Source organism: Rhinatrema bivittatum, chromosome 1, assembly GCF_901001135.1.
Source record: "Rhinatrema bivittatum chromosome 1, aRhiBiv1.1, whole genome shotgun sequence".
NCBI classification, from domain to species: Eukaryota; Metazoa; Chordata; class Amphibia; order Gymnophiona; family Rhinatrematidae; genus Rhinatrema; species Rhinatrema bivittatum.
The window spans coordinates 88,328,454-88,616,811 of NC_042615.1; the positions used below are offsets into that span (position 1 = coordinate 88,328,454).

At 44.6% G+C, this 288,358-nt stretch overlaps 2 protein-coding genes across 8 annotated transcripts; one reads left to right on the forward strand and one right to left on the reverse strand.

Moving 5' to 3' along the window:
- Nucleotides 1-826: 826 nt before the first annotated feature.
- CLCN3 (chloride voltage-gated channel 3) lies at nt 827-177,318 on the forward strand. 7 transcript variants are annotated; one of them, XM_029573930.1, is made up of 13 exons: nt 827-1,008; nt 76,598-76,755; nt 77,447-77,546; nt 94,093-94,280; nt 101,225-101,347; nt 113,471-113,677; nt 123,867-123,947; nt 140,279-140,824; nt 145,438-145,624; nt 147,367-147,765; nt 150,925-151,141; nt 167,762-167,837; nt 175,297-177,318. In XM_029573930.1, the coding sequence occupies exons 1-13, from the start codon at nt 849-851 to the stop codon at nt 175,450-175,452; spliced, it is 2,598 nt and encodes an 865-aa protein (XP_029429790.1). In that variant the 5' UTR covers nt 827-848; the 3' UTR covers nt 175,453-177,318. The 7 variants fall into 7 exon arrangements, with proteins under 7 accessions (XP_029429790.1, XP_029430029.1, XP_029429960.1 ...); XM_029574241.1 differs by lacking the exon at nt 827-1,008 and adding an exon at nt 65,031-65,155; XM_029574014.1 differs by lacking the exon at nt 827-1,008 and adding an exon at nt 65,438-65,741.
- An 11,097-nt stretch (nt 177,319-188,415) lies between these two features.
- Nucleotides 188,416-265,334, reverse strand: LOC115074732 (histone PARylation factor 1). Its single transcript, XM_029574528.1, has 8 exons — nt 265,136-265,334; nt 261,891-262,053; nt 258,742-258,931; nt 246,363-246,461; nt 233,602-233,752; nt 225,517-225,604; nt 212,434-212,606; nt 188,416-188,676 (listed from the first exon to the last, which is right to left on the reverse strand). The coding sequence occupies exons 1-8, from the start codon at nt 265,277-265,279 to the stop codon at nt 188,533-188,535; spliced, it is 1,152 nt and encodes a 383-aa protein (XP_029430388.1). The 5' UTR covers nt 265,280-265,334; the 3' UTR covers nt 188,416-188,532.
- Between the last annotated feature and the right edge of the window lie 23,024 nt (nt 265,335-288,358).

Here is a 288,358-nt window from a genome sequence, read left to right on the forward strand (position 1 = left end):
AATTGAACTTTATGGTCACAGCCATAAATGCTATTTTTGGAGCAGAGTCAATTAGGCCAATAAAGTGTAGGCAATGTAAGGTATACATAGCTGAGGAGAGGCTGCCTGCTCCTCTTCCTCTTCCCGTTCTGGGGGGGTACTGGCTGTGCTACAGATGCGACTAAGCCCTGAAGTTGACATCTGAACTGGTGCGTGATAGGGGTCCCGGGTTTTGTGGGACTGACCTCGCTTAAAGGGACTGAAGGCTTTGAGTCAAACACAGACATACACATACCCACACCCGCCAAAAAAAAAAAGTAATGAAAAAAACCTGAGGCTCTGCATTCTAGGTGACTAATGTACATTAGTGAATGACCAACAGCAGGACTAAAATTAGTCAGCCATTAAAATCAAGGTGAAAAAACTATATCTTCTTTTTGTGATCTGTTTTCTTCCTACTGATCTGGATTAGCCACTGTTGAACACTGGATGATGGGCTCGATGGACACATGGTCTGGCCCAGCATGGCAAATTTTTTGTTCTTGTGACATGAGTAGCTAATCCCCAACTATCACAGTATTATTAGAGTGTTTTACAACTACCTGCTAAAATATAGTGTTTGTAGTTTTGAAAACAATATCTATTTTAAAATCTCCAGCAACAAATGATAACATTGTGCATTCATTCAGAGATCATCAAATCATGTTCTGGATGTTCCGTCCCTTGAAAATGTTTTGAAAAGCATTGTAGATTTGGCTGAAAATAAAGCAAATCTATAATCTGCATTAAAGAGCAATTAGCAAGTTTGCAGAACTGTTTCTTAGGTGCATTCTCATTTTTCTCATAGACATAGGTAATCAAGGAGCTAAATGGAGTCTGAACAGCTATTTCAAAGAGGTTACTACCGAAATAGTTACAACAGCATCACTAGTGCAAGTAGTGATGAAGAGCTTCTAGATGGTTCTGGTGTTATCATGGACTTCCATACCTCTGAGGATGACAACTTATTAGATGGTGATGCATCTTCAGGTAAATTGATACATTTTGTTTGTTCATAGTTTGTGGTTTGAATGCTTCTCTATTAATATGGGTTAAATTTTCAGTAATACACTTAACTGCTAGTCAAACATACACAAAACAACTCTATTTTTCAATACAAGATACCTGTATAAATTGGGGTTGAATACTAGGTTGTTATGCAGCTAAATATATATGTAATTTTATCCATTGCAAACAGAGTATAAAATTATAGCATCATGTTTACATGAATAACTTGTAAAAATGTAATTAAATGTATAAATTTATAACACTCTCAGAATTCTTTTTTTTATTAATGTGGTCAAATTTATGTACATATTTTTATGCTATTAAAAATCTACTCGTGCATACAGTTGATTTGTGCATTTAGGGGTGGATTTTAAAAGGCCTGCGCGCGCTGGCGTGCCTATTTTGCATAGGCCGCCGGTGTGCGTAAAGCCCCGGGACGCGCGCAAGTCCCGGGGCTTTCGAAAAGGGGCGGGAGGGGGCGTGTCCGGGGGCATTCCCGAAACGATGCGGCGTTTCGGGGGCGGGCCCGGGGGCGTGGCGCCGGCCCGGGGGCATGGTCGAGGCCTCCGGACCAGCCCCCGGGACCGGAGGACGGAGCGGGGCTGCCGGCTGACGCGCGCAAAGTTAAGGGGGGGTTTTAGATAGGGCCGGGGGGGTGGGTTAGGTAGGGGAAGGTGGGGGGAGGGCGGAGGGAACGGAGGCAGGCTGTGCGGCTCGGCGCGCGCAGGCTTCCGATTTTGCACAGCCTTGTGCGCGCCGACCCCGGATTTTATAAGATACGCGCGGCTACGCGCGTATCTTATAAAATCCAGCGTACTTTTCTTCGCGCCTGCTGCGCGAACAAAAGTACGCGCATATCTTTTGCAGATCTACCTCTTGGACAATAACTTTCAAACCGGCACGTGGGTGCATATGTGCACACGTTCATTGGCCCACGCCCAGGGATGCAGCTATTTTATAACATATATTTATTATTTATTTATTTATTTCTAATTTTTATATACCGACATTCTTACATCAAATGCAAATCATATGCGTATATGTGTGCATGTTATAAAATAGCCTGGCCGCACTCCTAATTTTAAATGGATATGTGCCTGTGCACACAAAAGCTGCTTCTACCACATAAGTGGGGACATTTTAAGAGACACCATTGCCTGTTTTACCAGCTCCTCCCCAGTTTAACCAGTTAACGGCTTGGTCCTCCAAACCCACGTGATTTGATAGTCTTTACATCCACGCCTCCCCCCTCCAGTTTCCCCAGACCCTTTACGCCCCTCAGATATGGCTCATTATTATTTTTTTAAACTTACATGCCATACATAGCAGAAGTAAAGTTATGCTGCAGGGGACCTTGGCATGTGTTGGATCACGTAAGTATTTACACACAAATTTCTGGTTCAGGTATTGAAATACCCATGTACTGCCCATGCCCCACCCCTTTTTGAGAAGTTCTGAGATATGTGCACAGTGGCATGTACACATATATCCAGGCGGCTTTTAAAATCCGCTTGGTGCACTTGAGCCCAACATATTTGCACATTCCTTAATTAATACACGCATTGGGCTTTTAAAATTTCCCTTTATATGCTTTATTTTTATGTAAGTCCTGACTAAGTTTTTGAAGATGTATCCATATAAGTGTAAAACGTACCTTCCTAATTTAGTTAATAGTTGAAGATTTTTGTATGTTGCTTGCTTTAAAAATTTGTGGTAGCAGTTGTATATCTTTAGGCATATACAATGAGAGTCCATAAAATTCTCATTCATTTTGGGCTCAAGTCACTCAGTTTGAGACTGGAAAGGAAGGCCAGCAATTTTAAAAAATATAGTAGTAAAAGCTGTGCAAGAGGCCCAATAGCTTTGAATTTGGCAATAAAAAAGCCTATAATGAACTATTTGAGGCCCAGCCTAACTGGCAATCAGGGAATGCATATTGGTCTCATACTTTAGGCAACCTTTGATATGTAGAGATGCTTAGATGATGTTAGTCCCCTATATAAGGAAGTATGAAGTCTAAATTGAGCATGCATGGGCCATGGCATCCATGCAGAAAGCCAAAAATTAATGTCCACACTTCAGTCTCTGCATTGCTGGTGCTAACATTTAAAAATAAGATAGAGTAGCTTTAAAACTAGTTTAAAGAGAATGTCGATAGTTGCTCAGAAGCACATGATTTGATGGGAGGTATTTTCTAAGGATACTTGCAAAACATAATATCCCGATAGAGAAACTGTGTTAATGGTTGAAGTAGCCCAGGTGGAGTTAAATAAAGAGCACATAGATAAGTATGCATGACTCTAAATTGCCAGTATAATCTGGTAATGTGCAGGTTGTGAATTCAAATAAAATTAGAAATATAAATAAACATACTTTAAAATGTCTGCATGCGAATGCCAGAAGTCTGAAAAATGAGATTGGTGAGTTGGAATGTATGGCATTAAGTAAAATGTAGACATAATAAGCATCTCAGACACGTGGAGGATAACCAGTGGACATTGTGATAGTGTATAAATTATATTGACATGGCAGGGCAGATTCAACTGGTGGAGGGTTGGCACTATATATAAAAGATGGCAGAGAGTCAAGCAGGATAAGTCTTGCAGTAAACATTATAGAATCCTTATAAATAGATATTCTATGTAAGATAAGTAAAAGTATTGCAGTAGGTATATATCCAAGAAAAAGCAGAATTGCTTATTTTTTATTATTTTCTCACAATTAAGTACTAAATTAGAAAGACATTTCATCGTAAATGGTACCACACCCATTCCCCATTTAGAGTATATTATTGAACTATGTAACCGTATAATAATGGCACCCTATGGATAATTGAGCAACCACATATTTGTGCCTAACTGTAGACCGTTGTGATGGTGCACTACTAAACGACGGTATAGAAAAGTTTTAAATAAATAAATATAATACTGTCCACCTAGTTAAGATGAAGAAACTGACTGTGAAATGTTAACAGAAATTAGAAAGGCAAATAATTGGCAACATAATAATAGAGTTCAGTTACTTGAATATTGATTGGGTCAGTATCTTGTCAGAATATGCTACAGAGGCTAAGTTTTTAGATGTCATAAATGACTGCATCATGGAGCTGCTTGTCTAGGAACTGACAAGAGAAGGAGCTACTTTAGATTTAGTCCTCAGTGGAACGCAGAACCTGATTCAAGGGGTTACTATGGTGGGGCTGCTTAGCAATAGTGACCATCATGCAATTAAATTTCACAGAATCACTGGAGGGAGGATACTAATTAAAACTATTGCAGTAATATTTATAATGTTTCTATGAGACTACGATAAGATGAGGAAATAAAAAAGCTAAAAGGAGCAGATGCTAAGATTAAAAGTTTGCAAGAGGCATGGACATTGTTTTAAAATGCCATCCCATGCATTAAAAAATGTTGAAGGAAGGCCTCTCAACTGTCAGCATGGTTTAATGGTGAAATGAATGAAGCACTTAAAGCCAAAAAGGCATTTTTAAAAAAATGGAAAGCAGACCAAATGAGGAAAATAGGGAAGAGCATAAGCATTGGCAAGTTATATGTAAAACAGTACTTAAGCAGGCCAAGAGAGAATTTTACAAGAAGCTTTTCATAGAGGTAACTAAAAAAAATTTTTTTAAAGTACATTTGAAGCAAGAAGCTTGTGAGGAGTGTTGGAAATCTAGATGGACAAGGGGTAAAGTGTTATGAAATCGCTGCCCGCTGGTCCCCACCCGCGAGCAGGCACTCACCACGTCGTTTTTCCTCTGCCCGACGCGGCTGTGCCGCCGGATGTCGGGCCTTCAGCACGGCCGGAGCCGCGGACATGAGCTGTTCACTCGGCCCGGAGGCCGCCCCTGATATCATCTTATTTATTTTATTTTATTTATTTATACGTTTTTATATACCGAAGTATTGGCAGGGGCCTTCACTCCGGTTTACAGTTATAACAACGCTATACATTGAAGTTTGATGAACAGCTTTAACAGAGTTAGAGTTATAAAGAATATATACAATCACCTATTAAAGGTCTAAGTATGTCAGAACTGTTGGAAACATGGACATACTTTAACATATTTACAAATATATCAGATATAGACAAGGGTAAGTAAAAAAACTCTTGGGAGCAATACAGACAGTGGGTTAGGGATACATTATCAAGTGATATGAAGGTTAAGATGATCACGAGTGGTTTGGATAGATACTGGGAAGGGGGATGAGCTGAGGGGAAGAAGAGAGGTTGGGTCTAGTGGGGAAGATTAAGGAAGGGAGGGGGGGAAATGAGGTAATAAGGGCATGAGGAGGAGAAGGGATGTAGGTAATTGTCAGAGTCATTGGTTTACCCTATTCCGTCCTTGTATGCTTGCTTGAATAGCCATGTTTTGAGTAGTTTTTTGAATAGTTTGGTGTTGTTTTGTAGTCTGAGACTGGAAGGAAGAGTGTTCCAGAGGAGAGGTCCAGCTATTGAAAAGGATCTTTTTCTGGTGGTAGATAATTTGGCTGAGGTGAGTGGTGGGATTTCTAGACGTGCTTTTATTGGCTGATCTCGTGTTGCGTTGAGTGTGGTGCCTTTGTAGAAGGGAGTTGAGGCAATCGTGGTCGTTGTGGTGAATAGAGTTGTGAATCATTGATAGTGTTTTGTATTCGATTCTTTTTGCTATGGGGCCCAGCCCTGCTTTCTACATGAGGACGTAGGTGCAGGCCGCTGTTCGCGGTCCTGCACAAGTTCCTGCTTCTCTCCTAGGTGCCGGCGCGTGCCTCTCTTCAGGATTTAAAGGGCCAGACACAGGAAGTGTGCTGGCCCCACCTAGGGAGTGGACTTCCTGCTCCAGCCCTATATAGGTCTGCTCCATCACTTCAGTCATTGCCTTGCATCAGAGTTACTTCACTCTGGAGGCTCCTGCCTGCCAGAGCTCCGTCAGGTTTCTTCATGGAGCTCCTCTTCATTTCGTCTCTTCATGTCACGCCATGTCAAGTTATGTCTTCGTACCTGAGGTCCTTGTCCAGGTGTCCTGGTGTTCATCTCCTGGTGTTTCGCCTCTTGGTGTTCTGCCCTCTTTGGTGTTCACATCAGCGCTCCTGAGCCTTCTGGTCCTGTCTGTCCTGCTCCCTCGGATGATGTCTTTCCCGGGTTGGAGAGGCCTGCAGGTGGACTGGTGTCCTGAGCTTCTGAGCAGTCTCGTCCTGCCAGCCGTGTTGGTGCTTCGGATGACATCGGCTTCGTCGTCTGAGTCCCACCTCGACTGGATCCTTCCCTGCACTTATCCCGTTCTCAGCGTGGTCTGCGACCAGCCTCCTCAGGCTGTGTAGGCATGCAGTGGGACAGGGTGGTCCGCGACCAGTCCCGCGGGTGGACTGTGTAGGGCGCCCTGAGAGACAGTGCCAATGTCCTTCCGCCCAGCTTCTCGTCTCATCTGGACTTCGTCAAGTTCCTCGTATCATCCTGGATGCCATTGCATCAGTCTTGGTATCATGTTAACGTCTTGTTCCTGATGTCGTCGTATCGACCCTGGTCCGGGATGCCATCACATCGACCATTGGTCCATGATGTCTTGTCATGTCTTCAGCTACCTTGGTGTCATGGCTTGTGCCAGCCCTAGTCTCTGATGCTGTCTGCATCAGCCCTGTCATGTCTTCGTCTGTGATGCCGATGCATCGACCTTGGTGTTATGTCTTCGTGTCAAGGCCCATCTACCCTTGACCTCAGGTCAGGCCTGCTGCTCTATGCCGATCCAAGCGGCAGGTCCGAAAGGGCTCGGAATGTCTGGAGGACCATTCACATTCCAACATCATCCTGTTGTTGGCCTTGGGAGCTTGCAGGCCTGGCAGAGGGTAAGCCCGTCTGCCATAGTGGAACACTCCGTCAACCCTCAGTTCGGTCCTGGATCCATCTGGGGTTGGGCTGAGGGCCAAGGGCACGGCAGCTAACAAACTCTGTCCACTGACAACAAAAAAACTCAAACTCAACGCATCCAAAAGACAACCATGGTTTAACGAAGAACTGCAAAAATTCAAACATTCCCTGCGACAGAAAGAAAGCAATTGGCGTAAAGCACCATCTGCGACCTCCCTCTCCGCTTACAAACTCGCCCTCCACCTATACAAGAGCTCTACATCAAAAAAAAAAGGGACTTCTATGCTCATAAGATCCATCACCTTATTTTCAATTCAAAAGCCCTTTTTGCTTATGTATCTAATTTAACACAACCCATGCACCTGACATTCCACTTAACCAAGCGCAAGAAAAAGCAGATGAGTTGGCCCTCTTCTTCAGCAATAAAATCTCTAACCTTCTAACACAACTGAAATCTAATACCTTTTCGCCATTCAGCACATATCTCTACCCCAACAGACATTTCTCTCCAAACCTTCGAACCCATCACAACTTCAGAGATCCAAACAGTACTGAAGAAAATGAAACCCTCGTCACATCCATTTGACCATATCCCGCCAAACTGCTTCTGCTAATCCCAGACACCATCTCCAAAGCTCTGGCAGACATTATCAATTGTTCTTTATCCCAAGGAATCTATCCAGACGACCTTAAAACGGCCTCCATCAAACCACTCTTAAAAAAAACAAACTTAGATCCTAAAGATCCTACCAACTTTCGTCCAATCTCCAACCTCCCTTTCATTGCCAAGGTCATGGAAAAATTAGTTAACACTAAATTATCGGACTACCTCGAAGACCACAAAACTCTGTTCCCTACTCAATATGGCTTCCGAAAATCATTAAGTACTGAATCACTCCTCATATCTCTGACAGATTACCTCATCATGGGCCTCGACAAAGGTCATGCCTACCTACTGATCCTCCTGGACCTCTCGTCCGCATTTGATACTGTTAACCACTCCATCCTCCTAAATCAGTTAGCGAACATCGGCATAACAGGTACGGCACTGGCCTGGTTCAAAACATTCTTTGGGAACAGAGGCTACAAGGTCAAAATACATAACAAAGAATCTCAGCGTTTTCCCTCCTCTCTAGGAGTTCCGCAGGGCTCCTCCCTCTCACCCACACTCTTTAACATTTACCTTCTCCCTCTCTGACAACTGTTAACCAATCTGAACCTAAAATACTTTTTATATGCCGACGATGTCCAGATCGTCATCCCCCTCAAAAGAATCCATCACAAAAACTCTAGAATTCTGGGAAAAGTGCCTTCTAGAAATCAACTGCCTCCTCTCCAGCCTAAACTTAATCCTAAATTCTTCAAAAAGAAGAACTCCTTCTCATATCCCCGGAAAACAGTAACATCACTTCAAATCCACCAGCCAACTTACAAATAGCACAAGTAAGAGACCTGGGAGCTATCTTTGATAATCGGCTAAACCTGAAATCATTTATTAACCAAACTACCAAGGACTGCTTTCATAAACTTCATGTCTTAAAAAGAATAAAACCACTTTTTCACTCTCATGACTACAGAACTGTCCTGCAAGCAGTAATCTTCTCTAAATTAGATTATTGCAACTCTATATTATTAGGTCTCCCCTCATCTCACACTAAACCTCTTCAGATGGTTCAAAACACTGCGGCCAGAATATTGACAAACACAAGGAGAAGAGATCACATATCTCCAATCCTCAAAGACCTACATTGGTTGCCAGTTCACTATAGAATTATATATAAGTCCATTACCACTATCTACAAAGCTATCCATCAATACTCGCCGCTCAACTTAGAAATCCCATTCAGAAAACACATCTCCTCCAGACCCATCAGAGAGTCCTATAGAGAATCTCTACAGGTACCACACTCTAAAACCTCTCATCATATAACCTTCAGAGACAGGGCATTCTCCACAGCAGGACCACCTCTTTGGAACTCCATTCCACCGGATCTACGACAGGAACCCTGCCTTCCAACATTCAGAAAAAGACTCAAAACGTGGTTATTTAAGAAAGCCTTTCCAGACCCCAACTGAACCTTAACTAACCATTAATAGAGCCTTAACTCACCATTAACAGACTCTCAGACTTTACCTTAACATGGTAAACCACAACATTGCAAAATTCCATAACTTAGCAAATACCAAAATTTTGTAAATTTTGTTCGTTCTGTTAAATTTCCTATCGCCTTTTCTGCTCCCAGTTGTGTATTTCCCTGTTTTATTGTAACTGCAACGTTTTTAGTTCAACACCGTTTAATGTTTTTATTGTATCTTCTTTTGACACCCCTTTGTTAATTGTAAACTGGCATGATGTGATACCTATCGCGAATGCCGGTATAGAAAAAACACAAATAAATAAATAAATAAATAAAACACCCCCCATCTAACATAAAGGGATTGTTCGGGGAGGATAAGGAAATGTCAGAAAAACTAAATGAATTCTTTACTTAAATCTTTACTTTGGAGGATAGGATATTGGGGATATACCCACCAGAAACATTTTTTTGATGGTGATGATTCTGAAACTGGAAGATGTAATAGATCAAACTGACAAACTCAAGCGTACCAAATCATCATGACTACATGATATTCACCCTAAAGTTCTGAAAGAACTGAAACACAAATTGTAAACCTGTTGCTAATAATCTGTAATCTATAATTTAAAACAGCCACTGTACCTAAAGACTGAAAGGTAGACCAAATAATGCTAATTTTAAAAAAGGGCTTTGCATTAATTCAGGATACTATAGACTGGTGAGCTTGATGTTCGTGCTAGGCAAAATGGTAGATGCTATTTATTTTTTGTTTATATTCTGCAGATCTCTGAGATTCTATGCAGATTACAACCAGTATACATAGTTTTGCATAGACAATATAGCAACATTCACCAAACATAAAACATGTAAAGCATTTCCATAAATATTATAATATTGCATAAAACATTTTACATCATCAGATACAATTACAAATAATTAAATCAATAAAAACTTGGCTAAAACGAAATGCCTTGATATATATCAGGATGGGAAGCAAGACGGCCACATGAGAGGGGACGCCAAAAGCTGCTCCCCGTACCTTAGCTTTCTTCAATTTGTTACCTTCCCTCATGCCTCCTAAACGCAAAGGGAAGGTGAGAGTTTACCTGCCTGAAATCCCATACCTTAAGGGGCAGCAGCTAATAACTTCTTTTGCCTCTCCTACTCCTGTTAATTCAGGTGGCTCAGTCCCCATGGAGACTGGCGGAGGAGTACCGGTCTCTCCGGGTGGAGAGGTTTCTCTCAGCCCCTGAGCTCAAGCCTTCCTGCCGGCACCCAGATGCAATTCTTCCTCGTCAATCACAGCGGCGCAGAGTGATGATCTGTTCGCTGTGAGGAAGGGGGCCGTCGAGCAGTCTGCATTTGTATCTGTTACTCCATCTTTGGAGGGGTCGATTCTGCCTTCTTTGGATGTTCAACCTTCGGATTCAAGAGAAGGGAAGTTTTCCTCTGTTCTTGTTTCACGTTTTCCTTTTTCATCAGCACCAGGTGAGTTTCAGAAATCCCCCGTAAAGCCAGCAGAGGTAACGCTAGGCTCTATATGGGAGCTGATGATTCATTTTGACCAGGACATGTCTTCAGTAACTCAAAAGATAGATAGCTTTGCTTCTAAATTGGACCCTCTGGTCTCTTTCCATGATCTCAAGATTCGTGAGCATGACAATAAAATATCTTCTTTTCAGCAGGATTTGGATAAGGTTGTTACAATTCAATCTAAGTTGGTTCAAGAGCGTAGAACATTTTCCAGAAGGCATTCCTTGAAAATTAATCAAGATGTCTGAATTTGCATTTCTTGAATTCTCCTAAAGTTGTGGGTGAATCCCCTATTATGACTTTAAAGAGGTACTTTTTGGATGTCTTGAAATTGCCAGCCGATGCTATTCCATCTATTAATAAGGCTGTTTTTCTACCTGTATCATCACGTTCCAACCCGTCCTCTTGCAACATCATGTTTTGAAATTATTGAGCATGCCACTTTGCTTGTTTCCTTTGTTACAGATTGTGATTTAAGTAAGGTTATGTCCTTTTATTTCTGTAATCTTAATTCTGATTTTCATGGCCAGAAGATTCATATTTTCCCAGATATATCTAGGGTTATTCAGGAGCAGAGTGCTTAGACAGGAGGTTTTAGCATTAGGGGCTTTCCTTTAAGTGCCACATTAAATTCCATTCTGATAATTTTATCTTCTTCTCTCCTAAACAGCTTAGAGTGTTTATTAATGCTAGGAATAATTTAACATCTTTACCAGTTCCCATTGCAGAATAACAGGCTTAATTTGTGTTATATACAGGGGTTACTTGATCACTGCTATGGTCCTTTCATAATATTGTTTCTGTTTTCTTAATGCTCCTCTGTATTCTTTGCTTCCCCTCTTATTTCCTTTGTTAGAAATTGATTTGTATCAATAGGATGTTGCTACTTATAATTTCCTATATTGTTTCTTTATTTGATCTATAGCTCTACAAGGTAACAATTATGTGCCTTGTATATATAAATGCTTAATAAATAAAAAGTTAACAAAAAATGCCTTAAGTCACTTCCTAAACTTCCAAAGATCAAGTTCACCTCTTACTTCTAATAGGATAGTATTTGAAAGCTGTGGGCCTTTCACAGAAAATAAATCTTTATAATCAACAATCCAAAACTGTAAGGATGTCCAATAACATCAGTGAAGAGGACTGTAAAGTATGTACTGGCTGGTACCATGTCAATTTTGCAGATAAACAATGATTTTCTATACATAGCACTTGAAAAATAAATACTAACAATTTAAGGCCCGATATTAAAAGGACCACATGCATAAAAATTGGGGGTTACATGTGTATCCGGGCCTTGGGTGCGCTGTGTGCATTTTAGAACAGGTCCACCGACGTGTGTAACCCCCGTTACGCACAGAAGTACTGGACCCTGCAAAAGGGGCGGGCCGTGGGATGTGGTCTGGGCAGGGGCAGGCTGGGACAGCGCCATTAGCTGCTGTCCCGGGGAAACGTGCTCTGGCAGTTGGCCGGTGCACAGGGTTTAATTCTGCTCCCAAGGAGCAATAAGTATAAAAAAAAAAAAAGGGCATAGGTAGGGTTAGTTTAGGGGTCGGAGAGGAGAGGGGGAAAGGGAGGACGGGTAGGTAGGGCTAAAGCAAAGTTCCCTCTCAGTCTGCTCCTTAATTGGAGCAGATTGGGAGGGAACTGGGCAAAGGCCTGATTGCGTCGCTGTGCATACTTTTGAAAATTCCCTCCTCTGTGTGCATGAGTCGCAGGCCATCCGCACTTGTGCGCACGGATATCGTATTTTATAACATGTGCACGCCGGGAAGGGTGACAAAAATGTTAAATGGGCAGGAAGAAAATCTAAAAAGATTAAGGCTCTTCAGCTTGGAAAAGACAACTGAGAAAGGAAATATTAGAAGTTAATAAAATCATGAGTGGGATGGAACAGGTAAATATCCCTTTTAGATAATTCTAAAACTAGGGGCCACTCCATAAAATGAACAACCAGTAGATTTAAAAAAAATCAAAGAATTTTTTTTTTACTCAGCATACACTCAAGCTGTGGAATCTATTGCCAGAGGATGTCATGAAGGTGACTAGCACAGCAGGGTTTAAAAGATGTTTGGACAAATGTCTAGCAGTGGTGATGGCTCACCTCAGGAAACTTTCAATCCAAATTTATCCTTATCTGGACGACTGGTTAATAGTAACGTCGGATCAGTCTACACTGAAAGATCATATGTTACACACAATCGACTGCCTTCAGAGGTTGGGATTTCTTATCAATTACGAGAAGTCTCACCTGCAACCTACTCAACGACTTTAATTCATAGGTGCACTCATAAATACGGTGGAACAGAGAGCATACCTTCCCCCAGACAGAATGCAGAACCTGCAATCATTCGCTCACAGCCTTCTCAACAAGAATCAGGCATCAGCATGCCAGGTTCTCCAACTTCTGGGTCATATGGCGGCAGCGATCTAAGTGGTTCCCCACACCAGACTTCACATGCGCCGCTTACAATGGGGCTTGAAAACTCAGTGGTCTCAATTCCTACAGTCACTCAACTGCAGGATTCAAATTACGAACGCAATGAAGGAGGACATTCGCTGGTGGCTCCTTCCCAAAAACCTTTCCTCGGGAGCCCCATTTCGCTTACCTCCTCATCAGATCACTCTGACCACAGATGCCTCCAACAAGGGTTGGGGAGCCCATCTGGGCGACCTGAAGATTCAGGGTCTGTGGACCCCTCAAGAATCTTCATACCAAATCAATCTATTAGAGTTGTGGGCCATTTGGATGGCATTTCAAACGTTCTTTGCTCAGATACGGGGTTCAAGCCTCATGGTATATACTGACAACCAGGTAGCCATGTTTTACATAAACAAGGAAGGAGGGTCTGGTTCCTGGACACTATGTCAAGAAGCAACTCGAATTCTCCATTGGACAGTCAAGGCCCAAATATTCATTCAAGCGACTTATCTTCCAGGTATGGACAATGTAACAGTAGACCGTCTCAGTTAGATTTTTCATCCACACGAATGGACCTTAAATCCAAAGGTGGCAGAAAACATCTTCCAATGGTGGCGTTTTCCCACAATAAATCTCTTTGCTACAGAAGCCAACAGACAAGTCCAGACCTTTTGCTCAATTTATCCCAGCAATCAAAGGTTCGTTCCTGACGCCTTTCTCATTCCATGGACACCAGGCTTGATGTATGCCTACCCTCTCATTCCACTCATCTCTCGAACAATTCAGAAATGCATCCAGCACGTGTCAGACATGATTCTAATCGCTCCGGCATAGCCGAGACAGCCATGGTATGCGTACCTTATGCAACTTTCCATTCGTCTGCCGATAACGCTGCAAAATCTTCCACATATTCTGACACAAGAAGGGGGCTCTTTACTTCACCCCATGAATCAATCACTTCATCTCACTGTGTGGAGATTGAAAGGCAAATACTATACCCCTTAGGTTTATCTTCACAACTAGAGGATATTCTTATTGCTTCTAGAAAACCTTCAACCAGACGCAATTACACGGGAAAGTGGCAGCGATACTTGAACTGGTGTAGTCCAAAAAACATAATCCCCTTTTCATCCACTGCCACTCAACTACTGCAGTACCTGCACACACTTTATGAATCAGGATTAGCCACCACTTCGGTACGAGTTCATATCAGTGCTATAGCAGCTTTTCATGAACCTCCTAATGATCTTCCAATTTCTAATCATCAGTTAATTTCCAGATTCATGAAGGACATGATACGGCTTCGCTCCCCGGTGAGTAAACCACCAATCCCATGGGACTTAAATGTAGTATTGGAACAACTAATGCTTCCTCCATTTGAACCATTAGACTCTAGCCACATTAAATATATGACATGGAAGACAATCTTTCTCATCGCCATAACATGCATAAGGAGGGTCAGCGAACTACAAGCCTTCATTCACTGCTCTCCTTATCTAGAATTCTACCATGACAAAGTAACCCTCCGTCCTCACCCTTCCTTTCTCCCTAAGATGGTAACATTTTTTCATCTTAATCAAACCATAACTCTACCTATTTTTATGCCAAAACCACTTTATAACGAACGTGAAAAACGTTTACACACATTGGACTGTAAAAGAGCATTAGCTTACTATAAAAAAAGGACTCAGTCAACTTCGAGGCCATCTCAACTGTTTCTTTCCTTTAATCCAAATGATCCTGGACAACCAGTCTCAAAAAGGACCATAGCCAGTTGGTTATCACAATGCATACTTTTTTGCTACAATAAGCGTTCCATTAAACTATTTACAAAGCCTCAGGCACACCAGATCCGCGCCACCGCAGCAACAGTTGCCCACTTGAACAAAGTTCCCTTAATTGATATCTGCAAAGCGGCAACATGGTCGTCCATTCATACCTTCACATCGCATTATTGCCTCCAACAGCAAACGATCTCTGATGCAGCACTAGGCACAGCAGTTTTATCATCACTAAAAAGAACATGAGACTGTCTACCACTTCACGGATTGATGTCCAAACCTACAAACAATGAATATACAAGGACACAACCCGGGAGCTTGGGACTCCCAGACAGCATGGCTAATTCAGCCCTGCTATCGAAGGGGAAAAAAGCAAGTTTGTTTACCGTAAACGGTGTTTCCGTAGATAGCAGGATGAATTAGCCATGCGTTCCCTCCCTCCTCCCTAGACAGTCACACAGAGACAAACATACCTTCTTGACTTACCTCTCGCTTGGCTACAAAGAAACTGAAGAGGTGAGGGAACTGCGCGGGAGCACTACTGCGCAGACACACAGAGTCAAAACTTTGTGATCAGCTAGGGGAAACTCCACCTACTCTGGATCACAACGCTTCCCAGACAGCATGGCTAATTCATCCTATCTACGGAAACACCGTTTACGGTAAGCAAACTTGCTTTTTTCGAAAATATAATTGATTTGTTATAAATTGTGGATTTCTTACGTTGTAGCTTGCCTCGAACATTAGTGAGCTAAAGTAAGTAAAAATGATCCAAAATAAACAAACACATTCATTAATGATCCAGGAAAGGAAATAATGAATGAGCTGATCAAATTTGTTGAAGATACAAAGAGGTCTATTCAGCAGGTTTGTCTGGCTAAATTCAGGTCTTAGCCAGACAATTCTGAGATTTTGAATTTCCCATCCCTCATAGCTGAGATGTTTTAGCCTAGAAAATCATTACCTGGCTAAAAGTTAACCAGTTAAAAAGGAAACAACACAGAGGTGTTCTTGGGGAGTGGGGCTTAAACGTAACATTAAGTTTAGCTGAGTAAGTTTGATCATGGTGGGGAACAGGTCTAAAGTTTTCTGGGTAATCTTAACCAGATAACTATGAATCTAACCAGGTATATAGAGGACTTGTTTCCTGCTGAATATCTCAGCTAAAGATACCTGGCTAAGTTTTCTTGATTAAATTGCAGCTCTCCACATCACTGAATATGAACCTCTAAATTATTCAGAGTAGTTAAGAACATAAGAAATTGCCATGCTGAGTCAGACCAAGGGTCCATCAAGCCCAGCATCCTGTTTCCAACAGATGCCGAACCAGGCAATTACCCAAACACTAAGAAGATCCCATGCTACTGATGCAATTAATAGCAGTGGCTATTCCCTAAGTAAAATTGATTAATAGCCATTAATGGACTTCTCCTCCAAGAACTTATCCAAACCTTTTTTGAACCCAGCTACACTAACTGCACTAACCACATCCTCTGGCAACAAATTCCAGAGCTTTATTGTGCGTTGAGTGAAAAAGAATTTTCTCCGATCAGTCTTAAATGTGCTACTTGCTAACTTCATGGAATGCCCCCTAGTCCTTCTAGTATTCAAAAGTGAAAATAACCGAGTCACATCTACTCGTTCAAGACCTCTCATGATCTTAAAGACCTCTATCATATCCCCCCTCAGCCGTCTCTTCTCCAAGCTGAACAGCCCTAACCTCTTCAGCCTTTCCTCATAGGGAAGCTGTTCCATCCCCTTTATCGTTTTGGTTGCCCTTCTCTGTACCTTCTCCATCGCAACTATATATTTCCTGAGATGCGGCGACCAGAACTGTACACAGTATTCAAGGTGTGGCCTCACCATGGAGCGATATAGAGGCATTATGACATTTTCCGTTCTATTAACCATTCCCTTCCTAATAATTCCTAACTTTCTATTTGCTTTTTTGACTGCTGCAGCACACTGAGCCGATGATTTAAAGTATTATCCACTATGATGCCTAGATCTTTTTCCTGGGTGGTAGCTCCTAATATGGAACCTAACATTGTGTAACTACAGCAACGGTTATTTTTCCCTATATGCAACACCTTGCACTTGTCCACATTAAATTTCATCTGCCATTTGGATGCCCAATCTTCAAGTCTTGCAAGATCCTCTTGCAATGTATCACAGTCTGCTTGTGATTTAACTACTCTGAATAATTTTGTATCATCTGCAAATTTGATAACCTCACTCGTTGTATTCCTTTCCAGATCATTTAAATATATATTGAAATGCACCGGTCCAAGTACAGATCCCTGAGGCACTCCACTGTTTACCCTTTTCCACTGAGAAAATTGACCATTTAATCCTACTCTCTGTTTCCTATCTTTTAACCAGCTTGTAATCCACGAAAGGACATCGCCTCCTATCCCATGACTTTTTAGTTTTCATAGAAGCCTCTCATGAGGGACTTTGTCAAACGCCTTCTGAAAATCCAAATACACTACATCTACCCATGTTAAAAGACATGCAGACTGTGAGAAACTGCAGGAAGACCTTTCAAGACTGAGGAACTAGACATCTAAATTGCAGTTGAAATTTTATGTGGATAAATGCAAAATGATGCAAATAGGAGAAAATTATCCTAACTATACTGACAATTTTCAAAGTGATTCTCTTTAGATAAATGGGAGTTTACTGGATCACGACAACATGGTTTCACAAGTGGGAAACCTTATGAAAGAAACTTGATTAATTTCTTTGATGTATATTATGTTCTTATCCAATAAAAGTTTTAAATTATGGTATCTTAATACATAGCTACCATGGCTTAACAATTAAAGAGCATATAACTATGTGATAACAATAGTATTATATATATCATATACTGTTTTAATCACAGGTCAGCCCATGACAACTCTTTCATTTCTTTATAAATTTGTTTTAAACATTTTTTTATTGCATTAAAACCTTCATTCTGACTTGCCGAGTGTCATGGTTTTGTCTGCCATGCAGCCTCACCATGCCCTGATTCCTTCTATTACACCTCCACGCCTGCAGAGATCTCCAGTGAGCTCTGCTCCTAAATGCCCAAGCCGTCTTCTCACTGACCATCTGATCCAGCCTGTTGTACAGCCTCTGCTCCACCAGGGGTCCTCAGTGAACTTAACCTCCCTCCAGCTTTACTAAGCTCCTCATTATTGCTCATTCCATACCCAAGCTCCATACCCATTTAACCCTGCCTTGCCAGCTCCAAGATGCCTCTTTAAGGAGTCACTATTGGCTGTCTGACCTGGCTACTCTAGTAGCCTCTGGGCCTTCTGTGCTCTTGTTCCTTGTTCTGTGGCCTATCTAGGCCTTAACTTACCTTGTGTCTTGTTCCTTGATCTTTATCTTGTAGCCTCTTGACCTTCTTGTTCCTTGCTCCTTGCCTTGCTGCCTCTGGGTCTTTTTGTTCCTTGCTCCTTGCCTTGTGGCCTATCTATGCCTTACCCTGCCTTGTGGCCTCTGGGCCTTGTTGTTCCTTGCTCCTTGCCTTGTGGCTTGTCTAGACCTTACATCATCTTGTGGCCTCCGGGCCTGCTCTACTCTTGTATTTTGCCTTGTGGCCTATCCAGGCATCTCTATATCTAAGGGCTTTTGGGCCTAGAGTCTAGTGGCCTACGGGCCTCCAGCCTTGCTGCCTTCAGGTTTCTATGTTCTTTGTTCTATGTTGTTTTGCCTTGTCCGTGTCCAGTCTTGTCCAGTACTGACTTTGTCTTTCCATGTCCAGGCCAGTCTGTTCCTGGTATTCACTAGTTGCTTGTGAGTACTATGTCTTGCCTCAGCCAGTTTCTTGTTCTAGTTCCTGTCCAATATCCTGTCTTGATGTGTCTTTCCCTGTCTGTGCTCAGTACCTTGCCTTGTCTCTGTCTGTATTCAGCCCCAGACCTTGTTCTGTGTTCAGCTCCAGTATCCAGTCCAACCCTCGTCCAACCTGTCTCTATCTACAGTGCCAGCCTTGCCTCGTCCAGCCTGTCCAAGCCTTGCCTCACTCACCATGATGTACTACAGCAGCAAAGACCTACTGGCCCCCAGAACCCAAGGGCTCAACCTATGGGGGAGAGGGCTGGCTAGGCGGAAGACAAGACCATGGCTTGCCTTGGAGTCCTGCACTAATCTTGGGGTGGTGTATGTATTTATTTATTTATTTGGGCATTTTATATAATGTCATTCCAAAAGATCACAGTGGTTTATAGAATTGGCATTCATATTCATGGTCAACAATCCATGTGCTTTGTGTTAGTGTTTACCTTTCTAATTCAACATCACAGCAAATACACATTTTAGTTCATAGTTAAACATATTCAAGGATATTATAAGGGTTCCTATCTAATATAGTTCCTATTAATTCATTCTAGGTCTACATGACAGTGACAACAGATTGTAATCCTACTAGTACCCTAAGTCCAGCCAGCATTCCGTGACGACAAGCTTTAAACCTACATTCTAATTTGCCACAGTATAGACACAAAGGCACAAATGCACAACCTTATGAAAATATTCTTGAAAAACATATCTTAAACTCCATGTAATCAACTTGAAGTCCAGATCCAACATGAGCCGTGTTTCAATGCTGTTGTTGCATCTGCTTCGGGTTAATTCTTTGACAGCATTCATTATATCACCAAAGTTGTTTCTCTCATTCATTCATACCAGCTAGCACTGGCATTTAACGTGTCTTCCATACCCATAGATATCTAAACTGAAAATGGAAATTGAGAAGATCCAATCAGAATCATCTGTCATAATAAAGAGGACCAAGCCAGTTCCTTATTCAAGCCATGCAGCATTACAGTATTCAAATAAAATATCCATTGATGTTCTTTGTAATTCAACAGGACTGACAAATCACTGTCACGTGGTGAAGATAACATATGGTCCAGCACAGTCCATTTCAAATCTGAAAACTGATGTCCATTGTTAATGCAATGAGAAGTCATTGGAGCTTGCACTTTAGCAATATTTAAGCAACTACGATGTTCAACTAAACAGGTTCTTACAGTTCTCTTAGTATCTAAGATCTTTTTTGAGGACTGTGATGTTCTTAAAAAATGGGTAACTATCTTTAATAAATTTAATTTAGATCTTATGTTATTGCTAGTTGAACGTACACAGAGCATCAGAAAAAATTCCTTATTCCTACCTTGCCTTACCTTGTCCTTGCCTTGTCCAGTCTGCCCTGCCTCATTCTGCCCTGTCCTCCCAGCCTGCCTCAAACCTGCCTGCCTAGCCTCAGCTTTACCCAGCTTGACTCTTGCTTCGGACATGGAACATTTTCTTGCATGCCACTTGCCACTGTCCACTGTTTTGGACATGGGCCATTCTCTCACCTGCCACCTGTCACTGACCACTGCTTCAGACCTGGAACATTCTCTTGCCTAATGCCTGACACTGACTATCAGTTCACACCTAGACTATGCTTTACAGGCTGCCTGTCTTGATCCTTGGCCTGTACCTGGTGATTCTCTGATTTCTGCCTGCCCAACCTCAGCTTGGCCCCAGACTTTCTCTTCATCTATACCCTGTTGGACCATTACCTGAGTCCTACTGGCCCCTGGAACCCAAGAGCACAACTGCAGGGAACGGGGCTGGTACAGGTGAAGCCCCAGCTCTGTCCCAGTCTAGGGTGCATCTGCAAGCTGTTGGCATGGGCCTAGTGGGTTTGTTTATTAGGCTGTGTCCACTTCCATTACAAGTTTGCTGAGGCCATGGGCTCAGCAGACTGGGTTGGCAAGTGCATTCAGCAGCAGCAAGATATCCTGGATCAAGACCATGCTGTGCATGGGATTGGCAGTAAAGATGGATGCCATTCAGGCTCTGCTTCCAGCACTGATCCCAACAGCTCTGCCTCCAATCAAGCTGGCCCATCTCCCGGGAACCATACCGCACCTGCCACCACCTACCAGAGACTTCAGAGATCCTAAAGAGTGCAGGGGATTTATAAATCAGTCCCGCATGCACTTTGAGCTTCAGTCATCTCTGTTTCCTTCTGACCACACATACTCTCCCTGATGGGCAGCACTGCTCTTGTCTGGGCTTCCCTGTGGTGGGAGCATGATGACCCAATCCTACAGAATATGCAAGAATTCCTTTGACAGTTCTACTTGGTCTTTGATGAACCTGGCCGTGCCTCCTCTATAGTGGTAGAACTTCTGTGAATTCACCAGGGTGCACACACAGTTAGAGAATATGTTACAATTTCATACTTTGGCTTCTGAACTCCAGTGGGGCAAAGATAGCCAGAGAGTAATCATTTGCCAGGAGTTGTCTGGTCGAATTAAGGATGAGCTGGCTGGCCATGACATTCCTTCTACCTTAGACAGTCTGATTGCCTGTTGCATCCGTTGGACTCAGACGGCTTTGTCCCACATGCTTCACCTCAATATTCACTTTCTCCACCAGCCTCGGGAAGATGGCGACCGCCGCGTCTGCTTGCCGCACTCCCCGGCGTCCCCGGAACGGCTATGGCAAGGCATTCCGCCATAATTTACCTGAGGGCCTCCTAGGGTGCACGCACGTGCGCTACCCACGTCTTTATTCCAGTGTTGGAGCGAACCTCAGGGGCGTCCCCCTCGAGTAACGTCACACCATCCGGGTACTTAGCCTGCCCATTTACTGACTGACTTTGAGATAGCAAGGATTGGATTCGCTCCAGTCTAAGCTGCTCTGCTGCTTCTTGCTGCTGCTGGAAGCTCTCTCTACCCTCCGAGGTTCTACTAACTTGGGTACCCGCTCCTCGGGGGCCTATGCTTCTTTCCAAGTGCCTATCCAGTATCCAGGTACTCGCTCCTCAAGGGCCTGAGTTGTCTACCTTGGTGCCTGCTACCATTACATCTACCTGCTGGGAACTCTACCATTACAGCTACAAGAGTGTGAGTAATCTAACATTTACCAGTCTGTCTCACCTACAGCTTCTCACTGAAAACCTGCATCGGAGCTCCCTACACCACCATTGTGGGACGGGTCTCCTCAGCTGAGGACCCAAGACTGCTGTTGCAGGAATCCACTCACTACGGCCACCTCTGGTGAACTCTACAAGCTGTATAATAAAAACTATCTCTGTGTTTGTGCATCTGAGTCTAGCCTGGAACTGCAGATCCCCGCAGGGCTCCTCCCTGTGGGAGTGGCCATCACTGCAGCACCTAAGAATTCACCAAACACCTCAAAACCATAACATTCCCCTGGCTATGCGGATGGACCTGAGGTTTCAAAAAGGGCCCAGAAATGCAAGGTCTTCCGGCAGCCCATCCATCGGTCCCCCCCCCCCCCCCCCCCCCCGATTCAAACGTCCCCTAGAATTCATTCCTACTCCCAGAGCCAACACCCCCCGCAGAGTAGTCCATGCAATCGAGTTGCTCGAGGCTCTCCAAAGAGGAAAAACTAAGGCAGAGGCAACTCTGGCTCTGCCTGTATTGTGCTGGTTGGAGACATTTTGCCAGTTGCTACCCTGAAAAGTTGGGAAACCCCTGCACCCAGTGTTGATTGGAGATGCAATCCTAGGTCAATATCTCCCTCTCCGCAGATGCAGGTACCCGTTTGCTTAGCCATTGAGACATCCATGAACCACACCGGGCTTTCTTGGACTCTGGGTCAGGTGATAACGTTATTGAGGAGTCACTTGTTCGCCAACATTGCCTGCCCATAACCATCTTGAATAATGCAGTTACTATCTCATCTGTCTATGGTGAGCCTCTCCTTGGTCGGCTCACTGAGGTGACCTTGCCTCTTACCATACAGACAGAGCTTTTTCATAAAGAAACCTCACTTTTTATGTTCTACCCAAGGTACTCAACTGTGGCTCCAGTGACACAACCCTCCATAGACTGGTGCATGCTACAGCTTGCATGGTGATGTCCTGCATATGCCAAGACATGTCTGTCTCCAGTCCTGCCCCTGGTTATCATGACCCTGATCTGCCACCTATCACCTTGCTGGGCCTACTGCCAAAGTATGCCACATATTCTGATGTCTTCAACAAGCAGCAGGTGGAAACTTTGCCCCTACACAGGTCCTGTGATTGCCATATAGACCTTCTGCTGCAGCAGATGCCACCATGTGATAGGATCTATCCCCTTTCAGCACTGGAAACTGCCACAGTACATCAAAGAAATCTTGGAAAGGGGCTTCTTCCAACCTTTTTCATCTCCAGCAGGAGCAGGCTTTTTCTTTGTTGGGAAAAAGATGGATCCCTTAGACACTATATAGATTACAGGGGCCTTAATGCAATCACTAAGAAGAACTGATATACCTTGCCCCTTATCATGGAACTGTTTGATTACCTTCAAGGAGCACAAATCTTTACTAAACTTGATCTCCAGGGGGCATATAATCTCATACACATATGAGAAGGTGACAAGTGGAAGACAGTGTTTAACACAAGGTATGGTCATTATGAGTACCTCATAATACCATTTGGACTATGTAATCCCCATAGTATTCCAGCACATGGTCAACGAGATCTTTCAGCATCTTCTGTATTCCCACATGGTAGTGTACTTAGATGATATGTGGACAAAGGTGAACCGGTAGATGTGGTGTATTTGGATTTTCAGAAGGCGTTCAACAAAGTCCCTCATGAGAGGCTTCTAAGAAAACTAAAAAGTCATGGGTTAGGAAGTGATGTCCTTTTGTGGATTGTAAATTGGTTAAAAGACAGGAAACAGAGAGTAGGATTAAATAGTAGAGATGTGCTTTGTTTAAAGATATCTAGTCAGGCTTCAGATCGGCCACTCCGTGAAAAATGTCGTGTTCGCACGTTTTTTGTTTTTTTTCCTGGCATATAACAAGCCTTAGGGGCAGATTTTAAAAAAGTACGCCGGATTTAAAAAGATATGCCAATAGCCGCACGTATCTTTTAAAATCTGGGGTCAGCGTGCGCGAGGCTGCGCAAAATCGGCAGCCTGCTCGTGCCGAGCCGCAAATCTGGCTCCATTCCCTCTGAGGCCGCTCCGAAATCGGAGTGGCCTCAGAGGGAACTTTTTTTTTGTCCCCCCCCCACCTTTCCCTCCCTTCCCCTATCTAACCCACTCCCCAGCCCTAACTAAATCCCCCTCCCCTACCTTATTTCGTTGAGTTACGCCTGCCTCTGGTAGGCGTAACTTGCGCGCGTCGCCGGCTCCCTGCACTCAGCCGCCGCCCTCGGACTGCCGTCACGCCTCCGGCCCCGCCCCCGGACCGCCACCACGCCCCCAGACACGCCCTCAAGCAAAGCCCCGGGACTTGCGCGCACCGGCAGCCTATGCAAAATAGGCACGCCGGTGCGCAAGTGCCCTGCGCTCGTAAATCTGGCAGGATTTACGCGCGCAGGGCTTTTAAAATCTACCCCTTATTGCGCATAAACAACCAGTTAGTGCGCAGTATCTCAGCATTAGTGCGCAGTACACCGAATGAGATCATGCACACTAACGATCCTTAATGCGCATTAACATCTAGCTAGTGCGCACTAACAGGTTAGTTAGTGCACCCTAATAAAACTTACAGCGCACTAAGTATGTGTTAGTGTGCTGTAACTAATGTTAGTGCACACTAAGAAATGGAACTTAAAAAGTAAAAAGTATCAATTCAGAGGAGTTCGTTAGCTAGAAAACAGTGCGCAGATATTTAGTGCGCACAGGGCTGGTGCAAGAGGAATAGGCGCCCTAGGCGAGCCTTTTCCCTTGTGCCCCCCCCCCCCCCCCCCGGTCTCGGCCCCGACTCCTACATCATTCTCGATCACGCCCACTGACTGTGTGGTTTTCTGGGTTGCGAGTAGGTTGGGCACTGCTCGCGGCCCGCCAAATCTCTTTGCCGCCGCTTGCGGCCCATATGATTCGCACCCAGTGGCGTACCAATGGTCTCCGGTGGGTGCGCGCCCTTGAAGTACACAAAGGAGTGCAACAGAGGAGCTTGCCCCTTTGTGCGCCCCCTTCGTGTGCACCTGAAGTGCTAGCCTGCTGTTCATCTACCATAATAACCTTTCCTATTAACTAAAACCATTCTAACAATGGAGCACATAAACTTTATCAAACCTATACTTGGACAGGGCATCTACGGCAAACTAAGAAGGCAAATTCAAAACCAGAATCAAAAAGGTAATACAAAACAAATCTTCCCCATGACCAATAACAACTCTCATACAGGGCTAATGCATTTGTGTGCCTCTCCAGCATCCCCCCCCCCCCCTAATCCTTCTTGTACTAATACTTTAGGTCACAGAAAATCAGTGGCATCTCTAGACAGAAGAATTTTTTTTTTGGGGGGTGGGGGGGACCAAAATGACATTTCTTCATCACACCTACCTCTATAGCATGGATCCTGCTTTAAAATTGGTTACAAAAACAAAAGTGTTAATAAAAAAAAGTCCAAAGGGTCTTCTGCGTAATTTTAAAAAGCTGGCCAGTTTCACACTTCTAGTAAAACTACTATAAAATTATTTGATAGCCTCATTCAACTAATTCTATATGGCTATGAGAGTGAAGTCTGGAATATATAGGAAAGGACAGAATGTCAATATAAATCCTGCACCTCCAGTTCTGAAACTCTGTGCATCCACTGAAATTCCCCCAAACAATGGAGCTTGGATGTTTCCCTTACAGCTCATCATAGTAAAAAATATTTTCAAATTTCTGGTGTCACCTCACAGTAACAGCAGCACAAAGACCTTCCACTGCCAGGCACATTGTGAACTAACACAAAACCCCACAAAAAAGACACTCAAAATCTATACTGCAATCCCATCGTAACATAACAGTAATAACATCAAGGACTCAAACAACAATAACCCTACCTGTGAATAAGCAAGGGTAAATATTACACTGGGTCCTAGAATACCAATACACCACCTACTGAGGAAACAAAACAAACCCGATTGCTATAGATCCCTATACAGACAATACATGCTAGCAGAATCTCTCATCATGGTCAGACACACGGAGCAGAGACGGACTCTCACCAAATACAGAATACAAAATAAAGGAGCACACATTAGACAAAAACTGAAATGGAAACTCCAAGAAGCCAGACTCTGTGTATTAACAATGGAAAAACAGAACCACCATTCCTCATAAAACAAATAAAATCAAGAAACATAAAGCATCAGTTATAATAGTAAAACCATAATAAAAGAATATTTTAAAACTACTTATAAATATAATTTCTATTAATTAAAATCATATACATTTTTTACAATTTCCCAAACACCAATAAAATATTTCAAAACAGCACATATATCAAATAACATCCAATAATTAAAACTAATAAGGATTTTATAAAGCCCCTGTTGTCCCCTTCTGTGGGAGCTCTTGACTTCCAGTTACCCTGATATTGTCTAGGATTAGGAGGTTATCCTCTCTCTCACACATATACACTGTCACATATATATACATTCATGCTCTTATATCCACCATAACCTCTCACTCTCTCAGACACTGACACACTCTCAGGCTCTAAGACACTTTCTCTCCCTCCGCACACACCCCCACATAAACTCTTACTCCCCTAGATTTTCTCATACACACTCATGCTCTCACACTCACTGGCTCCCTCACTTATCCCAGGACAAGCAGGATGTAGTCCTCACATGTGGGTGACATCATTGATGGAGCCCTGGTACGGAAAACTTTCTGTCAAAGTTTCTAGAAACTTTTGACTGGCCCTGTGAGGCCACTGAGCATGCCCAGCATGCCATGATATTCTCTGCCACAGGGGTCTCTCTTCAGTCTTTGTTTTTCCATGCTGCTGTAAGCATCGTGGAGCAAGGAGCCTTGTGAGTTTTCCTCACAGTATTGCCTGACTAAAAAAGTCATTTGTTTCTCAAAATATTTTCTCCCATAAGGGATCTCTCTCAGATTTCCACTGGCTGGTGAGTAATCGCAGTCTCGTTTTTACTCTTAAGTAAAAACTTTCTTTCATAATTTTTTTCCCCTCTTTTCATCGATGGCTGTCGAGAGAAAATGGCTCCCGGATTTAAAAAATGCCCGGTTTGTAATCCACACCTCGATTGTGTTCTCTGTTTAGGAGATAAACATGATGTCTCATCCTGCCCTCAGTGTGCAGAGATGACTCCCAAAGGAAGAAAACTTTGACGGAACATCTTTTTCAGCTTCTTCCTTTTCCTTCAACATCAACAAAATCGTCCCCAGTAGAGGTTTCAAAGCGAATATTGTTGAAAAAACGTCATATGGAGGGGTCCGGAGACCACCCATCGACGGCATCGACAAGGTCAGTAGTCGCAGCGACGCTTCTCTCCCCGGAGGAACTGACCGCTAAACAGTTCAAACCTCAGGAAACTCTGCTACCCTCTGCGCCGGGGCCTATACCTCCATCGGTCGAACCTCCACAGGGCTCTGTGGAGGGAATATCGATGCCTACACCGTCACCGCATTCAGCTGCTCTGCCTATATCAGCTGTTTTGCAGGAATTGTCAGACTTTATCCGACAAGCGGTACTCCAGGCCCTTAAAGAACAGATGCCTATTCCAGCAACTTCGTCGATGCCAGTACCTTTACCAATGCCGGTGATTGCACCAATGTCGACGATTCCGTCTATGCCGGTACCCACACCGATTCCAGCTAAGGTGACGCCGGCACAACCACCAAAGATACCGACGCCATCTTCGATTCTGGCGCCGACGCCAATCTCACCTGGGGACCCAGAACATCCAGAACTGGCACTCTACCAACCTATAATGAAGAGATTTGATGAGGTGGTCGGTGTTCTTCCTCCCAAACCTCAGAAAGAACACCCTGAGGAGTCACCCCTTGATGACTCACAACCAGGTCCTTCAGGGCTTCCTCGGACGCCTAGAACCTCTCCGATTTCTCCACCTAGACAAGATCCATGTGATACTTGGAGTGATGCACACACAGATACCTCATCTGAAGCTTTCATGTCAGATCCTTCACCACCGGATCCAAGGAAAAAATCTCCACCGGAAGATTTATCATTCACAACTTTATCCAGGAAATGGCTGACACCATACCTTTCACCTTGGTCACAGAGCAGGACATAAGGCAGCAAACACTGGAGGTTCTCCAATTTGTAGACCCTCTGAAGCAAGTGGTAGCCATACCTGTCCATGATGTCCTTCTGGACTTACAACATCGGATTTGGGAACATCCATGCTCAGTGCCTGCTGTTAACAAAAGAATGGACACTAAATATTTGGTGCAGTCTGCTCCTGGCTACTAACCGTTACAGCTTCCACACCAGTCAGTAGTGGTAGAGTCTGCACAAAAGAAGTCCAAGAGGATAAGACCACATTCCTCAAATCATCCAGGTAAAGATCATAGATTCTTAGATTCCCTGGGACGAAAGGTCTATCAAGGAGCCATGTTAAATTCTAAGATATCTTTGTATCAATTATACATGACTCAGTACCAAAGAAATCTGTGAAAGCAGATGCAGGACTTTATACCATCACTTCCATCACAACATCAAGAAGTAGCCCAAGCAATTATCCACAAAGGGCTGGAGGCCGGCAAACACAAGTTCCGTGCGGCCTATGATGGTTTCGAGACAGCTTCCAGAGTGGTTGCATCGGGTATAAGTGCCAGACGTTGGGCATGGCTTAAAGCCTCGGACCTCAGGCCTGAAGTCCAGGAGAAGTTAGTAGATCTCCTATGTCTTGGTGATAATCTTTTTGGATCTAAAGTACAGGATGCGGTTGCTCAATTGAAAGAGCATACAGAAACCCTGAGGCAACTTTCATTTATCCCGCAGGATCAACCCACACAGCCAACTTGTAGGCCTCAAAGGAAAGATTCTAGAAGACCCTTCTACAGACAAAGGCGGTATTACCCCCCAACATCTAGGAGCAGATCTTCTAGACCGCAACAAAGAACTCAGACCAGACAACCTAGGGCAGCTAGGCCTCAACCTCCGTCACAGACGGGACCGGCTGCTGGCTGTTGAGGCCTTTCCCAGAGACCGAAGCCACCTCTCCAATCCTCATCCACAGCTTCTGGTAGGGGGTCGAATAACCTCCTTTTACAACCATTAGTTACAAATAACAACAGACCAATGGGTACTGGCAATAATATCTCGAGGTTACCTACTCAATTTCCTCTCAATTCCAACAGATTCTCCTCCAAGACCCCTCTCTCTAGGAGAAAATCACATAATCCAATTGCAAGTAGAATTATCCACCCTTCTGAAAGCCAGGGCAGTAGAGTCGGTGCCCCGATCTCAGCAGGGCAGAGGGTTCTATTCCCATTATTTCCTCATTCTAAAGAAAACTGGAGGCCTAAGCCCTATACTAGACCTCAGAAATCTCAACAAATTTCTAAAGAAAGAAAAGTTCAGGATGGTTTCTCTAGGCACCATGCTTCCACTTCTTCAAACAGGAGATTGGCTTTGTTCTCTGGATCTTCAAGACGCTTACGCTCACATTCCAATATTCCCTCCTCATCGCAAGTATCTGCGTTTCATGGTAGGTCATCAGCATTTCCAGAACAGAGTACTGCCATTCGAACTTGCCTCTGTCTGGCAATAATAGCAGCACACTTGCACAAGGAAAGTGTCCATGTCTTCCCATATCTAGACGACTGGTTCATCAGAAGTCAATCTCAACAAGGAGCTCTGACTTCTCTCAGTTGAACAATTACTCTACTTCACTCCATGGGCTTTCTCATCAATTATCAAAAGTCCCATCTCACTCTGTCTCACCTGCTTCAATTCATAGGAGCAGAATTGAACACCATACTCTCAAAGGCTTTTCTTTTTTTTTTTTTAATTTTTAATTTCTGAATTTTCAATACAAATAAAGTATTCATTTATAATAGAATAGAAACTTGATTAGTCATTAAAGATAACATTCTTACAAAGCATATAAACCATAAAGTTATTCCATAATGGCTAAACTATAATCTCAAAACTTCTCTCGTTGGGGGATTTAGATTTGAGGAATAATAACAAATTGAAAGAAGAAATGGTATAGCCCTGAACAAGAGCAGTTAATTTTCTTTAGCGATTCTCTATGAGGCAACATTGGCAGAAAAAGAATCAATAAAATCTCTTAAATGCTCAGGTGCAAAGAAAATGTAACAATCACTCCCCTTCCTTACAATACATTTGCAGGGGTAACGCAACATAAAGGTTGCTCCTAAAGAAACTGTCTCCTGCCTCATACTTAAAAAGGCTTCACGACTTTCTTGAGTGATCTTTGAGATGTCTGGAAATGTTGAGAACGGCCTCGAAAGGCCTTGTATTCTGTTGAGATCGGCCTCGAAAGGCCTTGTATTCTGTTGAGATCGGCCTCAAAAGGCCTTGCATTCTGTTGAGAACTGGGGGTTTAGTGTGCCCATGGGCCTCAGCTCGGGCCCAGACCTTCAGGGCCAAGCCGAGGGTTGACTGTGGCTCCGCATGGCAGACTGTCTTACCCTCTGCCAGGCTGGCAAGCTCCCAAGGCCAACATCCGAGGATGTTGGAAGGTGAATGGTCTTCCGACCATTCCGAACCCTTTCGGACCTGCTGCGAACAGCATGGAGCAGCTGGCGTGGCCTGAGGTTGAGGGCAGATGGCCTTGACACGAAGACATGACATTGGACGATGCAACTGCATCCTTGGAAGAAGACAGAGGGTTGATGCAACGGCATCCATGACGAGACACATGGCTGATGCAACGGCATCCATGACAAGGAACTTGACATCCACATAGACAAACACAAGGCATGGACATTGGCACTGTCTCTCAGGGTGCCCTACTCAGGCCACCCGCGGGACTGAATCGCAGACCACCCTGTCCCACTGCGCGCCCTACACAGCCCTTGCAGGCTGGTCACGGACCACGAGGAGAACGGGACAGCGTAGGAAAGATCCAGGACATGACGGCTCGAGAGCGCAGGACACCAGTCCACCTGCAGGCCACTCCAACCCGGGAAAGACGTTGTCCAAGGGAGTCCGGCCCACAGGACCAGAAGGCTCAGGAGCGTAGAAGACGAGACACAGGAACACACATCAGGACGTGGAGGAACATAGCGAGACATCACAGCATGGACCGGGACCTCAGGCAGAACACCAAGACATAAAGACATGGAAGAAGGCAGACTAGACGAGGAGCTCCACGAAGACAGACTTTACAAGGCTCTGGCAGGCAGGAGCCTCCAGAGTGAAGTCACCACGGTGCAAGGCCAAGAACAGACTGACGAAGCAGCCCTTTATAGGGCTAAAGGAGGAAGTCCCATTGCAGGTGGGGCCAGCGCACTTCCTGTGCCTGGCCCTTTAAATCCAGCAGAGAGGTGCAGCCGCGCACCTAGGAAGCAAGCAGGAAGCTGTGCAGGACCATGGACAGTGGCCTGCACCGACGCAGAAGACAGAGAGAGGCAGGACCGAGCCTGGATGCAGGCTCCGATGTCGGCAGCGGCTCCGGCCGCTGCAGGAGGCCCTGGGGGCAGCTCCAGCCGCTACTCCAGCCCGGGGCTGTGGCCTTAGCGCCTCGAAGATGAAACAAGGCCGTGGCTCCGACCGTGGAGCACAGGAGACTCCAGGGCGGCTTCCGGGCCGCGTGGGCAGCAACGACTGCGGCTCCAGCCACGTGGAAGGCCCGACGATGGCGTCCTGCCGCGTCGGGTGAAGAACAGCATGGGGTGAATATCTGCTTGCGGGGGAACCCGCGGGCAGCACAGTCATAACAGGAAACATGCGTATAGTTATACCATGAAAGGGGGTGTTTAAATGCTGAAAATACTTAGACATAATTTTGCTAACATCCTGTTCTGCAATTAGTGTAACAATCAATGTAGCTCATTCAATAATTTCTATTGCAGAGGATTCAAGAAACATAGTAAGATTATCTACATCAAATTGATTTTGCTCTTGCGGAATATTTTCCCCTCTTTCAGCACGGGTTCTGGGAATGAAATAAACCTTATTTATCACAGGCATATCAACATCTGAAGAGTCTCCCGGAGATATCTTTTTAAAGTTGTTATGGGAAGCTCACCCATAATTTTAGGAAATTTGATCAATCTCACATTAAATATCCGGTTCCAGTTTTCTAGTAATTCCAATCTTCTGGACAATGCAGTTCTATCTTTTATTGTTGCCTGGTTGAAAGCTTGTATATTTCCTATTTCTGTTTCCATTCCATCCACTTTTTCTTTCATTACTTGCAGTGACAGATTTTGCTCAGAAATTTTATTGTTTAAAGAAGAGGCTATTTGTTCCATTCTCTGGTTGCTAGCTCTTACAGCAACTGTGAGATTAGCAGAAAGTTCCCATAATGTCTCCATAGTTACCACTGCTGGTCTTATGGGGGTTTCTATATGCTCACCCGATGAAACTGATGTTCCGGTGGCTGGTGCACTTGGCTGCCTCTTGGCCAAATGTCTCCAAAAGTCCCCCAAGAGGATTCCTCGTCGGCTCTGGCAGGGCAGCTGCTTCGGTTCCTTCTCCCTGCCTTCCTGAGACGCTGACTTCCTCATTCAGCGTCTCTAGCAGAGTCTCTGACGCTCCCCTCTCAGCTGGTGGTGGAATCACGGGAGGGCTGAGGGAAACCTCTGCCTCTGGCGGTGTCGAATGTCCTCCCTTCGGCACTGCAGCAAGGCTACTCCCCCCGGTCGTTCCTGCTCCCGGAGTTGTAAAGGTAGTTATGAGCCTCTGTTCAGATAGCTGCGTTGAAATTGAGGGAAAACCCCTTATTTTCCCTTTATGTTTTGCAGGCATTGTTTAGGTTATTTATTTCACAAGATAACAAAGTTCCCAGGAATATAAAGCACTGTGCAAAATGAAACTGTTCAGCAACTCACTCACACAGCTCTGCTCAGGGTGCCATCTTGCCCCCCCTCAAAGGCTTTTCTACCCGAGGATCGAGCAGAAACACTTTCCCTACTGGCAAACTCGATTCATTCAAAGAAACAAGCAACAGCTCATCAGTTTCTAACCTTACTAGGCCACATGGCCTCCACAGTTCATGGAACTCCTATAGCAAGACTCGCCATGAGGGTAACCCAATGGATATCAAGATCTCAATGGATCCAAGCCATTCAACCACTGTATTCTCCAATTCAAGTAACCCACCAGCTACGTTCATCTCTACTTTGGTGGGCGAACAAGGACAATTTGCGCAAGGGCCTACCCTTCCAACAACCAGTCCCACAGATAACTTTAACTACAGATGCATCCACCTTGGGTTGGGGAGCTCACATAAACAATCTCCAAACCCAGGGTATTTGGACAAAACTCAAAGCAACATTTCAAATCAATTTCCTAGAACTTCGAGCTATACGTTATGCGCATCATGCGTCCAAGGACTGCCTTTCGCACAAGACTGTTCTGATCCAAACGGACAATACAGTAGCCATGTACTTCTTGACAAAGGAGCTCGTATCTCCTTTGTCAAGAAGCTGTGACTGGGCCCTGACACACTGGGCCCTGACACACTCAATGTTTCTCCGGGACACTTATCTGGCAGGCATTCACAATGTAGTGGCGGATCGCCTCAGCCATCAGTTCCAACCACACGAATGGTCCCTGGATCCCTCAGTAGCGACCAGGATATTTCAACGTTGGGGACAACCAACAATAGACCTCTTTGCATCACAACTGAATCACAAAGTGGACAAATTCTGCACTCTACACAGACAGAATCACCAGCTAGCCAAGGACACCTTTGCTCGTCCTTGGAATCAGGCCTTCTATATGCGTATCCTCCGATACTGCACATAACCAAAACTCTAGTGAAGCTACAACAGGACAAGGGGTCCATGATACTCATAGTCCCGTATTGGCCTCGACAAGTATGGTTTCCCACTCTACTAGACCTCTCGATCAGGGATCCCATTCGCCTGGGTGTAGCTCCCACTCTCATAACTCAGGATCAGGGTCGATTGCGCCATCCCAACCTTCAATCCCTATCCTTGACAGCATGGATGTTGAAAGCTTGATTTTACAACCACTCAATCTTTCAACTAATGTCTCTCAAATGCTTATAGCTTCACTTAAACCTTCAACAAGAAAGAACTATTCTTCAAAATGGAAAAGGTTTACCTTGTGGTGCACACAAAAGAACATTGACCCTTTCTCCTGCCCCACAACATCTCTACTAGACTACTTATGCCATCTTTCAGACTCTGGTCTCCAGACTTCATCTATCAGAGTACACTTCAGTGAAATCTCAGCGTACCATAACAAGATGGGAGATGCACCAATATCCATACAACCTCTTGTCAGCAGGTTTATGAGAGGTTTAACTCAACTTAAACCACCAATTCGGCCACCAGTCACAGAATGGGACCTGAATCTGGTATTAACAAGACTCATGTGTCCTCCTTTCAAACCCATTAATTCCTGTGATTTTAAATTTCTCACATGGTAGACTATCTTCCTCATAGCCATTACATCGGCTAGAAGGGTTATTGAGTTACAAGCACTTGTCACGTACTAGCCTTATACAAAATTCCTACATGACAGAGTGGTTCTCCATACACATCCAAAATTCCTTCCCAAAGTAGTTAGGGAAATCCATTTGAACCAATCCATAGTTTTACCCACATTCTTTCCAAGGCCTCATTCTCATCAAGGAGAACGGGCCTTACATACCCTGGACTGTAAGCGTGCACTAGCATTTTACTTAGACTGCACGGCAGTCCACAGGAAATCAACTCAACTCTTTGTATCTTATGATCCAAACAAATTGGGTAAAGCAGTGGGAAAACATACTGTATCCAACTGGTTAGCAGATTGCATTCAGTTTTGCTATGAAAAAGCAGGCCTTCCTCTCCAAGGGCGAGTAAAGGCACATTCAGTAAGAGCGATGTCAACCTCAGTAGCACACTATCGTTCAGTGCCAATCCTTGACATCTGTAAAGCAGCAACATGGAGTTCTCTACACACATTTGCAGCTCATTACTGTTTGGATAAACAGGGATGACAAGATTCAGCCTATGGACAATCTGTCTTAAAAAACTTGTTTCCAGTTTAGTCCCAACTCTTTCTACATCCAATTTGCTGTGATCTTCGGCTGCCTCATTTTCAACAACAATACTTCACTGTTGCTTCACTACAAAATGACTCAGTCTCTAGCTTGCTAATCACCCACATGTGAGGACTAGCATCCTGCTTGTCCTGGGATAAAGCAAAATTGCTTACCTTGTAATAGGTGTTATCGCAGGACAGCAGGATGTAGTCCTCACGAAACCCACCCACCACCCCGTGGAGTTGGCTCTAATATATTTTATTATTTTATTTTTGCTAAAGCTTATTGCTGCATACGAGACTGAAGAGAGACCCCTCTGGCAGAGAATATCATGGCATGCTGGGCGTGCTCAGTGGCCTCACAGGGCCAGTCAAAAGTTTCTAGAAACTTTGACAGAAAGTTTTCCGTACCAGGGCTCCATCAATGATGTCACCCACATGTGAGGACTACATCCTGCTGTCCTGGGATAACACCTATTACAAGGTAAGCAATTTTGATATATATATATATATATATATATATATATATATATATATATATATATATATATATAGGCATGCACACATTCATTTACACGCACACACTCCCTCCCCATCCCCCAGGCATGCACACATTCATTCTCACAAACACAGACCCCCAGGCAGAGTCCCATTCATACACATGCACACACTAAAGGCAGTCCCCCCTCTCTTTCTTTTGCCAGCAACCTCAGAACCTCTCTCGTTCCTCTGCTGCCACTGGTACTGCTGCCGCATGGCTACTGGGGAGGCGCCGATTGCTGCTACTGGCACTGAAGCCCATTCTGCTGCCTCCTCTCTGCAGACCCCGTGGGCTTCCACTTCCTCCATGCTGATCTCGTACATTGTGAGATCCGCATAGAGAAAGTGCTACTCTTGCACATTCTCAAAGATTACATGTGCCAATCACTAAAAAGTAATTTATTTTTTTTTTTACCTTTGCTGTCTGATCTTAGTTTTCTAATCGGTTGGTCACAGGCTTTTTTTTTCCACCTTCCCTTTCTTATTTTTCTGCCAATTCCTTTTATATTGTCTTTTTTTTCTATTTCTTTTCTCTCCATCTTTTTCCCTCAAACACACAGTCAGGTTCTCATACTCATATGCTTTCTCTCTCTCTCACTCACACACACACACACACTCTCACTGTCACATGCGCTCTCTCATACAATCATTCATACATACAGTCTCTCATTGGCACATGCTGTCTGACTCATACACACAGGCTCTCTCTCACTCCCATATGCTGTCTTGCTCAAGCACAGACTCTCACTGTCACATGCTCTCTCTTATACAATCATTCATACACACAGGCTCTCACTGGCACATGCTGTCTGATTCCACACACACAGGGTGTCTCTCACTCCCACATGCTGTCTTGCTCAAGCACAGGCTCTCACTGTCACATGCTCTCTCTGCAAACATTCAGGTCCTCACTCCCACACAGTCTCTCAACTCACTCTTATACACAATCTCTTAACTCATCTCATACACGCACACATACACACTCTACAGGCCCTCAGCCTCTCTCTCACCTCTGGGCCTCCTCTTCACGTGTCGCTACCGGGCCTCTTCCTCTTCTCGGGCCACTGCGACTTGGGATTCGCGGTGGCTGCTCCTCTTCTGCACGCGCTGATGCTCCTCCTCCTTCCTGCCCACGCAGCTCGGGCACCGTTTTCTTCCAGGGTCGTGCGGGCAGGAAGGAAGAGGAGGAGCACCAGCAGGCTTGAACGCGATCTTTTTCTTTGGGCCACGGCCCTGCCGATCTGCCTGTGTGCTATGTGTCGCTGCTCAGCCGCCAGTGGGATGAGGTCCACCGGGGGCCGCATGAGCCTCCCTGTGCCCGGGGGCATTGGCTCCCATCGGGATACCACTGCTCATGGTGCTTCCTAATACTCAGTGCCCTATGCCCAGGCCTAGTTCGCCTAGTGCCTCCACCGGCCCTGAGTGCACAATATCACGAAATACGAATTTTGCCGAAATTTGGTGCATCCAATCCATGACGATTTAGACAATATCGTTGACATTGTCTAATTCATAAAAAACGAATGCACATCCCTATTAAATAGATTTCACAGTGGAAAAAGGTAAACAATAGAGTGCCTTAGAGATCTGTACTTGGACCGGTGCTTTTTAATATATTTATCTGGAAAGAGGTACAGTGAGTGAGGTGATCAAATTTGCGGATAACACAAATTAAACTGAGGATGTCATAATGCCTCTGTAATGCTCCATGGTAAGATCGCACCTTGAATAAGTAGTCTAGTAGAGAAGTTGAGGGGCAGGAGAAAGAGTCAATGTTCTTTTGTGTGCACCACAAGGTAAACCTTTTCCATTTTGAAGAATAGTGTTTCTGGTCACCACATCTCAAAAAGGATATAGCTGCACTGGAGAAAGTGCAGAGAAGGGCGACCAAAATAAGGGGCATGGAACGGCTGCCCTATGAGGAAAGGCTAAAGAAGTTAGGGCTGTTCAGTTTGGAGAAGAGACAGCTGAGGGGGGATATGATAGAATTCTACAAAATCATGAAAGGACTTGACCAAGTTAATGTAAATTGGTTATTTACTCTCTCAGATAATAGAAGGACCAGGAGGCACACCATGAAGTTAGCAAGTAGCTCATTTAAAACAAATCAAAGAAAATAATTTTTCACTCAGCGCACAGAGGATGTGGTTACAGAAGTTAGTGTAACTGGGTTTTAAAAAGGTTTGAATAAGTTCCTAGAGGATAAATCCAAAAACTACTATGATGGTAATTAATAAGCAATAGTAGCTTGAGATCTGTCTAATGTTTTGGGTAGTTGTCAGGTACGTGTGTCTTGGATTGGCCACTATTGGAAACAGGACTCTGGGCTTGATGGATCCCTGGTCTGACCCAGTATGGCATATATACTACCGAAGAGTTAATTGAAATTTTACCGGACTCCCTGAAATCCTTAATTAAGAATGACACAAAATCCATCGTAATCTCCTGGATCACCATCAACTCAGAAATCACAAGGATCAAATGCCCACTTATCAGGAAAGAAATTAAACCATCCACCAAATATAAAGCCCCATGGTATACCCTAGAATTGAAAAATATCAAATGCATATTAAGACAGGCTGAAAAAAAATGGAGGGAAAACCCAACCCCTTACCTAAAAGATAAATTCAGAACCATTCTATATATATACAGAACAGACATTGAGAAAGCCAAGCAAAAATTCTACGCAAAGAAAATACATGACTATCAATTTAATCCCAGAACCCTATTTGCATATGTCAAAGATCTTACACAACCAATTCAAAGCCCATCCATAAATGCCAATCAAACAGGAACCTGCGAAGAACTAGCCCAAATTTTCAGTGACAAAATTTAAAATCTAATTGCAAAGAACCCGAACGTGATCGATGAAACTGCAACATTATCAAACATATCAGACGTCAGATGGACACAATTTGAGAAAGTTGCTTCAACTGAAATTGAGGCAATCATCTGAAAAATAAATCCTGCTGCACATCCCCTCGATCCCATCCCAATAAAAATCCTAAAACAAGTCTCTAACATCATTGCCAAACCCATAGCTGACATTGTCAACTTATCACTTGAACAAGGTATTTTCCCAGATATCTTAAAATGTGCAGTCATCAAGCCAATCCTTAAAAAAACACAAATTGATGAATCAGATCTAGCAAATTTCAGGCCCATATCTAATCTTCCCTTCATAGCCAAGATCCTTGAAAAAATTAACCAACAACTCTCTGAGCATCTGGAAACCCATAATATATTATTTCTGGCTCAACACGGCTTCAGGAAGTCCGTTAGCACTGAAACGCTACTACTCTCCCTCTCTGGTACAATCCTCAGAGGACTAGACAGTGGTTACTCCTTTCTACTGAGTTTACTTGATATCTCTGCCGCATTCGACACCGTTAACCACGAAATACTGTTAAACAGACTAAGAGAAATTTGGCCTAAGAGACATCATGATCAACTGGTTCAACTCATACCTATCAGACAGATCGAACAAAGTAAGTCTAAACGCAACAGAATCCAAACAAATACCCCTTCCACATGGCATCCCACAAGGCTCATCCCTATCATCAACTTTCTTCAACATATACATGCTGCCCCTATGTAAATTTCTGAACGAATTAGGCTTATCCTACTATGTATATGCGGACGACGTTCAAATTCTGCTCCCCCTAAAAGACATCCTCGAGAATACACTAAAACTGAGGGATACTTAACAGCAATAAGGCACCTTCTATCATAAATGTCTCTTTCACTCAACCACAATAAACTCATTTCTTTACCTAACCCCGATTTCAAATCATGCCAACAAAATCAGTCTCTACAGCAAAAGATCTAGACATCGTCCTAGATAGCAAACTAAACCTTATAAAAACACATTAACACCATGATGAAATATGGATACTGCAAGTTCCAGATCTTAAAAAAACTCAAACCGCTTCTATACACCCAAGACTATCGAACAGTACTTCAGGCACTACTTTTCTCAAAACTCGATTACTGCAACGCCCTTCTATTGGGCCTCCCGGTAGTCACTCTAAAACCAATCCAGCTCTTACAGAATGCCGTTGCCAGAACACTTATAAATAGCAAAAGATCGGATCATATTACACCAATCCTCAAAGAACTAATTTCCCACTAATACCATTTAATTTCTTGTTAACACATTTAGTTCAGTTAATGTTAATCTAAGTTATACTGTAAGAAACAATTGGAAAACTTTGATGTTTCCAGCACCATTTATTTTTCAGTAAACCGATGTGATATGTCAGATTGAATGTCAGTATATAAAAATAAATAAATAAATAATCTTCCGATCATTGGCTCAAGATTGACAGCACATCAAGCAAACGTTACAGAGGCTGTGAGAACATCACCTGCATGCAAAGCTAGAAATAATTCATGTTTGAGCAGAGGAGCTCCCCTTTTTGGGATATATCATTTCCCAGTATGGGTTTCCCATGGACCCCCGCAATGGTAAAGATCATCTTGGACTGGTCTCAGCCCATGGAACTTGAGGCATTGCAATGCTTCCTGGGTTTTGGGAATTACTTCAGACAGTTCATAACCAGGTATTCTTCACTTGCAGCCCCACTTACCGCCCTTACCAAAAAGGGCATGGACAATAAGCACTGGCCAGAAGAGGCTGTCCAGGATTTCCAGTCTCTCAAACAGGTTTTCTTGCAAAAGCCTTGCCTATGGTACCCAAATCCTTCTAAGCCCTTCATCTTGGAAGTAGATTCCTCTGCTCTCAAGGTGGGAGCTGTCCTTGCTCAACACAGTGACCAAAAGATCCTCTTGCTATGCTCATATTTCTCTAAGACATTTATGCCTGCTGAATGAGGAAACTCACACAAAGATGAGATTTGTACAATGTTCTCTCAACCTGGCTTGATGTTATAGAGAGCCCATCAAGCTAGGTTGAGAGAACATTATACAAATCTCATTGTTGTGTGAGTTTCCTCACTCCAAAGATCATAAAATCTTCACAAGAGTGTACTGTTCTGTTCTTATGTCTTACTCTGCATGTAAAAGTGGCCCCTAACCCCTACGCTACTACCTAAACCTCACCTCGAGTTTCTAGGTGGGCCTCCTATAGAAATATAAATAGCTAGCTACTACAAGGGCCTGGTATATATTCTCTCTCTCTCTCGCACTTTGCAGGTAGGAAAATGCAATTATGTAGGTATTACTGCAAAGTGTGAAAAGTTTCCTATGGCTTGCAATATTTACTGCAGATTGATAAATCTAGGCCTAAGTGTTGCTGAGTACCAGGGATGTGCTAATGTTTGAAAAGCTATACACAATATCAATAAGATTGGCTATATCATTTCATTTCATGTTGGAAATTAGGTCACACTATTTATGAATAGGGCATACTGTTTAGAAATATTGTGCACTATTTGCTGAAAAAAAAAAGACAAAAACCTTCAATTAAACAAACAAAAATGAAATGATATTATATGGCCTGCACACCTCTACTGAGTACCTTCACATGGTGAACTCATTGCATCTGGTCTAAATCTCAGCAAGGTGAACATTAAAGAAAAAACAAAAATTCATACTGGCTGGATGACACTCAGGATAAAAAGGTGCCTTAGCTTCAGCATTAAGGCTAATGATGGTGGTAGTGATAGTGCAGATTCTTCAGATGAAGATTGCAATCCTGGTACAGTTATAGGCCATGGAAAGCTTTTCTTGGACTTGCTGTTGCAGTTGAAAGACCAGAGAATTTAATGAAAAAATTAAGACTCCCGAAGACAAAAAGGAGATAATATGCTGCTATTTTTATTCCGCAATCCCTTTATTTAAATCAAGAGGGTTCACAAAGAAAGCATTAAAAAACCTGGAAAAAAGAGTAATATCCCAGAAAAAGCTGTTAAATGCAACTGATCCAAATTTAGGATCTTTAACAAAATTAATGAAAAGAAGTATATAAGTGATATCATTTTAGAATACTAAGAGCTGCTGTAGAAATAGAAATATAAGCTGAAAAAAAAAGAGATCTGGAGGAAAGTGCTAGAGAAGATATGCAAGAGTATCCAAGAAACACCAGGAGAAAGAAGCAGAAAAAGCCAGAGCAATTGGAAGCAGCAACAAGTAAGATACCAGTGAACGAAGATGTTGCAACAAATGAGAATGAGAGTAATATAAGGAAAAGTGCCAGAAGGAAGGTAAAGGAGCAATTAAGGACTGTTAGAAAAAAAGGCATTGGAATAGCTAAGGAGCTCCATACAGTAAGGTTCTGAATAGTTAGAGCAATTTAAAGAGGAAAAAGATTAGATAACGGCAAATGAGAAAGGTACAACATATGAGGATAAAAGCAATGTAATGCAGGCCAGGGTGCAGTGTGAAGAGTAAGGCAGGAGAGAGAGGGGGGGAGATTGAGGAGTTGGTGGCTGAGTCGTTGACTTGTATAGACATAGATATGTATGCTAGGATTCAGGAAAGGAAAAAAACTGCCTAAGATAAACCTGATACCCAAAGTAAAAAGCATGGTCAGTAAGATCAATAAGGCTGTAATATAAATAACTGGACATTTATTGATATCAGAAATAAATTGGATATAATACTGTATAGAAAAATTATTACTGAGAGAGACATACCAAATCAAGGAGAACAGTAATAACCCCTCTTTGGAAATGTATAGAGGGAAAAATAAACTCATTACATGTAGAGGTGTCACTGATAGACGAACATTTCAAAAGGATGAGGATATCTAAAATAAAGAGAATAATTCAAAATCTCAAGCTGAAATATGCTTCACTAACAGAAGATTTTGCTGTATGTTTCTTCTAGTGTTATTTACAAAGAAGTGCTTTGTTAATTGTGTTTCCTAGTAACGACTGAATCATAGTGTCATATAAATGGTATGAATGTTTTGTTTGTCCTTCCTGTACTTCAGATGGAGATTTGTTTTTCAACCTGTCCCACATTAAGCAAGACAGCATGGAATAAATATTTAGTGTATTCGCCAATCAACAAACCCCACAGGCAATTTTACATCATGGAGTTAACCACAATAATGAAAGCAAAACTACATTGGTAGTTTTTGTTTTCATTATTGTCTAAAGATAAAGTTCTCACAAATTTGCACCTGCTTTCTCCCTGGGTAATGTTTCTGTTGGAAACAATACACATAGGTTTGTATAATTAAAACTAAGTGCATTGTTCCAGCCTCTGCCCCCTGAGATCCCTATGCATGGAATTAAACCAAGCATGTACTTTTACCCACAGACAACGTTGGGCAATAATCAAAGCCCCAGTTTCTTCAGTTCAAATGTTTTTTACCTATGGAAAAGGCTTTCATTATTACCCATCATTTACCACCTTACTTTTTGTGTATTTGCTGCTTTTCCCAAAGCAGACATTACCAATAATAAATTTAGTACCAGCAAGGTAAAACACCACTTTTTACAAAATAATAATTTATATGATTAGTCCAGTAAAAACGGTATTTCTCTCCCGACCCAGCTACATTTTTTCAAGGTGACTTGCTGCCCATACAGTAGTTGCCTGGGTAAAAAGAGGCTGCACAGGGTATGATCCCAGTGTGTGGTGTCACTTTCTCTGGGCAGCACTTCCTGGATAAAGTTAGCCAAGTAATTCTGGTTGGACAAATACCTGTCTTAAAGTTATCTGTACAACTTTATCCAGATATTCCACAGAATACTTATCCAGGTAAGTTCTGCTGCATATCAAACTAAAGTTATCTGACTAAGTGTCGTGCTCTCCAGTTTGCTTATTATGATCTTCCAATACAACAGATATTTTTTGAATTATACAAGATTTTAACTGTTGGAACTCTCTCACTTTGTATCTGTTAAAGTATTTTATTTTTTAAGATGTACTTTCTTTTTCTTCTCTAGTACCATTAAATACCAGATCAGTATTTAGGGAATCTACATTTAACATTTTTATACTACTTGTTTATGTCTCATCCTTTACTGTTTTTCTTTAACTGTCATATATATTCATTAAGCTTCATTGCCTTGTTTCATTAATGTACTGTAAACTTATACTGATGGATTGCTTATACGTTCATTCTTTTAAAACAGAATCTATCTGTACATTTGTTTTTCAACAATTTCAGTCCAAATTGATGATGACAGGGGCATCCATAACTTTTGACTTGTTGATCCTTTTTTCCTTCCAGACACAGACATTCACAATTTAAAAACAAACAGAAAAACAGTTGAATTAGGACACTTTATTCGTGACTAGCATCATTACCCCGATGCAGGTCAAATTCTCTGTGACTCAAAGAATTGGGTGTTTTATTTCATTCCATCCATTTACTTATGTATATTTGGGGGGGGGGGGGTGTTTATTCATTAAATGTATATTTAAAATATAAATTTCTCACAAGACAAGCAGGATGGTAGTCCTCACATATGGGTGACGTCAGTGGACGGAGCTCTGTCAAAGTTTCTAGAAAGCTTTGACTGACACTGGCACACTGAGTGCGCAGAGCATGCCCAGCATGCCATTATCCCTATGTCCACAGGTGTCTCCCTTCAGGCTTTTTTTTTCTGTGTTGCAGTTAGCATCGCGGTCAGGAGCTCTGTGAGAAATTCTCACAACTTTTCCTCACGGAAACACTTGAAGTTTTACTTCACAAATAATTTTTCCCTACACAGGTCTCCCTTCGCATACATTTAATCGACACTCTGTGAGTACTATGCCTTGATTTTCGGTCGGTTCCTGTCACCTCACTGTTTCCCCGGCCTACCAACTGAATTGTAGCCTTCCCTCTCCCTATGTTTTCATCCTCAGTTAGCCCCACAAAGCCTGCGAGTGACCTCCTGCAATCCTCCACCTGGTTATTAAGGCTAGTGGGATAGGGACGTCCACGGTTACCGTTGCTGCTAGGGCCGCTGTCAAATCCATGCCTCCATCGATTCCCTCAGTACTTTTGTTGTGGTCTATGCCCCCATTGATACTGTCTGTGCCTCCATCCATGCCATCGATGCCCACATCGATTCTCTCAGTGCCATCGATGTTTACATCCATGACACTGATCCCCCCATGAATTCCATCCATGCCCACATTGATGCCTGGGTCGATGCCATCCATGCCGTCGACGCCCGTGTCCATTCCATCAATGCCATTGTCGATTCTATCGATGCCGTCGATGCTGCCATTGATTTTGCCGATGCCATCGATGTCTCTTCGATGCCGTATCGATTCCATCAATACATATGCCGATGCCATTGGTGCTTCTGTCAATGTTATCGGTGCTCCGTCCATGCCATTGACGCTTCCATTGATGTTTTCAACGATACCCTCAAGGCCGCCTTCAGTGCAGCCATCAATACCGTCAATACTACTGTAACACCTAAATGCAGTGCCCTCGACTAAACAAAATACTCCATACTTCGGGTTCTTAACCAAAGCCCCGTATCATCCTAGGGCACTACATAATGCCAGGAGCAGTACAGGCATGCTGACAGTCCATCACCACTCGCCATCCAAGCCAGCAAAGGCATCCACCTCGGCGCTGGGGAAAGACCGGGCTGAGCACCGTGGCAATCATCGTCACTGGCACGGTGACTGCCACCGACGCAATCCAGGACATCAGTGCTATCTTACTCTGTGCTGGAGAATGACCGGGCCAAGCACCGAGGGAGACATCACTACTTCCCCCTCTCCCAAATTAAATAAGCGCAAGGTATGGAACAAAAATGGCCAATGCACATAATCGAAGGCCTTTTCGGCATCTATTGCTAACAGAAGCAGGGGAATGTGTTGCGAGCGGGCCCATCCCATGGCATCAACCGTTTTGCGGACATCATCCGACGCCATTCGGCCCGGGATAAAGCCAGATTGATCGGGATGTATCAATCCGGGCAGGGAAACATTGAGCTTGTTGGCTAAAATTTTGGCTAGAATTTTCATGTCTAAGTTAATTAATGATATGGGGCGATAAGAGCCACATACCGTGGGGTCCCGGCCAGGTTTCGCCAGCAGTGTCACCCCAGCCATATTATCTTCCGGGGAGATCGAAGCCGTCCCCTGCAGAGAATTATATAAGGAAACCAGCGGAGGCACTAATAACACCATAAATTTCTTATAAAATGAGGCAGTATAGCCATCGAGCCCTGGTGACTTGCCTATTTTCAAGGATTTAATGGCCCAGGTCACTTCCGCGGCGGTAATATCCCTGGTTAGAAATAATTGGGCCTCAGGGGTGACCTGCGGTAAGGTGGAATGTTGAAAGTAGGCTTCCATCTCAGCTTGATTTATGGTGGTCTGAGGCGCATAGAGTTCCGTATAGTAACGGAGAAAACGCTGCCTAATATCAGCATTGGAAGTTAACATCGTCCCGCTTTCAGCCTTTAATTTAACAATATTAGTCTGGGCCTGACGGACCTTTAATTTTCGGGCCAACTGTCTACCCGCCTTGTTACCCCCTTCATTGTATAGCTGCTGACTGCAAGTTAAATTATGTGCAATTTGGGCCGCTTCCAGGTCCGCCAGACGCTTGCGTAGTGTGTCTATTTGTACTAATAGACCGGCATCCCCAGTAGCTGAGTGCGCCCGCCCCAGCTGCTGTAAGTGCAGTAAAGTATCAACCTTATCTTGCTGTTTGCATCTCTTTACATAGGCACCCCTGGCAATAAGCTTCCCTCTCAGCACCGCTTTCAAACAGTCCCATAGGATATTGGGAGAAGTATCAGGGGTGTCATTAAGCTGTAGATATTCCTGAATGTCCCCGTACAACTGAGTACAGAATTCCTCATCTTCGAGGAGACTATCATTGAGTCTCCAATATTTTCGTCCCTTATCGTACCCAGAAAAGTGAAAGTCCATAAACACGGGACCATGATCAGACCACGTAATAGGGCCCAGGGACGGATCTAGAACCTGATTACAGCAACCCTTATCTACAAGCAGGTAGTCAATGCGAGAGTAGGATTTATGCACCCTAGAAAAGAAGGTATAATTCCTGGATTTGGGGTGCCAGACCCGCCAAACATCAACCAGGCCATGGTGTCGCAGAAATCAGCGGAATGCCTGTCGGTCCGGCCGCCTAGTGGAGGAGGTATGGTGGGAATTATCTAGGCGAGGGTCTATCGTCATATTAAAGTCCCCTCCCAGAATTATATGGCCCTCGGCCCACCAATTAATAAGCTGAGAGAGACCTTCCATATAGGCGCTCTGCCCCGCATTAGGTGCATATGAACTAATCAGGGTGTACCTATCCCCTCCAATAGCGATAACCAGTAGTAAATACCTTCCTTCCGGGTCTGCCCGGCATACCAGTTCTTCATATATCAGATCTTTATGCATAAGTATTCCCACTCCTAAATACTTATGGGCCAGCGGCCTAGCAGCCCAGTATTGTCTAGGGAAACTAGGGTGTTTAAGTAAGCGCTCATATCTCCTCTTTAAGTGGGTTTCTTGCACAAAGGCAATCATGGTATGATGAAGGTTCAGATCATCAAAAAGGGATTGCCGCTTTAAGGGTGTATTCAGTCCCTTAACATTGAGGGACATAATGTTAAAAGTTGTCATGGGAATGGAATATAAAGAGCTAATATCCCAATGGGCAGCACCAGCGGCCCCAGCCACTCTAACAATCTGGCTTGTCTGTGCGCCCCTGATTTCCATGTGTCCACCATGTGAATAAGTCGGTAATAGCTGCTACCCTCTAGCTCCCCCCCCGCTTTCCCACCTCCCCCACAGCTTGTTCCCTGTCCCAGGGCCACGCTGTCTGATTAAGGGAGGATTCAATCATCCCAGCAGTAGTCTTCCCTCAGTGACATCATACATGCTTAAGTTAACAGTATCTGACAACAGAGCATCTCTAACATATTAACTGGCTGTCTCAAATCCTTATGCTACAACATTAGAACAGGCAGGAACCATATTTAAACAATACATAATAGATAACTGTGATGTAAGCTACAAAAGCAGGAGCCTGAGCCATAGTCCCAAGTGCATTTGCAAAGCCTGGGCATTACAACGGAAGCGAATCTTGAGGAAGCATTAAGCCCCTGTAGTGACTCCATTTCTCTCACCAATCCGAAGCTCAGCGCTGCGTGAGTGAATCGGGTTGTCGCCGCAGCCTTTTATCGCCTCTGGTCACCCGTTGCCAGCGCGGCGGTCCCTCCTGCCGAACGGGTGGTTTTGGGAGGACAGGTAGGCCCAAGATCTCTGGGTAACCTGCGTCACGCAGAATGTTGGAGGCCTCTGCCGGCGTTTTTGCCCTGTATGCTTCGCCTTTCAAGGTAAAGTTGAACCCAAATGGAAACATCCAACGGTATCGGATATTTTCTTTTCTGAGGAGGTCAGTGACAGGCTTAAAATCCCTCCGTTTCTTTATCGTTGTGGGTGAGAGGTCCATAAAAATCATGACCTCATGGCCCTGCCACTTCCAACTGGTTTGCTGCCGTGCTATGCTGGCGATTCTGTCTTTGACAGCATATTCGTGATAGCAAGCTATTATGTCTTTAGGCAAGTTATTAAACCGGGGACCAAAGACTCTATGGGCTCTTGCTATTTTTACCTCCTCCTCTTGCTCCGTAGAAGTGGTTCCCGCGCCTGAAGACAGAAGCATGGTGCTGATCTGAGCCACTGTGGCTATACAGTCTGCATATTCCGGGCCCTCTGGGACGCCTCTGAACCGGAGATTTTGACGCCTGGACCTGTTTTCTAAATCTTCCATCTTGTCTTGCAGGCATTCCATTTCGTCCTGCATACTATTGATTTTATCTTGCTGCTCCTTGAGATCCGCACTATTTGCTTCCGCTCTGGTTTGAACCTCAAATATGCGGCGGCCATTTTCAGCAATGTCCCCCTTGAGCTTCTCTATGGAGGTCATGATGACCGCGGTTTTTGCCGCTATTTCAGATTTTATTTCTTCGACCCAGCCCTTCATCTCCGCTTTCGTAGGAATCACGTTTTCGTCGGTGGGGACGCCGCGGCCACCTCCCCGAGGTCCGCTACCTCATTTCCTGCCCCCGCCATGTTGTCTGGGGGCTCACCTTCCAACGGCAATTTGCTGTATGAATACTTTTTTAAATCCACCGTTTTCCGCCGGTGAGACATCTGCCGGCGAACCCGAAGTTATTAGGAGTAGTTGGGCAACAAATCGCCGGTCGGGATGCCCGATGTCAGTGGATTTAGCTGATGTCGAGGGAGAGACTCAGAGTTAGTCCGCCATCTGCTGGGATGACGTCACATCCTCTATCCAATCCTTTTTTAAACACAGCTGTACTAACTGCACTAACCACATCCTCTGGCATCAAATTCCAGAGTTTAATTATGCGATGAGTGAAAAAGAACTTTCTCCGATTAGTTTTAAATGTGCCACATGCTAACTTCATGGAGTGCCCCCTAGTCTTTCTATTATCTGAAAGAATAAATAACTGATTCACATCTACCTGTTCTAGACCTCTCATGATTTTAAACACCTCTATCATATTCCCCCCTCAGCCGTCTCTTCTCCAAGCTGAAAAGTCCTAACCTCTTTAGTCTTTCCTCATAGGGGAGCTGTTCCATTCCCCTTATCATTTTGGTCGCCTGGTAGGCCTGGATAAGCTGCAAAGCAATTAAAGAAGCAAGAAGGCCCTTAGGCCACAAGGCAAGGCAAGGAGTGAGAAGGTCCAGAGGCCACAAAGCAAAGAGCATGAAAGCTGAAAGGCAATGTGGCCAGGACAAGGAGCCAGGAGTGACTCCATGGAAAGTCAAGGAGGTTCTGGCAACATGTTAAATGGAGCTGAAGCTTGGGTGTGGTGCAGGGAAGAAGGAGGAACTTGGCAAGGTTGGAGATGGCTCACCGAGGACTCCTGGTGGCTAGGAGACTGTACCAGAGACTGGTTTGGATGACCTGTAAGTAGAGGGCTTCAGTGGTTAGGAGCAGAGCTCACTAGATGCCTCTGCAGGTGGGGAGTCATCATAATTGTCAGAGTCAGGGTAGGATGAGGCTGCACAGTAGGATGGGTGGGGTGGGAAGAAGTCTTATAATGGAGCTGCTGAGTCTCCATCATTGTTGTGAGGTGGGAGGGGAGTTACATTAGAGTCCAAAATTTCCAAAAACCACCTTTTTCTTTTGGTTTAGTGATTCAAATATGTCAGCTTTGGGAATGTGAATGTGCAGCATCTCTGATATCTTTGTACTTTGCATGGTACAGAAAGAAATGCATTTCTGTTTTTATTTCTCCAGTAATGCACTGCATGCAGAGTCTGATTTCTTAGGATTTTCAGATCAGTTTTGTCTGCATGTGTCTATTTATAATTTGTGGTCTCTTTTTCTACATTTAGTGTTTTGTCTGTATGATCAAGGTGAGATATTCTCCTGGTATGTAGTTTCTGTGTAGTGATTTGTAACAGTTCAGCTTATTCTGTTTCCCAATAGGAGATCTGTTGGTGTTCTAGGGTCAGGTATAGTATTTGCAATGCTCTACAGCCAGTTGCAGGGGACAGGACGTTGGGTTGTTGCCCCTTCCCATCCCATTCCCAAGGAGAGCTCTGCATATGAGTACTGGCACTTTTTTTTTTCAGAAATAAACCATTGGATAGAGAGAGTTAATAGGACATGGAAGGGGCTCTACATGATGGCTTGCATGAGATCTTGTAGGAGGTAGGTAATAGCAGGACCTAGGGTGGCTTGGTAGCAGAGGTGGTGGAGAACATCATTCTGGCAATTTTGTGCATTCTTGGGACAAACGTCGAGGACAATCACAGGGGATAGAGACCGAGGCTGGGTAGAAGATATGGGGGAAGGGCAATGGTGTAAAGTTGCATATGGAAGGTTTTATGAGCATCTACCCAATGTGGACAAACCTCAACTCTGTACTATCTCTGTGTTGATATGAACCCTTGGAACCTCTTTTGTATTCAATACCCGTGAAGTATACATAGGTCCTTACATATCCCTCTTTTGCTGCCTGTCCTCTTAATATATATTTAGACCTATAAATCTTTATACAATTTTGCTAGCCCTCTTCTGTCTATAACCCTCAGGTGATGCTGTCTTCAGATGAGTTCTCACCAAATATCTATACAGAGATATTACTACCTTCTTTTTTGTGTTCATATGCATGCATATGCATCTGAGGACAAGTTTGAGAATTCTTGACCTATAGCATATGGAGAGACTATCCAATTTACTATGATGCAATTGTGAATATTGAGACATAATCTTAATAGATATCATTAGGATCTGTCAATTATTTTTGTGAATATTGAGACAGTGATACTCTTTATATTGTTTATGTATTGAAATGTTCATGTATGTAAAAATATCAATATACTTTATGGGTAAGTAGTGAACTGGGGATAGTGAGTTTACTCTGTTGTATGTATGTATATATATATATATATATATATATTTTAATATGGTATGGAATGTATGAGATGAATGAATGTGAGGGATATCCTGATGTTTTAATTGTATGTTTTTGATATTTCATTAAAGTGTATTATATTTTACATTTGTTTTGATATATTGTATTCGAGGGAGTGTAGCACACTGTGTATGTTTATTTATTGGTTTTGTTTGTTAGATCCTATAAAATTTTGCAATCTATAGCATACCTTAGCATTCAAAGTGGCATACCCTAACCTTATGCATGTTTTGTTTATGCTTCCTCTGGAAACCAATAAAGGGAATCCACTTCATCAATAAAGTATAATGTTCTTTTTATTATAATATCCAAATCTTCAAATGCATCGGTTTTACTTTTCTTCTGAAGATGTCTGGGTTTACATACACTCTAAATCCTAAAGTGGTGAACACCGTGTGCTCTTGCAAAGTACAGCTGCATCTATGTAAATGATCAGTTATTAGGTATGTGCATTCATTTTAAATTAAATTGTCTAATTCATCATGGTTTGGGAGAACAGATATATGAAGGAAATTTTTCCAATAATTCGGAAAAATTTGAATTTCAGGTTAGTGTGCACTAACAGGAGTTAATACGCACTAAGTTACAGGCTTAGTGCGCCCTAACAGGGCATAGAGTGCACTAACTCTATGTTAGTGTGTATTAAGTCCCGTTAGTGTGTTATGCTCAGGCTTGTGGACCCTTGGCCGACAAGAGGATGGTATACCTTTTGGAGGATCCGTAGGGTCTCTTGTCGGGTGGCGAGGCAGAACAGGAGGCGGGACCGGCTGACCCTTGGCACTGGAGGCTGAGGCGAACACAGAGGCGATGAAGAGACGAGATGAGGCGCTGAGTCTTCACCACTGGTGGTCTGCGGTCCCCCCAGGAGGAGCCCGTAGAGACCCGACCGCTGGGGCTTAGGTGGACCTAGGGAGGTCAGAGCAATGGTGCAAAGGCCAACTGGAGCTTCGCCCTGGAAGCCCGTGGTCCCCCCAGGAGGAGCCCGTAGGGACCCGAGCCGCTGGGACTTAGGTGGGCCCTTGGAGACAGAGTCCTGGAGGAGTCCTAGGTCGAGTGCCAGAGGATCGTCGCTCACCAGTCCAAGGTCGTGCACCAGAGAATCGCCGCTTGCCAATCCGAGGTCAGGAACCAGAGAATCACCGTAAGCCAATCCGAAGTCAGGAACCAGAGAATCACCGTAAGCCAATCCGAAGTCAGGAACCAGGAACACCAACACGTAACAGGAGCAAGAAGCAGGAACTCACCGAGGCAAGCAGACTCAAACAACACTCGCAAGAGACGTTGCCAAGTCAAGGAATGAGCAGAGGAAGCCTCCCTATATACTTCCTCTGCTCTGGATCATTGGAAGCAGGTGAGTCTAGTTAAAGGGACCAGGTCCCTTTAAATGCAAATGAGTTGACGGCGGCCATCTTGAATTTCCCCGATGGAGAAGGAGAGACGCCGCTGAGGGAAGCAGGAGGCTTCCCCTGCAGCGGGCAGCACGGGCCCGAGTCGGAGCCCTCCCCCGGGGCTTTCATGGCCTAAGACTCAGGTAGGGGGAACGCGGTCGTGGGGCGCCACGGCCGCGGAGCACAACATAGTGCGCATTACCTAGTTTTCTAATTTTGGAGTTAGTGCACCCAGTAGGACTTAGGGCGCACTAAACTGGTTTTTAGCGTGCACTAACAACAAGTGTTACCAATAAGTTACAAAATGTGTCAATTGGGGAGTAGTTCGTTAGCTAGAGGTATGGTTCTGCATTCCCATTGGCTGTCTCCTTCCTGTCTCTTTAGAAGGAAACAGCCAATGGGAGCGCAGAATCATACCTCTAGCTAACAAACTGCCCCCAATTGACACTTTTTAACTTATTGGTAACATTTTTTGTTAGTGCGCGCTAACAACCAGTTAGTGTGACCTAAGTCCTATTAGGGCGCACTAACTCCAGAATTAGAAAACTAGGTAGTGCGCACTAACATGGAATTAGTGCGCACTAAACCCTGTTAGCATGCACTAACATCGAATTGAGAGAAACACGAAAAAAAAAACCCGAACCACGGGAAAAACAGAAATTTCCGGGGGGTGATGACCTGAACCGAAGCACAAACTGATAAAGTAAAACGAAGCACGTGTCTATCAGTTATCAGACAAATTACACATTAAAGCAAGATCCATTCCTCTGTGAGATGATGATATGGAACTGCTCTAAGAATAAGCAGCTCTTTGTTTTTAGTAGCAGGCTGCTTCTACGCCATTTACACCCACCTCCCATTCACAACGCTGGTATTCCAAGGCTGTAAGCTCTATCATGTTACAAAGTAATATATTACTGCACTGGTTCCCAAATCTAGTCCTCAAGTGGCCCTAACAGATCAGATTTTTAGAGTAACCAAAGTATGCAAATTAGCAATGGTTCTCAGATCAAATTCTTGATATACTTCACATGAATATTCAGTAGTAGGGATTTGCAGCCCCCCCCCCCCCAATTTTGGTTCATTTTTTCATTTCAGAGTTTTGGGGTTTTTTTTTTTAAATATAGATTTGATTTGTTAACAGCTTTTTGGTTCAGTTCATTTGTCAAATCGACAATAAATATAAAAAACTCCCGAAACAAAAAAAAACACACCACTAAAAAAAAAATGCCATTGGTGGCCATTACTGGGCAATCCCAGGTCAAAAAACAGCCCGAGCAAGGCGTGTGAGAGTGTGTGAGTGTGTGTGTGTGTGTGTGTGTGATATTTCTCTAACTTGCTTGATATACTCTCTACCTAGCTCCAATCAAGTTAGGGAGAGACAACATGGAAAATCTACTATTTCACCTTTAACTACTCCAAATCACATTAAATCTTCAGTGATGGTAACTGTGCTGTTCGTACATATGACTGTGCATGTAAAACTGCCCCCCAAAACCAAACTTGCCCCACAAACCTCACCCTGAGTTCATAATGCCCCCTCTCCCGGATCCAAAAATTATATGAAGCACCCACCGCTTGTTTAAAAATTAATGGGGGGTATTCCTCTTCGTTTGCAGTTGGCAGAGGTACCAGGCAGGGGTGTCCACTATCTCCGCTGCTATTTGCGCTCTTTCTAGAACCCTTCACGCATCATATTCGGTGCAATCCCTTAATTTCAGGAGTGCGCGTTGGAGACTTCTCTTCAAAAATGTTTCTTTTCGCAGACGACATTTTGTTTACTATTACTGACCCCTTCAATCATTGCGGGCAGTTTCTGAAGAATTAGCTGCCTTTAGCAGTGTTTCGGGGTTCTCGATCAACTGGGAAAAGTCAGAATTGTTAAATGTCAATGTCTCACCAGACTTGCTTGGCCAAATTGCAAGGGAGTTTCCCTTTAAGTGGGCCAATCGAAAGTTAAAGTATTTGGGGGTCTATCTGGGCACGGAGACTGATCTCTTTCACTTAAACTATGCACCGCTCATGGGGAAAATATATAAAGACCTGGAGGAGTGGGATAAATACCACATTTCTTGGTTGGGGAGATTAGCAGTACTAAAGATGAACATCATGCCCCGGATTATGTATTTACTGCAGACTTTACCCATTGTCATCCCTGTAAAGCTATTGGATAAATGGCAAAAGAGATTAAACAAATATTTATGGAAAGGGAAACGGCCCAGGATTGCTCTGAAGACGTTGTTCTTGCCTAGACATAGAGGAGGGGTAGGTGTGCCTAATCTTGCACGTTACCATGGGGCGGCCCATCTGAAAGCGGCCATAGAGTGGCATGACATCAAAAAGAGCAAACCATGGGTGCGCTTGGAGCAGGCCATGCTGGATAATTTTCCTCTTACAGCATTGTTGTGGCAGGCCCAGGCTTCCAGGTGCCCTAGATTGACTTTACCCAAGACAGTACAAGCTACCCTGACCGTATGGGACCGCTGGAAGAAAACCCTAGTGGGTTCCCAAAGTTTTTTCCACAGCACACACTTATTTCATCACAGGGAGTTCCGGCCGGCTGGCAATCCGACGGTGTTCAAGCCCTGGATTGATAAGGGTATATCACAATGGTCGCATATTTGGTCCCCTGGGGGTCTGCTAACATTTCCGACCCTTTGCCGCCAATTTCAGCTGGGGCACGCGGATCTCTTTCGCTATCTCCAAGTTAGACATTTTTTCCTTAGAAATCGGATTGAAGCTGACCTTGTAAAGGGTATTACATCTTTTGAGAGTATGTGTAGACATGCACACTTGGTTAACAAACATATTTCTAACATATATGGATTATTAAGCGATGACTTTGATCTGTCTGCGTCTCATATACAAGCGTGGCAATCAGATTTACAATGTGCCTGGACTAAGGAGGATTGGTTGCGGACTTTTCAACTTTTAAGGAAGGGACTGATATCAACCCAGCATATTGAAAATGGATACAAATTATTCTTCAGATGGTATGTTACACCAAGTCTCATTCAACGTTACTCGCCAAACACACAGGGGCTTTGCTGGAAACTTTGCCAGGAACGCGGTACCTTTTTCCACCTTTGGTGGCAATGCCCCAAAATACAACAGCTTTGGAAATTGATATCGACCTGGATATCCACGATTTTGAACGCAAGCATACTGCTCACCCCAGCACAAGCACTACTGAATGATGAACTCCAAGACAGATCAAAATTTCATAACTATTTTATTAAATTTGTGGTTACCGCGACCAGATGTGCTATAGCGCACTGTTGGAAGGATCCCAGCGTGCCAACGTTAACAACGGTTTAAGCATTGGTCTTGCATACGCACACCCTGGGGAAGATTACAGCATTTCGAAATAAATCGACCCATCACTTTCATAAGGTCTGGGGTCGCTATGAACACTGGCTATGAATTTCTACTGCTCAGCAGAGAAATATACTGGATGACTGAAGGACTGGTGTGGCCTGGTGTTTCTGTAGCTGTTCCGGGATAGCGGATTCCAATGGGACCTCATGTCGCTGCAGGGCCGATGTTCTGCCACAGAGTTTTTCACTAACCAAGTTTCTGTGTTCTTTGATGTTTGACAGCATGTGTATTGCTTACCATGTGTCTTAATGGTATATGCTAGCTACCTCTACGGGTAGGGGGGGGGGGATCTCTAGGGGATATATTTGAGTAAAATGGCTCTCAGTTATACTGTACAATAGCATTAATTGTTCTATTACGGTTGCATTGTATTTTGTACATGGTGCACAGTTTTATTTCATGCCAATAAAAGATATAAATAAAAAAAAAAAAAAGATTGGATAAGTTCTTGGAGGAGAAGTCCATTACCTGCTATTAATTAAGTTGCCTTAGAAAATAGCCACTGCAATTACTAGCAATAACATGGAATGCACTTAGTTTTGGGGTACTTGCCATGTTCTTATGGCCTGGATTGGCCACTGTTGGAAAAAGGATGCTGGGCTTGATGGACCCTTGGTCTGACCCAGTATGGCATGTTCTTACATTTGCTCTGCGGCATATGTAGGCCTTTTCTTGGCTTGCTCTCAGGGCCTCTTGCTTAGTGGCCTATTGGGTTGTAGCTTTGCTGCTTTCGGGCTTTCGTGTTCCTTGTTCTGTGTTGTCTAATCCAGTCTGTCAAGTTCAGTCCTATCCCTGCCCTGTATTGTCTTTATCTGACCCAGTCCTTGTCCTATCTCTGTTCTCTGATCTAGTCCTGCATTGCATAATCTCCAGTCCTTACCTGTACTCTGTTCCTGTTCAAGCTCCAGCCTTACCAGCCTGTCTGAGCCTTGCTCCAATCTTACCAGCCTGTCTGAGCCCTGCTTCAAACTCACCATCTTATACAGCCACAGCAGAGACCTAATGGCCCCCAGATCCCAAGGGCTCATTCTGCAGGGGAGTGGGCTGGTTAGGGTTTCTGTGAACAGTGGAAGACTATTTTAATTCATCAGCATTTGAGATACACCTTGTAGAGTATAATCTGTTTCTAATGCTGTGAAAACAATTTGTGGGTATGAGCTAAGGAGGCTGTCTCTATATCACAGGTCTTCTCCTACCGGAGCCTATTGACCCATCTATTTCTATTTCCTTGGTTCCTTTGTAGTAGTGGAGCAAGATTTTCTAGATGTTGTCTATTAGTGGAGGGTCCCTTGAATTTACTCAATTCCTCTTTAGTCAGTCCTCTTTTTAAATGCAGAGAACTGCAGACAGATGCTACTAGCTCTAAGTTTCTAGATGGTCTGCCTTTGGAGTAGAGATCCATAATTATTGCACTGAATAAGAATCATTTTGTGAACTTTCCTCAGTGGAAACACCTGTATATTTATTGGTAAGAATCCTAATCACTTAGAGTACTACTTGATTAATTAAAAATGTCCATCAGAGCTCTGTATGGCTATTTTAAGAATGACCAGACAGCAGAAACATGTGAAATCCACTTCTGGATTTATTCCAGTTGGCAAGGTAGAGAACTCTCTGCTGCAGCTAGTGCTCACAGTCAGGAAGATTTTAAAAACATTGCTCGTGCGCCATGTTACCTGCGTATCTTTACTACTGGTCCTGATGAGGTGCAAGTCTGGAGATTTTGAGCCAGAGGGATCATGGACACTGGGCCAGAGGGGGAGGGGGAGAGACAATCTGACACTCTATATACATATTCCACTGTAAGAGGGGCACTTTTACAAGGGTCTACCCTTGAGCCCTAGGCAGACCAATATAACACTGCCCCCCCCCCCCCCAAATCAGACAGGCACTGAAAGTGCCCCTCTTATAGGGTTGCCAACTTTTCCATGGAGCAGGACTGGACACTTGGGGGGGGGGGGGGGGGGGGATGGCAGCTACAGCTGCCCTCCTCTCTCTTTTTTTTCCCTTTCAAATCGAGCATTGATTTTCTTCTAGGACAAGCAGGATGATAGCGCTCACATGTGGGTGACATCATCAGATGGAGCCAGGCATGAAAAACTTTTGTCAAAGTTTCTAGAACTTTGGCACACTGAGCATGCACAGCATGCCTCTATCCACGCATCCATCTGTGGTCCTTCTTCAGTTTCTTCTTTTCCACAGAGCTATTGCTTTGTGGTTGTGGAGCTTGCACTCTGATTTTCTTCAGAAGATCCTAAACTTCAGTTATTCTTTTCATGTTTCCCATGCCGGGTCCCCTGATTTCTCCCAGCCCTAGTTAGAGGTGTATTGGTAAGTAATTTGCGTTCTTTGCGGTCTATTACCAACGCTGCCATCCCTCAGTGGCTCAGTGGTTATTTTTCTTGATGGCTTCCTCTGGGTTCCGCCACTGCCTCCAGTGCCCTCGGATCATATCCATCATGGATCCCCACGAGGTCTGCATTCTGTGCCTGGGAACGTCGCATGATGTGCACGCCTGTTCTTTTTTTGCTCAGATGACCCCCAAGGGTTGTCGAGCACGCCTGAATAAAATGGACAAGTTATTTGGCACCAGGAAGTCTGATCCCTCAGCCTCGGTGTCGGAGGCATCAACACCTCACGTCAAGGAAGACCCCAGAGGTATTGTATCCATTTTGTCCTATTCTTCACCAATTCACCAGCTAGAGCTAGGTGTGGGGCATTGTGCCATGTCCATTCCTTCCCTCTCTAGGTCTGGATCATCACCATCGCCTTCTGCACCAGGGAAAGACTCGGCCGAACACTGGGGGAAACCCAGGAAGCACCAGCATTGGTCACTTTCCTCTCATGTCTCCAAGCTTGGCAAGGCATCTGCTTTGTCCGTGATGCCCCCGAAGCAGCCACATGCCGATGAGGCATCGATATCCATCGAGGCCGAGGGCCCAAGGAAAACTCCACCGATATCTGTGCTGGGTGTCAGTTCCCCTTGTGGCTCTGAGGGGACCCTGGTTATGCCTCCTCCTCCTCAAGCTGTGCTGTCATCAACAATGTTCGAGGAGGAGTTGGAGTGCAGGGTTGCCTAGCGGTTGGACGAGCCCTCCAGGGTATTGAGCCACCGGCACCTTCGGTGCCTTCGTCGCCACCAGAGCTGGTGCCGCCCATGCTAGCACTGTTGCTGGAGCACTTGGATATGCTCCTCTGTGCCCTGTCAACGCAACCTGTGCCGATGCCCTGGGAACCCTTGCTGCCGCAAGGGGCACCAGTGAGGCCATGGTTGGAGAACATCCCCATTGCAGATTCCTCCAATAGGAAGGTCCGTCGACCCTGGTGGTATGTCGTCCCCCCCCCGACCGGTCCTGTGGTCATCAGGCCTCAGATTACCAGGACCCTCGATGCCGTCAATGCCCCCGGTACTTACGGTGACCCCAGGCCCTGTGGTATCATCAGTGCCTGCAGGGCTACTGGTGCCCCTGGCGCCCCGACCCAGGACTGTACCTCAGGCTCCCCCACCGTGTTGCCAGGGAGTACCCCTTACAACCCATGGGAAGATGCGCCTTCCTTCTCTTCCTCTGGGGACTCCAAGGAACTGCTTACGGAACCCTCTCCTCTAGAGAAGAGGTGCCACTCCCTTCCAGAGGACTTGACATTCGCAGGGTTTGTGAAGGCATTGGCGGAGTCAGTCCCCTTCCAGCTCCTCACTGAGGAGGAGTCCGGGCACAGGATGCTGGAGATCCTTCAGTTTGTGGACGCTCCTAAGGAATTAGTTGCTGTTCTAGTCCCCAATATCTTTAAGGACTTGGTCGGCAGGCTCTGGGAACATGTGTGTCCCTCTGGTAACCAGGAAGATGCCATGTAGCTGGTACAACCATCTGCAGGTTTTGAGAGGCACCCCTTCCCATACCAGTTGGGAAAAGGTAAAGGAAAAGGTCTCGCAGCCATGCCTCTGCTCCCCCAGGCCATGAGCCCTGGGCTGTAAAGTCTTCCGGGGATCTATGTTGGCAGCCCGTATTGTAGGCTACCAATTATATATTGGTCAATATTCCAGAAACATCTGGAAAGAGATGCAGGAGCTGGCAAACTGCCTCCCTCAACAACTCCAGGAGGACCTCTTGAAAGTTGTGCAGCAGGGATTGGAATGCGGTAAGCATAAAGTTAGGTCTTTGAGACAGCGACGGCCATTGGGGCTCGTTCTATGGCATGGCTGAGAGCCTCTGATATCCAGCTGGAAGCACAAGACTGTATTGCTGACCTGCCTTACACCAGAGAGAATCTCTTCGGTGACAAAATCAAGAAGCAGTAGCACAACTCAAAGACCATCATGAGACCTTGCAGCATTTCTCGGCTAGTACCTCAGACTCCCAGTCTTCAAGCAAAAACTCCTCGAGGCAGGGACCTCAACAACCATTTTACTGACCGAGGAAGTACTATCCTCTGGTAAGGAGGGCACGGCCTCAAAGCCCGGTCCGAGGTCTTGTCTTCGGCAACAGCGTGTTCCCAGAACTCAGCCAGCGCCACAGCAGACCCCTGCCATGGGTTTTTGACTGGCTGTGAAGGAGTTTGTCAGTTGACAATACAGCCAGATGGGTGCCCTCTGGTCGGAGGTAGACTCACAACCTTTGCGGACTGTTGGAGAGCCATCACCTTGGATCGGTGGATCCTCTCCATCATGCGCCAGGGGTACAGGTTGCACTTCTGGGAAATACCGCCGGATTCTCCCTGTGCCCCTCTTGGAGGTCTTCCAAGGATCAGGAAATACTTCTCAAGGAGCTCTCTGCCCTGACAATGGCCAGGGCAGAGGAACCTATTCCTCCTGGTAAACAGGGGAGCAACTTTTACTCCAAGTATTTCCTCATCTCAAAGAGAACAGGAGGCCTTCATCCAATTCTGGATTTGAGGGCCTTGAACAAATTCCTTGTGCAAGAAAAGTTCAGGATGGTCATGCTGGGTGCCCTCATTCCCTCCTACGCCAAGGCTTTGCTTCCTCAATCTACAAGATGCATATGCTCACATAGAGATTGCCCGCACCCATCAGCAGTATCTCCGGTTTGTAGTGGGTGAGCATCATTTCCAGTACAGGGTGCTGCCCTTCAGACTAGCATCCATGTCCCGTGTTTTCACAAAATGCCTTGCAGCGGTGGCTGCGCATTTGTGAAGGCAGTGAGTGCAGGTGTTTCCCTATCTAGATGACTGGCTTGTCAAGAGTCCATCCAGGCAGGGGGCGCTGCAGTCCCAGCTGGTCCTGTCCCCGTGCCTGAGCTTTATAGGTTCCAGGTTCGGCACAACTCAAGCTCAGGTGTTTTTGGCCAGGGATCGAGCGATCAGCTTGGCTTCTTTGGCAGGGTCAATCTCACCGAACCACCAGGTCTCGGCACACACCATGTTAGGGTTGCTGGGAAACATGGCAGCAATTGTCCATGTAACAACCTTTGCTTGCCTTCATAGGCACAGGGCACAGTGAACATAACAGCATGCCATACTGGATCAGACCAAGGGTCCATCAAGCCCAGCATCCTGTTTCCAACAGTGACCAATCCAGGCCATAAGAATCTGGCAAGTATCCAAAAACTAAGTCTAGCCCATGCTACTGTTGCTAGTAATAGCAGTGGCTATTTTCTAAGTCAACTTAATTAATAGCATGTAATGGACCCTACAGTCTCAGTGGCATCAAGCCACTCAGGACCTTGGGGCATGCATTCAGGTCACCCTACCGCTCCAGGTCTCTTTGTCGTGATGGGTAATCCTTCCCAATCTGTAGGTGGGGGTTCCTTTCCAGGCTTCCTCCAATCAAGTTGTGCTCACCTCAGATGCTTCTCACTTGGGTTGGGGAGCACATGTAGGGGATCTGCACACCCAGGGTTACTGGTCAGCTCAGGAACAGAGGTGCCGGATCAGTTTCCTAGAGCTACGGGCGATCCGCTATGCCCTGTAGGCATTTGTGGATCAACTGGCTGACAAGGTCGTGCTCATCCAGACCGACAGTCAGGTAGCCATGTGGTAACTCAACAAGCAGGGAAAAACGGAGATCATTCCTGCTTTGTCAGGAGGCAGTCCAGATTTGGTCGAGGGCTCTATCCTGGAACACACTTCTCTGGGCCCAATACCTGCCAGGACAGGAGAATGTGCTGGTGGACAGTCTGAGTCACTCCTTCTGACCGCACGAATGGTCCCTGGAGCAGGAGGTAGCGGACTGGATCTTCCATCTTGTGGGACTCCGGATGTGGACCTCTTTGCTTCTCCTCTTAACAGGAAGGTAGAATAGTTCTGTTCCCTGACCGGGGGAAAGGCAGGATGGCGTCGGATACCTTTGCCCGACACTGGGGCAAGGGCCTTGTGTATGCCTTTCATCCACTCCCTCTGGTCTCCAAGACACTCCTGAAGCTCCAGCAGGACTGGGGGACCATGATTCTCATAGCGCCTTAATGGCCTTGGCAGATCTGGTTCCCGCTTCTACAGGATCTTTCCCTGCAAAACTTGATCCATCTGGGAACGCCCCTGGACCTCATAACGCAGGATCAGGGAAGGCTGCACCATCCCAACCTCCAAGCCTTGTCACTCACAGCTTGAATGTTGAAAGGCTGACCTTACAGACTTTGAATCTCTCAGTGGGGGTGTCTCGGGTCCTACTGGAGTCCAGGAAATCTTCCATTAGGAAATATTATGGCCTAAAGTGGAAGAGATTTTTGGTGTGATGTGACAGCCAGGGGTTGAATCTGTTCTCGTGTTCTACTTCCAAGCAGTTAAATTACCTGCTGCATCTCTCAGATGCTGGCTTAAAGACCCCTCTGTGAGAGTGCATTTCAATGCGATTGGAGCCTACCACCAGGGAGTGGATGGATCACCTATCTTAGTACAGCCTGAGGTAGGTCATTTCATGTGGGGCCTACTCTAGCTGAAACCTCCCCTCAGGCCCCCTTTGGTTTCCTGGGACCTCAATGTGGTCTTGGTCCACCTAATGAAGGCTCCCTTTGATCCTTTACAGTCTTGTAACCTGAAATACCTGACCTGGAAGGTCATTTTCTTGATAGCGGTCACCTCTGCACGCAGAGTCAGCGAACTTCAGGCACTACTCTAGTATCCACCCTACATGAAATTTTTCCACGATTAGGTGGTTCTCTGCATGCACCCTAAGTTCCTACCGAAGGTGGTGACTGATTTCCACCTGAATCAGTCTATCTTCTTACCAGCCTTTTTTCCTAGGCCTCACTCACACTGGCCAGAGCAATCTCTGCACAGCTTAGATTGCAAAAGGGCCTTAGCATTCTACCTGGAGCAGACAGCAGGCCACAGAAAATCCATACAACTCTTAATTTTGTTTGACAAAAATAGATTGGGAGTTGCTGTATTCAAGCAGATCTTGTCCACTTGGCTCGCAGACTGCATCTCTTTCTGCTACATGCAGGTGAGTCTACAGCTAGGTGGCCATGTCAAGGCTCATTCTATTTGAGCCATGGCGACTTCAGTGGCTCACTTGCAGGCAGTCCCCATAGACTAAATTTGCAAAGCGGCAACCTGGAGTTCCCTCCACGCTTTTGCTTCACACTTCTGCTTGGACAGAGAAAATCGACGTGACATCCATTTCGGTCAGTCGGTCTTGCAGAACCTTTTTAGAAATTAAATCAAATTCTTCCAACCTGATGCCCCTTATTCAGGTTCAGGCTGGCTCCCTCTGTTAACACCAACACTAGTTTGTTGTGCCCGTGGACACCTAATTAAGTGCTGCATGTTCCTTGTTCATACAGGAGCAGCCTGTAGCTAGGTATTCGCCCACAAGTGAGGACTACTATCCTGCTTGTCCTAGGAGAAAGCAGAGTTGCTTATCTGTAACAGGTATTCTCCTAGGATAGCAGGATGTTAATCCTCAGGAAACCCACCCTCCACCCCACGGAGTTGGGTTTCTAATAGTTTATTTTATTTTTCGTTAATTCTATATTACAAGACTGAAGCGGGACCCCGCGTAGATGCGTGAATAGTGGCATGCTGGGCATGCTCAGTGTGCCAAAGTTCTAGAAACTTTGACAGAAGTTTTCCATGCCAGGCTCCATCTGATGAAATCACCCACATGTGAGGACTAACATCCTGCTGTCCTAGAACACCTGTCACAGGTAAGCAACTCTGCTTTTTCCCAGGCAGTTTCTGCCTGCTTGTCTTTGAGGCTCGGGTTCGACTCTCCTCTTCCTCTGTGACTCCTAGGAGGTCACTGCGAAGCAGCAACAAGTGCAGCACAGCTGTGGGAGAGGAGGAGGAGAATCAAACTGAGCCCCGAAAACAGGCAGGTGATTGGAGCTTTGCCAGGCTGCCACCACTGATTGGTCTCTGGCCTTGTCTGACCGGGTTTTACACTTGTAACCGGACACTATACAACAGGCTGGAAAACCGGGCTATCTGGTCCAGAACCAGGCAGTTGGTCACCCTACCCTCTTACAATGGGAGATATATAGCGTGTCAGATTGTCTCTCTTACAGAAGCTCTGGCTCTCTCTTCTCTCTCTCTCGTCACTTGCCCATAAAGGCTGCACACATACATGCGGCAGGGTTATTTTAAATGGTACACATGTACTTGTACACACGATATAAAATTGTGTCTTTGCTCACTTGCCCAATACGTGCGTTATTGGGTACACGGCGCTCCTTTTAAAATCTGTTTGCCCTCGCCAACTGCCAGTTACACTTGGCTGTTAAGCTCTATTTACATACCAGTGTAACCAATAACAGGGGCCTACATTTAATATATATAAAAACATAAACTACAGCAGAAAAGAACCAAACTGTCTATCCACTCTGCCCAGCAAGCTTATGGTAGTATCAAAGGTATCAGGCTTATCGGTTAAGGGTAGTAACATCCACATCAGCAAGTTACTTGTTTTCCCAGGCCTTAAAATTTAGTGTCCTTGTTATTGCTGTCTGAATCTGATTCCCCTTTTTTCTTAAAGCAGAGAGCAATTTAATTTTAATTTCTCTGTTAGTATAGTAGGTGTTAATCTTTAAGGAATGTCTTCATAAGACAGAATCTTCTCCTTTTACCAATTTCATTTTTGCAGTTGAGAAATAATCTTTATTCTCTGATAAAAAGAAAAATGCAGGTTAAATACATGTTTAATGTTAGGTGAAATCCAGCTGCATTTTGTAGAGCTTATACTGTTATATGTACTTGTAAGATGCTGTATCATTTTCTTTTTTGTCAGTTGCATATGAAACTTAACAGCCCAATTTTAAAAGGGCTACATGTGTAAATAACAGCGGTTACGTGCTTGGCTGTGCCTTGCGCACACCACGCATTTTCGGAAGGGCCTGGCCACGGGCGTAACCTCTGTTAAGCGCTTAAGTGCCAGGCCTCTCCAAAAGGGCAGGATGGGGCGGGATGAGCGGGCTGGGACAGCGCCATTCGACGCTGGCCCGGGGAAGCCCGCGCCAGCAGCAGGCCAGCACGCATCACTTACTTCTGCTCATCAGAGCAGGTAAGTTACAGAACAAAAAAATAGGGTAGGAAGGTAGGGGTTAAGGGTCGAGATGGGAAAGGGGAGGAAGGTTAAGTATAGGTTTAGTGAAAAAAGGCTGATCGCATTGCCGTGCGTAATTTGAATATTCCGCGCCCTGCCCGCACATGCCTACGTGGATAGTAAAATCTGGTGTGCATGTGGCCATCAGATTTTATAACATGTGTGCGGTGGTGCGCACATGTTATAAAATCGGCTCGTCCATGTGCATGCGCCGGGAACCATGTGCACGTTAAAATCGACCCCCTCAATGCTGAAAAATCTGCTCAGCAGCAGACACCAGAAATGCCTGCAGCGGCTAATGCGGACTAACGGAGCCAAATTAGATTAAAGCAGTAAGACATACTCTGCAGATAAGCCGAAATAATGTATCTAAATATCTGATTGTATTAAGAGAAAGTGAAATACGTAAGTAGTAGATGGATAAACTAATAAGATAAAAGATATCGATTTATCACTGGCAAAACAGTCTCGTAAAAGAATAATTTGAACCCCATTTTTATAAATTTAGCAGGAGCCTTTAACTACAGGTTTTCACTGTAAAGGTCTTCGCCAAGGGTATAGATGGCAGAGATTTCTCTCTTTTTTTTTTTTTTTTTTTACTGCAATGACTTTTCTGAACGTGTGTGGGCTAATAAATTGCGCTTTTAAGAGCAGAATCTGACTGCTTCTTTTAGCTTAGTCACCCTCCAGTACAGCAGGCGCAGGTAGAGAAGCAGGGCTGCTCTTCCGCCTTTAGACGTGGCTCGATTGTAGCCACTGGCAACCGGGCTGGGACGATTTCCTCCTGCTGACGTCAGCGGCATGCAAGAAACAGCAGCAGGTTGAAGCAAGAATGGCTTCCCGGTCCGTGGCTGGAAAGAAAACGCCTCGGGTTTTCTAAATTAGAAGAGAGGTTTGTTCTTTGGGCTCATCATGGATTTATCCTCGGATCCTTATTTACCATATGATGGAGGCGGAAACAGTATTCCTTTGAGAGAGCTGCATAAACGAGGTATGCCTGCGACCTTTGCTGTTCTGAGTTAAGTGTGAGCACAATCATCTATTTACTGATTCAGCAGGGAAGCTGGAAGAATTCTTGTTGGAAACTTTATTTTGCGTGTGCCTTGCTGCCATTTGTGCTGTAGGAAAAGACTGTTTCTAATCCGTCCTGCTGCGGATTTCTCTCTGGGGTAGTTTAGTAGCCCTTCAAGCTCGCTGCGGTTTAGGACTCCATCTTATTTCTCAGCAGTCCGCTCGCTCTTCTTTCCTTCCTTTTTCCCTTTTCGTTTCTGCCTGACCCAGGAAGTGGAGTGCACCTGTAGCCGTTGTCACCGTGATCAGAAATTATAAAGGAGTTTTTCAGCCCTACAAAGCACTTAAAGAAAAATCCTTTTATAATGGGGTTATAATAACATTTCAATTAATTCTTTCTCAACTGTCCGCCTGGTGGTGTTTGACTACAGAGAGAATTCGCTGAATGTTGGTTTCTTAATTGTGCCAGAGCATAGAAATGGAAATTTACTTTATTACTGGTTGGAGATTTGATCATCATTTGAGTTTTATTTTTTTCCTTTCAATAGTATTCTTAAATTAAGTGGATTTGAAACTGGCTAGAATCTCCTCTTTATATATTTTTTAAATTACAAACGAACATAAAGTGAAAGTAGTTTAGAGAACCTATCCTTTAAATTACATAGGAGACAATTTCATGAAAAATGGAACACACCCTTGTATTCAGAAGCAAAGGCTTAGATTAGAACCTGATTTTCTTCCTACCTCAGGCCTAGCAATGAGATACTTTTGAACTCCATACTGGGAAAATGCAGTAAAGGTCTTTATTATGTCACATTCTTCCGTTTTCTAATTGCAACATAGTGCTATTAGGGTAGGTTTTAATGTTTGTGAAAGCTTTTGCTGATTGTACAGGTTAATTATAGAGATTGGAAAGAGAAGAGATATGTCTTGATCTTTGAAATGTGTAATAGATCTAGTTACTCATTAATTTTCTCACCATAGTGAAGCAATTAGATCATGGGATTGTTTAAAGATCACCATGTGCAATTTGTGTGTTATACTTTTACTGAGCAGCTTATTTCACCTTGGAAGCTATATTTGTAATTCAATATCATTTTTTAATATCTAGGTTTTTAACATAACGAGGGGAGGGGGGTTGTTACTGGGACATAAGTCTGAATTAAATATTCAGTAAATGGAAAGGTCTAAAAAGAATGCTATTCAATACAAAAATGTTGTAATATGCAAAGCAGCATTCCCAGCATAGAAATCATGGGGCCTGATTTACTGAAGCTTTTTTCCTATTCTGTTTCTATGGTAGTAAAGTATGCCCTTAGCCTTCTGAACTGTTTCCTATTTAACACTTTTCTGTCTTGCCTGCACCATCTAGTGTCAGGAAGGGAACACTGCCTTGAAAATCTCTGATTTCAGAATTGTTTATAGCTCTTGCCAGCAGATGGTACTGTAGGACGAGATGGGTGCTGAACTGCAGCTTCCTGCCTTACTCTTAGCCTGAAAAGAGAGAGCATAACAGGAAGTAAAGTTAATTTGGGGGGGCAGCGTAAGAATCGAGTGGCAGGGGTCAAAATATGAAGTGTCAAAGGAGCAGAATCCTGAAAATATTTTTTTCTTGGAAAGGGTGGTGGGAGCTAAAATTAGTAATAGAAATCAAAAAGTCATTGGATAAACCTAGAGGATACTTACTGTAAAAAAAAAAAAAAAAAAGTGAAGGGATAATGGAAGCATGAACTAATGGCACCACAGCCACTGATTTTTTTCTTTATAACATTGAAATCAAAGATACCTATCCATGTCATACCTAGTCAGACTACTTTTTTGGCTTAGTAGTAGTATACAGCATATTTTGTTAGAATTGCTGTTTCCTAGGATGTAGCAGATGGATTCAGGACCAGTAGGTATAGTGTGCTCCTGATCGCACTTGGAGACGGAGTCAGATTTCAATCTGACGTCAGAACTACATATACCGATTGTAGGAAGCTCTGCTCTTCAGTATTTCTCAGTCTCCTTAGCAGTTCGGGACTATACACACGCTTGCACAACATTAGAAAATCCAAACCAAAATTCCAAAACTAAGAAGAAATAATCTTACCTCTTGAGACGAGCCCCGCTCTCCTGCGGTGATACCTAAGGGTCCCTCCCCCAGTTGAGAATTCCTGAGGTGATTTCCGAGATCCCTCAGAGGTAAGCTTCGGTCCGGTAGCCGGTTCCCGGCGTGGACTTAGCCCCCAGGAATGGGAGTGGCTGAGAGGCAGCGGGTGCAAGACTGAGCGCGGCAGTGAAGGTAATTTCCCTCTTCCCCCCCCCCCCCCCCCCAGCCGGAGACCGCCTGGCACCAGACCGGGAAATGCTGAGACAAGGTAAGGTAGAAAACTTTCTTAAGTCTCCGGTCTCCGAGGCTCGGATAATTGTATAGATCGCCAGCTGGCGTCTGTCCCATCGGGTTGATCAGCCCAGTCCGGGCCAGACCCTGATCCGGCTCGAGGGTCCTCCCACGTGGAGACCCTCCGGGGGGTTGCCATCTTGCTCGCTTGGTCGCTGGCGCCATTTCCCCTCCTTGATCGCCGTACTGTCCTCCTAACTGAGCCGTGCGCACAGCGGCGAGCGAGGCACACGAGGGTGCCCGGCGCATAGCGATATGCTCAACAGCGCTGGGCGCACAAGTTTGGCTGCGCGCACAATGGTGCGCACATCTCAGTAAGCACACATACCGGCCTGCACGTATATCTTTGCAGCTTGCACGCACATTCTCGGCGCACCCAGAGCCCGTATCTAAGCCTCCCAGCGCGTGCAAATAAACCCACAGACCAGGTTTGAATGACCCTACGCACACAAACCATGGCACCACCAGCCAAGAAAGCCAAAGCCCTCTGTCCAGCCTGCCACTTAAGAGCTGCGCCCTGTGCCAACAGTGTAAGACGGCTCTGGGAGAACCAGGGCAAGGTCCCCCCCCAGTCAGTACAGGAATCCGGCTCCACTGATAGTACCCCGGACCTCTCTAGCTCCAGCTCGGCCCTTCCTCAGACGGGGCACTCGGGGAACGCCGCTGGGTTCAATATTAACCCAGGAACCTTTTCCTGGGTGCAATTCTTGAAAGGTCTGCAAACCTTCTTCCAGGCGCAATCGGTACCACCGGTGACACAGCCACAGCCTCCACCAGAGGACCCAAACCTACCAGGCCCTTCTCGGCCTCGCAGAGACGTGCCTCCCCCGGACAAAAGCCACACCTTAGGGGACACGGACACCTCGGAGGAAGACCAAGACTCCCTGGAGGAAGGGGAAATTCGTCCAGGAACGGAACCATACCAAACCATGATGCGTTTCTTCTCCAAAGACCTCGTGTCCCTGAAGGAGCTGGCCATCCCAGGCACAAGCGCCACATCGTAGCCAAAGACGAACCCTCTTCTGGTCAGGCTCCGTCAGGCCTCATGCCATTTCCCATTGTTGCAAGCCATACAACAATGGATCGACCTGGAATGGAACGCTCCGGAGGCCAGTTTCAAAGGAGGTCGGGCCCTAGAAGCCCTATACCCATTGGTTCCCTCAGCCAAAGAACTCCTGGTGTTTCCCAAAGTGGACGACATGGTCTGCGCTGTCACAAAGCGCACTACCATTCCAGTCAAAGGAGGAGCGGCACTCAAGGATGCCCAGGACAGACCCAGAAAACAAAGAGGTAGGCGAGCTATAATGGCCGTCAGGTAAACAAAAAAAGAATAGATGCCTTGATCTTTTCCAAATATTTATTAAAGTAGAGACGTATAGACGTATTCATAAAAATGCCAGACTCAGGCCGAGTTTCGCAGCTCAACGGCCGTTGAGCTGCGAACCTTGCCCAGGACAGATGCCAGGAATCCATCCTTAAACAGTCAATTGATGCGGCAGCTATGTCACTGCAAATTGCGGCCTGCGGTGCCGTGGTGACACGTGCCTGCTTGTCACTCGCCAGGAACACCTCCACGCCAGTCGAAACATTAGAACCAGCGATATCCTTCCTCATGGATGCAACTTCCGACCTGGTGCGCACCTCAGTCAGGGGCGTCTCATCCATTGTAGCAGCCAGAAGGCAACTCTGGCTCCGAAGCTGGTCAGCCGATGTGACTTCCAAGACGAAGCTTACGAGAATGCCCTTTAAAAGAGCCCTCCTGTTCGGAAGCGAACTGGAGAATTTAGCCGACAAATGGGGCGAATCCCCAGTCCCTCGGCTACCGGAGGACAAGAACAAGAGAAGCCAACGCCCCTCTCCCCGAACATCCAGGGGCAGAGGATCACAGCGTTTTAGACTGTACAAGAATACATACCAAGCGCCCCGCAGGCAGGGGCCAGTCCTTTTGGAACAGACACAACAAGAAGAGAGCTGGCTCAGGTCCAGGCCCCAGCCGTACCCCACAATGAGAATCAACAGACCCAGCCACAGGAAGAAGTTATAGGGGGCAGGAGGAGGGATGGTTTTCTTGCAACTTTCTTCTCTCACTGGCTCTCAATCACACACACATTCACATGCTTTTTCTCTCTCACTTTTATATAGGCTCCTAATCACACTTTTACACTTTTACTTTTAACACACACCCACAGGCTTTCAATCATACACCTACATATATATGCTGTCTCTCTCTCTCTCACACACACACACACATACTTGCACACATGCTCTCTCTCTTACTTATACACACATGATCTCTCTCACATACATGTTCTCAATCATGCACTTACATTCATGCTATCTCTCACACACAAAAGCTCTCTTTCACACAAACAGGTTTTCAATCACTCCTATACATGCTGTCACACACACACACACACACACTTGCTCGCTCACTCTCTCCCCATCGAACTAGTGACAGCAGCAGCCTCCTCCACTCCCATCCACCGCGGGAGCTGACATTGTTCCTTTTTTGCACTGTCGCGCTACTCATCTTCGGGCCGATGATGCATGCATCAGCACGTTCTCTTCTTCCCACATGCACGGCTGCTGCACACCACTTCCTCTTCTGGGCCGTGGAGGGCGTGAAGAAGAGACCCTGCTGGTGCTGCTGACGCCAGCTCTCCGGCCGCGTTCCGCCCAGGCTATCAGCATTTTAAGTCTGGGCGGAGGAAGATTTCCATTTTACTGGGGCAGGGATAGCAGCTGGGTCAGCAGGGGACTGGGAAGTGTGGCGACACACTGGTGTGTCGTGACATACCGGTTGAGAACCGCTGGGTTAGTGAATGAGTAGGGTTTTGTAATTGTAAGGTTGAGACTTCTCAATACAATTGTTGAATAGTGGTATGATGTGATTAGTGAGGAATAAAGATGTATAAGAATTAACATACAGCTTAGTGATTAATATTTTTATGAATTGGTACTTTCTAATTGGATGTTCTTATGTATGTATATTGTTATAGAACAGTTTATGTGGTAATTAAGCATATTGTTGGTTGATTCAATATTGCAAAACAATGCATGGGGAAGGGGTGGCTTGGAGCCCTTATGTTATTAGCATGTATGTTAGGGGAGGGTGGCTAGATGTGGTAAAGATTGAGAATCACTGGGTTAGTCATGCATGGCCTGGGCTGGTTCTGTCCATGCTTGTCCTTAAAATTTAATGCTTCCAGTCCATTTTTTTTTCCTGTGCAACAGTATTCCCATAGTTGTAATAGTCTCTTCCCAGAGAAGGCCTATTATCTGTTGTTTCAAACTGGGCGAGCCACTGTGTGATAACATGCATTAAGGCCTTTAAGAGCTAAATTCAAAATAGCAAATGGTTCCCTTGTGATTGTAATCAAATGTGCTGTATGAACTTTGAACTTATTTGTCTATGACAAGAACTCATATTGATTATTCTTTTCTACTAAAAAATGTTTTTCTGCTGTCTTTTGTTAAACTTTTTAAAACAATTTCTAAGTCTGTTACTGTGATGAAATGTAAAACTGTAAAGGGCAGGTATACTAAACTGTGTTTAAAAGTAGAAACACATTGTTCTATTCATGCCTTGCAATTACAGTATTAACATGGTATGTACTGTTAATGTATACAAAAATAAGTTGCATAAAATTTTTGACTTTTGTGTGTCTTAGACAAGGTGTGGTAGAGAGTAGTATTTAGGCGTGATAAAGATTGTAGCTTCATCTGAGCGTAGAACTAAAAGGCCTGATGCTTCTACTGTCCCAGCTGGGTCTTGGAATGGCCCTGCCAAGGAGTAGTTAAGTACTGAGGCGATGATGGAGCTAAAAGAAGAGGAGGAGGAGATGGTTAGTGCCCCACTTTCCAGTGGCAAATTGTTCAGAATTCTGTGGCAAATTTTGTTTACTTTTAAATGTATTTGCATATTGATGTAGGTTTTTATTTTACTTTATAAAAGTGAAGTTGTTTTCTGACATGCCTGTGTCCAGTTAATTTAATTAGTTCTTTATTAGAGGAAAAGGGATCATAGTCATTGGTGCTGGAGGAGAAGGGATGTAGAAATGGGGGAAGGGGACATCTCAAAATAGGGAAATGAAGAAGAGACCTCCGGGCATGAGGGTTAAAGGGATAAGGTATAGAGGAGGATAGTGATGCAGAGTGAAGGGAGGGAAAGGAATGAGAGGGAGGATCTGGGCTCAGGAGAGAAAGGAATGATCCACACATCTTTGTCAGTATGTCTTCAAACACACTCCTTCTCATTCACAGAGCACCTTTGAACCCCTCACTCACTAATTCCTGTGCATCTTCTCCGCTCCCCTCACTCAGTCTCTCCTCCACCCCTGCACATCTCGCTCAAACTCCCTCTCCCCTCTAGTCACCCCACACCTTTCACACTTTTTCTCTCGATTGACCCTCTAAATCTCTTCCTCCAATCACCCAACCCTTCTCAGTCATGCACCCTCTCCCCACCACCCCCTCAGATACCCTTACTCCCTTTATCCTCTTTCTTCTCCCCCCAGAAAAAGTCACCTAGGTATTTTTTCTCTGGGGGTTGAGCTTTTAATTACATTGTGCAGATCATCAATAAAGTTATTTAAAAAAGAAAGCCCAGCATCCACAGAACTCCAGCCAGGTTCCTAGCTCCACATTAGTCCTTCCTTTTCCTAAAACACCATTCCTAGACGGCTTGTTTCCAGTTGTGCTGCTTTGGATGAACACAATAGAAAAAATGGGCACTGAAGGCCAGGTGCACCTGATGATTACCATCCATACCAGCTCAGAAGAAAGATTAGACAGCTCCAGAACATAGTGGTGGAGACACAACCAATGTTCAGCAAATTTGAGACTGCGTCAGTGCCTTCACAGGGACCATACAAAATATTGTGAGGGACCTGAGCAAGGCATCAAGGCCATGAGATCCCCACTGAGAGCCTTCCACTCCATCAATGGAGTCGTCCTAAGCCTTGAAAGACAACTCCAAAAAGTCAAGAATCCTGAACTGGTGTGAATGGGATGGATCAACTGGCATGTATTTCACCTGGCATGGAGAGGGATGGAGGCAAGAGACTCCAGCTCCTCTTAAACTCTGCACCAAAGAGACTGCACCGGATGTTAAGTCTCCTGTGTCTTGCTTTTTCACTGTTCTGTACAAGCTATGGTCTGTCTTTTTCAGGAGGTGCTACTTACTTAATTTATCTTCATACCTTAATCCTCTGTGTTATGTATATGATATACCTTATTTATTTAAAAGTGTTTGGATACCGCTTTTACAAATAAAATTTAATCAAAATAGTTTACAGTTTAAAACATAATCTGCTAAAATAGACAGCTCAGATAATGAGTTGGTCACAGGTTTGTTTTTTTTCAATTCTTTTTTTTATTGCTTCTAAAATCATAAACAAATAATATAGCCAGTTACCATATCATAGCTTCTGATTGATATTTTATACAAAAAGGAAAAACAATCCCATATCAGTATCTGTTTTCTCAATCAGTCACTTATATTATAAAGATTTTACTTTGTATTTGTCTATTTCTTTGAGCGTAATTTTAAGGTTAAACGTACAAGGCAAACATTATCTAGGACCCTTACTTTAATATTTACTACTGGATTTATACCTCTAAAAGGGCTTTGAGATCTTCAGAATTTGTAAATATATAGTTTTTCCCTTCTAATTTTACGATACATCTACATGGATATTTAAGCATAAAATAACCCCCTTTGTCAAGTACCCCTTTTTTAAGTTATAAAAATTTCTTTCTTAACTGGGTTTTTTTTTAGTAAGATCTGGAAATATCCATATTTTATCCCCATAGTATATTTCAGAACGATTACGAAAGAATGATCTCATCACATTATCTTTATCTGTAATGAATGCAGCTGCCAGGGAGGAACCAAGAGTCAGCAAGTGTTTCAGGAGATAAATCTCCTTATGGAGTGGGTGGAAGTACATCTACAGATTATTTCAGCCTCCCACATTGCAGGAAAAGACAATGTCAGAGCAGACTTTCTAAGCAGGGAAAGTCGGGACTCAGAGTGGGGGTTGTCAACCAAGGCATTTCAACTGATAGTAGATCAATGGTGCCTCCCATTAGTCGACCTGCTGGCCACATCTCACAATACAAAGGTCCCTCGATTCTTCAGTTGCAGAAGAGATCCGGGATCCCTGCGAATCGACACTCTCATCCAGATCTGGCCAGAAGATGAGTTGCTATATGCCTTCCCTCCTTGGCTCCTACTGGGCAGGGTCATCCGCAGAATCGAACAAGATGGGGACTAATCCTACTAGTAGCTCCAGATTGGCCCAAGCATCCATGGTATGTGGATATGCAGAGACTCCTGGTGGAGAACCCCCCTGTGCCTCCCTGTTGCAGCAGGGACCGGTCCTTCACGAGGATCCGATTCAATTCTGTCTTATGGTCTGGCCCTTGAGAGGGCTCGTCTGATGAAGCAGGGATATTCTGTGGCGATAACCATCACCTTACTCCATGCTCCAAAATTCTCCATGGCCCTAGCATATGTACGGGTTTGGAGAGTATTTGAGGTCTGGTACAAAGAATGCAGTGTCCTCCCACGGATGGTCAAAGTCCCTCTTTTTCTGGAATTTTTGCAGGGCAGCTTGAATAAAGGTTTGGCCCTTAACTCTTTGAAGGTACAGGTAGTGGCTCTCTCCTGTTTCAGGGGTGAGGTGACTGGGGGCCTCCTTGTCGGCTCATCCTGTTGTAACCCAATTTCCTGAAAGGAGTGAAGCAGCACCTTCGACCTCCCTTATCGGTTCCCTTGTGGAATCTTAGTTTAGTACAGGATTTTTGTGGCAGGGCCTTCCTTTCAACCTCTGCACAGTCTTTCCTTCTGGTTATTGACTTTGAAAACTGTGTTCCTGGTGGCTATATGCTTGGCATGTCGCATCTCTGAACTGCCGGCATTATCATGCCTGGAACAGTTCCTCCGGATGACTCCAGGGCGGTACAGCTACGTATTGTTCCATCCTTCTTGCCCAAGGTAGTATTGGAGTTTCATTTGAATCAGTCCATTTCGTTGCCATCCCTAGATAAACTTAATGATGTGGAGGAATATTGTCTCCGTCATTTGGATGTCAAGAGACTGTTAGTGTGGTATATGGAAGTCTGTTTGTCATTCATGGCGGAAGGAGGCAGGGCAAACTAGCTTTGCGGGCTACCATAGCTCGCTGGATTAAGGAGGCGGTCACGGACGCCTATGTGGAGGCTGGAAAGCCATTGCCTTCTCAGATGGGCTCTCTCCCTTCGATATCTGCCGAGAGGTGACGTGGTCCTCCTTGCACACCTTCTCCAGGTTTTACCGCCTGGGCATACAGGCCTGAGAGGACACAGCCTTTGCACGGGCAGTGTTGACTGGACCACAGGCAGCCTCCTGCGCTGATCAGGAGTAGCTTTTGTACATCCCATTGGTCCTGAGTCCATCTATCTAACGCTAGGAAATGGAGAAATTACTTACCTGATAATTTTGTTTTCCTTAGTGTAGACAGGTGGACTTAGCATCCCGCCATTGGCTGGCCAACAACTGCTCCACAGGCCCTCCTGTGGCGTGGGCCTCGAATCCAAGGGATATGGGTAAGTGTTCATCCAGTCCATAGATTGTTACCTATATTCTTACTGAAATTCAGTGTTTATGGTTGGTTGAGTACAATTACAGTTATCCATTTTTAATCTTATTTTTAACCTTTATTTTTAATCAAGTCCTTTCACTAGTATGTCCACAGTAGCTTTTGAAGAGAATACTGGAGAGCTGAGGTCACTGCAGAGGTGGTACTGTGACGTCAACTTTGCAACCTGACTCCGTCTCTATCTGCTGGCAGGGGAGCATAACCCATTGGTTCTGAGTCCATCTGTCTTCACTAAGGAAAACAAAATTATCAGGTAAGTAATTTCTCCAATGTACTGTGTATAAAAGAATCATGAATGTACAGTAGCCAGGGCTGAAGCCTTGACAATTTAAGTGTTATAACTGAAAAATTTCAAACATATTCAGTCATTTTGTGAAATTGGAGAGAAAGTTGGCAAACTGGGATCCTGATTTTAAGTCCTTTTTTTTTTTTTTTTACTCATTGGATATCTAGCAAAGAAAAAAACCTTAGTAAACAAGACCCCAAATGTTAGGAGACAGTTGATTCTTTCTACAGAAAGACTCAGAAACTGAAAGGCACACAGAGGATGTGGGGTAGAACAGTGATAGGACAGATGAAAACCTAAGCGAAGGAGTTAGTCGGAGGATATTTAGAAACTAAAAATTGCATGGTTTTAAAATGGAGCAGATAACATGTTGATATGAAAAGTTCTATATTCAGGGTGATATCAAAATTATGGCCACAAATCGGAAAAGAAATGAAATTTAAGAGGATTTAAGGTTTGATGGTGAATGAAAGAATTCTTTTGTTACAGAATCTGATTGACCTGCATCCTTTCTTCATCTGCAGGAACTCATTACACAATGACAAATGGAGGAAGTGTAAACAGTACAACTCATTTACTGGATCTCTTGGATGAACCCATTCCAGGGGTTGGGACATATGATGATTTCCACACCATTGACTGGGTGCGAGAGAAATGCAAAGACAGAGAGAGGCACAGACGGGTGAGCCAGACCAATAGCAGAAAGTCAAGTGTTACACAAGTTTAAGTTAAATTTAGAAAAGACTCTTCAGTCATTAGGTTGGTATTATGTTTTAAAAACACAGATGGGTAGCTAGATGCAGTGAAAAAAAAAGTTTGAGTGGTCTAGTTACTTGATTGTTTTAGAGTTTATTTTTTCATAATTATATTTGAAAGTGCACACTGTAGTGTCACATATGGAATAAGCACCTCAAAGACCTACAAAAGCATAATAAATAATATATTAATATTAAGCTAAAATATAGTCACAAAACATCTTTTAGCTTATTTTGACCATTAACTGAATGCAATTCCCAGTCCTGGTGAATATTGTTGGTATTTTAATGTATTTACTTCAGATTGTGTAAGATTATCTTCCTTCGACCTCCTTATGCTAGAAGATAAAATGTTTGTATAAAGTTATCTAAATTGATTTGTTAAAGAGCATAGTAGAAATGTAGTTCCCTGAACAATTTTCCCATTATATTTCATTGTTCTTTTTGCTTTTAGAAATGTTTTTTAATCCTTAATGTAGCAGAGTCGCCATAGTATAAGAATGTAAAATAATGTTAAATTATTTGTTAAAAATGAAGACAGTGATAAAATGTTGAACTGTGAGTTAAATCATCACAGAAACAATCACAGATTACATATGTGGTGTTTTTTACTTGTAGATTAACAGCAAGAAGAAGGAATCAGCTTGGGAGTTGACGAAAAGCTTGTATGATGCATGGTCAGGATGGCTCGTGGTTACGCTCACTGGCTTGGCATCGGGTAAAGGACGAGGCAGCAACTGTCCTATTTACTCTATAACAGCTGTGTGATAAATACTTTTATTAGCTTATGAGCAATGTGCAGCCAGCCCTTTTGGCTTTTTCTCTTTTGCTCAGTAGTGATTATTACTAACATTGGGCATACCAAGGGCAATTTTCAAAAGCCATTTCTGCATGGCAGTGGAGGTCTTTGAAAATTGCCTGCCCTATCTGTGAGTAAAGTTCTGTACATCGTGCTACTATGCATGTAGCATCCCCAACAATGATGGGAGGAATGGTAGAAGAGGTTGCATTAATGCACATATGTTTATTTCCAGATATACACGTGTAAATTTACCCTAACATATAGCAGGATCAATTTTGGATGTGTACTTTTTCTTTGGCAGTTTTCAAAGGGAAAGTATTTCTTTTGAAAAATAGTAAAAGTCAGCAGGTGATAAATATCTCTGGACTTAGCACTTAATGGCCCAATAGGAAAATGCCTTAGGTATGCCTTTCATGTGTTTCATGTGGCAGTTTTGTCTTTACTTGTAGATCCACAAACCAGAAAAGACAGTCACAAGTGAATGCAACCCAAATAGCCCAATCAAAAAATAGCATTCAACTTAAATTTAAATATATTTTGATTATACATTCATAAATAATAGTAAAATCAATACCAAGAAACACCAACAAAGAAATAGAGATGAGGACCATCATAACACCCGTATGTGCAGACCAATTTTGCAGCATGAAATGCCTGGGTCATAACTAATCATAGGTCCATCATTTAAACATGTATACAGTGTCCCATCATTCTTTTTTTTTTTAAAGATTTTTTATGCAGATTAAAAAAGGAAAACTTCCCTTAGTGATAGTTGAGAGTATCGGCAACAGCAAAGCTCGTTCATATGGCACCCGCATCACATTTTTTTTACTTCCTTTTCTTAAAGGTGTTATCCAGTTTGTTTATGTAATGCCCCAGTAAGCAGACATTTACTGGGAGATAATGTTTTGTAGAATATGAAATTGTAATTAAATGATATTTTTTATGGTGTTTTATCCTTAGAAAGGTATGTAGCGCTTATATATCCTTGGGGAAGGGACAACAGCCTAGATGATTTTTCAAGTGGATTGTGTTAAAGTGCTAATAAAAATTTGGCCTGAAATTCTAACTTAGCCACCCATTGTCTATTTGTATTTCAAACAAAGCAGCTGGAAAGTCTGAGTAAGATGATTTTTATAAAATAAAAACTCACACATTCAAACAAGTTGTGAACATTGTTGCCTAATCCTGAGTTTTAATGTATTTCTTTCTGTTGAAATTCTTTTTCTTAATTAACAAGCAGGGCTGAATTAGCTATGACATGTGTGATGTTACCTGATATTGCTGAATGACACTTCTTTGAGCTTTTGCCCTTCTGAGCATGTGCAGGACTTCATGTGCATGCACTCTTTCTTGAATCTCTCAGTCTTTTTTGTCCGAGCTTCTACACGGTTGTGTTCCTTCTTTCCTTCCTAAGAATTGCCATACTGGGTCAGACTGAGGGTCTATCAAGCTCAGTATCCTGTTCCAGCAGCGGCCAATCCAAGTCATAAGTATCTGGCAAGATCTCAAACAGTAAATCGATCCCATGTTGCTATCACACAGTGATGAGTAGTCTACTTGGTTAATCACAATGTATGGACTTTTCTTCCAGGAACTTGTCCAAACCAGCTATGCTAACTGCCTTAACCACATTCTCTGGCAATGAATTCCAAAGCTTATCTGTATATTGAGTGAAAAATAATTTTCTCCAGTTTGTTTTGAACGTTCTATTTACTAAAGGAGTGTCCCCAAGTCTTTCTATTTTTTGAATATGTAAATAACCAGTTTACACATACCCACTCTATTGCACCATTTAGTCCTCCTCTCTGTTACCTATCGTTTAACTAGTTTGCAATCCACAATAGGACATTGCATCCTATCCCTTGACTTTTTAAATTTCTCAGGAGCCTCGAGCCTCACATGGGACACTTTGTCACACACCTTCTGAAAATCTAAATACGTTATGTCTGCTGGCTCACCATTATGCACATATTTATTAACCCCTTTGACAAAATATAGCAGTTTGGCGAGGCAAGATTTCCCTTGTGTAAATCCATGCTGGCTATGTCCCATTAAACCATGTCTTTCTAAATGTTCTGTGATTTTGTTCTTTAGAATAGTTTCTATGGTTGATGTCAGGCGCACTGATCTCTAATTTCCTAGATCATGCCTAGAGCCCTTTTTAGGGTTAAATTGGCCACCCTTCAATTTCTGGGATATTGCACAATTTTAATGATAGGTTACAGATTACTAGTAATAGATCTAAAATGTCATTTTTTTAGTTCTCTTAGAATTCTGGGGTATAAACCATCTTCCCTTAATTTTCTGGATACTTTATATTTTTTTCTCTAACTCATTTCATTGCCTCACTTCCTTGGCAGCCCTTTAACAGCACTTTTCAGTGCTATAAAAAAAAAAAAAAAAAAGAAAATATCTGGCTCCAAGAAGACCATTTCCAGTGATTTCAAAGGTTGTATGTGTGGCTGAAAGATAGGACTGTGGCTGGATATTGATGCGGTCCCATAGGATCAGTACCTGGAAGATAGAACTTCACAGGTTGGTGAAAAACCAAATTCATTCCTCTCTCAGTGGAGGGCATCCTCTGGCTCCCTCCATGCTGATTTGAACAGGAGCTTCTTGAGTAAAGCACCTCCTTCTGCGGTGCCAGTTCCTGGATCTGCCACTCCACTGTGGTTGAGCAAAGTGCAAAAGTATCATGTGATATCTTCACGAAGAAGAAGCGCTATGCGTCAGAGCCAGGTGGTGCAATCTAAGCCATTAAAGTTGAGGTCAAAGATCAGTTCCATTGATGCCTTAAGCATCATCTCCATACTGGGCCTCGGGCCCTGCTTCCCTGTTAATGCATCAGACCTTGATTTAGCCAGCCCAGCTATTTGTTCTGGCGACACATTTGGTCTTGGATTCATCAATGCTGTGTTGCTGTCAGAGCACCATTCCATTGCCTCATTGGAGCACTTGAAACATTCACGATGGGAGCAATTATTGAGAGATGCTGAGAGTGATTTATCGCACATACCTTCCCTCCATCTTGGCGTCTTTATTTCCTTCCTGTCTCCTCGACCATTGACATCATTTGAGGGCACTAGATCCGATTTGCTTTCTGGAACTTCTCTGACTCCTGGTCAGAGGACACAGCAGCCCATAGAACAGGTGGCAGAATTGGTGAAAACTTTATTTAACTCATGTGACAGCAAGTCACAAGGAGGGCATCCTTCAATCTCTCATGTCCAGAATGACACATTTGTTTCCTTAAGGAGGCGTCCCTCACCTCTATTCCTCAAGAACTCCCATTAGAAGACCTAGTGGTGGGATCTAACCCTCCAACCATCTCTCTTGGTAGAAAAATCTAGTCAGTCTCAGGAGCATGGAGTATCACTGTGTCTGGAACAAGCCCTGGGAATATTCCCCTGATCACCTTCAAGATCATTGGGGTCATAAGTTAATGTCCCTTCACCTCTTGGTTCCAAGGAAGGGTCTACGGGGATTTCCTCCAACCCCCTACAAATTCTTGGACAAGCTGGGTAAAGCAATAGGACTCATCTGTAAGGACAGGACTCTTGCACCAAGGTCTTTGGACTTCACTGGATTCTGAAAACTCTTGTCCAAGCCTGCAGTAATCCTGGTTTATTCAGTCCTATGGGATTTACAAACCAGAATGTGGGAGCATCCAGCATCCTGATCGCCAGTAGCCAGGTAACTGATCTGAAATATAAAGTACAGAAAAACCAAAGGGTTTGGAGTAGTTCAACTGCCACATCAGTCAGTTTTAGTAGAATCAGAGTTAAAACAGGCTAAGAAGACTAGAATTTTTTCCAGCATCCCACTGGCTAAGGACTCTAGACTGTTAGATAATGTTGGGAAAAGGGTGTTTCAGAACTATGCTCAATATCTGCATTGTGGCCCACTAATTCTATATCATGCAGTACTTGCAAGATTTTATTGATAAGTTGAAATCCCTGATAGTATCTAGACAGTACAGGAAGAATAGTGGGCTCTTCTGGACACAGAGAAGTGCAAATGTCATCTGCTCTGTGTATGAATCAATTTAATATTGCAGCAAGATCTTCTGCAGTGGCTATCTGAGCACACCAGATGGCTTGCTTGAGAGCCAGCAACTTGTGTGTGGGCATTCATGTCAAGTTGGCTGATGTGCCCTGTTGGGGGGAACAACCTCTTCAGGGATAAAGTCATGGAAACGTTCCCCAAATTAAGGAGGAGTTTGCTGCCGTCCAATCTCTCCACAGGATCTGAACAACAGTCTTCAAGGCATCCTTAGTTCACTTTTAAGTGCTCCTTCCAGGGATGCCACTTCTGCCTATTTCAGGAGTATCGTGTCCCACCTGCACTTCCATAATAGCAGCTTCTGGCTCGAAGATATCAGTGAAAGACATCTGCTGAAGACGCCGCAACCAACCCAGCCAAATGCTGGGCCTAGTTAATCTTTAATATGAAGGAATCGTGAACATTAGTCATATTACAAATATATCTAATTGATAAACAAAGACAATTTAAAAATATCCCATAATCTCAAATGATCAAAATACAATGAAATTGAATGTAACAAACATGTTATTGATATTAATCATTCATAAGCATCTGTAAAAACATTACTTATATACATTCAAACACACTCACACAGAAAAATCCTAACTAATTACTGCAAACAACTCATATATTTCAAAGAGAAGAAAGTTACCATATATATACATCATAGAAAACAATGTATCATTCACATTTATTAAACATTGCATCACTTCTAAACCAGTGAGACAATGTATGTAACAAATGAACAGCATGTATCCCAGAGTAGCTGACAAATGTTAAAACTGGTGGTAGAATATGATTTAATCTTGATGTACTTAAATCTATTCCTACTAGAATGTGTCCATTAATAATAATTTAAAAAAAAAAAAAAAGGGGGGGGGGGGGGGGGGGGGACTTGTTGGTCCTTGAATGCTTTCCTATTCAGAAGGAATTCCTTTAGGAGACCCAGATCAGGATGCAGGAGACTGCCTTAGCTGGCTCCTGTTAAAAAGAAGGTGGTTATGATTTATTGTGTCCAAAAGGCTTCTGGATGTGAAAAACAGCAGCTACCACAACAACTGGTGGTGGTCAAATCTGCCCTCAAGAAGTCCAGTAGGTCTAGGATCCACTCCTCTGTACCCTCTTCCCCCTTCACCCCTGGGGGAGGGATACTCCCACCCTTGATACCCATGCTCTGTGATCATATTGCCTCCTATCATCATGTAATGCATCATTACAAATTAAAAAAAAAAAAATTTCAGAAAGGGAGTTGTCAGAGCAGCTCCCTCAAAAGCAGTGTGACACTCTGGAGTCACTAGTGGACAAAGGGGGCTTGAAGTGTGGAAAACAAATGGTCTATTTGACCTTTGATTTTTTTTTTATTTTTTTTTTTTAATTTGTATCAAGAGTCTCTTCAGAGTATTGGCACCTGCAAACTTGCCTGGTTGTAGAAAAATTATGCTGAGAATCCAACTGCCATGCAATGGGGAGAATGTTTGGAAATAAGGTCAAATAAGCAGTAGTTGAAATTAAAAAACATTGCATGATGCTTCAGACCCTCTCTGCCTCCACTTCAGACCCACCATCCTCAGCCAGGAGATTTACAAATGGAGCACAGAGGAGGCATTTCTCTCTTCAGATGAGATGCTTCCTGCCACCTTATTGCCCCTATTAGCAGCAGTGTCCTCACTCTCACCCCAGACAGCAGAGAGCCCAGAAGCCACAGCCTGCTTCCTAGCGAAAACCTAGGATGGAGTTTTAACTGGATTGGGGAGGGAAATAGCCGAGATCCAAGTATTCTTGCAAGAGGACCTTCATATCAGGAGGAAGCTGAGATTTTATGTAAACTATTGGCCCAGAATAACCTTAAACAGTTGGATTCTCAGCATAATCAGAAGAGGATACAGATCAGGCCTTTTAGATATTCCTCTAAATTTCCCATAGAGAAGTTCTTGGGCAACTTCTCAGCATCAGGAACTGCTACAAAAGCCGGTCTCCTCCATCTTGGAGGCCAGTGCAGTCGAACCCATTCCACCAGGAAAAAAAAGTGTAAGGATTTTACTCCAGGTATTTCCTAATTCCCTAAACTAAGTGACTAGGTTAGAAACTGGTTGAGTGGGAGGCAACAAAGGATAGTGATAAATGGAGTTCACTCTGAGGAGAGAGACATTAGCAGTGTGCTGCAGACATTTTCTTTGGACCAATTCTGTTCAATGTTTTTGTGAATGACATTGCAGAAGGATTATTGGGAAAAGTTTTGGTTTTTTGCTGATACCAAAATCTGCAACAGAGTAGGCAGCCAGAAAGGTGTGGGAAAGCATGAGATGAGATATAGCAAAGCTGGAGAAATGGTCTAGGGTCTAACAGCTAAGATTTAATTTAAAAAAATGCAGTTATGTGTTTGGGATGCAAAAACCAAAGGGAGGTGCAGTATAGGGAGTGAAATTTTTCTAAACACAAAAGAGCAGGATCTGGGCATGATCTTATCTGATCATCTTAAAGGTGGCCAAGCAGATGGATAAGCATTCAGCAAAAGCCAGAAAGATGCTTGGGTGCATAGAGATAGAAATGGTTAGTAGAAAAAAAAAGAGGTGATATTGTCCCTGATGAGACCTTATTTGGAATACTTTATACAGTTCTATAGCCCACATCTTCAAAAGGATATAAACTGGTTGGGGTCACTTCAGAGGGTGGCAACTAAAATGGTCAGTAGTCTTCATTCTGAAACATATGGGGTCAGACTTAAAGGTCTAAACATGTATGCTGTGGAGGAAAGGTGAGATATGGGAGATATGATACACATTTAAATATCTCCAAGGTTTCCATGCACTGAAGGCTCTAGAAGAAAGGGTCATGGAATGAGATTAAAACAGAGTAGACTCAGAAGTAGGCTAAGTAAATATTTCTTGACAGAGAGGATAGTGGATGCATGGAACAGCCTCCCCGTAGAGGTGGTGAAGACATAGATAGCATATGAGTTCAAGAAGGCATGGGATAAACACAGAGGATCTCTTGAGGGAATGGGAGGGATCATAAAGCTGAGTAATTGGGATGGGTGGGCAGACTTGATAGGCCATAATCTTTTTCTGCTGTTATGTTTCTATTTACTGGGGTGAGGAACTACATCCCATTCTAGTCCCGAAGGCATTAAATAAATACCTAGTAAGGGAAACATTCAAAATTGTTTCCCTTGGCACCCTAATTCAATTTCTAGAAAAATGATGCTACTATGATTTCTAGATACAAAGCATACTTATACCTACAAGAAGATACTTCTTGTGACCTGGAAATATCATAGTTGAAAGTTACTGCCTCCAATATCATGTTGCCTTTCAGCCTTGTGTCAGCGCCCAGCATATTTAAAAAAATGTTTGAGGTAGTGGCTGCACAACTATGCAAATTGGAGTTCATTTTTCCCCATTTGAACAATTGGCTATAAAGGGGACGTCTTGAGAAGGTGTTGCAGGAATCAGTCAGCAAGATCACTGAGGTTTTGGGAGTTGCTAGGGGTCATTGTCAATTAACCCAAATCAAATCTGAGCTAGTCATTCCAGTTGGAATTTATAGGAGCTCTGCTAGACACAACTCTGGCAAAAGCCTTTCTCCTGCAAGAAAGGATTATCATGTTGATATCTGCTGTAGAGTGGATAAGAATGAGTCAGCAGGGGACATATTGAAGTTGTTTGGCCTCATGACTTTAACAGCTCATGTTACTCCCATAGTATGTCTTCACGTGCAAAGAGCCCAACGGTCCCAAAGATCTGAGACATCAAACAACTCAGGATCCGCAAGACAGTATCTGCATCAGCCAGCCTCTGGGGGACTCTTGTTTCGTTCCAATCTGACCAAGGGATTTAGATGAGTCCAATCTGGGCTGAGGATCTCATATAGAAGGGTTCAACACTCAGGAAAAGTGCCATCAGAGTTCAGTTGTTCTTGTCCAAACAGGTATTCAGTTAGCCATGTTCTACATCAACAAACAGGGAGGAACAGGCTTGTACCTCCTGTGTCAGGAAACATATCTGGTGGACAGACTGAGTTGGGTCCATGGAACCCCATGAATGCTTCCTGGACAGGGGAATATTCCTCGATTGGGGCATACCTGTGGTAGATCTACTGGAGTCTTTTCTGACCAGAAAATTTCCAAACGTCTGCTCTAGAAGAAGGGCACATGGCAAAATAGCCTCTGGTGCCTTCTCCCTAGATTGGAGACAAGGCCTTCTACATGGATATGCTTCAGTTCTTCTGGTAGTAAAATTGTTGCTTAACTCAAAGAGACAGGAGGACTAGGATCCTCGTAGCTTCCTATTGGCCAAGACAAATTTGGTTTTCACTCCAACAAGAGAGGTCTATCAGGGATCCAATCAGGTTGGGGGAATTCCCCAATGCTTATCACTTAAGATTGGGGGCTGATTCAACATTCCGGCATCAGGTCCCTAGCCCACATAGCCTGGATGTTGAAAGGTTAGCCCTTCAATACCTGAATCTGTCCCTAGATGTGTGTCTCATATTCTTCTGGCTTCCAGTAAGGATTTCATGAGGAAAGCCTATAGTTTAAAGTGGTGGAAGTTTGCCATGTGGAGTGAGGGAAAAGCCCAAGATCCTGCTTCTGTTCCATGCAAAAACTGCTTAAACACCTTCTATACCTTTCTGAATTTGGTTTTGAAACCAATTCTGCGTTCACATCAGTGCAATTGACACTTACCACTAACATGTAGAAGTTAAATCTATCTATGTATAGCCTTTGTTTGACCATTTCATACGGGGTTGCTTCAGTTGAAGTCTTCCATCAAGCCTCTTGCTGTGTCATGGGATCTCAATGTAGTATTGACCCAGTTGATGATGAAAGCTCCCTTTGAGCCTCTGGATTCCTATAAACTGAAATACTTGACCTGAGAGGTCATATTTTTGACGGCGGTCACTTTCTTTCTTGCATATATCAACTGCACCACTTCTAAGACTGAAGGTGTCACTTTGATATGCTTAGTCAGTGAGCTTCAGACACTAGTGACTTATCCACCTTATACTAAGTTTTTCAGCTAGAGGTTGGCTCAGCATGTACAACCTAGGCTTCTGTCTAAGGTAGTGACTGACTTCCACTTTAACTAGTCAATCCCTGGCCACATGTCTACAAAAGTGTATGGACATTGCACAGTCTGTATTGCAAGAGAATCTTGGCCTTCTGTCTGGAGTAAACTGAAGACCGTAGAAAGTCCACCCAGCTTTTTGTTTAGTTTGACACCAATAAAACTGGAATTGCTGTTGCGAAGTATACACTTTCTAATTGGCTAGCAGATTACATTTCCTGTTATGCTGAGATGGGTCTGAATCTAGTGGGCCATGTCAAGATTCATAGTGATGGAGCCATGTCAGTATTGGTAGCCCAACTAAGATTAGGTCTTCCATGGAGGAGATCTGCAAGGTTTCGACCTGGCATTCTCCCCATACATTTATAGCTCATTATTAGCTGGACAGAGACTCCCGACATGACGGTAGGCTTGACTAGCCTGTCCTGTAGAGTATCTTTGAGGTATAGAACACATCTTTTTCCCTTCTAGGGTCGATTGTTTGTTTTTGTTCCAAGCTGCCCTACAGATTTAAAAAAAAGGGCAGAAAAAAATAGCTTGGCATGTTGCCATTAAAATCAGTTTTGTTCTTTGGCACTATTAATTTGTTGGTTTTTCCTTTTTTCGTTTGGGGTAGTCTGTAGCTAGGGATTCCCAACATTTGAGGAGTGCTATCCTGCTGGTCCTCAGAGAAAGAGTTTCATAGCTCTAACAGGTGTCCTCCAAGGGACAGCAGGATCAGTTCCCACAAGCTCTTCTTGCCTCCCCTTGGAGTTCATTTCTTCGTGTCTTTAGCTGTATCATGGACTAAGGAGCTCCACATGGGATGCAATGAGTGATTAGGGCTACATATGCCCAGTGGGGCATGCTCAAAGTTTCTAAAAGCTTTGGAGTTAAACTTCAATGCTGGGTTTTATCTAATGATTGTCACCCATATGTGAACACTGACATCTTGCTGTCCTGGGAGAACAACTGTTAGAGATAAGCTATGCTGCTATGTCAGCAGATGATGAAGAGGCAAATGTACTTAGAGAAACTAATTTTCTTTACATTTCTGAGCTTAGTTTCCAGTGTTGTGCCCTGGTCCTCTCTGAAACTCTCTCTGCCAGAGGTCATAAAGCTTGATAAGGTTCCAGAGAAGGAACATGATATAGGCTAGGCTCCAAGTTGCAGAAAAATATCCTTGAAGTTATTTTCTCTTTGGAATTGTGCATCGTGCAGTATTTTAGCATGATAAACCTTTAGGGAAGAATTACTTGTACCCAACTTTTCTCCTAGGACAAGCAGGATGGTAACATCATCAGTTGGAGCCTGGCACGGAAAACTTATGTCAAAGTTTCTAGAAACTTTGACTGGCATACTGAGCATGCCCTGCAAGCCACTATCCACGTGTCCACGTGGTGTCCCTCTTCAGTCTCTTTTTTCCGTGAAGCGTTCATCTCATGGTTGTGGAGCTCTCTCAAAGATTTTTCCTGGTCGGTTATCGACTTTTTCTATGCCGTGTCCTCTTCTTTTCTGGTTGGTGCCTCTGTAGGGTGGTGTGGTAAGTTTTTCCCCTTCTTTGTGGTTGATTCCCGGTGTGTCGCTCAACCGGTGGCTGCTGGTCATCGACTGCTCACTGGCTGTTTTTTATGGCATTGCCCATTTTTTGCCGATGCCCCCAGTTCCCGCGGACCATGTCTCTCATGGATCTGCACAAGGTTTGCATAATCTGCCTGGGGGCGTCGCATGACATTTGGGGGTGTCGTTCTTGCGATCAAGTGACCCCCAAAGGCCATCATGCCCATCTAGATAGATGGAGAAGCTTTTTGGGTCCAAAAAATCTGATCCATCATCTCTAGCGTTGGGGGCATTGATGCCTAAAGGCCGCGGGGATCCTATGGACACGGAACCCTCGCTGTCCCCCCCCTCCACCAGGGCCCTCTTGAGAGAGGGGCCAGGGATAGGCCATTGTCAGTGTCGTCGCTCTCCAGGATGGGATCAGCTCCATCCTACTTGGTAGATAGACCGGGCTGACTATCGAGGGAAGTTACAGAAGCATTGCCATCAGTCACCTTCGTCGCACGGCTCTGGGCTCGGGTCAGCATTGGCAACTGCTGCAATGTCTCTAAAGCTACCTCACAGAGAGGAGGCATCGACCTCCATCAAACCTGGGAGTCCAGCAATTCCCCACTGATACCGGTGCCGGGCATTGATTTCCCTTGGGGCTCCGAAAGAGTTCTAGTGATGCTTTCTCCTCCTCCTCTTCAATCCGTTCTGGCTTCAGTGGATTTTCAGGAGGAGCTGGATCGCAGGGTGCAGCTGGCAGTGATCCAAGCTCTTCAGGGCATCGAGTTGCTGGCTCCACTGGTACTTCCGCCAGCGCCAGAGCAGGCACCTGTGATGTTGGCGCTGCTGCTGGAGCGCCTGGATGTCCTGGGTGTCTTGCGTACTCAGCAGCTGGTGGTGCCCGGCATTCCATCGATGCCCCGATGGCTCCAGAGCCTCCTCCATCCAGTGCGATTCCTATCGTGGATTCCTCCGACAAGGATGTGTCGCTGTGGCCCACGGCCCTGTCAGGGTCCTCGGTACTGAATCTAGTGTTGTCCGTTCCGGTTTGCAGACCCTTGGGGGCCTCGGTGCTATCGGTGCCCTTGGTGCCCAAACTGAGAGGCTTGGGCAGGAACCCTCTACGAGGGTCCCCAGGGGATCTTAGTGAGGGGGGTGCCCCATATGACCCATGGGGGGATGATACCTCAGTCTCTTCCTCTTATGACTTGGGAGATCTTCCCTCCGACCTGTCCCCTCCAGAGGAGAGGCTCCGGTCCCTGCCAGAGGACCTAACCTTTACAGGCTTTGTCCAGGCCATGGCAGAAGCCATTCCATTTCAGCTTCTGATGGAGGAAGATGTCCAACTTAAGATGCTGGAGGTCCTCCAGTTTGTCGATGGCCTGAAGGTGGTAGTGGCTGTTCCCATCCATGATATTTTTAAGGAGGTTCTCCTTCAGATTTGGGAGTATCCCATCTCCGTTTTTCAGGTCAATTGTAAAGCAGATTCGGTTTATTTAGTGCAGCAGGCCTTGGGATTTGAGCAGTGTCAGCTCCCACATCAGACAGTCAGTGTGGTGGAGTCAGCTCTCAAAAAGGCCAAGTGTTCCCACACCCATGCTTCTGCTCCTCTGGGTCGGGAGCACAGAGCGTTGTATGTCTTAGGTAGGAAGGTGTACCAGGGCGCTTATGTTAATCGCCTGTATGACTTCCTACCAGCTGTACATGATCCAGTATACATGGAACCTCTAGAAGCAGGTTCAGGAGTTATCTGAGCGACTTCCCCAGCAGCAGTAGGACAATTTTTTGGCAGTCGCCCAGGAAGGCCTGGAGTGTGGTAAGCACGAGGTACGATCCACTTACAATGTGTTTAAGGCTGCAGCTAAGGTGGTAGCAATGGGCATTGGTGCCTGTAGAATGGCGTGGCTCCGAGCCTCTAATCTCTGACTAGAGGTCCAGGAGAAGCTCATGGATCTACCCTGTACAGGTGAGAACCTGCCTGGGGATGAGGTGACAAATGCTGTGGCTCAATTAAAGGATCACCATGAGACCCTTCAACATCTCTTGGCTGGTAGGTCAGACCCGCCATCCTCCGCCAGGAAATCTTCACGTCAGTGCTTCAGGAGGTCCTTCTATCACCAGTGGAAATACTATCATTCTGTTTTACATGCTGGTACTTCATGCTGGGGCTCCTGGGTTTGCTCTAGACAGCAACAGACCACCAGGTCTCAGCTGGCAACCCAGCCAAGCCCTGCTATGGGGTTTTGGCTGGCTGCGGGGGAGCATAAGACTTGCAATTGTATCCTCAACGCCAGGCCCTGTGATAAGAGGCAGACTACGGTCCTTTGAGGACTGCTGGCCCCAGGTTACCTTGGATCAGTGGTCCTTGTCCATCATTCGTCGAGGGTACCGGTTGAACTTCTGGGGTGTTCCCGCAGACTCTCCCCCTTGCCCTTCTTGGAACTGGTCCTCTCATCAGGAAATACTCTTGATAGAGCTCTCCGCCCTTGTAATAGCCAGAGCAGTTGAACCTGTTCCACTGTGGCAGCAAGGGCGGGGCTTCTCCTCATGCTATTTTTTGATTCCAAAGAGAACAGGGGGACTTCGTCCGATTTTGGATCTGAGAACCTTGAACAAATTTCTATGAAAAGAAAAATTTAATATGGTCTCACTGAGAATCCTGGTTCCACTCCTGCAAAGAGGGGTCTGGCTTTGCTTCCTCGATCTAAAAGATACATACGCCACATTGAGGTCTTCCCAGGTCACAGGAAGAATCTGCAGTTCCTCGGGCGAGAGGCAGTTCCAGTACAGGGTGTTGCCATTTGGCTCCGTGAGTCTTCACCAAATGTCTGGCAGTAGTGGGTGCACACCTCTGCTGACTGGAGGTCCACGTATTTTCCTACTTGGACGACTGGCTGGTCAAGAGCGCTACTCGGGAGGAGGGTGCTTCGCTTGCTGCATTTGACCATTCAGGTGCTGGAGTCTCTCAGGTTTGTCATCAACTACCCGAAGTCCCATTTCAACCCATTGCCTCAGTTCAGCATTATTGGAGCCCGGCTAGACATTGCTTAGGCCAGGGCATATCTTTCCTGCGATCAAGTACTTGCTCTGTTGTCTCTTGTGAGTCTGGTCCACCGAAGCCAGCAGATCTCGGCCCGCCTTTTGCTTCGCCTTCTGGGCCACATGGCTGCATTTGTCCATGTTACTCCCTTGGCTCAGTTGCACATGTGCAGGGCTCAGTGGGCCCTGCGGTCTCAATGGCTGCAGGGCTCAGTGGGCCCTGCGGTCTCAATGGCAGCAGGCCACCCAGGACCTCAGTGTATGTATCCACATTATGCTGCCTCTCCAGATTTCCTTGTCTTGGTGGCAGAGTCTACCCAATCTGGAGCAGGGGGTTCTTTTTCAGTCTCCCTAGACTCAAGTTGTACTCACCACAGATGTGTCCACCCTGGTTTGGGGTGCACATGTGGACAGCCTCCACTTGCAAGGTCTGTGGTCTGCTCAGTAAGCTCAGTTCCAGAACAACTTCCTGGAGCTGTGGCGATCCGCTACACTGTTTTTGCGTTCTGGAATTGCTTATCCAACAAGGCGGTCCTGATCCAGACTGACAATCTGGTAGCGATGTGATATATCAACAAACAGGGAGACACGGAGTTGTTCCTCCTGTGTTGGGAGGCTGTTCAGATTTTGTCATGGGCTCAGTCCCAGGGCATGTTCCTATGAACCATGTACCTGGTCGGGACGGAGAATGTGGTAGTAGACTGACTGAGCTGAGCGTTCCAATCCCATGAGTGGTACCTGAATCCAGCAGTGGCAGATTGCATCTTCTGACTTTGGGGGTTCCCGGAAGTGGACCTCTTTGCCTCCCCCTGCAACAGCAAAGTGAGGCACTTCTGCTCCCTGTTCAGGGGAGTTGGAAGGCCAGCCTCGGATGCCTTTGCCCGCCTTTGGGATGAAGGCCTTCTGTATGTGTATCCTCCGCTTCCCCTAGTGATGAAGACTCTTTTGATGAAGCTCCAGCAAGACAGGGAGACTATGATCTCATTGCCCCCCCATTGGCCGAGGCAGGTCTAGTTCCTGCTCCTGCAGGATCTCTGTCAGAGAACCAATTGGTCTGGGAACCTCCCTCAACCTGATCATGCAGTATCAGGGTAAGCTGTGCCATACCAACCTCAGGGCATTGTCTCTGACAGCCTGAATGTTGAAAGGATAGTTCTGCGGCCCTTCGACCTCTCCGTCGACGTGTCTGGTCCTGTTAGCTTCCAGGAAGCCTTCCACCAGGAACTCTTAAGTCTGAAATGGAAGAGGTTTTACATCTGGTGTGGGAGCCATGGCTTGGATCTGTTTGCCTGTTCCACTCCGAAGTTGCTTGACTACTTGTTGCACCTTTCAGAGGCTGGTTTAAAGACCAACTGAGTCAGAGTACACCTGAGTGCTATCAGTGCTTTATCACCAGGGTGTGGGCGGTACGCCCATCTCTTTGCAGCCCAAAGTGGGGTGGTTTATGTGGGGTTTGCTTCAGCTGAAGCTTCCCCTGCGGCCTCCTGTTGTGTCCTGGGACCTTAACATGGTGTTGGTTTGACTCATGGGAGATCTTTTCGAGCCCCTGCATGCCTGCAACCTGAAGTACTTGACCTGGAAAGTCATTTTCTTGATTGCAGTCACTTCGGTGTGCAGGGTCAGCGAGCTTTAGGCGTTGGTGACATATCCACCCTACACAAAATTCTTTCATGATAGGGTAGTCCTGCGAACTCACCCTAAGCTCCTGCCTAAGATGGTGACCGATTTTCATCTTAACCAGTTAATCGTTCTGCCTACCTTTTTTCCCAGGCCTCATTTGCACCAGGGCGAATGGCTCTGCACAGCTTGGATTGCAAGAGTGCCTTAGCTTTCTACCTCGAGCGGACTGCAGGCCACAGGCAGTCCACACAGCTCTTCATCTCTTTTGATAAGAATAGATTTGGAGTTGCGGTTACCAAGCAGACAGTGTCAAACTGTCGGATTGTATTTCCTTCTGCTATTTGCAGGCAGGCCTTCAGCTTGGAGGCCATGTCAAGGCTCACTCTGTAAGAGCCATGGCAACTTCGGTAGCTCACTTGCGAGTGGTTCCCATAGCCAAAATCTGAAGGCTGCAATGTGGATTTCTCTCCACACGTTTGCCACCCACTTCTATCTGGACAGGGATGGCCAACATGATAGCTTCGGCCAATCTGTCCTTTGGAATCTCTTTCAGCTGTAGAACCCAACTCTTCCTGCGTAGGGCCCATTGTTCGGGTTCAGGTTGTCTCCCCCTGTTACCAACAGCACAGTTGGTTTTTGTGCCCATTGGCACCTTGTTAGGTGCCTATTGGTTCTTGTTGCTCACGAGCAGCCTGTAGCTTGGTATTCACCCATGTGGGAGGTCTACCATCCTGCTTGTCCTAGGAGAAAGCAGAGTTGCTTACCTGTAATAGGTGTTCTCCTAGGACAGCAGGATGTTAGTCCTCATGAAACCCGCATGCCACCCTGTGGAGTTGGGTTTCTCCTATGTTTTGTTATTTTATTTTTTCGTAACTCTATGTTACGAGACTGAAGAGGGTCCCCACGTCGATAGTGGCATGCTGGGTATGCTCAGTACTTTTTCCATGCCAGGCTCCATCCAATGATGTCACCCATGTGTGAGGATTAACATCCTGCTGTCCTAGGAGAACACCTGTTACAAGTAAGCAACTTTGCTTTTGCTGCAGTAAATTCTATTTTTACACATTTTTTCCTCTTTTTTTTTTACTTGTAATATGGATATTTCATATTTCAGAAAGGAGTCTTGTATTTGTATTGATAGTTGTCATCCTTGTGACACGCAGGTGCACTGGCAGGGTTAATTGACATTGCTGCTGACTGGATGACTGATCTGAAAGAAGGCATTTGCCTTGGTGACCTGTGGTTTAACCATGAACAGTGCTGCTGGAGGTCCACTGAAGCAACCTTTGAAGAGAGAGACAAATGCCCACAGTGGAAAACCTGGGCAGAGCTCATAATTGGCCAAGCTGAGGTAAGTTAAAATCTACAAAAATACATCCTGTTTTATTGGCTTTTACTAAGCACTAATGTTAAATCCTCGTTAATAGACATGCTTTCTGACATAATAGAATGCATTTGTGGGAGAGCAGTATTGAAATTTCACATATGTTTTAATTCTGATTGTAATAGGTGAGGTTATAGGTAAGCAACTCCTGTCCTTTGAGTGCTGCAAACAAGTCTGGTTTTCAGGATATCTGTAATGAATATGCATGAGATATATTTACATGCACTGCCTCTATCATGTAACTATATCTCCTGTATATTCATTGTGGATATCCTGAAAACCAGACATTTGTGACTCTCAAGGACTGAAATTGCCTACCCCTGTATTAGCTAATTTCCATTGAGAATTCACTAGTTATTTCACATATTTGGTCCAAGTGTTGGACTGTATATGCATGCCTACTTTGAGCTTGTGTTGTGTGGTTTGTAGTGGCTGTGACTATTTACATCTGGTTGTCTGGGCCTATGTGGCTGGAATGTTGGGCCATGCACTGGCTCAAGCATGCTGTTTCAGTAGACATAAGGGAGCTAGCAGTTTAGCATGGTGGATGTGGTGTGCATGTTTGTTGCTTTGTAGTTGGGCAGCTTCCAAGGACAGAGAGAGGAGTATGTATGTCTATGTCCAAAGCAGCTGTCGTCTCACTGGTTTTGCACAGTGGCTTTCTCAGTGCCTGCCTAAAACTGTAATAATCCTCCTCCCCTCCAATGCCACACTGATACTGAAACAGATGCCAATGCTAATTAAATGACCTTCATACTAGGCATCATCAACCTGTGTGACCACTTATTGCTCTGCCTTATATATAATCATTGGTCTTTTGGAGGGGAGGAGGGTTATTACAGATTTAGGTTGATTTTTTTTTTACACTCGACCTCACTAAAATTATTCAAGGTGGATAGAGGTTTATTTCCCAGTGCCTGTTCATCTACAGCCCTGATAGCAACTCCTTTCGGCTTGTGCAGGAACAACACCAAAATTAAGTAGCCTCTAGCAGATGTGCCACCAGAGGCATCTGTCTAGGAAATGGAGCATTTCCTAGCGTGTAGCCAGATGGACTCAGGACCAATGGGTATTGTGCTCTCCTGATAGCAGATGGGAGACGGAGTCAGATTTCAACTCTGACATCAACCTACATATACCCGTGCAGCATGCTTAGCAATTCAGTATTTCTCCGTCTCCCATAGCAGATGCGGACACTATTTACAAAAAAAGAAGAAAATTTACCTTTAAGAAGAGAGCCCTGCTTCTCCTGCGGTGAAACCTAACAGTCCCTCCCCCAGTTGAGACTTTCCTGAGGTCAATTTGATATCCCTCAGAGGTGAGCCTTAGTCCGCTGGCCAATCCCCGGCGTGGACGTTGCCCGCAGGGTGTCTGAAAGACAGCAGGTGCAGATTCGAGCACGGTAGTGAAGATATTTCCTTCTCCTCCCGCAGTTGGAGACTGCCAGGCATGCGACCAGTAAGCGCTGAGACCAGGTAAGATAGAAACCTTTTCTTCTAAGTCTCCGGTCTCCAAGGCCTGAACAGCCGTACCGACCTTCCTCCGAGGTTTAAATTGGGTTGAGCAGCCTTCTTCTGGCTAGGCCTCGATCTGGTCGAGGATCCACACTTGGAGACCCTCCGGGGGGCCACCATCTTGTTGCTGGGGTCGTTGGCGCCATCTTCCCCTCTTCACCATCGTTACACACGGATATGGCCAGAGGTACGAGGCGCCTAACTTGAGGGCGTCCGTATGGATATACGCTTAACTGCGCGCACAACTGGATGTGCGCACAGTGGCATGCATAACTGTGCCACGCGCACAAAATCCACCGCCTGCACGCATAACTTGTGCGTACATGCTGCGCATAACTTACTGCACTCTCGACGTGCACAACTATGGGCATCCGCGCGCATAACTCTCGCACGGACGGATTTTTAAGCCCTACACACACACAAACAATGGCACCATCATCCAAGAAAGCCAAGGGACCCTTCCTTTGCCCAGCCTGCCACTTGAGAGCTGTGCAGCCTGAATTAGAATCCCTGCTGTGCCAGCAACCCAATCAAGACCTCCCACAGCCAGGAGAGGGATCCGGAACCACTGATGATGGCACCCCGGACCTAACTATGTCCAACTTGGCACCCCCACAGGAAAGCTCCTTAGGGGCTACCACTACAATCCCTCCTGGCATCAACATGGACCCAAGAACCTTCTCCTGGGTGGAATTTTTCAAAGGGCTGCAAACCTTTGTCTAGGCGCAACCAGCCCCAGCTGTCCACTTGCTTCAAACTCTGCCGGAAGCACAAGCACTTCCCAGCACCTCTAGAGACTCCCGAGACATGCCTCTCCTATCCAAGATCATCCCGGATGGAGAGCCAGACACCTCAGAGGAGGAAACCGATTCCCTGGAAGAAGGGGAAATCTCCCCCAGGGATGGAGCCTTACCGGACCATGCTCCGATTCTTTCACAATGACGAATTACCAGGCACAGACCCTACATTGGAACCTAAAAAGAATCCCATGTTGGTGTACCTCCGTAAAGCCTCATGCTATTTTCCTATGCTGGAGCCCATCAAGGAACTGATTGACCTGGAATGGAATGCTCCAGAGGCCAGTTTTAAAGGGGGACAGGCACTAGAAGCCCTTTACCCGCTGGAACCCATGGCCAAAGAACTTCTACGCTTCCCTAAAGTGGACGCTATGATCTGCGGTGTCTCAAAACGCACCACAATCCCTGTGGAGGGAGGGACGGCACTGAAGGATGCCCAAGACAGAAGACTGGAAGCCATCCTTAAGCAGTTCTTTGATGTCTCAGCAATTATGCTGCAAATTGCCTCCTGCTGTGCCTTGGTGGCACGTTCCTGTTTGATCCTCTCCAGAGATGCTACCATGCCTGGAGAAGTGATGGAACCTGCAGTCTCCTTCCTCACCGATGCCACCGCTGATCTTGTGTGCACATCATCCAGGGGTGTTGCCTTCGCAGGGGCGGCCAGAAGACAATTATGGCTCCGAAACTGGTCAGCTGACGTGACTTCCAAGGCGAATCTCACAAAAATGCCTTTTAAAGGATCCCGCCTCTTCAGAAGCGAATTGGAGAAGTTAGCCAACAAACAGGGCGAATCCTCAGTCCCCCAATTACCTGAAGACAGGAACAAAAGAACATATCAGCGCTCCTCCCCCTGAAGAACCAAGGGTAGAGGATTGCATTGTTTTAAACCTTACAGGAACACACAATCCCAAGCACCTCGTACTTCAGGAAGGTTTCAGTCCTTTCGGAACAAGCACATTAAGAGAGGAGCAAGCTCAGGGGCAGGCTCCGGCTGTGCCCCACAATGAGAAGATGCAGACCCATCTACAGGGAGAAGACATAGGGGGCAGACTTACCCTCTTCTACCAAAGATGGGTCGAAGTAACATCGGACAAGTGGGTCCTAACTATCATTTGAGAGGGGTACGCCCTGGAATTTCAAAGCATCCCCCCAGTCAAATTTATGAGATCACCGTGCCACTCCCACTCCAAGAGACTGGCAGTGGAAATCACGCTAGCAAGACTACTCAGCTTGAAGGCAATAACTCTGGTGCCTACGTCTCAACAAAATACTGGTCACTATTCCATCTATTTTATCATTCCCAAGAAAGAAGGAACATTCCGACCCATCCTGGACCTCAAGGCCGTCAACTGTTACCTGAAGGTATTACACTTCCGCATGGAAACCCTACGCTCCATTATAATGGTAGTGCAACCGAGAGAATTCTTAACATCCCTGGACCTATCCGAAGCCTTCCTTCACATCCCGGTCCATCAGGACCACCAGCGCTTTCTGTGCTTTGCGATACTGGGCAATCATTACCAATTTCTAGCGCTACCCTTCAGACTAGTCACTGCTCTCAGAACCTTCACCAAAATTATGGTGGTAGTAGCGGCGGCACTGAGGAAAGGAGGAGTTCTGGTACATCCTTACTTGGACGATTGGCTGATCAGAGCAAAATCTCCGGAGGAGAGTCGCCAGGCAACCACCAGAGTCAAGAACTTACTACAAGATCTCGGGTGGGTCATGAAGATAGCCAAGAGCTGCCTACAGCCCTCCCAATCACTAGAATACCTGGGAGTCTGGTTCGATACCAAGCTGGACAAGGTCTACCTTACCCCTCCAAGGAGAAGGAAACTGATGGATTAATTGTGAAACCTGTTGAACTTGGTTTGACCCAAAGTATGGGACTACCTTCAAGTCTTCGGCCTCATGACCTCAACTCTGGAAGTTGTTCCATGGGCAAAGGCCCATATGCGACCACTACAGTGCTCCCTATTGTCACGATGGAATACAGTGTCCCAGAACTACTCAATTCGCCTCCAGCTACTGACAGAGGTTTGGCATCAGCTTCAATGGTGTCTACAAAAACACCACCTAAGCAAAGGCGTAAACCTATCCGCACCGAAGTGGATCTTGCTCGCCACAGACGCAAGTCTGTGAGGGTGGGGAGCCCACTGTCAGGAACTAACAGCCCAGGGACAATGGAACAAAGAAGAGGCGGTATGGAACATAAACCGCCTGGAAGATCGAGCAGTCAGACTAGCCTGCCTGCGATTCAGCCACAGACTCCGAGGTGAGTCTGTCAGTCATGCTGGACAATGCCACAACTGTGGCCTACATCAACCGCCAGGGAGGAACCAGGAGCCAGCAGGTGTCTCTGGAAATAGACCCTCTCATGGAGAGGGCAGAAACAAACCTGCAAGGGATTTCGGCCTCCCACATCGCAGGAAAAGACAACATCTCAGCGGATTACCTCAGCAGAGAGAGCCTAGACCCGGGGGAATGATCGCTGGCGGACACAGCCTTCCAGATAATAGGAAATTGATGGGGTACCCCAGCTATGGACCTCCTAGTAACTCGTCACAATGCCCACATCCTCAGATTCTTCAGCCGCAGACGAATACCACAATCTCAAGGAATCGATGCTTTCGTCCAGAACTGGACAGAGGAAGACCACCTGTATGCCTTCCCACCCTGGCCACTGCTGGGCAGGGTCATTCACAAGATAGAACACCACAGGGGACTAGTCCTACTAGTCGCCCTGGATTGGCCAAGAAGACCATGGTACACGGACATGCGAAGACTATTGGTGGGGAATCCTCTGCGTCTACAGCCATACAGGGATCTTCTTCAGCAGGGACCGATCTCCCACGAAGACCCGGCTCGATCCTCTTACAGTATGGCCATTGAGAGGACTAACATAAAGAAGCGAGGCTACTCAAAAGCTGTGATTGACACCCTGCTCCGAGCACGCAAGTTCTCCACATCTCTGTCTTACATACGGATCTGGAGAGTATTTGAAGCCTGGTGTGAAGACCGCGCCCCTCCTTCCGAGGACAGCCAACATTCCCATGATCCTAGAATTCCTACAGGTCGGCATGCAGAAGGGGTTGTCGCTCAACTCCCTCAAGGTTCAAGTCGCTGCACTGGCCTGTTTCAGGTCCGAAGCGGACAGCATCAGACTATCAACTCATCCTGATGTGTCTCGCTTCCTGAAAGGAGTTAAACAACTCCGGCCACCTCTAAAGTGGCCGGTGCTTGTATGGAACCTCAACCTAGAACTAGACTCCATCCTGTGATGTCACCCATATGTGCGGACTAACATCCTGCTGTCCTGTGAGAACACCTGTTATAGGTAAGCAACACTTGCTTTCATTTAAGTATGGCACCTCTTTGTTTCCATCAAGGCTATAAAACAGCACTTTTTACCTAGAATGGTTGGGACCTAAGACCTCACCCACCCACAGCCAGACCTGGCCCAGTGCTTTGCTAATCCCTTGCTCCTGATGTCTATCCCTCTTGTGCAGTTTGTAGTCTCACTTCAACTGTTTGAACCACTTATTAAGCAATTGAGTTATGATCATGAACCACATGGGGAGGGAGAGATGGGTAGGCGCATTGGATTGCCAAAGGACTGGGCTCATGAACTGGAGCCACAAGGGACTTGGGTTAAACTGACAGGCATCCTCCATTCTGAATGAAATAAAGTTTTTTTTTGATAAAGGATCAGGATCCAGGACTGCAATTTTTTTTCCCTAATAATGGGAGTTTTCAATTAATGTATTTTCAGATTAAATGGTGCTCTACTGTATCCAGGCCTGGATTGACACACAAGCATAGTAGGCCTGTGCCTAGGGAAAGAAAATTTAAGTGGGGAGGCAGCAATTTTCCTGGAAGCCCTCTCCCACACCCTAACTGCTCTGTACTCTTCCCCAAACTTTGGAAAGAGCCACTCCTGTTGCTGCTCCTGCCACCTCCTCCCTCCCTGACCTCTGCTGCAGGGGCAATCCTCAAAGCAAAGTGAGTGCAGGAACTAAGCCCAGAGGGGATGGGGCCTGTGAGCGCAGGCTTAGTCCCCACACTCACTGTGTTTGAGGATCACCGTTGGAGCAAGGTGTGGGTGTATTGTGCGTATTTTGGAGGTTTGCCTGGGGGTTGGGGGCATAGGGTTCAGCTTGGCACTAGCACTGAATCAGGGCCTATGAACTGTATTAGTGATGTCCTCTCAGGCTTTGTTAAAAACACTTCCATTATCCTTTGATAAACACCAGCAATGCCTTTTCTGTTTGGAGAGATAACCAGATCTGGGTATCTTCTGCATAGAAGGTTTGTGTTCATTCTTGTCTTATGGGGAAGGTCTTACTTCATTGCAGAACCCTCACCAATGTTAACTTTTCTCTGGTTTTGAGCAGAGTTGTGAAACCCCTAATATGATGTGTTGGTGATTAATTAGTTAGATACTATATTTTATAGAGTGTGACACAATTTTTCTTTCTTTTCTGTCTTTTGCTATTGCCATTTGTCACATTAGCCAGTGTTGGGACAAACATGAGGAAAAGTTTGCTTAATGTATGTATATATTTGTGGATGCTAACTCTCATATTACTTTGTTTTTCAGGGTCCAGGTTCGTACATAATGAATTACATAATGTTTATTTTCTGGGCCTTGAGCTTCGCTTTCCTAGCTGTCTCCTTGGTGAAGGTCTTTGCGCCCTATGCCTGTGGCTCTGGAATTCCAGAGGTAGGTTCTGCAGAGTTTTAATAGTTAGGACATAACCCCAGTACCATGTGTCCTTACAGCCTGATGCTCATTATAGGGAAATATTTGGTGCAAGGCATTGATAAGCTTTTAACATAAGGACAGTCTTACAAAATAGAGCCAAGGATGTGGGCAAGGAAACAAGAGATTAATAATTTAAAGATGGGCCCCCCTGTTTTACAAATAACAAGGAGATTTGCAGTATAATATGGATATGGGGCAAAATAGCAAAGTTCACAACACAAGCAAGTAACAAATGTTGGTTCTGTTTGGCTGAATATGGAACATTATCACATATACTATGTTACTTTTTAAATTTGAAGTTCTCCTAGAGAGCATTATGGGAACTGATTTATCAGATCTTAAATATTCAAGAAGACCTTTCTTATAAAATTATAATGTGGAAATCTAATGCTCTTGTACAAGACATAAATGTTAGGGAATGCAAGTTAATGGAAATCTTTTCACTGCCAGTGACAACTACTACTTACCAACTGGAAAAGTAGTGGTGGCATATACAGTATGAGTTACTTAAAATTGTAGGTGCTGTCGCAGGCTACAGCAAAACATAACAAATTTGGAAGCCTATAGTTGAGTTTATAGCTCTTTAGTATCAGTAAGTAGGAAGATGCCATAGCTAGTAAATTTAAATGTTGACTTCAGAAAGGATTGTCGTGCTCTTACCAGATCGTTATAATATTTTGTTTCATTTAATAATATGTGTATATAGTAACATAGTAATGATAGTAAAAAAAGATCAAATGGCCATCCAGTCTGGCCAGCAAGATTCTTATGGTAATATCTTCCACCCAAGCAAGTTACCCCCATGTTTCCCTTAAAGGTAGCAACTGCCACTCTGTGCAGTTATTTCCAAGCCATATCATAACCCATAAAAAATTTACTGCTAGCAACATTTTTACTGGGTGATGAGCCTTCTTGAAAATTCAAACAGTGCTGATGTGTTTTGCTTATGGACTTGGCTTTAGAAGCAGACCTGTGCCCTTTCATGTACGATTGCATATCAGTACCCCAAACCATAAAAGTCAGGGCTCATGTTGGTTGTTATCTGAGAGCAAATGTTGCAGTTGCATCAAAAGTATCAAGGCTTATTGGTTGTGGGGCGGATTTTAAAACGAGCGCGAATAGCCTACTTTTGTTTGCGCTCCAGGCGCAAACAAAAGTACGCTGGATTTTAGTAGATACGCGCGGAGCCGCGCGTATCCGCTAAAATCCTGAATCGGCGCGCGCAAGGCTATCGATTTCGTATAGCCGGCGCGCGCCGAGCTGCGCAGCCTACCCCCGTTCCCTCCGAGGCCGCTCCGAAATCGGAGCGGCCTCGGAGGGAACTTTCCTTTGCCCTCCCCTCACCTTCCCCTCCCTTCCCCTACCTAACCCACCCGCCCGGCCCTGTCTAAACCCCCCCCCTTACCTTTGTCGGGGGATTTACGCCTCCCTCCTGCGCGCCGGGACGCGACCTGGGGGCGGGTCCGGAGGGCGCGGCCATGCCCCCGGGCCGCCCCGGGCCGTAGCCACGCCCCCGGAACACTCCCGACACGCCCCGAAAACGCCGCGCGGTTCAGGCCCGCCCCCGACACGCCCCCCGACACGCCCCCCGACACGCCCCCTCCGAAAACCCCGGGACTTACGCGAGTCCCGGGGCTCTGCGCGCGCCGGTAGGCCTATGTAAAATAGGCTTCCTGGCGCGCAGGGCCCTGCTCGCGTAAATCCGCCCGGTTTTGGGCGGATTTACACGAGCAGGGCTCTGAAAATCCGCCCCTAAGGGTAGTAACCACCGCACCGCACCAGCAAGTTACCCCCATGTACCCTTTTCTTCATTTCCATCCTCTAGCCTTTAGGGATCCACAGTGTTTATCCCATACCACTTTGAATTCTTCGACTGTTTTCATCTTCCACCACCACCTCTGGAAGGACATTCCAGGCATCCACCACCCTCTCAGTGAAGAAATATTTTCTGGTGTTGGTTCTGAGTTGTCATCCTGGAGTTTCATTTTTGTGATTCCCCCCTAGTTCTGATTTATTTCCAACAGAAAAGGTTTGAAGTTCGTGCAAAAACCTTTCAGGTATCTGAGGATCTGTACCAAATCTCCCCTGCATCTCTTCTCTTCCAGGGTATAATAAGTCTTCTAATGGAGAGCCCCCCTCCCCACCACACACACACACCCACACCATTTTGGTCACCCTTCTCTGGACTGCCTCCATTCCGTCTTTATACTTTTTGAAATACGGGCTCCAGAACTGAACACAGCACTCCGTGTGAGGCCTCACCAAAGACCTGAACAAAGGCATTATAATCTCATTTCTCTTACTGCTTATTCTCCTAGGTCAAGCAGGATGGTAATCCTCCCATATGGGTAACATCGGTTGGAACCCGGCACTGAAAACTTATGTCAAAGTTTCTGGAACTTTGACTAGAAATACTGAGCATGCCCAGCATGCCATAATCCACACGTCTACACGGGGTCCCTCTTCAGTCTTTCTTTCTGCGGAGTTTTCGCATCGCGGTTTCTGAGCTCATGTTTTTCAAAAAAATATGTGTTGGAAAACTTTTCACTGGTCCTTTTCGGTGTATTTCGCGTTCTGTCGATAGCGGGTCCCTCTTTGGTTCCCTCCCGCTTGCCAGTCAGATATTTTTTGTTGGTTCGGTAAGTTTCCTGTCGCTCTGTTCACCCGTGGCAGCGGTACTTTGGTGCCCACTGCCACTGTTGTTTTTTCGCCCCTTTCAGTTCACCTCGCCGTGGCCTTGGATTTTCATCGATGCCCTCCATGCCCGAGGACCATGTGATCCCGGAACCATGTTCCTGGGTGCTGCATGGGCGACCAGATGACCCCAAAAGGACATCATGTTACGTGACAAGATAGAGAAGCTCTTTGGGTTGAGGAAGTCCAAGCCATCGACTTCGGCATTGGTGGCATCGACACCGAAGGACCATGGAGCCGCACCGATGGACACTGAGCCATCGACATTGGCGGGTCCGTCCCCTCCATTGATGCTATTGATGGATAGGGGTGCTGGGGACCAGCCTTTATCGGTTTCTTCCAGGTCGAAGACATCGGGTTCGTCGTCTTCGACCTCAGCACTGGGGAAAGTCTGGGCTGAGCACTGAGGGAAGCCAAGGAAGCATCGGCACTTGTTGCCCTTGATGCACAGTGCCAAGCTCAGGTTGGCACCAGCTCTTGCTGTGATGCCCCCTAAGCTACCCCGTGGCGAGGCGTGCCTATTCTCCATCAATGCCGGGGGTCTCCACTGGTCCAAGTGTCAGTCACCAATCCTCCTTGAGGTTCCGAGGAAGATTTGGCCACCTATCCTGCCTTCCAGTCTGTTTTGGCATCTGCAACTTTTGAGGAGGAGTTGGAGTGCAGAGTCCAGCTGATGGTTGACTGGGCTCTGTGGAGTATTGAGTTGGTGGCACCGACGGCATCGGTGCCTGGGCTCTCCCTGCTGGAACCACTGCTGAAGTGTTTAAATGTGCTCATCGGTATGTTACTGACCCAGCTGGTGTCAGTTCCTGGGGACCCATCGATGCCCAGTGGGGCGCCGATGCTTCCCTTGACCGATGAGGTGGTTGTTGCCAGTTCCTCCAAAGAGGAAGCCCCATCAGTGCCGGTGACGGCCCCATAGTCTGTAGTTCCCATTCCAGCTTTGTTGGGTCTGGTGCAGGTACCACCAGTGCCCAGACCTCTGGACAAAGGCCAAGCACCTAGGGCCATCCCCTATGGATTTCAGCAAGGATGAAGTGCCTTAAAACCCCTGGGAGGAGGACACTGCGGAATCCTTCTCAGAGGACTTTGAAGGTCTCCTCTCAGAACTTTCTCCTCCAGAGGAGTGAAGGAGGTCTCCCCGAGGACCTGACTATCGCAGGATATATATGTTGATGGCGGAGGCCATCCCATTTCAGTTGAAGATTGAGGACGATGCCTGGCATAAAATGCTGGAGATCTTCCAGTTTGTGAAAGCTCCTAAAGATATTGTGGCGGTCCCACTGCACAAGATATTTAAGACGTTGCTGTTGAGGATTTGGGAGTACCCCTCACAGTTCCTCCTGTTAACAGGAAGGCAGACGGGGTTTACCTCATCCAACAGGCTCCCGGATTCGACACTCTGTAATGGTTAAATCCGCTCTCAAGAAAGCCAAGCACTCTCGGACCCATGCCTCTGCACCCCCGGGCAGAGAGCATAGACCACTGGATGCCCTTAGGAAGAAGGTTTTTCAGGGGGCTATGCTCATTGCCCGCAAATCCTCCTACCAGCTGTACATGAGCCAATAATCTTGCTACCTCTGGAAGCAAGTGCAGGAGGCAGCTGAGTGGCTGCCTCAACAGCAGCAAGACACCTTTCTGTCACTGGTGTGTCCGGGCATAAACTGTTTAAAACACGAGGTGCACTCCACATACAATGTCTTAGAGACGGCAAGGAGAGTCTCTGCAGCGGGAATCGGTGTCTGCAGAATTGCATGGCTGTGGGACTCGGATCTCCGATCGGAGTTACAGGAAAGACTCTCTGACCTGCCGTGCAGAGGGGAGAATCTGTTCGGAGGTAAGGTGAGGGACAGGGTGGCCCAGTTTGTGGGATCACCGTGAGACCCTCCAACATCTCTCAGCCAGCACTTCAGACCTGCCCTCCTCAGCCAGGAGGTCGGTAAGGCACTGGCTGAGGAAGTCTTTCTACCGCTAGAGGAAGTACTGTCCTCTGGCCCCTTGCTCCCATTCACAAAAGGTGAGCTCTCGCAGCCAACCCAGGCAGGAAGCTCCTAAGCCACAACCAGCGCCCCAGCCAAATTCTGGTATGGAGTTTTGACTGGATCTTAGGGAGCATCAACCAGCCACCTGTACCTGAGATGCTGAACCCCCCCCCCCAGTCGGGGGCAGGCTACCGTTCTTCGCAAATCGGTGGCCCAGTATAACCTCAGACCCAGCGGGTTCTGCCCATCGTCTGCCAAGGGTACTATTTGAACCTACTGGGTGTCCCGCCAAATTCTCTTCTGTGCCCATTTCAGGGGCCAATTGTACTTCTACGGGAGCTCTCAGCCCTCTTAATGGCTAGAGCTGTCGAGCCTGTCCCACCAAGCAAAGAGGGAAGGGATTCTACTCCCAGTACTTCCTGATTCCAAAGAGAACGGGCCTCTGTCCCATCCTAGACCTGAGGGCCTTGAACAAATTTCTAAGAAAAGAAAAGTTCAAGATGGTTTTGCTGGGCACCCTGATTCCCCTCCTGCAAAAAGGGGACTGGTTATGCTCCCTCGATTTAAAAGATGCACATACTCACATAGAGATCTTCCCAGGTCACAGGAAGTATCCAACAAAATTGTCTTGATCCAAACAGACAACCAAGTTAGCCATGTGGTATGTCAATAAGCAGGGCGGCACAGGGTTGTACTTCCTGTGTCAGGAAGCGGTTTAGATCTGGTCCTGGGCTCTGTCCTATGGGATGGTGCTCCGGGCCACGTATTTGGCCAGAACAGAGAAGAACATAGTGGACAGGCTACGTCGGACCTTCAGGCCCCATGAGTGGTCACTCGACCAGGGGGTAGCGAACCGGCTCTTCCGCCTCTGGGGAAACTCAAACGTGGACTTGTTCGTGTTCCCCTGCAAAAGGAAAGTCACTTAGTTCTGCTCCCTGTACAGGTCAGATGGCAATCCAACCTCAGATGCCTTTCTCACCAAGGGTTTTCTATATGCATATCGTCTGTTTCCTCTAGTAATGAAGACTCTCCCAAAGCTTTGTCAGGACCGAGGGACTGTGATCCTCATAGCCCCTCATTGGCCGAGACAGGTCTGGTTCCCACTCTTGCGGGAGTTGTCCTTCCGGGAACCGATCAGTCTGGGGACTTTCCCAGATCTCAAATTGCAGGATCAACCTCCAGGTCCTGCCACTCACAGCCTGGATGTTGAGAGGCTGATCCTGCACCTGCTTGATTTTTCAGAAGATGTGTCTCGGGTCCTGGTAGTTTCTAGAAAGCTTTCCACTAGGAAGTCCTATGGACTGAAATGGAGGAGGTTTTCCCTGTGGTAGGAACAAAAGGCCCTAGAAACTTTCTCCGGCTCCACACAAAAACTGCCACCTCCAAAAAAAAAAAAAACCAAACAAACAAAGCAGGGGTGGGTAATAGTATGGGGCAGGGGTGTGGCCTGCTTGTTGCGGCGGTTGCTACCCCTGATTGAGCTGGATGTTCACCGGGATGCGGATATGGCGCTGCTCTCTGCATGGTGGAGGGGTGGAAGGGAGTTGGGGCCGGAGGGTGCTGGAAGCCAATAGTGACGGGTGGGAGGGAGAAAAAGGGGGGGGGGGGGAAATGGATAAACTGCGTGGCTTGCTGGGCAGACTGGATGGGCCGTTTGGTCTTCTTCTGCCGTCATTTCTATGTTTCTATCCTTGACTACCTTCTGCACCTATCAGAGGCTTGCTTAAAAAACAAACCTGTTAGGGTTCATCTGAGTGCTTTTGGAGCATACCACCAAGGTTTAGATGGTACGCCCATCTCTGTACAGTCCTTAGTTGTACATTTCATGTGGAGCCTGTTTCAGTTGAAGCCTCCCCTAAGGCCTCCCGCTGTGTCTTGGAACCTCAATGTGGTGCTAGCTCAGCAGATGAAAGCTCCTTTTGAGCTGCTGCACACCTATGACCTGAAGTACCTAGCCTGGAAGGTCATATTTTTGGTGGCAGTCACTTCAGCATGCAGAAGAAGTGAGCTCCAGGCCTTAGTGACTTATCCATCGTATACCAAGTTTTATCATGAGAGGGTGGTCTTGTGCACGCGTCCGAAGTTCTTGCCTAAAGTGGTGATTGAATTCCATCTTAACCAGTCAATGGTCCTGCTAACATCCTTTCCCAGGTCCCATTCGCACCAAGTTGAACGAGCACTGCACAGTTTGGATTGCAAGAGAGCCTTAGCCTTCTGCCTGGAGCGGACAGAAGCCCATAGACAGTTCACCCAACTTTTCATTTCTTTTGATAGGAATAGGTTGGGAGTTGCCGTTGCCAAATAGACCTATCAAGTTGGCTAGCAGATTGCATCTCCTCCTGTTATGCCCAGGTGAGACTGCATCTTGGAGGTCATGTCAAGGCTCATTCTGTCCGAGCCAAGGCAACCTCGGTGACCCACTTATAAGCAGCTTCCTTGGAGGAGATCTGCAAGGCTGCGACATGGAGTTCTCTCCACAAATTCGCATCTCACTACTGTCTGGATAGGGATGGCCGACATGGCAGTAGGTTTAGCCAGTCTGGAACCTGTTTAAGGTGTAGAACTCAACTCTCCCTACCTAGGGCCCGTTGTTTGGGTTCAGGCTGTCTCCCCCTCTGTTTCCAACAGCACTGTGTTGTGCCCATTGGCACCTGGTTGTGCTTGTTCGTCCCCTTTTGTATTGGGGAGCAGCCTGTAGCTAGGGATTCACCCATGTGTGAAGGACTATCAACCTGCTTGTCCTAGGAGGAAACAGAATTGTTTACCAGTAACAGATGTTCTCCTAGGACAGCAGGATATAAGTCCTCACGAAAAGTGCCCACCACCCCGCGGAGTTGAGTTTCTCTTATGGTTTATTATTTTATTTTTATCATAATTCTATGTTATGAGACTGAAGAGGGACCCCATGTGGATGTGTGAATTAGGGCATGCTGGGCATGCTCAGGTGCCTAGTCAAAGTTCCAGAAACTTCAACATAAGTTTTCCGTGCCGGGCTCCATCTGATGATGTCACCCATGTGTGAGGACTAACATCCTGCTGTCCTAAAACACCTGTTACAGGTAAGCAACTCTGCTTTCCTCTTTCTGAGCAGCCCTTCATTCTTTTGGCTATTGCCTTGTCACATTGCTTTGCTGCTTTCAGATCGCCAGACACTATCACCTCAAGATCCCTCTGTCAGTCATATTAGTCTTTCATTCCTCTCTTGGTCACATCAGTCTTTCACCCCCCATTACAGACAGCTGTTTTGGATTACCGCATTCCAAATGCATGACTCTGCACTTCTTGGCATTGAATCCCAGCTGCCAAATTTTCGACCATTCTTCAAGCTTTCTTAAATCACTTTTCATTCTCTCTACTTTTCAGGCCTGTCCACTCAGTTGCAGATCTTGGTATCATATGCAAATGGACAAACTTTATCTGCTATCCCTTCTGCAATGTTGCTGACAAAGATATTGAACAGAGCTGGTCCCAATACTGATCCTTGTGGCACTCCACTTGGAACCTACTCTGAAGAGAAAATGGTGTTATTTACCATTATCCGCTGTCTCCTGTCAGTCAACCAGTTTGTAATCCACTCCACCACCTTGATGCCAACTCCGTAGCTTCTCATTTTATTCACAAGCCTCTTATGCGGGACCATATCAAAAGCTTTGGTGAAATACAAGTAAATCACATCGAGCACTCTTCCTTGATTCAATTCTCTAGTCACCCAATCAAAAATAATCAATCATATTTGTCTGACAGGACTTCCTCTGGTGAATCCATGCTGCCTTGGATCAAGCAATTTACAGGATAATAGATTGTTCACTATTCTTTTTTTATCAGAGTTTCCATTAATTTACCTACCACTAAGGTGAGGCTAACCAGCCTGTAGTTTCCAGCTTTCTTTCTGCTACCACTGTTGTGAAGTGGGACCGCAATCGCTCTTCTCCAGTCTCGTGGCACCACTCTCATTTCCAGGGATGTATTGAACAGGTCTTTCAGCGGGCCTACCAGGACATCTGATCTCCCGTAGTATCCAGAGATGTACCTCATCTGGCCCCATGGCCTTGTCCACTTTCAGTTTTTCTAGCTCTTCCCATACATTCTCTTCTACAGAAGTTGTACCTACCCCATTCCCATCTACGGTCTTGTCAATCTGCATGGTCGTCTTTTAGTGAACACAGAACTGAAGTATTTGTTTAATATTTCTTCATCTTGTCGCTACACTTACTCCTCGTCACTTTTCAATTTCACTATACCACTGCTGGCCTTCCTTCTTTCTCTGATATATCTGAAAAATGTTATGTCACTTCTCTTTATCTCTTTGTAATCTTTTCTTCCACTTGACCTTTTGCTTTCCTGATTTCTTTCTTCATATCCCTCAATTTACCTGGTATTCTTCCTGTGTTCCTCTTTTTTTTGGGATCCTATAAACTTCCTTGAATGCTGTTCTTTTTGCCTTTATTTTTTCAGCCACTACCTTTTGAGAGTCAAATCAGTTTCTTTTTCCTTGTACATTTGTTTACTTTTCTAGCATATAGATTTGCTGTCTTTGTAATAGCTCCTTTTAATTTGGCTCACTGTTGTTCCACCTTGTCCATTTTCTTCCAGTCTTCTAGTTCTTGCTCCAGGTACACCCCATTTGTCAAAGAATGTATTTTTGAAATTCAAAACTCACATATTCATGTGATTTCTCTATATCTTATCAAACCATACCGTCTGATGATCACTGGTCTTCAAGTGGACACTGATGTTCAGGTGGAAACCTGTTCGGACAGTAGATACATTATCCCCATTTAGTGAGCACTAGGTCGACTATCACACTCTCCCTCATGGGTTCCATTACCATTTGTTTGAGCAGAGCCCCTTGAAGAGCATCCACTGTCTCTTTACTTCTTGCAGATTCTACGGCATCTACGGAATCTGCAAGAAGTAAAGAGACAGATACTTCAAGCCATATCCGATAGATTAAAATCTCCAACTGTCAACACTTATCCCTTCTTTTCCACCTTTTGGATGTCTTTCACCAGGTCTTGCTCCAAGTCTTCAGCTTCAGTTGGAGGCCAGTAGACCATGCCAGTGTAAATGGAAGAACCATCATCTTGTTTTAGGATAGCCCATAATGATTCCTCCCTACCCCACGTCACTTGCATTTAGATTGCATTTACTTTGTTTTTGATATAAAGTTATACTCCTCTCCCTTTTCCATCCTCTCTGTCCTTCCTTAACAAGTTGTAGCCTGGGATAGCAATAGTCATGAGGCTCTGTGAACCATGTCTTCCTAATGGCAACAATCTCCAAGTTGGCCTCAGTAGGGCCTGCAGATCTGGGACTTTGTTGCCCAAGCTATGAGCATTTGTGGTCATAAATTTTCAGCTTTTCTCCCTTGGTTTGCTTATCTTCGTAGTCCCTTTTCTGCTGCTTTGCTTAAGTGTGGAATGTAGAGCTGATGGATTCTATTATTATCTACTCTTGCTTCCTGTATTGTTGGAGGGTGACATTCCAGTTTCATTGGCCACCTTCTGCCACCCCCATCCTGTAGTTTAAATGCCTGATGTATGACCGGAATTTCTCACTTAAGATCTTTCCATACACGACTCCAGCCTCCAATTTATACAAATCCACTTGCTTTACACCATGTGTTGAGCCATGTATTGACATTTTCTATCTGGCGTATCCTTTCCTTTCCCTTTCAAGGCAATATTCTGTACCATGGGTTTAATTTCCTTCTTCAGACCCTGAAAATCTTTCTGAACTGCTTGACTCCTGTTTCTAGTGAGGTCATTGGTCCCCAGGTGGATAATAACATTGATATTAGAAGATTTACATTCTTCTATAAATGCACTAATTACCTGGTTTCATTTCTACCAGCTGAAGATCCTGGAAGGCATTTAATTTTTGTGGCGTCTTTGAAAAGCAATCCCAAATTAGTTCTTCTAATGACAGAGTCTCTTATCAGAATACAAAAACTTCTAAAGTGCACCCTAAGATAAAGTGGAAGCTATATAAATAAATTGGAAAAAACATCACTTAGCAGATTGTAGTTATGTATGCTTTTGAATCAGACTGGACCCTTCCAGTAAATGAAAATGCCAATAAAAAAAATTTGAACATAGAAAATCAGGAGATTGATGTAAGTAAATAGGTTTATAGGGATGTGTATTTGTTTGTCCATTTGTTTGGATGCCTATCGTGTATCTAACAAATGAATGAGTGTCTGCACAACAAATAATGTGCACCTAATGGATGCACATTAGACAGATGCGCATGCCGTTCATTTTGTACATACATTCGTCCATTTGTTATATAGGCGCGTACACGCGAAATGACTGAAACACTTGGATGTCCAAAACCTAATGAATGCACATCCCTAGTTTTTATACACTTCCTTATGCAACAACATGATGATTTCAGAAGAAATTTATATAAGAGTTGTTACTTTTGGTAATGAGAGCATTTTAAAAAAATCTAATTTATTATTATTCCCTAAAGTAACTCCTGAGGGCCACAGTCTTTTTGACTTTAGTGCTCTTCTGTTTTGTGTTTTTCTGGTAGGGAACTCTGCAAATTTCTTTTTGTGTCTTTGGGCTTCCTGCTCATTTGGAACCAGCCTTTACTGGGCAAAAAGCACTCCCAGCCATTTAGGGCTTTTCTCCTCATCTTTAACTCCCTTTCTGTCTAGCCCAGCTGTCAGTGAAATAATCCTTGACTAGGTACTACAGACTGTGGCTCTTTCCAGAACCTGGTATGTGTGCACTGTGGCTGGCCAATAGATGTCACTGAGCGTTGATTGGATCATCCTCTCCCCCACCCCAGAGCTTGTGGATGATTCCTTGCTCTTGTTCTTCCTGTTTCATTTACCCAGCATTGTTTTTCTGCTCAAGTTCGGCTCAACTTGAGCTGTAAAACTTCCTGGCTTGGACCAAGTGATCAAATAATTAGTTATATTTGAGGAAGAGAGAGAAAAGTATCTGTCCCAAGGCAGCATAAAGCAGCAATGCCAAACCCAAGCAAAGAAGTTCTTCTGATGCCTAGTCTGTATTCTAACCACTAGTTTACCTCCTGCTGCTTCTATAATATGAAAACAGCTTCTTGCATAGGTCACATAAGTGCCTTAAAATGATGACCTCTCATAAATTGTTTCCCAATTAATTATTACTGTGTTTTCTCATTGCTTTATATTAATTGTTTTGCATTAAAATTTCTAAATAAAAGCAAGGTTTTCATTTCTTTCTTTTCTTAATACAATATAAAAGCCACAAGCAAGTACTTGTACATCTAAAGGTTATATTACTCCAAGGCTATAAACTTGAATGCAGTTCCTGAACTGAAATTGTAAATATAGTATCAGCATGTGGAAATTAGTAACATATTTTGTATAAAAGGAAATGCTGTAATATATAAAACAATTTTTTGTTTGCAGATTAAAACTATTTTAAGTGGCTTCATCATTCGTGGGTACCTGGGCAAGTGGACTCTGATGATTAAGACCATTACCCTGGTGTTGGCTGTGGCATCGGGTCTGAGCTTAGGGAAAGAGGGCCCTTTGGTTCATGTTGCATGTTGCTGTGGGAATATTTTTTCCTACTTATTTCCAAAATACAGCAAAAATGAAGCAAAGAAAAGAGAGGTAAGTCCTTGTTGCTGATAGGCTTAAGTGTCATATCAACTGTGGAGGGTCCTGTGTTGTGTGAGCATTAAATGAAGGACCAGTAGAAAGGTAAACCTTTTAAGCATCATACCAATAGTTTCTTCCATGGATTGTAAATACAATAGAATCCCAGTTATCCAAGCTGATCCAAAGAAAACAAAATAGTTTTTAGTTGTTGGGAATTCTGTATAGCTAGTGCTATATATTAAACTGATGTAAGCAGTAGAATAGAGTCCTGTCTTTTCATGAATTGTTGTAGGTACTATTTGTAAGGACTAGACAATATTTTTATGGTATCTTGAAACTTATATAATGTATGATCAAACTTAAGATTTCCAAGTATGTGGATAGATGGATTCAGAACCAGTGGGTTATGCACATCTACCAGCAGATGGAGACGGAGCAAACTGACATCACAGTATATATTCTCTTACAGTGACATCAGCCTGCCAATAACCTCCATCTCCAGCAGATGGTGGTCGTGCTTTTCCCTATTGTGGTTTGTTTTAGATTTTGATCTGAGAAATAGAATAAAAAATTAATAAAATGCCCCACTCTCCTGCGTTCTTACCAAATGGTCACTCTGCCAGTTGAGAATTCCTGAGGTGATTTCCATGGTCCCTCAGTTGAGTGCCATGGTCCGGTAGCGTTTTTTTCAGCAGGCATGGACTTTGTTTGAACAGCTGAAAGGCAGCGGGTGTGGGAAGCTGAGCACGGAGGTGACAGCATATGCCCTCTCTCCCAGCAGCTGGAGGCATTCTCTGTACTCAGCTGGAAAAGGCTGAGCTCAGGTAAGCTTTAAAAAAAAAAAAAAAAAAAAAGAGAGAAAGAAAGTTGTACACAGAGTAGAGGGGTTGTGTAGGACTTCCTCCGGTCTCCATGCTTGGCGTGCCGTTCCAATGTTCGCTCCCATGGAGTTAAGGGAACTGGTCAGTCTGGCAGGTTGAATAGCCTGGGTGGGCTAGGCCCTGCTGCTAGGCTTTTTCCTGTACACCACATAGTAGGCCACGGCAGCGTTTTTGCATGCTTTTCTGCATGTTCAGCTGCCCTCTACAGGTCTTTCGGCATGTGCAGGTGCATCCACCTGTGCGTCTGAATTGTGCACCCAGTTTCTTTTGGTCACACTGCCTGTGCGCACATTCTCACACTTATCAGTTGTCTGTCCAGGTTTGGCGAGGTGATGGTGCGCTTAGTTTTGTGGTGCCGGTCTTGGGGTGCCTAACCTTTGTGCAAATAAATTTTGTGCTCCTAAATTTTTTCATTGTGAATCAGCCGGACGCACATCTTCAGTTGCCTGTTAAACATACTGACGGATTAATGGCGCTGGTGACCAAGAAACCTAAGCGCCTTTCTCTCTGTGTCGACTGTCATATTCAGGCATCTCAGCCTGGAGTGCCCTCTAACATGTCTGTGCTGTTTAGAAGGGTTAATTATCTTCCTCTGGTTTTACTAAGCCTTGTTTTTCCCAGCCTGATGGTGGCCTGGTTAAGGGCTTGTCTGGAGGAATGCTTGACCTTGGAACTCCCTTGACTGGTTCCTCAGCAGGGGATGGCAGCTCAGTGAGGTCCGCACAAGTGCCTTCTGGTATTGGTATTGCTCCTTCTGCCTTTTCTTGGGTAGAATTTTATCAAGGATTGCAATCTTTTCTTCAGGCGCAGTCCCCAGCCCCATCCAATCCTGCCAGGTCAGATTCTCAGGTGGTGGCCTCTCCCTCTTCTGGTACTACGTTTAAGCACCGAAGTACACTTTGAGCTGCAAGAGTTTCTGACAGGAATCCGGATGGCACTGATGATTAGGCAGACCCTGACTCTCTGGTTGATGGGGAAATTTCTCCGGGACTGGAACCGTATAAGACTGTGTTGAGATTCTTTCATAGAGATGAACTGCCGGCCCTGATTTCCCAGACTTTGAAGTTGCTGGGAATACCTAGTTCAGGTTCCATGTCTGAGCCAAAGAAAAATCCCATTTTGTTTTCCTTGCATATAAAGCCTATTGTTTTTTTCCTGTTATAGAAGCCATTCAAGAATTGATTGGTCTTGAATGAGGCAAATTTCAAAGGGGGTCGTACCTTGGAAGGCTTGTACCACCTGGATCCAGTGGTGAGAGAGTGTCTGCATTTTCTGAAAGTGAATGCGCTTAGCTGTGCCATCTCTAAGTGGATGACTATCCCTATGAAGGTAGGAGCAACCCCGAAGGATGTGCATGATAGAAGGATTGAGGCCATCCTTAATCAAGCATTTGAAGCAGTGGCAATGACCTTGCAGATAGCTTCCTGTTGTTCCCTGGTGGCTCGTTCTTGCCTGCTTCTCTCTCAGGAGGTTGATGATTCTGGAATGAATTCCAGATCAGTTTTGGAACCCGGCACCACCTTATTAGCAAATGCAGGCTGCAATTTGGTATGTACCTCAGCCAGAGGAGTGGCTTCGGTAATAGTGGCCAGGCGTCAGTTATGGCTGCGAAATTGGTAAGCCACCGTGACCTCCAATGCTAATTTTACAAAATTTCCTTTTAAAGGCTCGCTCTTGTTTGGGAGTGAGTTGGACAAACTAGCCAGTAAGTGGGGCGAATCCCCGGTTCCTCTGTTGCCGGAGGATAAGAAGCAGTTACCGCGCCTCTTTGATATGAGGTGTCTTCTTAGGGGTTCCAAGCAATTTCGTCCCTACAGAGGCTGAACTTTCAGAGGACTCATCCTTTCAGCAGCTCTGTCCTTTTGTCCCAGACAGACCAAGCGAGGCACGGGTTTGGGTAGTGGATCCTCCCGAGCCTCACAATGAAGGTTTGCCGACCCACCCTTGGGGAACAAGAGATAGGGGGACTCCTCTCTCTCTTTTATCAGAGGTGGGTCGAGATCATATCTTATCAGTGGATCTTGGAGGTGATATGAGAAGGATATGCACTGGGGTTTCTCAGTGTTCCTCGGGACATTCATGGTGTCTCCCTGCCACTCCCCACAGAAGAAGCAGGTGGTGGAATCTACCCTGTCAAGGCTCCTCAGAATGAGGACTATGGTTCCAGAACCTACTTCTCAGAAACGTATGTGTCGATATTTCATTGTGCCCAAGAAGGCGGGCTCCTTTTGTCCTATTCTGAACCTCTAAGGAGTCAGCTGTCATTTGTGTAAGATTCATTTTCGCATGGAAACATTGCGCTCAGTGATAATGGCCGTGCAGTCAGGGGAATTTCTGACCTCCTTGGATCTGTCGAGGAGTACCTCCATATTCCCATCCGATTGGAACACTAACATTTTCTGCGTTTCACAGTGTTGTTGCACCATTATCAGTTTTGGGCACTGCCTTTTGTTCTAGCCACTGTTCCCAGAACTTTTTCCAAGGTTATGGTGGTGGTGGGGGCAGAGTTAAGAAAGGATGGAATTCTAGTACACCCATATTTGGATGACAGATTTGAGCAAAGTCCCTGGAAGGGGAGCCACCTGGTGATCTCCCTGTTGCAGGAGCTTGATTGGGTGGTGAACTTAGCCAAGAGCAGTCTTCACCTTTCTCAGTCATTGGAGTATCTTGGTGTTCAGTTCGACACAAAGCAGGGAAACGTTTTCCTGCCAGAACTTCATATTCAGAAGTTGAATTTGCAGGTGCATCTATTGCTGAAACTATACACTCGACAGTGTGGTCCTATCTACAGGTACTTTCTTTGATGGCAGCAACCCTAGAAGTGGTGTCGTGGGCGAGAGCACATATGAGTCCTCTTCAGCGCTCTCTGCTGTCTCATTGGAACCCGCAGTCTCAGAACTATTCGATTCAGCTCTACTTGCCAATGGAAATCTGCTCTCACCTCCAGTGGTGGTTACAAACAGATCATTTTGGAAACGGAGTTTCCCTGGCATCGCCGGACTGGTTGATACTCACGACAGATGCAAATCTCCAGGATTGAAGAGCTCACTGTCAGGAACTAACGGCGCAAGGACACTGGAATACAGAAGAATCTCTCTGGAGCCTCAGTCACCTTGAAGCCTGGACAGTCTGGTTGGCATGCTTGTTGTTCAGCGGTAGACTGCAGGATCAAGCAGTCCAAGTAATGTCGGACAACACAACGATGGTGGCTTACATCAATCAGCACGGAGTAACCAAGAGCCAGCATGTGTCGCAGGAAATAGACCAACTGATGGAATGAGTGGAAGGGTATCTCCAAGAGATCTCGGCCTCTCACATTGCAGGAAAAGACAACATAAGAGCAGACTTTCTTAGCAGAGAGAGTTTGGATCCAGGAGAATGGATATTGTCGGATGAGATAATTCAGCTGATAGTGGATCGCTGGGGCCTTCCATTCCTAGTCCTGCTGGTGACTTCTCGTAATGCAAAAGTTCCTTAATTCTTCGGTTGCAGGAGAGATCCGAGGTCCTTGGGTGTCTATGCTCTTGTGCAGGTCTGGCCAGAAGACAATCTTCTGTATGCCTTTTCCCCGTGGCCCATATTGGGCAGAATAGTTTGCAGGATCGAAGGCCTCAGGGGGATGCTGCTCCTAGTGGCACTGGATTGGCCCAGAAGATCATGATATGCAGATCTGCAAAGACTCCTGGTAGAGACCCCCCTTCATCTTTCGCCACATAAGAATCTGTTGCAGCTGTGGCCTTGTCTTATAGTAAGGCCCTTGAGAGGGCTCGCTTGTTGAAGCGTGGATATTCTTCTGTGGTGATTGCCCCCTTTCTACGAGCTTGAAAGTTCTCCACTTTCATAGCCTATTTGCAGGTTTAGCGAGAGTTTGAGGCTTGATGTGAGGATCGAGCTGTTCTTCCTTGTTCATTTAAGACCCCACTCATTTTGGAATTTTTGCAGGTTGGGTTAAATAAAGGGTTGGACCTTAATTTCTTGAAGATACAGGTTGCAACTCTTGCCTGTTTCAGGGGCCACATGAATGGTGCATCCTTATCGTCACATCCTGATGTAGCCCTTTTCTTGAAGGGAGTGCAACATCCAATTCCTTTGTGGAGTCTTAACCTGGTGTTGGATTTCTTGGCGGGCCCTGTGTTTTGACCGCTGCATAACCTTTCCTTGTGTTATTGACCTTGAAAATAGTGTTTCTGGTTGCGATATGTTCTGCGCGTCAAATTTCAGAGCTGCAGGCCTTGTCTTTCTGGGAGCCGTTCCTTCGGGTGACTCCAGAAGCCATACAGCTGCGTCCTGTTCCTTCATTCTTGGCTAAAGTGGTCTAGGATTTTCACTTGAATCAGTCCATTTCCTTGCTGTCTTTGGATAAGGAAAGAGATGCAGAAGAATATCGCCTGTTGCGTCTCTTGGATGTCAAGAGGCATGTCTTGAGGTATCTGGAGGTTTCTAAACCTTTCCGAACGACAGATAGTCTGTTTGTCCTTAATGGTGAAGGAAAACAGGGCGATCCAGCTTCGTGGGCTACAATAGCTCTCTGGATACCTCTCTGGATTAAGGAGGTGGTCATGGCTGCATATGTGGATGCTGAAAAGTCATTGCCCTCTCAGATTAGAGCTCATTCCACTAGAGCTCAGGCAGTGTCGTGGGCAGAGGTTAGATTGTTGTCTCCCGTCATTTGCTGAACTGCGACGTGGTCTTCCTTACACACCTTTTCTAGGTATTATCATCTGGATATGCAGGCCTGGGAGGACCCAGCGTTTGCATGTGCGGTGTTGACTGGACCGTGGGCACCCTCCCACCCTATTCAAGAGTAACTTGGGTATATCCCACTGGTGCTGAATGCATCTATCCACATGCTAGGAAATGAGAAATTACTACTTACCTGATAATTTCCTTTTCCTTAACGTGGATAGATGGATTCAGCTTCCCGCCCTTGGCTGCTGAATGATTGCCTCCTATGTGGCTACATGTTCCAGGGGATTAGTGGTAAGGATTCATCCATTACCTAGACTATTGTTGCTGTGCTTATTGTCTGAGCTCAGTGTTTCATGTTGGCTGAGTTTTGAACTGGTTATATGTTTTTAATCAGGTTTGTCCACAGTTGCTTTTGAAAAGAATACTGGCAGACTGATGTTACTGCAGGAGTTTATATACTGTGACATCAGTTTGCTCCATCTCCATCTTCTGGTAGAAGTGCATAACCCTCTGGTCCTGAATCCATCTATCCACCTTAAGGAAAAGGAAATGATCAGGTAAATAGTAATTTCTTATTTATGGCTGTCAAAAGCTGTGTAGACAAGTGTCACTTACTGCATCTTCACAAAATAGACTATTGTGGAATACATATATACTAGCTGAAACCCACTGAAGTTCTTTGGAGACATGTAGTTATTGTCTTCCTCCACAGTCCAACCCCCAGCACTCCCTTCTGCCCTCGTCAGCCCTATCTCAACACTTTCTTTCCTTCTCTTCAGCTTGTCCTCAGCCTGCCCACAGCACACTCTGATCCTCTAGCCCAGCAGTCCCTTTCACTTTTCCCTCCTTACCAACCTAGACCTAGCATACTCTACCTCCCCTCCCTAACCTGACTCTACTACATTCTGATCCTCCTCTTCCAAGCTTGACCCTAGCACACTCCATAAGCTGACCCCAGTACTCCGATACTCCAACTTCAGCTGTACTGCCGCACTTCTTCCCTTCTCTTCAGCTTGTCCTTAACCATCCACAGCACACTTTGATTCCCTTCCCCAGCTCAACCCCAGCATTCTTTCTGTTTCTTTGATTGGGTTACCAGAGAGTTAGATCAGGGAGAGCATTAGATGTAGGTCTCTGAGACGGTGACACATAAACAACTGATAAATAAAATGTGTGCCCTTGGTTTGAGCCATAAATTGAACTTAAGAACATAAGAAATGCCATACTGGGTCAAACCAAGGATCCATCAAGCACAGCATCCTGTTTCCAACAGTGGTCAATCCAAGTCGCAAGTACCAAAACATTAAATAGATCTCAAGCTACTGCTGCTTATTAATTAATAGTAATTTATGGATTTTTCCTCTAGGAACTTATCCATATCTTTTTTAAACCCATTTACACTAACTGCCAAAACCACATTCTCTAGCAATGAATTCCAGAGCTTAACTATGCACTGAATGAAAAATATTTTTTTTCAGTTTGTTTTAAATTAGCTGCTTGCTAACTTCATGGAGTGCCCCGTAGTCCTTTTATTATCTGAGAGAGTAAACAACTGATTCACATTTACCTGTTCAAGTCCTTTCATGATTTTGTAGACTTCTATCATATCCCCCCTCAGTCATCTCTTCTCCAAACTGAACAGCCCTAGCTTCTTTAGCCTTGCGGCTACCAGAATTGCACACAGTATTTAAGGTGCAGTGTCACCATGGAGCAAATCAGAGGCATTATGACATCTATTGGGTTAGAAATTGGTTGATTGTTGCTTCCCAAAGGTTAGTGGTAAATGGAGTTCACTCCAAGGAAAGGGATCAGCTCTTGGACTGGTTCTTTTCAACATTTTCGTGAGTGACATTGTAGAAAGATTGTTCGGAAAGGTTTGTTGTCTTTCAGATGATACCAGGTAGACAGCTGGGAAAGTATGGGAAAACATTAGGAGGGATCTAACAAAGCTTGAGGAATTGTCTAGAGTCTGTTAGCTAACATTTAATGCTAAAAAAAATAACAGTGTTATGCATTTAGGCTGCAAAAACCCAAGGGAGCAGTGTAAAACCAAGGGGTGAAATTCTTCTGTGCACGACAGAGCAGGATTTGGAGGTGATCATTTCAGATGACCTCTAAGGTGGCCATATGGGTGGATAAGAAGGTGACAAAAACAGAAGGATACGTGGGTGCAGAGAGAGAGGAATGGTCAGTAGAAAAAAGGTGATATTACTTCTGGATAAGATCCTGGTGAGACCTCATTTGGAATGCAATGTACAGTTCTGGAGACTGCATCTTCAAAAGAATTTAAACTGGTTGGAGTCTGTTGAAAGGGTGGCTAGTAAAATAGTCCGTGGTCTATGTTCTCAAGCATATAGGAACGACTTGAAGATCTTAACATGTATACCCTTGAAGAATGGCAGGATAAGGGAGTTAATTTAAATACCTCCAAGGTATCCATTCACAGGATGTTGCCTCTTTCACAGGAAAGGAAGCTGTAGAATGAGAGGTCATGGGATGAGAGTGAAAGAGGGTAGATTGAGGAGTAATCTAAGGAAATATTTTTTTTACAGAGAGAGCAGTGGATGCATGGAATAGCCTCCCTGTGGAGATGATAGGAAACCAGGACAGTATCCAAAGTCAAGAGAAACAGAGGATCTCTGAGGCAGTGGTAGTGATTGTAAAGCTGAATAGTTGGTATGGATAGGCAAACTAAACAGACCGTGTGGTCTTTCTTCCATCACGTTTCTGTGCTTCCCACATCCTTCCTCTCTGGTCCAGGCCCAGCACACTCTGATACCCACTCCCCACCATTACCTGACCCCCAGCACATTCCTGACTCAGCAGACTCTGAGCCATGTATACTATAAGCCTTACTGCATCCCAACCCCTGCCATAGCACATTCCCAGCATTCCCTTCCTCATTCCCCAGCAATCTCGGACCCTCTGCTCCTCAGGCTGGTCCTAGCACACCCAGATTTTCCACATCCCCACTCAGACCCAGCACACTCGTCCTCCACTTCCTTGCCTGGAGCTAGCACGCTCTGTTGACTCCCTGCTCTAACCTGACCACAACACTCCATTTTTTCCCTCCCAGTCTGGCCTCAGCATAATTCTGACCCACCTCCATGCCCTTCTCCCCAGTCCTAACACACTTCTGAGTCTCCCCTTCCCATCACCAAAGGAAAGAAAGAGTAAACAACTAAAAACACCCTGAAAATCTCCAGCACATGAAAGTACTTTCTCCCCTGCACACCAATCCCGCTTTAGTCAAGGTCCCTGAGACCTTACCTCCCTTCGGGTCTGCAGATCTCCCTGGGGCAGGAATCAACCCCCATTGCTCCTACCCCATTCCTTCGGCTTTGCAAAATGGTCATCTGTGAATCTAAGGTCAGTGCCATTATGTTGTACGGCAGATTCTGTCATACAACATAATGGTGCTGACACTCAGCCGACATCCATTTTGCAAAGCGAGTTGAGAAGCTTAAGTGATGGAAGATGGCTCGTGCTCCTGCACAACTGCAGTGAATAAGGACGGTTGGGGGGAGGGGGGGGCCTTACCCTGAAGCAGGTTTAGTCAGTGTGGGGTGGGACCCGAACTCTGACCCATGTTTTTTGTTTTTCTTTTAGTTTTTTGAGTTCCTGGTAACCAGGTAGAGGGAGCCCATGTATGCTACCCCACCAGTGCCAACAAACTGCACCACCACAGTTGTATTATAAATATAGACAATAGAACTAAAAAAGCAACAACTTTTCCTATTGAGTTTTTTGATCTCTATCCAAGATAGTTACCTGTCTTTCATGGAAAAGGAAAGGCTTGATGGTCTTGTCTTTGCAAACTGAACACTTGTGAGATAATGATATTTCTGCATTTTCTTTAGAGCCCCTACAAAACAAACAAAAATGTTAAATAGCAAAACTAAAAAGCAGCAGTGTAAAATTAGAAACATGGTCCAGTTCCCTCCCTTCTAGGCAGTAATATCCAGATGTTCTGTTAGCCTGGACTAATTTATTTTAAATACTTTGTGCTAAAAGTAGTTTATTTCAGTTTATATCAAAATATGTATGGTCTATATTAATGCTGGAAATTACTGTGGGCATACATGTAAAAGGACTTTTGGAGGGAGAAATGTTGTATATCATGTTTGGGTACTTTTGTTATTATTTGTTGTACTATAAAGGACTTGTTACTCTGTATATTATACCGACATCAGCATATCTAAATATTAAAGCAACAGACATTAAGTTCTTATATACAGATAGATTGTTGGGATTCTGAGATTCAAATCAAGCACAGGTTGCTACTATAATTTCATCTGACTAACCACTGGTAAACTTATCAGTGGAGCAATCAATCATAACATTTAGAGCAGGGGTCGGCAACTCTGGTCCTGGATTGCCACAAGCAGGTATCCACAGTGAATATGCATGAGATATATTTGGATGTACTACCTCCATTGTATGCAAATATATCTCATGCATATTCATTGTAGATGTCCTGAAAACCAGACCTATATTGGCACTCCAGGACTGGCGATACCTACCCCTGACAAAGCATGAAGTGAGGTGGTGAGTGTGATGTCTTTTTAAGTGTTGTGTATAAGACTGGTACATTTCAAAATGCTCCTTTTAATTTCACATCTCCCTTCTAGGTACTGTCAGCGGCTTCAGCAGCAGGAGTATCTGTGGCTTTCGGTGCGCCAATCGGTGGAGTTCTATTTAGTTTGGAAGAGGTATGTACTTATGAGAATGGAAAAAGGAAAATTTAAACAGGATGCTGCTCATTTTATATTTACTTGGGCTTACTTAATTCATACACATTGCTCATGTAATATGAGTGACCTCCACAGATCTGTTGTTGGGGGGGTTCAGTCCTTATGCCCTTTATGCCCATGGCCTCCAAAATCCAACTATGAAAGTAACATATTCTCTGTTTCTTGTCTTTTACTTTGTTCATTTCTACAGTAGTATGTAGAATGGTACATACTACTGGCTGTACATTACATTTAAAACTTCTGCATATAATGGGGGTGGTGCCCTCTTCAAGTGTATATGATTCCCATCTGCTCACTCTCCTGATCACATCTCCGACTTCCCCTTGAGGTAGATGCCCTTAGTTCTTCTAGTTTGTTGCTTGATGATCTTACATGCATCCATTTACGGAATTCTTCCAGTAGCAGTACTTTTAAGTATGCGCCAGTTAATAAAATGGGAGTATTCAAAAGGTGTACAATCGATTCTCCAGGAGAGTTAAGATAGCCACCATTAAGGGAATACAAAAGCTAGTAGTCACTCAAGGATAAAACACACCGATGTAATAAGCTGCAGTAGACCTACCATGAGTTTTCCTATGCTAATCCTACATGTGTATGTAATAACGCAATTAGTGTGGGAAAAAAACGTGCACAAAAACCTGCTTTTTGAGCAGGTTTGTGTGCACGTTTTTTTCCCACACTAATTGCATGGACTCGTTTAGCACGAGTCCATGCAAAGGAGGCAGTTAACTATTCATAGGCAATGCAGAGAGCCGTGCTGACGTTAGTGTGGGTCAGGGCAGGGGTTAAGTTTAAGTGCCTATCTGGAAGTCAAAAAATTACGCTGCAGAAGCCAGCAGAGAGGTCAAAGATGGAACAGGCACATGTCAGAAATGCTGAATACTTTTGTAGTGCCTTCCAAATCTGTGCTGCATTTCCCCCGCTCACCAGCATCCACCATTCTAGCTCCCACACGATCAGTGACGGATCATGAAGGGGTTAGACCAGAGCTTTCCAAACTTTTCATGTTGGTGACACACTTTTTAGACAAACATAATTTCGGGGCACAGTAATTCAGTCTACTAGTAAACCAGAGGTTAAAGGTTAAACGAACGAAACATATTTCGACAATTTATGTATGTTTCCTTAAATATATACATAAATAAAATGTTTCACGACACAACCTATCTCATGAAAACCTTAAATTTATATTAAAAATATATATTCCAAGATTCATGTTATTGTTATAATTTATGAGAAACAATAATAAAACAAATTGTCTGTCCCCCACACACTCATCTCTCTCCTCCCCCCCAGCACATGTCTGGCCCCCACACACTCATATCTCTCCCCCTCAAGCACATGTCTGACCCCCACACATTCATTTCTCTCCCCCCAGCACATGTCTGTACCCCACACACTCATATCTCTCCCCCTCAAGCACATGTCTGGCCCCCACACTCATGTACCTCGTCTTTTTGATTGTTGCCAGTTAAGTGCTTCACTCCCTTCCATGATCACCAGACACTGCTGCTTGCAGTCAGTACTCCTCATGGCCAGGCCTCATCGGCAGCAGCAGCCAATGCAAGGATGGCTGGGCTCGTTCCACCCACCACGCCCCCCAAAAAAACGCGATTGACAGCAAAAATCACCCAATAATAAGCAACCCATAAACTGAAAAAAAAAAAAATGAATCTCTAGAAAAAAAAAAAGCCCAAACTCGCGTCAGAGTTGACCGGGCTTGCGCGACACACCTGCACACTGCAGGCGACACACTAACGTGTCCCGACACACAGTTTGGAAAGCTCTGGGTTAGACATTGCTCTACCGACCTTCATTCTCACTCCTGGACCACTAACTCACTACTGTCTTACGAAAGGAGAAGGTTTTCAACGAAGAATCAATCATGGGTAACCACATTAATGTGGCTTTATGCATGGTTTAATGCATAGGGCTTTCAGCGCATTCACTTCTGCGTGTATATTTGTTTTGCATGGATTTTCTGTGTGTATCATATTTGCATGTTGTCCCCTTATTACATCCTGTGGCAATGTCTGCTTTTGCTGGACCCGCAAAAAAAAAAAACTTGCTGAAAAATAGCTCCAATTTCATCGCAGGTCTTATTACATCGGCTCCACTATTTTCATATCAATTAAAGGAACAGGAACAAAACTTCTGCAAGTGATGATCTAAGGTTTAGGCAGATATTAGTAGTGCATTATTACCAGTCCATTTCTGATCCCGAGCCGTGGAAGAATGCTGCTGAGTATTCCAAAGCTCAAGAGTCAGGTGAGATAATGTGAAAAGGTTGCAGGAGAGCAACGCAGTACTGTGTTATGCTAGTTATTTGTATCCGTACTCGTGGTAAAAAATGAAATTAGCACAAAATAGAAAGTTCTTATAGCCTTACTAGGCTCTAGTATCTTCTGGTTATGGTTATCGATCTTTCCTGAGTCCCTTCTATTCCCCTACTTCTCCTGAACATGTATAAGTGACCTACAATTAAATAGAAGGTAAAGAAGGCTGCTTTTGCTGGTAGTGCCTATTATGATTGGTCATTTAATCAGCATTGATTGCAATAGTAACTACTGTGACATAAGTTGTCATATGTGAGCGTTCATTTGTATATTGTGAGTTTTCATTCCCTCACTCATTTTAACACTGAAAAACATCCTCCTAGTGTCCTGCTCGGCATTCTTAGATTTAAACAGTAGGACAATGCGTTTAATGCTTCTTGCTTGCTCCCAGCAAAGCATGGGTCCCTAGGAGTTATATCAGTTATTGTCAAGCCAACTCCCTGTTTTCATGTGATTCTTTCTAGACTACTAATTCCACTTAAATTTCCCTAGATTCTCTGGGGTCTTGAAGAGACTTATAGCATTGCTCTTTCAGGTTAATATGCTTGGGATCTTCATGTATCTGCTGCCTCAAAGGTTAACCTGAGAGAGAGGGAACCATTATACCAAAATAATGAAATATGTTAATATGTCTCAGTATTTTGAGTTTAATTCTCTTTTGTAGGTATTGTGTTTTCACAGATCAGAGTTTGACCTTGGCAGAAAAGCAGCACATAATGCAGATTGGTTAAACATTTAGCTTTAAATTGTTGCTTTAGCACCCTCTATATTATTCTGTATTATGTTTTGCTTATTTGTATTTTAATTATTTACCTTCATGAATATATCAACTATTCATTAACCTAAACTATGTCTCTCTTTATGGTACTTTCCCAATTCTGTCTTTATTACTTGGTCTCTAGCATACTGGCATTTCTTAGATATTTTACTTAGAGCAGCCCAGCCATGAGTTAGGCTCTCATCTAACAGGCAGACCAACAAAAATAGTTGTCAGCTGCTCCCACAGAGGCTGATCGCACTCAGCACAAATTACTGGTTAAGTAAGCCAGCTGTTACTGCAGAAGTTTCTCATTATCAGGCTAAATTTCTGTAACAGACTGAACACATGCTGACTACTAATACAGAGACGCTCAGCAAAATTGCAGAACTCACACTATCATAAGAACATAAGAAATACCATACTGAGTCATTTCATTTCACATTTATATACCGCTTTCTATGTAGGACTCAAAGCAGTAAACTAATTGTAATATTCCCAAACACTCCTGATAACCCCTTTGGCAGTAACCTGCCACCTCTCTGGGCTGACTTTTCAGCCCTGGCACCTAGAAATGAGGTCACAGGGTGAGCCAGGGCCATAGGAAGGAAAACTCTTAGAGGATTGTGCTGTAAACACAGCCCTTTGGGCACTTTTAGCCTTTAATGGAACTGGTTCTAGTCAGAGCAATAGTTCCTTAAACCCAGCAATATGCAGTCCCAGCCTTTTGGAAGAAATACCCAGTAGATCAGGGGTGGCCAACTCCAGTCCTCAAAAGCCACAAAAATAGACCTGGTTTTCAGGATACCTACAATGAATATACATGTGAGAGATTTGCATGCAGTGATGTATGCAAATCCATCTCATGCATATTCATTGCAGAAATCTTGAAAACCAGGCCTGATTGTAGCTCCTGAGGACTGGAGTTGGCCAACCCCACAGTAGATACTAATAAGGAGATCCATTCCTTGTTGTTTACTCCAAGGTCACAGCAATAAGCGTTTGCATTCTCCAACCCCAACTAATAGCCATTCCTGTTCATACTACAGATCAGTCCAGATAAGTGGGTTTTGCATCCCTACCAGCAGATGGAGGCAGAGAATAAAAACTTTTCAGACACTGCTGCATAACTGAAAGTGTCGCCTGCAGTCCCTCAGTATGTCTCTAACTTCAGCAGATGGTAGAGTTGCAAACCTGCAGTCTGAGAGAAATTAAAAAAAAAAAAAAAAAAGACTGGAAAAGATTCAGTGGTGTTAGGTACCTTCATGGGCCATCCCTTACATAGAACCAGGCAGCAGGGGATTGGTGATCCATGGCCTGTCTCAGCCTGCAGCATCCAGAGGGACTGAAAGCCAGAGGTCCTGGCTCCCTCTCGCCATCTGAAGTCTTCTCCCCCTCACCACCGGCCAGGAATAGGAAACTATATCTTTTATCTGGGGTTTGTTGGCTCAGAGGTGCTGTTGCTTTAAATTTAAGTTTAAAAAAAAAAAAGGAAGGTTTAGAAGCAAGTCAGAAGAGCCAGACGGTTGATGCTTTCAATGGGAGTGTCTAGAGCCACAGAGAGAGGAGTCAGCAGTCCTTGACAATGCTGGGAGGCCCGGAGCAGTTCGGGGAGAGTGACTTGCACCGCTGGTGGGCCTCCTTTAATCATGCCGCACTGTGACTGTGCCACATTCGTGTCTGTAATGGCACCTACCACAATGACAGAGATGTATATCAATTGTCAAAATTGTATATAGATGAGGTGGTAGGTTTCATATAATTTTAAGCATTACTACCCAGTAATAGCTTTATATCTTTTTAATCATCAACCACCCAAACTCCCTCCATTTTAATATTTGTGAGAGTGGTAACAAGTTAATTTTTAGTGAAAAAAATAGTTTTTATGAAAAAAAATTTGTTTTTTTTTTTAGGCACTAAAAAATGTGCACATAGGGTTGGACATTCCTCAGATGTTAACCTTTTTACAACAGAATTTGTCAAAGGGACTGGCTTATAATGCACTTTGGGTACAGGTGGCAGCCTTAGGATGTCTTAAAGACAAGCTGCGGGGGAAGCCGTTGGTCTCTCATCTGGACGTCATTTGTTATCTGAAAGGGGTCAAGCATTTGCGCCCGCCTATTCATAGGAAGTATGTGACTGGAACCTTGACTTGGTTTTGTGGGTTCTGTGTGGATCTCCGTTTGAGCCTTTGCGGAGAGCCTCACTGAATGACCTCTCCTTGAAGGTAGTTTTTCTGGTGGCGATTTGTTCAGGCAGGTGGATTTTGGAGCTTCATGCTTTGTCCTGTAGAAATCCTTTCTCATGGATTGCGGATGACTGTGTGACGTTGCATATGGTTCCCTCATGTCATTTCCTCTTAACCAGAAGGTGGAGCTTCTAGCGTTTCCGTATTGGTCTTTGGAGACACCACATGCGAGGGAACTTCATTTATTGGATGTTCATCGGATTCTGTTATGGTATCTGAAGGTTGCAAACAGTTTTTGTTGGTCCGATCATCCTTTTGTATTGTTCAATGGAGCTAAGAAAAGATGTAGGTTGTCTAAAGCCATGATTGCTTGTTGGTTAAAGGATACATTTTTTGGCCTATGTCTGTAAAGGTCGAACGGCCCCCAGAAGAGTTGCGAGCGCATTCTAATAGGACACAAGCAGCTTCCTAGGCAGACTTTCAGTTGGTATCACCTCAGGAGATTTTTAGGGTTGCAACATGATCTTCCTTCACACTTTCACCAGACATTGGATGTTCAGGCTTCGTTTGGTGAGGGTGTATTGCGAGCATTTTTTGGGTTCCTGCCCAGTGTAGGGGAACTTGGGTACATCCCACTTGTCTGGACTGATCTGGGGTTTGTACCTATCTCCAATAAACTTGTCAAAGCCTTTTTTTTTAAATCCAGCTATACTACTTACCTTGATCATATCCTCTGGCAACAAATTTGGCAGTGTAATTGTGCAATAATTGAAAACATGCTTTCTTAAATTTGTTTTAAATCTGCTATAAGTTTGTTTCATAGTGTGTGCCCTTGTTCTAGTATTATTTGAAAAGGTAACCTTTCCTTATTTACTGTTCTTCACTACTTATGATTTTATAAACTTTATTATATCCTCTCTCATTTATCTCTTCTCCAAGTTGAAGAGCACTAACCTGTTAAGCTTTTCTTCATAAGGGAGCCTTTCCATCCCCTTTACCATTTTTGTTGCACTTCTCTGTTAATTTTCTAGTTCTGCTAGAACTCTTTTGAGTTGGAGCAACCAGAACTGTACACAATACTCAAAATATGATCTTACCATAAATTTATACAGAGGAATTATAATCTGTGAAAACAAGGTGAATTACCGAGTCATACTAACAGGAAATGTTATTTGACCGCACCACTAATAGAACATGATTCCAGAATTTTCTAGTAAAATCCTGAAGATTCCTTGGAGCATTAACAGCGGTATTTATTTATTTATTTATTTGTGTGTCTTATATAGCATTGTACCATGTGAAAATCACTAGTTCATAACGGTGTATAGGTTAGCCACTCATAAATAAATAATGAAAACAGAGGTAGATATATGTACAGATAGTAACCTTTGGGAAACATTTAGATGCAGTGTGCGCATTCAAAGACAGATATGTTTAGGAAAACAAAACTGGGTTAAGAAGGGTTAGGGGTGGGGGTGAAAATCAGTACATTTTAGGTTTTCTAACTTATGGCGAATTGGGCATTTTTGAAAAGTCAGGTCCGCACAGCCATGTGGCTTGTCTCAATTTGTTTTGTACTGTTACCAATGGAAACTACTGTTTTTACTGCTGCGTTTACTCCTCGCAGCTTTCCCCCCCCCCCCCGCCCCCCCCCATTTTTACTACTAAAAACTGCATAGCATGTCTATAGCACTACTTGATGTATGTAGCACTGAACAGATTCATATACAAGAAAGTGCCTGCTCCATTGGAATTACAATCTAGTTAAGACAAACATGCAGGACTTGCACTGTAAACTTGGGATAGGCTTTTTGAGTTGGTATGTCATGCTTCCTGTTCTGGCCTTATTCAGATCCAGTCTAAAAACCCAACTTTTTGAAGCTGCTTTTTTTTTTTAACTTATTATTTATCGATTTTACAACACCACTTTGTGCGGAAACACTGTATTCAAACAAAAATAACATATCAAGAAAATTAAATATAGGAAATATTCATTATAATACCCATTAGACCACAATATGTGTAAGGGGGGTAGTTCAGCATAATAGGGAAAAAATAAATGACATAGCTCAATATGGCATGTACACATTCCAAAAGGATGAATTAACCTAGATGTTGCTTGCTTGAAGCGTGATCTTCTTGGAGTCTATGAAACTCTTAAGCTGTTCTAGTGAAAAAAATACATAACTAACTCTGATATACTTAACAATGTACTTACATGGGAACCTTAGAAAGAAGGTTGCTCCTACAGCTAAGGTCTCCTGACACAATGCCAGGAAACCCTTCCTTCTCTCCTGAGTGGACTTCGTTATGTCTGGAAAAATCCTGACTTTTTGACCCATGAAACGTACATTCAATTTCATAAAGTAACTTTTCATAACCATGCTCAGATTTTTTTCGGTAAATAGTGATATTAACAGCATAGCTCTTTCAGAAACTTCGTAGTTAGAAGACTCTAAAAAATCAGTTAAGTTATCCAAATCTACAGGAGGAAGCTGATGTTGATCAGATAAACGAGAAGGCAAAAAGTACACTTTATCTAGGGGGAGAGCAGATTCTGTGGTGAACTCCAAAACATCAAGGCAATATCTTCTTAAGGTAATTTGAGGGATCTCTCCCACTACCCTGGGAAAATTTAATATTCATAAATTTAAATGTCTTAAAGTATTTTCTATAAATTCCACTTTCCTGTTTAAAGCACCACAGTCTTGAATAATAGTAGACTGAACTCCTTTAACATACTTTATTCTTCTTCCACGTTTTTAAACATCCAGAATCTCCTGTCACTGTGAGTCAGTGTTCTTGAAAATAGTATCTACTTGTTGAGAGAGAATTAATTTTTAAAGAACAGTCTGAAAAAACTTTGCCCATCGAGGACATTTGGTCCCATAGAGACTCTAGAGCAGAGCTTTCCAAACTTTTCATGTTGGTGACACACTTTTTAGACAAACATAATTTCGTGACACAGTAATTCAGTCTACCAGCAAACCAGAAGTTAAAGGTTAAACGAACAAAATGTATTTCAACAATTTATGTATGTTTCCTTAAATATATACATAAATAAAATGTTTCACAACACAACCTATCTCATAATAAATATTTGCAGGCTTCCATTTCCTCCATGCTGACCTCGTACATTGTGAGATCGGCATAGAGAAAGTGCTACTCTTGCACATTCCCAAAGATTACATGTGCCAATCACTAAAAAGTAATTTTTTTTTTTACCTTTGCTGTCTGATCTTAGTTTTCTAATTGGTTGGTCACAGGCTTTTTTTTCCACCTTTCCTTTCTTGTTTTTTTGCCAATTCCTTTTACAGGGTCTTTTTTCTATTTCTTTTCTCTCCATCTGTCTTCCCTCAAACACACAATCAGGTTCTCATTCTCACACGCTATCTCACACACACAGGCTCTCACTCACATGCAATCTCACACATCCACAGCTCTCACTCTCACATGCCTCTCTCTCATACATACATACATACATACTGTCTCTCTCGTGCACATGCTGTCTCACTCTCACACACACAGGCTCTCTCACTCCTACATGCTCTCTTGCTCAAGCACAGGCTCTCACTGGCACATGCTGTCCCTCTGCACGGGTTGCCGAAGGATGGGCTCTTCAGAGGCCCTGATCTTCCCTGGCCGTGACATGGGATCTGCAGCGGCCCTGCTATCGGGTTTCCTCCTCTTCTCGGGCCGTCGCGACGTGGGATCCACAACGGCCCATTAATGCTGCTCTTCTTCTGTACGCAGCAGATGCTCCTCCTCCTTCCTGCCCACGCGGCTCCGGCAACGTTTTTCTTCCAGGGCTGCACAGGCAGGAAGGAGGAGGAGTGAACGTGACCCTTTTCTTTGGGCCGTGGTGATGTAAGCTCCACCACTGCCCGCCGATCTTCCTGCTATAGTTCCCTGCTTCCGCCGGCCCTGTGGACCGGGCGACACACCTCCACACTACAGGCGACACACTAATGTGTCCCGCACACACTTTGGAAAGCTCTGCTCTAGAGTAACAATCGCTGGCTTCTCAAAAGAAACTGGTAAGCTGCTAAATAAGAGAGTTCCAGCGGCAGACATTTCACCACCATTTGGCGCTTGGCTGATCATACCAGTCGATGCAGAAGTACCGGCTCCCTCTCCATTAATCTAAGAAGAACTGAGCACGGGAGAGTCCAAAGCCGCTGCTTACTCTGCCTCCGCTTCTTGAAATCCTTCTTCGGGGTTCCATGTGAAGCGTGGCGACATGGCCAACCATGAGGCCGGCGGTTGGGGTTCACCCAGGGGGCTCAGTGATACTTCCTCCGAGGCCGGGGCGGGCTCTCCTCCACTAACTTCGGCAGCCGGAACATGAGCCCCTGATTGCAATGCCATTCCTGTGCACTGTAAGATCGTTTTCTGCCCGGATAAGGATGAAGAAACAGAGGGGTATGTTCCAACTTTCCCCTTCCTCTTCACAGGCATTTTAAATGACAAAAAAAGGGGAAAAAAGTTCAGTAGGAAATGGCGAACAGGCAGAGCTGTGCTCTGGTTAAGCTGCCATATTAACTCCACCCCCTAAAGCTACTTTTAAATCTCAACTTCTGGGTTTCCTAATCATAGTCTTGTTAACTTTTAACCATTTGTTTAATATAAATTAGACTTGGGAATTTCATTATTAAAAAAATGATTAAAGTTAACAAGACTATGATCAGGAGAACAAGGAGTTAAGATTTAAAAATGGCTTCAAAAAGTTGGATTTTTAGACTGGATTTGAATAAGGCCAGAGAAAGGAAGCATAGCACACCAATTCAAGAAGCCTCTTCCAAGAAGGAGCAGATTAGCCTATTGAGGGATCGGGCATTCCCGGGTGAGCTGGTCTCTCTTGTCATGTGATTCCTCAACTTCCCGGGCACAGCCAAAAAAGAGGGGTTTGCCACGGCCCAGAAGAAAGATTCGGCAGGGCCATGGTAGACCCCGTATCACTTGGCCAGAAGAGAGGCCTGTGGGGCCACGATGGAGCCCACCCATTGCGTCCTGAAGAATGGCTCAGCAAGGCCGCTGTGGAGCCCATTTCACTATGGCCAGAAGAGAAGCCTGTGGGGCTGCAACAGAGCCCATCTGTCATGGCCCGAAGACTGGCTCGGTGAGGCCGCATGGATTCCATCTCATCGCGGCGCAAAGAGAGGCCTGCAGGGCATGCTCCCTCTCCCCTCCGGGACAGCGCTACTATTATGTTCTCGTCCCACCTTCCCTCCTGCAGTAAGTATCAGATGGCCATCCTGTAGGTCGTCCTTAGAAAAGGCCCAGAAGAAAGGAGACAGAGAATGTGTGTTTGTGTGTATGAGACTGGCTATGTGTATTTGAGAAAAAGAGTTTGCATGTGCTGGGGAGAGCCTGCATGTGTATGAGAGAGAGCGCATTTGTGTATGTATGAGAGGGCTTACATGTGTATGTGAATGAGAGAGAGAGCCTGCACGTGTTTGTATGAGAGCCTGAGTGTTTATGGGAGTCAGAGAGCCTATGTGTGCATGAGAGCCTTGTATGAGAGAGAGAGAGACTGTTTGTGACATTATATATGTGAGTGAGAGCGAAGGCCTATGTATGTGATAGCATATATGTGAGAGTGAGAGCTTGTGTATGTGACAGCATGTGTGTGAGTACAAGAGAAGAGCCTGTGTGTGTGATAATGTGTGTATGCAAGTGGGAAAGAGAGAGGATAGAGTTTGTGAGGCTCCCTTTCCGACAATTCACAACAATCTCTGGATGACTTTAAATTAAAAGATTCAAGGTATGGAGAGCTAGAGATTTGTTAATCCTATTATTTTACATTTTTAGGTGTTATTTCCTGTTTGCTGTTTTGAAATATTTGGTGTTTGTGAAATACTAGAAAAAATATATGTGAATTTTCTCATTATTGTATGTTTGTCAGCTGTTTTGACATATTATTGCTTGATGTTTTGTGAGGAATGATGATTCTATTTTTCCATTGTTGCACTGCATAACACAGTTGGACTTGTGGTTTCCAAAGCATGTGTGCGAGCGAGTGAACCAGTGAGCATGTATATGAGCAAAAGAGAACAAGCAAGCCAATGAGCACATATGTGTGAACAAGAAGACTATTTAAGCCAATGGGCATGTGTGCGAGTGTAAGATGTGTGAGAAGGTGTATGTGAACAAGAGTGAGTCATTGAACATTTGTGAGAGCCAAATTGTAAGCATGAGTGTGAGAGAGAGCGTGTGAGCCAGGGAGCATTTGTGTGAGAGAGTATAAGAGAGTTTTTTTGAGAATGGAGATTTGATTATTAGGAATGTAGGCTGGTAGGCATGAGGATCGCCTGGTAACATGCCTACCTGGTGCGAAGGTGGCAGACCTCATGCGTCACCTAGATAGGATTTTAGACAGTTTTGGTGAGTAGCCGGCTGTCGTGGTACATGTGGGCACCGACGACAAGGAAAATGTGGGAGAGAGGTTCTGGAAGCCAAATTTAGGCTCTTAGGTAAAAAGCTTAAATCCAGAACCTCCAGGGTAGCACTCTCTGAAATGATCCCTGTTCCATGCGAAGGTCCCCAGAGACAGGAGGAGCTCCAGAGTCTCAATTCGTGGATGAGACGATGGTGCAAGGAAGAGGGATTCAGTTTTGTAGGAACTAGGGAACCTTTTGGGGAAGGGGGAGTCTCTGGTTAAGGTGGAGCCCATCCGAAGGGATGGGCTCCACCTTCGGAGAAAGGTATCTTCAAAGGATACTAATGATGCATTAGAATTAGGGCATCCCGACAGTGAGGTTCCATTAATAAGAAAAGTAGTCCAAGTGCCTGTAACTAAAAACTCACCTGAGCTAAAAAATTCGAACTTAACCCTATCAATTAAAAAGCAGAATGAAAATACAAACAAAAAACAGACTTTGAAATATTTGTATGCTAATGCCAGAAGTCTAAGAAGTAAGATGGGAGAATTAGAATGTATAGCAGTAAATGATGACATAGACTTAATTGGCATCTCAGAGACATGGTGGAAGGAGGATAACCAATGGGACTGTGCTATACTGGGGTACAGATTATATCGCAATGACAGAGATGAGCACCCAGGAGGCGGTGTGGCGCTTTATGTCCGGGAATGCATAGAGTCCAACAGGATAAACATCCTGCATGAGACTAAATGTACAATTGAATCTTTATGGGTAGAAATCCCTTGTAGGTTGGGGAAGACTATAGTGATAGGAGGATACTACCGTCCACCTGGTCAAGATGGTGAGATGGACAATGAAATGCTAAGAGAAATTAGGGAAGCTAACCAAATTGGTAGTGCGGTAATAATGGGAGATTTCAATTACCTAAAACAATCACGTATCAATAAGGTTTTTGTGACTTTTGTGAAAGTAAATTCCACATTTTTATGAAAAAACAAACAAAAGCATAAAATTGCAAAGTTAAAAATATAAAAAAGATATATAGGTTATGGACCGATGATTAAAAAGACCCATAGCAGTAAAAATTACAAGTTACATACTTGCGAACCGCGGGTAGTAATGATGGTCCAATATATCAAGATAAATTGATTCATGAATTTACTTTCACAAAAGTCCAAAAACCTTATTGATACAACTTGATTGTTTTAGGTATACTGTTGTTTTCGTTGTATACTGGACTAATTGATACAGAGAGATTGTAGATTTCAATTACCCCAATATTGACTGGGTAAATGTATCATCAGGACATGCTAGAGAGAGAAAGTTCCTGGATGGAAAAACAACAGCTTTATGGAGCAATTGGTTCAGGAACAGACGAGAGAGGGAGCCATTTTAGATCTAATTCTCAGTGGAGCACAGGATTTGGTGAGAGAGATAACGGTGGTTGGAAACAGGATGCTGGGCTTGATGGACCCTTGGTCTGACCCAGTATGGCATGTTCTTATATATATATGAGAGAGGAAAAAGTTTATGTATTCCTCCTATCCCTGACTAATCCATGACAATCTCAGGGGGTTTTCTTTAACCTTAGTTTTAATTATTGGGTATTATTTGACATGTCTGCTCCTTTGAAATATTTTGTTGATGTTTGGGAAATTAAAAAAAAAACAATTTTATATATTTTTAATCATATGCTCTATTCATCAGCTGCTTTTAAATATTTCTTCTTTATATGAGTATGGTTTTACTATTATGATTAAGGATTTATATTTCTTGATTTTGACATTTAATGAAGAATGGTGTTATTGTTTTTCTATTGTTGCACTGCATACGGAGTCTGGCTTGTTATGGTTTTTGTCTGCATGTTTCTATTTATACTTTATTATTTCTTTATTCTGTATTTGGTGAGGGTCTGTCTGTTCTGCAGGTGTGACTGAGGTGAGGTATTCTGCTAGCGTGTAGTTTCTATGTAGGGATCTATTACAGCTAGATTTGTTCTGTTTTCCTTCTAGCAGGTGTATTGGTGTGTTAGGACCTGGTGTAATATTTGCAGTGTCACCAGCAAGACTGAGTGAGACGCACACAGATGCACACACACACTTACTCTGTGTGTGGGTGTGTCTAAGAAGAGAATGTGAGTGTGTGTGAGAGAAGGTCTGAGAGAGAGTGTGTCAGTGTGTGTATGCCAATAAAGTTTCTGCAGTCTAAAAATCTGTTTTGTGACTGAGCTTGTGTGTGTGCGTCTGACACTAGCTGGCTGGCTGGCATGTGCATATACCTGTAAAATCTCTTATAGAGATATAAGCAGACTTGTGGGTGGGCCCAACCAATTTGCATAGATAGAATGGGGCTCTGTTTGCCTCACCCTTGGTCTAGATTGTACTCTACTTTTTAGCTATTTAGGAAAAATGTGAAGTTTATTTTGGAGATATTTTGAGTCAATTCTGCCATGTTCCAGGGTTGACTTGTCGTGCATTTAGGACTGTTGATGCATATGCTGCAAGGAAAGTGCATGAGGGGAGTCAGATACCCCGTGGGCTGGTTTTGAAAAAATCCCCCTGGCTGGTACTTTTCCTGCAATCCAACCCTGCTACTAATGCAGAACCCAGCATTGTGTACCTGTAGTTGGGATTATTTTTCCCTATGTGCGACACTTTGCACTTGTCCACATTTAGTTTCATCTGCTATTCAAATGCCTAGTCTCCTAGTCTGGCAAGGTCCTTCTGTATTCTCTCACAATATGCTGCTGTTTTAACTTTAAATAATCTAGTATCATCTGCAATTTTGATCACCTAACTCATTGTTCCCTTTTACAAATCATTTATGAATATGTTAAACAACATAGGTCCCAGTACAGATCTCTGAGTCACTCTACTAATGACCTTTATCCATTATGGAAAAAGTAATCATTTAATCCTGCCCTCTAGACAAATCAATAAAGAGCATTCAGCTGAATGCACAGTTTTACCTGCACTTGGGCACACATTTTGTGCAGGTAAACATTACTCCCGATGCAAGAAGGAGTTTTACCTGCACAAAATGTGCATTTAAAAATGTGCGTTCATCTCAGTGCCCTCATATGGAAATTCCTGCATATGAGGACATTAAGCATTCCCTCCTAATGCAGGGAGGTGTGCTGGCGGAGCAAACGGGTAGATTTTAAAAGAAGCGTGCTCGCACACACATGGATGCGCCAATTTTATAACAAGCGTGCGCCGGCAAGTGCATGTTATCAAATCTGGGGGCCACGCAGGGGGGCCTAATCTTACAAACATACGTGCGGTGACAAGATCAGACCTCTCCCAGGGAACTTCCCTACCCCCCCTACCTAATCTCCCTTACTTTTCCTCCCCTCTGCTCTCCTCCTCATCCCCTAATCCTTTTCTCCTACCTTTTTATGTTTTTATTTTGTTGCTTACTGCTCCTTTGGAGCAGTAGCAACTTGGGTGCACCGGCAGTCCCTTCCCCGGCACAGTGGCAAATGGCCTCTGTACCGGCCGCCTCCAGCCCCGCCCCCCGGACTACCCTTTCCTTCAGGTCTGCACTTCTGCAAGTACCGGCCTTTACGCACGTGGCCGGGCCTTGTTGAAAATTGGCTCGGTGCGCGCAAGACCTGGTCATGCACGTAAAGGTCAGAATTTACGCGCGTGGCCAAATAAATATCTACCCAACAGTTTCTTAGCGCTAGAAACTTTACTCCTGGTCAGAGGTAAAGTTTCTGCAGCTGGATATGCCTCCATGGCTTTCCCACTACCTGTGACGATAAGTGGCAGCAGCTCAAGCATAGCAAAAAATGGGACCCTAAATTAGGCGCACGGCAAAAGATATGCTCTTATACACGCTCTCCCATTCAGCCCCTCCCCTCCTGAGTTGAAATGTGCATTCAGCCTATGCTGACTGCACATATAGACTCGGTGTACGTGCATTTAAACTCCCAATTCAAACCATAGAATTAGCTTACTGCTTCGGGATTTAAACATAAAATTAACCTGTGTGTTGAAATTCAGCGCACAGGCTCAGAACCGCACAGTTTATTGCATCGGCCTGTCTGTGTTTCCTTTTAGCCAGTTGTCAGTCCTCAGTGGAACACTACCTTACTATCCCATGACTTTTTAATTTCTTGAGGAGTCTGTCATGGGGAATGTTGTCACATGCCCTCCGAAAATTCAAATGAACTATTTCAGCTGTTTACACCTTCCAAAAAAAAATCTGATACATTTGTAAGGCAAGATTTCCCTTTGCTAAAACCATGTTTACTCTTCCCAATTAAGCCATGCCTGTCTATATGACCAGTAATTTTGTTTTTTTAAGAATTTTATTTAATATATATTTTGATGACACTCTCTATTTACTTGGAGTCTTATATATGTTTTTAGAATATTTGTACAAAATTATTTTATATTTAAAGCTTAAAATATCTCATGGGAAGTATATTGAAGATGCTGTTGAAGGTTTGTCTTGCATTAATTTCCCAGAAACAGGGTGATTATGTGAATCTGAACACTATAAATCTTTGCATTACAGTGATCAAAGCATTAGTTTGCAGATCTTTCTTCAAAGTAGTAGTACTGATGGTATTTTCTAAACTGTATCTTTCTTTCTTGTGTTTGTGTTCTGGTTTGTAGGTGAGCTATTATTTCCCTTTGAAAACCTTGTGGAGGTCCTTTTTTGCTGCCTTGGTAGCAGCATTCGTTCTAAGATCAATTAATCCCTTTGGCAACAGCCGCCTGGTCCTGTTTTATGTGGAGTACCATACCCCTTGGTACCTTTTTGAACTGTTGCCCTTTATCCTCCTGGGAGTGTTTGGCGGGCTGTGGGGAGCGTTTTTCATCCGTGCAAATATTGCTTGGTGTCGTCGACGTAAAACCACAAAGTTCGGCAAGTATCCTGTCCTGGAGGTCATCGTGGTTGCAGCTATAACGGCTGTCATTGCCTTTCCCAACCCATACACCAGGCTTAACACCAGTGAACTGATCAAAGAACTCTTCACAGACTGTGGGCCTTTGGAGTCGTCCTCTCTCTGTGACTACAGGAATGACATGAATGCCAGCAAGATAGTAGACGATATCCCTGATCGTCCTGCAGGTGATGGAGTGTATTCAGCCATGTGGAAGCTCTGCTTAGCATTAGTGTTTAAAATCATCATGACAGTCTTTACCTTTGGTATCAAGGTAAGTGCATTATGTAATTTCTAATGTACGTAAGACTAGAAGCTTGTTTCCGAAAGAATAAAACCAAAATAAATAGGGTAAAATATACAAGACCACAGTGCATTTTTCCCCATTGACTAGAAACAGTTTCCTTATTTTAAACGGAAGCTGTTCACTCTGGGGTAAATTTTAAGCAAAGTTATATGTGTAATTTCAAATGCATGCAAAACAAACCTACTTTTCAAACACAAGTTACGCATACTTTGTCCTGGTAAAGCGTGATATCAATAAACAATTATAGTTTATAGCTGGCCTTTCCAGTATAAAATTCAGGTCTCCATTTCATCTAAAATTTGAATGCATAATGGAGGCATTACGCCGAGACTCCAGAGGTAGAAAGAGATGACTAGGCTAAAGGGATTATGCTAAGAATAGAATGTTTCAGACATGTTCAGCCTTCTTAGAATAGAAAAAATATTAATTAATGATAATCACAGCAATAAATAACACTATATATTCATAGAATTGTGGAAGTAATGCATGATCCCAAATAAATCATAGAGCATATTGCAGATTGGCTAAATGAGGAAAGGAAATCAGACTTTGATCATAAACGAGAAATTATAGGTTAAGTACAATAAGAAATATACTGTTTATAAAGCGTCACGCTAGATCTGAAAACTAATAGTTTAGAATCCTGTTTCTTACTGTACCATCTAGAAAAAAACAATTCTGTTTTGAAAAGGGTTTCTTCCTTTTGATCTGTGCCTAAACATTTCGAAATCGTGCCCTATCTAGTGGTAGATGAGCAATTTGTCATCGACTGACATTGTAGCCTTAGTGGTCCATGCACAGACCTATATTATCTGGAGCTTTTGAGATTGTTTGATTTCTCTAGTGCACTATTTGCTGACAGACTTCATACAAGTTATTCATTGTGTGCTGCAATTTAGTTTGCAAGCCTTTCTTTTGGGGAGTATTCTGGTTTAATCTTGGATAGTACTGTATACAATGGCAGTGCTGTTCTTATTCAGTGTGGTGTTGCATGTTTGAATAAATGGAATCCTGAGGCATTTATCACATAGAACAAAGTCGGGTAAAGGAAGAGCAGGGAAAATGAGGGATTTAGGGTTTGTTTAGAATGCAGGGCCTTTACCAATAAGGATTTTTCCGTAGTCTGTTTTTTAATAAAGCCTAGATTCTAAAACTGATCTCTAGACCACTTTAGAATATTCTTATGCTGTCTGCTTATGCTGTTTGCCACCTGAATTCTGTAATGTACCCACTTCTGTTACTGCCAGCTCAAACATTTATAGTAGGGAAGGTTTGAATGCACCTCTAATTGTTGCTATTTTACCCAGTATTTGACATAAAATGGGTAATAATCAGTTTTAATGCCTTTCAAGTGTGGGATTGTTGACGTGTAGTGAGCAAAATGCATGCAGCAAAAGTGACCCATCATTTAGCAAAGAAATAGAATAGAGTGTACTTTTTTTATTTTTTTTCCCCCTGCTGTTTCCTTGAAACCTACATTTTTCTTTCTGTTTGGATAATGCACAATTTTTGTTTCTATGGAAATGCTGTATTTATAGTGGATGTCACCAACAACCTAGAAGGACAATGTGAGGATTTTGCTATAATCCTAACACCCCTGATTGCTTGGAAAGTCACAGGAAGTGTAACTAGTGGTGGGTTTCCAGATTTGTTACAACTGGAGTTTTTTGTAAACTGAGATACCTTAGTATAAGGATTACCCAGAGATGAGGCTGTATATGAGTTTTCAAGGTCACATCTCAAGGAGCCTATGGGATCTTAAATACCTTTTATGCAATGAGTATAAGAATTATAACAACCTGAAAAAAAAAATCTAGTTTTCCAATATGGCTACTCAGACTTCTCTATCCTAGATTTCATAGAATAAATTTGGATGGCAGCCCAACAGGCTTGTCTCTTATAGCACACATCATGCCTTCCTCACCTACCTGTGATTTCTCCATAACCCTATAGTCCTGTCCTTCCACAGAAGTGATCTCTCCTTAAAAAAAAAAAAGTATATATATATATGTTACACACTTAAACTTGTCTAATGTAGCCACCTTCAGTAAATGTCTTTGTGTAACGTCACCTTTTTTCCTCAGTTGGAAATTGTTGTGCTGTGTTTGAATTCCATATAGGGTGGGACATAAGAATGCTGATACTTTGTCTAAGCAGTGGCCAGTTTTCTAAGGGAAAAAAATGGTGGGAAGAGATGTAATGACAGTAGATAGATATATCCAGAGCACCCAGCTTTCCTGTGGTGGATTTTTCAAAATTCTGCAGCAAGGGTTAGCAAATTCTGTGGCAGGTTTTTCAAAATGCTGTGGCAATTCTATGGCAAATTTGCATAAAGAATCACAGCTGTGACAATGCAAAAAAGTCAAGATTTTATTGAAAACATTCACATTTTTAAAACAATATTTAAACTATATACAAATACAAAACTCACCATTTACAAAAATCAACTGTTCCTCAAGTAAATTTAAGTTCCAAACTTGATTGTGCACTGTCACTTTTGTTTTGAATTGAAATACAGTGCACCCATTCTTTTTATATTTTCCTCAGAAAAGTCCTCGTCGTCTTTCTGAATATCTAAACTTATGTATACCGAAGCTATGCTCAGCATCAGCAGAGTTCATGCTACCTAAGTGTGTACTGTAAAATTGCCACTGCCATACATTTTTTAATAGATTGAATAAAATGAAAAAGGGACCTGGGATAAAAATACCCCAAATGTAATTACATTTATTTATATAAATAAACCGGAAAGCAGCAAAAACAGACCTGTCAGATGGATTCAGGGCAGCAGCAGCGGCAAGTCTGGCAGTGAGAGCAGGCAGTTCAGTAACTTCATCAGGAGATGGCAGCAGCAGTAGGAAGCCTGGGTCTGGACCCTGCCCTAGTGACAGAGAGTAGCTTGCTGGTTATGCTGATTTTCTGTTAGAGCCAATCAGCATGAAGCCCTGACACAATCGCCTTGAAGCAGCCCTGCAGGCACTACCAAGGCTTGGTTTAGGTACCGTAATTCAGCACACAGAAGTTTGAATGCTGTCAATTATGTGGCAACTACCTAATTATGCAGCTCTGGCTACATCAACGAAGATTCTGCAGGTGTTTTTTTGTTTTTTTTTACCTTAGCAGCAACAAAGAAAACCAAAGAATGTTCTCTCAGTTTAGGAGGTACAAACTGACAGACTGATGCAGCAATCTGTGGTTAAAACACTTTGCACTGGATTTCAGTGCAGTTTTAATGCTCAAATAAAAAAAATTTAACTCCCAATGCAGAAAGCTAATGATATGCTAATACATAGGGAGTTTAAAAACAAAAAAGCTGGTTGCCTTTAAAATGTGCCTTCTGCACTGGCGGGACCACAGGTTTTAACTCAGGAAGAGAAGGGTCCCTGACAGGCAGATCATGTAGCAGCAGTTGCCACCAGAAAAGTACTAATTTATCTGGCTATCTGCTGAGATTTGCCACTGCCACTTAACCAGATAAATCAGTACTTAAGCTGCTATCTAGCACGGGTTGCCGCGATTTAACCAAATAAGTACTTATCCAGCTAAGCCAACCCCTAAACTAGGTTACACAATTGTCAAAATTCCTATAATTGGGTTTCTATTATAAGCAAATGGTCTGAATGGACATATGGTAATTTGCCCTTGGCTTTCATGTTAATTATTCTCGTCTTGTATGTAAATTAGATTTTTATGGCTCACAATCAATTGGAATGTAAACTGGCCTAGTTTCTATTCAGAAATGTTCTTTTCTTATATTTCAGCATTCTTTTATCTAATTTATATAGTCTTTCTGTTTAGGAGAAGTGCAAGATTATAATGTTACTTCTTACAAAACTGCTTATGATAAAAAAGAAATCAAAAACTGAGAACAATAATAATGACTGTGTGACATGTCAAAAAGTGTTTAACTGCTTCTTCACCACTTTCATGTCTGTAATAGGGGGCTTGTAAGAACTACAACATTTTTCCTTTTTTTTTTTAATCTGGAGTAGTGGTGATATAGAAGATTTTGTCTTTATTGGCTACAACACTAAATAACTGAAAGAATTGTATAAGTTTATGAGGAAAAGGGATCATTGGGTATAATGTAGTTTGACTGTAGGGAAAATGACAGTAGGAAGACGTACACTGATCAGCATATTGGAGGTTGGAAGGAATCTCTTTCAATGTGTTTCAGAATTAACTACAGTTGAACAGTCTATTTTTAATTCTAGATTACCATATAGCGATAGCTTTAGGCAGCTACTTTTGAAGGTTTGACTCAGTGGAAGCTCCTCTTTCTCCCCAAACACACACACACGCACACTATTCTGTCTGCTCATCTGTGTTGTCATTCAGGAACTTTGTCACATTTAGGTGTGTGACACTTGTATTATTACAATAATTGTGTTCCAGTTTTACCCTCCCTGCAGGCCACTGCCAAGATTAGCGATGGATTTTATGATCCTAGTTCTCTTTTGTGCTCCCTCTTCTGTTGCTGTGTTATTAAGGAGGTGGAAGGGGATTACTGTGCTGTGCAGGAATCTTAAGAGAAAGTATCTGCCAGTCTGTACACTAATCCTGTCTTGTTCTTATTGTAGGTGCCTTCAGGTTTGTTTATCCCCAGCATGGCCATTGGAGCAATAGCAGGAAGGATTGTGGGCATCGCGGTGGAGCAGCTGGCATACTATCACCATGACTGGTTTATATTTAAGGAGTGGTGTGAAGTTGGAGCAGATTGCATCACACCAGGTCTTTACGCCATGGTTGGTGCTGCTGCATGTCTAGGTAATTATGATAAATCCATGTACTTTTGGTGTTAAGATTATTCACATCAAGCAACAAAACCCACTGTTCCCAATGAAAGTAGATTGCATTATTCTACTAATGAGTGATGAGCTACTATGCAAATCATTGAAGTCTAAGGCTGTCAGTTCCAAACCCCTTTACTAGTGACTCTTGACCTTGCTGTTTATGCTTTAGTTTATGCACTTCTGATAATTATTGGCACCACATCTGCAGTCTGGTTATAATTCAGCAGTGATGTCAGTGGCCACGTTCATATGTGATTATGTTGATGATGATACAGTATCACGATGCAAAACTGAGGGAAATGCATAGAATGAGGAGCCTGGAGTTGATATTTCTAGCGGTACATTATCAGTATGGAGATACCTACTGAGAGCTGTGGCAGCTCATTAAACCTGGAAGAATTAGTCATCGGGTGCTTGCTGGCCCAGGCTGAATTTGTTGTTGAAACAAAAAAAAAAAGTTGAATACCAAATCAGCGAGTGAAATAGCCAAAGCTTTGGCATACTTGGCTTATAAGGATGGCCTCAGCAGTGAGGATGTTCATATTTATGTGGCATTTACTATCACTATGAAAAAAGATACTTATTAGTCCACAATGGTACACTGTCAGCATGTGGAAAAATATTAATATCAAATGAGGCAAGTTCTAGTCTCAAAATGGCAGAAAATCCATTACCAAAAATTGCATTACAGAAAGGCCACAAGTCTTAAACAGTGTAAAAAAAAAAAAAAAAGCTCAAGAAACTAACAAAAGTTGCATTAATCTATGAAAAGTCATATGGATATGCTGATGCCTTATTAATGCCCCAGCCTTTCAGGCATTGATAGTTCACAGTAAACACTACTATTAATAATTAGTGTCCCAGAATTCTGGGCTAGGGTCATTGAAAGCCATTTATTGGGGTCTCCTGCTGGCTCAGTGGCATTGCCATGCAAAGGACCGGGGTTCTGTTCCCGGCTCAGTTCTTCCGCTCTCCTGGCTGGCCCTTGCTGTGCATGCTGCAGAGGCATTTATAACCCTCGGGAGGAGGGAGTCCAGCCATCATGCCAGATTTAAGGCCTATGATTTGAGGGTTTTAGGAGCAGCCCTGGTTCATAACCTTCCTGCTAAGAACTGTTGCTGCAGTGATAGGACTAAGTGAGTTCAAAGGTGATGTAAAATAGGGGAAAAAAATCATCAGGTAGTTGCAAATAAAGGCTTATGGTGCTGTATCCCAGCGTTGCTTCTGATTGAGCTGGAAGCTCAGAGCAACAGGAGCAAACTGTAACATAATGACAACAAAATCAGTTCATCTCAGTATGATGAAATTTAGGATTATTTTGTTCCTGCTTGTATTGTTGCAGGGCAATTCCATAAAGACCAGGTAGTTTTGATTTATTTTCCTGTCAAAAATTGTATCTCTAGAACAAATAGACGTCATTTTCATGTTTTTCCTATTTTGCAAGGTAGTTAGGGGAGGTTTGCATCATCTTAAACAGCACAAGCAAATAGTGGTGCAGTGGTGGGTAATTTGCAGAAGGTCGACTATGCAACTTTTATCTTCTTTGATTTGATTTTGTGTGATTGATTACTGTATGCCGCTAACCACCTAGACACTTAGAGATCCGTGCCTTGAGTGAGAAAATCATTCAGATGCAAAGGCGAGAGAACGTTCCTAACTTCCTCTCCTCTGACTTGTGCTAAAGAGCTGCTGTATTTCCCTTTAACCTTCCTGTAGGTGGCGTGACGAGGATGACGGTCTCGCTGGTGGTTATTGTATTTGAGCTCACAGGTGGGCTGGAGTACATTGTGCCCCTCATGGCAGCAGTAATGACCAGTAAGTGGGTAGGAGATGCCTTCGGTAGAGAGGGCATTTATGAGGCACACATCCGTCTCAATGGCTATCCCTTCCTGGATGCAAAAGAAGAATTCACGCACACCACGCTGGCTCGAGATGTCATGAGACCTCGCAGGAGCGATCCCCCTCTGGCGGTGCTGACTCAAGATAACATGACAGTTGATGACATTGAAAGTTTAATAAATGAAACCAGCTATAATGGTTTTCCTGTTATTATGTCAAAAGAGTCTCAAAGACTAGTAGGATTTGCTCTAAGGAGGGATTTGACACTTGCAATAGGTAAGTCTTTTATATACAATATTCTTCCTCGTTATTAAATTGAGAGCAGTATTTGAGTATAAAAGATTTTAGTTTTTCACAAATGTTAGTACATTGTCTTTATTAGGTCTCATTTACCTTTGCCAGTGGGAGATTACCATATTTTTACTTCAATTTTATAAACCTTCCCGGGCACTAAGGTTCACGCAGCACGGTCTATTAGAAGTCGAGACACTTGAAAGGGCCTCTTCAGTTGCCAGCTCCTCCTCTGGAACACTCTTCCTGACTCTCTACTGTTGTTGACTGATACTCAGTGCTTTATGAAATCTTTAAAAACATTTTTATTCCAGCAGGCTTTTTCACCTGAGCCCCAATAAGCAGTTAAGAAATGACTGTATTTTTCCTTTTGCCCTAAGTAACAGTCTCGCTAAATATCTCATTTGTTTTGATTTTTATGCATGTTTGTTTATTGTTCTCTGCCTTGAACTCTGGATAAGTGCAGGCTTCAAATCTTTTAAATAAACAAACATGTAAACAACTTTCGGGTCCCTGGACTGGGCTGATCCTGCTCCCTTGCTTTTTTGACTTTCTCATCAGGTGCATGGAGACCTTGATTTTAGTGTCCTTTTCTAGTTCTATTTGACCAGCAGAGATCAATAAACTGGAATTGTTTTCCATTCTTTTACCGCTCCTTTTTCTTCCCAGCCATTCCTTCTGCTTATGCAACAAGGGACATACATATACCAGTACAAACTCAATCTGTGATTGAGCTTAAATAAGGATTTCATCATGAAAATACATCACCAAGTCGCAAAGCTCTCTGAGGTTTAATACAGTCATAGGAAGAAAAGAGGACATGGTATTTTAGTATTGTCTTTGGAATATGATTTAGTACACCATACAAATAGCAAAAGTAGTAAATCAAAAGGAGTGTGAAACAGACAACTATCATTAGTAGCATCAGTTTTTGATCAATATTGTCCCTTTTCTTGTGCCACAATAGTACAGTGGAAACACTATTTTAAAAAAAACAGATTGCTGGTGAACCAACTTCAGAAATGAATTGCAGAGCTGCTAGGAGCAGTTGGGCTGATGTTGATTTCTAGTAGAAACAGGGATTGCCTGACCTCATGGCAAGCTGCTAATGCTTGGCACAAATGACTGGATGCTCCCAGGAGCAAACCTCTTTTTTTTATTATTATATTAACTACTAGCCAGCCAGACTGGATGCTAGAGTGGGATGCTTTCAGAGCTCTGTTTTAGTGCACAATTTTGAAAACTGGTACTGGTTATGTTTTATATTTAAGATTTTATTAATCTAAGACTACAAGTTAATATCTTTTTGTCAGTAATTCCAACAGTAGTAAAAACAACAACATACAATTCCTTGGATATTTCTATTATATTCCCCTCCCTTCCCCGTGACAATTCAAAATATGAAGTATAGGTAGCTGAAGCTGGCCAATATAAGATTTAAATAATATAAAATAAAATAATATAAAGTAGCACGTCATATCCATATTCAACTTTTGCTACTTATACCACCACAAGAAGGGTTCCCAAACAGCTATATGAGAGGCCTCCTTATCTCTTCTAATTGCTGTTAAGAGTTCATATAGTGTAGTGCCTTAAGTCCTCTGAAAAAATGGCCTTTGCGTTGGCATGGTCTCCCTTTACCAATGAACCGCCACTTCTCGCCGAGCAACACACAAAATATGATTTACCAATTTTTCACATTGATAGGCCAGGTACTCGGATACATGGACAACAGAAAAACGTTGCAATCCCAAGATATCATTATGGAGAGCATCTCTTTGACCACACCAACAATCTGTTTCCAAAATTCTGCTACCTTTGGATATGTCGACCAATTATAGTACAATGTTCCCACAGAATCCCATTGTCTCCAACAATCCTCATAGTTGGAGTATATATTATGGAGTTTATAAGGTGTGATATACCACCTATACAGTATTTTATAGTTCTTTTCAACAACCACTGAAGATATTGAACTCTTAGCCACTGCCAAATAGCAATCATCCCATATTTTATCATCCATAGCGTCTCCCCAATCCTTTTCCCATTCTACAACATGTCTGGGGTTAACTTCATTCTTGGAAAACAGCATCAGGTAAATTTTGGAAAGTAAGCCTTTCTTTATAGAGTGCTTAAAGCACATTTCTTCAGAATCAGAGAAGGCATGTGCTACTGGACTCTTAGAAGAATCCTGAGAGAGACAGTGACTGAGTTGTAAATACTTATAATACTCAGTCTCAGGTAAGCCCTAATGACCTTTCAACTCTTCGAATCCCAATAATGTATCATTAGAAAATAACCGCCCACAGCACCAGATATCAAGCCTGCTCCATTTGTTAAGATATGTAGATTCTATCATACTTTGCTTTCCCCTATATAGGCCTAAAGGCATTAATAGTGAAAATTTGTCATGTCCCATCAGTACCTGTCTCCATTTATGCCATAGCCATATAATTAATGCTGTAAAAGGATTTACTACTATGTTAGTGGTTCCCGCCAGTTGTGAACCCCACATGCTAGTGTTTAATGACTTTTGAGCCAAACCATCTTGTTCAATGTAAACCTACTGTTTGAGCGTACATTTAGATAACCCTCAGTTGAGCAGCTATACAATATCTCCCAAAGTCAGGAATTGCCAGACGACCTCACCTCTTTTTCTAGAAGAGTACCCTACCTGCCACCTTTGGAGGCCTCCTCTTTCAGATATAATGAAAGACTCATTTATGTAAAAGTTTCAAAAATTGAGCAGATGCCTCATTGGGAAGTGTTTGTGAAAGATAATTCCATCTAGGTAATAATGGTATTGGTAATTTTATAGAGCTAAAGAAGAGGAAACTCTCTGCCAATAATGGAAATCTGTGTTCAGCCAAATCCCAGTCTCCTGTTAGTGCTGGATCATTTGTTTGCAGTTAGTACACAAGCTTTTCTTTTGTATAGATCATTATGGTGATTAAAGGGTGTAAAGTACAGATCTACACATGCAAGGGAAAAGAATTTGAACCTTGCCCCATTCAGAGAGGTAATTGTTTCAAAATGCCTCTGTTAGATGCAAGGAATCTTTATTAAAGCAATAGCAAAGTATGCAAATCATTCTCAGTTTATTCACCTTGTTTTGGAATGTTTTCTGTTCATTTTTCATTTTAGAAAATGCAAGGAAAAAACAGGAAGGCATTGTCGGTAATTCCAGAGTCTGTTTTGCCCAGCATACCCCATCACTTCCAGCAGAGAGCCCTCGACCACTAAAGCTTCGAAGCATCCTTGATATGAGCCCTTTCACAGTGACTGATCACACACCCATGGAGATAGTGGTGGATATATTCCGCAAACTGGGGCTGAGGCAGTGCCTTGTAACACACAATGGGTGAGTGTAAGGGTGAAAAAAGTGATTGGACCTCACAGGTGCTGGAATTATCTCTGGTGATTTTGTTTTCTCTTAGTCCCTTCATAGGTATTGCAGGCTAGGAACATGCACAGGAGTTTTCTGTAAAAAGTACATACTTATATTGATTTATGAATGCAGAAAGGCATGACTATGTAGAACACAGGATTATGGTCACACTCGTGTTGCAGGTCAAGCTTTGTGCTTGGTGGCATTATAAAACATTTAGGACTTCATTTACTTAGGGGTAATAGTCACTGGCCAGATTGCAAAGTTAGCTGGATAAACTTATTTGGCTGATTTTGTTAGTATGTTCAGTGGTGCAGCCGCACTGCTGAATATACCCAAATATCTGAAAGTTAGCTCGATACCTTTAGGAATATTCTACAGCATGACCAGAGTTAGTCGGATAACTTAACCGGCTAATTTATCTCTGCCCTGAAATGCCCCTACATAATCTGGCTAAATTTTAACCCAATAAGTAATCCGGCTAAAATGTAACCATATAAGTGGGGGAATTATTTAAAAGTCTGTATTTAGCTTGATAACTTACTAGTTATTGGGCTAAATGCCACTGAATGTTCATTCCATAGCTTGACACAATGGGGAAGCAGCGCCAGCAGCCAGCCAGCGCATGTAAATTGCTTTTGCTCCCAAGGATCAGTAAGTAAAAAATAAAAAAAAAATTAGGGGTAGATTGTAGGGGTTAGGGGTGGAATGAGGAAAGGGAAGAAAGGTTAGGTAAGGGGGTAGGGAAGTTCCCTTAATTGGAGCGGACTGGGAGGGAATTCGGGGAGGTCCAATTGAGTAGTATGAGTACTCTTACAAAATTCGGCCCCCCTGCATGTGCTGCCTGCACATGCGCACACTGATTATAAAATCGGTGCATCCATGTGCGCATGCATGTTATAAAATCTACCCCTATGTGCACACTGACCTTTGGGACTTGCTTTGAAATACGAAGCTGTGTATCATCAAAAACTAGATAAGTACACTCATCATTAACTGGGAAATGAGCAAGAAATGAACCCCTGTTTTTTTCAAATTTAAACTAATCTGTTAGATAAAATCCTGTCTTTTATAGATCTAAGACATGCGGCACCCTTAGACAGCACTTCTGTTATGGAAGACTTAAATGGAATAAAAAAATGAGTATTAGCCTATAGATGGTAGCCCACACTCCGATTTGCTAAAAGTTGGTAACATGAAAAATATACATATTAAAAAGGAGAGCTGATAAGGCTGATCCTTGTGGCACACCAGTCAGTAAAGTTCTTATAGACGAGGAAACATTTCCCAACTTTACAAATTGTGATTGAAGACTTGACGCCAAATTCTTACAAATATAATAATAGAATTTCATGATCCAAAGTGTCAGAAGCATAAGACACATCTTAAAGCACTGATAGAAAACGTTCCCCATTATCAAAACCACATAGAGTAATTTGGGCTGTTCTTATGAGAAGATGAGTAATTCTGCATGTTTTAGCTGTTGAGATACTTAAGTCAGCACCAGAAACCCAAGTTGTATTTATTTATTTAAAATCATTTATATCCCGCAGTATCTTAAAATTGAATACGGTTTACTTAAAACCTTTGATGCATCAGGGGCAGCAGAGTACTGCATGTTGTCATGTGATGTGTATAGACTTCAGGAAGAAGCAGATTGATATTGCAGAGGTAGCCCCAGCTGGCACAGAGCACACCCAGTTGTTTATCTCAGAGGAGACTTTCTTGCCAGGCCTCAGACTGCCATGGGAAGCCTATTTTGGCCTGGCAACCATCCTGGTGAAGTGAAGGTGCAAGGATATGGGGAAAATACAATACAGAAAAGATGGAATTCTATACTGTAGGTTTGTATTAATCATGTGGCAAATAGAAATGGTTGAATTAGTTTGAATAGAGGATAAAGTCATTCAGTCTCAAATGCTGCCTTGAAAAACTAGAAAATGTATGAAGTTTTAAAATGTATATGAGAAAGTATTGTAAAGTTTATTTTTTATTCTCAGTGATCAGGGTATGTGGGACCCATTTGAAACTACTGTAATGCAGTGTCTAACTTGCTCTGAGCTGAAATGTTAGAAAGTTGTCCAATGAGATCCTTTCTTGCAAAACAAAACATACAGAGGATAATACCAGACTCAAAATATACTGTATGGAAAAGCACTGGTCCACCATTTAAAGCACTGTATGGATAGGCATTGGTCTTCTTGTCTACTAGCACCCTCCTTTCTTTTTCAAAGATGAGAAAAAGGGGAGCATTACCTGACTGCTTTTTCTTTTTACATGTGTTTTATTTTTCATCGTCATCCAGGCAGACTAGGCCAGACCACTGGGTTATGCACACCAACGAGTAGATGGACATAGAGATCAACAGACTTGCTGAATTCACCCCTTATATGCCTCGTGCTGACAACCAGCCTGCCAGTATTCCCTGTCTCCAGCAGATAGTGGACAAAGCATGTCCTGTACTGTATGCTGGGGTTTGGTTAGGCTTCTTGGCTTGGGTTTTGGACTTTGGGCAGCTCCTGCAGTGACAGCATTGTGCTCCCTTCCTCCATGCTTGGCATCAGCTGCATTGGGTGTTGGCAGCTAGATGGAGGGAACTCTAATCTTCCCATGATTTCTTGCAGGAGAGTGGAGCTGAGCAGCAGAGCAAGTCGATTGCTCCGTGGGGGGGGGGAGAATGCACCAATGGAGTTGGCTGAATTATCTGTCCTGCCAATGGCACCTCTATGACGGTGAGAAAAGTGGACATTTTTGTAATATGGCAGTAAAGCAGGGGAATGAGCCTCCCTCTCTTGACTGCAGTACAGCTTCAGAAGCAGCTTCAGCTGGATATATGTTTTTGCTGAAGTTGAGGACCAGTGCCTTCTCCTCATGTCCCGGAGTTTCTTATTCAGTGTGGGCTTCAGCAGTGAGTTTTGCAGTTCCTTTGCTGACCCTCCTGTGCTGGTTGCCTTGCCACTATGGGGCCAGTGGCTATGTTGGAAGCACTGCAATGAGACAAGGAGTTGAAGCCTACTTCTCTCAGCACTGCACTGTAGGTTTCAGTACATGGTGCAGAGACACGCATGCTGCAGTGCTTGGGGGGATACAGGCCTTATCCTTTCTGTGCTGGGCTCTTATTCCTGTGCTATAGACTTCTCCATCATGCATCTGAATGGGGAACAGTTCAGTCTTGGGATCTGCTCCGGTTGTTCCTAAGAAAATGAGCAGAAAGGACTATCCTCCCAAGAGAGAGGATACATCTGTTATACCATAGGAAAGAACGTTGATCTCTACTTTCTCAGACCTTGCATATTTTAAATATTACAAGAGACAAAGGAGAAGAGACTTCTGACTCTAGGGAAAATCCCATGTTGGCAATATTCTGAGCCTTTCTAGTATTTTTCTCTGCATAATATAGAGCAGTTTGGCTTAAAGTATTCTCTTAGAGGTGAATTATTAAAAATGTCTTTCAAGTGAATGTGTTCCTGTTTTCAGTGGCCAAGTATACTGCCATTCTGTTGAACAGAGGCACAGAGCTAAGGTTGCACAGGATGTAAAGATTGAGGCTAGGATAAAGCTAGCCTCTGAGGTAACTAGTATGCTGCTTCAGCAGGTGACTCATGATGCTATAGTTGGAGCCAATCTTGGTTTGGCTCAGCACTTCCACATGGCATTCAGATGCCGCATATGACTGAAAGAGGTCTCCTCTTCCTATCTAAGACAGGAGGTATGGAGGGAGCTGCAGGATCCAGCTTCTCTAGATTGGCACAATGAGTGCTTCGGGCCCTATCTCTGGTACCTTTTAGGTATTTGAAGATCTATATCAAATTTCCCCTACACCTCCTCTCTTCCAGAGTATACATATTTAGATCCTTCAGCCTCTCCTCATAAGTCTTTCAATACAAACCCCAAAACCGTTTTGGTTGTCCTTTTCTGGACTGCCTCCATCCTGTATCTATCCTTTTTGAAATACAGTCTCCAGAACTGAACACAGTTCTCCATGTGAGACCTCACCAAGGACACTGTTCAAGGGCATTATCACCTCCTTTTTCTTATTGGTTATTCCTCTCTGTGCAGCCCAGCATTCTTCTGGCTTTAGCTATTGTCTTGTTACGTTATTTCGTTGTCTTCAGATCGCAGACACTATCACTTCAAGGTCCTTCTCCCAATTCGTGCACATTAATCTTTCACCTCGCCCTCCCCCATCCCAAACAGCTCTTTTGGATTACTGCACCCCAAATGCATGACTTTGCACTTCTTGAGGTTGAATCCCAACTGCCAAATCTTCGACCACTCTTCAAGCTTTCTTAAATCACTTTTCATTCTCTCTACTCCTTCAGGCCTGTCAACTCCGTTGCAGATATTAGTATCATCTGCAAACAGACAAACTTCTATCCCTTCTGCAATGTTGCTCACAAAGATATTGAACAGAACTGGTCGCAAAACCGATCATTGTGGCAGTCCACTTAATACCATTCTCTCTTCAGAGTCTGTTCCATTTACCTTTACACATTATCTCCTGTCAATCAACCAGTTTGTAATCTACTCCAGCAACTTAGCACAGAGTCCCAAGCTTCTCATTTTATTCATGAGCCTCCTATGTAGGACTGTATCAAAAGCTTTGCTGAAATCCAAGGAAATCATATCAAACACTCTTCATTGATCCAATTTACTAGTCATCCAATCAAAAAAATCAAGCAGATTTATCTGACAGGACCTTTCCCTGGTGAAGACATGCTGGCTCGGGTCCAGCAACTCAACAGTTTGTAGATAGTTCACTATACTTTCCTTCAGCAAAGTCTCCATTAATTGTCCCACCACTGAGGTAAGGCTAACTGGCCTGTAGTTTCCAGCCTCCTCTGTGCTAACACTCTTGTGAAGTGGAACCACTTCTGCTTTTCTCCAGTCACGCAGCACCACTCCTTTTTCCAGGGATCAATTGAACAGGTCTTTCAGCACACCCGCCAGCACATCTGAACTTGAGTATTCTGGGATGTACCTCAACCTATGGTCTTATCCACTTTCAGTTTTCCTAGCTCTTCCCATAGTGTCTCTTCTGTAAACGGAGTTTCGTCTACCCCACTACCATCTACAATTTTCTTAACCAGCAATGGTCCTTTGCCAGGGTCTTCTTTAGTGAACACCGAACTGAAATATTTATTTACCATTTCTGTCATTTCTTTATCTCTCTCCACACGTTGCTCCTCGTCACCTTTCAGTTTTACTATACCACTTTGGTCTCCCTTCTTTCTCTGATATATCTGAAAAGCCTCACTTTACCTCTTTGGCAATCCTTTCTTCCACTTGACCTTTCCTGATTTCTTTCTTCATCTTCCTCAGTTTCATCGGGTATTCTTCCCTATGTTCCTATTTTGGGATCCTTTATATTTCTTGTATGCTGTACTTTTGGCCTTACTTTTTTCATCCACCTCCTTTAAGAACCAAATTGTTTTCCCTTTCCTCTTACTTTTGTTTACTTTTCTAACATACAGATTTGCTGCCTTTGTAATAGTTCCTTTTAATTTGGCCCGCTGTTGTTCCACCTCACCTGTTTTCTCCCAATCTTCTAGTTCTTCCTCCAGGCACATCCCCATTTTGACAAAGATTGTATTTTTGAAATTCAAAACTCGGGTCTTCATGTGAAGTCTCTGTATCTTATTTGTAATATCAAACCATTTCATCTGATGCTCAGGTGGGTACTTATGTGTGGACTTTAGAAACATTATTCCCATTTGTGAGCACTAGGTCGAGTATCACACCCTCCCTCGTGGGTTCCATTACCATTTGTTTGAGCAGAGCCGCTTGAAGAGCATCCATTATTTCTCAACTTGTAGATTCCACAGAAAGGATACTCCAATCTACATCTGGCAGATTAAAATCTTCAACAAGCAAGGAGTTGCCACACCAGGACCTAAAGTGCCAAGAAGTGCAGAGTCATGCATCTAGGATATGGTAATCCAAAAGAGTTGTATATGATGGGGTTGAAAGACTGATGTGCACGGACCAAGAGAGGGACCTTGGGGTAATAATATCATGTGATCTGAAGACGGTGTAGCATTGTGACAAGGCGATAGCTAAAGCCAGAAGAATGCTGGGCTGCCTACTGTGTTCAGTTCTGGAGCCCATATGTCAAAAATGATAGTGACAGGATGGAGGCAGACTAAAGAAGGGTGACCAAAATGGTGTGATGTCTGTATTGGAAGACTTATGAGGAGAGGCTGAAGGATCCAAATATGTATACCCTGGAAGAGAGGAACATAAGAACATGCCATACTGGGTCAGACCCAAGGGTCCATCAAGCCCAGCATCCTGTTTCCAACAGTGGCCAATCCAGGCCATAAGAACCTGGCAAGTACCCAAATACTAAGTCTATTCCATGTTACCATTGCCAGTAATAGCAGTGGCTATTTTCTAAGTCAACTTAATTAATAGCAGATAATGGACTTCTCCTTCAAGAACTTATCCAATCCTTTTTTAAACACAGCTATACTAACTGCACTAACCACATCCTCTGGCAACAAATTCCAGAGTTTAATTGTGCGTTAAGTAAAAAAGAATTTCCTCCGATTAGTTTTAAATGTGCTACATGCTTACTTCATGGAGTGCCCCCTAGTCTTTCTACTATCCGAAAGAGTAAATAACTGATTCACATCTACCCGTTCTAGACCTCTCATGATTTTAAACACCTCTATCATATCCCCCCCTCAGCCATCTCTTCTCCAAGCTGAAAAGTCCTAACCTCTTTAGTCTTTCCTCATAGGGGAGCTGTTCCATTCCCCTTATCATTTTGGTAGCCCTTCTCTGTACCTTCTCGATCGCAATTATATCTTTTTTGAGATGCGGCAACCAGAATTGTACACAGTATTCAAGGTGCGGTCTCACCATGGAGCGATACAGAGGCATTATGAAGTGCAGGGGAGATATGATGCAAGCTTTCAGATACCTGAAAGGTTTTAATGATGCATGAACTTTGAACCCTTTCTGTTGGAAAGGGAACAGTGGAACAAGGGACCACTAAATGAAACTTGAGGTGGGATGTCTCAGAACCAAGATAAGAAAATATTTCTTCACAGAGAGGGTGGTGGATGCCTGGAATGCCCTTCCAGAGGAGGTGGTGAAGACAAAAACAGTCAAAGAATTCAAAGGGGCATGACATAAACACTGTAGATCCTTAAAGGTTAGAGGACAGAAATGAAGAAAAGGATATATGGGGGTGCTTGGTATGGCAGTTACTACCCTTGACAGAAGGCCATGGGGATTAGTACCTTTAACCAATAAGTCTTGATGCTTTTGACACAACTGCAACAATGCTCTTTGCTTCGATGGCATGGGAGAAAAAAGGGAATAGGATTCAGGCAACACAGGCCCTGAATTTTGCTGGAGTACTGATAAGCATGGGGTTAACCTGCATGGGGCGGCAGTTACTATCCTTAACAGAAGGCATGGCGATTACTACCCTTAACTAATAAGCCTTGATTCTTTTGACGCAACTGCAACATTGCTTGCCACTTTGGGTGTGGGGGGTGGGAGAAGGGGAATTGGATTCAGATGAAAACCAACACGGGCCCTGACTTTTACAGTCTGAGGTACTGATACACAGGACTGCTTCTATGGCCAAGTCCAAAAGCAAAGCACATTAAGTAGCATTGTCTGACTTTTCAAGAAGGCTCCTCATCCAGTAAAAATGTTGTTAGCAGTAACTGTTTATGGGTTTGATAGTTGCTTGACTTTGTATATATTTCTATACTTATCACAAGACTTGGGGATAACTGCACGGAGTGGCAGTTACTACCATTAAGAAAAACATGGGGGTAACATGCATGACATAAGATATGCCTTACTGGGTCAGACCAAAGGTCCATCAAGCCCACTCCCTGTTTCCAACAGTGGCCAATCAAAGGTACAAGTACCTGGCAAGTACTCAAACATTAAATAGATGCCATGCTACTAATGTCAACAACAAAATGCCAGCAACAAGCAGTGGCTACTCTCTATTGAGTAATAGAAGTTTATGAACTTTTCCTCCAGGAACCTTTAAAACTTTTTTATAATCAGCTACATCAACTGGCTACATCCTCTAACAATGAATTCCAGAGCTTAATTGTGCATTAAGTGAAAAAGAATTTTCTCCAGTTTTTTTTAAATGTGCTACTTGCTAACTTCATGGAGTGCCCCCTAGTTCTTGTATTCTCCAAAAGAGTAAATAACCGATTCACATTTACCTGTTGAAGTCCTTTCATGATTTTGTGGACCTCTAACATATTCTCTCTCAGCCGTCTCTTCTCCAGGCTGAACAGCCCTAACCTCTTTAGCCTTTCCTCATAGGAGAGCCAGTGCATGCCCTTTATTATTTTGGTCACCCTCCTCTGTACTTTCTCCAGTGCAACTATATCCTTTTTGAGATACGGTGACCAGAACTGCACAGTATTCAAGGTGCGGTCTCAACATAGAACAATACAGAGGCATTATGACATCCTCTGTTTTATTTGCCATTCCCTTCCTAATAATTCCTAACATTCGGTTTGCTTTTTTTGACTGCCACAGCACACTGAGCCAATTTCAATGTAATATCAACTATGACGCCCAGATGCTACCATAAGCTTGCTAGGCGGACTGGATGAACCATTTGGTCTTTTTCTGCCATCATTACTATATTTTCTTGAGGATTTGGCCCATTTTTGCCTTACAGTTTGGCCCTTGAGAAGGCACAGTTAGGTAAGAAAGGGTATTCTTAGTTTATGGTAGGTATGCTCCTGAAAGTTAGAAAATTCTCCACTTCCTTGGCTTATGTGCATATTTGGTATTCTGGGCATCACTGTGCTTCTGGGAACACTTCTGTTCTAGTGATACTGTATTTTATTTTGCTGGGAGGTCTTGCTATATGGTTGGCTCTTAATACTAAAGGTGCAGGTGTCTGCTCTCTCTTGCTATAGAAGATGTATACAGCATAGACCTCTGTCTTCTCATCTGGTTCTACATTTACACTTATTTACATTTATTTAGATTTATAGTCCGCCTAACTCAGGCCTAGGTGGAGAACAAAAAAGTTTACATACATAAAGTGATAAGACAAGCAGATGTAAACTAAATACTAAAACATTATAAAACATATAGAATGATAGACTCAAATAACATGAGCTGTCAAAATATAATAAAATTAACCGGCGTATAACAAGTAATAAAACATGTTGGTAGTTGATAAAATAACATAAAATATCAAATTAGGTTTGATTTAAAAAAAACAAAACAAAAAAACCCAAAACAAAACCTTGTAGGCTAAAATAAACTTATAAATAAAAAATAAAGTAAAAATGAGATAAAAAGCTGTAAATGGAAAAATAAAACTAGAATAAGAGTTAACTGTAGGCCAAATTAAATAAGAATGTTTTAATCAGCTTTCGAAATATCTTAAGTGAATCACACAATCTGATGTCTATTGGAAGAGAATTCCAAAAAGTAGGTGCTGTGATGGAAAAGGCACATTCACAAGTAATGGGAAGTCTCACATGTTTGGGCGATTGAATCTCTAAGAGGCCTCGCTCAGAGGAGCGTAAAAGCCTGGTGAGTTGATAAAATTTTAGAATTGCATTGGGCCAGTGACAGGTATAATCATTGAGGAGTTTGTGGACAAGCGTGCCAAGTTTGTATATAACGCATTCATTGATAGAAAACCAATGCAGTTCAATTAAAATTGGAGTAATGTGTTCGAAACGTTTTACATTAGCAAGGAGTCGTGCAGCTGCATTCAACAGAAGCTGAAGAGAACGAAGATAGGTTTGAGGGATGCCTATCTACAGACTGCTCCAGGAGTCGAGGATGGGAAAGATGGAGGCTTGAAGGACAGTTCGAAATTCTGGAGTATGTAACAGATTTTGAGACCCGAAAGCACGCATAATCTGTAGAAACCTTTTGAAATGACGAGTTGCAGACAAAATGAGAGGGTGGAATCTAGAATAACACAGTCTTTTAATATGTGATTGAATGGGGAAAGACTGATCATTGACGAGCACTGATTTTTTGACAAAGGAGGAATAAGGACTATGGACAACCAAAAATTCTGTTTTAGACATGTTCAAAGATAATTTATTATGCTTGAGCCATGAAGTCATTGCAGAGAAACAGATTTGAAGGTGTTTTAGAGTATCTGTCCAAGAGGGTTCAGTTTGAAGAACAAAACTGTATGTCATCAGCATACATTTGTAACAAAAAGACAAAGAAGAGAGAATTTTGCAGATGGGAGATAAATAGATGGTAAATAGAACAGAAGACAGAGTTGAACCCTGAAGGACACCAGTTTTGACAAGGGAGAGAGTGGAAAGTTAATTATTGAATTTGATGATCTGTGTACGATGGAGAAGATAGGATCGGAACCAATTGAGAACAGTACCATTAATGCCAAATTCTTGAAGGTGATAGAGCAAAATGTCACGATCAACTGTATCGAAAGCATAAGAAATATCTAATGAAATGAGAAGAAATTGCTGCCTAGAATCTATGCCATGTCTTAGAGATTCTGTGAGAGATAGAAGGAGAATTTCAGTATTGAGTGAATGTCAAAACCTATGTTGATGCGGGTCTAATAGCTGGTTTTTATCAGGATGTTCAGTAAGTTGAAAAAGTACAGTGAATTCTAAGATTTTTGAGAGAAAAAGCAGATTAGAGATAGGTCTGTAGTTGGCTGGTTCAGTAGGATCAAGATTTTGTTTTTGGAGCAATGGGTGAACTAATGCTTGTTTGAGAGAATCAGGGACCATACCTTCGGTTAATAAAAGATTTATGAGTTTGGACAGAATGGGTGAGAATGTTCTGGGAGGCTTTGAAAAGAAAAGCAGAATAACCCAGGCCTGGACAGATGGTATTTGTTTTAGAAATAAGTGATTTTTTGAAGAGGCGTTTAGCATATTAGATTTCTTGCTCTGGATTCTGGCTCCACTTTGAGATCTGAGCGTAGTTTTGTCTTGCTTGGTGGGATCACAGTTTGTTGCTCTTAAGACTTTTAATTAAGGCTACTTACAAGGAAGATAGTCTCCATAGGCTGTTTTCTTTCGCATGGAGAATATTGGAGTTGCAAGCAACTTCTTGAAGAGAGCTTTTCTTCTTGATTTCAAAGGTTACAGTCCAAATTCATATGGTTGTTTCTGCTGATCATCTTTTTGTCCTGTCTAATGATGACCGGCCTCTCTAATTATGGGGTGCCCTGGCTTAAAGAACTTTTATGAGCTCTGGTATGTTTTGTTCAAGGCAGGTATGGGCTTATTCCACAAGGGCGCAGGGTGATTGGTAATGCAGCAACTTGGTCTTCTGTGTGTACTTTCATTAAGCATTACCACCTGGATGTCTGGATGAGGGGAGACTTCCTGTACCACAGCAGGGGCATAGGCAGCATCCTACCCTATAAGGGAATAGCTTGAGTACATCCCACTGGTCTGATTGGATGAAGAGGAAAGTGAAATTACTACTTACCTGATAATTTTCTTTCCTCTAATACAGTCAGACCAGGCTAGGGCCCTCCCCGTGCTTCTAATCATTTGTTTTCTTTGCTCTAAGCATCGCAGATGAGATTCTTGTAGACAAGTAAGTGGAGTTGGAAAGCATAATGAATATCTATATGTTGCGTCAGTTGACCACGCAGGCCATAGCCGACCGAACTTACCCACCTTCAAGTTGGATCGGAGTCCCCCGGAGACGCCAAGAGGCCTTTCTCTGCGGCAGGAATGCTGCTGCTGCCCCCGAGGCCACGCCCCCATGACGTCGCCTAGGTGTGCGCAGCGACATCAGGGGGCGTGGCCCCGGACATTCCCCACCTTATGGGGTATTTAAGCCTGTTATCCTTGCTAGTATTTGAGTTAGCAAAGATCGTGATCGGATTGTTTCGTTCCCGTCTAAGCTGCTCTGCCGCTTCTGCTGCTGTTGGAAGCTTCCTCACCCGGGGTTCTACTACTTGAGTACCCACTCCTCGGGGGCCCTTTACCTTATTCCAGGTGCCTATCCTGAATCCAGGTACTCGCTCCTCGAGGGCCTGTGTGTCTATCCTGGTGCCTGCTACTATTTCTTCTACCTGCTGGAACTCTACCTACCAGCTACAGAGAGTGAGTTCTACTTCCCAGTCTGTTCATCTACAGCTCCTCGTTGTCTATCTGCATCGGGGCCTTATTACCACCATTTGGGATGGGTCTCCTCCGCCGAGGATCACAGACTGTTGCTATCTAATCCACTCTCTACTGCCACCTCTGGTGAACCATACAAGCTGCATAATAAAGATATATTCTCTGTATTTGTGCATCTGAGTCTAGCCTGGTGCTACAGTTCCCTATGGGGCTCCTCCCCGTGGAAGTCACGTTCACTGTTGCCCCTAAGAATCCACCAAACACCTCGATATCACATCACTATGCTTCACTGCAGGTGGGTGTTCTTTCATTTCTTCTTTCTCAATCTTTGGGAAAATCAAAACAAAAATACATGGTTAAAGAGAACCGATAGTAGGATTCAATTTTTGGTTGTCTTCACGTTGTCCACAGTTAGCTTGTGGATTTTCTGCCTTTCACCTCTGCTGAATCTCATTCAGCAGAAAACTGCCTTGTGTTTGCATGTAACAGACCCTTTCAGAAGGTGGAGTCGTGAAAGCATCAGAAGTGGGATGAGGATGTGGTATAATCCCCTCTCTGTGGTTCTTGTGAATAAGAAGGCAGAAACAATTTATCTTATTACAGGATGCTCCCAGATTCCAAAAGAGGCCACTACTGTACCAATCTTTGGTAATTGAATCCACTCTAAAAAGGTCCAAGAGGACTGGAACCTATTTCTTGGTGCCCCGGGAAAGGATTTCAGAACCTTCGGAAGGAGATTGACTGACTATCTGACATTCCAAAAAAATACTAAAACTGTTATTTAGGGAAGCATTTGCTATATACTATGACCCCGTGGATTTCATAATGCATGTGATTCAGCTGAGTTACAGTTTTTAAAGTGTTGTATGCTTTTATTTTTATGTATGTTTTAAAGTGATCCACCTTGGACATAATTGTGGAATTGCGGAACACAAAAACAAATCAAGCCTGGTTACTTTTTGCGAGAGAGGTTTTCAAAGGTGCGATGCTTAATGCCCATATTGATTGTTTTTACCAGCAGTACATGTGGAGCCTGCTGAAGCAGATGCAGAAGGTAGCCAAGCAGCTTCCTCAAAAGCAGTGCAATGACCTCTAGTCACTGGTAAATAAGGGAATAGAGTGTGGAAAATGCATGGTCAGCTTGACAGTTGATGTTTTCAGAACAGTATGAAAAGTCCAGGAAGTGCCATGCACTGGAGAGAATCTCTTCAGAGACAGGGTCAAGGAAGCAGTAGCACAGATCAGAGAGCTTTAGCAACTCTCTATGCCAGACCCATCCTCTACCAGGAGGTACCCAACAGGCCTCCCACCTTCATCTGAGGCAGAAAATAGCCTTTTAACTTCAGCCAGCACCTAGGTCAAAACCAGGGATGGGATTTTGACATTGCAGAGACCATAGCCTGGATCCCAGTACCTGTGCCAGACAACCTTCTAGTTGGAGGCAGGCTGAAATTTCACATAAACCATTGGCCCAGTGTAACTTCAGACTTGTGGACCTCAGCATAATATGAAGAGGGTACAGATTGCATCTATTTATGGTTCCACCAAATTAGTTTTCCAGACCTGTCTTGGGGAAAATCTCATCAAGATGTGGTACAGAAAGAGCATTCCTCTCTCTTACAGACCAAAGCAGTCAAACATGTTCCACCAAGGAAAAGAGGACAGGGATTATATTGTAAGTACTTCCTGATTCTAAAGAAAAAAGAGGAAGTCTGTCCCATCCTAGACCTAAGGGCCTTGAACAAGTGTCTAAAAAAAAAAAGAAAAATTCAAGATGTATTCCCTGGGCACCTTAATCCCCTTTTTTCAAAAAGAGACTGGCCGTGGACATGTAATCTAAAGGATGCTTATACTCACTTAGAGATGTTCCAGGTTACAGAAAATCTCTCAGATTTGTGGTAGAGGATCATTACCTCCAATACTGTGTACTGCCTCTTTGCCTAGTGTCAACCCCACATGTCTTTATCAAATGTCTTGCCATGCTGGCAGCACATGTGCGCAAACCAGGCATACATATGTTCCCCGCCTGGACAATTAGCTGGTCAAGAGCATATCTCAAAAACAGGGCCACAGAATTAATGTATAAAACCATCCAGGTATAGGGTTTGTCATCAACTATCCCAAATCCCACTTGAGCCTGTCATCTCTTTTGGCATTTATCAGAGCACTGCTAGACACGACTCAAGCGAGAGCCTTCCTTCCACAACATAGGATCAAAGTGAGGTTGTTGGACTTCATGGCATCAACAGTCCAAGTTTCTTCCTTAGCGCACTTCCATATGAGGAGAATCCAGTGAACCTTCAGATCACAGAGGCTGCAAGCCACTCAGAAGTTTTGAGACAGCATCTGCATCACACAACTATTCAAGGACTCCAGGTCCTGGTGGCGGATCAATTCCAATCTGACCAGAGGCATACCTTTTCAAATTCCTTCAATACAAATTGTCCTGTCTGGGAAGGGGAGCCCATTTGGAAGGGCTTTGCACTCGAGGCCTGTAGGCTGCTCAGAAAAAGCTTTATCAGATAAATTTCCTAGAGCTAAGGGTGGTTTGGTATGCTATAAGAGCTTTCATAGATTGGTTGACCAACAAATTAATCTTGGTTCATACGAACAATCAAGTAGCGATATATTACATCAACAAGCAGGGAGGCACAGGATTGAACCTCCATTGTCAAGAGGCTGTCCAGATCTGGGACTGCGCCATCTTTCAGGGCATAGTCCTTAGGGCCATTTATCTGGCAGCTGAGGGAATGTCCTTATGAACAGATTGAGTAGGTTCCTGGCACCCCATGAATGGTCTCTGGACCACCAGATATTCTGTAAGTGGAGCACATCTGTGGTAGAACTGTTGCGTTTCCCCAATACAGGAAGGTCCCACTCTTCTGTTCCTGGAAAGGGATGCAAAGCAATCTTGATTAGAACGAGGGCCTGCTATACAAGCATTCACATCGCACTATTGTTTGTTTGGATAGGAACTCCTGATCCAACAGTTGGTTCTGTCCTGCAGAATCTCTTTTGAGTTGTAGAACCAAACTCCATTCTCTCTTAGGGCTGTCATTTCTGTTCCAAGCTGCCCCTTTACAAGAGGAATATGAAAAAAAGCCTATTGCCACCAAAAAGTTATAGTTTCCCGTTGGCAGTAGCTAGGGATTCCCCACTTGTGAGGACTATCATCCTGCTTGTCCTTTGAGAAAGAAGACTTGCTTACCTGTAACAGGCTGTCTGAGGACTGCAGCATGTTGGTCCTCGTGAAACCTGCCTCCCTTCCCTTGGAGTTGGCATTTTTATGTATAAGCAAAAAAAAATAAATAAATTGAGGGGCTGACGTGTGGTATCATTGCCAGCCTGCTTGTGCCCAGTAGGGCACAGTCAAACTTCTTGAAACTTTAACATAAAAGTTCTGGGACAAGCTCCATTCAATGTCACTCACTTGTGAGGACTGAATCCTGTGGTCCCTGCTTTATGTAATACTTTTCTTCCTTATGAGCTGTACATGCCAGACTTTGAAGGGAAACAATTTTAAATCCATGAAGAATTGCTACATTTAATCATTTTTCTGTAAGAACAAATAACAGCAAAGTGAATTTTTTTCATACACTTCTTTCAAGTTGCAGACTACTGTTCTTAAATATTTGGTATTTGCTAAACTTTAATGTAAAGCAGATAAAACAGTCTGGGTAATAGTTATATTTTCAGGCTATGGTTTGTTCATGTTTTTGGAGCTATCAAAGTCAGTAACTCTCTAGAAGTGTTTATATTGAGTGACTGGAATTACCAAACTATACATTTGATTAATTTCTCCTAATTAACTTGAAAGTTAATGAAAGAAAGAAAAGTAAAAGTGGTGGATGGATTAGGGGGTCATTCAGCATTAAAGTCACACAGAGGAGTCTCAGATGGGAGAATAAAAAGGAGTGGATGCACAGGGGCTTTGCAGGACATTGAGGCCAGGATGTGTGCAGTGCAGAGAACAGGTATGTGACAAAGCAAGCAAGCGTGTGAAGAGGCCCTGACTTTGGACGCCCCGATACAGCTGTAGGAGAGACTGCAGGAATCTTGCAGCCTAAAGGACAACTGTGGTTAGACCTTAGGCCTTCTTGGCGAGGGCCACAGACAGCTCTGGTTTTCAGGTAATTCCCAGGGAACATTGTATGCATATATTGTCCAAGAATGAGGCTAATTTTCAGAGCTTGGATACCCTGACAACCAGAGCTGTTTGTGGCCCATGAGGACCATAGTTGAGAAACCCTGGATTTAACAGCATTACTTTATTTGATGAGTTTGAAAAGCTGATACGTAATATTCTACCGCCAAGATACAAAAAAGGTGAAATGTTTCAGAGAACGCATTTCCAACGTTATATTTTCTTTTGTTTTTATTTGTTAAGCTTTTCACTCCTTCAGGACATCTCTGCAGTCCCTACTGTCTTGAACTTTCTCTGCAAGTATTATGACGAGAGCATTTATTTATTTACTTTTATTTAGCATAACATAATCTGTTTCAGGATTGTCTTGGGGATCATCACAAAGAAGAACATTTTAGAGCATCTCGAGCAACTAAAGCAGCACGTGGAACCCTTGGTGATTAGATCCATCCCCTCCTCTCCCTAGTCACGTTAGAAGGCAGGAAGCATGAAACCTGTGAACAGCAAAAAACGTCCCAGGCAGCAGCCACTTACAAATTAACCAGAAACTGTATACAGAATTTACACACAGATTATTCCTGAAACTCCCTTTAAGTGGCACAGAAGGCTAATACTGCTCTTACTCTAACGCTCTCATCCAGATCTATCTGCTAGATTTGCTTTGCTGCTCTGTAAGTCTTTTTCTATGTCACACACTTGCATCACTATAAGACAATACCTATCTAGAATCTGAGCCTTTGAAAAACTCAGGAACTTTTATTCTCTTCCCTAACTATAGAAATAATTTGCTATATATTGCATATTAGTTTTATCAAAATTGAAATAGTGCTTCCTAAGATAAGATGTTTTTCTTCCCATTAGTAACAGAAAATTGATGTCTTTTGAAACATTCACCGAAAAGAAAAAGAAGCCGTATATTTTATTTATTGCATCATTAAGCTTGCTTTCTGCCTTGCTTGCATTTTATGCCTTTTGAAAAGTGGGCTCCTAACTACTCCCCCATAGGAGAGTGACAGGATCTGCCATATATGCCTAAAGAAGAACCATATGTCCCTTTGTTACATGGGTACCTGGGAAGACTATATAGTGGCAGCAGAGCATTATAAGAATGTTACATAGCATAGTAGAAGATGGCAGATAGCAAGCAATTGGCCCCTCAGTCTGCCCTATTGCTTTCCTCTTTGGTTCTTTGGGTAGATAAACATATACATTCCCAAACTTAAACTAACACTAGTTCCTTCCCCCCCACATCTTTTAGCCAACTTTCCAACCCTTTTGCTACACTACCCTCTATTTCTGTCCCAGGCATACTTAAATTCCATTATAGTGCTATCCTCCACTATCTACACAGGTAGGCTATTCCAGGCATTGTTACTTTCATCTTTGGTTCTTACAAATCCCATAGTTAGTCTGACAACTCGGCCACCTCCTGTTTCATACCACCAAGCTTTGCACTTATACAAACAGCTGCCAAAATTAGTGTGGCTGCTGTTCAAAGATTTACCCACCCCCATAATCAGTGATGACAGGATGGTAACCATGGATGCTTTGTGTAAGTTACACCAGCCTTCTTAGAAACCTGATGCAGTCGTTCACTAATGTTTGGGTTGTAGCCATGGCCGCTTCAGGCAGGTGAAGGCCTGGAGGCCAAAACCGAGAAAAAGCAACTGGGACTCAGTAGTATAAACAGGAGAAAAAATGTATATTTGTAAGAAGCATAAAATAATGAATCAACTAAGACTATGCTTTGCATTAACAAGAGAATTATACTGTACAAAGCCAATATAAACAAACTGAGAACTAAAAAGGTGCCCGTCATTGGTTAATCTAGGGATAGGCAATGTTGGTCCTGGAGGGTCACAACCAGGTCTGGTTTTCAGGGTATCCACAATGAATGTGCATGAGGTCTATTTGCATGCACTGCCTCCGTTGTATGCAAATCTGTAATGTATATTCATTATGGCTACCCCGAAAACCAAACCTGATTGTGGCACTTCAGGACCAGACCAGAGCTGCTTACTCCTGCGTTAACTAGATTAGTTGTGAGATCAGTTGTCCTAGCTTGCCCAAAATTCTGAGATAATAGTTGCATCATTTCTTAAAAATAGAAAAAGCCTATAACAATGGTCAGTAAGAAGAAAAGCCTTTCTCTCATTGTAGAACTTCTCTAAACAGGATCTCCAGAGACTCAAGATGCTTCTGAGAGTCAAGATGTGTCTCAGTCTAAATCAACTTTAGAAGTGCAGAATGCTAGTAACCATATTGGTCCTGGGAAAAAAGTGGTATCTTGGTAGATTGTGATACAATTTAAAGCACCAAAAAGAGAGAGAGTAATTAGTACACAAGATTTCTAGACCAGGTTCCTTCTGGTCTTTTGTGGTTCAATAAAATGTATCACAATCTACATAGATTCTAGTTAGTCAAACATTAAAATGTTCTTTATGCTATGGACTTTATGCAGATTAGGATGTATCCAAATTCAGAATTGAGGCATAATATATTTTCTCTAAATAGGTGAAGATTCACAAAGTAAAAAACTGAAGTGGTGATAATACTCTCCAAAAATTATGGTTATATTGGGTAATGCTTCATAGTAAATAAGCCTCAGTACAGTATGTTCAAATTAATTAAAAAAAAAAAGGTTAGCCGGAAGAAACAGCAGATAAACGTCATACAGCCCAGTTTGATTTACATTTTCCCTGTCTATAGCAGGATAATAAATCTTTCTTGATCTTTGGTTTTATTACCACTAATGATCTTCACTTCTGTCTCATATTTTTAAATTCTGATACCATTTCCCCATCACCACTTCTCCAGTGCCTCTAGCAAGCCATCTGTATATTTTTCTAGGCCTGCAGATGATCACCTACAGAATCCTCTGTTTAGTTAATAGTACCTCATCCCCATCATATTCTGCTCCCCTCAGTTTCTGTCTTTCTCCCCTTCTCCCTTGCCTCAGTGCATTCTTCTATAGTTTCTTTTTTTTTAATCAAGTCCATCTGCATATTATGAAAGCACTGAATCAAAAGGTCAGTCTATGATTCCACAGCCACAGTAAGGGCCACAAAGTGGCCAGTCCTGGCTAAATTGCCTTGGGAGACTGGGGGCTATGTCCAATCAGAAGCGGCAATGGTGTCCTCTTCTCCCCCCCCCCTCCCCCCCCCCCCCGATTCCCTCACCTTCCTCATTGAGGATAAGAGATGGACAGTGGCATTGCAGCACCTTGGGCCACATTGTCCTCTGCTGCCAGGGGCAGTGTGTTGAGCTTTGAACTGTGCAGGTCAAAGGGCGGCACTGTGGCCATGAAAGCAGAAGACGGAGGATATGGCGTGAAACACTGCAGTGTCATTGATTGTCATCCTATCTGCAAGGAGGAAGGTGAGCCGGGGGTGGGGGGAATTGTATGAGGTGAGGGGAAGGAGATAGAGCTGCAAATGAATTGATCATGGAGGAAAGGGAGAAAATGGGGTAAGGTGGAGAGTACAAGGAGAAAATAAATGAGGGAGAGGGAATTTTGGAGCTGGGTGAAAGCATGAAGGCAGGTGAAGGGATCACAGGGGTGGGGGCAAGAAAGCAACTGAAGGATCGTGGGGAGATGGGAGGGAGCGCCATTGACAAAGGAATGGAGGGAATAGGGGGAAAGAGGAAATTGGATGGATTGTAGAGAATAAATGAGGAAATTACAGTGGGTGCAAGTGGAGCGAGGAGATTGGAGGGAGTGTGGGGTGTAAGAGGATTGGAGGGATGTGAGGATGGCAGAGGGGTTTTGGCGGGGCAGAGTGTGAGTGAGAGACGTAGGGCTTGGTGTCAGAAGGAAGCAGATCTTTCTTCATCTTGGACCCTCTCCTCCACTCATTCCCCTTCCTGCCCTTGCAATCCTTACTCCTCTGCTCCCTGATTCCTCTTGGAGATCCCTTCTCTATCTGTTTGAAATCCCCTTTCCAGCCCCCAGATCCCATAACCTACCCTCCTTAGCCCACTATTCTCTAATCCCTTCACTTTTCCCAGCACTGATCATTAAGTTCTGTTCTGCTCCCTCCCACCCAAAACGAAAGAACCAAATTAACCAGCCACAAGAAATAACAAAAAGCAACTTTATTTTTATAAAATAAAAGACAAATAAACATGGAATATGCACACCAAATGAAGGGGGCTCTGATTGTAATCTGGCACCTTGCTGATACTACCCTCTGTTGCCAATTACTTGTCCAGGTTTTAGCTGAATTTACTAAGGGGCCAACATAAGCAACGCTGAGCCTACTGCCAGTTTTTACTCATTTTAGCACGGGTTTTTCGACACTAACTCAGGTATATAATAAGTGTTTTAGCACCTAAGAAACCCACAGATGCATGCAAATGCCATGTAAAAGAAGACATTAGTGCCCCGGTAATGCAGGAAGGTGCGCTAACGGGCAGACAGTTTTAAAGCAAATGTTCTTAATGCTGGAAATTTAACTGCGGGTCAGAGCAGGAATAAACCTTAACTCATATTTTCTGATGGCCGTGTTCTACTATTGCTATACCCAGTTCGGTAGTGTCTAACTACTTCTACCAGACTGGACAGAGCAATAAAATAATTTGGCTACCATAAAAATCAAAGCATAAGCTCTCTGGGGCGGGCACCTTCAGCTGAACAGAATACACTTTGGCCCAGCTGCATGTCCATCCCCCTCCCGCCCTTTGAAAGTTTTATGCTTTGTTAAGCTAGTTGTTGGTACCTTTCCCCAGAGAACTTATGCTTCGACTCTACTTGCCATTCCTTGCCAAAATAGCCTTGGATGCAAGAATTTGCTCTTTGGAGTGAACCCTTTACAGGTAGCTAAACAAAGTGCAAGCTCCATGAAATGGGCAGCCACAGTGGAACAGTTTGCCAAGTAAAATAAAAATAAGCTTTCTGGGGAAGGTATCTATATATATGTTTTATTGAACCCCCACTCTGAACTTTTTTTGCAGTGGTGGGTAATAAAAATCTTTTAAATAAATAGATGAACAAAGCAGTCTGTGTGTGCACCAACAGCTAATCGTTACACACTCTAGCACTATGTGCGTACTGATCAGTTGTTCAGGATAACAGAACAAATCTGTGACTGGTATCTGCCTCCGAGAGCTTACACTGGAAATTTAGTGGAATAAACTCACATTTCTGGTGGGCAGTGTTTATTGTTGGGCCCAAGATGGGACTCCACCTCAGACCCAGGAAGTACTTAAATTTGCAATGTAAGTTCTCAGGAGCTGGAACCTACAGCTAAACAATGTGTAAACTCTCTGGGGATGGCACCTACAGATGAGCTGTATGCCAGAGTCAAAGTAAGTAGTATTCCGCTGATGGTGCCTTTCCCAGAGAGCTTATGCTTTGTTCACTGTAGATGCAAGCCCAGAGAGCTTATGCTGGAATATAACTCTTTTTAGGTCTGAGGTGGAGTAAACTCACATTTCTGGTGGCCAAAGTTATTCTGTTGCTGTGCCCAGTGTGGTAGAAACAACTAGACACTACCACATGGGCACAGCAATAGAATATCATGGCCACCAGAAATGTGGGTTGACTTTTACTCCACCTCAAGCCACAGGGATAAGCTCTCTGGAGCTGGCAGCTACAGCCAGTAGGGATGCACAGCACCAAAGTATGTGCTCTTCTGCTGTGGGTGCCTCCCCTGGAGAGCTTACCCTTTGGTTTCACTTGGCATGCCTTGCCAGATGAACTTTTATGCGAGATTGTGCCCAAGTCGGGATGCCCACTGCTCATCTTGCATGCACGGTCCTTTTGGTTACACTCCTTCCAACTTCAAGTGCCTAGCTCCTGTTTTAAAGCACTTCCTAAAGTATTTTTCTGCATTAGTGTGAATTTTTCAGGTTAGCTCACACTTGAGCACGTTTTTCATTTAGCGTGCTTTTTTTTTTTCTTTTTTTAACTCCTGCTTGATTTGCATCCATGTTTACTGCATCCCATGGGGCCCTCCTGTTTTTAACGCACATTATTTTAAACCCCTGCTGAAATTGAACTCCAGATTAAGGGTGGGTTTTATTATATTGGCCTCTCTGTTAGGATCCATCCCCTTACTCTCCAGCTGTCTTCTGACTCTCCTGTGCGGAACAGGCTCAAAGTTTTTTACCAAAATCCCCTAATTTCAAGCTATGTCATTCCTCTAGGATTTTGTGTGAGCATAGATTAACACCAGATAAATTTGATTGGACCTGTTTGTTTTTTGTGTTTTGTTTTTTTTAAATAAACTGTAGAATTATAGGGGCAAAATAGAGTTGTGAATTACATGCAATTAAGTACATTATCCTTGAATAAATCACAACTGTAGGCAATACTGTCGAACAATGTCTATTGAATACATCATATGAGAAAATACAGTACACTTTATATCTACCAGTTTCATGGGATTTAGTCCTCCCAGTTCCTCCCGCGCATCTCAGATCACTCAGTAAATGAATATACTGTATACATCACACTTTAGAGTCAAATCTTAAAATTCTAGTATTAGCAATTGTTTTTAGATATTTCAGGCAGTTAAAACAATCATTAAGAAGCTTTTTTATTCTCATATTTTAAAATTTTGTTAAATACCCGGATCATTATAAATAGAAACTAATGAAAGGGAGTCTGCTGGTCATTATAAAAGCATAAATACAGCATTGCCAGCAGAAAGATTTTTTTAAAACCAGGGTTTGGCTGTCAAAAAAGGTGTACAGAATATACTTAATGAAAAGTCTAAAAAGTACAATAGGATATTTTATTTTTATCTTAAGACACAGCAATATGACCAACAAAAAATGAAGCAACCATATGCGATGTGTGTTATGAAACTGTAAGGAATTAATTTTTTTGGGTTTTGTTGTGCATTTTATTTTGAAAAAGTCAATAAGGGAACATTTAAAAATTGAGGCAATAAAGTTGGGGAAAATCAGGCAAGTTGCTGTTCAGCGTCATAGGATGAATTAGAAACCGCCCTGCAATCTAGTTTCTCCTCCAGCACCCACCCACCTCTTCTGGCCTCCCTTTGCTTGCCTATGAAATCTTTTAAACTGTTCTCTAAATTTAGCTGCTTCAGCAAAACCTTCCAATGTTGTCTCACTGTAAGGTATTTCACACATGTTTCATGCCTCCTTTTAAAAAGTACTAACCAAAATAACAAGGGCAGTAGATCATGCCTTCTGCTTTTGCTGTAATTTTGTTCCTTCGTAGAGGGTCACAGCCTTCACTCTTCCAGACTCTACAATTCTGTTTTGGTACCAGTAACATTTTCTAAATCATTTCAGCCGATCAATGCCTAAACGTGTTTTTCTCTCAGCAGTGGGCTTCACTTCAAAGGGGTTGATTCTTTTCTAAAGCTTTTACCACTGTGTGATATTGACTGTTTTCAATATAGACTCCTAAAATTAAGTGCTGCTATGAAATTGGGTTGGAGAATATGGGGGAAGAGGGCTTGATTTTAGGATACAAGGTCATAAGTTCATCAAGCAGCTTGTTGTTTCTTGATGACAACATTTGAAAACATCCCTTTCAAAGAGGAGCAATATCACTTTCTTTACTGTTCACTCTGTTCTTTCTTTTTGCCGCCCCTTCTGCCTTTTTAAAAAAAAAAAAAAAAAAGCTTTTTTGTTGGCATACAATCAAAAATGTATAACTTAATAATAAATTATCAATAATTCTGGACATACTTGTCCTATGCTTTGATCTTGGAAAACTGATTATTTGCTTCCTAGTGACTGTCATATTTACCGTTTTGCTACATGATGGTTACACAGTGTTTTGTTGAGACTAGAAAATCAGAATTCTGTATATTATCCTTTTTATTTCTGTCAACAAAAAGGTCAAAACAGCTTTAGGGTTTTGTTTTTTTTTATCCCCTTGTTGTATTTAATGTTCATCCTCTCTTTATTCATCCTAGACGCCTCCTTGGCATCATAACAAAAAAAGATATCCTCCGTCATATGGCCCAGATGGGAAACCACGACCCCGAGTCAATAATGTTCAACTGAATCCCATAGTCGAGGAGAGAGAGGAAGCAGAAGAGGAGATGCATTTGTTGAAAAACACGATTTAAGCTAAGAGGATTGTCTGGAAATGAAAGCTGAGCTTCTGCACCACTGCACACAGCAGTGTTGCTGCAAATTGGGAGTTTCTTCAGTGGAAGAGAGGAAAAGTGTAATACTTTTCATATGCCATAGTGGAAGTGCAAGTCCACTGCACCGGATGTGACCTGCCAAATAAGTGCAGTGTGAAAGCTTCCCCAGGAAGCAGCCGATGGCTAGTGCTAGCCTGTTCCATGAGCATGTGAAAGACACTCCGACCCTTTTTCTGCAGGGATCGCACTGAATTGAGCCATCTTTCAGACTGCCAGAGGAAACCCATTTTTCCATGGAAGACCTGTTGACTCATAAATTTGTCCAGTTATTGCATATCGCCTTTCTACATTCCAGAAGAGCTTTCATTTTTTTTTTCTTCTTCTTGCTTCCCTCACTTTTGGATTTGCCCTTTTGGTGCAGTAGTTTCTCATATTGAGATTTACTGAGGTTTAATCACAAGGAAGTGTGTGTGTGTGAGTGTGTGTGCCATTGAAATGTGTGATTTCACACTTCACCAACTGCTTAAGAAAGTACAGATTTGTTTTAAGAAACGTGAAATTGTGCAGCCTGCGTGCTAGACACAAAACAGTTTCAAAATATGTTTTTGGTTTCTATTGCTTTCTTCAGATTAGTAACAGATAATGTGAACTTTTGTGTTTACTGGAAACACCAGGACATACAACTGTCCTGCACTGTAAGAAAAATACTACTGATTAAAGAACAGGAGCAATGCAGCTAAATTGCACCTGTCTTAAACTGCATGCTATAATCACTGGAAATTTTTTTTTTTCCTGGAGACTAACATCCAGCCATTGTTGTCCAAAAATAAAAGAAAAAACTACTGGTTTCTTCTTAACTTGCACTAAGTGTATATTTTTCCCCCAAAATTGCATTATTTATTTTTTTAGTGATTAAAAACATTTATCAGAATACAAATTAGCTAATATTTCATTTTAAAAATTTTATTATATTGTGATTCTGTACTAAAGTATTTCATAAGCTTAATCCTTTATGATGATCAAAAGTTTACATATGGGAGGGTTGAACAACGATTCTTTATGACGCATTACTTGTTTTGAAGGGGTTTTAAAAAAATAATCTCACATGCATTGCCTTCACCTATGAATTAGCATAAGAAAATACAGTTTAATGGTAAAGGAGCATTGCAGGGGCTAAACATTATTTTAAGTTTAGTACAGATGTTTTAGGATCTAGCACAGTACTACCTAAAATTCCAGCTTTAATGCAGGTTTTGGTAACTGTTTAAGCTGCAAATCAAAGTAGCAGACCGCTTGAGAAGCTGAAAAAATAAAGCTTCCTGCTTTTGGCAGAAAAGAAAATACAGACTAAATTATTTCTGGGCTTAAATACTTTAAAAGTTCATTTTAATTACTCAAGAGTAAGAGTAAATTACATTTTTGACTAGAAATTGCTAGTATGCTTTGGGTGCACATCTACTACTCCAAAATGTCATTCAGAATCACAATGCTAAATTCATGCTCTGATAAATCTAATGCACTCTGGGTCCTGTTGCTGGCAGGTGCTAGGCTGCCCTGGATATTTCTATAGGTCTGATCATTGTACAACAGAAAGTGGAGGGGCCTTGCAGTTTTCTAATGAAATATTTGGAAATACCTTATTCAAGTCACAAATCCAAGCTGATGAAGTGATTGGAGGGTGTGGGCATCTTTTCTTTTCATTTGTAACAATTAGTTCATGCACAATCAGTTACTTTAACTTGATGTTGCCTAGAGCTGTAGCTAATATCCATCTCAGTGTTTTTACTCATAATAGGTACAGTAAAATTACAGTACTGTAATTAAATTAAATTAATGTATGACAAATATTTTGTTTGCCTTTTTAATTATATTTTCAAGTTGGAGCCTAAATAAGCATGACCATTTTTTTAAATATTGGATTACATTATGCATATATTTTCAACCATCATTATTTTCTTGTTACTGCAACAGATGAGCATAGCCTTGTGATTATCAGTATTGAATTCATCCACTTCATGTAGGCTGAGCCTGCCTACCTGCATACCTTTTGTAAAGTTGAATGCCTGTGTTGTTTTAACCATCCTCCTTAATTTAATCTTACCCATGGAAAGGAATACATGTATAAAGTGTATTAAATCTGCCTTTTCCCTCCTGTGGGAAGGTGAGGACAGATGGCTTCCTGCACTGCTAGCTGTCTACCATTGCCCTTCTCTGAAACAATGTAATTTAACAGTATTAACCAAAAGCTTTGCAGCCCTAAGAAGGCTGAGCTAGTGCAACATTTATACAGCAAAGCAGGTACGCATTGTACTAGAAATGACGTCTCTCACTCTCAGGTTGTATCGTTGCTACAACGTTTGAAAAAAATTCCATAGCAATAGTAGTAAAGTAGGGCTATGCTGATATCTGAAACATATATACATACATCTTTTTATTTTACCTGTCTCCAAAGTTGTAAAAAAATACAGGCAAGATGGTTATTTATGAACAAGTCTGGCCTTCAAACTGTAGAAACCAAGCTTCGTGTCACAGTGACCCTCTTCCCAGATGACTGGGGGTAAGCTCAGTGACAGGGCTTCGTGCTGCTGCATGGAGGATAGGAGTTTCATTCCTAGGTTAGCACTTCTGTTCTCAGGGCTGCAGGGAGCGGAGGAAATTTCAGCCATTGCTCAATGGTGACTCCAACTAGTTGAAGGTAGGATGCACACAGTGGGTGTTGAGGAAGCCACAGTTTTTGGCCCTGGCCAAGAGCTGTTACTACAATGGTTAGGCTAGGAAGAAGAATATAAAATAAGGGGGAAAAACCACACTTGGTTGCATATTAAGGCTCATGATGTCATGGCTCAATAGGAAGCCTGTTCTAATTGAGCAAGAGGAAAATTGCTGGCCTAAATGATAGAATAAATGACAGCAGCAGCCAACCAATTTGATTAAAAACAAATCTTTATAACTTGATTCCTATGTTAAACAAGATGTTTAGAATTATTTTATGAGCCATGGCATTGTTATAAGTAATATTTGCATTAGTCTTCTTATAATTGTTAGGAGATAGATGACTGTCTGTCTGTTAGAATGAATATCAGACTTATGTAGAATCTTGGCTGAATGGAAGACTCTCTCCAAAACTAGTGGGTTTGAAGAAACCATACTTAAGTGGAAAGATTTCCTTGCCACGTCTTAAAAGGATCTGGGGGGGGGGGGGGGGGGGGTACTGTCCTTCTTGTTCATACCCCAGATCAGTTCAGAGAAGTGAGTTTTGTGTTTTGCATCTCTACCAGCAGATGGAGGCAGAGTAAAATCTTTTCAGGCACTGTTATATAACCAACCGTGTCACCTGCAGTTCCTCAGTATTTCTCTATCTCCAGCAGATGCTAGAGGTGCAAACCTGCAGTCTAGGGGAAAAAAAAAATTAGGATAGAAACAGAAAAGAGAATTGGAAGAGATATTCGCTAAGGTGTTAGGTTCATTTGTGGGCCATCCCTTAGGTCAAGCTGGTGGAGCGAGGGCTGGTGAGCCCAGATTTAGCTTGGCCTGCAACATCCAGAGGGACTTCCCTTAGGCCCTCTGAGGTCTTCTGACCCGTGGCCAATGGCCTAATAAAGGAAAGTATTTTTTTTTCTTCTGTCATCCTCCTAGGCATATTGTTTTAAAAAAAAAAAAAAACCACACACAAAAGGAAGGAGAGTTGATAGGGGCAGATTGGATCAGGTACTGGAGCGAACACAGGGGAAGAGGAAGTCTGTGTCTGGTAGCAGCACCAGGGGTCTGAGGCAGCTCTAAGGGGGGGATCTTGTGTTGGTGGCAGCCTAGTTTTTGATCACGGCAGGAATGATGGCGCCACATGCACTGCAGGCATGGTGCTGGCCACAGAGAGCAGGAGAGCCTGTTGGGCCTGCAGCTTGAGGAGCTCACATCTCAATGCAGCTACGCTCTGCATGAGCTGTACCTCCAGGGTAGAGGGCACCTCCGCAGAAGCAGCCGGCAGCAGACAAGTCACCCAGTTGGCAGGGCTTCTGTGGCTAAGAGCGCAGTGGTCATTTTGAATACACACTGCAGTAAGCAGACACCCTTAATGGGGTCCAGGGACTCTCTCCCAGCTGCAGAGCAGAGCAGGGGCCATTGGGGGGGGGGGGGGGGGGGGGAGAGAGAGATCCTGCTGAGGAGCCTGTGGATGATGGGTTCAATGAATCTGAAGGCTTCTCGGCGGATTTTGTTTTGTTGCTACACAAGACCGATTTGGCCAAGAGGGGAGGCATGCACGAAATGATCCCTGACCCAGCAGCCAAAACATTCCTTCAAGAGCTTTAGGATGACCGTGCAGGGAAGGTCAGAGAGTCTTCTCTGCCACCTGGATCCCTTTCTGGGAAAAGGAAGGGTAACCAAACACCCCCCCCCCCCCCCGGGATACCTCCGGTCAAGGGGGCCAAGGGAGGAAAAGCATCACAAAGTCAGGTTGGTCTACTTTTCCATGGAGGCTGCTGGAGGGAGAATAGCCCTCTTTTATGAAGTGGACCAAAATCATGTCAGATCAATGGATCCTGGACATAAGAGACAGCTACATTTTAGAATTTTCTCATACAGTCAGGGAAGCCTACCTGGTATCTCATTGTGCATCTGATGCCAACTGAGAGGTAGTCCATGCTATGTTGCAATGGCTGCAGCCCTAAGAACATAAGATGTTGCCATATGGGGTCAGACCAAGGGTCCATCAAGGCCAGCATCCTAATTCCAACCGTGGCCAATCCAGGTTACAAACACCTGTCAAGTTCCCAAACATTAAGTAGAGCCCACGATACTAATGCCAGTAATAGCAGTTACTATTCCCTAGGTCAGCTTGATTAATAGCGGTTAATGGATTCTCCCCAAGAACTTATCCAAACCTTTTTTAAATCCATCTACACTTACTGCACTAACCACTTCTTCTGGCAACAAATTCCAGACCATAATTATGCATTGAGTGAAAAAGATTTTCTACGATTTGTTTTAAATGTGCTACTTGCTAATTTCATGGAGTGCCCACTAGTCCTTCTATTATCTGAAAGAGTAAATAACCGATTAACATTTACTAGTTATATACCGCTCATGATCTTAAAGACCTCTATCATATCTGCACTCAGCCATCTCTTCTCCAAGGTGAACAGCCCTAACCTCTTCAGCCTTTCCTCATAAGGGAGCCATTCCATGCCCTTTATCATTTTGGTTGCCCTTCTCTGTAACTTCTCCAGTGCAACTATATCTTTTTTGAGATGCAGGGACCAGAACTATACACACTACTGAAGGTGCAGTCTCACCATGGAGCGTTAACAGAGGCATTATGACATTTTCTGTTTTATTAACCAATTCCTTCCTAATAATACCTAACATTGTTTGGTTTTTTGACTGCCACAGCACACTGAGCTGACAATTTCAATGTATTATCTACTATGATGGCTAGATCTTTTTCCTGGGTGATAGTAGTGGTTAGGTTCCTAACATCAAGTAACTACAGCATGGGTTATTTTTCCCTATATGCATCACCTTGCACTTGTCCATATTATACTTCATCTGCCATTTGGATGCCCAGTCTTCTATTTTCACAAGGTCCTCCTGCAATTTATCACAATCAGCTTGTCATTTAACTGCTCTGAAAAATTTTGTATCATCTGCAAATTTGATTACTTCACTCTTCGTATTCCTTTCCAGATCATTTATAAATATATTGAAAAGCACCGGTCCAAATACAGATCCCTGAGGCACACCACTGTTTACCCTTTTCCAGATGTGATTGTGCCAGTACCACCAAACGAACATGATCAAGGGAGGTACTCTATTTACTTTGAAAAGAGGGTGCCTATCGACCCATTCTGGATCTCCAAAGGGTCATGGTGGCACTACGGGTTTTGCTTTCCGGATGGAGACGTTTTTGTGGTTCATGGTGTTAGGGCAACATGTTCAGTTCCAAGCTCTTCCGTTCAGGTTAGCATCAGTGCAGTGGACTTTCATGAAGGCGTAGGTAGTGGTGGCTGCGGCCCTGAGAAGGGAAGAGATTCTAGTTTGTCCTTACTTGGACGAAGTTAAAGGAGAGTTTCACCAGTCAATAAGAGTCATGTAAATATTGCAGTCTTTCTCCTGGTAAACCTAGCAAAGAGCAAACTGGTACCATCCCACTCGGAGTACCTGATGGCGTGGTTTGACACCCATGTTGGCAAGGTGTTCCTTACCTCTGAGAGGCTGGTGAAGTTGCAGTCTTAGGTGCTTCGATTACTGCAGCTTTCAGTGCCCAGGGTCTGGGATTATTTGCTGGTTCCGGGTTCTATGGCATCTATGCTTGAGTTGGTGCCATTTGCATTTGGACATATGCGGTTGTTCCAAAGGGTCCTTTTGTCCCTTTGAAATCCACTCTGAGGAGTTTCACCTCCCTTTACCCTTTCAGGGTGGTCCAGATAGAATCTCTCGAGATGGCTATCTTGCCCCAGGTTGGAGACAGGAGTAGATCGGGATATTCCGGCCTGGGTGCTTGTGACCATGGATGCCAGCCTCAAAGGGTGGGGAGCTATTTGCCAAGGGCAGCCGGCTTAAGGTCCATGGTCAGCAGTGGGAGTGTCCTTGTCTATCAATCATTCGGAAATGAGGGCTATGCGCAGGGTGTTTTCCTTTCTTCCACAGGTCTGAGGCAGGACGGTGAATGTTTTCTCGGACAATGCAAAGATGCTAGCGCAGATCAATCATCAGGGTGGGACGAAAAGTCACTTTGTGGCTCAGGTGGTCCAGGAAATGTTTGTCAGGGCAGAGCAGTATCTGGTGGGGATGGGAGCGTCACATGTGGCTGGACTGGACAACATACAGGTGGACTTTCTCAGCAGGCAGCAATTGGACCTGGGGGGAATGGGAATTGTCCATAGAGGCCTTAGACCTAACTCAAGCCAGGTGGGGCTGCCCCTCAGCTGGATCTGATGGCGTTGTGAGGCAATGCCAAGGTGGCTCGGTTCTTTGGTTGCAGGCAAGAGGTTGGGTCCGAGGGAATCGATGCTCTGGTTCTTCCTTGCCCAACAGCGATCCTGCTTTATGTTTCCCCCATGGCCCCTCATCAGCTGCTTATTGTAGTGAATAGAGAGACACCCAAGAAGGGTGGTGCTGTAGCACCAGCATGGCCACATAGTCCATGGTTTGCGGTTCTGATTTATTTCACAATAGACTGTCCCTTCAGATTAACTCATCTGCAGGGGTAATTTTGGCAAGGGCCTATCGTTTTGGATCGGGCGGATCATTTTTGGCTTGCGGCTTGGCTTTTGAGAGGTGGTGCTTACAATTGAAAGGGTACTCACAGCCACTTATTGCTACTTTGCTTCAAGCTAGGAGGCTATCCATTTCACTTGCCTAGGTCCAGGTTTGGAGAATATTTGTGGCCTAAGGTTTGGAGGAAGGTCTAAAGCAGTGATGGTGAACTCCAGTCCTCAAGTGCCACAAACAGGCCAGGTTTTCAGGATATCCACAATATGCATGAGAAAGATTTGCATGCACTCCGTCCACTGTATACAAATCTATCTCATGTATATTCATCATGCATATCATGAAAACCTGGCCTGTTGGTGAACTCCAGTCCTCGAGTGCCACAATCACTGCTCTAGAATCTTTGCAGGTGGACATTCCTCTGATTTTAGCCTTTTTGCAACAGGGCTTAGCAGAAGGCTTGGCCTACAATTCACTTCAGGTGAAGGTGGCAGCCTTAGAATGACAGAGGTAAGCTACAAGGGAGGACATTGGCCTCTCATCCAGATATTGTATGTTTTCTCAAGGGGTGAAACATTTTGTGCCCACTGATTCATAAGACATGCCAGTCATGGAGACTTAACTTGGCTCTCTGTGTGCTTTGTGCTCCCCCGTTTAAGCCTAATCAACAAATGTCGATGAAGGACCTCACCTTGAGTAGGTCTCTCCGGTGGCAATTTGTTCAGCCAGGTGAAGTTTGGAGCTTCAAGCTTTGTCCTGTAGAGATCATTGCCTGCAGATTATGGCATTTCTGAATGTCACTGGAGGCACCACAGACAAGGGCATTTTACTGATTTGGATGTTCAGACTCTCTTGCGGTACCTTAAGGTCACTTAACAGTGTTTGGTATTCAGATCATGTTTGTCTTGTTTGGAAAAGAATGGTAAGGCATCTAAAGCCTCAATTGCTTGTTGGTTGAAGGAAACTATTTTTTTTTTTTTACTTCTTTCTTTAGAGGTCAGACAGTTGCAGGGGGTGAATTAATATGTAGATAAAAGCGAATTGGTAGATGAGGTGGTGTGGATTTTCAAAAGCCATTAGTCCCACCTGAGAGGCTTATAAGAAAACGTAAAAAGACATGGGCTAGGAGGCGATGTCCTTTTCTGGCTTGCAAACTGGTTAAAAGACAGGGAACATTAAATGGTCTGTTTTCACAGTTGACAAATGTAAACAGTAGAGTGCCTTCAGCATCTGTACTTGGACCAGTGCTCTTTACTATATTTATAGATGATCTGGAAAGGGGTACTATGAGTGAGGTGATCAAATCTGTGGCTGACAAAATTATGCAGAGTAGTTAAATCTTAGTCTGTGATAAATTGCAAAAGAAACATGTGAAACTGGAAGATTGGGCTTCCACATAGGGTTGTCAATTGGCTCCAGATTTTCAGAACAGGGTGATCTGGTCCTGGTTTTACCCCATTGCATACTGGGATTTATTCAGATTTCCCTATTGAATCCCCTACCAAAAGCAAGACTAAATAGCTACATGCAGCTAAGTAAAAGCAGGATTAGATCAACCTGTCCTGAAAAGCTGGAGCCAGTTGGCAACCCTACTTGCAACTAACAGATGACATTTAAGGTGGACTAGTGGAAGGTGATGCATATAGGGAAAAATAACCCTTGCTGTAGCTGCCAGCCAGGAACGAGATCTAGACATCAAAGTGGATAATGCATTAAAATAATTGGCTCAGTGTGCTGTGGTGGTCTAAAAAAGCAAACGATGTTAAGAATTATCAGGAAAGGAATGGTGAATAAGTCAGTGGATGTCATAATTGCTCTGTATTGCTCCATGGTGAGACTGCACCTTGAATGCTGCAGTTCTGATCGCTGCATCTCAAAAAAGATATTGTTGCACTGGAGAAAGTACAGAGAAGGGTGACCAAAATGATAAAGGGGATGGATTGGCTCCCCTATGAGGAAAGGCTAAAGAAGTTGGGACTTTGAGTTTGGAGAAGAGATGACTGAGGTAGGGTATGAGAGAGCTACAAAATCCTGAAAGGACTTGAACAGGTTAGTGTAAATCAGTGATTTACTCCCTCAGATAATCTGACTAGGGGCCATTCTATGAAGAAATAAGTAGCTCATTTAAAACAAATCAAAGAAAATTCTTTCACTCAGTATACAGTTAAGCTCTGGAATTCATTAGAGGATGTGGTTATTACTGTAACTGGGTTTAAAAAAAGGTTTAAGTTTCTACAGGAAAAATCCTTAAACTGCTATTAATAAGCAATAGTAGTTTAAGATCTATTTAATGGTTGGGTACTTGTGTCTTGGATTGGTCACTCTAGAAACAGAATGCTGGGCTTGATGGCCCCTTGGGCTAACCTAGTATTGCATATTTTGTTCTTATGAAAACAAAGTCTCCCCCACATCTGTGACACTTAGCCATTTGCAAATCCATTTCCCTGTTAGCTGTATCAGACAGGTACAGGAACCTCCTGCTACCATGCAGAGAAGGGACTTGAATTTACAGGGAGGAGGGAACAGCATTATAAATCCTAACAGGGAAACTCTGCCTGCTAAGATAGCCAAAAACTGTAACCCTTTTTGTCTGCACTGAAAAATACACTCTTCTCTAACACATTACTCCTTTCTTTCATCAGTCTGAGCACTTTGGGAAGTGGAGCTGGATAGGGGCGCTTCTCCCCAGTGGTCTGGGGGACCCCCGCCGCTCCTGTCTCCCATGGTTCGACCTAGGGAAAAATGTCCGGCTGTCTCAGGCCCTGCAGCCCCAAGCACCCTTCGGGGGCCATTGGGGGGGGATTTCTGCCCAAATTTGTACTTTTACTGCACGAGGCCTTCCTGGCTAGGCAGGCAGGTAAGTGGATGGATTCGGCAAAGCGGGGGGAAGGTCCCCCCTAAAGGTTCCGTGGGCCCACGAACTCTGCCTCTCAAGGGATGGCTAGCACCATTGAAATCGGACTCGAAAGATTCGGACTAGTCTAAGCAGGAGGATGAGGTCTCCTCAGAGGCCTAGCAGGATGGGGACCTGATTGGGGGTCCCCCTCTGGACAGAGGGGACTCTAAAACTGAACAGGGGACCTTGGAGGGTCCGGAGGCTGAAGGCAATGATCCACGGGTGTTCCGGCTTTTCAAGAGAGGAGCTTCGCCTGCTTATACCTGGTGCTGGGGATTAAGCTCACCCTGGAGGATTCAGATGCTGAAGGGGTTAAGCCGATTCTGGATGGCCTATAGAGACCCCCCAGCACTTTCCCAATTCTGAAGAAAATCCAGAAATTAATCAACCGAAAGTGGGATTCCCCCGACTCGGGTCTGCAAGTTGGCAGAGCGATGTCCAAGCTTTATCCGCTTCTTGCAGCACCATCTGGACGTTCTCAAGGTCCTGAAGGTGGATGCGGCAGTTTCAGCAGTCACTAAGATCACTATTCTGGTGGCTGGAGCTTCTGCTCTGAAGAATGTTCAGGATAGGAAGTTGGAAGTGCCTCTCAAGTGAGCTTTTGAGGTCCTGGGGCTTGGCCTGCCGGTGGCGGTATGTGCAAGTCTGAAGCAGCGGGCCTGTTTGTGTTGGATCCAGAAGCTGCAGGACCAGTCTGCCTCTGGGGCTCTTTCCCCAGTCCAGGCGGCCTGCCTGGAGGCAGGGGTTGCCTTTGGCACAGATGCCTTTATTGACCTGGTGCGAACTACGGCCCACGCTATGGTGTCTGTGGTGGTGTCCACACACTTGTGGCTACGCAACTGGTCACCGGATCTGTCATCAAAATCGCAGTTCTGTAATCTGCCCTTTCAGAGGAAACTGGTGAGGACATCGCTCGTCTGATGAAGTCGCTGGGAGAGACAAAGGGCAATAGGCTGCCAGAGGATCAAAGTCTGTCCAGAAATCTTCCTTTTCGGCTTCGCTTTCGGGAGTCCAGACATTTTCATCAGACGGGGGCCTAGGCCCCAGGACAGTCCTCACATAGGCAACAGTCCTTTCAAGAGGCTGGAAGGTCATCTAGAGGCGGATCCACCCAGGGCGCAGGTGGCAATAAGTCCTCACAATGAGATCCGGCAGGTCCACTCCTCGTCTCTGGTAATCGGGAGCAGGCTGGCCCGGTTTTACCAGGAGTAGACCAAGATCACTTCTGACTGGTGGGTGTTGAGCGTGGTGAGAAACTGCTATGCCTTAGAATTTTTTCACCCACTGTGGTCAGTCTTTCTGGAGTCACGTTGTCTTTCCCGAAGCAAGTAGGCAGCAGTCCAGGAAACGCTTCAGCGGTTGTTAAGTTTGGAGGCGGTTGTACCGGTGCCAGTGTCCGAACAGTTCACCCGGCTCAACCTGAGGGATTGATAAAGCAACAAGGAAGGCTGTCTAACAAAGCCGTGGAGGCAACAAGATGAGAATTAGAAGCCAAGATGTCCAAATGTTTGGATTCTTTATTGCAGAAATATTATCTGTAAAAAGCCCGACTCAGGCCGCACCCACCCATTCTACCACACACTATCAGAATTATCAAGAATTTTAATTTGATGAAGCAGAGGTAATGTCCATATACATTCCATAAATTTTCCTGTTTTTCACTTTATGTTACCATTATATATGTCCGATGTTGATGTGTTTTTATGATTTGTTTTATTTATCAGTATTTATGTATCCATTTGTGTTGTAGCCCTGATGCAGCCCCATTGGGAGAGGGCGAAACTCAGCCCGAGTCGGGCTTTTTAAAGATATTTCTGCAATAAAGAATCCAAAAATTTGGACATCTTGGCTTCTAATTCTCATCTTGTTGCCTCAACCTGAGGGATGACCCTTCTGTAGGAGCCTGTCATCTCGGGGAGAAATTTTCCTTAAAATATCCAGTCAGTCAGTACTGCAGGGTTAGTACCTCTACCATCTGCTGGAGGTAGAGAAATACTGAGGGACTGCAGGTGGCACTCTCATATATGTGGTAGTGACCAAAGTTTTGTTCTCTACCTCCATCTGCTGGTAGGGATGAATAAAACTCACTTGTCTGAACTGATCTGGGTATGTTCAGGAAACCATGTTTAAAAAGGCTTCCAGGGGAGATCCAGAGAGCCTGTCATCAGTTTCAGGCAAAATGGCAGAAACTATTCTTAAAACCAAAATTACTGACCACATCAACAGACATGATTTAAATGGGGAGAGTCAAAATTATTTTTTGCCTTACCAATTTTTCCCTTATCAATTTACTTGATGTTTTTGAAGGCAAAAATAAACATGCAGATAAAGGTGAGCTCGTTGATAAAAGTGTATTTGGATTTTCAGAAGGCATTTAACATCCCACATTATCGACTGTGCGCAGGAATCCTGTGCATGCTTAGAAAACTATTTTGAAATCAGCATCATTGGATACCACCCTCATGACCTATTCATCCTGCTTGTTGATTGAGAAAGAGCTCATGATCATGAATCTAAATGCTGCTGCTTTAGTATCCAATTTTTATTATTTTTTTTTTTTTAAGAAATGTGAGAGATTGGAGTAAATTTTTGCTCCACAGAACTCCAACCCTTACAGAATTACTGTTCCACCCAGATGGTGCCCTTCAACTCTGCTCCAATACAATATCCTAGCCCTGGAATGTTATGAGCAATGAGGACTCATCCTGCAAAATGCCAGCTTCCCAGCTCTGCAACTTAATAGCAAATATTGGTCTTCATAAGAAGAGATGGTATGGTTAGTGTGTTCAGGGATAAACTACACAAAAAAATAAAAAGATTTACCAAAAACAGGAAAAGCAAACAGTATTAAGTTCTTTATTTAAAAAAAATTACACTATAGATTTAATACGAGGTACAAAAATAAGACTTGACATCACAAATTTTAATGCAGCAAAAGCCAGCTAGTCTATTCACTACTCTTTGAATGATGCTGTCAACTGATCCACATTGTCTGCATTTCGATTAGCCAAATGAGATTCTATTATTTCTGCAAACAGATTCCTCTTCAACAGGTTGTATGCAAGAGGCAACAGCTGGTTAACCACCTTGTGAAAATACTGAAAAAAAAAGAAAAGGAAAAGTTAAAACATGCACTCTCTCAAGCAACAGTCAGACAAACATGTAAAGAATAATTGCTGCTCTCTCAGAGATAGTATCCAAATGATCAGCTCTAAAATTCACGTTCATCTGCCCCTGGCTGGTTTTATAATTATTGGAACTAATGGAGAAATTACTTACCTGATAATTTTGTTTTCCTTAGAGTAGACAGATGGACTCAGGACCAGTGGGTTATGTGCTCTTCTGCTAGCAGATGGGAGACTGAATCAGATTTCAAAGCTGACATCACCCTAGATATACCCCTGCAGTGACCTCAGCTCTTCAGTATTCTCTTTGAAAAGCCATTGTGGATATATATTTGCTTAAATAACTTGATTAAAACTGACTAAAATTGATTGAACCGATTCAACTGATTTCAAAACCTGGAGACTGCCAGGGCACTCATCCAATTAAAGCAGACATCGGACAAACTGTGGGCGTCTTAAACTAGGGGTAGGCAACGGCTTACCCATTATTTGCTTAATCTTGAGATTCACTTCCTGAGGTCCTTCTCTGGGGCAGCCGTGGGGGGATTCTGAGACCAGACCATCTGTCTACACCAGTGGTTCTCAACCGTTTTTTGGCCGGGGCACACCTGACAGATGGTTCTCACATGTGTGACAGTGAACATGTGACCATCATGGTGCTAAATGTAAATATACATTCTGCATCCTCAGGAACTCCCTCGACCCCCAAAAATGGGTGCAGAGCAGAACTAGGGCATTATCCACACAACTCACCATATAAAAAAAAAAGATATTCCGGTTCTGATGACATCTCCGTAAAAGCAAAACAAACTCCCTTTACTTGCAGGCACAACACCCCTCTTATGAAAAGAGTACTTTACCACGAATGCATGTCCTATTGAAAAAACACAAATAAGATTGATACAAATGCCTACATGCTAGTAAAATACCTCACCTTGGTCACACACCCAGAACTGACCTTCACCACAAAATATAAATATGGAGACAAATTGGAATGGGAAACCAAAACAACCACACTCTGCATGCAGTGCAAACCTGGAGAAATGGAAAGAGAAATATAGCACCTAACATACAGGTCAATACAGTAAAGTTCGCGGGAGAGCGCCCGCAGGCCGGTGTCCTGTGCGCACAATTCAGTAAACTAAAATATTTAAATTAGGGCCGGCGGTAAAAAGAGGCGCTAGTGACACTAGCAAGTCCCTAGCGCCTCTTTTTGGACAGGAGCGGCGGCTGTCAGCGGGTTTGACAGCCGACGCTCAATTTTGCCGGCGTCGGTTCTTGAGCCCATTGACAGCCATGGGTTTGGAAACCGTACGCTGGCAAAATTGAGCGTCCGGTTTTCAACCCGCGAGCAGATTTCAAAAATTATTTTTACTTTAGGGACCTCCGACTTAATATCGCCATGATATTCAAGTCGGAGGGTGCACAGAAAAGTAGTTTTTACTACTTTTCTGTGCACTTTCCCGGTGTCGGCAGAAATTAGCTTGGCTGTACATTTTACTTTCTGTATCGCACGGGAATGACTAATACGGCCATCAACATGCATTTGCATGTTACGGGCGCGATTACTCTCGGGGGGAGGGGGGGTTGGACACGTGTTTGACACGCTATTACCCCTTACTGAATAAGGGGTAAAGCTAGCGCGTCCAAATGCAGGTTAGCAGTGCACTCCACCGGAGCACACTGTACTGTATCGGCCTGATAGTCCCAGGATCTGCAATAATGCACAAACTAACCCGTACAAAGTTACACCTGTATTATGGAACACACTCAAACAGTAACAACCCTACCTATGAAAAGGCAACACTACAAATATTTAACCAGGCCCTAAACACTAATACATCTCCTATTAGGAAAACAGAACAAGCCAAGCTGCTATAGATCCCCACACAGAAATAATTGTAAAACTATACTAATATTTGTTACAAAACAGCTGTTGAACACAATAACTCCAATTAAATACTCATAAAAAGTATTAAAAAATTGTCGAAATATCAATAAAATATTTCAAAACTGCAGACATCACACAATACCCAATAATTAAAATGGCAGTCAATCAAGAAAAATAAACTTAAAAAGCCACCTTTACTTACCCTCTCCAGCAACTCTCCTACTCCTTTCCCTTGCAGGCCAATAGCCCACACCAGAAGCAGCAGTGGCTGCTGAAGCTCTGTCCTCAAGGTCCTCTTTCTTAGGGCCCACAACCAGTCACTCATACACAGTCTCTGTCTCTCTCAATCACACACAATCTCACTCCCACACCCACCCACCCATTCTACCACACACACGCACCCAGGCACCCATTCTACTACAGGCACACAAAGCTGCCTCACACACATACGCTCACGTGGAGCCTCTTCTTATTGCTTGGCCCAATAAGCCTGGCCTCTGCTCTTCAGCCGCCGCCGGCTTGTCCTCCGACAGCGTCGCTCAGCATCTCTCCGCTCCTCGGCCCGGCCTCCGGCGGCAGCGCACATGGTCTCTCTGCACTTCAGCCACCCCCGGCCCGGCCTCCAGCGGTGCCTCGCAGCGTCTCTCCGCTCTTCAGCCGCCGCCGGCCCAGCCTCCGATGGTGGCGCTCAGCTTCTCTCCGCTCTTCCGCCCGCCGGCCTGGCCTCCGGCGGCAGCGCACACAGTCTCTGCACTTCAGCCGCTGCCAGCCCGGCAGTGGCATTTCCCTATCAACTACATCAGCCAGTCACCCTTGGGGAGAAGGGAAGCATAAGTGGGGCAGTGGGACACCGGGAGCCGTGACACACCTGTTGAGAACCACTGGTCTACACTAAGGAAAACAAAATTATCAGGTAAGTAATTTCTCCATTTCCTAGCATGTAGCCAGATGGACTCAGGACCAGTGGGACATACAAAAGCTACTCTCGGACAGGGCAGGAGGCTGCCTGTGGCCCAATTAGTACTGCCCTTGCGAAGACTGCGTCTTCTTGGACTTTAACATCCAGGCAGTAGAACCTGGAGAAGGTGTGTAGAGATGGCCACGTCGCCGCCCGACAGATCGCTGCGGGCGATAGCAGCTTGGTTTTTGCCCAAGATACTGCCTGGGCCCTAGTAGAATGAGCCTTAACCTGTAGGGGTAAGGGCTTTCCTGCCTCTATGTAGGCTGCCTTGATTACTTCCTTGATCCAGCGAGCTACGGTCGCCTGCGAGGCCGCTTCTCCTTCATTCTTCCCCGCTGTGGAGAACGAACAAGTGATCCGTTTTGTGCACCGGTTCCGATCTTTCTAGATATCGCACCAGGAGTCTGCCAATATTTAGATGGCGAAGAAGACATGAGTCTTCTGAGTCCTTATGTTCATCTGGAGATGGTAGGTAGATGGCGTGATGCAAGTGAAACTCGGAAACCAGTTTTGGTAGGAAAGAAGGGACAATGCACTGCTGTATGGTTCCAAGAGTGGACCTAAGGAACAGTTCCCAGCAGGATAGTGCCTGCTGTTCAGAGATACGACGAGCTGAACATATTGCCACTAGGAATACCGTCTTCAATGTTAAGAGGCATAGTGACAGACCGCGAGTTGGTCTGAAAGAAGCCCCCGCTAGGAAGTCTAATACCAGATTGAGATTCCATAGGGGCACTGGCCACTTTAGGGGTGGCCGAAGTTGCTTAAACCTTTTAGGAAAGGGGTCAAATCCGGATTAGCTGATCGACTGATTCCGTTCACTTCAGCTCTGAAGCAGGAGAGGGCTGCTACTTGGACCTTGAGGGAGTTGAGTGACAATCCGTTCTTCATACCGTCCTGTAGGAACTCCAGAATCATGGGGATCTTGGCCGTCTGCGGGAGTATCCCGCGGTCCTCGCATCAGCCTTCGAATATTCTCCAGATCCGTATGTATGCCAGAGACGTTGAGAACATGTGCACGCAGAGCAGGGTGTCAATCATGGCCTTTGAGTAACCGCGCTTCTTCAGGCAAGTCCTCTCAAGGTCCGGACTGTAAGAGAGAATAGAGATAGATCTTCATGAAGAATCAGGCCCTGCTGGAGAAGGTCCTTGAGTGGAGGTAGACAGAGGGCTCCCCACAAGGAGTCTTTGCATGTCCACGTACCATGGGTGTCTTGGCCAATCCAGGGCCACTGGTAGAACTAGTCACCTGTGGTGTTCTATCTTGCGATGACCTTGCCCAGTAGTGGCCATTTGGGGGGGGGGGGGGGGGGAGAGGGGTACAGCAAGTCTTCCTCTGGCCAGGTCTGGATGAGAGTGTGGCTCTTATCTGCGGCTGAAGAACCTGGGGACTTGGGCACTGAGAGAGGTGGCTGAGAGTCCCCAGCAATTTACTAATAGTTGAAGACTGTGGTTGCCAGAGTCTAACCCCCCAGGTCCAGGCTCTCCCTGCTGAGGAAGTCTGCTGAGACATTGTCTTTTCCTGCGATGTGGGAGGCCGAGATCCCTTGTAGGTTTATCTCCGCCCAACCCATGAGAGGGTCTATCTTCAGAGACACCTGCTGGCTCCTCCCTGGCGGTTGATGTAGGCAACCGTTGTAGCATTGTCAGACATTACTCGAATCACTTTGCCTCGAAGTCTGTGGCTGAATCGCAGGCCCGCTAGTCTGACTGCTCGAGCTTCCAGGCAGTTTATGTTCCATCCCGCTTCTTCCTTGTTCCACTGTCCCTGGGCCGTCAGTTCCTGACAGTGGGCTCCCCACACTCGTAGGCTCGCATGATCCAGTTTGGTGGGGATAGGCTTACTAACTCTGCTTAGGTGGTCTTCCTGTAGCCACCACTGAAGCTGAGAATGTACCTCTGCTGGTAGTTGGAGGCGAATTAAGTAGTCCTGGGACAGTGGGTTCCAGCATGACAGTAAGGAGCACTGGAGTGGTCGCATGTGGGCCCTTGCCCATGGAACGACCTCCAGGGTTGATGCCATGAGCCCAAGGACTTGAAGATATTCCTATACCTTGGGGCATGTATTGGTCATCAATCATAGTAATTGTTCCATCAGTTTCCTTCTCCTCAGGGGAGGGAATAAGACATTCTCTTTGGTATCGAAACAGGCCCCCAGGTACTCTAGAGACTGAGAGGGCTACAGACTGCTCTTGACAGTGTTCACGACTCAGGCAAGTTCATGCAGTAGGTTCTTGACTCTGCTGGTCACGTGTCGGCTCTCTTCCGAAGACTAACCCTGATCAGCCAGTCATCCAAGTAAGAGTGTATACCAAGATCCCTTCCTTCCTCAGTGTTGCTGCCACAACCAACCTAATTTTGGAGAATGTTCTAGGGGCGGTTGCTAGGCCAAAGGGTAGCACTCGGAACTGGTAATGGTGACCCAGTATTGCAAAGCGTAGAAAACACTGGTGATCTTGATGGACTGGAATGTGAAGGTAGGCTTTGGAGAGGTCCAGGGAAGTTAGAAACTCTCCCAGTTGTACTGCCATTATTATGGAGTGAAGAGTTCTCCATGCGGAAATGTAGCATCCGCAGATGACAGCTGACGTTTTTGAGATCCAAGATGGGTCGGACTGATCCTTCTTTCTTGGGAACGATAAAATAGATGGAATAGCACCCCATATTTTGTTGGGGCTTAGGAACCAGAGTTATTGCCTTCAGACTGAGTAGTCTTGTCAACTGCCAGTCTCTTGATGTGGGAGTGGCAGGGTGATATCATAAATTTATCCCGAGGGATGCTGCGGAACTCCAGAGAGTAACCTTCTCGAATGATGTTTAGTACCCATTTGTCAGACGTGATCTCGACCCATCATTGATAGAAGAGGGAAAGTCGACCCCCTATTTTCTCTTCCTGTGGATGGGTCGTCCCATTCTCATTGGGGAGTATGGCCGGAGCCTGCCCCCGGGCCTGTACCTCTCTTGGTTTGTCAGTTCTAAAAGAGCTGAGACATTCCTGAGGGACAAGGTGCCTGGAACTGTGAGTTCCTGTAGGGGCAAAAACATTGAGAGCCCCTGCCCCTAGTTCTTCTGGGAGAGGGGTGCTGGGATCTTTTACCCCTGTCTTCCAGTAGCCGAGGTACTGGAGATTCACCTCACTTGCTGGCTAACTTCTCCAATTTGCTTCAGAATAAGAGAGATCCTTTAAAGGGCATCCTTGTGAGATTCGCTTTAGAGGTCGCGTCAGCAGACCAATTCTGCAACCATAACTGTCTTCTGGCCGCCACTACCATGGCAACTCCTCTGGTTGAGGTACGCACCAGATCTGAGCTTGTGTCCGTCAGAAAGGCTGCTGCAGGTTCAATCGTTTCACCGGTATATGTTCCTGTGTTGTTTACCTCTCTCGAGAGGAGCAAACAGGAACATGCCACCAGAGTGCAGCAGGAAGCAATCTGCAGTGTCATTGCTGCTGCATCGAAGGCCTCCTTAAGGATGGATTCTAATCATCTACCCTGAGAATTCTTCAATGCAGCCCCTCCCTCAATGGGAATGGTTTATTTTATTTATTTAGAAGTTTTTATATACCAATGAACATTGGGAACATCTCACGGGTTCACAATAAACGAAAATCAGCTAAAAGTGCTTTACAGTGAAACAAAGAACATTTGAAAATATAGATAATAAAATTGAACAATTTACAAATTATATGGCATACAAATATAGAATATGTAGGTTAAAAATATAACTATTTACAAGAGGGTCGTGGAGGTCAGGTGGGGGGGGGGGGGGGGGGAGGGAAGGCGTCATGGGGAGGAGGTGTGCTGTTCAGAGTATGCTCGTTTGAAGAGGCATGTTTTCAAGTTCTGTTTAAATTTGTTTGGGCATGCTTCTTGGCGTAGTGAGGAGGGGAGTTGGTTCCAAAGGGTGGGCGCAGCTAAGGAGTGTCCGAGCTTTAGTGGAGCTGAGCTTAGAATCCTTGGGTGATGGAATATGCAGTGTTGCTCTGTGTTGCTGTCTAGTAGGTCTGTTTGTGTTCTTCTAGCCAGTGCATGTTTTAGTGTGGAGGGTTTTATTTACAAGGGTGAGTGATTTGTATGTTATTCTTGCAGTGACTGGTAGCCAATGCAGGTGTTTCAGTACAGGGGTGATGTGGTAACGTTTGTGGGTGTTAGGATCTGGGCAGCAGCATTTTGGAGTAATTGAAGTGGTTGCAACGTGCTTTTGGGTAGTCCTAGGAGCAGGGCGTTGCAGTAATCAATTTTGGATAGGTTGAAGGCCTGTAGAATGGTACGGAGGTCACTGAGGTGTTGAAGGGGTTTCAGTTTTTTTGAGTGAGTAGTTTGAAGTAACCGGCTTTGATTGTATTAATGAATTTTTTGAAGGTGAAGTGGTTGTCTATAGTGATGCTGAGGCTGCGCACATGTTGGGTGGAGGCAATAGCGGAGTGGGAGCTGTTTGACTGCAGAGATGGGGGAATGCTTTGGGGTGTAATGTAGAGAAGCTCTGTTTTGGCAGTGTTGAATGCAAGGAAGGTGCTTGTCAGGAGAGTGTTAATGACCGATAGGGTGGAGTTCCAGGTCTCTGTAGCTTTGTGAAGTGTGTCATTTACAGGTATAAGGATTTGCACATCATCAGCATAGATGAAGTGTGGGAGGCCTAGCTTGGATAGCAGGTTACAGAGGGAGAGGAGATAAAATGTTGAATAAGGTGGAGGAGAGGGAAGAACCTTGTGGAACACTTTGTGCAAGGGGGATTGGTTTGGACATACAATTACCTAATTGAACACTGTATTGCCTGTCCTGTAAGTAGGATCAAAACCATTGGAGAACTGAGCCTGTGATGCCAATGTCAATAATTTGTGGTTGACTGTGTCAAAGGCAGAGGAAATATCAAGGAGGATAAGGATATGAGAGAGACCTTTGTCAAGGCTTTTGAGAATGTAATCAGACAGAGTGACGAGTAAGGTCTCAGTGCTGTGATGTCGTCGGAAGCCATATTGTGACTGAGAGGATATTGTTTTCATCAAGGTATTCGGTTAATTGACGATTGACTGACTTTTCTAGGATTTTGGCTATTAGGGGTAAGTTCGAGATGGGGGCGAAAGTTGGCGAGGTCGGAAGGATCAAGTGTAGGTTTTTTCAAAATGGGTTTGATAATGGCATGTTTAAGATTTTTAGGGACGGTGCCAAATGTGATGGATCTGTTGATATTTGAGATAGGCTTGGCAATGATGTCAGGGATGGTGAGGAGGGTTTTGGTAGGGATGGTGTCTGATGGGTGTGTGCATGGCCTCATTTTCTTTATGATGGATTCAATTTCCAATGAGGAAGTAGTTTCGAGTGTAGGTAGCCTTGCATTGGTGTTGTCGACGAGGAAGTCAGAGGATGCCTGTGTGTGTGTGTGTGTGGGGGGGGACGTGACAATGTCAATTTTCCTGTGGAAGAATGTAGCTAGGTCTTCCTACTTGCCTTGATTGTCTGTGTCTTGTGTGAAATTTGGGCTGGATTTTGTTAAGCTGTTTACTAGTTCAAATAGTGCTCGAGGATTGAATTGGAGGTTGTGGATTCTGTCAGCATAGAAGTCTCTTTTGGTTTTAATAATAGCTGTTCTGTATGTGTGGGGGAAGGATTTGAAGGTAAGTAGATGTGCAGGGGTGGGATTTTTGCGCCAATTTTTTTCTAGTTTTCTGAGGTTGTGTTTCATAGATTTTAGCTCAGTGATATACGATGGTTTTTTTCTTTTTTTTGCTGCAATCACACAAGTTTGCATGGGGCAGAGCTTGTTAGTGTCGGTACAGAGGCTCCAGGAGTCAAGGGCAGTTTCTGCGTCAGTTAAGTCGAGCTTGTTGAGTTCCATGGTGAGGGCTGTTATTAAGTCTTCTTGTTTGCACTTACGCCTGAAGTGAATGTTTTGGGGGGTTTTTTTGTTTTTTTAATCAGATTGTGTGGGTGTAGAGGTGTTATTTATAGTGCAGGTAATGTCAATGTGGTAGTGATCAGACCAGGGGATAGTGGAGCATATGGGTAGGTTGGTTTGAATTTGGGTATTGGTGAAAATGAGGTCTAGGGTGTGACCTGCTCGGTGAGTAGGGCTAGATATAAGCTGCTTGAAGCCTAGAGCGTCTAGTGCAGTTAGGATGGCATCACAGGGAGGAGAGATAGGAGTAGTATCAACATGGATGTTAAAGTTACCTAGGATAATAGCAGGCGAGTGACTATTTGTGTGTTTGGAAATGTATTCGATTAAGAGGGAGGGGTTCTTTTCAGATTTGGAGGTTAGGTGCACTGAATATGCTGATTTCTAGTTTGTGGGGTGGGGGAATGGGTTTGTGTGAGATTTTAAAGGCCTTTTTTGCTGCTAGGAGACCGCCTCTTTTTGGGCCTGGGAATAGAGAAGATATATGTTTCAACCGGTAGTTGGTTGATGAGGGTGGTGTCTGTATCTTTTAGCCATGTTTCAGTAATGGCTAGTATGTCAGGTTTGTCATCTGTAAGTAAGTCGTTGATTAAGGCAGTTGTTTTGGAGATGGATTGTGCATTTAGGAGGAGGATTGTGAGGGTAGTGAGGCCAATTATTTGTGTAAAAGGAGTGATCATGATGGGAAGAAGGTTTCTGTGACGCTCCCATGGGAATTTGGGGAGGGGGTAATAGTGTGCCATGGGATAGTGTTTGATAGTGTGCATGAAGAGCGTGTGCATAGTTGTTGCACAGTGAGCGACGAAGAAGGCCTACAGGGTGAAGAAGACAGGGAATCGCAGGGAGGCGGGGGTGGGGGGTGATTAATGGTAAGTTGGGATGTGACGAGAACCTCTTTAGAAGGTGGGGGGGAATGTCTCAGTGTGTATGCGTTAGTGGGAGGAAGCGAGGGGTAAGAAACTCCAGGGAAACAAGAATAGGAGTACTCCTGTAAGGTATAAGGCAAATAGTTGATGTAAGAGTCCTTCTCGTGGGAGAATTAAGAGATTGGTGATCCCTGGGGAATCGTAAGCTGAAGAGGTGGAGGATAGAAGTTTCTAGATAGGGCTGGAATTCGAAGTCTTGCAGTGGGTGGAGTCGTTGAGTTGGAGTCATATGAGATAGTGTTGAGGGGACCCAGGAGGGGATGCACGAAGGGGCAGGCCCCTTAGGTCGCACGACGCCGCTGTAGCAAGCCCAAATTTAAATGGCTGGAAGGCCGTCCTCCCAGGCGTCATGTGGACGTGGCTCCCAGCCCTTGGTTGGTGGCTCGGGAGCTCAGGGAGGGGAAGTGGGCGTCGTGGGGCGTCAGCGTGGATCTTACTGTTCTCTCTCCCCTCTTGGTGGTCTGGGGGGGCTGCGTTTTTGTATTTATCGGGGTGGTCTCTCTCTCAATGGTGTCTCTTTCTTTGACTTCCGGTGTGTGTCTCTCTCTTGCCGGTGGGCCAGGGCGGCTCCGTGTCAGGTCGGTGGCGAGTGTCAACGGAGGAAGGCCTCGGGTCGGCTAAGGGCCGGCGGGGGCAGCCGCAATGATCGGCGGAGGCCTCGATGCGGTGGCGACAGACGAAGGGCACGGGGAGCAGGAGGCTCAATGCCTGGTCAGGTAGGCTGCGAGTAAGGGAAGTGCCGCTGTAGCAAGCCCAAATTTGGTTGTTCGCTTTGAGACAGCACAGACACCACTTTCGGAAAACGCAGGCATTCCTTGGTTGCTGGTTCGAGAGGATACAAGGCATCCAAGGCCCGACCTCCTTTAAAGCTGGCCTCCAAGGCATCCCACTCCAGGTCAATCAGCTCCTGGATGGCTTCCATCATTGGGAAGTAGCATGAGGCTTTACGAAGGGACACCAAGATGGGGGTTCTTCTTTGGTTCCACCATAGGGTCTGTGCCTGGGATCCCCAGAGTCTTCAGAGTCTCTGAAACAAGGGCTGGTAATTCATCCCTGTGGAAGAAGCGAAGCATGGTTCTGTATGGTTCCAGGCCTGGAGGGATTTCTCCTTCTTCCAGAGAGCCGCCATCATCAGCTGAGTTATGCGGGTCCCCATCCGGGAAATTCTTGGTTAGGCGAGGCATGTCTCGAGGCATCCGAACAGGGCCGGGAGGATCCTGTGCTTCCGGCAGGGGTTGAACCCAGGCCGCAGCTGATTGTGCCTGAACGAAGGCTTGCAGCCCCTGGAAAAATTCTAGCCAGGAGAAAGTCCCTGGGTCCATGTTAACCCCAGGGGGAGTTGGAGTAGGGGCCCCTGAGGTGCCCTCTTGTGGAGATGCCATCTCGGAGTTGCACAGATCCGGGGTGCTAACATATGTAGTGGTTCTAGACCCATCCTTAGACAGTGAGGGACCAGGCTTTGCTCCCCCCTGGGCTTCTTCACAATTATGACACAGGCATGACTCAGGCTGTGCGGCTCTGATGTGGCAGGCTGTGCAAAGAGTGCCTTCTGGGCTTCTTGGACGCCGGTGCCATTGCCTCTGTATATAGTTGTACAGGTAATGTGCAGTAATATGTGTGCAGCAATGCGTGTAGATAAGGGCGTGTTTATGTTAGAGGTGCACAAGTTGGGCGCATTGACCATCCGGCCTGCCCCGTGCATACAGACAGCTGAGAAGGGAAGATGGCGCCGGCACCCCCCCCTTCCACCCCAAGGGTCTCCACGTGGCTGGATCCCCTGCACCGGACTGGGGCCTAGCCCAATCAAGGCTGTTCAACCTGATTAGTGCTCCCTTCTACCTGGCCGGGTGAGGAAACTGAGTCGGTATGGCAATCCGAGCCCCGGAGACCTTAAGTTAAAGTTCCCTGCTTACCTGGTTTCGGCGCTTATAGTCGAGTGCAGGAACAATCTCCAGCTGCGGGGGGAGAGGGCTTTACCTTCATCACCACGCTCTGACATGCACCCACTGCCTTTCAGTCGCTCTAGGGCTAACGCCATGTCAGAGGCCAGACACCCCTCTGAGGGATATTGGGGATCACCTCAGGAATTCTCAACGGGGGGAGGGACCCTTAGGTATCACTGCAGGAGAGCTGGGCTTGATCCTCTAAGGTAAAAAAAAAATTCTTCTTCTTTGCTGTAATTTCCTAACACTGTGCTAGTGTGTGGGGTGCTGTCCGCATGTGCTAGGTGACAGATACTGAAGAGCTGAGGTCACAGAAGGGGTATATCTAGGGTGACGTCAGCTTTGAAATCTGACTCAGTCTCCCATCTGCTAGCTGAAGAGCACATAATCCACTAGTCCTGAGTCCATCTGGCTACACGCTAGGAAATCATCAGTTCCGTTATGTGAAAAAAAATCATCTGCCAAGGCTAGAAGGTATGTGGGCCTTTTGACTATTAGGATGCTATTTGAGCAATGATAGGTGGGTCCATTAAGCAACTTTAGGGAGGTTGCAACTGAGAGCAGACTGATTGCTCTAATATGCCAGCAGCCAGGTCTTTAAAGGCATTTTCTAAAACCGATGAGTTAGCTCTGCCATTTTTGTGATCCATTTGATTAGCAGCACCAACCCATGAGTTTTAAAAATGCTCTGTACTCTGCCAGCATGGAGCAGTCCATCTAATGAACTCTGAACCCAGTAATGAGACGTGAATGACTGCAAAGATTTAGTAACAGTAGATAACACAAAAAGAAAAATAGCTTATCCAGTCTGCCCAGGGACTAAAACAGCAATGTCACTATGACAGCAAACCAGCAGGCAAAGATTTCACAGATAGCTCTGTAGTATGGGCTGTATGCCTCTTTACCTATGTGAAGGCATGCTATCTTGAGCATTCCTGCATTTGTGCAGTGCCCATACTCCCTGCTGCATCTGTGCAACACCACCATCCCTACACCAGCTATCCGAGGTCGATCACCTCTTCTAAAGAGCACCAGAGAAGGAGGAAGCTTCCTCTACAACAGGGCTTCCCAAACCTGTCCTGGGGACTCCACAGTCAGTCAGGTTTTCAGAATATCCACAATGAATATGCATGAGATACATTAGTATATACTGAGTCTCCATGGCATGCAAATGTATCTCATGCATATTCATTGTGGCTATTCTGAAAACCTGACTGGCTGTGGAGTCCCCAGAACAGGTTTGGGAAGCCCTGCTCTACAATCCTTGCCTGGTAAGAATACACAGCATGATAAGTTTGAAGGTATAGAGCAGCTTCCAAGGCCCTCACCTCTCATCTCCCAGGCCCTACAGCTCTGCTGGTGGAAGCACAGACATGCTCCAGTCAAGGGAAGGAAGGAACTTCAATTACTGGAATTCAAGAAATATTGAGTCCCAAATCCCTCCCTGACATCCCATGGTATCTCCCCAACTCCAGCATATTCAAAGGCTCACCAACTGACATCTGTGCTGGCCAACTTAAAAGGTGTGCTATGAATGGGGTATTCCCACCTCCAGACTCAAGCATCCACTAGCTGCCTCTTTTTTGGTGACTAGCAGCCTATTGTGTGTCAAATTTCAAGTTACTTTTAGAGAACAAGCCTCTTACAGCTGTTGCCTTCAGAATTACATTGTAGATATTACTTGCTAAGGATTGTAGGTTGTGAAAAAAGCATCAATGGAGCATAAGAAACAATATTAATATAAGAACCTAAAACTATATTTTTTAAGTCAATGTAACAACAAAAAAATACCCTCAATCATAAATAGATCCAAGGAGGAGGGAGTTTGGGCATTATCCTGATCACTCCTGCAAATGCACTATCAAGCTAGAGTCCAGAGAAGAGGTAGTTTCTAAAGCAGGGGTTCTCGGGACACTCCTAGCCAGTCAGGTTTTCACAATCAATATGCATGAGATAGATCTGCATTCAGTGAAGGCAGTGCATGCAAGTCTTATGCAGTGGCGTAGCCAGAATTGATTTTTTGGGTGGGCACAAGGTTAACATGGGTGGGCTGTAGGCATGCAGGTCTACTAGTTGTTTTTTTACTGATAAATAATGCCAAATTATGCAGCATAGCATTCACATCTACGCCTAAGTATGAGGTTTACTTAATGATACAAACATAATTCACGGTGATTTGTGGTACTTTAGCCTTCTTATTATTACGATTTTATACACGGCTCCTACCTGTCCATAAATTTTGAGAGAGCGGTTGTGTTGCTTATATTTAAATTGCTAACATCTCAAAATATAGATATATATTTTTACCTTTGTTGTCTGATCTTTGTATTTTTCTAATCAGTTGGTCCTGGTCTCTTTTTCCCATTTTTTCCCTTATAGCTCATTTCCTAATTCCTTTTCAGTGTCTTTCTTCTATTACTGTCTTCTTCCCTTCCACACACACACACACACACACACACACACACACATACATACACGCTTTCTCTCACAGACTCCCTCTCACACACTCAAGCTGTCACTCTCATATGCTCTCCCCCCCCCCACCCCCCCACAAGCTCACATTCAAGTTCTCACTTTCTCACCCCTCCCCAGGCTTATATTCTTATGCACACACAGACGCACATCTAGGCACCCATTCTCACCCACACACATAAACCCAGACTCCCATTCTCACCCACAAACCCATGCTCCCAGTCTCACCCACACATATTCAAGCTCCCATTCTCATCCATACATATACACATTTAAGGTACTATTCTCACCCACACATACACACATTCAAGCACCCATTCTTATCCACATATTCAAGCTTCCATTCTCACCCACCCACACAAACCCAGGCTCTCATTCTCACCCATATATATACACATTCAAGCTCCCATTCTCACCCACCCACAAACCCAGGCTCCCATTCTCAACCACACATACACACATTCGAGCTCCCATTCACCCACATATTCAAGCTTCCATTCTCACCCACATACACACCCAGGCTCCAGTTTTCACCCACACACACTCCCATTCTCATCCACACATACACATTCAAGCACGTGCACAGCTTCCGCTTTCTCCCCCAGAGCAGGAAGATCAGCTGCCTCTCCTGCTGCCACCGGCCTCCTGCTATCTTCTTCGGGCGTCGGGCCGTACTGCCCGCCGAACTTCCTGTCGGGGGGGGGGGGGGGGAGCGTAAGCGCAGCGCACAACGTCCGCTTCCTCCCCCCCCCAAGCAGGAAGATCGGCGGACCATACGGCCCGACGCCCGAAGATGATAGCAGGAGGCCGGTGGCAGCAGGAGAGGCAGCTGATCTTCCTGCTCTGGGGGAGAAAGCGGAAGCTGTGCGCAGCGCTTCCGCTCCCCCAAACAGGAAGTTCGGCGGGCCGTTTGACCCGAAGATAGCAGGAGAACGGGTGGCAGCAGGAGAGGCAGCTGATCTTCCTGCATTGGGGGGAGGAAGCGGAAGCTGAGCGCGGCGCTTCCGCTCCTCCCCCCCCCCCCCCGAACAGGAAGACCGGTTGGCCATACGGCCGCAGCAGCGCTTCCCCACGTGTGCCGTGATGGCGCGCGAGGCGTGGGTTCTCTTGTTCGCTGTCGCGGGGATGGGATCCCGCGACAGCCTTGCAGTTCCGGTGCTAGTTGGGTGGGCCTGGGTCTAAGTTGGGTGGGCACCTGCCCACCCAGGCCCACCCATGGCTACGCCACTGGTCTTATGCATATTATAGGTATTCTGAAAATCTGACTGGGCAGAGAACCTCTGCTCTAAACAATAGCTTTGATGATTGTGTGGCCAATTCCATACCAGTCTAGCAAAGCTAGTCTAAAGATTCAAACCCGAGCTTGGATGTCAAAAAACCTCAAGCTGGACAGAAGCCCACGGCCATATGTGGCTGCAGGTTTCGATCCTGGTTGCTATGCTTCAAGCTGACAAGTCAGAAGTATCACAAGCTGCTTGCAAGAATTTCTTTTTACAGGAAAGGAATGCACTGCATCTATCCTGAAGAATAACCTGCACAAATTCCCATCTGCCATGATCTGTGATGACTGGCCAGTCGTGTGATGCAGCTCCACTCTGCTCCCCTCCCCAACGGAGACACAATGCTGCCTGCTACATGGGCCCAAGTCCTATGCAGTAAAACCACCAGTTTGATCTGGGCAATGTGTGTGCGGTATGAAGCATCACTCTCCCTTCTGCTGGCCAAGGACCAGGATTGGTCCAGGGAGAGGAAGCACGTTTGAAGTAAGGAGGAGAGAAATTAGTCCAGTGACTGGAAAAGGGGAAGGGGGGTGGCAGTTGAGGATTGCTGCGGTAAGAAGAACAGGGAGAGAGATGGAGGCATGAGAGGATGGGTGGTTAGGTTGCACGAGAAAGAAGGCAGAGGTTGAAACAAGGAGACAAAGGGAAGACAACTGGAGGTAGGAAAAATTGCAGGAGGGATCAAATAGGATAGAAAGAAAAAGGAAAGAACAGACAAGAGAAAAGGTCCCATTCAGGAGCAAAAACAAGCAGCTGTAGTGACAGAAGGTTTGAAACTATTGTCTTAGTACTTTTATTTGTGGACCACCATGATTGTTTGTCCAGAACAGCAGCATATAAATAAATAAGAAATATGAGAAGGTGAGAGGATAAAACAGAAGTGGAGGAAGCAAGCAGAGCCATAGCTAACCTTTGACCTGGGTTGTAGGCAGCACTGCCAAAGGGGCACCCTGTTCCTACTGCCCAGAGGGGGAAAAAACAGGAAGGAAGGTATTTGATTAGGGAGCAGAGTAGTTTTTCTTTAGTCTGTTGTACCGTCTACTCCAAATTCTTCCCCTCCCCTCCTTCTCCCTGCAAGATAGGAAGAAAGCAGATGAATTAGGGAGAAGAGTGGTTGTTCTCTGCTCCAGCCTCTCTGCCTTACCTGCCCCTTCCCTAGCTTGCAGACTGCAGGGGAGGAGAGGGGCTGGAGCAGGAAGCTGAGGCCTGTCCTCTGCTGAGTGAGATTACTTACACAAGTCCTGTGTGCTAATGGCTAGGGAAGGGGCCAGAGGAGAGAATGCAGGGGACATCTTTTGGGGGGGAGGGATTAGAGAAACTGTGTGCGAGTGAGACAGAAAGTTGGCATGGGTGTTTTTGAAGTCTATCGCTGTTTTTGGTTTCTTTTACTTCCAGGCATCCACCACCATGAAAGTTTCCTTGATCTATCCCATTGAAGCTCCATATTGTGACCCCTAATTCTACAGCTTCTTTTCCATTGAAAAAAAAAAAAACTTTGCTTCTGCATTAATAACTTTCAGGACCTTAATATGTATAGCCTCTGGGTATACAATACATGTTAGGGTCCTTCAGTCTTACTTTCTTTGGACCATCTCTAACCTCTATATCCTATCTGAGATACGGACTCCAGAAATGAACACAGCACTCTAGGTGAGACCTCACCCACAATCTAAGAGACATTACCACCTCTTATTTTCTACTGGTTATTCCTCTCCTTATACACCTAAACATCCTTCTGGTTCTAACCACTAGGGATGTGCTTTGGGTTTTCTTCATGTCAGGTTGTTACATGTTTGATTTTGTTTTTAAAATAGCTCAGGGGTGTTTAATTTGTGTAAATGCACACTAACTGAAAATGTTACTAAGTTAAAGTACCAATTGGGGAGCAGTTGGTTAGCTAGAGGAATGATTCTGCATTCCCATTGGTTATCTCCTTAGTTACTTGTTTGTGTTGTCAAGGTTGCAATGTGATGTTTAGTGGTGGGGGATGACCAGTGCATAGTAACAAATAAAAACAAACAAGTGATATGATATAATGCCATCAAGTTATAGTCAGCAAAAGCATGTAAATGCATATTTTAAATTTGCTAATCCCTTTGTATTTTAAGAAAGGGGCCCTAGCATTTTGGGATATGCATACTTTTAATTCCCTTTGTGGGTGTGAGGGTGACTGCTGAGAGGGTAACTGTGTGGGGTGATAGGTGGGAGAGAGACTAGTTGAAGTGGTGAGTAGTGACTGGTAAGAAACATCTTCAGTTAGTGCGCACCAACCCAAAATACTAATTTTTACGAATTTTCATTTTATTTTTTCGTTTCTTGGTACTCCTGAAACAAGACAAAATAGACAATTTCATTGCCATTGTCTATTTCATTTAAAACAAATGCACATCCCTAATAACCACTGCCTTAACACACTGTTTTGCTACCATGAAATCTGGCACCATCACCCCATGGTCACTCTTCTGGTTGCTACACATTAGCTCTTAACAGCCTACTGCATACCACTCCTGTTGATTTCTGAACTCTAAGAAAGTCATTTTCAAAGGAGTTATACAAGTAAATGCAACATACTATTGTAGCAATTTTCAAAAGCCATTTATGCGTGCAAAGTACACTTACACATATACAACCTATGAACAATGCTATGGCATATATTGTATCAATTTTTAAAACCCACTTATATGGGTAAAGTGCATTTACATGTGTAAAACCCAGTTTTATGCATGTAAATCCTTTTACAAATTACCCCCAAGTAATATGATTCTGAAAATTTTGGCACTAATTCTTTACTGCCAAGTATTCAACCACTCAAGCTTTCTTAGATCACTTTTCATTCTGTCTACTTCTTCAGGAATATCCACTCAGTTGCAGACGTGTTTGTCATTTCCCTCAACTCCTCTGTGATACTGCTGCAAAGATATGATCCAGAATCGATCCCTCAGGCATTCAAGTAAATACTTCTCTCTCCTCAGGGTGAATCCATTTACATTACCCCCTGTTTCTAATCTAGGCTACATCAGGATTCTCCCCCAGGCTGCTCAGTTTATTAAATGAACCTCCTATGGGGAACAGTTTCAAAAGCTTTGCCTGAAACCCACATAAACCACATTCAGAGCATATCCTTGATCTATTTAATCTCACTTGATTTCTTTGATTGTGTAAAACTAGTCACCCAATCTGCCTGAGGTAAAATGATGCTGCCTTGGATCCTGCAGTCCACTGGATGGTGTAAGTCCACTATCCTTTCCTTCACTAGTCTCATCAATTTTTCCACCACTGAGGTAAGGCTAACTTACCTGTGGTTTCAATCTCCTCTCTATTACCAATTTTATGAAGAGGGATGTCTCCCTCTCTCTAATCCTGCAGGACCATGCCTGTATCCAAAGATCTAGTGAACAGGTCCTCAGTAGACCTACCAAAACATCGGAGATCCCTTACCATTCAGCCTCAAGACTGTCCACTTTCAGTTTTGATGGCTGCACACAAAAACATCCTCCTCTGCAAATAATGTAACTACCTCACTCTCAAATGACTATAAATAAATATGTACCCTGGGCAACTATCAGCAGTCCTCCCCTAATCCCTTCAATGAAAAATGAACGGAAGTATTTAGCTTATCTATATTCTCCTCGTCTCCTTTCAATCTTATACCACCACCTCTGGCCTTCCTTTTATCACAGATATAACTGGAAAAAAAAAAAGTCTTGTCACTTTGCTTTGCCTCTTTTCTTCCATTCACACTTTAGCCATCCTGATTTCTTTTCCTGCTTCTTTCAGCTTTATCTAATATTCTTTCCTTAGTTCCCCTGTTTGTGATCCTTTTAACTCTAGTCTTTTGGCCCTTTTTCAGACATCTATGTAAGAACATAAGAAATGCTATGCTGGGTCAGACCAAGGTCCACCAAAACCCAGCATCCTGTCTCCACCAATCCAGGTCACAAGTACCTGGCAGATCCCATAACATAGATCTATTTCCTAATACTCATTCTCAAGGAAAACCATAGTTTTATTAACTTTCCAGATAGATAAACCTGATACTCTTGCTGTAGTAAGACTAACTCTATGACTACTCTCTGCCTTGGCTGTTACATCAGACCATACACTGTTTGATGGTCACTCATGCTAGGCCCCTACCTGGTCATTAGAGACACTCTCCATTTATAAGTACCAGGTCCAGTATATCCCCTTCCCTCATGGGTTTCATCACCATTTGTTTGAGGTTAACCCCTTGAAGGGAATCCAGGTATAGTCTCTACTCCTAATCAAGTCTGCCAACAGGATACTCTAATTAAAATCTGGCAAGTTAAAATCACTTGTAAAACACCAGCTTGCTCTTTTTACCTACATTTTGGTTATCTGCAGCCGGATCCCTGTCCAGTTCCACCACCTGAGTCAAAGGTCCTTCAGACCACCCCTCTCCAAACCAGCACAGTATCTTCCCCTTTCTCCAATCCCCCTGCATTTCAGCTGCTTTGATATTTTTGACATAAAGAGCAATGTTTTCTCAAAAGCTTGAAAGGTTACGTGCGCAAAAATGTTTTGTGCAACTTTTTATAAACGGAGCTCAAATTTGTGCGCTGTAAGCCAATGTAATATAAATATTGGGATTTCTTGTGCACACCATACTTTGCTGTGTGTGCAAGATTCACAGTGTGGGCATGCAAGCTTAGAGAAAATAGTAATATAAAGAGCTACTCCTCCCCCTTAGTGCCAACCCTTTCCATCCTCAAAAAAACCCAACAAAAAAACCACACACACACACACACACACACACACACACACACACACACACACTCTCTCTCTCGGCCTCATTATGGCTGTATCCTATTCGTGGGACTCAACTGGCTCACATCTTCATGATGGCAACAATGTCCAAGTCTTCCTCTGCCATGAGGGCTTGCAGACCAGGAACTTTGTTTAGGATTACAAGCAATTTTGCTCGTGGTCTTCCATTGATTTCTTCTCAAACCTGCTCCCCACACCTTCCTTGTTCTAGAGTAAATCAGCAAGTTTCTCACTTTTGCAATTGTCCCACAATCTTCATTTAACAACATGGCAGTTCATATCCATTGGCATCCATTTGCCACCCACTTCTAATTTAAATGCCTGGCGACACATGATCTGAAATTTTCACTTAGGATCTTACTTTCCTCTAACAGAAAGATGTAGTTCATCATTACAGTACAGCCTTTTATTGTTCAATACTAGCTGACACATGGGGAAATTTCCTGGAGGCCACTATGAATGGCCGCCTCCCAACACCAGAACAGCCTGCTCTCCTCCCACTCTCATCCCCCACCACCTCAAGAGCAGCAGTGTGTCTTTACACCAATGCCAACCCAGGCTACTCCCCACAACCAGAGTACAGCCATCCATGGAAATTCCTTGGAGATTCCTATTTATTGTCCCCCTCCCCAAGTCCCAGCAGCCTGCCCTCTCCTCCAGCTCGGCCTGTCACCCCTGTAATCCCAAAATATTAGATTCAGCTATGTGAAAAGGAGCTCATGTTATAGGTATCTTACAACCTTCATAAATTGCTTCTAGAAGCTTTTTGGCTTATGTGTGAAGCCCGTGAAGCTCTGGGCTTAACTAATCATAGGTCGCAAGAAATCCTGGTATTCTCCATCCGGAGCTATAGCACAAGATAAGGTACTGTATGTATTACAACTGATACGTGCACTTAGCTTGAATCCACTATCAGCATATGTAGTCCCGAAGTCTGTCCTCTGTTACTCCTTCTTCAGGGAGCTTCAGGAACCAAAGTTCTGTTAATTAGCAGGTAAGAAACAATTTTTCTTTCCTTTTCACATCCCGGATCAGTCTAGACTTCTGAGATGTCCCCAAGCTCCCCTAAACTGGGTGGGAATGTGAAAATCCCACTCATAGAACACTCTCACCAAAGCCCACAGACTCCAGAGCTCGAATATCCAAACGATAATGTCTGAGTGTATAACAATTTCCAAGTTCACTCTCCACACCTTCAAATAACAATTCCTCCTCTCAAAAGTTTTTTACTTCAAAGATCTGTCTTATCAATATCAGTCGTACTTTCAACGTTTACTTCATGTTTTCAATCTGTTTATGACGTTCGACATGTGATACTTGTTGGTTCCGGTTGAATTATAAACAGATTGAAAACATGAAGTAAACGTTGAAAGTACGATGGATATTGATAAGTCGGATCTTTGAAGTAAAAAAGATTTGTGAGGAGGAATTGTTATTTGAAGGTGTGGAGAATGAACACTTATATTGGCGAGTCCCTGAGGAAGCCCCGGATAGGGGGTGAAACAAAGATCTTTGTTGGATTTGGAGGAACTTGATCGTTCTTCATAAAGGAAATTAGAAGAAAAGTCCTATTTGGGAGATCTGGCTAAGAATTTTGGATTAACCGAGAAGTTGGGAGCTGATATCAAATAGAGTTGTTATTGATATTAGTTGTGATGAAACAGTGAAGAACACTGGGGGATAAAGAATATTTGTATACATTGATAAGTGTATCTATTGATAAGTGTATGTATTGTCACTATGTTTACAGGTGCTATAGGTTTTTAAGTGGTATGAATGCGTGAGTTTGAATGTATTGTGTGATTAGAGTTTTAAATTGTCTAGATAGGATGTTCTAGAGGTTTCAGATTTTGTGATATTAATAAAATTCACAGATATTGTATTTAAACATTGTATGTATAAATTATTCTGTGTGTAGTTATTAGAAAGATAGAGAATTATTGTACAATACCCCTGTGTGTTTGCCGTGTTCAATATTCCTACTTGACAGGGAAACATTAAGAATCAAGTAAACCTTCATACGATGCCAATAGTATGAAGGTTTTTGTTTTTTTTGTTTTTTTTTCCATACGACGCCTCTTGGCATAATTTTATGTTTCAATGTAAACCGATGTGATCTGTATTTTAATACAGGAACACCGGTATATAAAAATCTAAAAATAAATAAAATAAATAAATAGGTTTATGGCTATCATGCTGGTAAGCCCTTTAAACTATGGGGCTTTATAATCATTAGGTTTCTTGATGTTATTGTTTTGATTCTTCTCATGAAGCTATCGTTGTCAGTCACATTTAACTTAGGTGAAGTCCACTGACTTCAATTGATCAAGCTGCCGCCGAAGGTTTACTTGATTCTTAATCAGTTCTCCTAGATAGCAAGTCTGTAATTTAAATGTGGATTCTAATACATGCTATATTTTGGGACTTTTTCCAAATAGTACTTGACAGGGAAGGCATCAGCGACAGACCCAGACGCTCTCGCATCTGCTGCAGATTGGTCTCCCCTCAGTTGCCTTCCCCTCTGGAGACGCAGAAGGAGCACAAGCCGGCTCTACAGAGACAGTCACATCTCACAGCAGCTTTTACCACGTGCTATATTTTGCATGTGAAGGCTGGAGCTGTGCATCATGATAATCACCTTCCTACTGGGACCCCTAGCTAACACTAGGCCACAATTTTGTGTTAAGCGATTAATACATTTTAATAAATGAAAATGAAATAATAATGAGTAGTTTCAATTACCCCAGTATTGACTGGGTGAATGTCACATCAGGACATGCTAGAAAGGTAAAGTTCATAGATGAAATAAATGACTGCTTCATGGAGCAACTGGTACAACCACCAACAAGAGGCAAAGCTATTTGATACCTAGTCTTTAGTGGAACACAGGATTTGGTGCGAGAGGTAACAGTGTTGGAACCACTTGGCAATAGTAGTCACAACATGATCAAATTTGACTTAACTGGAAGGAGGACACTAAAGAAATCTACTGCAACAGCATTTAGTAAGTATAGTATAATGTACCTTAAAAGCATAACCAGACAGCATCTCACTAGATAATATCTAGATCAGTCTTCCCAAACTTGTCCTATTGATGCTACAGCCATGAATATGCACAAGATAAACGTGCACACAGTGGAGACTCCATATGTACAAATGACTCATGGTATGTATCCTGAACAAACACACACAAGATCAACAGGACAGATTTGGGAGTCCATGGTCTAGACAAAGATGCCCTTGTGCCTCATTCCAAACACTTCTAGAGTTGTGATGCTAATGTGCAGTCACATGAGTTTTGTTGTATCCCAGGCCTAGGAGGAGCTAGCACATCACAAGCAAGGGAACTTTGCTATTTGTTTGTCCATTCTATCTGCAGAACAGACAAAGAATTTAAAGAACATTAAACTTTGTAGACTAATCTTAAATGGATTTCAAAACAGTTTGAACTTATTTAAAAACATTATTCCACCCTTCTTACATTCAGGGCAGATTACATAACTTTGTGTTGTAGTACTGTTTTAAGCCAGAAAGCAAAATCCAGAAGCAGTCTGTAGAGTTCTGGTTCAATACTTACATGTGATCCATAGCAGAAGAGATCTATTCCCAGTTCATAGCCCATTCCATAGTCACATTCATCATTAGCGAATTGAATATATGTGATCATTTCCTGGATAGGTGCAAAAGCCTTCATTCTCTCCCCATCATTGGGAGCTTCAACAATGCTCTTGCAAATTCTCTTAAGGTTTGCTGCAAGGACGACACATTCAGACAAACAGTCACCTTGTGAAATTTCCAAATAATAAATTTAAGCTACCTCAAGCAAGATGTGCAGCACCATTTGTTATCAGGCATGTAATACTATGTGCGGCGGTGAACAGCAAAAGTTACACAATAAGATCTTGCAATTACTGTGCAAAGTAACATACGAATCTGTTTACTTCTGACTTTCATGCAAGTTATGTCATGAAATCTATTAAAATGGGAAAAATAAGGATTATATTTTTTTTAAGCCATGGCACCTTAAGATCTTGAAATTTCATAAAGTCCAATAAGACTACCTACAAGTACTAATCTAGGGCTTGGGATCCTGAGTAATCAAGTAGTTAAAAGGTAAGTTTCTACTGTGTTCTCTCTGGTAGAGCAGAGAAAACACCTTGTCACATTGCTTTGTAAGAATACCTTTATCCAATTTTCTAGCATCTCATCTTCCTGGAGTACCTCTACCCCACTTCAAATGAAATAGAAAACCAACCAAGAGCTAGAAGTTCTGAGGTCATGAATTAAGTCAGCCCCTTAGCACTCTAAACAGAGTTCCAACTTTTTCTTATTAATACCCTTACGATTTATTAGGAAAATGTGCAGATGAAGCAGGGAGTAAGCACCAGGACTTGCAAAACTAATATATTAACCTTTTACACAAAAGCACAAAATCTGATTCTGTGCCCAATTCTTGGAAAAGTAACAGGGTCATAGATAAGGTGGCCAACTTTTCCCATGGACCATAAAGGAAAACTCCTGGAATACCACAGATCAGTCCAGACTCCTGGGTTTTGCCTCCCTGCCAGCAGGTGGAGACAAAGAAGAAAAGCTTTACCAAAATTGCTAAAGTACCATTTGCAGTCTCTTAGTATGATTTCTACCCAAGCCAAGAAAAGAACAACAATAACTAAGACCCTCAACCCCCCTCAACGAGCAAAAGGGAAAACTTGCTCCAACATTAAGCAGTAGCTCATGTAGCCAAACAAACTGCCATGACGAACAGGCTTTACTAAACAAGTGGTGTTCTGGACTGATCTGTGGTATTCTAGGAATGAAAATTAGCAGGTAAGAACCAATTTTTCTTTCCTGTACATACCCCAGATCAGTCTAAACTCCTAGGATATACCTAAGCTCCCCTATACTGGGTGGGAATGTGATAGTCCTGGTTGCAGTACACTCTTGCCAAGTCCCTCAGAGTCCGGATCCTGAACAAACTGGTAATGTCTGAAGAAAGTGTATAACGACATTCAAGTAGCTGCCTAACATTTATTATGAAGAAACCAGTTGACACTTTGCATATGAGGTTGCCTGTGCCAGAGTCAAATGAGCCCTTAGAACCTCGCCGACACTGGATAGCCTTTACAAATATACACAGAGCTAATTGCGTCCAGATGACTTGTCTGGATTGATAACCCAGCCCAGCGAGCTCAACAGCTGTAGGACCCAGTGTACCGCCTTCCGGCAAAGGTCTTCCGGTTTTGCTCAAATCAGCCAATTGTCCAAATAAGGATGTACCAGAACACCCTCTCTCCGGAGAGCCGCTGCCACTACCATCATTGCTTCGCTGCCACTACCATCATTACTGGCGCTGTTGCCAATTCGAAGGGTAGAGCACAAAATTGGAAGCGATGCCCGAAGATAGCAAAACGCAGATAGATACTTTTGATGATCTGGGCGGATGGCTATGTGCACATACGTCTCGGCCAGGTCTAGGGAGCCAGGACTCTCCTCTGTGAACGGGTGATATCACAGCCCAAAGAGTTTCCATGTGAAATCGAGGCACCCTTAGAACCCGATTGACTCTCTTTAAGTCGAAGATGGGACGAAAGGTGCCTTCCTTTTCAGGTATCACGAAGTAAATGGAGTAGCGACTCAGTCTCAGCTGTCCCGCAGGGTCTGGAACTATGGCACCCAAGTCCTGCAGTCATCTAAGGGTGTTGCGCACAGCAAGACGCTTTTGTTTGTAAGAGCACGGGGTAACCAGAAATTGCTCCCGGAGTGGCCGAGCAAAATCTAAAGCGTAGCCTTGTTCAATTATATTGAGGACCCACTGGTCTGAGGTCAAAGTGGTCCACTCCTCTAGGAAAAAGGACAACCTACCCCCTAGCTTCAGAGTGGTGGAGTGAACTGGAATCGCTTCATTGGGCGGACTTCAGACTCCCATGCACCTGTGGTGCTCCGTCCCTACCAGGACGTCTGTCTCAAAAGGACTGATTCCAGGAATGTTGCTGGCTAGGACCCTGTCGAGACGAAGATAGAAAACTGCGATTCCCCCGGAATCTCGATCTCTGGGGAAAGGATCCCCCTCATTTTGGGTTTATCCTCCGGTAACTTATGCACCTTGTTTTCGCCCAGAGACAATTATGTCCTCTAGCTCTTGGCCAAACAGTAACGTCCCCTTAAGGGCAAGGATCCCAGCTGGGCTTTTGAAGAAAACATCCGTGGACCAGTTCCTGAGCCCTAGGAGCCTGCGGGCAGAGACAGCTGAAAACATAGTCCTGCCTGAACCGCATCTGCACCCGAAAGGGATGCGATCGACTGCAAGTGCTGCACCCAACAGAGGCTGGCTCTCAGCACAAGAAACTGCTGCACACGGCGGCATGAACCCCTAGAGCTGACACTTCAAAAATCTTCTTTAGCTGCAAGTCCAATTTGCATCCTGCAAATCCTTAAGGGCTGTGACTCCCGTCTCTGGGATAGTAGAGGAAAATTAGGTTCTTACCTTTGCTAATTTTCATTCCAGTAGTACCATGGATCAGTCCAGACAGCTGGGTTATGCCTCCCCTCCAGCAGATGGAGTCAGAGAGAAAACTGAAAGCACCCCCTAGATATACTGGTGTGCTACCTGCGATCCTTCAGTATATGTGATATCAAAGCAGAAATAAAGAATTGAGCACAGTCAAAACTGCCCCCAAGAAACTCCTTTGTATTAACTTCTTATTAACTAGGTGACCAGATCAAGTAGAAACATCCTTGAGAACAGATAAAACCAGACACAACAAATAGAACACCAAGAGTGTACAGTAACACACGATACACTGGAATAACTATAAAGGGAACCTTAAACATGTGGTAACCGTCACAATACCACTGAAATGGAAAACTCAGAGAATACGAGCGGACTCCCAGAACACCGTGGGCGGGCGTCTGGACTGATCCATGGTACTACTGGAATGAAAATTAGCAAAGGTAAGAACCTAATTTTCCTTTCCCAGTACGTACCAGGATCAGTCCAGACAGCTGGGATGTACCCGAGCCGCCTTAACTGGGGTGGGACCCTGAGAGTCCCGCTCGAATCACACTGCTCCCAAAGGACTCTGCAGGAGGTCCCCGGACATCCAGACGATAATGCCTGGAAAAAGTATGCCAGGATTTCCATGTGGCTGCCCTGCATATCTCTTGGCAAGAAACCAAGTGATTCTCTGCCCATGAAGTTGCTTGAGCACGCAGAGAATGAGCCTTAAGCCCAGCAGGAACAGGCTTACCACATCCAACATACGTGGACGCAATAGCACCCTTTAACCAGCGTGCAATCGTAGCTTTGGACGCTTGAAGACCCTTCCTGGGTCCATTCCACAACACGAAAAGGTGATTGACTTTCTAAAGTCATTCGTAACCTCCAAATAGCGTAAGAGAATCCGACGGACATCCAGACGCCTCAAGTCCCGACCCTGAGAAGACTGTAGGTCCTCGTCCGAAAAGGAAGGTAACTCCACCGTTTGGTTGACATGAAACGCGGAGACCACCTTAGGTAGGAAGGAAGGGACAGTTCGTAGGGAAACTCCTGACGCCGAAATGCGCAAAAACGGTTCCCTGCAAGAGAGAGCCTGCAGCTCCGACAACCAACGAGCCGAGGAAATGGCCACAAGGAAAACAGTCTTGAGGGTGAGATCCTTCAAAGAAGCCGCCTTAAGAGGTTCAAACGGAGCCGCACACAATCCACGGAGTACCAAGTTCAAGTTCCAAGACGGACAGGGAAGCCTGACGGGAGGACGCAAGTTTCTAACCCCTCGCAAGAAACGAGCCACATCTGGATGACTCGCAAGGGAAGAGCCTTTAACCTTACCCCTCAAGCAACCCAAGGCCGCCACCTGAACCCGAAGCGAATTATACGCCAACCCCTTTTTCAAGCCATCCTGTAAGAACATAAGGATATCCACCACTGACTAACGTCTGGCCGAAGTACCTGCCTTGTCGCACCAATCATGGAAAACCTTCCAAACCCTCGCGTAAGCGAGCGTAGTGGAAGAACGACGTGCCCGAAGGAGAGTAGACACCACCGCGTCTGAATAACCTCTCTTCTTCAACCGGTTCCTCTCATAAGCCAAGCCGCCAGACAAAAACGATCCGCCAGATCGAAAAATACTGGACCCTGACGAAGGAGATTGGGAAGATGACCGAGACACAGTGGGCCGTCGACTGCCAAGTTGACCAGATCCGCGAACCACGGGCGCCGCGGCCATTCCGGAGCCACGAGAATCACCGGACCGTGATGGGACTCTATGCATCTTAGCACTTTCCCTACCAGAGGCCACGGAGGGAACACATAAAGAAGAATGTGACGAGGCCACGGAAGGGCTAGCGCGTCCACCCCTTCTGACGCGTGCTCTCTCCTCCGACTGAAGAAGCGCACCGCCTTTGCATTTTGACGGGTCGCCATGAGGTCCAAGCGCGGAGTCCCCCAACGCCGCGCGATGAGAGCCATCGCCTCCGACGAGATCTCCCATTCTCCTGGATCTAGGTGCTGCCGGCTGAGGTAATCCGCCTGAACGTTGTCCACGCCGGCAATGTGGGTGCCCGCGAGACGCTGTATGTGCCTTTCCGCCCAGGACATCAACAGCGCCGCCTCGGTTGCTACCGCTTGGCTTTTTGTGCCTCCTTGTCGATTTATGTACGCCACTGTGGTCGCATTGTCCGACAGAACTCTTACTGCTCGTCCGCGTACCAGTGGAAGGAGACAACGCAAGGCCAGGCGGACCGCTCTGGTCTCCAATCGGTTGATGGACCAAGTCGCTTGGAGTGCCGACCAGTTGCCCTGGACTGCACGGGACTGGCAGACCGCACCCCAGCCCGACAGGCTGGCATCCGTCGTCACCACCAACCAAGACGGGGGTTCGAGGTCCACCCCCTGTAGGAGATTGGCTGGGGTCAACCACCAAGAGAGACTGGAGCGAGCCGGCTCCAGCAAAGGCAATTCCATCCCGTACTCCTCCGAGCGGGGATCCCAGCGAGATAGAAGTGCTCTTTGTAACGGACGCATATGCGCAAAAGCCCATTGTACCATTTCCATAGTAGACACCATATGACCAATGACTTGTAAATAATCCCAAACCGTGGGAATCTCGAGCTCTAACAGGCGCCGTACCTGAGTCATGAGATTGAGCATGCGTTGCTGCGGAAGAAAAACCTTGCCCACCAAGGTGTCGAACCGAGCTCCCAGGAACTCCAGCTGTTGGGTCGGTTCGAGTCTGCTCTTCGCGAAGTTGACTACCCAACCCAAACTCTGCAGCTGGTGCACCACTAAGGAGACCGCCCGGTTGCATGCCGCGTGCGACTTTGCTCGAATGAGCCAATCGTCGAGATAGGGATGCACAAGGACGCCTTGCCGGCGGAGGGAAGCCGCTACCACCACGAGGACTTTGGTGAACACCCTAGGCGCGGTGGCCAACCCGAAGGGGAGGGCGCAAAACTGGTAGTGGTCTCCCATCACCATGAACCTCAAGTACCTCTGATGCCGTTCTCTTATTCCGATGTGCAGATAGGCCTCTGTCAGGTCCAAAGAAGCCAAGAATTCTCCCTTGTGGACGGCCGCAATAACAGACCGGAGGGTCTCCATCCAGAAGCGGGGCACACGCAACGCCTTGTTTACTCCTTTGAGATCCAGAATGGGTCGGAAGGTGCCCTCCTTCTTGGGCACCAGGAAGTATATGGAATACCGACCCGTCCTGAGCTGGTCCCGCGGAACCGGAACCACCGCCCCCAGAGCCTGTAGATGGGCGACCGTTTGGGCTATAGCTACCTGTTTTTCTACTGGGCCGCACGGCGATATCAGGAAGAGATCCCGGAGGGGACGTACAAAATCCAACTCGTAGCCGTACCGAACCACGTCGAGGACCCATTGATCCGAAGTAATTTTGGCCCACTCCTCCCAGAACCGGGACAGCCGACCTCCGATAACGGGCACGGAGGAGTGGGCCCGCGCACCTTCATGGTGCGGGCTTGATGGCAGGAAAGCCTTGGGAAGAGCCCCCGCGTATAGGCCTCCTGCCGCGAAAGGAAGAAGACGACCAGGCCTGGGATCTTGTCGCCTGCTGCCGCTGGGGAAGGGAGCCCCCTCTTCCCCCACGGAAACGCCGTTGCCCCCGAAAGCGAGCCCTAGCGTTACCAAACAACCGAGGTTGCCGAGGCTTATCCTCAGGCAACTTGTAAACCTTGTTGTCACCCAGGTCCTTAATGAGCTGGTCCAGCTCCTCGCCAAACAGCAACTTGCCCTTAAAGGGGAAGGAACCTAACCTTGCCTTGGAGTTGGCATCCGCCGACCAACGACGGAACCAGAGCAACCTCCTGGCTGAGACCGCCGAGGACATAATGCGAGCCGATGTGCGCAACAAGTCATACAAGGCATCCGCTGTATAAGCGACCGCCGCTTCAACACAATTCGCCTGCTCGGCCTCGCCCGGAGGGAGCTCCTGCATGGTCAGCAGCTGCTGAACCCAGCGGAGGTTGGCCCTCTGCACAAGGCTGCTGCAAGCCGCCGCTCGGACCCCCAGTGCCGCCACGTCAAAAATGCGCTTTAATAAAACCTCAAGCTTGCGGTCTTGGAGGTCCTTCAACGCTATACCCCCAGTCACGGGGATAGTCGTATGCTTAACCACAGCCGTGACAGCCGAATCTACCGCGGGTGTCTTCAGAAGTTCCAATGAATCCTTAGGTAAGGGATATAGCCTTTCCATGGCTCGATTCACCCGCAGGGAAGCCTCTGGGAGCTCCCATTCCTTTGAAACGATCTGTAAGACCTTGTGGTGAAAAGGAAAGGTCTGCGGGGGAGCTCTAATCCCTGCCATCGCGATATCCCCTGTAGACGTGTCCGCCTCCTGAGGCGGAGTCGTTAACTCTAGCTCCTGTAACACGTGGAGAATAAGGGAGCTTAATTCCTCCTTTCCAAACAATCGTAGCACCTGGGGGTCATCCCCTTGTACGGCCCCCTGATCATCTGTCGCCAGCAAGTCCGGAGCCCCCGGGGACTCCGGAGCGGCTCCTGTGTCTCCCAGGTCCTCAGTTTCCCTCCCCCGCGGACGGGAACCCTGGACCCCGGAGGACCCCGCGCCCGGCGGGCTCCCTCGGGGCAAGGAAGTGGTCCTGGGGACCTTCGGGGGAGCGGGAACCTCTGCCTCCCAGCCGGACTCTGCCTGCAAAAAGGCTTTGTGCATTAAAAGCACAAAATCCGAAGAAAAAGGTACTGACCTCTTTAAATTCTTCTTCAGGCCATCCGATGGGGGGGGGCCGCGAGGAGACCCCAAATCGGGCTGGGAGCGCGGGCTCAGTGGCTCGGGAGAGGGAGGAGGGGAGGTTTCCTCCTCCGACGCTGAAAATGCAGCCTGCCGCGTGTTCAAAATGGCCGCCGCACTCCTCCCCGATGGAGGAGTGGCCGGAGAACGGCTGCCTGAAACGCTGCCGTGCCGGGCTGCAGAGGACAGAGGAGAGCCGCTGCGGGCAGCGCTCGGCCCCCCCAAGGGTCCCTCGCCCCCGGGAATACATCGGGGGCAGAGACCCCCGCGGGAGAGTCGCGCCCCCGCCTCCCCACAGGTCAGGCAGACCGAAGATCGCGGCATCAGGCCAGGAAGCGGAGCAGCAACGGGAAAAAAATGGCGCCAAAAAGACCCCCTGAGAAGAACTCCACAACCAACACGCGCCGGGTGAGCTAGCCACCCCCTCCGGGGTCCGAAACAGGCACTGGCAGGCCGGGGTCAAAGAAAAGGAGCGCACTGCCTGTCCCCAACAGGGCTTAAATGGCTCTGGATTAAACTTTTTTTTTTTTTTTTGAAACCCCCTTCAGGCCAAGTAACCTAGAATTGGGGGGGGAGGGTGACCGGCCCACCGGTAAGCTCTCCCCCGGCCTGTGGACACACTAACCCGGGAAGAACAGGAGGGTAAAACCCTCCTAGCCTGCCTCACTCTGCCGCTAGCCTCGCAGCGCAAGACACTCAAACAGACACTAACACAGACCGATAGTTAGACAGAGGAGAGAAAAGGAAGCATCGACAGATCTAGTCCCCTGTCCTACCTCACTGTTTTGTTTTTTTTGTTTTTTGTTTTTTTTACTTTCCCAGTACCGAGTAACACGGACCGGACCAGGACCGCAGGGTTATGCCTCTCAATCTGCTGGAGTCAGAGAATATACTGGAGGATCGCAGGTAGCACACCAGTATATCTAGGGGGTGCTTTCAGTTTTCTTTCTGACTCCATCTGCTGGAGGGGAGGCATAACCCAGCTGTCTGGACTGATCCTGGTACGTACTGGGAATCTTCTTTGCCACTGCAGAGACTGCCGCATCCACCTTAGGCACCTTGAGAAGGTCCAAAGCGTCTTCCAATAGAGGATATAATTTGTCCATAGCTCGGCTGACTTTCAAGCCTAAGTCTGGAGTGACCCACTCACGAAACAGGTCAGTAACTGACATATGAAAAGAGAAAGAATGAGTCAGGCCCTTGAGACCATCACCGGATCCATGGCTCCCAGCCGCACATCCTCTTGAGGAACCTCTATGCCTAATTCCTCCAGAAATTTTGACAATTCATGCATATCCAGCATAGCCCTCTGCTTCAACGGCAGGGGAGCAAGTCTGATATTTCACTTTCAATGCAAAGCCAGCATAGCCCTCTGCTTCAACGGCAGGGGGAATGAAGAAAGGTGGATCTATATTCAGGCAACAATCAACAAGGACTGAATTACACAGTCTGAATAAAAGATAAGCATGGGTGCAGCTTACTTATTGCGGTGGTTAATACCCCTAACTAAATTAAGCTATTTCACTTAGATGCAGTTCCAACACTGCTCTCTACATTAATGGCGGGGGTGGAAGGAAAATAGAATACAAAAAGTTAATAAGAGCCAACAGAAACAGATAAGTATGTGAGAGAGAAAAAAAGTGCGAAAGCTTGCTGGGCAGACTGGATGGGCCGTTTGGTCTTCTTCTGTCATTTCTATGTAATAGTGGGAATAAGTGGACCCAATTCATCCTTACGGAAGAAACGGACCACCTTCGGGTCATCTCCCTCAACCATCAACATGCCTGCCTGCTTGAAAGGCTGAGGCTGACTGTCCGGATCCACATCTGGACCCTGAGGATCTAGGGGAGGGGCCTCCTCCCCATCAGAAGTTTCTGGAGACAAAGAGTCTGTGGGACAAGATACTGATCTGAGCGGCCGTTTAGGTCTCGCTGACACCACCCCCCCCGGGGGGCTTGGTATACTCCTTTGCCCACCTCTGAGGGCGCTGGGGCCGAACAAGCAGTCTTGCCACCATGTTTGCTAGTTGCCTTCTGGGCCTTAAAGGCCTCGTGAAGAAGAAAATTGAATTTGTCGGAGAACAAGGAGGAAGAATCTGAGTCTCCCCTGGACCCTCCTCAGACGAATCCTCACAATGTCAGCCTAACACCCCGCCCCCCACCCTGGGGGCTCCAAGCCTTGGTGATAGCGGTGGTGGGGAATTTCTCTCCCCCAAAAGCAGTCTGGTCCTGTGCTGCAAAGGTTTTAAAATGGCTGCCATTCCCGCGCTTAGCGGGAATGGGACTGCCGGCTGATGCAACCGATCAAGCCTCCCAGGCTCACGGTGACTCCGGGAATTGGCGCTGCAGGAAATTGCATTTTCTGCCATGCCTGAGGTGCCCTCCCCCTCGGGGAGGTACTCTGAGGAAACCGCGGCTCAAGAGAGCCGCACGCCCTGCCACAGGCTCTGCAGGCCCTCCCATGGGACATAATGAACGGCGCCAAAAAAGTAAAAGAATCGCAGTGGGGAACCGACGTGACAATTTAGCAGGCAGTCAGCAGTTGGGAGGAGAACGGAGAGGCCGAACAGAAGGCAAACAAAAAATTACCTCACTGCTGTTCACGGTTTTTTTTTTTTTTGGTTTTTTTTTTTAAACAAACAGGACCTGTCCTCCTCTTAGGATGAGTGAACCTGGCTCCCCGGTATCACCCTCAGAACACAGACCAGAGGGCCGGAGACAGGGTTCTCAACCCTCTGCTTCTCAGCCTCAAATACCAGGGAGGATGGTCCTACCAGGACCTGACAACCCCCTGGGAGGCTTAAAGCTAGTTAGTTCTTCTAATGCTAAGTTTTCTTCTTTTTCCTCTTTTTTTTTTTAAACTAAGGTCTATACTTATAAATATTCTAGCTAATCCAGACTGAAGGGATTTGCACCTCCATCTGCTGGAGACAGAGAAATACTGACAGACTCTAGGTGGCACCTCAGGGTACAAGGCAGAGTCCATTAAAACTTCTCTGTCTCCATCTGCTGGAAGGGAGGCAAAACCCAGGAGTCTGGACTGATCCAGGTGCGTACAGGGAATAAAGGCTACATGGTTTTATAGAGGAAGGTTTCGTCGGACAAATCTGATCAATTCCTTTGACATTGTGACCAGACAGTTGTATCAGGGGAGAATACTAGATATAACGTATTTGGATTTCAGTAAGACCTTTGACAGTTCCGCATAGGCGACTTATAAATAAAGCAAGTGCCCTCAGTACAGGCCCTAAAATGACCACAGGGTTAGAAATTGGTTGAGTGGGTGGCAACAAAGGGTAGTGGTAAATAAAGTTCACGCCAAGAAGAGGAGAATTATTAATAGTGTGCTGCGGGGATTATTCTGTGGACCAGTTCTTTTCATAAGTGATTCTGCAGAAGAGCTATCAGGAAAAAAAGTTGGTCTTGCTGGCATGAGAGAGTGAGGGAGAAAAGTTGCATGGACAGTAGTATGGTCATGGGGGAAGGGGTGAGAGGGAACCGGCCAGCACTCAGGGAGACAGGGAAGAAAACAAGCACCGGAGAAGGGGGCCACAGAAGCTAGAAGGCAGGAGGAAAAGCACACAGAAACTGATTGCAAGAAGAAGTCAGGAAGGAACATGGGAGGAAAGGGGCCTTGAGAGGAAGGAGTGCAGGAGAAAGAGGGCAGAAGGGAAGGCACTCAATAAGAGACCAAGAAAGAGAGTAGGGCAGTAGGCAGGAGCAAACTATGTCCACCAGGGATCATGAGGAAAATGGGAACAGACAGCTGTCAGGGGTTAAGGCAGGTGGCGGAAGAGAAAAGCCAGTAATCATTTTGAATCTCTGCATGCAAAGTCAGTGGGTACTAAAAGTACTTGCAGTGCCTCTGGCCCCAGAACTATAAAAGAAAACTCTGCGAGGAGTTTCCCTTTGAAAATTCACTTGTCCATGAGTACAAAATTGATTGCTGGGAAGTGGAGTGGGGGGTGGGGGGGGGGGGGAATAGGTGGTTGAAAGGGAAACATTGGTGGAGAGGGGCAGGACAGGGAGAGTCCAGAGACTTGTGGGTTGAAGGAAAGGATGGTCAGAGAGTGGTGTCTTGGCAGCTGAGGGGGAGACACACTGGCGGGGGCTAAGTTGAGAGAGAGACTGGGCTTGTAAGATTGAGAGAGATGGGCAGAGAGAAACTTGGATAAGGGTTCATGGAATGAGTGTGAAAAGGGGTAAAGGTAAATTGAGGAGTAATCTAAGGAAGTATTTCTGTAGAGAAAGGATTGGTGGATGCATGGAACATGCTCCCGATGGAATGGTATCTGAATTCAAAAAAGCATAGAATAAGCACAGGATCTCTGAGGGATTGTAGAAATGAGAAGCTGGAGTGGATGGGCAGGACTAGATAGGCCTTATGGTCTTTTTCTGCCATCATGTTTCTCTGTTTCACAAAGTGTGCGAGACATCTGTCATGATAATAGAAAGGGAGCCATTAGATCCCATCTGCGTGAAATCATTTATGGGTCTTGTCAATTTCTTTCCATCCAAGAGTCTTGAGAAAATGCAACGGGGCAGATTAAATAAATGTCAACAGCAAAATTCTGAATTGATTCACATATTCGACTTGATTGCTACCCATAACATGCATTTGTAAGAGACTACAAAATGCACAGAAGGTCCAGCAACCTTTCAGTCTCATTGTGTGTGATGTGCAGCCATTCAGTGCCAATTTAACCAGTGCAGTGGAAAAAGTGGAGCTGCAGGAAACACACTAACCTGGCAGTATGGACACTGGGAATTTTCACCTGATGCAGTCTCTCCCAGTGCAGTCAGTTTTCTCATCTAAGGAATGTGCATGCTGTAGTAGCCTGCTTTAGCTGACAGACATCACTCCCTTTCAAAGGTGCCCCTAACCCAGCTACACCAGTTAATGCCATGAGAAAAACAATGCCCCCCACCCTTTCACTCAGCTATACCAGGTGTTTGTTCGCATCTATTAGCATTAAAACCTGTTTATTTTCAACAGAGAAACAGGACCAGCTCCAGGATGTGAACAAAATGACACAGAACATCAGAAGTCCAAAGAGACCCTGAGGCACACTCATAATAAATGATGGCCCATCCAATCTGTTTTGTCTTTCTATACTGCTAACATAGGGTATCTCCCAGCTGTCCTACTGCCTGCAGGATATCATTCCTGATCAGTCAGTCCAAAGAGAACTTAAGGCATGGCTTGCAGGGAAACATTTGACATTGTGCATCTTACTCAAGAAATACATGCTATATTCCTGGTAACTCTACCAGTTATAGGATGTACTGCTTCTAGCAGCAAAGCCAGAAAACTGAGGGCAGGATAACTCCCACCCAGTAATGTAAGGGAACTACAAAGTCATGCTCTGCTCTCTGAAAAAGATAAGTTACCATCTGTCTCAGGAAGTTCTCTGTAACCAACATCGTTTTTATCCACAGGGACCATGAGACCTGCTCCATGGAATGTCTTTGTCACCACCTGAGTTGCAAGAAATTCAGAAAAGAAAGTAATACTTTGAGTAACAAAGAGAGGCACAATTCACTGCATGTTTATAATGATGTATGTCATCTTAACAAATGACAGAATGGGGAGAGGAAAAGACGAGTGTACATTCCCATTTTCCAAATCCTATACTTTTAGTCTAATAGTGACATAAAATCAATTCGCTGATGCAGCTACTGCATAGGAAAATGGTTTATGATTCCAATTCAGGCCTGTCTCTTCTGGTGGCAAACCATCGGGGGAAGGGGGGAATAACCAAAGCACACTGCTATGTGGTTATGAGCAGGGTTAGATTCAAAAGAAAGGATATAAAATTAAACTTGCCCAAAGATTCCAAGATGTTTGATTTTTATTTTATTATATATCAGAAGAAGCAAAAACTGCCTGTCACAATACCCAAGTAGCAAACTGACAGTGCCTAGACACAGGCCATGTTCTACTATGTTGCATCGGGAGTGATCTAAAACTAGGCTTAGACAAATTTACTGCACAGATATCAACATAGAGAACTTGCACTAGTGATTTCAATTTCAGCAACACCAGAGGCTTAGAAAACTTCACTATACAGGTGTTGCCTAAGCTTTGTATGTCACCAATTTTGAAATATTTCCTAAGCTACCCCCTTTCAATCTCACCTCCTGTGCATGGAAACCATTGAGATAATTTAAATGTCTAACATACCTCCCCTCTCTCACTTTTCCTCCAAGGTGTACATGTTTAGATCTTTACATTTATCTCCATGTGCTTAAGATATTTTGGTAGCCACCCTTTGGAGAGACTCCGCACCTTCAAAATGGTGTAAACCTGTTGGTCTCCAGAACTGTACACAGTATTCCAAGTGAGGTCTCTCTAGAGACCTATACAGGGCAATATCACCTCCCTTTTTCTGCTGTCCATGTCTCTCCCTATGCAGCCAAGCTTCTTTCTGGTTTTTGCCATTGCTTGATCCACCTGTTTGGCAAACTTAACATCAACAGATACAATTACCCCCAGATCCTGCTCTTCCTTTATGCTTAGAAGAATTTCACCTCTAATACTGTACTTCTCCCTTGGATTTTACAACCTAAATGCATTATTCTGTATTTTTTAGGCATTAATCTTAGCTGCCAGACTCTAGACCATTCCTCAATCCTCGCTAAATCCCTCATGTTTTCCAAACCTTCCTGGCTGTCTACCCTCCTGCAGATTTTAGCATCACTGGGGGGGGGGGGGGGGGGGGGGGAGAAAAAAAAAACCAAAACGTTTTCCCCCAATAGTCCTTCCACTACTTCACTTACAAAAAATATGTTGAAAAATGACCAGTCCCAGAATTGATCCCTGTATACTAAATCCAAGTATACTATATCTAACACGCTCCCCTGATCCAATTTGCTGGTCACACAATCAAAGAAATTGATCCGTTTCATCTGCCAAGATTTACCTCTAATGAAACTATACTGCCTCAGATCATGCAACCTACTGGATTCCAGAAACTGCACTATTGTGTTTCAGCAGCAATTCCATTAATTTGTTCACCACAGAGATTAGACTAACTGGCATATAGTTAGCAGCCTCCTCCTCAGTCCAACTTTTATGAAAAGGAACCAAATCTGCCCCTCTCCAGACCTCTGGAACTACTCTAGACTCTAAAGAAGGTTAATATTGCTATTCAGTTTTCCTGTTGGCCCTGCCCACCTCCACACCAAGAGGATAGTGAACAGCATGCAAAAAAAAAAAGCCACCCACCACTCTCCAAAACAAAAAAACAAACCGCATCTACCTGGATACACTTAAGATTCACATTTGGGGCATAAGGTGAATCTTATAATTTAATGTAGGAAACCTGAGTAAATTCATACTGAAACAAAATTTGCCACTGTTCAGAATGCTGCTACCACTCCTCAGGTTGGGCAATAATGACAGAGACCACTGAAGAACACCGATTTTCACCAGAAGCATACTTCAGTTAACGCTGGTTGGTAATGGAGAGGTGGATATGTTAAAGGGCAGAGAGAGTATTTAATTGAGAAATTACTTACTTGATAATTTCATTTTCCTCAGTGTAGACAGATGGACTCAGGACCAATGGGTATTGTGCTCTCCTGATTAGCAGATGGGAGACGGAGTCAGATTTCAAAGCTGATGTGCAGCATGCTTAGATCTTCAGTATTCTCTTCGAAAAGTCAATGTGGATATATTCGTTTTATGTAAACCGGAGTGATTTGTAGTCCCTACAAGAACTTCGGTATATAAAAATTAAAAATAATAATATATGTTGCTTGATTCTTGATTAACTTTGAACAGGTTCAACTGATTATATATATAAAAACGTTTTGGCACTAGAGACCACCAGTGCACTGAAACAATAAAACGCTGACACCTAGGTAACTATGGGTGTCTTAACATAAAGGTAGGCCGAGGCTTACCTGTACAGTCTCGAGATTGATATCCGAGGTTCTCTATTTCTGGAGCAGCCTGTCCACACTAAGGAAAACAAAATTATCAGGTAAGTAATTTCTCCATTTCCTAGTGTGTAGCCAGATGGACTCAGAACCAATGGGATGTACAAAAGCTACTCCCCTACTGGGTGGGAGGCTGCCTGTGACCCACTTAGTGCTGCCCTTGAGAAGGCTATATCCTCCCTGGCCATCCAGGCGGTAGAGCCTGGAGAAGGTGTGTAGGGAGGACCATGTCGCTGCCCGACAGATCTCGACTGGCGAAAGCAGCCTGGTTTCAGCCCAGGAGACTGCCTGGGCCCTTGTAGAACATGCCTTGACCTGTAGAGGTAGTGGTTTTCCTGCCTCTATGTAGGCAGCATTAATGACTTCTTTGATCCAGCAGGTTATGGTCGCCCGCGAAGTTGCTTCCCCTCGTTTCTTCCTGCTGTGAAGAATGAACAGGTGATCGGTTTTGCACAAGGATGCCGATCTCTTGAGGTATCTGACTAGGATTCTGCCGACATTCAGGTGGCGAAGGAGGCATGAGTCTTCCGAATCTGTGTTCATCTGGTGATGGTAAGGATATGGTCTGGTTCATATGGAACTGGGAAACCACTTTTGGAAGGAAGGATGGTACCGTAAGCAGCTGTGTGGTGCCTGGGGTGAACCTGAGGAACGGTTCGACAGGATAATGCTTGAAGTTCGGAGATGCGCGAGCTGAGCATATTGCTATCAAGAATGCAGTCTTTAAGGTCAAGAGGTGTAGAGAGACAGGCTGCTTGTTGGTCTGAAGGACTCCCCTACTAGGAAGTCTAGTACTAGGTTTGAGGTTCCATAGAGGCACTGGCCACAGTTTTAACTCCTTTCAGGAAGCGAGACACATCAGGATGAGTTGACAGTCTGATGCCGTCCGCTTCGGACCTAAAACAGGCCAATGCAGCGACTTGAACCTTGAAGGAGTTGAGAGACAACCCCTTCTGCATGCCGTCCTGTAGGAATTCTAGGATCATGGGAATCTTGGCTGTCCTCCGGAGGGTGTGGTCTTCACACCAGACTTCAAATACTCTCCAGATCCATATGCAAGACAGATGTGGAGAACTTGTGTGCTCAGAGCAGGGTGTCAATCATGGCTTTTGAGTAGCCGCACTTCTTTAGGTTAGTCCTCTCAAGGGCCATACCGTAAGCGAGAATCAAGCTGGGTCTTCGTGGGAGATTGGTCCCTGCATGGCGGTAGACGCAGAGGATTCCCCGCCAATAGTCTTCGCATGTCCGCATACCATGGCCTTCTTGGCCAATCCGGGGTGACTAGGACTAGAGCACCATAGGGGACTATCTTGTGAATGACCCTGCCCAGTAGCAGCCAGGGTGGGAAGGCATACAAGAGGTCTTCCTCTGGCCAGTTCTGGACGAGAGTGTCGATTCCTTGAGACTGTGGTTCTCATCTGCGGCTGAAGAATCTGGGGACTTGGGCATTTTGACAAGTTGCTAGGAGGTCCATGGCTGGGGGACCCCATTGATTCACTATCTGGAAGGCTGTGTCCACCAGCGACCATTCCCCCAGGTCTAGGCTCTCTCTGCTGATATAATCCGCTGAGATGTTGTCTTTTCCTGTGATGTGGGAGGCCGAAATACCTTGCAGGTTTGTTTCTGCCCATTTCATGAGAAGGTCTATTTCCAGAGACACCTGCTGGCTCCTGGTTCCTCCCTGGGGGTTGATGTAGGCCACGGTTGTGGCGTTGTCCGGCATGACTGACAGACTGACCGCTCGAGCTTCCAGGCAGTTTATGTTCCATTCTGCCTCTTTGTTCCATTGTCCCTGGGGTGTTAGTTCTTGACAGTGGGCTCCCCACCCTCGCAGACTCACGTCCGTGGTGAGCAAGATCCACTTTGGTGTGGATAGGTTTACGCGTTCTTGTAGCCACCATTGAAGCCGATGCCGAACCTCTGTCGGTAGCTGGAGGTGAATTGAGTAGTTCTGGGACACTGGATTCTATTGTGACAATAGGGAGCGTTGTAGTGGTCGCATATGGGCCCTTGCCCACGGAACAACTTCCAGAGTTGAGGTCATGAGGCAGAGGACTTGAAGGTAGTCCCATACCTTGGGGCGAACAGAGTTCAACATGTTTTGCAATTGACCCATCAGTTTCCTTCTCCTTGGAAGGGGAAGGTAGACCTTGTCCAGCTTGATATCGAACCAGACTCCCAGGTATTCTAGTGACTGGGAGGGCTGTAGGCAGCTCTTGGCTGTCTTCACGACCCACCCGAGCTCTTGTAAGTTCTTGACTCTGGTGGTCGCGCGGCAACTCTCCAACAGAGACTTTGCTCTGATTAGCCAATCGTCCAAGTAACGATGTACCAGAACTCCTCCTTTCCTCAGTGCAGCCACTACTACCATCATGATTTTGGTGAAGGTTCTGGGAGCGGGGCTAGTCCAAAAGGGTAGCGCTTGAAATTGGTAATGATTGCCCAGTATCGCAAAGTGCAGGAAGCACTGGTGGTCCTGATGGACCAGCATGTGAAGGTAGGCTTCGGATAGGTCCAGGGAGGTTAAGAATTCTCCCAGTTACACTGCCATTATAACGGAGCGTAGGGTTTCCATGCGAAAGTTTGGTACCCTCAGGTTACTGTTGATGGCCTTGAGGTCCAGGATGGGTCGGAATGTTTTCTTTCTTGGGAACGATAAAATAGATGGAATAGCGACCAGTATTTTGTTGAGACATAGGCACTGGAGTTATTGCCTTCAGGCTGAGTAGTCTTGCTAGTGTGGTTTCCACTTCCAGTCTCTTGGAGTGGGAGTGGCACGGTGATCTCATAAATTTGTCTGGGGGGATGCTTTGGAATTCCAGGGCATACCCCTCTCGAAAGATAGAACCCACTTGTCCGATTTTACTTCAACCCATCTTTGGTAGAAGAGGGTAAGTCTGCCCCCATGTCTTCTTCCTGTGGATGGGTCTGCGTCTTCATTGTGGGGCATGGCCGGAGCCTGCCCCTGAGCTTGCTCCTCTCAATGTGCTTGTTCCGAAAGGACTGAAACCTTCCTGAAGTACGAGGTGCTTGGGACTGTGTTCCTGTAAGGTTTAAAACGCTCCAATCCTCTACCCCTTTGTTCTTTTTTTCCTGTCTTCAGGTAATCTGGGTACTGGGGATTCGTCCCATTTGTTGGCTAACTTCTCCAGTTTGCTTCCGAAAAGGAGAGATCCTTTAAAAGGCATTTTTGTGAGATTCGCTTTGGAAGTCGCGTCAGCCAACCAGTTTCGGAGCCATAATTGTCTTCTGGCCACCACTGCAACACCCCTGAATGATGTGTGCACAAGGTCAGCGGTAGCATCGGTGAGGAAGGAGACTGCAGGTTCCATCGCTTCTCCGGGCATGGTAGCGTCTCTGAAGAGGATCAAACAGGAACGTGCCACCAAGGCGCACAAGGAGGCAATTTGTAGCGTCATTGCTGAGACAAAGGACTGCTTAAGGATGGCTTCCAGCCTTCTGTCTTGGACGTCCTTCGGTACCGCTCCTCCCTCCACAAGGATTGTGGTGTGTTTTGAGACACCACAGATCATAGTGCCTACTTTAGAGAAGTGTAGAAGTTCCTTGGCCGTGGTTTCCAGCGGGTATAGGGCTTCTAGTGCCCCCCCCCCTTAAAACTGGCCTCTGGAGCATTCCATTCCAGGACAATCAGTTCCTTGATGGGCTCCAACATAGGAAAATAGCATGAAGCTTTAAGGAGGTACACCAACATGGGATTATTTTTAAGTTCCAATGTAGGGTCCATGCCTGGGAGACCCAGTATCTTCATAGTCTGGGACACAAGGGCTGGTAATTTGTGTTTGTGGAAGAATCGGAGCATGGTCTGGTATGGCTCCATCCCGGGGGGGTGGGGGGTGGGGGATTTCCCCTTCTTCCGGGAGTCTGTTTCCTCCTCCGAGGTGTCTGGTTCCCCATCCGGGATGATCTTGGATAGGAGAGGCTGGGAAGGGCTTGTGCTTCCGGCAGATTTTGAGGCAAGTGTACAGCCAGGGCTGGTTGCACCTGGACAAAGGTTTGCAGCCCTTTGAAAAATTCCACCCAGGAGTTCCTGGGTACATGTTGATGCCAGGAGGGATTGTAGTGGTAGCCCCGGAGGAACTTTCCTGTGGGGGCGCTGAGTTGGACATAGTTAGGTCCAGGGTGCCATCATCAGTGGTTGCGGATCTCGCTCCTGGCTGTGGGAGGTCTTGATTGGGCTCTACCTGGTTCTGTTCGCACTGCTGTCACAGAAGGGATTCTAATTCAGGCTGCGCAGCTCTGAAGTGGCAGGCTGGGCAAAGGAAGGGTCCCTTGGCCTTCTTGGATGGTGGTGCCATTGTTTGTGTGCGTATAGAGCTTAAAAACTCGTCAGTGCAAGATTTATGCGCGTGGATGCTCTTAGTTGTGTGAGTTGGGAGCGCAGAATTTATGTGCACTATGTACGCACAAGTTATGCATGCAGGCGGCGGATTTTGTGCATGTGGCACAGTTATGCGCGCAGTTGTGTGTGCAGCCTCGTTGTACGCACCACTGTGCACATAACCCAGATGTGCGCGCAGTTAATCGTGTATCTCTACGGACGCACTCAAATTAGGCACCTCGGGCCTGCTCCACGTGTATCGACAGTGAGGGGGGAAGATTGCACCGATGGCCCCAGCAACAAGATGGCGCCCCCCCGGAGGGTCTCCACGTGTGGACCCTCGACCAGATCGGGGCCTAGCCAGAGGGAGGCTGCTCAACCCGATTTAAACCTTGGAGGAAGGTCGGTATGGCTGTTCGAGCCTTGGAGACTTAGAAGAAAGGGTTTCTACCTTAACTAGTCTCTGCGCTTACCGGTTGCGTGCCGGACGGTCTCCAGCTGTGGGGGGGGGGAGAAGAATACCTTCACGCCGCGCTCGAATCTGCACCCGTTGCCTTTCAGCCACCCTGGGACAACGTCCATGCTGGGAATTGGCCGGCGAACTAAGGCTCACCTCTGAGGGATATCGAATCGACCTCAGGAAAGTCTCGACTGGGGGAGGGACAGTTAGGTTTCACCGCAGGAGAAGCAGGGGTTCTCTTCTTAAAGGTAAATTTTCTTCTTTCTTGTAAATGTTACACTATTCTCTTTTGGATAGGGTCCACATCTGCTATGGGAGACAGAGAAATACTGAAGAGCTAAGCATGCTGCACGGGTATATGTAGGCTGACATCAGCTTTGAAATCTTACTCCGTCTCCCATCTCTTATCAGGAGAGCACAATACCCATTGGTCCTGAGTCCATCTGGGTACACGCTAGGAAATCATTAACCTTACCACCCCCACATTGAAAAGATTGATATGGCCAGCAGTTTAACAGATAACTGTGCGACTCAAGCTCCAGATGGATTTCTGCCACAAGCTACTGAATTCTGTAATGAACACAAATGGATGATATGAAAAGAAAGGAAGTTAGCTTAGGGCTATGTTCACCCCACACAGCAAAACAGCAGCCAATCAGTCCTCTATAACAAAAAAGAGAGAGCGATTTAGCTTGGGCTTAATAGGAACCTGCCTCCTCTCTTTAAGCCTTACTTTCTTATCCCTTTGTCGCATCTTCAGCGTCTTCTGCTCCAGTGAATAACCCCATTCTTCTGCTGACCTAGTCAGTTTTTCATCAAGGTCTTTCAACAGGGCCCGTTGCTTTTTATCTGTCATTTCCTTAAGTTTTCTACACAAAAACAGCCTGAGAGAAAAAAAAAAAGATTAACTGCAAACAAGAATAAATAAATTCAGACAGCCACAAGAGGCCCTGTTGTGATCAGATAGATCTACCAGCTCCAGCCATATCGTGCCAGTGGCTTTAAGGGAAGGGATAGCAGCATGTTCATCTTATATATGGCAGAAAGTGAAAGATTCACATCAATTAATTAGCTGAGTGCGCCAGACTGCATCCATAGAAAAAGCCTGCTGAACATCACATTGAACTTACATGTGTCCTTATCCACACCAAATTTGTAGGACATGTCTGTGGTTCCTAGAGGATCCATATATATACCTGAATGTACACAAAGTAGGCTCCATTAATTCTGCATGGAACCTGCATTTTGGATTATTGTTACTGGACTATTATTACATATATAATTAATAGATGCTTAACTTGAGACTAAGCAGTGTACAATCATAATATAAAATATAGCATAACAACACACACAATAACCAATACAATAGTCTACAGGATGATTTGCTATCCATCAAATCCACAGATTCAACAAGGGCTATCTTTATTACAACAAAAAAAAACAAAAAAAAAAAAAACAGGCTACCCTTAAATAAAAGTGTTCAGAACCTGGTCAGAAAGCTAAATTAAATAAAGGAAAATTGGTTCTTACCTAATTTTCATTCCTGAAGTCCAGACAACTGGGTTTTGCATCCTTACCAGCAGATGGAGGCAGAGAACTATATATATATCCCCTTGGGTTGATTTGTGATTTGTCTGTTTGGGGGGCTCCAACCTTTGGGTTTGGTGTGTGCCCTCATTTAAGGGGGTTCTTATGGAGGAGTTACTCTATAGTTGGCTTGGGTACAAGTCAATATTGAGGGACTGCAGGTGGCACTCTGCAGTGTCTCAAAGTTTTTAGTTCTCTGCCTCCATCTGCTGGTAAGGATAGATTATACATACACACACACACACACACACACACATTCTGATAGTTCTTCCCAGTAAGAATGCCAGAACAATGAACAATGACTTGCTGTAATGGTCTTCAGACTGGGTCTCTGGACTGATCCGTGGTACTTCAGGAACGAAAATTAGCAAGTAAGAACCAGTTTTCTTTTCCAGTTTGTACTCCACCTCAGTCCAGAAAAGTAGGATGTACCAAAGCACCCCTATATTGGGCGAGCCCTCCTCTCAACACACTTAGCCAAAGCTCCGCTCTCCTGGAATCTGAACATCTAAACAGTAATGGTAAGATAAAGAGAAGACCGTCACCACTCTACAAATCTCCTGCGGAGTCACTGACACTCGGCTCACGACTCTACCTGTGCTCTAGTAGAGTGCACACAACCCCTCTGGAATTCTTCTCCCCTTACAGAGATAGGCCAAACAATAGCTTCCTTCAGCCAACACACTATCGTGTCCTTTGAGGCCTCGCATCCATTTCTGGCACCTCCAAACAATACCAACAAATGATCCAACCGCCAGAAACTTACTTTTGCCTCTGGCGACTTGGCAGACCAATTCGGAAAGGCAGGAGCTCTACAGTCCGATTCAGATGAAAATGAAGAAACCACCTTAGACAGGAATGAGGGTACCTTGCGCAAAGATATCTCCTTGTCTGAAACCTCCAGAAATGGTTCCCTACAGGACAAAGCCTGCAACTCAGATTCTTCTGAATGAACAAATTGCCACCGAAAATACCATCTTCAGCATGAGGTCCTTTTGACGATGCCTTCCTCAATGACTCAAAATGAAGGCCCACAATGCACACGCCAGACCCAATCTATGCACCGGTGGCCGCAGATGCTAGACCCCCCTTCAAAAACCTCACAACATCTGGATGCAAGGCCAAAGTTTTCCACGAGGCTCCCTGAAGGTGCTGGGACTGATTTTTGTCAGCGATTGTTTTTAGGCGACATCAGTTCTCTAAGGCAGCACTTGATTCCTCCCGGGGGGAAAGTGCCCTTGGGCTACTTTTGGAGCACTGCAATGGCAGAGAAGCCATTGATGGAACCCTGCAAGGCTTGTGGGGTATGGTCTGCCTATCTGAACTCCCTCTCACTTTGCACTACTTGTGCTGTGGGAGGGGAGGGGTCCTCAGTTAAGGGGTCTAAGCCTCGGAAGGCCACACGCGGATCAGGCACCGGCACTGGGGCCAAATGTAGGGCTTCGGCGTCTGCTGCTGCCCCTGGGGGGAAAAAAAGATTCCCAGGATGACCCTCCTCCACTGTCTCCCGCGGTGCGGGAATAGAGATTGGAGGACTTGAGGGCCACAGAGTCTGATTCCAGTGGTGATGACGCTGGCCCGGGAAGTTTTTCGCCGGAATTTGTGCTCCTGATGCATAAGGCATTCCTGGCATGGAAGTTTGCGAAGCGCAGATACCTGGAGGGGAGTGTGGGGGCCCCCCCGAAGTGTCCTCATCTCCGAGCAGACAATCATATTTCCCGTGATGCCTTGGTACGGGAAGATTTGGATGGCTCGGACGACCTGCGGTGGACCCTGGCTCGGAAGGCGACGATTCCCGCATGGTCCAGTTATTCAAGAAGGAGCTGTAACCCCTTATTCCTCAGGTACTTGAGGAACTGGGGGTGAAACTCTCTCTAGAAGAATCCGACAGTGATGGCGTGAACCCGGTCCTGGATGGCCTCCAGGGACCGCCTAGCGCTTTCCCCATCCCAAAGAAGATTCAGAAGTGCATCAGTTGTGAGTGGGAGTCCCCAGATGCAGGTCTTAAGGTCAGCCAGGCAATGCAAATGTTATATCCGCTACTTGATGAGCACTTAGAATGCCTTAACGTCCCTAAGGTAGATGCAGCAGTATCGGCAGTTACTAGGAAAACTATCATCCCAGTGGCGGGGGCTTCAGCGCTTCAAGATGTGCAAGACTGCAAGCTGGAATTGCAGCTGAAACGCTTGCTCGAAAGTCTCCTCGTTGGGCCTACGGGCGGCGGTGTGTGCGACCATGATGCAGCGGGCGTGTTTATGTTGGATTCAGAAACCACAAGAAGCAACATCCTCAGGTGGCCCGCCTGCAGGTGGCGGTCTCTTATGTGGCAGATGCCTTATATGACCTGGTGCTTGTGTCTGCCCGGACCATGGTGTCTTCGGTAGCAGCTCGACAGCTTCTGTGGCTCCACAATTGGGCAGCGGATGCTTCCTCTAAGTCGCAATTGTGTAATCTTCCCTTTTGGGGGAAATTACTATTTGGAGAGGATTTGGACCAGCTGATGAAATCTCTGGGAGAATCCAAGGGCAATAAATTGCCGGAAGATAGGAAGCCCTTTAAGAAATCCTTTGTTCCATGGACCCTGTTTCGGGAATCCCAAAGAACCAGATCGGGGAGGGGTGCTCCCTCTTCTGGTGCCAGGTAGTCCACTTCTTGCCCACAGTCAGTCCTTTTGCGGCACCGGCCGGCCTACAAGAGGCGGCTTTGGGCAGGGGGCTGGAGCCAGTAAATCTGCCCAATGAAGTCAGGCCCACCCACCCCTCGTGCGGGACGATCAGGGGCAGGTTTTCCCATTTTTACGAGAAGTGGGTCAAGATCACTTCACATCGCTGGGTGCTGGATGTGGTAAAGTACTGTTACGCCTTAGAATTTTCTCGGCCTCTCAAGGAGGTTTTCCTTGAAATCATGCTGCGTTTCCCACAAGAAGCGGGCCGTGGTGGAAGGCACCCTGCAAAGATTGATGGATCTGCAGACTATCGTCCACGTACCACCAGAAGAGCAGGGGCGGTAGTCCATTTATTTCATGGTTCCCAAGAAAGAGGGGACTTTCCACCCCATTCTGGACCTACAGAAGGTGAATATCAGACAATGTCCCCCGCTTTCGGATGGAGACTAACATTGCTGCGGTCCGGAAGGGGGAATTCCTCACCTCTCTGGATCTCACAGAGGCTTACCTGCACATCCCGATTCACAGCGATCACTGGAAGTTTTTGCGCTTCAAGATTCTGGGTCGCCATTTCCAGTTCAGAGAGCTTCCATTCAGCCTGGCGACGGCCCCACGCACCTTTAACAAGGTGATGGTCATGGTGGCAGCGGCCCTCTGGCAGGAAGGGGTGATGGTTCACCCTTTTCTCGACGATTGGCTAATTTGAGCCAAGTCAGAAGAGGACTGCTTGTGGGCAGTACACCGGGTGACCCATTGCCTTCAGTCCATCGGTTGGGTGATCAATGAGGTGAAGAGTCATCCGATGCCTTCGCAGTCCCTAGAATATTTGGGAGCCCGCTTAGACACCTTGCTGGGCAGGGTGTTCCTGACAACGGACAGGATGTGCAAACTGCAGCAGCAGGTGCATCTTCTACTGTATCTCCCGATCCCTAGAGTGTTGGACTATCTGCAAGTCCTGGGGTCCATGGCATCAACGTTGAGTTGGTCCCTTGGGCATTTGCTCACCTGAGACCGTTGCAGAGGGAACTCCTGTCTTGGTGGAATCCAGTGTCGAAACAGTACCAGTTACCGTTGCCACCACAGGCCCTGTCCAGCCTGGAGTGGTGGCTGTTGGAAGCCAACTTGCAAAAGGGAATGCCCCTTGAAGTCCCGGATTGGGTGATTGCCTCGACGGATGCAAGTCTCCAGGGCTGGGGAGCAGTATACCTGGGCCATGCGGCCCAGGGTCTCTGGTCCCTGCCTGAACGGTCATGGTCCAATCGCCTAGAGACGAGAGCAGTCTGCAAGGCGTTGTTGGCCTTCCAGTCCCTGGTGCAGGGAAGGATGGTTCGCTTCTTCTCGGACAATGTTACCATGGTGGCTTATCTTAATCGCCAGGGAGGATCCCAGAATCTGGCCATGGCGCAGGAGGCTCATCTCCTGTTTGCATGGGCCGAGCTTAATCTGGAAGGAATCGCAGCTTCTCACATGGCAGGCGTGGACAACGTGCAGGCGGACTTCCTCAGCTTGACCCCGGGAAATGGGAGCTGTCCCGGGAGGCTTGGAATCACATTTGTGTCAGATGGGAAGCCCCCCAGCTGGACCTCATGGCAACCCGCCTCAACTCAGACGGATCGGTTCTTCAGCCGAAAAAAAGGAAGTCGGGTCGGTGGGAATTGACGCCCTAGTTTTTAAGTGGTCAACCGGAATCCTCCTGTATGTCTTCCTGCTTTGGCCGCTGATCGGACGAGTCCTGTGGCGCATAGAAGCTCATCCCGGTCTGGTAATCCTGTTGGCCCTGGAGTGGCCACGGCGGCTGTGGTTTGCGGATCTGGTTCGTCTGGCAACCAAAGGTCTGTTGTGCCTGGCTCATCTTCCAGACCTCTTACATCAAGGTCCCATCTTTTTGGATAGGGAGGATTACTTCTTTCGCGGCCTGGCTTTTGAGAGGCAGAGGTTATGAATGAAAGGGTATTCGGAACAGGTGATTTCCACCCTACTGCAGGCCAGGTGGCCCTCGACTTCTATGGCTTACGTATGGGTGTGGAAGGTGTTTGAAGCTTGGTGAGATCAACAAGGTTTAGTACTGTCTGTGTCCATTCCTCAGGTTTTGGCTTTTCTGCAGCAGGGGTTGTCAAAAGGCTTGGCTTATAACTCCCTGCGGGTTCAGGTTTCAGCCCTAGGCTGTCTCAGAGGTCGGATAGGTGGCAGACCCCTGGCCAGCCACCCTGATGTAGCCAGTTTTCTGAAAAGGGTAAAGCATCTTCGTCCTCTGATTTGTAAGACGTGCCCGGAGTGGAATCTCAACCTAGTCCTCCAGGTGCTCTGTGATCCCCCCCTTTGAGCCACTGGGGCACGCCTCTATGAAGGACCTCACCTTGAAGGCTGTGTTTTTGGTGGCCATTTGCTCCGCTAGGCGTATTTCACAATTGCAGGTTTTGTCCTGTAAGGATCCCTTCCTGCGCATTTCGGCAGATAGGGTGTCCCTGCGTATGGTGCCCTCCTTTTTGCCGAAAGTGGTGTCTGCCTTCCATGTTAATCAGACCGTGGAGTTGCCTGGTTTTCCCAAATGGACTCGTGACTCAGCTTCAGGAAAAAATCTGCATCTTCTCGATGTTCGCCAGATTCTCCTTCATTATTTGAAGGTCACTAACTCCTTTTGGAAAATCGGACCACCTTTTTGTTTTGGGGCCCGAAGAAGGGTGAGAAGGCATCCAAGGCCTCCTTTACTTGCTGACTGAAGGAAACTATTTGTTTGGCCTACATCGGCAAGGGGTGAACCGTTCCAACTGGACTGAAAGCTCACTCGAGGAGGGAGCAAGCGGCTTCTTGGGCGGAGTGTCAGTTGTTTTCACCTGAAGAGATATGTAGGGCTGCAGACTGGTCCTCCCTGCAGGGCTCCGGACCAAACACTTTTTGGAGAAAGTGTTCTGCGAGCGGGTCTTTCGGGTTCCCGCCCGGTGTAATGTGGCATTGGTACACCCCACTGGTCTGGACTGATCTGGGTATATATAGGAATGGAAAATTGGTTCTTACCTGCTAATTTTCATTCCTGTAATACCACAGATCAGTCCAGGGACCCACCCGGGTACTACTGCTGAAAGACTGATTTACCTGGACTTAAGCTGCTGTACATAGGAAGTCTATCAGAATGCATTTATGCCAATTCGGTGATAGGAACAGTGGTTCAGACCTGGGGTTTTCAGGTTTGAGGCCTTTTTTTGTTCTGGCCCTTGAGGGTATTTTGTTTCATGTTTGCACTTTTTAGGGAGTTAAATGGGTTTTCGTCTGTTGTTTCTTGGCTTGGGTATGGATAAATACTGAGGAGCTGCAGGTGGCACACTTTGATATAGCAGTGCATAACCCACTGGTCTGGTCTGATCTGTGGTATTACAGGAACGAAAATTAGCAGGTAGGAACCAATTTTCCTATAATAATCCAGGTGCCCAGTTATCACATGAACACTGGCAAGATGCTCCTGAGATAAGACAGGGATGAAAATTAGGAATAGTGCACAACTATACAAAGCAGTTTCTAATCACCTTATTAAATGCAACTACAAACAATTCAGAGTCAAAAATGACCCCTAAGGATTTTAATCTTAGATTCAATTGGTACTTGTACTTTTGAAACTATAATCTTAGGGTGCTCAAATTTCATAATTTACTTTCTCACAGAAGACAAAGGTGCTGTAGGTAAATTTAAAAAGCGCCATAATATGACCCAAGCAAAAAGCAATAGCTTCTAAGTAATTTGATAGATTTTTCAAATATTTAGAGTGATCCATAAATCTGGAAATAGTTTACGTAAGACCGAAGGTTAATGCCCATACCTCGAATAATGTCCATTAAAGGCTGAACAAATATGTTGAATAAAATAGAGAAAAAAACAGATTCTTGAGGCATTCCACATTTTAAAAGCAAAAGGAGCAATAATATCATGCCCAGTTTCTTCACACCCTGACTGCTTAAGAACAGAAGCGATCCAATCTAACATTGTTCCACTGCCTCCAAAGTCTCTTAGCTAATAAATAAAAACATCATGGTCTAGGGAGTCAAAAGCAGATAAATCAAGGAAAATGAGAAATCCGAATCCCTATCCAAGCTTCAGATCCAGAAGAGCGGTCTCATTACTGAAGCCGGTCTGAAAGTCCTGACGGAAATCCAAAAGATCAAAGTCTTCCACACAATTTAAGCTGCAACGTAATGGCCTACTCAATAGTTTGCCCAGATAGGGCAAGTTAGATACAGGTCTGTAATGTAATCACTTCCAGGGTATCTGTGATTTTTGTCAGTACAAGTTGAATAGCAGCATTCTTAAGTCTGGGGCCAGTCTAAAATACTGACCTCGGTGTAGCACACAGTTTAACCCACGGTTGTGCACAAACTTTACTACTGATGCAGCAAGGAAATTTTGTGCACAAGAAATGTGCACACATCAATGAGCATACAGGTTTGTGCTCTCTTATTCAAATCTCATTCTAAAGATGGCATTAGCTATTACACAAATATAAATTTAAAAAAAGTGTGTTCACAAAAACTCAAATAAATAGTTCACATATGTTCAGCACCAAATTCAAAAAAAGGCATAAAGTCTTTTCAAATGGGACCTTCCTAACACCAGAGCAAGTACTTTAATTTTTCCCTGCCAGCCCAGTCATATTTAATCGTGTGTCCAGAACATTGTATAAATTTTTATATAAATTTTAAATGCTTGATGTGCACCACATGCATAAAATTGTTAGAGTTATTAAGAAAAATTGGGAGATTATGCGGAATCTAGAGTGCTTTGAGAACAGCAGATTAATTATTGCAAACAGACTAGAACGTAATCTGAAAGATTTTCTCGTTCCCTCTGCACTCCCACAAAAACAGACTAAAGATGCAAGACCCCAGGGTCATTACCCATGTGGTCACTGCACAGTGTGTCCTGTGAACCCTAAAGCAAAACAGGTTCTGTTTAATAATCAATTAGAACCGTACAAATTGACACAATTTACAAATTGTCAGAGTGAGGGTGTAGTGTATGTAGCCTACTGCCCTTGCATGAAATTTTATATTGGCAAAACCATTCGGTCCTTAAATAAGCGACTGATTGAGCACAGAAGTGCGATAAACAGAAAAATTGAGGGGAAACCAATGGTTGAACACTGTAACCAGGCGAATCACAAATTTGAAGACTACAAATTTTGTGTACTATACAAACCTAGAATGAATTGGAGAGGGGGAGATTTAGATACAAATTTACTTCGTATGGAACAACGGCTGATTTATAAATTTAACACTGTGGAACTTGTAGGTTTAAACCAAGAGATAGATTTTTCTGTTTTCTTATAAGTTGCATTAGATAGGTATACTAGTTTACCTTTGAAAGGCTAATTAGTCTGGCGATATAGAACCTATGATTATAGGGAATGTTGGCTGATAGCTTACAAGCACCCATTTACAAAGAATGAGATACCTACACATAAGAATGAGATGTTAGGTTTTTCACTATGAGTTACAGTATCGGGCTGACACTGAATGCTACATAATAACCACATCAACTCACATAAATAAGGTCTATCTTAATGTGCTACAATTGTAACACTTATGACAAGAATTATTGTGTCTGACTAATAATGGCTGCAGTATCCTGGAATCACATTTTGTAATTTCTAAGTTTTGCAATTTAAGTTTTGTCTATAGAGTGGGTATATTCATATGAATGACTGAGTTGAAGGAAATGACGTCATATTTTTTGACGAGGTAAGAATGCATAATATTTGTTTACTAATGGTTGCAGCATCTTAAAATACCCTATTTTTCAATTTTTAGGCTTTGTATTCTCTTTTTTTGGAATTGACTGCAGAGTTGATATATCCATTTGATTGACATAATTGGAAGGAAATGACGTCATAGTTTTTTGGCGCGGTTTTGTCTTGAGTTGACTATATAAATAACTACACGGCAAATGGACCCCCCTTAGTTGCAGTGCTATTTGTTTCCAGACAGATCGCTGCGTTGTAAGGTAATTACTGTATCTTTCTCGAGTGAATATTAAGAGTGATAGGGATTGAAAGTGGTTTTGTTGTTTTTTTGTAAACTATAATGTGTAGTATAATTTTATTGTGAATTTGTTGCAATGCAATCGCAGCATCTAGCCAAAATTTTTGAGATCAGTAACGTATATATATCTTTTTTTTATCATTCTGCTGTTACTTAAGTATCGTGTAGAGTTTTTAAATTACCAATTAGGATTAAAAGAAGAAACGTCATAGTGTTTGGCGTGATGTTTTTTGAAGTTTCCTTGGATGCAGTGACATTTGTTCTTCTTTTTTAGCGCTGCAAGGTAGTTTTTATACTGTCCATATTGAATAAATTCTTTTAGAGTGATATAGCTAGATCGCTAGGAATTGTAGGTTTTAAATGAAGTATTGAATTGGATAGTAAAGTATATATTATTATTCTCATAAGACCATACACTGTGCTAATGAGAATTTAAGGCTGTATATAATCAATACAAATGTAAATACATTTTATTATTTATTTTTTATAAGGACATGACTTCACTAGTTTTAAGTAAACATAAATCCTGTTTGTTGTTGAGAGTGACCCCCTATCATTATTTAAATTTATAAGTATATGAAGTTAACTTAATCATATATAGAGTATACCTTAGTAAAAGACATTTATGTGGTTTAACTACCCTAGGTTATATTAGTAACTATATGGTGAATCTTGGATTAAGAATGACTTCTATACATTTGAAGAATTTACAATATGTGACCATTATTTTGTATAAACAATATTAAATTGTGTTTTTTGTTTAGTTTTATTGCAACAATCAATACACAGATTGACTCTTACTGCAGTGAGAATATGTTTACAGTATAAAGGTAATTATCTCCGTTCTTTACATTTATATATAATTTGCTATTTTGTAATATGGTTTGCATAGGTATGAGAAATCGATAAGTATCTCTCTAAGATTTTGGTATACAATATAAAAATGTTTAAATATATATGTCATAAATAGATGTCTTTACATCTTTATGATGGTTCATATTATGAAATGTATTTCTCTATGCTTTTGGCATATTGTATAAAAAGGTTTAGATATGGATGTTGTAAGAAAATGTTTTTTAAGATAGATATTTTGGGACTCCATATAATAATGGTTACCAGAAGTTTTTTGTGATATATTTTTTTTTAAAAAAAATATTTATTGTTTTTTAACCTTTTAGCCCCTGATGCAGCCTTGTTGGCGAAACTCAGTTCGAGTCGGGCACCTCTAATAAAATCTTCCATGGTGTAAGGTAGTCCCTTTGTTGTTTTTTGCGTTGGCTACGTGGGACCGCCTTCCGATTTGCTTTATTGGACCTTCCCTTGCATATTTGGGCCTGCTGCAGCCACAGGAATAGTTCAGGAATACAATAAAACTTGACCAACTTAGTTATGGTGTAGATATTGCTTCAAAGATACAAGAATCAAAATAGTAGCTCACCTTGCATCAGGAACAACTAAGAGGTAAACGTTCACCGTCTTGAGTGTATCAAGAGGTCCTACCAGCTCCCTGGGGCCTCAAGCTCTCTAGGCCTGGGCTCTTATGACAGGGTGAAGGGAGATTCCCTTCACCCAGAATCCCTTGCGGCCTTCTGCCTTAAGGAGACTTGGGTTAAAAGCCTGGACCACTGGGGAGGGGTCCGGAAGCACGGACCCCAGAGGAGTGGAAGGTGCCGGTAGCTCAGTGTCAGAAGCGGGACAGGAAGGCCGGGTCCTAGGAGCCCCTTGATCCTCCGCAGGCCTGGGGATCTTAGCAGGAGGAGAATATTGCCCATCCAAGTCTGCCTCAGCCTCCATATAAGCTTTGTGAAGCAGTAAAATAAACTGAAAAGAAAATGGGTGCTGTCTCTTTAAGGGCGCCCCCCCCGAGGCACGGCAGGAGGAGAATCATGTCCCAAATCGCGAGGCCTTTGGGGGCTTAACATAGGCGGAGAAATCGGCAGGAAATCCCCTTCCCCTGAGCATCTGAGCCCTGCGCAGCATCGGGGCCCGAATTGGGCAAAATGGCCACCGTTCCCGTGCTTGTCGGGGACAGGGCAGGCCTCTCCTTGTGAACTTTCTAACTGCAGCCTAAGCCACGTGATCTTTTCCCTGCAATTGGCAGCTGCAAATGCCCCTCGCCCCCGGGGGCTAAGTCCACACCGGGAACCGGCTGCCAGACAGAGGCCTACCTCTGAGGGACCGCGGAAATCACCTCCGTAAATTCTCAACCGGGGGAGGGATCCGTAGGTATCACCGCAGGAGAGCAGGGCTCATCTGTAGAGGTAAGATTTCTTCTTTGTTTTGGATTTCTTTGGTTAGAATACTCTAACGCTGTGCAAGCGTGTACAGAGTCCCAAACTGCTATGGAGACTGAGATATACTGAAGAGCAGAGCTTCCTGCAGGGGTATGTGTACTAGGGCTGACGTCAGATTGAAATCTGACTCCATCTCCAACTGCTATCAGGTGCACACTATACCCATTGGTCCTGAGTCCATCTGCTACATGCTAGGAAATATCAGGTTGGCTGATATTGGGGATGGTTAGAAATATTGGGTTGTGGCTATGGGATAGGTTTTTAATTATGTGGTGAGTGTGATGTTGAATGTGAGTATGTGGGTTGTGTATGTGATTTGACTGCATATGAATGATGGTTTTTTTAGTTTTGATACAACATTTAGTGGGATTTCATTCATTGAGAGTTTGGATGATATAAATGTGTGTGAATATACAAAGTAAAATTGAAAAATATTAAAAGGTTACTAGAGATGTTGGCTTATGGAAACTTAGTAATAAAATGTTTTAAAAGCTTTGTTTTTTTCAAAGCAAGCATTTGGTGAGTAACTTACCACTATTTATTGATGGTATTTAACTTTGCTCCATGTATAAGTTATGTCAGCTTCTGTTCACTCAGATTTATTGAAGCATTCAATTTGACCATGGGTGCCTAAACCTTTGCACACTACTAACACATCAGGATATTGCTCTTGTGGATCTGACAATCTTGTAAAATTAAATCTGCTAAGAATCTTGGTTAATCACTATTACAAAACAAGATTACATTGTGCTGCATCAGTAGTTGATGCCAAATAAGCCAACTGTGTATTCATTATCTGCCTCATAACTAGGGGCCTTTCAGACTCCAATGTTAAAGACAGGTTACAAAAGAACTAGTAAACAGTAGGACCACCTTGTATTAACATAAAGGGAAAAAGAAATAAAAATAAAAAAAGCCTTACTTGACGGCAGCAAATAAATTGTCCCCAACTTGAGAAATTGTGCAGTTTCTTTTTGCTTCATTTGCACCAACAAAGACAGGGAGTTCATCTGGTGAATCCCTGAAAATAGACCACAGAATTAGATGACATTCAAGAAAAAAAAAAAAAAAACCCACACCCACATGCAGCTGTGTCGAAGCTTCCAGAGCCAAACCAGAGTGTGATAGGGTTCTTCTGTCATGCCTACATCCTTACTCCCCATCCCTTCCACAAGTGCATCCACCCACCCCTTCCACAAGTGCATCCACCCACCATGTTCCTGATTTTAGAGATGTATAATATATAGATGCATATATTTCACAGTACAGATTTACAGATATACCTAACTTTGCAAATACATATTTAAAGTAGCAATACTAACAGCTAATTTAGATATTTCAACTAGCAGCCAGAAAACAAAATAATTTAGCTCCTTTTGTCTGATTTTTTACTGTCTGAGATTATTAATCATTGAAAGCTGAGAAAGCTTCTTCTTAGCCAGTGCCACTGTTCTAAATCTTTGCAGCAGGGTATCACTTTTGCCAACTTTCATCAGCACCTCATGCTGATTGACTTATAGGATAAACAGCAAAAAAGTAGACATGGGGAACGAGATTAAGAATAGAAGACATCGCCATAAGAAGGTACATAAACGCTGTTACAATTTTTGGAATAACAGAATAAAATATAAAAAGAAAAAAGACGACCTAGAAATACAACCCACAACGGCAGCAATGCAGAGAAGCAGATAAGGAAAACTGTGAATCCTACCTGCTAATTTTTTTTCCTCGAGTCCCAGACCAGTCCAGACAAGTGAGTTTCTCCCCTTCCAGCAGATGGACACTGAAAATAAAGGTTTAGCTGCACGCTTGGTATTTAAGTTAAAATGCCACTATAGCCTCTCAGTAACTTGTCTAAAAGTAAAAAACAGTGACACCCCCCCTTACTTCCTACAAGCAAGGGATTTGGTGAAATAACATTACTATTACATTTGCTATGGGCCGGAGTCCTAGACAGCCAGGTGGGATGATGGCACGCCATGTGTTGTGCTAATTTCTCAAAGTATTTCGTTAACTGTAATATTCGAGTGGTAGGGTATAAAATGAGTATATGTATATGCCATATGGATCCATGTATGTGCTTGGTGTCTCCCTAGCAATCTCGATTACACCTTTTATAGGTGTTGACGGCCATGGCTGAAAGCCTTGGTTGCTAACTCCGCTCCAGCCCCACGCACTGCAGCCAAAATTCACTATAACGAGGCTCATGCCAGCACAAGAAGAAATGTGATAGAGAGTGTACCTTCGGTGTACTCAAAGGCAGATCCAGGATGTATGGGTCACTCCGGTGGAGCCCTGCAGTACAGCGGGAGAGGTGGTGAGCATTATTACAGCCTGCTGCAAGCTACATAACATTTGTTTGTGCTTTGACTTGGACGCGGAGGTCGCAGAACACTTGCCGCCAGATCCACCTCTTGAACCAGCAGCAAAAGTGGACAATACAGCGAGGGGGCTATGATGTTCACTGAAGGATTATTGCCAATTATTTCTCATTTAAGTTGTCATCAAATACACCAAGAACCCTTGACCCCCATGTCATGATATTGGTCCAGTCTTGATTCAAACTGCCTATGCAAAATCCTTTTATATATTTTTCTTAACATAACAGTAGATTCACTGCATCTCGGGATTGGAGTCTGTCCTATCATCTAAGCCTCGCAAGCATGGGCATCCATCACAAAATCTCCCACCTACTCCTAAGGCTTGCACCACGCCCTCAGCCTTTCAACAAAGCCCATCGCTGGGGTACAAAATCTAAATCCTGTTTTGTGTTTTATTTCAGGAGCTGTAATCAGAGGACAGATATACCCATATCCAATGCATTATATATAATTTTTTTCAAAATGTGCTAATAAATATTTTGAATTTCTTTAATGGACTCTGCTCTCTGGAATAAGGTGCCTGTGATACATATATCATTTACATCCCTCTCCCCTTGTACCAGTTAATGCCATTGCTGCCTTATTTTGTAAACAGTTATGATGGCGTTATTCTGACATTCCAAATAATGGTATATAAAAACTCCTTAAATAAATGTGTCAACCTGGCCCTCTCAGCAATTCCCATCCATTGTAGGCAGGTCCACTTACCCTCTCACAAGGCTCCTGCATTGGCATTCCTCTCCTAGCACCTTGCTTGAGACCTTGTAATGTGTGGTGGGACATCATGGACACCTTGGAAAGACCATCAGCGCCCATTATGGGCCCTTCAGACATATAGAATGGGCGTTCATTATCAAATCTTCCACTAGACAAAACTGTATATATATGAAATACAAATCAACAATTTGTACATCATATATATGCGCTGCCGCATATAGAATGGGCGGCAGCGCATGCAGTGAGACAGACAAAGAACACACCGCACAACTTCACCACCCCTGACGAAGCCCACGAAACATGAACTGTGTCTGGTTGTCTCAAACGCTGTCCAAGCAATGCAATGATAAGTGTCTAGTTTCCAAACAAAAATCTTTTTGAAAAATCCAAAAAAATATGAATAGCAGCGAGTGTGGTCATCGATGATTGAAACAAGGTAATACAGTCTCAAGCAACACAATTGACTGTCACGCAGCATTTAAAATGCTGCAAAACCAAAGCGTGAGGTATCTTCCTAAGCAAAAAGCAGCTCACAATTTATGAGGTTTCCACACTCATCCAATAGATTACATGGTATGAAGTGTTTTCAGCTCGTGAATATGTTTATCTAATTACTACTGTTCATTATCAAATGTCATCTGACATCCATAAAAGTTCTGCATGCCCTAGACAAGAACTCCCAAGGCCTTGTCTTTGGGCGGCCTTAGGCAACCATTACCTAGGGCACACAGACCCATCACAGATGCCGAAAGCATGGACACTTTGCCCATGTGCCCTAGACAATGGACGCCTTGGAAAGGCCACCTAAAGCATGGACGCCTTGGAAAGGCCAAGCATTGGGCATCCAAAGGGCCAAAATCTGAGATTTGGGTGTCCATTTAGGGTTCTGACGTAGATAACAGATGTCCATACAGAAGTGGTCTTGTGTGCATGATCATGGATATCCATCCCCCGCGGCCATGCCCAGAAGTCCATTTTGTGCGGTGCCCTCAGCACTTGAGGATCAAAAATGCCACGTGGGAGGCTCCCCAATTTTAAAGAGGACATCCGGCTCCTTGCAGAGCTAGTCATAGCTGACGAGAGGCACTTCTAATTTCACCCTGGGCACTGCCAAGACCAGGATCAGGCAGATAAGTCCTGGCTGGTGCTCAGGGTGAGCTTTAATGCCCAGGCTTCCTTCCCCAGAGAGGTAAGTTGGGAAGATAATAGGAGCAATTCCTTGAGGCCTCCCTGCAGATTTCTTGTTGTCAAAATGGCCAATTATGGTTTAAGAACTTTTGCTCCAGGAACTTCAAAATTGTTCGGGGGGGGCTCAAAAAAAAGCCAGTGAACTTGCCGACTTTTTCGACAACAAAATCACAGCACTCGTAGCCCCCCTCAAAGGACTAACACCATTCACAAGCCTCGCAAACAACCACAACCAGCAATCAACTACATCAACCGCTTTTCAACCCATCACACACACAGCTGTCCTTGAATCTCTTGAACCCACGTCCACCTTAGAAATAGCGAATATCCTAAAGAAGATAAAACCGTCCTCTCACCCCTTAGACCATATACCATCAAACCTGCTGAGTTCAATCCATGACATCATTGCCAAGCCAGTTGCCAATATCATTAACTGCTCCCTCGCCCAAGGCCAAGTTCCGGACCAACTCAAGTCAGCACTGCTCAAACCTCTCCTCAAAAAACCCAACCTTCCCACCACAGATCCGGCCAACTACAGACCTATAGCTAACCTCCCCATGCTAGCTAAAATTATGGAGAAAGTTGTCAGACAACTTGCTGAATTCCTTGAAGAGAACAATATCCTCACCAATAATCAATATGGATTCCGAAAGAAAAAAAGCACCGAATCCTTATTAGCCACACTAGCGGACACCATCATCTTCAATCTCGAAAAAGGCCAACCTTGTCTCCTCGCGCTCCTGGATCTTTCCTCAGCTTTCGACACCGTGAACCACCCTAACCTACTACAACAACTGACAAATATCGGCATCACTGGAGCAGCTTTTAACTGGTTTAAATCCTTCTTAGAGAACAGATCATACAAAGTTAAGATAAACAATAAGGAATCTCACCCCATCCAAGCCAAGATGGGGGTACCACAAGGATCATCACTCTCCCCCACCCTCTTCAACATCTACCTTCTCCCACTCTGTCATCTGCTTACTAACCTCAAACTCACCCATTTCCTATACGCAGATGACATACAAATTCTCATACCTATCACAGAGACCATACACAAAACCATGGATCATTGGAAAAAATGCCTCTCATCCATCAACGATCTTCTAACCAGCCTCAACCTCGTTCTAAACACCAAAAAAACGGAAATCCTCATAATAGCACCAGATAAATCTGCCCCGCCAACATCCAGCAACCCTCCAGACGCCTCAGGATACTCCACAGCACCTCAAGTGAGAGATCTGGGAGTACTACTAGACAACAGACTCAGCCTCAACAAATTCATAAATAACACCACAAAAGAATGCTTCTTTAAATTACAAGTGCTGAAGAAACTAAAGCCCCTTCTACTCTATAGGGACTTCTGCACAGTACTCCAGGCCATCATTCTCACTAAATTAGATTACTGTAATTCACTCCTGCAAGGCCTTCCAGCATACACTACCAAACCACTCCAGATGGTACTGAATGCCACTGCAAGAATACTTACCAATGCCAAAAAAAGGGACCATATCACCCCGATCCTCCAGCATCTCCACTGGCTTCCCATCAAATATAGGATTCAGTTCAAGACCTGCATGATGATTCACAAGGCCCTTCACAACATCTCCCCACTCAACCTAACTTTCCAGCTTCAACTACACTCTTCTAACAAACCAACCAGAACGGCATACCAGAATAGAATGATCACACAACCTGCAAAATCTACCCTGAGAAAACGTGCTCTATCCACAGCGGGCCCGTCTCTCTGGAACTCACTACCACCAGACCTCCGTCTTGAACCATGCCACATTACTTTCAAGGCGAAACTCAAAACTTGGCTATTCCATCAAGCTTTCCCAGAGAGCTAATAGCAATAAGAACAAACATCCAGCCTTGCCTTGCAGCAATGTAATGTTCATCTTGCTTCAGTTACATGTACCAAGTTATTTCCTAAGTTTATTTCAGTTGTTTTAAATTAGATTGTACTTTATTATAGTTTATTCGATATGTTCCATGTATGTTCCATGTAAACTGCCTTCCCGGCGATAGTTTTCTCTGTTAATTGTGAACCGGAGTGATATGTATTGTATACAGGAACTTCCGGTATATAAAAACCTAAAAATAAATAAAATAAATAAATTATTATTATTATTATTAAGTGTGGAAAATCAAGGTTCCTAGCATAGACCAATTGTATCAAATTTGTTCATTGCTGATGCTTTTTTGGTAAAACCTGCAAGCAAGTTAATGAACTGGGTGGGAGCTGCAGGCCACACATCACTTTCTCGCACTGCTGAATCTTATTTTTTTTGGTACCCACCAGGGGGAGGCTTTGAAGAAGAGTGTGGAGGCTCTGATAACAGGACTGGGATTACCTCCAGGCCCTATGTACCCAGCGTGGGCACAGGAAGATATGTGGCATTGGTTTCACATCGAAGTAGGAAACATGAGACAAAAAGTGAATATAGTTTAATGGTTATGTAAAGTGCACTGAAAACTATATTGTAGGAAGTTTGCAGTCTATATGTTTAATAATGTAAATTATAATCACTCACAGCTATTAAAGGTTTGCCTGAAATCATGCCAGCCTATATCATCTGTGAGCAATTGATAAATCTTGACAAATAACCTCCTCCAACCCACCGTTCAGGACCCCTCCCCCCCACCCAGTTGAATCTTAGTGACGCTTTGATATTTCTCATTTCACACACCTCCAAGCACATCCGAAGAGGAACTGGAGGAGGTCAGAGAGGCACCACTACCACCACCTCCTCAACCACCCACCAAGGCGCAGGCAGCAATGCGACCGCCAGCAATACCACCTACCCCTCCAGCACCCATTTCTCTCACCCCATCGTCCATGGAGGCCGAGGAGGTAATCATCATAGATGACCAGCTCGCACCAGAGGCAGCAGCAGGTCAATAGTTCCTGGAAACTGGTGCAGCATCTGGGGAAGGACCACAGGAGCAAGGCAGGCCCTCTCCCATCCAGGCTGAGAAGAACCAGGCTTAGTAAAAATCAGAAGAAGGCAATTTTCCCTGAGCCTCCAAGCAGCTCTGGCACAAGTTAGAGGGAACACCAGGCTGAGATGCCCAAATATGACAAGCAACACAGAGGATAAGGCACATAGGTTTTTTAGCTATAGGCACCAGTCTGTCAGTACACTTAACAGGAAACTGAAAGGTGTGCGTCCAGCTGAATTCGTGCTGTAAAAAAAAAAAAAAAAAATAGGCGTCCAAATTTTAAGCATTCAATCCTGAGCCTGATGAGTTCCCAAAAACTGAGCACTCTCAATGCCACCCAGATCGTGCGTACAGGAAAGTGCACACCCAAATTAGACACCCAAGCAGGCATCCAACTAAGCGTCCAAAAAACTGGGTGCACAACTGATGCACAGCTGGACGCACTCGCACAAATAGACTGTCCTGAAAAGGGCAGTCTAATGCACAGGAAAACGTGCAAAAATGCTGCCGCGGCCTACCAGGCAGCACACAGAGAAAAGCCTAAGAGCGGGGCCTAGCCCAAAAGAGCTGTTCAATCCATCAGGATATCCATGTCCCTAAAACTACCCTCTGAGGCAGGAATGAATGTCAGATCGGCACGCCAAGCACGGAGACCATAGAAAGGAGGAAGCCCTACAAAAAACCTTCCCTCTCAGTTCTCTTATTTTTTTTTGTTTTAGCTTTAGCCGAGTTAATCCTGTCCCAGCTGAGTATAGTGTCCTTCTCTGGCTGCGGTGGGGGGGGGGGGGGGGGGGGGGGGGGGGAGGGAGAAGAGGGAAAATACCATCACCGCCACGCTCGGCTTTCTACACCCGCTGTCTTTCAGCCGATATAATCAGCTGAAAAAACAGCTACCAGACTAAGGCATTCATCTGAGGGACCTCAGAAATCACCTAAGGAATTCTCAACTGGGGGAGGGTCCATTTGGTATCACCTCAGGAGAGCGGGGCGAATTAACTTTCCTTTTTCCTTCTAAAACTTGAAGCAATCTCCAGTAGGGAGATGCACATCCACCATTTGCTAGAGACAAAGTACTGGCAGGCTGTCCTCACTACAGTGGTATATATACTGTGATGTCAGCTTTGCTCCATCTCCATCTGCTAGTAGAGGTGAATAAAAGCAGTGGTTCTGGATCCAACTGTCTGGATGCTAAGAAATAGCCCTTCCACAGCGGAGGACTTGCATTCTTGACCTCCTAGAAGAAAGCATTCCATCTGAGTTTTTTTTTTGTTTTTTTTTACTTTGCAGCAAGCCAGAGCTTGTCTCTGCTCTCAGATCTGCAAGTTATGTCTTTATAAAAACAGTCTTTCTATAGAACAAAATTAAAAGAATGGATCCCGTGAAGGGAAATATTGTCTCCTCCACAAATTGACCTTGTAGAGGCTCCAAACTCAAAGAGGCCAATGTAATAAGACCCACGGCAAAACAGGTTTTTATTACCACGCGCAGCTAAAGCTGGCGCCTCTGCGAGATGTAAAAATAAAATTATGCAAATGATTTGCATGCAGAAATAAACGCAGTCATTAAGAAATGGGCGTACCTAAGCGCGGTAAGGCCCTATGTAATAAGCGGCCACATCAGCACAGAAAAGCCGCATCGATAATTCACGCATAAAAGTGAAAAAGCGAACAGGTCTCCCTATTCAGTGAAAGTATAACCCTGGAATGTATTTTTAATATTTCAAATAACTTTGTGCTGCAGAAAAAAAATGGCAAATATTTTCAAGGGTGATAATTCACACTGGTATAAACAGCAAGATAGGTGCTCAGCTGGGCATGAATCTGGATGCTCAGGCACTAAGACAGGCGCTCACAGTCTGGCAAGAATCTGGCTGCTCAGGCGCCAAGATAAGCACTCAGCTTGGTGCAAATCTGGCACCCAGAAAAGTGCCTAATCACCAATCTGGACACACGGGGCACCGAGATAGGCGCTCAGCAGGGCTTGATTCAGGGTGCTCGGGTGCCCAGACAGGCAGGTGCCAGGAGCATTCAGGTTGGCGATTATCCAGGTGCCTTTCTGGATGCCAGATCGTCCAGATTCTCAGCAAGCTGAGCACCTAGCTCAGCACCCAAGTGGCCAGATTCATGGCTAGAAAAGCACCTATTTTGGTGCCCGAGTGGCCAGATTCCTGCTTAGCTAGGCACCTATCTGCTCTCAGGATCCCTCTTCTCTGCCTGTTCCCTCCTGAACCTCTCTCTCCTGCCATGACCTCTGTTACCTGTCAAACCTTCTGCTACTATCATCTTTTGTGAACCTGCAGGATTTACCACAGCATCAGGTACAGTTGGACACAATCAGAAATCTCCATCATAAAAATCACACCAGAGCTGCACGGATACACACCCGCACCACATAAAAGCAATGGAATAAAATAGCCCCCCCAAGTCTGTGCTGACACTTAACTCGTGCCCTGACCATGGCGTTAAAAACCCACACTAGCATTAGCGCTACTCCCTGCATTACCTATGATTAAGTTATCGCCTATTTTGCATGCCATTAGCATGTACTCGCGCAGAAAAACCATGGGTCTGTAAACGCATTCGTACATGCTTTTTTCCTTGCCCTAAAACCCTTATTACATCCCCGTATAGGGTTTTGCACGGGAAAACGCGCATGCAAACCCGCAGCAGCTTCAGCACACCTTATTACATCGGCACCTAAGTCAGGTCCACTATGTGGTCCTTTTTCATGCCAACAAACGAGGTAACCCGACACTAAGTACCCACTATGTAGCCTCGTTCTCTCAACAGCCAAGGTTGGAAAATAGAATGGAAGGGATCTTACAGGGAAGAATCCTCTAACCAGAAGAAAGAGAGAAGGCAAACCCATGCTTGCACTTTCAGAACTCAAGTCTAATGAAAGTCCAGGCTCCCATCAGGATCACATGCAGGCCTATAAGGATATCCAAACCCATGCCGAAGAACAGGAGTGGTGCCTACCAGTGTTTCCACTGTGGATAAATCTGGGGAACCCACCCAGTTTTGACCTTGGGCAGATTGCACCCACCTACTCACAAGTCAGGCACAATTCACCAGCTGACACACTGAGCCATATGACTGAATTGTTTCTGCCTCCCTCTTTTTACAGCTTAACCAGAAGCAAGCTAAGGGAGGGAGAGGGGAAAGTGATCACCTCAGACCCTGTGAAGGAGTCCAAATTTGACACAGCACCATAGGGAGACTGGGAGATAGTCCAAGAAACAAGCCTTTTTTTTTTTTTTTTTTTAATAAACTTTACTGTCTTCTTGTTGCTCTCCCAGAATAGAAAGAGTGTGTGTACTATCAGTAGCAACTGCTGCCACAGATCCCCCAAGGGAAGGTAGTGGTGCTTAACCCATTGGTATGGGAACTCAGACACAGAGGGTCCGATGCAATAAACCACACGTAAAAATCTGTGTGTCCACACTGGGCACCCATTTTTGAATGCACGCATAGCCACGTCTCCTGGGCGTCTGATGCAGTATGGGAATAAGGTGCCGAACTAAGAAGAACCTGCTAGTGATCAATCCTGCGCCCCAAGTGTGTCCTTGGCAACGGGCATACAACCACTGGAAAATTGAGCGTCCATTTTCCTAAGCTGGTCGCCGACAAGATTTTTTTTTTTTTTCACGTTGCTGCTTTCTGTGGTTCCTCCTACTTAGTATCGTAACGATACTAAAAGTCGGGGGAAGCACAAAGCAGGATTTTTTGCATTTTAGTGAGCCCTTGACGCGTGGCAAGACTTAACATCAGCTCCAGGGCTAGCACTGAATTTGCTGTGTTAAAAAGCGAGTGTCAGGAGCATGGCAATATTTGCTTCAGGGTAATAGCCTCATCTACATGGCATTTACCAGTGATGAACGCCATTAGCTATGCACATTTTGGACACGCTAATCTCCTTATTGCAACGGGTGCTAGCCTAGCATGTCCAATCACTGGTTAAACTGTGCGCTAGCCTGAGCGTGTAATATTGCATCGGCCCCCTTAGTCTGTTCTCAAGGGGGAATGGAGAATCAGTCCTCATCAGGACCATCACCCAGAGCACCTCCAAGACTATGCGCTCCCCTAGAAACCTGGGCCTAAAATCTTACTGGGAGCAGCTTGCTTATAGCTGCACCAGCCCACGTCTGCACCATTTGCTGGAGACTGAGAAATACTGGAGAGCTGAAGGCAGAACCAGATCTTTAAGAACATATGAACTTGCCATGCTGGGTCAGACCAAGGGTCCATCAAGCATCCTGTTTCCAACAGAGGCCAAAACCAGGCCACAAGAACCTGGCAATTACCCAAACACTAAGAAAATCCCATGCTATTGATGCAATTAATAGCAGTGGCTATTCCCTAAGTAAAATTGATTAATAGCCATTAATGGACTTCTCCTCCAAGAACTTATCCAAACCTTTTTTGAACCCAGCTACACTAACCACATCCTCTGGCAACAAATTCCAGAGCTTTATTGTGCGTTGAGTGAAAAAGAATTTTCTCCGATTAGTCTTAAATATGCTACCTGCTAACTTCATGAAATGCCTCCTAGTCCTTCTATTATCTTTATTGGGGGACTGGTCAGCTGTGAACATTCCCCCCCCCCCAATCTGCTTGCAAGGGGGACACAACCCACTCGTCTGGACTGCTCTGGCATGGTTCATAATGAAGTCAATTTATTGAAAAAAAAAAAAAAAACCTCCTTCAACGTTAGGCATGCTTTATAGTGAAGTACTGAAGTCACATCTTGTGTGTTAGACGATGGCGGTTGTCTGTGCCCTCTCTCATCTGCACATGCACACGTGGAAAATTCCTGGCTGAGGGAACATACACACACAGGAAAATATGCATGTTAAACTCCATGTGGAAGAAATGTATGCATGCAAACTGTCTGTACACATGCAGATGAAAAGTGACAGGAGGAGCAGCTAATAAAAAGAACACACGCAAATATAGCCTTCTCCCCTCAATGGCAGCTGCAACACAGACATCCTCTATACCTGTTTTCCCCCCTTCCCCCCATAAATATATTCCCCAACTGGTTGATGGAGCACACAGACAACACTTCCTCACACATACAATTCAAAACAAGTTGGGCCTGAACTGACAAGGAGGAGGATGTGGCACAATGCAGAACCGCTGCCCCTCTTCTGCTGTCTCCCATCAGTAGTGGGTTGAATGTGGAAGGAATGGTGAGCAGGGGATGAGAGATCTACGAGGGAGGGAGGGGGCAGAGCGTATGTTTGAGAGACAGAATGGACTGGGAAGGGGTTGAGACACAGCATATAAAGAATGCCTTTGGAAACTGTGCATATACTTTTCCAATCTTGTTAAATACTTTTTTGAAAATGAAACAAAAAAAAAAAATTGGTTCTCTCAGACTGTGAATGGGTTAATTTTGTTTGGTTTTCATCCCTTTCTATTTTATTTCTAACTTTTCATGCCTTCTCTTTCTCCACATCCCCTTTTATGCTACTCTCTTACACATCTCTTGCAGTCTTTTCTCCTCTCATTACACTCTACTAGTATGCTGGGTGGAGGGGGGGGGTGACTGTGCATCTGGAGGGAGGAGTGGAAGTAGCAGGGAGAAGAGGGGATAGTGCCTGGAAGGAGAAAGTAAAAAAAAAAAAAAGTAAGAATGCAAATATTTAAAAAAACAATTACAGGAAAACTAGCAAAACAAAATCAAAATCTAAACTAGCAAGATTTAAAAAAAAAAAAAAAAAAAAAAAATAGATTACACGGAGTCTAAATTTTCTATTTATAACCTCTTCACCTCTTTTGCAAAACCCAGGGGTAATTTCCAGCCCCACCGCCGATGATTATGCCAATGCCATACTGCTCTGCAGTTTTTCCAATTTACTGGAAATGAAATGAGCATCAGACGTCAGGGCAGGGAAAGTGTTTAACAAGTCCAGTTCCTGAAATTTTGCAGCAAGAGAGTCACAAAAGCAAAAAAGCAGAGAGCCCTGGCCCAGACCTCCAATAGCCCAAGAACTTCTATAGATATATTTTGAGCCTGAAATGATTCAAGTGCAGCGTCAGTAGGCAACAAGCTAGTGCTTCTTACCTGAAATATCCCAGGTGATACTGTGTCTTGCTGTCCCCCACAAGAACAGTCTGGAACTCAGGAGGGTCATAGAAAAATCTCCAATGCAGGTTATAATTCAACTTGGATGCATTTTTTGCCGTTTTGTGCTTTCCAGAGAGGATATCATAGGGACCTACCAGTTGAAGCCCCAGACTTGATTTCAGCACATCTGCAAGACAAAGGAAATCCATAAACATCCATGGAAGTGGCGCTAGAAACAAGTCTCCAGTACGGCATGTCAGGGACAGAAAGTTAGATCTGTAAACCTACTGTCAAAAAAAAAAAAAAAAAGGCTGCCAATGGTAAAACAGTTCATGATCCAGACTGAGTATGTCCTGCTAAAGTGCTTTGAAAAGGTTTTCCTAATTAAGCAATTACTACACAATGAAATGACACTGATAAGACTTAAAATTATTCAAGGTTGCTCACATGCCAGAATATGCTGAAATGCTAGAATGTAGGCCAGAATTCGAAATGTTCGTCAAAATTCAGCCTTAAGTTTTATTCCTGCCTTCTGGGCTCTATTTAAAAGAAATTGCATAATTTACAAGAATCCCAGCCCCATTCACGAGATAAAATTATAGTACTACCCTATTAACTGGCAGCTCATGGCTCAATGCGTGTTTGGACACACGTCTATAATCCCCGACGCAAAAAACGGGGGTTAGCACATCCAAAACGCACATCCATTCACATGCGTAGCTAATAGCACCGATCACATGTAAATTCATGTTGAGGAGGCTATTAGTTATTCTACCCGATGTGAAAAAAAAAAAAAGAATGTGCACCTAACACGCACATTGCCCTGGAGCATTTTTGAGGAGCCCAAAAAGTATACAGAAAAGCAGAAAATACTGCTTTTCTGTACTTCCTCTGACTTAATATCATGGCAACATTAAGTCAGAGGAACAGAAAAAGGAGTAAGGTTAAAAAAAAAAAAATGGTCTGACCACCTCCAAGGTCTGACTCCATGGACCAAGCAGTCCGGATCAGATACAGGGGTCCTGTACCTAAAATCGGGAATCAGAGGTCCATATGATAAAACTGCCCTCCCTCCTGGCCAGGAACCCCTGCCGGAGACCCTCCTGCAGGGCTGTTCCGAATTGGTCCTTTTCACTTACTGCCATTAAATTTACTCCTTCACTTATTAATTGGTCCATTCACTGGCACATGTCAGCAAAAAAGGGCCAGATCACCATTCAGAAGGCTGTCCTGAAAGGGGATTGGTCCTTTGAAGTGAAATGGACCAATCAGTAACAGCCGGAGGGTCTCCGGCAGGGGTTCCTGGCCTGGGAAGGAGAAGATGATTTGCAGTCTGGCAAGGGCAGTTTTATCATATGGACCTCAGATTCCTGATTTCAGGTACAAGACCCCTGGGTCCGACCCCGACCACTTAGTCCACTGGGCCAGACCTTGTGGAGGAAGGAGCTTAGGTCACATCATCTGCTGGGCACCCAGCCATGTCTCCTGCACACCTGATGCCAAGGACATGCCAGGGACACACAATTTTCCCTAGCGAGCCCTTTTTAGCACGATAGGTCATTTAAATATTATATCAAGCGCCCAGGAGAGGTGGGCGAGCGTTAGGAAAGTAAGCGCTCAGTGTTGAGCGTCCATGTTCTACATACTGATACTGCATCCGTCTATAAAGAGGATGTCGTGTTAATATAACCCAATTTGGAAAATGATATGCAAACCACTCATGTGTGTGTAAACTGGAGGTGCTAATCTAATCTATTGTGTCAACAATGCTCTGAGACTGCTTCTGAAATGCCTAGCTAGTAATATCACACTCTCCTGGAATATTCCATATCTAGATAAAGATTTCTTTAAACTGCCAGTACTGAGTGTTTATTTTGGTTATCCACAACAAGTGGCATTTTCATGAACTGATTTTGGAAATTCTGCTCCAGATTGCAAGATCTGCAGGAAACTGTGTTTCTTCTTGTGAGACATATTATGCCAGATATTTGGCCTTTTGCATCTCACGCAGATACTTAACAGTCCATGTCAGCAAAGCTCAGCATAAGCGCAGATCCTTTTGGCTCTTACACAACCGAGGCTTTTTCAGAATGCATGGAGCCTGAACTTAAATTCTAAGCTTAAAAAGCATCATTCTTGATTGGGACTCTGAAGTTCATGTCACTGCTTTAGTAATTCAGAGCGTGTCAACGCCCACCACTACCACAGATCTACATCCATTAAAAGGACATTTTTTACTGAGACCAAATCAATCTGAGACACCTGGGAATACACTACATACATGTGCAACCACACAAAAATGTAGATTTTTTTTTTTTTTTTTTTAAAGCAAACCATGAAGACAACATAGAATAATATGAGCATCTATGTATTTAGTGCACTAATGTGATCTGATTATTTGCCAGTCAGAAGAAAAGGTGAAACATTTTGACAAGGCCAACTTACTCATCTTAAAATAATGTTATTTCATTGGCTGGAGTTTTGTGGATTAAGAGCGACCTTACTCTTTTCCAAGAGAAGCTACAAACCAAGTCCAGAAAATAATTTCATTCCTCATTCTCTTTTCTTCCACCTGCAGGCCAAACATATCATGTCTTTCAAACTGTCTGCCATCAGGAAACCTCAGCCAGTGCTACCCCCATCAACCCTGTCACATCTGCTCTGCTAACAGGTATTTGCGTTTGCCAAGGATTAAACAGAATCTTCCTCTGATACCCATCCATTAAGTGTCCCTGTGATATGCATGCAGTCCTCTCCCACATAGAACCTACCTAGCACATGACAAGCGCTTAACTGTGGCCACATAAAGACCCGAACGCTGACTTCCCTAGTACCAAACCTCAGGGCTCCTGCTAACAAAGTTTGGTGCACTGCAGAAATAAGCAGCCTTGCTCTGGGGAAAAAAAGAGAGTAAGAAACAGCAGAATGAACATAGCACAAAGGAGAAAAACCCTTAGACTGAAGTTTCTCCACCTCCAATCCAGACAAGGCCAGCATCAAAATAAGGACATTAGTGGTGGAGAAAATGGAACAGAAGGGGCAATCCTGACCATCTCATCATGGAATCTCCCCGAACCACAGTTTCCTTTTGTAGTTTTGTAATACATATATTCAAGGCAGTAATGGTTATAATTTTTGCAACCTACCACAGGGTTCTGTAGAACCTAGGTCAAGACAGAACTTCCAAAAGTGGAAAAAGTCTTCAGGCAAGGGAAGTCTGTAAAGACTCTGCACGTCTTTCCGCAAGCTGTCTGGCACATCTGCCTGCTCCAATCTCCCCTTCTTGACATCTTTAGTTGCTTCCCTGCACTGCAAGTACACCACAGTATTTATCTTAATATCAAATTTTACAGAAACACTGAAAAACAAAAAATGCAAAATAGGCACATTTGTGCAGACATCAGGAGAGGAAATACAACATGACACTTTGTGTAGGGTGACCAAAAGAGAATCCTTCTTTTGCGCACCCATAGAATCACCTCCAGAATCTGAAATAAATTCAGCAACTCATCTTTATGAAAGAAATGGAGCAGTGTTCTACGGGGCTCTAAATCCAGGGGAATTTCCCCCTTTTCCAGAGGGGAGAAACCAAAATCGTAAAGAGTCATCTTTACCCACATCCTCCTGATCATCTTTAGAGACCACTGCACTGTGTAGCTTGCACGTGATAGAGGACCATTGGGAAATCCAAGAAGGCAACCCCGATTTCGAAGGGAAAGCTTTCATAAAGGTCTGTAGTCCCTGGAAAAATTTCACCCAGGAAAAGGAAGATGGGTCCATACCAGGCCTCATAGGCCCAATCTGAAATTCTCTGACCAAACATCTCCTGAAGATACCCCTGTCATAGAGTTAACTGAAGGGGACACCCTCATTGTGTCGCCTCAGTTCCAATTCCCCTTGACAAGTCAGCAAAATCAGTTGGAGGCAAATCACCTCGAGTATCCAGGCAGCACTGACAGAATTCCCTGGCTGTATTGCTTGCATATGGCAAGCAGCACAATTGCTAAGCAATCAGACTTGTCACTGGCACCATAATAAGATACATGCTCAGTACATGCTTAAGGACACTCGTGCTCAGTATGTGCCCAAACCGATGCAGAGTGCATGCTCAAGTAGATGCTCAGTACACACTCACGAGTGTGGCAATGTCAGTACACTACCCCATGACGGGTGGGAGCACATGGAAGTGTGCAAAAACACCGTTGCACCCTACCAAGTGGCTCAAACTCAAGCCTGGGAGCGGGGCCTAACCAAAGGCTGCTCAGCTTGCTGAGCCTGCGCTGCCTCCACACCTCACTAAACACTCCCCTGAGACGTGAGAGGGAGAAGGGAAAGATGCCAACCACTCATGCCGAGGGCAGAAGACCCAGCAATTAATAGGAGAAATTAAGCCTCCCTACTCTCTTCTTTTTCATCTTAGATTATTATTTATTTTATTTTTTTTACCTGAGCTCAGCCCTCCCTGGCTGAGAGCCAACTGGGTCTCTGGCTCCCTCTTCAACCACTTTGCCTTTTTTTTTTTTTAGTCCCTGTCTGAAAGGCTGCCAGACTAAAGGCGCTCATCTAAGGGAGGAACCCACCAATATCACACCTCAGGAGTTCAAGCAGTGCTATTAAACTTTTTTTTTTTTTACACTACAAGCAATCCCCAGTAGGGAAACATGTCCACCATCTGATGGAGACTGAGAATACTGACAGGCTGTTGGGGCAGGGCTATATATCAGTGACATCAGCTTTACTCCATCTCCATCTGCTCGTAGTGCTGCACAACCTACTTGTGGGGATTGGCCTGCCTGAAAACAGAGGAACACTTTTTTTCTGATAGTTATGCCTCTCTCTATGCAGCCCAGCAACCCTCCAATCTTAGCTACCACCTTGTCATGTTGCTTTACTGCCTTCAGATCAGTCATTATCATCCTAAGGTCTCTTTCCTGGTCCATGCACATAATAGTCCTTTTGATTTCCTTTTGATTTCTGCATGCCAAATACATGAATCTGAACTTCTTGGTGCTGAATCCCAGCTGCCAAACCTTAGACCATTTCTCTAGCTTTTTTAGATCATTTTTCATTCTCTCTGCTTTCAGGCATGTCCAGTCTATTGCAATTCTTAGTGTCATCTGCAAAAATACAAAAACTTTTTCTTCTAACCCTTCCAACTATGTCACTCACAAAGATACTGAACAGATCCTTGAGGCACTCCATTCATCACTTTTGCTGTCAGTCAACCAGTTTATAATCCAGTTTGCCACCTTGGTACCCATTTCTAGGCTTCTCATTTTGTTCATGAGCCTCCTATGCAGCACAATGTCAAAAGCTTTGATATACCCACTCCATCACCCCAATATTTGGATCTTGTTTCCCTATATTGTCTTGACTACTGCACAGTTTTGTCAATCTCTCCTTTTTATCTCCAATAGCTGCTGTGCATTCATTCTCTCACTCCAAGTACTCTGATAGCACAGCAAGTCACAAAAATTCTCATAATAAATACATCCATTTAACATGGTATAACAAAAAGATGACTAAGGACAGACAGAAAGAAAAACAAAACACAATAAGTACTTTCATTCATTATAAATGCACTTAAAAGAGGTGGCAGAAAACACGAGGGAAAAATGGTTTCCCTTCAAAATGCACATCTCAAAAAGGCAGATACAAAAAAATACCCAGGAAGAAAGATGTAAACACAACAGTAAGGAGGTAACTTTCAAAGGAGTTATGCACATAGATGTAGCAAACTATCATAGCAATTTTCTAAAGCCATTTACACACATAGCTCTTACATGTAAATATCCTATGGCATATATTGCAGCAATTTTTAAAAGCCCACTTAACACTTGTAAAATGCATTTATACTGTAAAGGTGAAAACAAAGTTAAGGCTATATAGCAAAATAAGACTTTTTAGCATAGCTTCCTAAGAGAAATTGGCCTTATAAAATCATGTCTGCTTGTCATGCCCCTTCCCCAGCTTTTAAACCATTCACCAGTAGTGATGGTTTGGGTAAAAGAGGCATCAAAATTCAAGAGGCGCAGAGTAAACAGTACTTAGTTGCAAGAACATTAAAGTTAAGCCAGAGGTAAATTCGCCTCTACATTATAGCAGGAAGGATAATGGGGCTCACTGAACGGTCTTTGACAATCTGTATGATTGTCAGACGTTTTTACACTTTTATTGATTCCCTTAGACTAACAGATAGCACAATTTCATAAATCAATCTACCCTCTTAATTTGTTTCTCTCCAGGTCCCGCCCGATAGCGATGCTCTACGCTGAAGCACTAGAGCTTCCCTCCGATAGGGCCTGCGAGGAATTGAACTGCGCCACTGCTGCAGACCCAAGGTCCGCAGGCCGTACATCAGCACGCAATAGAGATACAGAGACGCGATTACCTCCTTCTCTTCCTGCTGCTGCTGCTGCTCCACAGCCGGCTCTCTCCTTTTCGCGCCTCCCGCCATAGCCCTTAGCAAAAGTCCGCCCGCATGCGCACTCTGGATACGCATCACCCCACGTCCGCCGGCCCCTCTCCGCCTCATAAGTCCACAAGAGGGGCGCGTGCGCTTTAGGAAAAGCGAGCTCTCGCTGCGCACGCGCTTCCCACAAAAAAAAAACAAAAAAAACCCAACCTCCACGAAAGGTCTCTAACCTCACGCAACCCTTCGGCGCCGGAAATGACCATTAGAAAGCCTTTTTCGCCAATTTATGGCGTCATAGAGAACGGAACCTTGTGACTGTGATGTCCCACCCTTTGAAAACGTAAACAAACGCATGTTCTTTTGATCTCGGTTTACCCCAAAACGAATTTAGCCAAGCAAAATGATTTATAAAATGTTTATTTATTTTATTTATTGTTGAACTTGAAATGTATAAGAAAGGGATGCCTTTTGCATGGAGGGACATAAAAACAAAAAGATGATACGCAGCTCTACTAGGGTTGCCAGCATTTCCACAGAGTAGGACTGGTCACTTGAAGAATGAGGGAGGGGAGAAGAGAGATAGTGTCCCTCATTTGCATAAATTTTAAATCCTGTCAGGGAACTGCCTAATCATTGTATCTGTGTATGCATTAAAGCAGGGGTCAGGAACCTTTTTGGTTGAGAGCCATAAACGCCACATATTTTAAAATGTAATTCCATGAGAGCCATACAATATGTTTAAAACTAAATACAAGTAAATGTGTGCATTTTATGTAAGATCACACTTTTAAAGTACAATAAGTCTCTGAAAATATTACACCAGGCCTTAAGACACCAATACATCTCCTATTAGGAAAACGGACCAAGTCAGGCTGCTATAGAGTCCTACACAGAAACTACACGCCAGCAGAAAACCTCACCTGAATCACGTGCTGTCCCTCACCTAACATAGAATAAAGAGACCAAAACGCATAACAAGAAGCATGCAGACAAAAACTGAATTGGAAACTGCAACAAGCCAGAGTCTCTGTATGCAGTGTAACAAAGGAAAAAGAAACATCACCCATCCTTATATAACAAATCAAGAAATATAAAATCATCAGCAGTAAAACTGTACTAACAAAAAGAACATATTTCGAAACAGCTGATGAGTGGAATATCCAATAATTAAAAACTCATATAAAAGATTTCCAGATACCAACAAAATATTTCAAAATAGACACAAAGACCCAGTAATGAAAAATAATAAGGATACAAAAATTTTTTTGCTCTGCATACCTGGGAACGTTTGATATCCAGGTGTCCTGAGATTGTTCTGAATTAGCAGGAGGTGGGGTGGTTTGCTTGGAACTTTCTCCTCTCTCAGTCACATACCAGCGCTCTCTCTCACACTGGCTCTCAATGACACACCTATACACACATGCTCTCAGTACTCACATATACACGTTTTTTCTCTCTCACTTATATAGGCTCTTAATTACACATTTACACACATGCTATCTATCTTTTCACGCTTACACACACACACACACAGGCTTTCAATCACATAAATACATGCTGTCTTTTTCTCTCACACACAGACTCTCATTCACATGCTTACAAACATGTCCTCTCTTTCTCTCATTTACACACAGGCTCTCAATCACATACTCACATGCTCCCTCACCTAAATCAGCTCTCAGTCACACACAGACACACATGGTCTCTCTCTCTCATTTAAACACAGGCTCTCAATCACATACTCACATGCTCCCTCACCTAAATCAGCTCTCAGTCACACACAGACACACATGGTCTCTCTCTCTCTCATTTAAACACAGGCTCTCAATCACATACTCCCTCACCTAAACCAGCTCTCAATCACACACAGACACACATGATCTCTCTCTTACTTATACACACAGGCTCTTAATCATACATACACATGATTTCTCTCACACACAAAGGATCTCAATCATACACACATACTCTTTCACACAAACAGGTTTTCAATCACAAACTTACACATACAGGTTCCCAATGGTAAACTTACATTCATGCTCTCTCACTCACAGGCAGGCTCTCAATCACAGACATACTCTCTTTCACATATACAGGCTCTCAATCATTCACATACATGCAATCTCTCACTCACACACACACACACACAGGCCCCCCCCCCCCCCCCGCGGCCCGGTAGAGGAAGTGGAGCGTATCGGGTGCCTGCGCGGCAAGAAGAGGCCACGCTAGTGCGCTCGGCATCGCCCCGAAGAAAAGAAGACTGCAGCGCGGCTCGGAAGAAAATGAAGAGCTTCAACCGCGGCCGATGGGACTCCGTCTCCGCGAGGGCTGAAAACGAAGAGGTTAGCGTTGGGAGGAGGCTGCTGCTGCCGCGAGTCAACTCGCGGCAGCAGCAGCCTCCTCCCAACTCGCGGCAGCAGCAGCGTGGTCTCTTCTTGCCGCGCACGCACCCGATACGCTCCACTTCCTCTACCGGGCCGCGGGAAGAAGAGATCACACTAGCGTGGTCTCTTCTTGCCGCGCACGCACCCGATACTCTCCACTTCCTCTTCCGGGCCGCGGGGGGGGGGGGGGGGGAAGAAGAGAGCACGCCGGTGCCGCTGACTCCAGCTGTCCTGCCGCGTTCCGCCCGGGCTGACAGCATTTTAAGCCCGGGCAGAGGAGGACCGGGGAGCAGCTGGGTCAGCGGGAAAGTGTGGCAACACTTGTCTGCGAGCCAGATGCAGCCCTCAAAAGAGCCATATCTGGCTCGCGAGCCATGGGTTCCCGACCCCTGCATTAAAGGGTGATAATGAATTGACAGACTGCACCAGGCAACAATTTTGCATACTGCCTCTGGGCAATGAAGGGGGCCCCCTGCCACTCAGCTGCTTCACATTTCATTTTCTTGTGGATTTTAAGGGGGCATTGGGTGGACAGCACAAACTTTTTCCTGTGTCTCTCGCCATACACATACACATTCTGTCACACCCAACCACACACACTCACTCATACATGCTCCCTTTCTCTTTCACACATGATCTCAGAAGGTCAGAAGCATACTGGAAAGGGGAAAAGGGAGAACCAGGGCTGTCACAAGAGGCAAGCAACTGCCTAGAGTGCCTGGCCCAGGGGGCACTAATGCACCTCGTCAGGGGGCTGGCCACCATTGTAGTGGAACAAGCATTCCTTAGCCCCTATGTGGCTGCCTTCTCAGCTGGTCAGTCATGTCATCCAAGGAGGTACTGCCTGCCCCCTCTCCCCGCCACCAGACATTTGGATACTGAGCATCCCAGCAAAAGGCTTGAGGGGAGCAGTGAGATAATAGGCAGGGGATACTGGGCAGAGAAAGAGTCAGGAAAGGGGTACAGGCATGGGGAAGGGGGTCACTTAAGTACATTATATGTTTTTGTTTAACATCAGTTAAATTCCAAATTGCTATGGGACAAGGCATGGGTTCAGAGTGAGACCTGAGGAAGGAAGGTACAGCCAATTTTCCCAGACAGCTGCAGCTGTCAGCGGGACTGAGCAAGAGATCCTGTGACCCACTCCCTCCTTCCATGCTCCCCTCTGTATTTCAACCCTACCATGCTCCCCACGGATCTATCTCCCCTTTCCTCCCCTTTTGTCTCTGTCTCTGCTGTCTCTCTCCTCTCCTTGTACCTCCATCTGTATGTCTGTTTCTCCACCTTCTCCTCTGCACCTGTATTTGTCTCAGGTGGCTCACTGCAGCCCCTCTCTCTGGTCCTGGTCCTGCATTCTGTGAGGGGGGAGGGGATGGGACCAAGAGGATCATTGCTGCAGAAATCTATGGAGCCGCTGGAGCTCTACTGTGCCCACCCCCTCCTCTCCCTAAGCTGTCCAATCAGCTTAAGAAAAGAGGTGGGGACAGTGGACACCTTCTGGACCAATTCCAACAGGTTTATAACGTTTGAAGGTGCAATCTGTAGAATTGTAAATGGTATTGCAACTGAGATCGCACCATAGACTTATACAGGGGAAACATCACATTTTTTTCTGCTGAACATTTCTCCCTGGGCAGTCAATATATGATTTATTTTTTTTTACTTGGGAAGTTGGAGGGGGCTCCATATGCCTCTGGTAGTGGTGTCTAGGCTGGGTGAAGAGATGGCCAGCAGGGAGCTGGAAAAGCCAAGCAGTGGGGGACTGTGGCAGGTCAGGATTTGGGACAGAAACAGGGTGGCAAGTTTTGTGGCTTTTTATTTGCCCGCCATGGCCTGGAGAGGGGAGAGAGAGGAGGCAAACGGAAGCACTGGAAAGTCTGTTGCCTTCTCGCTACTTAGAAGACATCGGACCAGCCTAGGGAAGCAGCAGGGAGCATAAGCTGAGGATCCAGTTGCTGCTACTGTTACCGCTGGAGCTGGGCGGTGACATCATTGGTCCCAGGAACCTGGAAATGGGAACCTAGTTTGTGGCACTGCCTCTACCAAGAACTGTGAATTAAAAATAAATTTAAAAAATAAAGGAGCCACAACTAGCTGAGGAGAGGCTTGTGTATTCCAAGACTTCAGGAGGCATTTTAAAACCTAGGGCATACCCAAAAGTAGATCTGTGACACTGCTAAAAAGTGAAAATAAGCAAATAAAATAATGTATTTTGAGGGCATGATAAATTTATGGGAACTGGGGGGAAGCCCGCATTGTGCTTATCAAGACCCAGGTGAACCAAGATTGGGTGTTATGATTGACTACAAGGGTCATAATTGTATAAGTAAATGGGGGCTAAAATAGAAGAGGGGAGCTTTGTGAAGCAACTTCTTGTCAATTCTATGGGTCCAGGAGGTTTCTCCTAGGACAAGCAGGATGGTAGTCCTCACACATGGCTAACATCATCGAATGGAGCCCGGCATGGAATTTTGATCTCACAGGTCGATGCCATATCGAGTGCTACAACCAGCATACCCCTATAAGCGCCTTGGATGCACGTTTTGGACGCGCTAAATGTGCGCTCAATGCTAAACAGGGATTAGCACATCCCTAACACGCATGCAAACTAGCGCCTAGTGAATAGCGCCCATCGCATTTTATTTGCATGTAAATGAGTCAATAACTATTACTCCCCAAGTAGTAACGTGCACCCAAAACAATAGTGTTCATATCGAGTTTTTTTATGAGTACATTTTTGCGCCATACCTAACCCTGGCATTATTGTGGCAGTAGCAGACTTTCCTGAAAGCTTACCGTATGATTTCTAGGATTTCAACAATGGATTATATTCATTTTCTTGCCCTCATCACTTTTCACTTACATAGAAACATAATATTATAGTAAAGACGGCATAAAAAGACCGAATGGTCCATCCAGTCTGCCCAGCAGGCTTCCCATGGCAGTAAATGCCGCTCTGTGCAGGTTATTCCATATTTATGTTTAAGGGTAGTAACTGCCGCTCCATGTAGGTCACCCCCATGATTCTGTTAAGGGTAGCAACTGCTGCTCCATGCAAGTTACCTCCGGCCCACTATCCCCATGCTTTTTCTCATTCTTTCCCATCCTCTAGCCTTTAGTGATCCACAGTGTATCCCATGCCCTTTTGAAATCCTTCACGGTTTTAGTCTTTACCACTTCCTTCAGAAGGTCATTCCAGTCATCCACCACCCTCTCTGTGTGAAGAAATATTTTCTGACATTGGTTCTAAGTCTTCTTCCCTGGAGTTTCAAATCATGACCCCTAGTTCTACTAAATTGTTTCCTATGGAAAAGGTCTGTTGTTGACCATGGATCATTAAAATCTTTCAGTTATCTGAAGGACTGTGTTACGATCCTGCTCACGGTCGGCCCGTGAGCAGTCTCTCATCTTTTTCTTCTCCGCCAGCCTGCCTGCCTTCCCGACGCCACCTCTGTGCATGGTGGGCTGGGCTGCTGCACTCCCTTGCGGCCTGGTGGCCGCCGACTCCAACGCTCCTCTTCTGCATGGCTGGAGCCATCCTGGTGCAGCCCTTGTGGCCAGGAGGCCGCCGACGGCATCCCCATGCAGCTTGGAGGCCGCCAACGTTCCTGCTGCTGTCCGGCGGCAGGGAGCCGCCCTCAGCTTCCTCTCTCGTGGCTCGGAGGCCGCCCAGAAGCCTTCCTCCGTGGTGGCAGGGAGCCGTAGACGCCGGGCCTGGTTTCGCGGCCTAGTGCTGTTCCTGCTCCTCTTTGCGGCATGGACACCGCTCTCCGGATCCTGCCCCTAGGTGCAAGGCCGCGCCTCTCTCCAATTCTTAAAGGATCCACAATGGGAGTAGTCCTGCGGTCCCTCCTGATGATGTCATCATGGGAGTTTCTCTTCAGCCCTATAAGAAGGGCCTCTTCACTTCTTCGTTGCCTTTGCAAGGAGTTAGTCTGTTCCTGGACTTCTCATCATCTCAGCTCCTCCTGGGCACTCTGTTCTTCGTGGGATCCTGTGTCTTCGTCATGGTCTCTCGTCTGATCCTGTGTTTTCGTCGTGGTCTCTGACCAGCCCATGGGGGGCTGTGTAGGGCGCCTTGTGGCACAAAGCCTACCTTCTCGTCTGCAGCGCAAGCCTCCGAAAGACTCCTGTTTTTAATGCCTAGCTTCTGAATCTTTAGTCTTGAATCCTGTCCCGGTCTTTGGAGTTCCTTGTGCCTGCTTCCGTCCATGCCTAAGACTCTGCCAGAACCGGCTCCACTTCAGCGAGGTCTGTGACCAGTCACTGGCAGCTGTGTAGAGCACGCCCCGGTGCAGGCCTCTCCTGAATCTTCATCATGTCCTGGCTTCAAAGTTCCACTGCTTCGTCTGGAGTCTGCTTCGCATTTGGCGTGGTCCGCAACCAGCCATGGGCGGCTGTGTAGGGCGTGCCGCGATGCAGCACTCACTCAGTACTTTCTCCTGAATCCGGAACCCTTTTCTGAAACCTCCAAGCAACCTGAATCCTTGTCTGAATCTTCCGAGTAACCTGAATCCTTGTCTTCCGAGTATCTTGAGTTTTCGTCTGAGTCCTTTGAGTAACCTGTCTTCGTCTGAATCTTCTGAATATCCTGAGTCTTTGTCTGAGTTCTTCTTGTTCCTGCGTTCAGCCTCCGTCTGGCCTCACGCACTTGTTGTTCCCAAGCGGCGGGTCCGGAAGGGCTATCGAGTGGCCGGAGGGCTACTTCAGAGATCAACATTGCATTGCTGGGTCTCTCTGATGCACTCAGGTTCAGCAGAGGCCAGGGCTCTTTATCTCGTCTGTCTGCCCGTGCTGGGACACGTTTCGCCTGCCTCTGTGCTTCCCCGGAGTTCCTTTCCGGTCGTGTCGTGGTCCAAGGGTACACTACCTCTCCGGAAATGGGACTGCTACTCGGCGCTCCCGTAACAGTCTGTATCATATCACCCCTGCTCCTCCTCTCCTCCAGGGTTTACATATTCAGGTTCTTCAGCCTTTCCTCATAAGGCATTCGATTGCAAATGCAAGCGAGAATAAAGCAGAGGAGAGTGATTATTCTTGCAAACAATCTGGTGTGGTAGCACAGGCACAGGTAAGCAAATAACTCCAGTAAACTTGGGATAGCTGTCTATCGATAAACGGACGCCCAAGTCCTGGATATCCAGGCCTGGAGCAGTACCTGGCCGAACGTAACAAGTGTGTACTCAGGCACCCAAGTCCTAGACATCCAAGCTGCTCGGGTGCCCGAGTCCTAGAAGTCCAGGCCCAGAGCGAGACCGTAACAAGCGTGTCCTTGGGCATACAAGTCCAGGACATCCAGGCTGCTCAAGCGCCCAAGTCCTGGACATCCAGGCCCGGTGTGGGACCCGGGCAACCATTACAAGTGTGTCCTTGGGCGCCCAAGTCCTGAATGTCCAGGCCCGGAGTGGGACCATGATGACCATAACAAGTGTGTCCTTGGGCACCCAAGCTCTGAACATCCAGGCTCGGAACAACAGCACCTGTGGTTTGCACATGGACATACCAATAATGAACGTCCTTCCATTAACTGTTGGTTTTCCTGTTTATACTATTCACATTTGGCCTATTCCTTTGTCCTTCCATTGCCGCCCTATGTTCAGGTTTGTAGGAGTCAGTTGGGGAAAGTTATATATTATATGAATTAGTGGACAGTTGCTATTCCTAACTGGTTATTTTTATTTGTGATGTAATGGTGACTTGGAATGGTCACTGTTGAACACTGGATGCTGGGCTTGATGGGCTCTTAGTCTGACTAAGTATGGCATGTCTTATGTTCTTATGTTCCTTTTTGTTTGTTTGTTCATAGGTATAGCCTGGAGCCCTCCGTAGACCCTGCTGGCATCTTATCATTTGGCCAAGGACACCCCTCCTTGGATTGCACAAGACAGATGAGGTGCAAAGATACCGGCTCACCTCTCGGGCAATTTTTACCCTTTATGAGAACCTGCACAGTGACCTTGACCCTGTCGCCAATTGCAACCGTGCCATGCCTGGGTTGGTGAAACTTCTCTGCGCTTTGCAGTTTTTTGCCACTGTGTAGGCTCAATGCTGCGGCAGCCCTCAATGTCATCGAGGTGCTTACCTTTGATGCCGCAGTCACCTACTAGGTCTTCGCGGTGCATAGCCTTGATGCCAGTGCAAAGCGTGGACTCAATGCCATTGCAATGCAGTGCTGCCCAGATACCATTTATGCCCTCGAGGCCTTCGAGGTGTGGGGCCACTGATGCTTCTCATTACTTCCTTGACTACGTCGAGCACCACCAGCCAGGCACTGGGTTCGCCACTGAGTACCCTGGTTGTCCCTGAGGCCATCAACCACCAGAGCTTTTGGAGGCCCCTGCTTGACCCTGCAGCCCTCAGGTGGCAGGAGATTTTGGCCTTGAACAAATCGAGCAGAGGGGTCGCCATCTACTCAAGGCACCCTGGTACGCTGGGGCATCCAAACACAGTGGTCCCGTGCCCTTAAGGCTCCTTGATGGTGTCTTCTACAAGGTTCTGAGGAGCTCTGTGCTGTGTCTTCATGGCCTGCGGCTATTGGAACATGGCTGCCAATGATCTCAGCATTGGAGGCCCCCATTGGAGGCCCCACTGGGGTGCCTATACCATCGATGTTAATGGGCGCTAGCGAGGCTCATCTTCCTTAGTATTTGCGAGGCCATCGAGCTCACAGCATCGATTCCCTTGGGTTAATAAGTGAACTGAGGGGAACAGTTAATGGAGGAGTAGCCCAGTGGTTAGAGCAATAGACTGAGAATCAGGGAAGCTAGGGTTCAAATGCTGCTGATTCTCCTTGGGCAAGTCACATCACCCTCTGTTGCCCGTAGGGGGTCATTTGCTATGCGTTTTTCCTATAGGTTCAGAATGGGAGAAAAGCCTTAGTAAATCAGGCCCTTGGATTTTATGCCCTCTGAGGACAGGGACATTACCTAGTGTACCTGCATGAAACTTGCCTTAGGTTACCAGTGAAAAGACATGAGTCATACTCTTAATAAATATGTGTCAAGGCTTGCCCTAAAATCATCAGAAAAGATTATTAAGTCCCTGTTCTATTTGGTGACTGCTAGTTTTTCTCTTTGACAGTGATATGTAGTCCTTGGATTTCTGCATCTCCAAATACATGATTTAGCATTTATTGGGATTAAAGCACGGTCACCAAACTTTTCAAATCTTTTTTAAAGCCAGAGTTCATTGGGGTTAATTTCCTCTTTACTCTTTTTCACCAAATCTCTCTCTCTGAGGTTTTCAAATAGTGTGTATTCACTCTGAAACTTCTCTATTCAAAGTATCAGTGTATTCCTTTGTAAAAGAACATTATCACATTGTAGCTCAAGACAAAACAGTTTAACAATGGTGGCCAACTCTGGACCTCAAGAGCTGAATCTATCTCATGCATATTCATTATGGACATCCTGAAAATCAGGTCTATTTGTAGCTTGAAGACTGTAGTTGGCCACTCCTACAATAGAGATTGCAAATTACTTTCCTACTGTTCGACATCTTACTGTACATACATTTCCAACAAAAGTTAGGCAGATACATTATCCAGTTGTTAACTCTGTCCTAAATTAACTAGACCTTCCCTGCAATGAATATTACACTGACTGATTTAGATGTCTTTTTCCATTTGGTTGGCAAGATAAGAAATTACATTAATCAGGTGACCTGATTTGCTTAATCTGAACAGTTAGTCATATTCTGTTGTCTTTGATGTCTTTTCTTCATAGTATAATAAATTGCTTTGTAGTTGCTTTAAGTGCTTTCCGATTTACAGTTCATTAAGTACTTCAAAGCGGCAGTAATCATGCCACAACAAAGGGATAATGCATTTTGTTTGAAAATGAAAATTGCTAAAACTCAGTGGCCAGAAACTTAGAAGACAATAGCAGATAACAATGGCAAAGCCAATTCTTTCTTCTTACTAAATTTGCCTTGATCTCCAGCTGTACACCCACTTCCCCACCAACAATCCAATTTTATAAAAAAAAAATCCCAGAGTCTGTTCCCTTTCTGTGAAGAAATGCTTTATTAAGTTATTCCTGAATTTACCCTCTCTAGTTTCATATTCTGACTCCCTCCCCACCTTGTCTAGAACTTCCTTTTCACAGAACAGTATTGCCTTTTCTGGACTTCCTCACAGGTTTTCCCGCGCTGGCCCCTTTAAAACTCCAGCCCCTGGACGCGCGCGCGCCTCGGGGGCGGGGCCAAGCTCGTCGGGCCGGCGGCATCTCCCTCCTACAGGGAGAGCTGCGGCAGGCCGAGAATCAGGCCTACGTGGCCGATAGGATGTCCGTGCGGGCCGGGCCGGCCTGGAGGTAAGAGGAGGGACCGGGACACGGCCCAGTCCCGTAACAAGATATGACAGAGATCTATAAAATAATGAGTGCAGTGGAACAGGTAAACATGAATCGGTTGTGTGCTCTTTCAAAAGGTACAAAGACTAGGGGACATTCAATGAAGTTACTAGGTTATACATTTAAGACACATAAGCGAAAATATGTTTTTACTCAACGCATAATAGGTGGGTTTAAAAAAGATTTAGACATATTCCTGGAAGAAAAGTCCATAAACCATTATTAAGGTGGACATGAAAAAATCATTCTTTATCTCTAGGATAAGCAGCATGGAATATATCAACTTTTTGGGATCCTGCCAGGCAGGGGCGGATTGTGGGAAAATAGTGGTCCGGGGGATTTTTCTCCATATTGGCCCATGGGTACCCAATTACATATACAATATAATTTACATATATAATTTACATATAATTTACATATATATGTACACACCCTTATATTTCAGTATGGTCCTCCCATATCAACACAGTACTATTTGCCAACACTCAAAGAATAACAACCCCACCTATGAAAAAGAATACCACAAATATTACACCAGAATCTAAAATATCAATACATCTCCTATCAGGAAAACAGAACAGGCCAAGCTACTACAGATCCCTACAGAAACACCACATGCTAAAAGAATGCTTCATCTCAGTCTTTGCATGCAGAACACAAACTCTCACCAAATACAGAATACAAAATGAAGTAGCACAAATGACAAAAACTGAAATGGAAACTGCAAGAAGCCAGACTCCTTGTATTAACAATAGAAAAATAGAACCACCATTCCTCATAAAACAAATAAAATCAAGAAACATAAAGCATCAGTTATAATAGTAAAACCATAATAAAATAATATTTTAAAACTACTGATAAATAGAATTTCTATTAATTAAAATCATATACATTTTTTACAATGTCCCAAACACTAATAAAATATTTCAAAACAGCACATATATCAAATAACATTCAATAATTAGAACTAATAAGGATTTTAAAAAGCCTCTGCTGTCCCCTTCTGTGGGAGCTCTTTATTTCCAGTCACCCTGATATTGTCGAGGATTAGGAGGTTATCCTCTCTCTCTCTCTCACAAATACTCACATGTCCATTCTCTCTCACACATACACTGTCACATACATACACATTCATGCTCTTATACCCACCATAACCTCTCGCTCTCACTGACACTGACACACTCTCAGGCTCTAAGACACTCCCCCCCCCCCCCCCCCCCCCCCCCCCACACACACACAAACTCTTACTTCCTTGGATTTTCTCATACACACTCATGCTCTCACACTCACATACACACACACACACACACACACACTGACCCCCAGGCAGGCTCCCATTCATTTTCACACCACTCCCTTCCCATCCCCCAGGCATGCACACATTCATTCTCACACACAGACCCCCAGGCAGGCACCCATGCATTCACACACATACACCGAGTCCCATTCATACACATGCACACTCTAAAGGCAGACCCTCTCTTTCTTTTGCCAACAACCTCGGAACCTCTCTCATTCCTCTGCTGCCACTGTCACTACTTCCACATGGCTATTGGGGAGGTGCCGATTGCTGCTACTGACACTGAAGCCCATTGTGCTGCCTCCTCTGTGCAGGCCCCGTGGACTTCCACTTTCTCCATGCTGATCTCATACATTGTGAAATCCGCATAGAGAAAGTGCTATTTTTGCACATTCCCAAAGATTACATGTGCCAATCACTAAAAAGTAATTTTTTTTTTTTTTACCTTTGCTGGCTGATCTTAGTTTTCTAATCGGTTGGTCACAGGCTTTTTTTTTTATCACCTTCCCTTTATTATTTTTTTTCCATTTCCTTTATATTGTCTTTTTTTCTATTTCTTTTCTCTCCATCTTCTTCCCTCAAACACACACTCAGGTTCTCATTCTCACATGCTTTCTCTCTCTCTCTCTCTCTCACACACACACACACACACACACACACACACACACACAGCCTCTCACTGTCACATGCTGTGTCTCATACAATCATTCATACACACAGGCTCTCACTGTCACATGCTCTCTCTCATACAATCATTCATGCACACAGGCTCTCACTCACATGCTCTCTCTCATCCAATCATTCATACACACAGTCTCTCAATGGCACATGCTGTCTGAGTCTCACACACACAGGCTCTCTCTCACTCCCACATGCTGTCTTGCTCAAGCACAGGCTCTCACTGTCACATGCTCTCTCTTATACAATCATTCATACACACAGTCTCTCACTGGCACATGCTGTCTGACTCTCACACACACAGGCTCTCTCTCACTCCCACATGCTGTCTTGCTCAAGCACAGGCTCTCACTGTCACATGCTGTGTCTCATACAATCATTCATACACACAGGCTCTCACTCTCACATGCTGTCTGACTCTCTCTCACACACACAGGCTCTCACATGCTGTCTCTGCAAACATTCAGATCCTCACTCCCACACACAATTTCTCAACTCATCTCATACACGCACACACACACACACACACTCTACAGACCCTCAGCCTCTCTCTCACCTCTGTGTCTCCTCTTCGCGGGTCGCTGCAGGATGGGCTCTGCAACGGCCCTGATCTTCTCAGGCCGCGGCGGCCCTGCTACCGGGCCTCTTCCTCTTCTCGGGCCGCAGCGGCCCTGCTACCAGGCCTCTTCCTCTTCTCCGCCTGCTGAGATTATTCGCGGCGGCCCGCAAATGCTGCTCCTCTTCTACATGCGCTGATGCTCCTCCTCCTTCCTGCCCACGCGGCTCCGGCAACGTTTACTTCCAGGGCCGCACAGGCAGGAAGGAGGAGGAGCATCGGCACGTTTAAACGCGATCTTTTTCTTCGGGCCGTGGTGACGTGAGCCTAACCATGGCCCTGCCCATCTGTCTGTCGCTGCTCAGTGGCCGCATGAGCCTTCTTGCGCCCGAGGGCATTGGTTCCCCTCGCGATACCACTGCTCACGGCGCCCCCTAATACTTTGTTTGGAAACTTTATAATACAAAAAAAAAATCACGTGATAGGAGTGACCGGCCCACCGGGGGAAGCCCGATCCCCCGATAGGTCAATCCGCCCCTGCTGCCAGGTACTTGTGACCTGCACTGGCCACTGTTGGAAACAGGATACAGGGCTTAATGGATCTTTGGTCTGACACAAAATATCTCAGAGATAGGCTGAACCTATATACTTCAGACAAAATTATCCACTTCTCACGAGAGACCTTCAAAGGTGGTCTGTTGTGGGGAGGGATATTTCTGAAGAGGCAACTCAAAGGGAGCTGTCCCTTGTGCAACTCCTTAGGAAACAACTGAGGAATGTTTGGAGCTTTGAGGGCAAATCCCAATGGAATAAAGTCAAATGTTTATTATTTTAGGTGCTGGGAAGAAAGTAGTGTATAAAATGTTTTGGGTTTATTTGATGGGGTAATTATTTATGTTATTTTGTAACTACTTTTATTGTGTTTATTAGTATACTGTACTTTGTATCTGCCTGACATAAGTGGTCTAATCCCACTGATAGTGGGAATGAGACTCAACTGCAGCATATGGTTTTGATTATTGTATTTTTTAGCAGTATATAATTTGAATTTGTTTTGGATGAAATGTATTTTTATCACTGTTCATTATAGGAAACTCTCCCTTCACTGGGGGAGGGGGTGTCATTTTTTCCAGAGTGGTATAGAACGGGTAAATGTAAATTGATTATTTACTCTAAAAAAAATACAAAGACTAGGGGACACTCCATGAAGTTAGCAAATAGAGCATTCAAAACAAATTGGAGAAAATTGTTTTTCATTCTACAAACAATTAAGTTCTGGAATTCATTGCAGGAGGATGCGGTTAAGGCAGTTAACATAGATGGGTTTTAGAAAAGGTTTGGACAAGTTCCTGGAGAAGACCATAAACTTTATTATTTATTTATTTATTTATTTATTTATTTATTTAAGGGTTTTTATATACCGCAGTACGTAAAGAGATACATCACCGCGGTTTACATTTAACAATAACTTAGCAACAGGCTTTACATTGACATTATTAATAGGTATTACATATACTAAAATCGATATAACAGTTTTGACAGAAAACAGGCTGGACAGACTGTGGACCATCCAATAATGTATAACATGCAATTAAAATATTGATGTAATTATTAAACCTTAAAAAAAAAACTAAATAGTATCTAATACAAAACAGGTTCTGAGAATGGATACAACTACTATATTGTACCGAGGATATTTCTGTTATTTAAAGCTAATTAATATCATAAGGGAAGGGGGGGCATGTAAGGTGAAGAAGGAGATTGAGGAGGGCATGTGGTTAGGGTGGGAAACAGGGCATGGGGAGAGGGTGGAGAATTGAATGGCATTTCAGTTAAACGGATATCATTGTGTGAATGCTAGTTCAAATAACCACGTTTTGAGTCCTTGTTTGAATTTCTTATGGCAGGGCTCCAGGCGTAGGTCAGTGGGCATCTTGTTCCATAAGTTGATTCCCGCTATGGAGATAGCACAGTCTCTTGTGGTCACGTGTTTGATGTTTTTTGTTGGCGGGGCTGCTAATTTAGCTTGATGGATATGTCTTATGGGTCTCTTAGAAGAATGGAACACAAACTGCTCTGAGAACCATTGCATCTCTTGGTTATAGATCGATTTATGTATGAGGGAGAGGACTTTAAAGGTAATTCTAGAAGCTACTGGGAGCCAATGCAAGAACATGAGAGCAGGTGTTATGTGATCATGGAGATGGGTATTGGTGATTAATCGAGCTGCTGCATTCTGTAACATCTGTAAAGGTTGAATTGAGTTTTTAGGGAGACCTAATAGTATTGCGTTACAGTAGTCAATTTTTGGTAGTATGGTAGCTTGCAATACCGTCCGGAAATCTTGTGGATGTAGAAGAGGTTTAATTCTTTTTAGTGTGTGAAGTTTGAAAAAACCATTTTTTATTGTAGCTGAGATGAATTTCTTTAAAGTGAAATGGTTGTCAATAATAACGCCAAGACTGCGGACTTGCTGTAGTAGGGGAAGAATTGAAGTAGGTTGGTGGGAAGTACTGGAGGGGATATTATTGTGTGGCGAGATGATGATGAGTTCTGTTTTGGTAGTGTTTATAGCTAAGAAGTTTTCAGTGAGAAGCTTTTTTATTTCAGTTAGTGCTGATTCCCAGGTTTTCAGGGCATTAGAGAGGGAATCATTAATAGGGATAAGAATCTGTACGTCATCGGCATATATGAAGTGGTGGAGTTTTAGTTTTGCTAGGAGTCGACAGAGAGGTGCTAAGTAAATGTTAAACAGTGTTGATGATAGCGAGGAGCCTTGTGGTACACCTTGTAGCAGATTTCTTGGTTTAGATATTTGGGATCCCAACTTGACACTGTATGTCCTGTCTGTCAGAAAAGATTGGATCCAATTTAGTGCAGTGCCAGTGATGCCGATTTGAGAGAGGAGGGATAGAAGGATATTATGATTGACCGTGTCAAATGCCGAAGAGATATCAAGTAGGGCAAGAATGTATGAATGACCAGAATCAAGTGTTTTTAGAATAGAGTCTGAGAGGGATACTAGCAGCGTTTCAGTACTATGGAGCTTACGAAAACCGTATTGTGACAGAAATAATAATCGGTTATCGTCTAGATAGTCCATGAGTTGTTTGTTTATCACTTTTTCTATGATTTTTGACACGAATGGGAGGTTCGAGACAGGACGATAATTGGCCGGTTCAGATGGATCCAAGTCTGGTTTTTTGACCAAGCAGACTTAGGAAATAGTCACTGTTTATCACTGTGCGATAGGGGCAGCACAGTACAGGCGCGGATTGAGGCGTCTGTGCTTCTGCTTCTCTTCTGGAGACAACTTGAAGCGATCCACCTGCATGGACTCTTCCTGCGAAGAATCTGGTTCAGGTGGTAGTCACAGGGCACTGAAAGCTGGGGGCAAGACAAATGGGATATTGAAACAAGACCTTCTCTTGGGCCTGTTTCTGGAATCGGAGGTCCAAGTGGATTGACAGACTGATTAATCCCTCCAACGTAGCAGCAAGTCTCGGCTGTCCAGTTCATCTTTAATGCATTCAGACCAGTGGTGAGCGAGGGGGGCTAGGGGGCCAATGCCCCTGGGTGCCAGGCTGTAGGGGAGCTAAGGGAGCAGGGTATTCCATCCTGCCCAAAGAAGAAAAGGCTAAGGCCACTGGGGGCGCAATCCCGCCTGGTGGCAGTAGAGGAAGAGGCCTGCGGTGGCTGGGGGAGTCCATCCTGCCTTGCAGCTGTAGAGAGGCAGCATCAGCAGCTGGGCCATCGACAAGGCCATGTGGCTGAAGAGAGGCAACATTGATTGGGCCGCGCGGCAGAAAAGAGGAGCAACAGTAAACGGCCTGTGTGGTCAAGGACAGGAGCTGTGCCTGCTCACCAAGGAAGAGAGTCGAGGCCTCCTGATGTTTGGAAGTCCAAGAAGAAAACTGCTGTTGCCTGTTCTTAGGAGTGAAGGAAAAAAAAAGAGTGTCTGCATGTGAGCATGTGTGAGTGCATGTGTGTGTAGGAGCATATGGGGAGACAGAGCATGTGTGTGTATGTGTGAGAGAGCATGCGGGGAAGAGAGAGAGCATGTGTCTGTGTGAACAGGTGGGAAAGAGAAAGTATGTGTGTATGTGTGTGCAAAAGCATGTGAGGGAGTGAGCATGTGAGGGGAAAACTGTGTGTGAGAGAGAGAGAGAGCATGTGGGGAAGAGAGAGTTTGTGGGGGTGAGAGCCTCTGAAAGGAGAGAGCATGTGTGTGTGTGTGTGTGTGTGTGTGTGTGTGGGAGAGAGCATGTATGTGTGGGAGAACTTGTAGGGGACAGAGCATGTGTGTGTGTATGAGAGCATTTGGGGGAAAGAGAAAGTGTGATTGTGTGAGAGCATGTAGAGGAGTGGGCAAGTATGCGTGTATGAGAGAGCTTGTGGGGGAGAGTGAGGGTGTGGGGGAGAGAGAGCATGTGGGAAAGAAAGTGTGTGTGTATGAATATGTGTGAATGTGCATGTGTTGGAGAGATTGAATGTGTGAGCCAGTGGCCCCGCAGGGAGAGCATCGGGGCCCACGGCACAGGAGATCCGGGGGGGGGGGGAGGGTACGATGAGTGAGGTAATCAAATTTGCAGATGACACAAAATTATTCAGAGTACTTAAATCACAAGTGGATTGTGATAAATTGCAGGAGGACCTTGAAAGCCTGGAAGATTGTCATCCAAATGTCAGATTATATTTAATGTGGACAAGTGTAAGGTGATGCATATAAGAAAAAATAACCCATGTTGTAGTTACAGGTTCTATATTAGGAGTTACCACCCAAGAAAAAGATCTAGGTGTCAAAGTGTGTATTGCATTGAAATTGTAGGCTCGGTGGTCAAAAAGCAAACAGGAATTATTAGGAAGGGAATGGTGAATAAAACGGAGAATGCCATAATGCCTCTGTATCTCTCCATAGTGAGACCAAACCTTGAGTACTGTGTGTAATTCTGATTGCTGCATCTCAAAAAAGATATAGTTGCACTGGAGAGGGTTAAGAGAAGGGCGACCAAAATGGTAAAGTGGATGAAATGGCTCCCCTGTGAGGAAAGGCTAAAGAGGTTAGAGCTGTTCAGCTTGGAGAAGACACGGCTGAGGGAGAATAAGATAGTGGTCTATAAAATCCTAAAAGGAACGGGTAAATGTGAATCAGTTATTTACTGTTTCAGATAATGGAAGAACTAGGGGACACCATGAAGTTAGCAAGTAGCACTTTTAAAACAAATCAGAGAAAATTATTTTTCACTCAACACACAATTAAGCTCTGGAATTCATTGCCAGAGGATGTGGTTAAGGCAGTTAGCATAGCTGGGTTTAAAAAAGATTTGGATATGTTTTTGGAGGAGAAGTCCATAAACTGCTATTAATCAAGTTGATTTAGGGAATAGCCACTGCGTATTACCAGCATTAGTATCATGGGATGTATTTAATGTTTGGGTATTTACCAGGTACTGTAACCTGGATTTTCCACTGTTGGAAACAGGATGCTGGGCATGATAGACCCTTGGTCTGACCCAGTATGGCAACTTCTTATGTTCTTATTGGGATTGTACTGTTCAATACTTCACGTGTATGCCATTTTCTTAAATAAAAAGTTAAAAAAAAGTAATCCCTTCCTCTTTCTCCCCTCCCCTCTGCCAGCTATCAACACGACTACAGTTAATACCCTTGCCCCATAGAAATTTGCTTCCAGTTGGGGCCAGTCCTGAACTGGTGTGAGACTGAGTTAATGTCTGCACCACAGTCAGGGCCTAAGGTAGCCCTATCGCTTTCTTGCTTCTTGCTCATTAACAAAAAAGATCTGTAGGCAGGGGGAAGCTTAGAAAATGTTTCTTCTGGCTGTGGTGCAGGGAGAGGTGCAGCGTGTGCGGCTGCAGGGCAGGTCTTACGTCCTCCTCATTCTCTGTGAGCCGGCAGAAATGCTTCAGCGGATGGCTGCTAGTCCATGGACCGGTGACGGAGAAACACAGAGCTCAAGCTGATATAAAAACAATTACATTAATTAATTAAAAGGAGTTTGTTGCTAAGCAACCATTTTCTAATTTCCTGTGATCCCTTTTCCAGTAACTCTATTTGTGGTAATCATTGTCAGTTTTATAATCTGCATGTACTTGCATGTCATCTGCATACATTTGAAAGTGTAGGCTCAGCACCTTGTATCAGATCTGCAGGTGGCTTTATTTAAATGTTAAAAAGCAGGGGAGATAAAATAGACCCTTGGGGAATTTCATTGCACATGGGTACTGGGGATAGAATAAAAATCACCTCTAAAACTACCTGCTGGATGGCTGAATGATAAGACGTATTGGAGGGTAACTCCACCAAGTTCTTTACTACTCAAAACAGTTCTTCTGTGAAAATTTTAGCAGAGGTAATATTCACTGAGAAAATTCCAGCTTAGCTTGAGCAATGACTTTGTTAAGTGCAAGAGCAAAAGATCTACAGTTTACAGTCCTTTGAATCTAAACATAGTAACATAGTAATGACGGCAGAAAAAGACCACAATGGTCCATCCAGTCTGCCCAGCAAGCTTTGCAAGGTAGTAACTGCCGCTCCGTGCAGGTTACCCCCATGTTTCTCTTAAGGGTAGTTACTGCCGCTATGTGCAGGTTACCCCCATGTTTCTCTTAAGGGTAGTTACTGCCGCTCCGTGCAGGTTACACCCATGTTTCTCTTAAGAGTAGTAACTGCCGCTCCATGCAGGTTACACCCATGTTTCTCTTAAGGGTAGTAACTTCCGCTCCGTGCCAGTTTAGATTTTTTATTTATTCCCATCCTCTAGCCTTTTAGGGATCCACAGTGTTTAACCCATGCCCCTTTGAAATCCTTCACAGTTTTAGTCTTCACCACTAAAACTGTGGTTTTGTTCAGTATGACAGACATAAAACCATACTTTATTTTATGAATATAAAACACAGGAATGGTCAACTGATTTGGATACATAAAAAGAACCCTTAAGTATCATACCGTTAATGATTTGTGGTTAAAACGGAATTTTACATTGTAACATAATATGTTCCACCACTAGAGGGCAACATTTAAATTTTCATTAGATGAAACATAGAATTAAAGAAATAAAATTTAACAAATACAAATTATATATATATATATATATATATATCGTGATATATTTTTATTGGACTAAGTTAATACATTCCTTGACTGACATCCCAGTGTTAATTTTCTCTTCTTCAGGTCAGAATTTCAATGAGCAAAAGATGGCATTACCAGGAAAGATAGAGTAGTTTGCCAGGGGCGAACTGCAGGAAAATATCAGCTCGGGGGATTCTTTCAAAACTGGCCGATGGGGTATCTATCGCCCTCATGCACTTTCCCTGCAGTACATGTGTCAACAGCTCCCAAAAGCACGCCAAGTCAACCCTGGAACCTAGTAGCATTGAGCCAAAATATCTCCAAAATAAACGTCATCTTTTCTAAATAACTAAGAAGTTGAGGACATTTTAGATCAGGGGTGAGCAGAACTGCAGCCTCTGTACCATCCATGCAAATTGGTTGGGACCCCTACACATTTGCTTATCTCTCTTATAGAGATATATCCTGGATTCTCAGTCTGCTTCTTGAATCAGTTGCAAGTAATGACACTGCCAGCCACACACATGGTCAATCATAAACAGATTTTTAGATTGCAGAAACTTTATTGGCACATGCACATTGACACCCACAAAGACACATATTCTTTCTCAGACACAAAAACACACCCACACACAGAGGGGTAGATTTTACAAAATTACGCACACGCGTACTTTTGTTCACGCACCATGCGCAAACAAGAGTACGCGGGATTGGCGCGCGCAAGGCTGAGCAAAATCGGCAGCCTGCGCGCACCGAGCCGCGAAGCCGGCCTCCGTTCCCTCCGAGGCCGCTCCGAAATCAATATGGTCATCTCTTCTCTCATGTGACGGCAGATAGAGAAGAAACCATCCAGCAGACTTGGTTGAAGACTGTGTGAGTCTACAGAGAGTTTCTCTACCTGCCGTCACATAAGAGAAGAGACGTCTATATTGGAAACTTCAATATTTGACGTCACCTCCAGAGGAGGTTCATAAGCCATGTTGGTTCGCCATGTTTTTCGAATTTGCGAGTCTGAATTCAGACTGCTGAGGAAGGACCATAATAAAGCCACCATTGATGCCACAAAAGAAAAAATTGGAAGAAGGCGTGGAGTTGATGATTCCCTCTGAAGCAGGACCGTGAGGTTCGAAACGCGATCGCGTCAGGACTTTGTTACAAGCTAAGTCCTAGGACTTTGTCCGTTATAATGGAGTAAAATTTTTGCATTTTGACGTCTGGAATACTTATCTACAATGGTTGATTAGACCTTTTCTATTTAAGTTCCCGTGGCAATATGGCATAATTTTAAGTAACAAAGAAAAAATACTAAAAATAGTTGAGATATATAATAAAGTAATGTGACCTTACCATGGTGGGTCTGATTGATATACAGACTCTTTGCATATTGGTCCTACAAAACTAATTGCATTTATTACCCTAGAATTGGTGGCGATTAGTAATAATAAAATTTGACTTTTGGGCCAATTTTATCGTGGTTATTATACAGTGCAACAACGGAAAAGCAGAAATATCATCATTCCTCATAAAACATTAAACAATAAAGACAAGAAATACAAAACATCATTCATAATATTAAAACCATAGTGATAAAAAAATAAATACGTCAAGCAGGCAACAGCCAATGAACATTCAGTAATTAAAATGACTCACTTTTTAAAAAATATTTCCCAAATTTCAAATATTTCAAACAGCAGACACATGAAATTTAAAATAATAGGATTAAAAATCTCCAGCATTCCATACCTAGGATCTTTTGATTTCCAGTCACCCTTAGATTGTTGTGGATTGGGGAAGGGGGGCTTCTCAATTTTTATCCTCTCTCCAGCCCCCCCCCCCCACACACACACATATACTGTCATATACACAGGCTCACTGTCACTCACATATATGCTGTCACATACACAGGCTCTCTTTCTCTCACACACCCTCGCAGTCTCTCTCATTTTCACATACACACAGACTCTCATAGACACATATAGGCTGTCTTGCTCTTTCATGCATACACAGTCTCTCAGACATACGCAGGCTCTCTCGCTCTCATATTCACATGCATGATCTCACACACACATGCAGGCTCTGTTGCGCTCATATACATGCTGGCTCTGACACACACATGTTCACTCACTCTCTCATGCACACATTTAGATTCTTACACACTACCTCATGCAGGCTGACTTATACATACAGTGCAGGTGTTCTCTCTCACACACACACACAGAAGCATACACACTGTTGAGGCCTTGCAGGCATCTCTCCCAGCCCCGGAATGGCTGTCTCTCAGCCGTGGCAGGATGGGCTCTGTTGCGGCCTTGCAGGCCTCTCTCCCGGCCCTGGAACGGCTTTCTTCCAGCCACGGCAGGATGGGCTCTGCTACGGCTTTGCAGGCCTCTCTCCTAGCCCTACAAGCTTCTGTTTGGGCCGCAGCTAGGGTTGCCAACATTTCCACAGACCAAGACTGGACACTTGAGGAATGGGGGTGGGGAGAAGAGACATGGTGTCCCTCATTTGCATAAATTTTAGATCCTGCCAGGGAACTGCCTAATCATTGTATCTGTGTATGCATTAAAGGCTGAAAATGAATTGACAGACTGCACACAGGCAACAATTTCTCATACAGCCTCTCAGGGCAATGAAAGGGGCCCCCTGCCACTCAGCTGCTTCTCATTTCATTTTCTTGTGCATTATAAGGGGGCAGTGGTGGGTAGCACAAACTTTTCCCTGTGTCCCTCTCTATACACATTCATTCTGTTACACCCAAACACACTCACTCATAAATACTCCCTTTCTCTTTCACTCATGATCTCAGAAGGTCAGAAGTATACTGGACAGGGAAGGGGG

Bases quoted from the DNA above. Each gene is read 5' to 3' on its own strand.
- CLCN3 (XM_029573930.1), top strand. From the start codon at position 849: ATGGAGTCTGAACAGCTATTTCAAAGAGGTTACTACCGAAATAGTTAC. The intron at 1,009-76,597 runs GTAAATTGATAC...CTTCATCTGCAG, and splicing joins AGATGGTGATGCATCTTCAG to GAACTCATTACACAATGACA. The intron at 77,547-94,092 runs GTAAAGGACGAG...TGTGACACGCAG, and splicing joins GCTCACTGGCTTGGCATCGG to GTGCACTGGCAGGGTTAATT.
- LOC115074732 (XM_029574528.1), bottom strand. From the start codon at position 265,279: ATGAGGCGGAGAGGGGCCGGCGGACGTGGGGTGATGCGTATCCAGAGT. The intron at 258,932-261,890 runs GTAGGTTGCAAA...TTTGTCTTGCAG, and splicing joins AGGTTCTACAGAACCCTGTG to ATGTGCTGAAATCAAGTCTG. The intron at 212,607-225,516 runs GTAACTTATCTT...TCGTCCTTGCAG, and splicing joins AGAACTTCCTGAGACAGATG to CAAACCTTAAGAGAATTTGC.